General features: G+C 35.8%; 9 protein-coding genes and 1 long non-coding RNA gene across 26 annotated transcripts; 5 read left to right on the plus strand and 5 right to left on the minus strand.

Moving 5' to 3' along the window:
* The first annotated feature begins 30,305 nt into the window (after positions 1-30,305).
* Positions 30,306-31,433, plus strand: LOC114255717. Its single transcript, XM_036288441.1, has 2 exons — positions 30,306-30,764; positions 30,813-31,433. The coding sequence occupies exons 1-2, from the start codon at positions 30,306-30,308 to the stop codon at positions 31,431-31,433; spliced, it is 1,080 nt and encodes a 359-aa protein (XP_036144334.1).
* Positions 31,434-55,590: 24,157 nt separating this feature from the next.
* LOC118646199 (neurofilament medium polypeptide-like) lies at positions 55,591-63,307 on the minus strand. The gene is made up of 2 exons (XM_036288578.1): positions 63,227-63,307; positions 55,591-59,203 (listed from the first exon to the last, which is right to left on the minus strand). The coding sequence occupies exon 2, from the start codon at positions 56,505-56,507 to the stop codon at positions 55,758-55,760; it is 750 nt and encodes a 249-aa protein (XP_036144471.1). The 5' UTR covers positions 56,508-59,203; positions 63,227-63,307; the 3' UTR covers positions 55,591-55,757.
* A 3,882-nt stretch (positions 63,308-67,189) lies between these two features.
* Positions 67,190-221,640, minus strand: LOC105836032 (fasciclin-1). 7 transcript variants are annotated; one of them, XM_036288855.1, is made up of 14 exons: positions 221,482-221,640; positions 216,814-217,275; positions 216,589-216,745; positions 208,359-208,552; positions 189,485-189,624; positions 188,173-188,269; positions 179,378-179,543; positions 179,010-179,170; positions 175,156-175,398; positions 174,141-174,173; positions 164,913-165,127; positions 144,400-144,562; positions 144,012-144,117; positions 67,190-67,503 (listed from the first exon to the last, which is right to left on the minus strand). In XM_036288855.1, exons 3-14 carry the CDS (start codon positions 216,740-216,742, stop codon positions 67,310-67,312), a joined length of 1,866 nt encoding a protein of 621 aa, XP_036144748.1. In that variant the 5' UTR covers positions 216,743-216,745; positions 216,814-217,275; positions 221,482-221,640; the 3' UTR covers positions 67,190-67,309. The 7 variants fall into 7 exon arrangements, 6 of the variants coding, with proteins under 6 accessions (XP_036144748.1, XP_036144750.1, XP_036144751.1 ...); XM_036288857.1 differs by lacking the exon at positions 216,589-216,745 and adding an exon at positions 210,427-210,542 and having other exon boundaries at positions 217,173-217,275; positions 221,482-221,639; XR_004963832.1 differs by lacking the exons at positions 67,190-67,503; positions 221,482-221,640 and adding exons at positions 139,809-140,165; positions 142,992-143,155 and having other exon boundaries at positions 216,814-218,743.
* Positions 76,532-84,585, plus strand: LOC118646286. Its single transcript, XM_036288860.1, has 7 exons — positions 76,532-76,933; positions 80,453-80,711; positions 81,606-81,812; positions 81,916-82,038; positions 82,127-82,347; positions 82,418-82,577; positions 83,389-84,585. The coding sequence occupies exons 2-7, from the start codon at positions 80,516-80,518 to the stop codon at positions 83,670-83,672; spliced, it is 1,191 nt and encodes a 396-aa protein (XP_036144753.1). The 5' UTR covers positions 76,532-76,933; positions 80,453-80,515; the 3' UTR covers positions 83,673-84,585.
* Positions 121,883-122,477, plus strand: LOC118646287. The gene has a single exon (XM_036288874.1). The coding sequence runs from the start codon at positions 121,908-121,910 to the stop codon at positions 122,457-122,459; it is 552 nt and encodes a 183-aa protein (XP_036144767.1). The 5' UTR covers positions 121,883-121,907; the 3' UTR covers positions 122,460-122,477.
* LOC118646288 lies at positions 134,297-136,411 on the minus strand. The gene is made up of 2 exons (XM_036288875.1): positions 135,597-136,411; positions 134,297-135,499 (listed from the first exon to the last, which is right to left on the minus strand). The coding sequence occupies exon 1, from the start codon at positions 136,184-136,186 to the stop codon at positions 135,653-135,655; it is 534 nt and encodes a 177-aa protein (XP_036144768.1). The 5' UTR covers positions 136,187-136,411; the 3' UTR covers positions 134,297-135,499; positions 135,597-135,652.
* Positions 146,642-152,363, plus strand: LOC118646290. The gene is made up of 2 exons (XM_036288877.1): positions 146,642-146,861; positions 151,395-152,363. The coding sequence occupies exons 1-2, from the start codon at positions 146,668-146,670 to the stop codon at positions 152,125-152,127; spliced, it is 927 nt and encodes a 308-aa protein (XP_036144770.1). The 5' UTR covers positions 146,642-146,667; the 3' UTR covers positions 152,128-152,363.
* On the minus strand, positions 171,218-174,134 carry LOC118646289 (protein GVQW3-like). The gene has a single exon (XM_036288876.1). The coding sequence runs from the start codon at positions 172,838-172,840 to the stop codon at positions 172,367-172,369; it is 474 nt and encodes a 157-aa protein (XP_036144769.1). The 5' UTR covers positions 172,841-174,134; the 3' UTR covers positions 171,218-172,366.
* On the minus strand, positions 193,624-201,452 carry LOC118646291. Its single transcript, XR_004963833.1, has 2 exons — positions 200,349-201,452; positions 193,624-194,725 (listed from the first exon to the last, which is right to left on the minus strand). It is a non-coding gene; the product is annotated as an uncharacterized LOC118646291 (long non-coding RNA).
* Positions 221,641-232,812: 11,172 nt separating the features above from the next.
* Positions 232,813-242,374, plus strand: LOC105836362. Of its 11 annotated transcripts, XM_036288867.1 has the most exons (10): positions 232,884-233,069; positions 233,164-233,209; positions 237,884-237,902; positions 238,601-238,847; positions 239,341-239,508; positions 239,994-240,107; positions 240,195-240,314; positions 241,255-241,317; positions 241,391-241,441; positions 241,519-242,374. In XM_036288867.1, exons 4-10 carry the CDS (start codon positions 238,616-238,618, stop codon positions 241,560-241,562), a joined length of 792 nt encoding a protein of 263 aa, XP_036144760.1. In that variant the 5' UTR covers positions 232,884-233,069; positions 233,164-233,209; positions 237,884-237,902; positions 238,601-238,615; the 3' UTR covers positions 241,563-242,374. The 11 variants fall into 11 exon arrangements, with proteins under 11 accessions (XP_036144754.1, XP_036144765.1, XP_036144756.1 ...); XM_036288870.1 differs by lacking the exon at positions 233,164-233,209; XM_036288864.1 differs by lacking the exon at positions 237,884-237,902 and having other exon boundaries at positions 232,885-233,069.
* Positions 242,375-261,161: the final 18,787 nt, after the last annotated feature.

Raw genomic sequence — 261,161 nt, forward strand, 5'->3', positions numbered from 1 at the left:
CCTCTACAATATTGACACTCGACTTTCATTTTTTCTACATAATGTTGACTTAAATTATGATAATTTGTATTTTAAAACCCTTTGTTAGCTCGAAAATTTCTAATTTTTAAATTTGTAATATTATATGTTTGCAATAATTGTTCATCAGTTCCGAACAAATTATTATTAGATAGTCCATCCATATTATTTGTTACATTTTCTTTTTGTGTATTTTTTTAATACAAATGATTGTTGATTACCAGTTGTAGACACATTACTATTAGATTGTTCAGCTATATTATAATCTATATTTTGAAACCCTTTGTAGTTAGCTCGAAAATTTCTGATTTTTAAATTTGTAATATTATACGTTTGCAATAATTGTTCATCAGTTCCGAACAAATTATAACTAAAATCAGTGAGTTACACGCAGAATATTCGATCGAAGTATCAAAAAATAATATTTTAATTAAAATGAGTGTCTAGAAATTTTCAGCTACTCTGAAAACGCATTTTAAAGACTATATATTGTGTCTTGATATTTTGTTCAAATATTTTGTTCATAAATGAGGGAAAATAGTCTCAATTTGACACCATATTGGTATCTTGTACTAAATTTTTCAAAAAATACCAAACGGCATTTAAAAATAGACGTTTTTAGCTATAATTTGCGCACTTGCTGTTTTTTTAATATTGAAGTATCTTCTGGGCAGAGAGAGGTCTCCATTTACAGAAAACGCCTTATATACACGGTGTCTTGTATAATGTATGCAATACTTAATAGAAAGATAGACACGATTAAGGTGAACATAAAAATCTACTATAGTTTTTGGATATCTCCAATAATAGCCAAAATAATAATTTTTTAAATTGAACAAATAAGAGCGCACCGAAAGTAGCGCTAAGCCGCTCGAACCGGTAGCCAATGCTTAACACAATGAGCCGTGCTATAGCTAAAGTGGCTCAGAGGCTCGATTCTTGAATTTATTCGCAAGAGAAACGTATGCGCAAATACCCTTTCAAACAGAAAAGTTGCAAGTTTATTGGTTAAAAGCCATACAACAGCCAATAAATTTTTAACTTTTCTATAAGATCAGAATTTGCAAATACGTTTCTTTTGCGAATGAATTCAAGAATCGAGCTCCTGCACTTCTTTCGGTGCGCTCTCATTCGTACAAATTAAAAAATTCATATCTCGCTTATTATTGGAGATGTCCAAAAACTATAATAGACTTTTATGTTCACCTTTATTTTACTGTTCTTTTAGATTTTATTTTCTTTATAAAAAATAATTTTTCTCATTTTTTTGTGCATATAGGTATTTAGTACACAATATCATGTTTTTTTAGTAAAAAAACAGTTATGTAATCTTTTTATACCAATAGATTCTTTTTATTATTTTGTGCATAATATTATTAACATAAAACTACTTTCTTTATTTTTTAAAATTTTCTTTACTATCTTTTAATTTTTTTTTTATATAATAAATAATTTTTTTCATTATTTTGTGCATAAAAATATTGAGATAAAATAATCAAAAAGTAAATATTTTACAAAATATTTCATAGCTTAGTTTTCTGTATAATAAGAAACATTTTGCAACATACAAATTATAAAATATTTTCTAAAATATTCATTTTTTATCATTTTATTTTTATAATTTATATTATGCACAAAATAAAAAAAAATTAATTAATATAAGAAAACCATATAGCTGTTTTCACAAAAAATTATTTTGTGCATATAAATATTTGTTGAAATATTATGCTTTTTTGTAAAAAACAGTTATGTTGTCTTTTTACTATATTACTGTTGATAAAAATATGATGAATTTAGATAAATAAAAAAGTAAAAACTCATACTTTATACATTTATAAATTTTTCTAAATAAAAAAATTGGCTAAAAACTAAAAATTTTTCAAAAGCAATAATAAAATTTCTTTGCAAACGATTGTGAGTATATTATTAATAATATTAGATTTTATTTTGTTTATTTGTAAAAGAAAAGAAAAGAAAAATATAGCATTACTGCTTAGTATGTTGGTTGAAATATTTAATTTAAAATTTTTTTGTAAAAAAACTTGGCGCTGCTATATATACACACGCTATTATTTTTAATTATATTGCATTTTTCCTAGCATTATTTTCATAAAATTTATGCTGTACGCATGTGTATTACTTATTAGCCGTTCCATGTATATTAGTATCTGCATATTATTATTTTTATATATAAAAAGAAGGAAAGATCATGTGTATACTTCTGTTACGTCCGGCAGACTCCACGATTTCCCTTCGTCAGAGGAACAAATAATTTTACAAAAGAAATTCCGTTTCAACGGTCTCCGATAATTTTTTACGCGTTTAGGATTAGTCTGTTAGGAACGTAATGACAAACATAGATGGACGAAACGACCAAGTAAATAATTCCGACTCTTTTTGAATATTGAGTCAACAAATAATAAATTCTGAAGATAGAAATTCAAAAACAAACATGGGATCTAAGCAAAGTTTCACGTTTCCTCCCAAAAAATGAGCAATAAAGCATCTAAACATAAGCAAAAAATAAATAACCGTTTCCTTCATCTGCAAACCATACCGTAGCACGTCTAGCACGATAGAAAAAATTATTTATCTCTTAAACCCAAAGGAAGATAACCTACGCGATAGGTCGGATCCCTTCGATAAAATTGAAAGAATGTGGGAGGAAACAGAGAAACTTTCGACAGAGTACTCAACGTATGATTGGTCAAAAAGGAAAAACTATTTTTCCAATAAAAAAACGTAGAATTCACCCACACAATCCTGAAAAAGAATCCTACCAATTAGAATATTTGAACCACCTACCTCTGGATCCTCCCCTTGTAAGACTCTGTATATATAATACAAAATCTTGAAGAGAGTCAGTAGATATAATGTCGTGAGTAATAAGAGTAGTAATAATAGTCAGACAGTATAGTCAGTAATGGTCAGTTGAGAGTAGTTAGTTGTGAGAGTTACGTTTTAGAGTTAGTTAGTTAGTTAGTAATCATGTAGAATCAGTGCGCAAGTAAACTTTAGTGCCGTTCCATCCGGTCAAGAAATCCCTTTGATTCCGACAGATTTGCTCGAGAACCAACAATGAGTAAGTCCCACAATCATAATTTCTTTTGTTTTTACGTTACTCATCTGCTCCCTTCCATTTTAATTCTTTAAGTCACCCTCCTATTATTTATAAATAATTCTCTCTTAGAGTTTTTCGTCCCCCTTCTTTACCCGGTTTGCGGATGCGAGCCCTGCAGCTCGAGAGTCCGACCGGTCGCTCCGGTGCGCGGATTTAGAGACGGTCATTCGAGAGTCCGACCGGCTGTTCCGGTGCGCGGATTCAGAGGCTGTTGCTCGAGAGTCCGACCGGCTGTTCCGGTGCGCGGATTCAGAGGCTGCTGCTCGAGAGTCCGACCGGCCGTTCCGATACGCGAATTCCGCCCTTAGTGTTCGAGAGTCCAAACAACAATTCACGGTTTTAATTTTCAAGAGTCTGCACTTTCTTAACCTTCCCTCTCCGAATTACTTAAGATATAATGTAACTTACAAACAAAAAGCTGCCCATTAGTTTTACACTTCCAAAATTTATATTAATAACCTTTGTGTATTTTTTTTTTAATTTTATTAATAACCCTTTGTTAAACTTTAAACTTTTGTAAACTCAATCGAAAATCTTTTATAATCTTTTATAATAAATTTTTATAATCCTTTGCGTATTTTTAAACTTTGTAAACTCTTGCGAAATTTATTTAGAACCATTCTTGTAATTTAATCTTTATAAATTCATAGCCAACAAATTATGTTAAACCACGACTTCAGCGTTTATTTGTATTTCTTTTTATTTTCATTTTTATTATTTATTAGAATAAATACTTTTGTTAATTTTATGTAAAACTTTATCATTTATTTTAATTAATAACGACCTCGTCTATCCCGAACAAAGACTGCACCTGGTCCGATCCCGAGTTAAAGCGATTCAATTCGTTAACTCGAAACTTGGACCGACGGACGTACGACTCGAAACGGGTTATAGCGGGCCTATCGGCACGTTGACCTATATTTTTGAGTCATAAAAAGTGCGTTCGACCCGAGGCACATACCTCTCTTAAACTGTGTGCCTACGGGAATTCTAGACGTTTTGTTATGTTCCTCCCTGCCTTAGCCATTCTTCCCGAAATATCCTTCCTACCGAATAAAGAGTAAAATCCTATAAGGCTGGACGTAAAACTTCTTTATATACATAATTTTTAATTTGTTTATTATCACGTTGATTACCAAGATAAACTTTTAATGCTTGCCAAGAACGAACACGTGAAAATGCAACATAAAGTTGTCCATGATTAAAGACATCTTTGCGAAGATCTATTCCTACTCTATCAAATGTTTGACCTTGTGATTTGTTAATACACTGAAAAAAAAAAGTAATATATTCAATAAGATATGTTATTGCGGGCTGCCAATTAAAAAAATACTCAATACAATAATATATGTTATTGCAGTATCAACATTGTACTTGCATTAATAGCAAATATTATTGTATTGAGTATTTTATGTAGTTGGCAGCCCGCAATCACATATGTTATTGGCTGTATTACTTTTTTTTTCTGTGTAGTCATAGCAAAAGCTAATTTTATCGGAAACTGTCTTCTTTTAAAAGTGAAAGGATATATATTTTCACAATATAGTGTTATACGATTCAAAAAGACAATATCTCCTACTTTATCACCTGTTAGAATTTTGCATTTTAATAAGTGATCAGCAAGCTCTATAATCATTAATCTGGTGCCATTGCAAAGACCTTCATTGATACTAAGATTTCTAATTAACATAATGACACAATATGGTTTTAAACGTAATTCATAAGGAGGTAAAGATGAAGGAGATAAAGTATTTAAATATTCTGGTAATAAAACTTCATTAATATCACCATTATCTGCACTGCAGTTTTCAATACTATCTGTACTTGTATAAATTCGTTCTTCAAATGTATCTAATAATTCGACAACACGTTTATTAATTTCATCTACATCAACATTTCTCGCAGAAAGTATGGCACATTTAGCCAGTTTACTAAATTCTTTATTTCTTATTATATCACCATATGTATCTTCTACAATATCAGCATTAATTGATGCAATGCAACAATCTGGAAGTTGTATATTATCGTTATAATCATTTAACATGCCATCCCCTATATCCAATAAAAACTTTGCAAATTCAGTTTCCTGTGGAAAAACGCGCATGTTTTCTGTTAAAGAAAAACTTAAAAAATGTTTCCAAGTAAAACTAAACTTAATCGAAAGATTCACAATTTCACTTCGAGTACCATGTATTTTAATAGGTAATAGTTGTCTAAAATCACCACCTAAGATAATAATTTTTCCACCAAAAGGTAAATTATTATTCATGATATCACGCAACGTTCGATCCATAATCTCTAGAGCATATCTTAGTGCCATTGGTGCTTCATCCGAAATAAAAATATCTGTTTTTTTTTAATATTGAGCTTCCTTTGATTGGATTCTAATGCTAGATGTTGAATCAGCAAATAATGGAACTGGCAATCCAAATGTCTTATGAACTGTTTTTCCTGCTGGCAATAACGTCGCTGCAATACCCGTGAAAGCCATCATACATACATTTTTATTACAAATTTTGGCTAAATGATAGATAGTTGTATATATGAACGTTTTACCTGAACCACCAGGATCATCAATATAAAAACAGTTACTATTATAATTATTATTATTTAATCTACTTAATATAAGATCTACTATTTCTTTTTGTTTATCATTTAACTGTTCATATTGTTTGCTACCAATTTCCATAGCTTTTTCAAGCGTTACATAATCTTCTTCCTCATAATTTTCTGTCAACTGTTCCATTTGTAGAAAATCAGCAAAACTTTTACCTTCAACAAAAAACATAGCGCCGATTTGTACATAAGCTTTTTGTTGTCCTTGTAATATATCAAAATGTCGTATATAATCTTCCGACATTGCTACTTTAAAATTTTCCCAAAGCTCTTCACGATGTAACGGTTGACAATGTAATAATATTCGTACAAATAATCTTTGAAGTTGTCTTGGCATCATCCATCCAACAGTTTCATTCATCGCTCGTTTCCATTCGTCATCATCTTCAATTAAACTTAAAGCTAGACATGCCGCTGAAAATGATTGACATACTTCTCCATTTACAGTTTTTAAATCATCAAAACTTGTAGCTCCTTTTATAGTAAGTAATAATAGCCGTAAATGATATAATTCTGTTTGTGTTGGACTAACGGAATACATTCGACCTATACAATTATAATGACTTTTACGTTTGACCCAACGTGATACACTTCTTTCATTAATTTTCTCTTTCTTAAACGTATAATATTGTGGAATTTCTACATATAAATATTGTCTTGCTTCTTCATCGCGAGAATTTAAGGAAAAATAATCAATTAACATTGTAACTTGATTTAACGCAGAAGTCATTGCTTCTTCAATGGCTTCATTTTCAATTATAACATTTTGTTGATTAGGAAGATGGATTGGCAAACGCATTATAGCATGACTTTTATTTTGTAACTTTTTTTCAAGAATACGCCAACTGGCTTCTACAGGTCCAACATAACGAGTCTCTATAAAATTACGTATTTCATCATGATCAATAGTTACATTTTCTGTCATTGGCTCAACTGTTATAACAGCAACATCATGTCCCTTGTATATATATTTATATAGATATTTGACTGATTTAATACTTGAAACTATCTCAACATTTATGTGACAATTAAAAACGATTGATAAAATAGGACAATACGGAACTACATAACGATTATCAACTACATATCCACCAGGACGTTCAAAACTTCTGCCATTATCTCGTCGACGGTAATAAGGATAAGCATCTTCATCCATTTTGGTTTCTTCAAGATACGGTTTAGGATAATGTTTTGAACATTTTCTATCTATTAAACACCAATCGCCACAAGGTCCATGAATCATATGTCTCATAACTATGTCATGTAGTATACGATTTTCACGAGGATCAGGAATTTCAGCAGAAATATATTTGTCAACAATTTGTGGAGTTGTTATTTTAGAATTATATTTTAAAGTAATTAACATGTGAACATGTGGTAAACCGCGTTTTTGAAATTCAATGACATATACAAAGGCTGCTACTTTTCCAAAAAATTGTTGTTTTACAATTAAATCAATTAAATAATCTTTTTTAATATTGAAAACACGTGCACAAATATCAGGTTTATCAGAAGCTTGTTGACCAGGTAACAAATTTTCTTCAATTTTGCGCCATTTTGGATTGCAAGTCATTGTAATGAAAAGATCTGGTTTACCAAACTTACTAACAATTGCCATTGCATCTTGATAATTTTGTAACATATTACGTGGTGACCCAATAAACGTGGATGGAAGTATAATCATCTTTCCAATACGCCCATTTAAATTATTTGCCATAGTTTGTATATAATCTTTTAAACCTTGATATGTTTCAGTACATAATTCTTTTTGATGATTTTTACAATAATTTATTCTGTCTTTTTCAATTTTTACATAATTGTCCACAAGCCACTGTTAAAATAAACGACGGCCTAATAAGAAAACGTTAAATTCATCACGAATAGCCATGCGATATTTAATATACTAACCTCTTGTTATTCGTTTATTACTATTTACTTTTGTTAAATTACAATGCCATCCTTGAGTACCGTATGGATAAAATAATGGATATATCCATGGTTCAACATTTGGATCCATAGAACTAACCTTTTGCAAAGTTTTAGTACTTTTATTATGTATTGTTACATATGATTCTGGAATTTCTCCATCAGCGGTTGTTCGAAAAACAGCAGCAACTTCATTAGTTCTTTGAAAATTATATCGACGTCGATCCATACCTGGTTTTAATATAAATAATAACTGTAATTCTGGCAACAATTCTTTAGATTCTATTTCTAATTGTTGTTGTTTTTCTAATTCTTCACCCATCATTTGATAAGATTGAGCAAATACATTAGATTCTCTCATTATATGTTCAAGATTTTGAATAATTTCAAAATCTAAATTTGAATTGTCAGTAAGACGATAATTTATTGCTTCATTAGCATCTATAATAAAGAGTTGACCATAAGTTGGATTTTCATTTTGAGAAGCATATAATGCTGTATTTATTTGATAATAAATTTGTCCTTGAATTTTGAAACAATATGGACCTGGTCGTCTATTTTGAAAATTAACTAAATTAGCATTAAATGACGCAAATGAAAATGAACTATTATAATTACGAATATGTTGAAAAAAATTATTAGATTTTGCATGACTACCATCGAATAAATTATGAAGAAATTGTGGATGTTGAGGTAATGGTTCTAAATAAATCGCACCATGATTGCAACAATCGTGAAATGAATTTCCTTTATTAGATATTTTCTCAACTATAAAATGTTTTGCGTGACAATGAATACAAGACACATTCATAGGACCAATGTAATATTCAACTATTTCATTAATTGGTATTGTAACATTTAAACAAATTTGTTGCTTTCTTCGTGACTTAAAATGAAATTGATATTCTGCACGTTGTCTATTTAATGATAAATTATTTGTCGAATTTTCCGTAACTATTTCATTATTCAATTCTATTATATGATCATGATTATTATTATGTATTGTACCAGTAATACAAACACTGTGAGTTGTAATTGTTGTCTTTGTCATCTGACGACGACGACGTTGATTTTCCATATTTTTTTCAAGACGTCGTTGTTGAAAGTTTTTTTCTTCCTCCGCAGTACGATTTACTTTACGTCTTGGCATTTTACAAATTAAATATAGAGATATCTTATTTAAAATAAAAGATATAAATATATTATTCAAAAAATGTAAATATATGTCAATGAAAATTTAATACAAATTAAAAATTAATTGTTTAATTAGTTTTAATATTTGTTTATCATATTGAATGAATGAATGAATAGAGTTTATTGTTTCCCAAATGGGGTTACAAGGCGCTTTTTACACGGAGCGTTCCCGAACCGTTTACAAATACTTAACCCTCTGCCCCCAAAACCGACCTGGCCATAAGCGACCTTTACATTCTGTTACCCCCCACCCCTCTCGCCCACCCCTCACCCCCTACCCCCACCCCCCTTCTCCTCTTCCTCCACTCAATCCTTCTCTCTTCCCCTTTCCTCTCCACTTATTCTCTTCAGCTCTCTTCCGTCCTCTCCCTCCTTTTCTCCTTCTGGGACCTCTCCTCCTCCTTCTCCTCATCTGCCTCCTCTGCTCTCCTTGCATCACCTTCCTCATTTCTTCATGCTTTCTCATTCTCTCCTTCCCTCCTGCTTCTCCTGTTTCTTTCTCACCACTCTCTTCCTCTTCCACGTTTCTTTCCATTTCTCCTCTATCACCTCCTAGTAACATAAAACAAAAAACATAAGATTTCAATTAACTCCACCAGCTCTTCTCCCCCTTAATTCCCTTCCTCCTTTCCTTCCCCCTCGCCTATTTCCCACTCTTCTTTCCTTTTATTCCACACCCATTCTCTCCCGTCCACCCACATGCTTCTATTCCCCACATATACTTTCTTTCCCTTATTTCTCTCCTCTTTTGCCCTTTCTAACATCCTCCATCTGATTTTCCTCTCCTCCATCGATAAATCCTCGTCTAACCTTACATCCCAGCGACTCCTTATCTCCGCCCTCCTCTCTAACAACCAGTCTCTATCCTCCTCTCTCACCACCTCCGTTATCACCACTATCGTCCCCCTTTCCCCCACTCTTTCTGATACTACCCCTAAATCTACTTTCCTTCCCGCTTCTCTCTTCATAATCCCCTCTATTATCGCCTTTCTTTCTATCGCCCCCTCCCCCTCCACACCCCTCCACACTATGTTTCTTCTTCTCACCTCCCTTACTCTTCTCTCCCTTTCCGCCTCCCTTACTCTTTCCCACCCTTCTCTCTCCGCCCTCTCCCTCATCCTCCTCTCCATTTCCCTTTCCACCCTTTTCCATGCCTCTATCCCCTTCCCATCTCTCTCCCCATCTTCCTTCTCCTCTCTCTCTGCTCCCTTCCTCTCCTCCTTGCCAGTTCCTCCTGCCTGTCCCTCCTTCGTTCTGCTCCTCTCTTGTCCTCTTCCTTCATCCTCGTCTCTCTCCTCGCCCCCTCTCCTCTCCTTCTCCTCTCCTCTCGTCTCCTGCCACCAGCTCTCCTCGACTCCGTCCTTCCGCCCTTTCTCCTCCTCTTCCCTCCGTTCTCTTCTCCTCTTGTTCTCGCCTTCCCCCATCCTCTCCTCCCTCTTCTCTCCAACCGCCTGTTCTCTTTTCCCACTCCTTCCCTCTCTCCCGTCGTCCCGTCCGATCCTCCTCTTCTCCATCTCTCCCTCCTCGTCGTCGTCCCTCTGCGCTTCCTCTTCTCTGCTGCCTCTTCCTCTCGCTTCCCTCATACTCCTCAGCTCTTCCCTCTCACCTGCTACCTCTTCTTCCCTTCTCATGCCTTCTCCTTCCAGCGCCTCTAACCTCTCTTCCAATCCTCTCAGTCTCTCTCCGACTTCCCTCAGTCTCCTTGTCATTTCCCACTTCAAATTCCTCAATTCTCTGCCCAGCTCCTCCATTCTCTCTTCCTCCCTTGCTTCTCTCCTCTCCCCGCCTATTCTCTCCTCTGAGTCCGGCACTCTCTCTCCCTGCACACTTTCACTTTATCTTCTTTCTGCACGATCTTTCTCCTCCTGTGTCAGAATCGCTCTGTCGACATGTGCCCTCGATGGACCACGTGTACGGAAACCCGCGTTCCCAAACACGCTACCATCCCGCCCTGGCACTCTTGCCAACTTAACTCTAGCCCCACACTGCCAATCCCTTCCTTCCACCAGATTGACACTCCTCTTCTCTCTTCGCGCTCGCGCTGCCTCACTCCGAGCGCACCGCCATCTGCCCTCCTTCCTTCCTTCACTCCTCTCCTTCGAGACTCTTCTCTGCGTCGCATCTCTCCAACGCCCTCTCTCTGACCTCTTCTTCTCGTTCCTGCCTCCATCTTCCCGGCTTTCATCTCTCGCTACTCCGATGTCTGCCCCGACTTCTCCATCCTAATATCTTCTCACCTCCATCCTCCATTTACTTCCCTCCAATTGCCCGTCTATGTCCCGGTCTTCTCTTCCCAATCGTCTACTTCTTTCTCTCCTCTCTTTCACATTACACCCTCATTACACTATTCACTCCGGAGCTCCCTGTTTCACCTCCACTCTCAACCACGCCATCTTCTCTTCCTCCATTTGTTTATCATATTTATATTATAATTTTATTAAAATATAATAGTAATAAATAACAAAAAATTATCAAATATTCACTAATCAATTATATAATAAATTATTAAAGTAATTAATCATTTTTTTAATAATTAAAATTTTTATTAATTTATTTATATATTAATTATATTAATATAATCAATATAATAATAAGTAATTATTATAAATAATTTCAATTATTTATTAAATAGCAAAAAAATAATAATAATTCGTAATAATAATTATAGAATACTAATTATAGTTATTATTTTTTAATAATAATTATAACTGCTACTATTATTAATATTATTATTATTGTAATCATCATTATCATTATCATCATTATTATTATCAATATCATCATCAATATTATTATTAATATTATCATCAATATTATCATCATTATTATTATCAATATTATCATCAATATTATCATCATTACCATCATCATCATTATTATCATCATCATTACATTAGTGATATCATATTTTATTTAACTTTTAAATACAAAATTAATGTAATTAAAATTTATTTATTTTAAAAATTATAAATTTAATATGCCAATATAATATTTTAATATTAATATATTAAAATGATTAATATAATAAACATGTAATGCGTAATATATAATAACACTATATTTTAATATAATAATATAATTATTTAATAATAATTAAATATAATTACTTAATAATTATTTAAAAAATTTTAACATTAATATTTATAACACTAATGAATAAAACAAACTATAATATTATTTATATATAAAAAATAATTTTTGTTTTTTAAACGTTTTGTTGAATGTTTTCCTGAATATTTTTCTGAACGTCTTCCTTAATGTCTTCCTGAAACAAAAAAACAATAACAATAAATATTTATGTTAATAATAACAAAATAATATTAACATAATAACAATAATAATTATAACAATGTATTTTATTTTAGATAAAACTGACGTTTAGGCAGCTCCTTGACCTTAACTATAAATTAACTTTGATACGCCGTAACTCCGCGAAAAAAATCATATGGTCTTTAATTTTTTTCAATTTGCAAAGAAAACTCCATATTTTATGATAGTTATAATGATATTTGCAAAAATAATTCATTTCACTCCGTAGAGATCGTCACACTATCTAATCTTTTTTTTACAAAAAAACACGTCTTTATTTTTAAAAAGATAGCGGAAGGGGAAATGGATAATATCAAAATTGAACCAAAGTTTCTTAAAGTCGAAATTTTACCCTTTAAAATAAAAAAAGTTTTCAAATACAATTTTTTGTGGAGATAATTTTTTATATTAATTGAATGTTGCGATAATTTTTTTAACTGGTGTATATCCACATACACATTAGTCATTTATGCCTTTTAATACTCTAAATAACTATTATATTTTCCAACTCTTCTGTTAATAATTTTTTAATAAAATATACGACGAAAACCTTTTGAAGATCACTCACAAAGGTGACCTTGATAACATATGTCAAGGTGAAAGTTATCGGGACTATCTCTCCTTAATGTCAGTTTTATCTTATTTTAATATAAAAATTGCATATAAATATATAAGAAAGCCATCGATATTGATATAGATTTGCTAAAGCAACATTTCCTTATTTCTCAAAAACTAAACATTACACACTATTAATAGTAATAAAAAAATATGATCTACTTAAATAATTAAAAAAGTAAAAACCTAGTTCGTATTTTTATGACTTTTTTTTATATAAAATCTGCTAAAAACAAATTCTTCAAAAGTAAGAAAAATTAAAGAAAATATAATAAAATTAGATTGAAATATAAGCACAAAAAATACATACAAAAATCAGGATAGATAAATTTTGAGTGGCATTGTACATACGTAGATACATTTACACATACATATACATACGTACATTTATACATACACTCAGTCGAAAAAAAAGCGGTACACCTAAAATTTGTCAAAAAATCACTAAACTTCCAATGACGATAACTACGCAAGTAATAAAGATAAAAAGGTTTCTAAAAAAAAAATTAAAGCTTCAAATGTCTACTTTAAGAATTGATTTAGTACAATTTTGCATCATAATTTTTTTCAAAATGGCGTATGACCAAGCGAGAGCATGCAAAATTGAAAAATATTGGTCCGAGTTTGCGACGATCCATGGTATGAGGCAAGTATCGCAATTCAATGGGATAAAAAGCATGTGATAGTACAGAGTTTTCCCTTCAAAATGCTTTTTTACTCGTCTCGATACGATGATTTTTCGCTGAGATATACGTATTTAAAGTAAAAAACTGCCTTTTTATTCAAATCAATTTTAACTATTGCAAGAATAAAAATTCCGGGTTTCGCTAACAACTATGGTTAGTCTTTATTTTAAAACTCGAAACCGTCCTCGGAAGCGTTTGACGTACATGTGCATGTGTGTTGCGTACCTAACTTCCCACGAAATTTTACTACTCCAGACTCACATTAACACAAGCAAATCTGAGTAGTTACGCGAACGAAGCTTCCCCATTAGGGAATTTTGATATTCGATTTTACCACGTAGAAAAAGTCATTGGGCTGTATCAGTTTCAGGAATTGCGATATCTAATAAAAATGGACGACTTTCATCTGACTATTTCTTATTAAAAGGTTTTACCATCGGCATTAGCGTTACCCAATGTGCACCATGGGGAGGTTGCGCGATCGGAATTTGCACATCATGGGGCTCTGAAAAGTGCCATTTTGTGTGTGTGTGCGTGTGTGGGGAGGAGGTGTTTACCTCAAGGATAAGGACCCCGTGGCTTGTCAGTTCCACGGTATTTTGTGACTCTAAACCTTCCTTGGGTGTGTGCGCGCGTGTGTGCGCGTGTGTGTGAGCGCGAGGTTGTGATAGCGTGAGTCTATGCGTGAGAGAGAAAGAGAGAGAGAGAGAGAGAGAGAGAGAGAGAGAGAGAAAGAGAGAGAGAGGGAGGGAGGGCGAGAGATAATATTGCATTAATAGTGTGTATGACTACCTCTTGCACGAATAACTTCCTCCATGCGACAAGGCATACTCTTTATAAGAGTTTAAATTTCAGCTTGCGTAATGTTCGTCCATTCATCTGTCGCCCTATCCCCCCCTCTCTCTCTCCCTCTCCCTCTCCTTCTCACACACACACACACACACACACACACACACACACACACACACACACACACACACACACACACACACACACACACACACACACACACACACATACACACACACACAGATTCACGCTTACACACCCTCGCGCTTACATACACGCACACACACACACACGCGCGCGCACACACCCAAGGAAGGTTTGGATTCGCAAAATATCGTAGAACTGACGAGTCACGGGGTCATCCTTGAGTTAAACACCCCCCCCCCCCCCACACACACACAAAACGGCACTTTTCAAAGTCCCATGATGTGCAAATTCCGATCGTAAAACTTTTTAATAAGAAATAGTCATATGAAAGTCGTCTATTTTTATTAGATATCGCAATTCCTGAAACTGATACAGCCCAATGAACTTTTTCTACGTGGTAAAATCAAATATCAAAATTCCCTAATGGGAAAGCTTCGTTCGCATAACTACTCAGATTTGCTTGTGTTAATGTGAGTCTGGAGTAGTAAAATTTCGTGGGAAGTCAGCTATGCAACACACATGCACATGTACGTCAAACGCTCACAATCCGAGGACGGTTTCGAGTTTTAAAATAAAGACTAACCATAGTTGTTAGCGAAACCCGGAATTTTTATTCTTGCAATAGTTAAAATTGGGCATTGTTAAAAATTCAAAATTGAATATCTCAGCACCTAATACAGCTAGCAAAGTTTTCCAAGAAGCATTTTTAAGATTCGGATTGCCACTTAAAAAAATTTTATATTACAGTTATGTGTGATACGTTTTTTCAAAATGGCATATGACAAAGCGAAAACACGCAAAATTGAAAAATATTGGTCCAATTTTGCGACAATCCATGGCATGAGGCAAGTATCGCAACTTAATGGGATAAAAAGCATGCAATAGTACAGAATTTTCCCTTTAAAATGCTTTTTTACTCATCTCGATACGATGATTTTTCGCTGAGATATGCGCATTTGAATAAAAAGGCAGTTTTTTACTTTAAATGCGCATATCTCAACGAAAAATCATCGTATCGAGATGAGTAAAAAAACATTTTGAAGGGAAAATTCTGTACTATCGCATGCTTTTTATCCCATTAAGTTGTGATACTTGCCTCACGCCATAGATCGTCGCAAACTCGAACCAATATTTTTCAATTTTGCATACTCTCGCTTTGTCATACGCCATTTTGAAAAAAATTATTACGCAAAATTTTACTAAATCAATTCTTAAAGTAGACATTTAAAGCTTTAATTTCTTTTTTTAGAAACCTTTCTATCTTTATTACTCGCGTAGTTATCGTCATTGGAAGTTTAGTGTTTTTTTGACAAATTTTAGGTGCACCGCTTTTTTTTCGAGTGAGTGTATATATAGAAAAGGGAAGGTAAATTGGCGATATTAAGTTTTTCCGATTTTTTATAATTTCTGAGATATAATGTTAAATTATAAGAAACATATCTAATGCAAGTAATTTTATTAAAAAATCAAGCAATGTAGGATTAAGAAATCAAGTTGCTTTCTACAAAATAGTAGTGAAATTGCATCAACTTACCTTAATATTAACAGTCTTAATTTTACGAAAAATTCGCCGATTACTCAAATTGGAGAAAGGAGATTGATGTAAGAAGAGTGTGATGGAAAGTTATTAATGGAGAGTTATCATCTATAGATGTGCCCATATACATATATATTTATATATACATATATAGTATATTTAATCTGTGAACAATACAGTAATGTAACAATTTTGTTATTGTCATTTAAAAACAAAAAGAAATAATTAAAAATTATACAATAAATGTACTTACAACCTCGCTTTCACTTTACATTCTATTAGCGTCACTGCCACGTTCCCGAAAAGGCGTAGCTACGTAGAGTTGAATAGCAATTTGTTGATTGCAAACTGCAAAACTCTTGCTGGCATAAATTCGGAATTGCAATTATTTTTTTTAAATGCACTATTTGATAATATTTAATAAATATTAAAATTCAATGCTGTTCAATTGTTACTTTGACAGTTAATCTCATAGTACGAAGTGAGTTAAATAAAAAAACCAATCAACATCGCGGAAAAGCAAATAATTCAATATCAATATTTATTATAGACTTCACAACATTCTCAGATCGGTACTTATAAGTTCGTTCTTATTTCAAGACCGTCTTAAGTAATGTCTTAGGACTATAATACATAACAAAATTTATAATATTAGATGTAACCAGATATCTAACCGCTCATTGAGCAGCTAAATATTATAGCAATTTAATGTGATTGGTTGGATCTAAAAGTAAGAACCAATCACATTTGATTGCTACTTAGCACAGTGAGCGATTGCGCTCCTGGATATCTCTATTGCAAGGTTGTTAGAATTGCTCGGTAAAAAATTTTTCTTATAAAAGCATGTATAAATATATAGAATTATATATCAGATATGTTCATACATGTTTTTATATTATATATTTCTATATAATTTTATTTAATTCTATAGATTTATACATTCTTTTATATAAAAAATTTTTTACCGGAAGTAATTGCTCATATATAATCATATATAATTAAATATAATTATATATAATTATATATAACTATCAATAAACAATTTTTTTTTTAGATGTTTTTTTATACAAAAACATGTATAAATCTATAGAATTATATAAAATTATAACATATCAAATATACATCCATACATCCTAGGCAGCAAGGTGACGTCCACTGGACGTCAATAATTCGTCATTTAAGGTCGCGGACGTCATGTTACCAAATTAAGACGTAATAGTAACATCATTTTTTGACCTACTATTAATTAATTACGTCAGTCATTTATCCATGCTACAACGTATTTCCGACGTCATATGCTTGACTAATTAATAACGTCAGTTAATTGATATTTTATAAATATTTTATAAATATTGCGTGCTGTCTAGAGTATAATTTAGCTTTATTAAAAGAACAGAGCAAAAATTTTTATAAGTTATTCCATATGTTATTTCGCATATGTAAAAATCAGGAAAAAAACTGTAATTTATATTTATTTATAAAAATATTAGTTAACTACAAGTTTCATGTTTCTAACATCTATTGAACTGATCTATAACAAATATATATGTATTCATGAGGATCAAGTGTTTAGGGATCATCACGAAGTGCTATGTTGCGTACGGTCTTCGAAGTCAAGCAACGTCGACGGCGGTTCAGAATTGGATAGGTGACCGCGGAAGTTAGGCAATCCCAGATGTGACCATGGTATGGTGGGTAACGATGCTTGTTGAGAAACAACGTAAATTTTTTTTTTGATTATAATTATGTTATTTCAATATTTTCACAATGCAAGTACTGCATATGTAGAACATATACCCGAAATATTTTCTAAAACGTCAAAATAACGGCAACTTTTACTACCTGGGATAGTCATAAACATGACGTTAAAATGTCGTCTTTATTGTGACGTCAATGGTCTGTGACATTAAACCGTCATTTTAATGTCATTAAGACGTCAATTAGTGACGTCTGCTTCATCATAAAATGACTAAAAAATGATGTCAATTAGACGACATCTTGCTACCTGGGATGTTTTGATATTTTTATATAATATTATATAATTTGAAATAATTTGATATAATTTTATAGATTTATACAATCTTTTATATCAAAAAATTTTTACCAGGTAGCCGCTGTAACTTTATTCATACAAAAGAGAAACCGCGTAGGAGCAACATCCGTATGCGCTCAGCGTCGCGCTTATAATAAACGTAAGTTATAAACGTAAGAGTTATCGTACATAAAATGCATAGTATAGCATAAGCATAGCATAAGATTGATGGACCAATGATCATCTTATGTAAATTAATATGGCGACTTTATGCTGCTTATTGGTTTAGCGATCTTATATTATGCTGAGGTTGTGATCCACTTGACGCTACAAATGCTTCGAAGCATTTGATTGATCAATCAAAACAAAGAATTTTATGAATTGATCAATCAAAAAATGCTTCGAAACGTTTGTAGTGTCAAGTGGACCGTAGCCTTATACTATGCATTTCATGTGTGATGGGCTTAAAAAAATGAAAAATCTTTAAATTATGTCAATTAAAAAAAGAATATGTTACATTTCTTCAAAACATAAATATTGTATAACTAATTTTGAAAAATAAAAAAAGGGTAGTACGTATCTTCGTATTCCCATTCAATGTTCTTCCTATTTTAACCTAAGTAGTATCCATTTATTTTAATAGATTAAAAAATTTAATCATTAAGAATCAAAGAGGTAACAATACAGTACAAAATTAATAAATTTTTATTTAAAAAAATTTATATAAAGTAAAAAACTTGATACTACTTGACCTCCAAATATGATAAAAATAATGTTCAGAATAAATTTATTATTACTTATAACTCGTTTACATTGTTTTCTTTATTTGGTCTAGCCACGCCAAGTTTTTACATTAAACATTTTTTTATTTGAAAAGAACTTCTTTATATTGTACTGTTACTTTTTTAATTCTTTATAATTAAATTTTATATTTTATTGAAATATACATATCACTTTTGCTAATTTGTTATAATTAAAATCATCCTGTATATAACTTGCATATTACGGATTACGTCTTCGAGATAGATCGATAGAAATGCATTTGATTTCAACTTCAAATAATTAGTATTCATTTCAATCGTTGTTAAGTAAATAAAAATACGAATAAATGAAGAACAAATTAAAATTGTTTTTCAATAAAAACACACGAAGAAGGGAAAAAGAAAAAGCTTAAAAAAAAAGGCATAAAAGGCATAAAAAATACCATAAAATTAAGGAATTTTATACAAAAAGTAAACAAAAATAACTTAAAATTTATAATTTACTCTCTCATATTTTATATCATTCTCTCTCCCTCTCTCTCTCTCTCTCTCCCTCTCTCTCTCTCTCTCTCTCCCCCCCCTCTCTCTCTCTCTCTCTGTATCCATCTAAATTTCTCTCATTTAGTTTTTTGTTTAGTCCATGTCCTTTCTATCTTTTTTATTTCCTATTTGTCAGTATATTTTTAATTACAATTTTATGAAGTTGTAATTATATATATTGAGCATTATTCTAATTTACGTTGTCATATTATTTGACCTACAATAATTACATCTTAAAAATATAATTTTTTATATAAAAATATATAATAAATATATAATAAAATATATAATAAAATTCTATTTAAAAAGTTTGCAGAACAGCATATAAGAAAAGAGACCAGAGTCACTATACACAGAAATGGCAAACAATACTTATAATAATAAATACGAGAGTGAAACGGATTCTGATGATGAATTTAATAATTTAAACAAAATGAACATTTCAACATCTGAAAACGTAATTGATAAAAATCAGGCTTCTAATTCAAATGCGTACGTATAATTTATAACATTTTTTATAACATTTTCTAAAAAATTAAACTCTCTCTCCCCTTCCTTTCCTCTTTCTAACTATATATATATATATATATATATATATATATATATGTATATATATATATATGTATGTGTGTGTATGTGTGTGTGTGTGTGTCAATTGTTTAAATCAAAAATACATTTTGTTACACTAACTATGTAACTATTAAATATGTTTAATTACTTAATTATATAAAGATAATATATATATTATTTTCTAAAAATACGTATTACAGTGTATTGGATCCTTTTTATGAGTTTGAAAATTTAAATGGAATGGATGTCTTAACATCTAATGACGTTCTTGATAATATTCAATTCTTTGATTCAACTATGTAAGTGTACTTCTAAACATTTTCTTCATATATAAAAAAAAATATATAATTGTGTAATATATATACATGTGTATATATGTGTGTGTGTAATTTTATTATAATATATAATTATATAAATTTTATATATTCCATCACTAATTTTCTTGTCATTATGATATTCAATATTTTATAAAATCTTTCACATTTTGAAAAATTCCAATAGTACATCCACATTTATACAAAGTGTACACGATAATCCTACGGTATATTTTAAATTAATACAAAATAAAAACAAATACACATACATATTTTTAGGTATTTTTATTATAAAGTATACAGCTAAAAAAGTTTCTCACAAAAAAATTCCAAATTCTATATAAGCACTGTAACTCAAAAAATGTTGAGCTAGTCTTCCAAGCCAAGTATATTGCAATATTGTAATTAGTTCCCTTGATTTGATTATCTTTTTCTAGAGATATTTTTATTAAAATTATAATTTATTCCACACTGTTCATTTCATACCAAATATGAAAGTTTTGTACAACCAGTACGGCTATCATTAATATATCATAACTAATAACATGCTACAACGCACTTGAAATAAAAGTGGAATATTAACTTGATAATTTTTATATTATTAAAGTTGTTTATATAGAAATTTGATATTTTGTAAAGAATTTTTAGTTGTTTTTTACAAAAATATATAGAAATATGTATGTATATTTGCTTTTATTTTAAATTATTTCAAAATATCTGAGTTTTATTGTGTATATTCTGTATTATTATATTCAATTAATTTATTTTATATCTAAATAATCTACATTATATAATTTTATATTATAAATTTTATTTACATCTATTTACAGATTTTTTGTTTGCATTTTTAAAGTTTTATCTGAGAAATACTATTTACTTTTGTAAATGTTTACATTTTAATTCTTTTATATTTTTATTGAGAAAAAATAATTCTAAATATGTTCTAATCAAAAAGAATATAATAATGTAAAAAATTTAATGTAAAATGGAAGATCGGATCTCATTGATAAAATAAATTATAGTGTTGATATAAAAGAATAATTAAATTACGTTTTCTCTCTTTTCTCGACATAATTTTGAATAAAGCATTTCTTAACTTTTGTTCAATTATGAGACTTATCTCGAAATATATTTATAAAATGTACTTCAATGTCATGTAAAAAATATTTTCTATAACACAAACTGTAACTGCAACTGTAACTTAAATATTCTTAATTACTTTATTAATTTTATAGTGAGATAGTAGGTTATGTTGACAATATAGAAGCTCCTCGATATGTAGGAGATAAGCAGCAGTATAAAATTTTTAAATTTTTTTTAAACAATGGAAGTGGAAAACGAGTTCAAATAATCACGTGGAACGATGATATCGATCGAATTGAATATCATATAAAATTGAATTACGTAAGTGTCTCACTAATATGCACTTCATGTTCTTTTTGCTTCATATTTATATAAAAATGATATTTATATTTAATAATATGGACGCACAATTAAATGCTGCAACGTCGCTGTCCCTCGGGAACGCCAGATCCGAGGGGGCTACGCCCAATTAAACGGAAATCTCTATATATGCGGAAACGAGTAACGCTCTTCCAGTTAGATGCGATAGTCTATTAGAACGGTAGTCTCAATATTTCTCGAGAATGCTCTCGATACGGTATCAGCAGCTTGCATACGGTATCCCCCACTCGCTCGAGACTTGCTCTCGAAGCGAGAACCGTAACTCATAGACGGTATCCCCCAATTATCGGGCGAGATTGCTCTCGACACGATAGCGGTATCTTGTATACGGTATCCCCCAATCGATCGAGGTTACCCTCGATACGATAGCGGTAGCTTGCAAGAATGGTAACTTCCCAATACGCTAAATTATTGGGCGCCAGGCGCGATTTCTCGCGCCACACAATAATCAACTATAATACGGTAACCAACTAGGAAGCGTTACAAGTGCCGGTAGCTCTTTCTCTCGAGACGATAGAATGGCGTGGTTCTTTTTGAGACGGAAGGCGTGGAGATGTCGGATCGAGACAGGTCGTATAATAATTCGGTACTCACTTATTAAACAATAAAAGAATATTTTATATTTCTTTACTGATTGAGAACGGTAACAATGCTGCAAGGAGCTTACTCAATGCGTCTGCACACGCTTAATTCCTGGATTTTACTGTGATAGAGACGGAAACGAATTTTGGACACAAAAAAAAGTGGAAAGACAGAATTGATAATACGCGGCGGGAGGCCGGCGAGGCTCTCCGCTCGCACAAAGACAAAGTCAATAATGGCGGAAACAAGTCGCGGTAACAATGATTCTAATCCTATGACTGTCGGCTCCGGCGTAGTCCGAGAGGAACGTACTCGCGGTATCAACTCTTCGGGGCCGGTCGGTCCGAGCCCTTGTGCGGCCACCAAACTTTACTCTTTACTTCGAGTTACGTTACACAACAATATCACTAACTGTATCGGGTTCGGATCACCGCAATCACCAGCGGACACGGTATCCGGTATCCGGTCCCGCACGAGGGTTGACCGCCTTTTCCGAATCTTACTTAACCGATGGCTGCCGAGTGCTGGCCTTACAAGAATGAACGGAGTCCTGGTCCCTGAAGTCTTCGGTAACGATGGCGGTATCTGGGGCTCGTCCTCTACAAGTGTACGCAGTCACGGCGTGCCAAACAGTGAGGAGCCCCGGTCCCGCGCCGGCCGGCTCGAGCCGCCGCGCATGCGCGTGCTTCGATTTTCGGTCGATCCGCACGCCTCGATCCCATGCTGCGCCGCATCGCCGCTCCAACCGCCTCGTGGTCCGCGCGTGACGACTTCCGCCGATGCGGGTGCTGTTGCTCTGCCATTTTCGGTCGGCCCGGCTGGCCATGCCGTGGCCAAACCGATCTACGTGGCAGGTGGTTGACAGCTAGACGGTCGCTCCCCCGGTTTGCAGCCCGGTGGCGTGCCCTCGGCGTGATTCCTCTCACGAATCTTTCCTGTTGCTATGCGGTATCATTTTTGCCACGGTATCCTTACGGCGGTGATATCCTTGCGGCTCAGGGCGGTAACAGCCGGGCTCGACGCACGGCTCGGCGGGGAAACTCTTTGCGGCACCTCGCCTACTGTCGACTTCTCGCGATGCTTTTCCCCCGATGGCTGCTCCTCCTCCGTTCGTGGTACAACAAAATTTAGCCCTCACTCGGTGCCTTAGTCCTAAATACTCTAATTAATCTGATACGGTAACGCGGAAACTAGAAAAGAAATAAATAAACGTAAACAAAGTCGCGTCCCCCTCGTCTCGGCGAGGAGGAGCCCCCTCGGTCGGACTTACGCCCTTGTGACGAGCGCGACCTGGCGCGTCACGTCACAATGCATATGATTTATAAAAATTATTAATTTTTTTCTACTACTTGTAATTCACTAACATATTGAATTTTATTCAGTAGTTTAAAAAAACTTATTTTAACATGACATAAATAAAAATTAGAGTCACAATCACCACTAAATAACTGTTTAAAAAATCGTTAAAATAATAAGACTTTAAGATAATAAATTTCAAATTAATTAATAACTTTTAGATCTAATTTTCATACAAATTGGGTTAAAATATCAATTTTTACTTGAAAATGTAATTATATAAGTTTTTTCCTATTAGTAAAATAATATAATAGCTTTACTACAGAAATAATAAATTTGTTTAATACAGCATTATGATTTAAAGTAATACGATACTAAAACTAAAAATAAAATTATTTAAATAAAAAATAAAATTATTTAATTAAAAAATAAATATTTCAAAAATATATTTACTTTAAGGTATAAAGATATATGTACGTACGTACGTACGTACATACATACGTACATACATACATACGTACATACATACATACGTACATACATACATACGTACATACATACATACGTACATACATACATACGTACATACATACATACGTACATACATACATACATACATACATACGTACATACATACATACATACATACATACATACATACATACATACATACATACATACATGCGTATATACTTATCATACATACATACATATATTACATGTCACGTAATTATTAAATTAATAAATTATTAAAAGAAATTATTTTATAATAGATTATTCATTTGGACGGCGTACAAGCTCGTCCACCTAAATCTAATCAATTTAATAACGGTAATGTTCCTTACGAACTACAAATTCGTTCCAATACGATCGTGTCAAATTTAGGAAAATATAAATTATTAAGTCTATCTGATATAGAACCAGAACATATTCAGTTTTCCGATGTTTTAAACACGTGAACACGTGTTAGTAAGTTTTGCAAGATTATCAATTTATTACATAATAATTTATTTATGCCATAATAATGCATTTATACTATAATAAGTTTAGACTTATAAGATGTATAACATAAAGATAAATCTTTTTTTTAACATTATTAACTAATTAAATAGTATTAACAAAAAAAAATAACATGATTCAAATATCATTTTTATTATTATTTTACAATCCTTAAAAATCATTTTTTTGTTATAATAACTTTGGTGTTTTATTTAAAAAAACCGTCTCTTTTTAACTGTATGTAAATAAATTTAACAATTTTTTATGTATAATGTTATGTTTATTTACACTTTAAATATCTACTTCATAGTCTTAGAGGGTTATATCAAGACGAACTTCGCAAAAGTTTACAACAATAAATTAAACAAAATAATCGGTTGCGGATCGTTAACTGATGGCAAATTTAAATTAGAAATTCACATAATAAATTTTAATGAAAAAAATTATCGTGACCTTGATTTAAGAAAAGGTGACAAACTTAAAATAATTGGTGCAATACAAATTACAGATAATTTACATTTACTAATAATTACATTTACATTTACATTTACTAATACTAAAATTTACTTTATTTCAAAATTCAATTTTTATGATAAAAATAGTTTATGTAAGCATGATAATAAAATTAGTCATCACTTTATAATAAAATAAATATTTATTATAAAATTAGGGGGTAAAGGAGTAAGATGACAAAGTGTCACAACAATAACAATAACAATAAAATGGGTAAGATAACGAATTGTTAATTTCTCAAAGCTAATAACCAATGATGAACCGTCGTTGAACTCATTAAAGGCTTTAAAACTGCGTTACAATACAAAAGTAATATAGTGTAATATTATAAATTTTTTTATTTATAAAAAGTACATTTTTAACCTAATTTGACTTTTTTTGTCATCTTACCCACTACTGAAAGTCATCTTATATGTCGATTTTTTATAATTTCTGTGATAATGTAAAAATAATAATCTATTTTTTTTAATTCTCTAAAGTTTTTAACAACAACAACAACAATAACAATAACATTATTGTTTATTCATTTTTTCTTTTATTATTTATATAGAAGGGAATTACCAAATGCGTAACACTTAAACTGTTTTTTATTATCGATAAGATATAAATTTAAATTTGTTTTTATTTCTATACATAAAATGATATTATATTTTTATAACAACTTTACAATATATTTTTCTACAGTTGATCCACCATGTTTTATTGTACAAAACATAAAGGATCTTTCAAAGATAGATGGACATTTACCATTGGCAACAATTATAAATGTCGCTCGTACTCTAAAGAAAAGAAATCATTCAGAGAATAATTCGGTGCAACAGGTATAAACATACGAATATTATGTGTGTATAATCAATGATCATTAACATTAATAAAAATAGAGATGCAAATAACTATCTATATATCAATCAAATATCTTGAATCATTTTAATAAACAAAAAAAAGATTGGACACGAAATATCCATGATGGTCGGGAAAGAGTTAAGACGATAGATTCTCTTCTCTTTTCAATTATCTAAAGAAATAACATGAACAAATAATATAATTTCTTTTTGTAGCGTCAGAATAAGAAAAATAAACTGGAATAAAATAAGGAGGTTAACCCCAAACCTCTCCCCCTAGAATCCGCCAGTGTCAGAAAAACTTCGAATTTTGTTTAAAAACTTTGGAATTATATTCTTGTTGACTTCATAATTAATGGAACTGTCTTTCTATAATAGTTATATCATCTGTTATTGTCTGTTTTCACTTGATATATATAATATGTCGAAATATAATATAATATGTATAAGTATAATATAATCCGTGGGTTGAGTGCCTAGCGGGCGCGTCTCCGGGTGGCGGATAGGAGGACGCCCGGATGGGAAACCCCGGTCCGGGCCTAAACCCCCGCGTGCCGGAGCGGACCGTCCGGGTAGTAACGGTTATAACCTGCCCCGGCGGAAGTAAAACCCTGCCCAGGGGTGGGGAAAGCCGATACCGCGGACCAACTTGACCCAAGCTAAGTTGGAAGCTATCGTGACGAGGGCTGCGTGGCACTGGGGAGGCAGTGTCTTGAACGATGCCTCTGGGGAACCAGGCGAAACCCCAGAGTATTTAGCCTTACCCACGCATGCGAGGCTCTGCGTGGGTGGACCGTATGTTTCCCTAGCTGCTCGTGGGAACAAAATGGAGGATCAAATCATTAACAAACTTAAACTCACTGAAGACACTCCGATGGAGGCTTCGATCGAGGACTCCGGAAGGGTGGAAGAAGCGGGATCGGGAGCCGAACGGACCCCTAGGGGCACGGGAAGCACCGGGACCGCGGAGGGGAGGAGTGGTTTTGAGTGCCGAGCGGGCCCCTGGGGGCACGGGAGGCACCGAAGTTGCAACAGACAAACCGGCAAAGGAAGAGGATCTTTGCAAAAAGAAACTCTCCGGAGCCGCAAAGAGGAGGAGGGCTCGGGAGCGGAGGGGGGGGGCTCAGGCCCAGGCTCAGGCTGGGACTGGGATTGGGCCTTAGCCGGCCGTTCCGGGGACCTCTTCTTCCTCGTCCTGGGTTATCCTCCAGACGCCGGTTGGGGGGCCTCGGGGAAACTCCGGCAATAAACGCCGGAAGGACCCCGATGGGACCCCACAATCGGCGGAAGGAGCGAAGAAGAAGCAGAGGGTCCAGGGGACCCATGCTTACGTGGACGCCGCGGACCCTCTGACGAGGGTGATTGTCGAGGAGGGGTACCCTGATGCTGCAATGACGGCTGAGCGGTTGGCGCAGCTGAGGGGTGCGGTCTTCAAGGAGATCCAGGGGATCCGAGAGGGTACCCTGCCCAGATTCGACAGCACCACTCTGAGGGGGGGGGGGGGGCTGCGGTGGTGAGATGCGCAGACGCGGAGTCCTTGAAATGGTTCGAAAGCCGGATCGGGGGCATCGTGCCGTGGGAGGGCGCCAAGCTCAGGGTGACGGGACTGAAGGTGCTGCAAAAGCAGTACAGGGCTGCGGTGTGGGTCCTCCCGTGGGCGCGGCTGCGGTCCTGGGGCTGCTGGAGCGGCAGAATCCGGGGATCGTCACCTCGGGCTGGCGCGTTTATGCTGAGAATGTGGGGGCTACCTGCGAAGGTAGAAACCTCATTCTCGGCATTCCCCAGTTCAGCGTCAATAGGCTTAAGGCGCTGGACTTTAGGCCCCATCTTGGGATGGACCGGGTCACTTTTAAAGTGACCGGTCCATCTCAAGAGGGGGCGGGAAAGGGTAGGAAGGAGCCCGATCCAAAGGTCCTGTCTTCATAGTGGGCTTGACCGGGGTGGGCTTCACCCAAATCAACTTGCATCACAGCAAAGGAGCCTCGGCTGTTCTTGCCAGGCGCCAAGCTGGGGTGCACACAGCCATATCACTAATACAAGAACCTTGGCTGGTCCGAGGCTGTATTAGGGGTCTGGCGGGGTGCGGTAGGCTGTTTAGGCCACCACACGAGGACCGGCCCAGGGCCTGTGTGGCCGTTAAAGGGCTGGAGAGCCAGCTATTACCAGATTTCTGTTCCAGGGACTTGGTAGCAGTTGTGATTGAGGACGCCAGCGGGACCAGAATCAAGATGAGGATGGTAGTGGCGTCGGGCTACTTCCCACATGAGGAGGGCGATCCACTGCCATCGGACCGGGTGGTACGACTGGTGGAGTTCTGCCAGAAGGAGCGACTTCCCCTCATACTGGGGTGCGATGCGAACGCGCACCATACGGTGTGGGGAAGCACGAACACCAACAGGAGAGGAGAGAAGCTGTTGAAATTTCTGGTGTCTACAGACCTAGAGATTCTTAACAGAAACAGAGAGCCTACCTTTGTCACTGCGGTGAGGAGGGAGGTTCTAGACCTAACCATCTGTTCAAGACAGGTAGTGCAGGAGGTGACCGGCTAGAGGGTCTCTGACGAGCCCTCATTGTCGGACCACAGACAGATCACCTTCAGACTGGCCAAGGTGCAAGCGAAGGTGAGAACAGTGAGGGATCCAAGGAGGACGGACTGGGACTCATTTCGAGACCTGGCTGTCGGTCTCAGGGAGTTTCCCAAAAGACATGGGACCCCGCAAGAGATCGAGCTGTGCGTCGAACACCTGCAAAGGGTTCTCGTTGGCAGCTTTGAGAACAACTGTCCAGAAAGGACAGTGAGAAACACGAAGGAAGTTTCCTGGTGGAACCCCAAGCTGCAGGAGCTCAGGAGTGCTGCACGTCGTGCCTGGAACAGGGCCAGGAATACGGGCCGCCAGGCTGACTGGGACCTTCACCGAAGGGCTCAGAAGGCCTATAAAGACTCTGTAATAAGGGCGAAAAAGGAGAGCTGGAGGAGGTTCTGCGAGTCGGTAGAGGGGATACCTGAAGCCGCTAGGCTCAGCAGAATTTTAGCCAGAGATCAAGACGCGGCTCTGGAAGCCATTCGGCTCGACGATGGGACGATGGCGTCTGGAGAGCGATGCCTAAAACACCTGCTAGAGTCGAACTTTCCGGGCTTCCGCGGAGGCCCAGAGGGAGATGTCCACCAGGGAAATTCAAGTCTCTGTAGGGTACGAGGAGAAGACTGGTCTCTTGCGGCAAAAATCGTTGGGCCTGACAAGGTCAAATGGGCCGTAAGAGGTTTCAAGCCCTTTAAGTCGGCTGGGCCGGACCGGGTCTTCCCGGCCCTTCTTCAGGAAGGGCTGGAGCAAATCACCGGGCCGCTCACGCGGACGCTAAGGGCTTGTTTGGCACTGGGCTATACACCTAGTGCTTGGAGGCAGGCAAGAGTTGTGTTCATTCCCAAAGCGGGAAGAACGGGTTACAGCTCCGCCAAGAATTTTTGTCCAATCAGCCTGACATCATTTTCTTCTCAAGACGCTGGAAAGGCTGGTGGATGTCTACATACGCGACGTGGTTCTACTGCAGCACCCGCTGCACGCGAATCAGCACGCGTATCGCACGGGATATTCCACAGAATCGGCACTTCACTCCGCTGTATCGTTTATCGAGAAGCAATTGGAGAGGAAGGGCTTCGTAGTTGGCACCTTTCTAGATATAAAAGGAGCCTTCAACAACACACCGCACGAGGTGGTGTGTGAGGAAGTTTCTCGCAGGGGCGTGCCGGAAAGAATCGTGGATTGGATCAGAGGCATGCTCGGGCGGCAGGTAACGGCCTCATTGGGAACAGTGAAGGTCAGTGGATGGGTGAAGAGAGGCTGCCCGCAAGGAGGAGTTCTCTCTCCACTATTGTGGTGTCTGGTGGCGGACAGACTGCTCAGGACGCTGAACGAAAGGAGCTTCTTTACGTTAGGATATGCGGATGATCTGGCTATCCTGATACGAAGACCCTTTTTGGAGACGCTTCTGGAGCTCACGCAAAGAGCCTTAGAGGTGATTGAGGAGTGGTGTGGCGAGACTGGTCTGGCGGTGAATCCACTGCAGACCGGGCTCGTAATCTTCACTCGCAGGTACAAGGTAGGCCCGGTGGAGGGGCCAGTCCTTGGGGGAACGAGATTGGTTCCAACCGTATCGACTAAATATCTGGGAGTGATCCTAGATAGGAGGCTGGCATGGAAGGAACATCTCGAGAACCGCTGTAGGAGTGTGTGCTCCTACTTCTGGATATGCAGAAGGACATTCGGGCAGACCTGGGGTCTCAAACCGAAAATGGTCCACTGGATATACACGGCGATACTCAGACCTAGGCTGCTTTACGCGTCTGTCGTATGGTAGCTAAGGGTGCTGGGAAAGACCGCTAAGTTAACGTTGGAGCACGTCAGGGCTCTAGTTTTAAGAGGGGCTCTGGGGGCCATGCGGACCACGCCGGTGGCGGCGATGGGGGTGCTGCTTGGCGTCGAGCCCCTCAATCGGGTGGTAGTGGCGGCTGCGGCGACGGCGGCCTATCGCCTAAGGTGTGAATCAAGGTGGAAGGCAGGAGCCCTCCACACAAGATTTCCTAAAGGAATCCTATCGGGCACCATTTTTGCAATTGGACAGGATAGGAGGCCAGTGATTCGTACCTTCGAAAGAGGGTACAGAATAAGCTTTCCCGGGCGCTGGGAGTGGAACGGCTCTAAGGAACCGGTTCCTTGGGACGGGGAGGTCTGGTTCACAGACGGCTCCAGAACGAGTGCGGGCTCTGAAGCTGGTCTTTACTGCCAGCGCGACCGGGCAGGAATCGTCGTTCTGCTTGGCGAGCACGCTACGGTTTTCCAGGCGGAGGTGTTAGCCATCATGAGATGTGCCCAGAACCTATTAGAGTCTGATAGGGTGGGAAGGCGCATCCGGATTTGCTCGGACAGTTAGGCGGCGCTTAAGGCGCTTGAGGGTCTAAGGATTAACTCGCGACTGGTCCGGGACTGCAAGTGCGTACTGGACGAGTTGGCGGAGAAGAATGATGTTGGCCTAATATGGGTCCCTGGGCACGCAGGGATCAAGGGCAACGAAATGGCGGACCTGCTTGCTAAGGAGGCGGCCGAAACAAGGCTGTTGGGACCTGAGCCGGCTGTTGGGATCTCCTTCTGCTTAGGCAGGGGGAGGATCAGGAGCTGGCTCCGGGACCAGCATCTTGAATACTGGAAGGAAGAGACAGAGAGCAAATGCAGACAGGCTAGGGTCATGCTGGGGGAATGCCTTAGCAGGAACCTGGCCAGGAGCATAAGATCTTTGGGCAGAGGGGACGCCAGGCTCGCGACACAGCTGCTCACGGGCCATGGTGACCTCAACTACCATTTGCACAAACTGGGTCGTAGTGATACGCCCAGCTGTAGGTTATGCGGTGAAGAGGAGGAAACTAGCCTCCACATTCTTGGGAACTGCCCAGCATTGGTCGGACCAAGAACACGCCTGCTGGGCTCAGGTTTTCTGAAACCGAACCAGGTGAGGCAGCTGCCTGTGGGGGATTTGCTCCGCTTTTGGAAGCAAGCGGGGCCCCGCTAGGGCAGCTGATAACGGGGAGGCACAATGGACTCGGTCTGAGTGCCAAAGTGGGCTTCGCAGGAGGACCGCCCCCGTCACCATTATTATTATTATTATAAGTATAATAAAATATAATAAGTATAATATAATATGTCGAAATAAATTAAGCCATCAAAACTAAATAATAATTTTGTGTTTTATGTATATTGTAATAGGGAGATTACAGTACAAGATTAAAATAGGTATTCTGAAATATAAAGTAACCAAAAACTAATTTAAACAGAAAATAAATTTATTTAATTTAGAACAAAATAATTTGGTAAGTACAGATGTTTACAAAAAATTTATCGAATCTTTAAAAACTTTTTTTATGGAAAATAGTGTTATTAAAAGCGTTTAAAAAATAATTTTTTGAATTATTTTTTGTTATCTTTTGGATAATACAAATCTTTTGTTTGAAATCTTTATAAAAACAATTTCGAGACGTTATATAATCATTTCATGAATTACATAAAATGTAACCTGACTTAAGATGGCTATAAATGTGAGATTAAATTTTGTTATTGTCTTGGTTGTTTTATTATGGACTTGGTCAATAATGATTTATATACAATAAACTGACAAACTTTTAAAATGTTCTAGAAGTCATTTTAAGCAAAAAAGATTATATACAATATAGATCAATTTGGTTTAATTACACAAATAAAACGATAATAATTCGATAATAATTCGTTTGATTACATTCAATAATAATTTGTTTAATTACATTCTGTATATCTATATTTAAATAAAAATGTTCTTATTTAGATAAAGCAAATATCATTCATAATTGATTCATATATTATTACTGTAATTGCCATGTACCAGACGTAGTAAGTATAGACCGAGCATTCCGCTGTATAAGCGTTGATACATACGAAAAGAAAGAGAAAAGATACATGAAAAATCTCTTTCTCTCTCTGACATCATTGTAGTAGGGAGAGCCTGACAGGGGAAATGATGGATCGACGCGAAGAGATGAGGAGAAGTGCTTCCCACTTCTTCGGCATTAAAAAGAGAAAGAGATTCTTCATATATCTTTTCTCTTTCTTTTCGTATGCATCAACGCTTATACAGCGAAATGCTCGGTCTATACTTACTATGTCTATGCCATGTACGAACATTATCATTATATTATTTCAAGAAATTATGATTATTAATAAAAATATCATTAAAATATTATAAAATATCAATATCATTTATTATTAATAAAAATATTAAAAATATTAATTAAAAAAAATAGTCTTCTTAGATATATAACTGACACCAATATTTTGTATTTATTATATATATAATTACTATACTATATACACATAACCGTCAATATATGCATGAAATGTCAAAACACACGATCACCGCAATGACAGCCGCTCACGAAGTAAGCGCAGCAAGAGAACCAATCGGCATCACGGAAAAGCGACAACAATACTTCGAGAGATTCGAGTATCGATGCCATGCCCTTTTTTAGAAAGAATAGGAGACTAGAACATGCACGCGCTTCGCGCGCGCCAACTGTTATTTTTTTATTTGTTATTATACTCTGCATAATAAAATTACTACCGCATATAATATATACACAACTTGTTTATTTCTTGTAAACTCTTCTCAAACTTTGGAAGGGGGTTACATGGCATGATTACATATTTACATAGAATTTTTAACAACTATTTACGCTCATTTCTCGTCTCTAATACATTTTTCATTCATTTTGTACCTATATCAATCTCTGATAACATTTTACTAATGAAGAAATTTTGTTAGCATTTCTGTAAATAATTTTTATACGGTTGTAAAATTCATCGTTTTAAGATAGATTTTCCAAAGAAATAACCATCAAATTGACATCAATTGACACGCCGCATAGGTAAATAAATTATTTATACGTATTTAACGCGTGAAATAAATAATTAAAAAAATATAAAAATTAATTAGAACGTTTATTTGAGAAGATATAAAAAAATAATTTAGCTCATTAATCTTGTCTCGTCGAGATAGCCCAGTTTAAAAAAAAAATCATCTTTCTAGGATGCTTAGTTCCCGAAATATTAACGATTGAAGTAATTTGAACGCGCCAGATCAATTTTGTACGCGCTCGCCTGGCCACGCGCTAGCAGCAACGTGCGCGCGCGCGCGCGCCTTCGGCCGCCGCTCTCGAGTGATACTGCTTTTGTTAACACGTTTACAGTGGTTAATCTTCATGAATTGCTTTGAACTTTTGGGAAAGACTACTTTAACTATTTGATAAGACGCTATCAAAATTTCAGCTCTTAAGGGGATGCTAAACTGCTCGTCAAACTTGATCGAGGTCAATAATGTAGAGTCATTTGGACACATTATTAACAAAATTTTGTATGTATTTCTTTTATAGATTTAGAAATCCTTTTCCAGAATTAATTGTGGAGAATTTTTAATTCTGTAAATGCAATAAAAAGTTGTACATTGGAACAAATTGTACAATTCTGACGATAAAACAGATAGGATCCTCTTAAACACCGAAAACTTTTTTTCTAAGGTTCCTAGGCTCATTCTAAAAGCATAGTATTGTTCTTTGCTGAAATGCCAAGTGCGCTCCATGCTTATTTTATACGTACAAAGTCTAAAACTTTTATACGCAGCCAATGTTTTCACGAGTCGACTACAGAAGTCGATAACAAAACTATAATTTTCTAACTTTCTTTCGTTTTTCATATGAAATCGATTGCAGCGCACCGCGTTATTATCTGTACTTTAATTTTGGAGAAGAATTTTCAATTCCATGCAATCAATAAAAAGATTTCGGTGTCCAAAAATTAATGATAAAACAGAGCAGTTTAGTATCCCCTTAATATTCATAACTGTAGCAACAGTGATTTTTCAAAGAAAAAAAATTATCTCGGCTTCTGAGCAAGCTAGGACATCTTTTTTTAAAAATTTAAAGAAAAATCGCACCTTTTAAATGCATTTTACCCCATTTTGATAGCGTTAATATTTTAAAAATCATTTTATTGTTAATTAAACTTATTTTTTTACACGTTTATTTGAAGCACTTAATTGCATTGCACACATTTCGCAATACCGATATGTCATACTGCAACTTTTTAAGAATAGAAAAAACTTTGGTTCAGGTTTGTGCACGGTCTCAAAAATGTAGAAATTAAATTTTAGTGGAGCACGTTTTGAATAAACAATTGATATTACTCAAAAAGTTGTTAATATTTTTTAATAAAATTTGGTACACTTTTTTACTGTTATAAAAACAATATTTTCCTACAATTTTAAATGCTTCAGTTAATTTTTAAGAAAGTTATAAACAATTTAAAAAATGACCATTTTTTATGATTTTTTCTATTTTACAACCAAACTAATTGACCGATCTTAATGAACCAAATTTATTATTGTAGATCTATTTAATACCTACAACTTTTATTCGAAACTTTTTTCGATTCCGTTTTTAATTTACGATACGCAAGCAAAAAACTGCTTTTTGCTCACTTGAACCCGTAATTTTGCCCAGCTTTTTGCGAGTGGCAAACGTATCTGTCTTGATGTACGCACATTAATTGTGCTTTACGCACAGTCAAACCTGAGTTACCAATTTTTTCCCAAAACGGCCCTTTTTCAGTCTATTTCCGCTGGACTAATAATAAAAATTATAAGTATAGCATTAAAATCGGCACGGTTTCATCAATTTCGATTTAGAGAGTTTGTTTCTTTGATAATGTTGGAATAATCAAGTTTCCTCTTAACACAATCGTTCACCTTTCATGTACGAGAAATATAATCCGTCGTAGCAACTGCGAAGTCTACATCTGTACCAGCTGTAGTCGGTAGCGTTATCGATTCGTTATGCCCGGCATTACATTCCACTAATAATAAGTGTTTCCATCCCAGTGATGTTATTGACCCGCCGCCGATAAATACGATCTTTTAACGTATTATTGTTTAGTAGTAATTATTGGAACTTGTCACCAGTAGGAAATTAAGAAATAAAGATAATTTGTTTGTAGTCGACAAACTGGCAAGTTTTATTACAAAACTGCAACGTTTCGGCCCTCGTTTTGGACCCTTTTCAAGTAGAATGTAGTTGATGCTCGTATCTACACTGTCGACAAAAAAATTTTTGTAAAAGAATTGTATAAAAATGGCTGAGAACAAAGAACGCAAGTAGGAATAAGATGGGAGTTCTGAGCCGGGTACTCCGAGGGTGGAGTGGGTGTGCGGGGGAGAATTGTAGGCGCGGAGTATGACGTCACGCGAGGCGGGCTGTCGGCATAGAGCTTGTATTAATGGAGGGGCCATTGCTATATGCCGAAGTCCGCGCGGGGAGAATCAACAGAGACATGAATATATTCTCATATATTCTGTCTTTTTTCGTGTTAGACATCCCCATCACTCCGTTTTCTAGAAGGAAAGAAGCGCACATACGAGCGGTACGATAGGTACGAGCCTACCTACTTGGTGCCTACTTGGGCCTCGGGCTGTTACAATTAGTACAACAAATTTTTACATACGTAAGTAATTACTGTGCATTCATTGATTGACATGCATCTTTTAGATTCTAAATTATGTACCACTTAATGAATACACAGTGTTATCTTTGTAAGCAATTTTTTGTCGTACGAGTTCGAGAATCGGGCCTCAAATTGTATAGTTACGAACCTGTTCCAACACGAAAAAATACAGAATATATCCACCTCTCTGTCGATTCTTCCCGCGCGCGTCACGATGCACCAAGGCCCCTCCATTAATACAAACTCTATGGCTGTCGGTGATGCATGGTGACGAATTCGGGGAAGATGGGGGTGGGGTGGGGGATCCCTTTACGTTTAGACACTTATGAGGTGTTAAAAACAAGGGCGGCATGCGCTCGTCAGAAGATATCAATAGCGCATAATAATTTAAAGGATTTATATCGTGTCTTTTTTTGTTGACTTATTCCATATCACTTTCTCTCGCTTTATCCCTCGCGGTACTTGCGTTCATCGCTCTCTCTCGCTCCCACCCACGCGTTCTATTTTTTGCGATCCATCGCGCGCACTCGATATTTTTCATTTAAAAAAAAGGTATATGAAATGAAAAATGGAATATACGTTTACTAAATTTGTTTTAAGTAAACGCCTCATGTCTCGGTCTAGCGCCGGTATTAGTAAGCCGGCCTACTAGTAAGTCTACTAGAAGCCGGTATTAAGAACCTAAGACTCGAGGCATTGTCCCGAAAATTCAAAATTCCAAAATTTAGGACTTGAAATATTATTCTGAAAAGTTAAAAGGTCGAAATTTAAAAAGTGAAACAAAATTCCGAAATTTAGATTTAGAGACATGAAATAAATTTTAATTTTTTTAGTAAAATAAATTTAAAAAAAGTTTTATTTGTTCAAACTATGTGTCTGTATGTATGTGTGTGTGGGTGTGTTTGTCTCTATGTAGACACTTTTAATTATAAATTTAATTAAAATTTTATTAAAGTAAAAATATAATTAAAATTATTTACATATGTTAAATGTTTAAATATTATAATCCTTATAACTATAACTATTACTTATAACTTATTAATCACAATATATTTACGCATTTTTACATATTAATGAACTTATAAATGTTAAAAAATCTTCGATAGATAAATCATTCCAGTCTGTCCCCCTGCGTTCGTAAAGGCGTGATTTTTTTATTATTCAACTATAGCGCAAACGCGTTAATGGTTTACCGGCTTTTAATGTCGCTAAATCTCTGCGTACTTTTGCTTGTAATTCTCAAAAATATACTTTTTTATATATATCAAAAATATTATTTTTTTAATAAACATTTAATTAATTTTATAATAAAATAATAACACAAGCACACAAAAAAAAGTAGTTGGTCCGGCGGACTAGACTGGTCAATCCTTATGTATTTTGACCCGCTGAATCCGAATCTAAGGTCAGAATTGCAAAGTTAGCTCGCATTTTTTAACCTCAAAAAAAATTTTTTTTTAAATGTTGGTCCGGCGGGCCAGACTAGTCAATTTTTATGTATTTTAACCCGCTGAATCCGAATCCTAAGTCAGAATTTCTGAATTGGCTCATTTTTACCTAATCTCAAAAAAATTTTTTTTATAATGTTAGTCCGGTGGACCCGAATAGTCTAACTTTATGTATTTTGACCTGCTGAATCCAAATTCAATGTCAGAATTGCTGCATTGGCTCATTTTTTCCTAACCTCAAAAAACACCTAAAAGCAGTTTGGATCACAAATGTATAATCCGGAACGTGCAGGCTTGCGTAACCACATTACCCGGGAAAAATTTTCTAGAAAATCACAAAAGTCAAGATTACAGAGAAAGGATGAGTAGAAATGATAGAGAACTATAGAAAACTAGGTTGCCTAATGAATCTTAAGTTGTATTTCTTAGATTCTCATATCGACTACTTCCCAGAAAATTTAGGTGATTATAGTGAAAAACAAGAAAAAACCGAATTTTTACGGCAAGTGATCCTAAATGATATAGAAAAGGAACCCGATACTCAAAAGAAAATTTATCTATATCTCGAAGCAACATATCCCGCACAAAGACTGTTTCTTAATAACGTCCACAAACCACCTACAATTCAAGACATCACAAATTCATGGCCAATACTATTGCAAAAAGATATACATTTTGGCATTATCATAAATTAATGGGACATTCTATAAGTTTATTAAGAGAACAAATGTTAAAAAAGCAGGACAAATTACTTAGTTATGGATGTATTAAAAATTTCAAAAAAATTGTGAATTCAACGGAGCTATTAGAAGTCAAATTAATTAAAATTATTATGAGACATTTCAAAAAAGATTTCAACGTATTATTTAAAATATATCCTGTAAGTCACACACACGCACGCACACACACACACACACACACACACATTCATGTGTTACTTTTTTAATACATATAAATATTTTATAAACGTATTTAATTTATTATATAGGAAAGGACAGCCTTAAAAAATATTGAAGCACCTATTGTTGCGCCATGCATTGTTATCATAGGTAACATATTATTTTATAATTAGTATTTAAAATTAATTTTATTATATTTTTATATATGTATGCATTTGGTTGTGTGTTACAGATGACATAGAACACCGGATGTATTATTTATTTATGGAAGCAATACAAATTGAAAGAACATATTGCTTCTATGAAGTTTTAGAGATGTTGATGTGTGCGTATTATGTTTTTAACATGGAATATCCGACACAATGTGCATGTTCCTTAGAATTCATACAGAAGTATTTTCTAAATATTTATCCAATTTCCGGTACAAAATCACGTAAGGTCGTAACTAAATACAAAATACTTTCTTTGTTTAACAAATTAAGAGATATAGAGAAAGACGTAGACAAAGAAAATTATTAAACATTATATGTTTAATAATTTTCTTTGTCTACGTCTTTCTACATTATATGTTTAATTATTTTCTTTGTCTACGTCTACTACATATAATATTGCACACATACTGCATAATATTAAACTATGTAATACATACTATGTAATACTATGTAAAATATACTGTATACCCTTACGGAAAAAACACTCTAATTTTAAGAGTTTACACTCAAAATTGAGTGTTAATACTCGATTTTGGGAGTTTACTCCAAAATTTAGGTGTATACGCTCAAATCTTGAGTATTTACACTAAATATTTAGTGTTTATACTCAAACATTGAGTGTGTACACCCAATGATTGAGTGTTCATACCAAAGTTTGGATTTAAATACTGAATATTTGAAAGTATACTCTTAACATATGGATATGATACTCAATAAATGAGTGTATACTTCCAACATAAAGTGTGAACACTGAAACGTTGGGGATATACACTCAACATCTATTGGTTGAAGGTATACACTTAATATTGAGTGTGCACTCTCAAACATTGGATTAGAAAATGTTAAATAACAACAAAAGCAAGAAAAGCAAGTTCAACCGAAATTAAAATTAATCTGCATTGGTAGAAATGGACATAAAACGAATATCTAAAATAAACATTTAACTATAAAGTGTTTAGCAGGCTTTGAGTATTAATTTGAGTATTATTTTCAACTTGGATGTTTGCCATCTAATTAAGTGTTAATTTCAGTGTTATTCTTAAATTTAGGATTAACATTGGAATTAACACTTTATTAAATGGCAAATATTCAAGTTGAGAGTAATAACACTCTAATTAAAAGTAAATTAAAGAGCGAACACTCAAGTTGAGTGTTTACACTGAATTGAGTGTTTACCCCTTGTCCCAAATTATACTCAACTTGAGTATTTTTTTAAGTGTTATTTTCAGTGTTTTTTTCGTAAGGGTAATATTAAACTACATAAATGTATGATGTAACGATATTACATATATGCACTTTGCAATAAAATTATTTAAAATTAGCGTTAACAAAAGTCCAATTCAAATTCACATCTTTGAAAAAATGGACACAAAGCGATAAAAATATTTATAATAAAAAATTTGTAAATATAACTATACTATACATACAAAAATACTATACAAATTGTAAAGTACATAACTAAATAAAAAATGTTTACATTTACAGAACATTACACACAATCACTTATTATATCTTAGATTTATCTATGCAAACTTAATTTCAATTAAATAGTTCAAGTTTGCAGAAATACTTCTAACAAAGGAACCTCGCGAACTCGAAAATTCTGATTTTAATGAAACTTGGTATAAATGTAGAGGGGGTAAATACATGAATTTAGAAATTTTTCGTAGCTGCCCAAAAACGGTTTAAAGGGGTGAAACCACCCTTCAAAGATTGAGACATTTTTCGTTTTCTCGATATATCTCGTAAACTAAACAAAATATTAAAAATGTTTTATACAAAAGTTTTACAATAAAAGTACTTCTATCTAACTATAGTAATTAAATTAAAAAAAAATTTTTTAACAATTTTTAATTTTTGAAAAAAATTTGTTTTCAAAATTTTATTTATGTTGTTAGATAGAGATGTTGTTACCATAAAACTTTTGTATAAAACATTTTTAGATATCTCCAATATTTTTCGAGATATATCGGAAAGAGCAAATATCTGCTCTGCACTATGCATTGAAAAAAGCATGAGAGAATGCGATAGCACCGCGACGGAGAGCGTTAAGAAATATTTTAAAGAAATTTTTTAGTAAGGTTTATTTATGATATTGAATATAATATGAGATACTAAACATATAATAAAATAAAATAATATAAAATAATAATATTTTGTATAATATAATAATATGTAATAATATAATATAATAATGTCGCACGTGAATGCATGCTGATGTGAGTGAGAGAGAAAGAGTAAATAATATTAATATAATATAGTAATATAATAATATAATATAATATAAAATATTTATATCCAGACCTCTTGGTCCGGATCCATTAGCGGTGACATGCCAAAGAGTCGTCGCAGATCGACGACATCTGCCAATCCAAATCGGCCATATGATTCGTCAATTAAGGCATTATTTCGCTCTCTGTCGATCTTGCAAAAGTATCGCGTGCAAAATCTTTTTCTTATATTGATAAATCCATGTATGTGGATGTTATCGAGATATATCTATGTCTAGATACAAAATTAACATATTTTAATGTGGCATTATACATTGAATAACAATATACTTTGAATCAGAGTAATGAAAATGCAAATTAAAAAATAATGCATTACTTATTAATTTTTTAATAAGTAATTATTTCTTTACTCACTAATTATTAAAACAATAATGCGTAATGAAAAAACTCGCATTAATTATTTCAAAAGTAATGCGTATAAGCTCGAGGTAGTGGGTGACGATGAGAAAATAAACACTTTAGACAATGTTACACGAATTCGTGTATTTAGTAAAGCACAGTATTACAAGGTGTCGATGAGTACAAAAGTAATTACGGTTGAATACTCGACGGTGGAGAGATATATTTGGATGTATTAACTGAAGAAGGAAAAGTAAGAAAAGGAATGTGTGTATACGGTTCGAGTAATATGAGTATAATTGATAGAATCGCACTCGGTATCGCGAGTGCCGCGATCGATCATTGGTCCACGTCGCCAGTGTTACCAATGGTGCAGTCGAGAACCCCTGCCGGGAGGTCTCAAGTGGATACCGCGTGATGAGGGCGGCCGTGTTGAATATCCAACACCCCCTCTCAATGTGGATGTTTTTCTACGGACACATTGTCTAGCCCCAGTCCTCGGACGCAAAGTTCATGTTTTCCGCTGGTCAGTCCCTTGGTGAGGATATCGGCAGGCATTTCATTTGTGGGCTTGTATCTGAGTTGTATGGACCAATTGCGGAGCGCTTCACGAATGAAATGGAATCGCACATCAATATGCTTCGTTCTGCCATGATATACCGGATTACGGGCCAGTTCCCCTGCTCCTTGATTATCGTTAAAGATGACGACGTTGGTCAGGTCGTCGAGACCTAGTTCCTTTAAGAATCCGATGAAGTAGATAGCTTCTTTCGCTGCGTCTGTTAGCCCCATGTATTCCGCCTCGGTGGACGAAAGGGCGACCGTTCTCTGTTTGCGGGATTCCCACGAGATTGCAGCTCCGCCGAGAATAAATGCCATGCCTGTGTACGATCGCCTGTCGAGTGGGCAATTTCCCCAGTCCGCGTCGACGTACCCGTACAGACCTCTTGTGGTTGGTTTGAAGCATAGGGCTAAGGAAGAGGTGCTCTTCAAATATCTAAGCACTCGCTTAGCTTCCTTCCAAATGATTCGATCGTAACGTTGGTTGAATTGGCTTAACATGCTTACAGCATGACTAATGTCCGGCCTAGTGGCGACCGCCACGTACATTAAGCTCCCCACAAGCTCCTTAAAAGGCAATGACATGTCGTTGTCTTGGTTTATTGCAACCGGTTTGAAGCCTTGAGTCAATGGTGTAGCAGCGCCTTTACAATCTGTCATCTCGAACTTGGCCAGCAGACTCTTGATGTAACCTGCCTGGGAGAGAAGTATATTATCTCCGTTTCTGATGATCTCAATACCCAAGCAGTATTTCGCCACTCCGAGATCCTTGATGGCGAATTGTTCGCTTAATGCTTTGACGATATCGTCCTTGCGCTTGCTATCTTTGGTAACGATCAAGATGTCGTCGACGTAAACCAATAAGAATATTGTTTTATACTTGTCGACGTAAACACACGAATCGGCGTTCGTCGGGATTAGGCCAGCGCCTTTGAGTACTCGGCTGAGCTTAAAGTGCCATTGTCTGCCGGATTGACGCAGCCCGTATATCGCCTTCCGTAATAGGCAGACCTTATGTCCCTGTCGAAGGCTGGACAGCATCTTCCTTGCCTTGCTCTGCGTGTTTCTGTCGGAGACGTCTCTCGCGATTCTTGCAAGCATCTCGTCTAGAAGCTTTGGTACTTCCATGTATACCGTATTGTCCATGTCTCCGTGTAGGTATGCTGAGGTAATGTCTAGCTGGGATATCGACGCTCCTGTTTGAGCCGATATGGCGACAAGCGTCCTCAACGAACTCAGTCGCGCCACTGGCGCAAAGGTATCCTGGAAGTCGATTCCTGGCCGCTGAGAAAATCCTCTTGCCACGATCCTTGCCTTTCTCTTCTCTAGGCTTCCGTCCGCACGGAATTTGTTTCGCAAGACAATTCGGCATCCTACGACATTGCAGTCATCGGGTCGATCAACGAGCTCCCACGTGTCGTTGGTTACAAGGTTCTCGATCTCGTCGTGGATGGCGTCCTTCCATTCAGAGGCATCCTCGCCGTTGATTGCTTGTGACAGCGGGATTTCACTGGCCAAAAATGCGTACATGGATTCATGTGGCTCCGTGTCATCGTCCGAAGATAGCTCGATGGCCGTAGACGTCGGTCCTTGACCTTGTGTACGACTCCGTAGATTGTAATCTTTGGTCGGAACGATTAATTTTCGCACGGCTCCCTTTGGTCGCCCGGCCTTTCGTTTGGGCGTGTCGACGATGTCTGTCTCTCCATCGTCCTCAGTAATTGCTTCGACTGGTTCATGATCGTCTGATTGGTCGGTTGTTGTATCTGATTGGTTCGGTCCTACTTCCGTTTCTTCGAATCTCAAGATCCTGGAACGACCGCTCTTCGTTTCTGACGTTACGATGTCCTCGAATGTTTCTTTCGTATTAAATTCATTGAAGAATTTGATGTCCCGGGAGACGTAGATCCTTTTGTCCTTGGGACTCCATACCCTGTACGCCTTAGACTTATCGGAATAACCGACAAAGATACCATCCTGTCCTCGAGGGTCGAATTTTCCCTTCCCTGGGGATTTGTCCAGAATGAATACGTTGCTTCCGAATATCCGCATGTGTGCGATGTTCGGACGTCGATCCGTCCATCTTTCAAAGGGTGTCCCTGAATCTATGCTCTTTGTGGTGCACCGGTTCCGTATGTAGTTGGCGGTCGCGATGGCTTCAGCCCATAGTGATGGAGGTAGTCCCGATTGAATGATCATGCATCTTGCTGCTTCCACGAGCGTTCTGTTTTTGCGCTCCGCTGTGCCATTCTGCTCGGGCGTATGAGGCACTGTCAAACGACGGGTGATGCCATGTTCCTTGAGTAATGCGTCCATGGTGGCATTACAATATTCTTTCCCGTTATCGGACTGAATGGCCTTGATTTTTCGTCCGGTTTGCCTCTCAGCTAAGTTCATGAATTCTTTGAATTTCTCGGGGACCTCGCTCTTGCTTCGTATGAAATAGACTTCACACCAGCGGCTGTAGTCGTCAATAAAGGTGACGAAGTATCGAGCTCCGCCCTCGGATTCCTGTCGCATGGGTCCGCATACGTCTGTGTGTACGATGTCCAATACCCCGGAGGTTCTTGGGCCTCTCGTTGGAAACGGTGCTTGTGTAAGCTTTCCCGCAGCGCATATCTTGCAGTCGATCGTAGTGAGATTGGAATCGAGCTTCATGCCGATGACCGCTTGAGTATTGTACATCTTTGCGACGTCCCTTGCGTTCAGGTGTCCGAGCCGTTCGTGCCACGTTCGGATTCGCGCATGCCCGTTGTCGGTGGCCGCGTATGCATGGTGTGGACTCTCCTGTAAATAAAACAAATTATTAATACGTTTGGCGATCATAGTTGTGTTACCTCGGGTATCCCGAACAACGGCATGATTCTTGGTGAAGAGCACTTCGTGTTGGTTGTCGACAATCTTAGCCACTGATAGAAGATTGGTTCTTATATCCGGGACAAATAGGGTGTCCTTGAGCCTTATCTTCCTCTCGTCCTTGCTTACTGAAGCCGTTATCCTGACGTCTCCCATCGCTCGGACTTTTGTGACCTCGTTGTTCGCAAGCTTCAATCCGCTGGAGATATTCGCGGTGTTGACGAACAATTCTTTGTCGTTACAAAGGTGGGAGGTGCAGCCGCTATCCAAGCACCATCCCTTTGATTTTCCTGTATCATCCGTTAATAATGCCGTTTCTGTCGCGTGACTCGTCTTAGATTCGGAGTTCCGTTTGGCAAAGCAGTTTGCAGCCTTGTGTCCACTCTTCTTGCAATAGTTGCATTTTATTCGTTTTTCCCTGGAAGGGGAAGAGCGCTTGTTTTCCTTTCCCGTCTTATTCTTATGCGTTGGCACTTGTCGACTAGACTGTTTTGCGAGCAGCGCGTTGGACGTCCGTTCTGGTGATCGTCGTTTCCTGGCTTCGCTCTCTTCAATTATCTTTATCTTTAATGTCTCGGCGTCTGGCAGATCGTCACGAGACTCTATGGCACATCGGAAGGTGTCATAGCTGTCTGGAAGACTATACAATATGATGATGGCGAGCATGTCTCCATTGACTTCGACGTTCATGGATTGTAATTTGTCCACTGCGTCGAAAAGGTCGTTTAGATGATCCTTTACGTTCCCATCCTCTGGCATCTTCCGCAGCATGAGATTCTTCAGCAGGGCTGCCTTGCGCGCAGGCCCCTTGGACGCGTAGATTGATTCCAGCTTGTCCCAGACGCTTTTGGAAGTATCACAACCTTTGATTTGCTTTAATTCAGACGGATGTATAGAAAGGATGAGATCTGACCTGGCTTTGCGATCTTCGGTAGTCCACGCGTCGTATGCGGCTTGGGATGACGCTCTCGTGTTCGGGTCGGTTGACACGACTGGTCTTGGTTTTTCTCCAGAAACATAGCCCCAGGTATCGTTTTTTATCAGTAGGGCTTCCGCTTGTATCCTCCACGTGTCATAATTGTCCTTAGATAGGAGTTCTAGGCGAGTCGAGTTTATGGTGCTATATGCCATTGTCTTTGTCCGTGTGTGCGAGATTGACTGTACGGTTTTTGCGATTGTTGCGACCGACACTAAACTTCACAAGGCAGTTCGCTGTCTTAGTGACGCGATGCAGAAAAACGGATCTCTCGCTGTGCGACAAGAAGTGCGTTAGTCTGGGCCCATAACCTATAAGCTCGAGGTAGTGGGTGACGATGAGAAAATAAACACTTTAGACAATGTTACACGAATTCGTGTATTTAGTAAAGCACAGTATTACAAGGTGTCGATGAGTACAAAAGTAATTACGGTTGAATACTCGACGGTGGAGAGATATATTTGGATGTATTAACTGAAGAAGGAAAAGTAAGAAAAGGAATGTGTGTATACGGTTCGAGTAATATGAGTATAATCGATAGAGTCGCACTCGGTATCGCGAGTGCCGCGATCGATCATTGGTCCACGTCGCCAGTGTTACCAATGGTGCAGTCGAGAACCCCTGCCGGGAGGTCTCAAGTGGATACCGCGTGATGAGGGCGGCCGTGTTGAATATCCAACAATGCGTAATAAAAAAAATCGCATTACTTATTTCCAATGTTGTAATAGATCATGAAATAAATAATCTAGATCAGATCAAGATCTTTATCAAAATATTAAATCTAGATTAGATCACAGATCATTTTTCATACATTTGATCTAGATCATAGATTACATTAATTTTGATCTAGATCGAAAATCGTTTCTTTCTTTTACTTGACAATTTGGTAGGAGTAGGAATCGAAGTTTTTTAAGCTTCTTTAATGGGCTTTTAGGAATGTCCCAGAAATCTTCTCTAATGGACCAAGAAGTCTGGATATGAATATTTTATAGAATAGTAAAATAGACTTTATTGTGTCCCAAATGGGGTTACAAGACGCTTTTCTACGGGAGCGTTCCCAAACCGTTCACAATTGTATCACTTCTACTCCCGAACCGCCTGGCCATTTGCGATCCTTACATTCTAACACCCCCCACCCCCCTCGCACGCCCTCATTCCCCCTTCCCCATTCCCTCCTCCCCCTTTCTCCCTCCTTGCCCCTCCTCCTCGTTGTCCTTCTTCCTTTCGACTCTCTTCAACTCCTCTCTCATTCTTTTACTTCTCCTCTTTGATTTCCTCTTTCCTTGTTTCATCGAGGGGCCTCTTCATCTCTCCCATCTTCCTCTCCTTTCCCTTCCTTTCTATACTCCTATCGTCCATTCTCCTACCCTCTCCTCTGTCTGTCTGCCACTTGTCACAAATTAAAAAACATATTTTATTAAGCTTGTACCGCCATCCCCTCCTTATTTCCTCTTCTCTTCTTCCCTTCCCTCCTCCCTCCATCTATCCCCCTCTACATCCCAACTCCATCTCCTCTCATCCACCCACAGCCCTCGCTACTACCACCTTCCTTCCCTTTGCCCTCTCCCTTCTCGCCGCTTCCACTATCCTCCACCCCATCCTTCTCTCCTCCATCGTCAGGTCCTCGTCCACTCCCACTCCCCATGTCCCCTTCACCTCCCCTCCCCTTGCCAGAATCTCCTCTCTGTCCGCCTCTCCTACTATCTCTGTTATCAGTACCCACCTTCCCCCCTCCCCCTTCCTTTTCTCCACCCTGTCCATTGTTACCCTCCTTCCCAACACCCGCTCCATGGTGCCCTCCACAAAGAACCTCCTCTCCTCTCCATTCTCCCCCTCTACCCCTCTCCATACTATATTCTTCTCCCTTCTCCCTTTGTCCTCTTCCTCTCCTCCTGCTCTCCTTCTTTCCTTCTGCGTGGCTCTCTCTCTCTCCTCCAGTCTGCTCCTCGTCTTCTCCTCTATCTCCTTCCTTTTGTCTGTCCTTTTCTCCCATTCTTCCCTCCTCTTGACTTGCTCCGGCTCCTCTCTCTCCTCATTCCTGCTCCTCCCTTCTTCTGTCACTTTCTGCCCATTCTTCTTCCTTTGTACCTCTCTCCATTCACTTTCCCCTTTTTCCTTTACTACGTCCTTCTGCCACTTCTTCAGCGTCATCCCTCTTTCCTCTTCCTTCTCTCTCCCTCTCTCCTCTTTTTCTGTCTCTCTCTTCCACAGCCTCTCCTCCTCCGCCTCAACCTCTCTCCACCACTCCTCCATCATCTCTTCCGTCACCTCGTTCATCTCTCCCCTCCTCTCCCTGTCTTCCTCTCCTCTCACCCTCAACCCCTCTCCTCCATCTGTCTTCTTTTCCCTGTTCTTCCCCTCTTCTTTCTTCCTCTCACTTTCTATCTTCCTTTCCTTTACCTCTCTTTCCTCCTCCGTGACCTTCTTCCTTCTCTCCTCTTCTCTCCTCTCCTTGCTGCCCCGCTGCTTGTCTCCGCTCCCTCTCCTCTTGAATTCTTCACTTCCAGCCTCCTCATCTGTTGATCCCTGCTCTTCTTGTCCCTCCGTCTTCTCTTCCCTTCTGCTTTCATTCTGTTCTCTCTTCTCTTCAGCTTTCCCCTGTCTTTCCTCTTTCTCTATCCAACTTCTCCATAACCCCACCAAGTCCACTATACCTTCTCTTATTCCTCTCAATTCCTCTCTTATTTTCCTCAACTCTCCGCTTTCCATCTTCCCGTCTTCCACCTTTTTTCCTCTATCTCTATCCTCTCTGTTTTCTTTTTTCCGCTTCTCGCTTTTCATCTCCTTTTTCACCACCATCTCAAATCACGTCACCTCGTGCTTCACTTCTCCCTACTCCGTCTCGATTTTCGATTCCTCTCCATCTTTCCAATCTCGAACTCTCCACCAATCTCCATCTTGTCGACCCATCGACTTATCGATATCTCCGAATTTACCAATCCTCTCCCTCTCCCGGTCCTTTTGCCAATCCGCCTCTCTCCTCGTATCTCGATAACTCGCATCCGACACTCGCTCCTTCCTTCCGCCGCGCCATCTGTCCAGACCGCCTCTCTGCTTCCTTCCGATCCTGCGCCTCGCGTTCTTCCACCAACTCTCCATCTCTTCACTATCACCTGCTCCAATTTCTTTCACCATCTCTCCCGTTTCTCCTCCTTCCGTCTCGTGCTTCCCTTCAATGCCCCGGTTAATTCTCCTCCTCCTCTTCCTCCTCCATACCTTCTCACATCATTCTTCACCTCTTTTCCACTAATTCACCTTTGTATAACCACGAGCACTCACTCAACCAACCTTCTTCTTCCGCCATTTTTCCTCTCCTCCATATGAATATTTTATATTATATTATATTATTATATTATTATATTATATTAATATTATTTACTCTTTCTCTCTCACTCACATCAGCATGCATTCACGTGCGACATTATTACATTATATTATTACATATTATTATATTATACAAAATATTATTTTATATTATTTTATTTTATTATATGTTTAGTATCTCGTATTATATTCAATATCATAAATAAACCTTAATAAAAAATTTCTTTAAAATATTTTTTAACGCTTTCCATCGCGGTGCTATCGCATTCTCTCATGCTTTTTTCAATGCATAATGCAGAGCAGATTTTTGCCTTTTCCGATATATCTCGAAAAGTATTGAAGATATCAAAAAATGTTTTATACAAAAGTTTTATGGTAACAACATCTCTATTTAACAACATAAATAAAATTTAAAAAAAAAATTCTTTTTTTTTAATTAAAAAAAAATTGTTTAAAAAATTTTTTTTTAATTTAATTACTGTAGTTAGATAGAAGTACTTTTATTGTAAAACTTTTGTATAAAACATTTTTTAATATTTTGTTTAGTTTACGAGATATATCGAAAAAACGAAAAATGTCTCAATCTTTGAAGGGTGGTTTCACACCTTTAAACCGTTTTTGGGAAGCTACAAAAAATTTCTAAATTCATGTATTTACCCCTTCTACATTTATATCAAATTTCATTAAAATCAGAATTTTCGAGTTCGCGAGGTTCCCTTGTAAGATGTGATAATGTAATTGTGTTATTACAAAACTTGTATGTAAAATTGCAAGTATTATAGTGGGTAATATTGGGACCAACTATTAAAGTTGTATATTTACATACATTAGTAAATTTACATTTTGTAAATAAAATTATAATTTTATATAGTAAGTACCCAAGTAGCAAGGTGTCGTCTAATTGACGTCATTTTTTGGTCATTTTATGACAAAGCAGACGTCACTAATTGACGTCTTAATGACATTAAAATGACGGTTTAATGTCACAGACCGTTGACGTCACAATAAAGACGACATTTTAACGTCATTTTTATGACTATCCCAGGTAGTAAAAGTCGCCGTTATTTTGACGTTTTAGAAAATATTTCGGGTATATGTTTTATATATGCAGTACTTGCATTGTGAAAATATTGAAATAACATAATTATAATGTAAAAAAAAAATTTACGTTGTTTCTCAACAAGCATCGTTACCCACCACACCATAGCCACATTTGGGATTGCCTAACTTCCGCGGTCACCCATCCAACTCTGAACCGCCGTCGACGTTGCTTGACTTCGAAGATCGTACGCAACCTGGCACCTCGTGATGATCCATGAACACTTGATGCTCATGAATACATATTTGTTATAAATCAGTTCAATAGTCAGAAACATGAAACTTGTAGTTAACTAATATTTTTATAAATAAATATAAATTTACAGTTTTTTTTTCGGATTTTTACATATGCGAAATAACATGTGGAAAAACTTATAAAAATTTTGCTCTGTTCTTTTAATAAAGCTAAATTATACTCTAGACAGCACGCAATATTTATAAAATATTTATAAAATATCAATTAACTGACGTTATTAATTAGTTAAGAATATGACGTCGAAAATACGTTGTAGGATGGATAAATGACTGACGTAATTAATAGGTCAAAAAATGACGTTACTATTACGTCTTAATTTGGTAACATGACGTCCGCGACCTTAAATGACGAATTATTGACGTCCAGTGGACGTGACCTTGCTGCCTGGGTAGGCAGCTTGCATAAGTAAATTTACATGTTCAAAATAATTTCTAAAAATGTTTTTGTAAATTTACATATTTAAAGTAGATTTCTAATAATGTTTTTGTAATAATACACTTTGCACTTGTATTTGTACTATTTTATAAATTAAATTTACACACCATTATGTAAATTTAATATATAAAATCGTAATAATACATTTTACGTATGTATTTGTATAATTTTATATGCTACATTTACATAATGGTGCGTAAATTTAATTTATAAAATACTACAATTACAAGTGCAAAATGTATTATTACAGAAACATTATTAGAAATTTGCTTTAAATATGTAGATTTACAAAAACATTTTTAAAAATTACTTTGAACATGTAAATTTACTTATGCAAGCTGCCTACTTACTATATAAGATCATAATTTTATTTACGAGATGTAAATTTATTAATGTATGTAAATATACAACTTTAATAGTTGATCCCAATATTACCCACTATGATACTTGTAATTTTACATGAAAATTTTTTACTGGTGTGTGTGTGTGTGTGTGTGTGTGAATTAAATTATACGTTATTACACACACAAATTACATTAACACTAAAAAATGAAATAATAAATAATATCATCAATAAAAAATATATATATACATTTGTGTGTGTAATAACGTATAATTTTAATACGTAATATTTATTATATATGTATTAATAAATATTTAATATATATGTAAAGAAAATCGACGTCACCTTAAGTTTAAATCAAATTCGAATTTGCCACGCATTTTGGGCGCAAGATAAGAGAGTAAAGCCTACGGAGAAGAAGGGGAAAAGAAGAAAGTGGGATAGACACGCGTTCACAGATATTAAGTGAAACTAAGAGACGAAATCAGTTTATGTAAAGTGTAACAAAGAAAGATAGCAAGGAATAAACCTTAAATGTCGTTTCTTTGTTTACAGATAAAAACCTCGGACATAACCTTGTATATAATGTAAATAGTGAATGTGAAATTAATAAATCTATAAAAACTTTGTTTACAGAGAAACTAATCCGGTTTATTTATTTGCGCAAATTTCCTTACAAATAAAAAAGGAATACATTATATACATATAAATAAATAACCGGGTTAATAATTTTCTGAGTATTGTAAAATAAAATATATATTTTGGTCTGATTTATGTGAGTTCTGGATTATTATCCAGTGCGAGCGTGACCGGATGCGCCAGAACTAAGATGGTCGTTGTATCAATAATACGCGCTAGTAATCGCAATAAAAGGTTTATCATAAATCTACAAGACAGTTCGTTCTTCCCGTTTGTTCTATCCAGTTAATAAATAAAACGTTCAATTTTAATCACTATAATAATAATAACGTTTATTGCTATCCCTTGCGGGGTACAAGCAGACCTCCGCTCCGCTTACAATCAGTCTTTACTTCTCTTAAACTATTATCTGCCGCTCTACTCGCATTCACATTCGCATTCGCTTGAGAGAGAGAAAGAGCATTCATACCTCCATTCCCATTCACACTTGGACCTCCGCTTCCGCTGCACATCTCTACCATTCCATTTCCTTTACATTCATTCATCCACATGCGCTCTACCTCCTTTTCTTCCCTTCCCTTTCCCCCTCCCTCCTCTTCTATCTTCCTATCCTCCCTTAATCTATCTAACTTTTCCATCCACCACTCTCCCTCCCCCTCCTCCCCCAATATTTTCTCCACCATCTCCTGCCAACCTTTTTGTACCCCCCAATCTATACACTCCTCCCAAACATGCTCCCACGTCTCCTCCCCCCATCCACACAACCTACATGTCCTCCTCTCCTCCTTCTCCCAATATCTCCCCCCCCTCATTACTCCCCCTAACCTATACCTTGCCACCCTCTGCCATCTTTTCTCCTCCCAATTCCTTTTTAAATATTCCGGAATCCCCTCCCCTTTTACTCTCCAATACCACCCATTGTACTTTGATTCTCTAATTCCCTCCCATCTTTCCTTTCTTTGTTTTTCCCTCTCTCTCTTTACCAACTCCTCTCCTCTTAGCCTCCCTTTCTCCCTTAACCTCTCCACCTCCTCCACCTCCCAACCCCTCTCTTTATAAAAATTTTTTCTTTCTTCTTTCCACCCCGATTTTGCCTTGCCCTCCCTCGCCTTCTTCTTTATCTCCGTCCAACATCTCCTTGCCAGCTCTCCCCCTCCTCCCTCTTCTAACTTTTTTTCATATCCCCATGCTCTCATTCCCGCTCTTCCCTCCAATCTATCCCTTTGCAATTCTTCCCTTATCATATACCCTGGTACACTTCTCTCTACTTCTAACATCCATCTCAAGTATCTCTCCTGCAATCTTTCTACCCCTATTTTCATCTTCCATCCCCAAATCTCTACACCGTAACTCACCACTGACCACACCAACCTATCAAATAACCATAGCCTTCTACCCCAATCTCTTCCAAACCTCCTTTTCCCTATTTCCCAGATTTGTCCTGAAATAGCCGAACCCTTTTTTACTCTTTCTTCTACATGTCCATCCTGTTTTCCATTTGCCAACAACGTGTACCCCAAGTATTTAAACCTATTTACCTCCTCTAACTTCTTTCCTTTCCATCTCCAGTTTGTCTTCTTCTTTCTCCCCCCACCTCTTTTACATCTCATAATCTTTGTTTTCTCCGTGTTTACTTCCAACTTCTTCCCATCCAGATAACTCTCCAATTTACCCATCATCCCTTTCATTCTTTCTTCATCCTTCGCTATTAACACCACATCATCTGCATACGCCAGCGAAAATACTTTCTTTCCCCCCAATTCAATTCCCCCCCATCCTCCTATTTCTAATCTTTCATCTATATCCGCTAAAAGTAAGGTAAACAAGCACGGACTCAACGGGCATCCCTGTCTTAAACCCCTTTCTGTCCAAAACTTTTTCCCTCCCGTATTTCCTACCTTCACCCTGCTTCCTGTCTCTTTTAGCACCTCTCCACATCTCTTGACTAGCCCCTCTCTTACTCCTCTCTTTCTCATTGCTGTCACCAAAACCTCTCTATCTACCGAGTCAAAAGCCGCCTTCATGTCTACAAATAATAAAATTAGTTTCCCCCCCCTCTTCTCTAATTGCCTGTTTATCAAATAGTTCAAGACATACACATTATCTACTGTACCCCATCTCCTTCTAAACCCCGCTTGACTCGGCGGCAAAATACCCTTCTCTTCTAACTCTATCCTTAATCTTTCTGCCAATACTGCCGTGTACACCTTATACGCCGTTTGCATTAACGTTACTCCTCTGTACTTGTCCACTTTTACCCCTTCCCCCTTTTTCACTATAGGTACTACTATCCCTTCCTTCCACCCTTCTGGCCAACCCTCTCCTTTCCATACCCTATTACATAATTTCCACAAACTAGTCTCCAACTCCTCCCCTCCATATTTCCACACCTCGTTCGGTATCCCATCTTCTCCCGATGCCTTCCCAACCTTCAAACCTTTTACTACCCTCCTTATCTCTTCCCTACCTATTTCCTCCTCCTCATCCTCCACCCTCTCTCCTACCCATTCCATCCTTACCCTCTCTTTCACCCCTCCCAACAATTTCCTAAAGTAGCCGTCCCATTCTTCTATTTCTATTGACTCATCCACCCTCCCTCTCTTTTTCCGCTCCCTATTTACTATCTTCCATACCTGCCCCTCCGACCTCGCCCTCCCTACCTCCTTCTCCCACTCTTCTCTCTCCTTATCTTTCTTTTCCTCACATAATCTCTTATATTTCCCCTTTTCCCTCCTGAACTCCTCCCCATCCCCTCCCTTTCTTTTCCACCTCCTTAGTTCCCTTCTCACTCTCCTCTTTCCCTCTCTACACTCCTCATCCCACCATCCCTTCCTCCCCCCCAGTCCTTTTCTTTACCATGCTCTCCATAGCCTCTTCTATCTTTATTTTCATCCTTCCCCATTCTTCCTCCACCCCTATGTCCCCCGAATTTATAACCCCATACTTCTCCGCAAACCTTTTCCTCCCTTCCTCCGACCATACTACTTTCTTTCTCCCTCTATCTTGTTCTTTTCTATTCCTCCCCTTCTCCCTCTTTCCTTTTAACCACACCGACACTGGCTGATGATCCGAATCTATTTTATCCTCCACCTCCATTTTAATCAACCTTTCTCTTATTTCCTCGTCCCCGATCACGTAATCAATTACCGATCCTCCCCTCCATTCCACATGCGTCCATTCCCCTCTCTCATCCCCCTTCACATCCCCATTTATAATCGCGTAACCCATCTCTCCTATAAACCTACAGAACTTCCTCCCTTCACTATTCACCGTAGCATCTCTCGATTCTCTCTTCCCCTCACCTTCCATATATCTTCCCCCCTCACTACCCGTTCTTACATTGAAATCTCCTCCTATAATCATTCTCACTCCCTCCTCTCTCCCCTCCATCCACCCTTTCAACGACTCCATTTTAGCTTCTAGGTCTTTATTTACATAAACTCCTATCACCTTCCACCATTCATCTCCCAAACATTTTTCTTACCAACACCCCCTCTATCTCCCCCCCCCTGCCCATTTCTATCTATCTTTATCCCCTTTCTTATTCCCACTACCATCCCCCCCTTTGCCCTCCCCCTTAATTTTTCTCTACCCGCCCACTGTGCATCCCACACGTAACCCTTCGGTAACCTTTCCTTCACTTTTACCCATCCTCCCTTATCCACCCACGTCTCACTCATTACAATTACATCCCAATCCTTCAAACCTTCCCAAAAGTCTTTGTCCTTATTCCCTAACCCTGCTACGTTCCAAAATCCTACTTTATATTCCTCCCTTCCCTGCTCCTTCCCCCCTCCTTTTCTCCCCTCCCCCTCCTTTCCTTCCCCCTTTCCTCCCCTCATACTGTCTCTCCTTACTCGTTTTCCTTATCTCCCTAAACCACATTTCTCCTATCTCATCCCATATCTTCACTTTCCCATCTACCCACATCCTCATATATCCTACATTAACTCTCTTCCCTTTTTCCCTCTCTCTATCTGCTTCCCTTTCTATTTTCCATCTCGCTCTCCTCTCCTCTCTCGTTAAATCGTCATCTATCCTCTCCCTTCTACCTTTTAATCTCTTCTTTGCCTCCATCACCCTCTTCTTGCTCTCCCAGCTACCTAACTTTACTAACATCATCCCTCTCCCCTCTCTATCTACCCCCCTACTCTCCTTACCTCCCTTAGGCTTTCTTCTATACCTATTCCCCCCCATAATTCTTTTATTGTCTCCTCCACCTTTCCCTCTCCTATCTTAATTCCTTTGACTATTATATTATTTCTCCTTGATTCCCTATCCCTTTCGTCTAACCTTACTTCGACCTCTCTCATTCTTCTTGTTATCCCCCCTTCCCCCTCCTTTCCTTCCTTTCTCCCCTCTTCTTTTAAAGTTTCCCTCCTTTTATCCCCCTCCTTCTCCAATTTCTCTTCTAAGTCTTCTATTCTTTTTTCCAACGACTCTATCCTATCCCTCATTTCTCTTCTTTCCTCCTCCCACCTATTTTTTAGATCTACTATCTGTTTCTTCAACTCCTCCTTTTCTTCGTCCATTTTCTTTCCTAACTTTCCTAATTCCTCTAATATTTTACCCAAATTGCCCCCTCTACACTCATTCGTCTCCGGAGACCCCTTTCCTATCCTGCTTCTTTTAAGTATCTCCTCCTCCTCCATTAATTCCATCCCCTCCTCATCCTGCTCTCGTTCCTTCCTTTTTCCCCTTATCAACATTTCTTCTATGCTATTCATGCTCCTTGTTCTTTCCCTAGTCAGCTTTTCTAAATTTGTCGGCCTCCCCTTCTTTTTCGCTACATCTCCCTTGTTTTTCAACCCTCCCCCCTTTTCCCCCTCTTCCCCCACCTGTTCCTCTCCTCCTAATCCCTCCTCCTCTCTATTTTCGTTTTCCGCCATACCCTCCTTATTGTTCTCCTAACTTACTTACTTCTTTCTATACCGCTCTCCACGAACTCACTCGCCCGCCTCTCTAACTCTCCGCCCGTCCACTCGCGCCGCTCGTGTCTCCCTCCTACTCTCTACTCCTCTTCGCTTGCCTCTCTCTATTCCTTACTTTCTCTATGTTCTCTAACCTGCCCACTCAATTCTCTTTCCTCTCTAATTAACTAATTACTGTTTTCTCCGCTTCAACTCCTCTTCCCCTACTCCACCCAACAAACCCTCTCTCACTACCACCCCTCTCGCAATTATTCTCTGCTTCTTAACCACCTTACTCACTCACTCTTTCACACGCCACACACACACCTGTCACTCTCTACGACACCGGAAACGGAAGTCATTTTTTTTTTTTTAATCACTATATGTATATTATTCTATATATTATATATTATAATCATTGATATCATTGATCCTATTATTTATTATTTAATTTTCTAGTATTCATCTAATTTATTGTCTTATTTAAATTATAAGAAATTAATTATAATAAAAATGTAACTTAAATCATAATAAAAATTTGTAATAAATTATTAAATACACAAATAAAAATAGAAAGAGCTGACAAGTTAGCAAAAGCTAAATAATAAGAATATAAATTTTTAAGTGGCTTCCGCGCTACCCATGAGGTGCCACTAATAGCGCGTTAGGTTTTTTTACGTGGACCTTCGCCAGTAGCCCTATTATACCACATTAAATTTAACATTTGATACTGTTAACACATCTATTTATAGATGTGGGATCTAGCATACCAGATTAGTTTTTAGTTTTTGCTTTAACACACCTATTATTTATAGATGTGAAGTCTAGCGTACCAGACAGATTTTTTATTAATGCTTCAACACACCTATTATTTATAGAAGAGAAGTCTAACGTACCAGACAGATTTTTAATTAATGCTTCAACACACCTATTATTTATAGATGAGAAGTCTAGTGTACCAGTTTTTAATTACTGCTTGAACACATCTATTTTTTATAGATGTGAGGTCTAGCGTACCGGACCAATTTTTAATTACTACTTCAATGGCTTCAAATTGCTACACTCAATATTATATTTAATAAATAATAATACTGTTCAAAAATAAAAATAATAATATCCAAAAAAGAAATTAAGTATAATTTCAACAATTGATATTATTATTGCGTTGAAAACGAAGGACCAGCAATTGCATCAGCAGCATACAAAGTTAAATAGCTTTTTTCTTTTTCAGGACAAACTGCGTACAATTTGTCGGACGACATGCGATACAAATGCTGTTCAGTCACTGGCATGTTTACAGCTGTTTCGTTCCTCGTCTTTAACGTTGATCGCTGCACTGCTGTATTGGTGCAACGGGTTAGAGTAAGACAAATATGTGGTCTGTGACACACACTTTCTGTATGACGTAACAATAAAGTTTTGACGCGATTGGATTGGGCGATCGTAACAGTAACTGGCTAAATCGAGTATGTAATTGGTCAAAACTTTACTGTTACGTCTTACGGAAAGCGTGTGCCACGGGCCCATTTTTTTTCACTCTAACTTATTACACCAGTGCAGCAGTACAGCGAAAAAAACAGGCCAATTAATAACAGTATGCTGAGAAAGCTCGAGAATCGGATCGAGCTTCCTTGCATGTTGCAATTCTCATCTTGCTCGCCTCCCTTACTGTCTTGCTCGCTCGCGTAATGCAAATATATTATATATGCTTCAGACCGACATCTTTTTTACTTAAAAAATTTATAATATCTCAAAAATTTTTTTAAAAACCTGTAGAATTCTAGACACACACAGCAACATACACTTTATATAAACGAAATCCGAACGACACTTGAGATAAGGTGTCGTGCTGGATAGTTATAACAATTCTGACGATAATTTTCTATAGTTCTGATATAGTTCTGTGCTTTGATATCGTTTTTAAACAGAGTTCTGGCGTTTAAACGTGTGCATATAATTTTATATGCCCAAAATCAACACAACACTCGAATAAAGTTGTCGTGCTGGGTAGTTATGACAATTCTGACGACAATTCTCGATAATTCTTGTATAGTTTTGTGCTTTGATATTGTTTTTAAACAGAGTTCTGGCGATTAAACATTTGTAAATAATTTTTTAGATTCAAAATCAACACGACATTTGAGTAAAGAAGTCGTGCTGGGTAGTTATGACAATTCTCGGTAATTCTTGTATAATTCTGTGCTTTGATATTGTTTTTAAACAGAGTTCTGGCGATTAAATATTTGTAAATAATTTTTTATCCCTGAAATCAGCACGACACTTGAGTAAAGGTGCTAGATAGTTGTAACAATTCTGGCGACAATTCTCAATAGTTCTCAAAAATTTTTTAAAAGATAGAAAACTAGTATAAACATATATAGACATATTATATGTGTATTTATATGTTTTTATATAAAGCATTTTTTCCCGGGATATTTTAAGATATTTTATTATTTTAATATTTAAGGGGGGAACCTCATGTAAACAGTCTGTTCTTCAAGAATTTTTTTTGAAAAATGTAACGCGTAGATTGATTTAAAATTTAAAGACAATTTATGAACATTACAATGTAAAAAATATATTTTTTTCAAACTTTAATTTTTTTATAATAACAGTGCGGCTTGGAAATGGCGTCTGAAAAATGCGCCGTGCAGCGTACAGGTCACAAAAACAATCTGAAACAAAAAAACCAAAATGGGTTTTTTAGTTTATGCAAAAACGCACATGTCGTTTTTATTTTATTAAAATTTGCAAATTTGCAAAAATCGGGAAATTAAAAAAAAAATTTTTTTTAAACAATTAATAACAACGTTTTAAATTAAAAATAAAAAATCGGAGCACTACATGTTGTGGCCAACTATCTATAGAATATTTATACCAAATTTCATAAAGATCGAAAAATTACAATAGTTTTCGAGTTACGTATTCACAATTAAATCAAGTCAGTTATGTGAATGGATTTGGACCAAAAAAAGTACGAAATAATCAAATTTGGATGTCATTATGAACATGATTCAAAAGACATTCCAATACGATGTAGAACAGTTAAAACAACTTCGGAAGTATTTAAATAACCATTTTCTTCAACGGTACAAAAGATACTGGACTTTAGTTCATCGTACACGCAAAAACTTTATAAAAAAGTATGCACATTTTTTAAAAGAGGAAATCCAATTTGTTTTCACCAATATTAACAAAAATTCAACTATTAATAAACAACAAAAAACAGGAATTCGTGGACGTCCACGTGTAAAGGCTGAAGTAGCATCTATAAAAACGAAACAAAGACTTGTTCAAAAGCTTCGTTGTAAATACAATAATGAAATATTGTCCGAAGCTACCATGTCAGCAAAAGAAGCATGTGAAATACCCATAGATGTAGTTAAGAAGAATGATACTTTAGTTAATAAAACATTAGCCATGTATATGGACCTTGGGCTAACCAAATTTAAATATGAAAGTCTTCGTCATCATAATAATATTATGTTCGGTAATAAACAATATCCTCCATATCCAAAGATATCAGCTGCCAAGCGAGATTGTTATCCGAGCAATATTACAGTTACTGAAAGAAGTGCCGAAGTTGAAATACAATCTTTACTAGATCACACTGCAGACCGTATATTTTCATTACCGACAGAAAATGATCTTAAAAAATTACAAAATACTGCAGCAATATTATACGGCAAATGGGGCTTAGATGGCGCATCCGGTCAACAAAACTTTAAACAAAGATGGTCAAATGATACAACTTTAATAAATAATGACAGTGCTATACTAATGGTCTCATACGTGCCTCTAAATATAACATCCTCGAATGGAGAGGTAATATGGCGTAATACTCGACCTTTGTCTGTAAGATTATGTCGACCAATAAAATTTGAATTTGCTAAAGAAACAACAGAAAAAATTCAACAAGAATATCATTATTATTCCGATAAAATAGCACATTTACAGCAAACACATATTACTATTGAGAAGATTACATATATGGTGACTCACAAATTATATTGTACAATGCTAGATAGAAAAGCGTGCAATGCCATCACAAACCAAAAGTCTTCGACGTCATGTAATATATGCAGAGCTTTGCCAAATCAGATGAACGATTTGAGTGCGCTTCAAAATCTGAACATTCAAGAAGAATATTTTTATTTTGGTCTCTCTTCTCTCCATTGCAGAATTAGATTCATGGAGTGTATCCTCCATATTGCTTATAATTTACCGTTTCAAAAAAGTTATGCTAAAGGTGAGGATAAGAAATTAAAAGCAGAACAAAAGAAGTTTATTCAAGATAATCTTAGATCTAAACTAGGCATTCTCGTTGACGTTGTTAAACAAGGATATGGGACCACTAACGATGGCAACACAGCTAGACGATTTTTCGACAATTTTAAAATAGTTGCTGAAATTACTGGAGTTGATATTGAATTAATCAAACGATTTTCTACTTTACTACAAGTTATCACATGCGGACTAGAAATCAATTATGACCAATTTGAAATATATGCTACTGACACTGCGAAACTTTTTATTAACTTATACTCGTGGTACAAAATGCCCCCTACTGTACATAAAATATTAATTCATGGACGTAAAATAATTGAAGTGTTTGGTTTACCTATTGGTTGTTTGTCAGAAGAAGCCCAGAAAGCCAATAACAAAATTTTTTAACAAGCAAGAGCACATCACAGCAGATTATTTTCACGTAAAGCTAATAACGAAGACTGATGAACTTTATGTTGATCTTGTCTGACCCTGTAATTAGTTCATTGCGAATTGTTCAGAAGAATAAAATAAGAGAATTAAGCGATGAAGCTAAGAGTTTAGTAAATCTAAGTAATTGTGAAGAACGTGATATTGAAAGTGAAGATGAATAAAACATAATTTTAAACTATATTAAAATAATAAAAATAATATATAAAATATAAAAAATACAAAAAAACGTACAAAAATTTAAAAAAATGTAAAAAAAAATTAAAAAACCCTCTTTGTAGACTGTAACCTTGACGCGGTGAGGAGGCTTAATTATTGTTTAAATAAATTGATTCATTTGTTTAAATAAATTGATTTATTTTTGCAATTAACTAATAACAGTCTAGTGCACATCCAAAAAAATTTTTTTGCTGATATAGACAGATTTCTTGATATCCCAACCAAAATAACCATTTTGATAGCACTTTTGTTAGTCATGGTAAATTTGCTATATTGAATTTTTAATTTTTGGCAGTGAATTCAGATTCAGCGACCAAAAAACTTATAGGATACCAAATTTCATTGAATTCGATTGAAAATTGACGTAAGTACAGATTTTTGTCCCTTAACGTCGCGTTTTTTCCCACTGTGCGGTGTGTGAAATTTTGCGTTTCGAGAAAAACGCGTTTAAAGTTTGAGTCACAAAAGTCATAAAAAAATCGTAATTTACGTCAGTTTGACAAGAGCGTGTACGGCAAAACTTTTTCCTGGAACCCGTTAGAGGGAGGATTCCCCCCCGATCCGATAGCGGGGCTCCTCTCCCAAGATGCTTTGTCTAGAAAGCCTCTGTTATCGTTTGACTTTCGTCACAGAAGGACGTATTTCAACATGAGTGCCGCGTACGCATCACGTTACGAAGCTGTGTTTCTATGTTTGCATCCGAAAGAACCAAAAATCGTACGGAACGGCTGCTAAGTATATGAAAAAATCTAAGGCGTTTGTGAGTAAGTAGGTGAAACGCTATTCCGAGGTCAAAAGCGTTGATGACCTGCCGGATCGTGGCTCTGTGCAAAAAACGACGAAAAAAAAAGACAAAATGATTTTACGGGTGTTTGAGAAGAATCCTTGTTTATCATTGCGTGGCGGGCAAGCGGTTTTACATAAAAATGGTCTAAATATATCATGTGATACTATAAGAAGACGTTTACTGGCTCATAAAGTGAAATTTCGAAGTACAATAACGAAACCGTTGTTGTCCGAAAAACACGTCGAAAAAAGACTTACTTGGGCAAAAGAAAATTTGGACCGCTATTGGGACAACGTAATTTTTTCAGACGAAGCTTCGTTTTGGGCAGTCTTCTATCAGACGTGCCTGGTCTACCCACGCCAATAAACTAATCCAGTGGACCGTTAAACATCCGGAAAAGGTGCACGTCTGGGGCTGTTTCTCAAAACAGGGATTTGGCACTTTACACATCTTTACAAACAATTTGGACGCTGCCAAAATGATCAAAATATATGAGAGAGCTTTATTACTATCTGCCCAAAGGTGGTTTACAAGGAAAAATGAAAATTGGCTACTAGAAGAGGACAATGATTCAAAACATCGGAGTAGACTTTGTACTGCGTGGAAACAAGAAAATGATGTTGATGTACTGGATTGGCCTTCACAGTCACCGGATACAAATCCGATAGAAAATGTTTGGGCGCTCATGAAGTTTAAGCTCCGAGGAAAGAAGATATGGACTGTCAAGCAGTTAATTCGACATATTTGATTTATATGGAGATCTTTGTCTAAAGATTATGCTGTGAAATTAGTAAAAAGTATGCCTCGGAGATGCCAATCAATTATTGATAATGGAGGCGACTGGACAACTTATTAATAATAAAGCATTGCAGTCTATCATATATAATATGTACATATTGTTTCTATTTACGTATTATTTCAAGTTTTTGAGTTTTGCCGTACACGCTCTTGTCAAACTGATTGTATTTTAACTTACCGCATTTTTTTTTAACCTGCGATTCCAGGGTCATAGAGCAGATCTTCCTGTTCCTCTTCGTGTTCCTTATAACACAGCCAGATCAATATTTATTACAAAGGGATTGAAAGGCTGAGTTCCCGACTCGTCTACCTGAGTACTTCACCCAATTCGACCGTTTACTTTTTGACGAAAATAACATAGAAGGAAGTCTCAAATCGGTTTCTACTATTTTTTTTCATATTTTACGGAAAATTTCCTATAAATTTAAGCAATAAAAAAATTACTAAAATATTTCAATTTACATGAAGTTTTCCCCGTAAATCGTAATGTAATTAAATATAATAATTGTCTTGTAATATCAAGTTTTAAATGTGTTACCTTTTGTATTATCTTAGTGTTCATATTTAAGATTTAAGATATAGATATTAGGGTTGGGTTCGGAGAGCACGCTTTTGGCGCTGTAAACGTGCTCTATCTTTCTTCGACATTCATTGAGCAACAAGGATAGAATGATACTTTTAACGTTAATAGCGTTTCCCCGAACCCAGCCTAGGTGTACAACTTTGCTTCCGCCAATAGATGGCTGTAACGGTAAATAGTAACGGTCGAAATAAATAAATCGTAGACATCATGCAATAAGCTTAGACATTTGTAAATATAACGCCGCAAAACATTAGTCGATTTGTGTTTGCATCATAAAGTTATTCTCGATTGAAAATGTCAGCTTACGAGCCAAATTCTTGTCATTTGCGGGAGGTTTTAATTTTTTGCTTCAATATGAAGAAATCTGCGGTTGAGGCTCATCGAATGCTCTCAAATACGTATGATAAGGCCACTATTAGTGAAAGAACGTGCCGAGAGTGGTTTCAACGCTTCAAGAACGGTGATTTTGACGTCAAAGACCGGCATGGCGGTGGAAGAGAGAAGGCTTTTAAAGATAAAGATTTGGAGGCATTACTTGATAAAGACTCGCGTCAAACGCAAGAATTGGCAGGATCATTGAGAGTGACTCAACAAGCCATTTCAAAACGCCTGAAAGTCATGGGAATGATTCAGAAATAAAAAAATTGGGTACCGTACAAGTTGAAGCCGAGAGATGTTGAACGGCGTTTGTTGCTTGTAAACAGCTGCCTGCAAGGCAAAGACAGAAGGAATTTCTGGATCGTATTGTGACTGGGGACGAAAAATGGGTTCATTACGATAACCCCAAGCGCAGAAAATCATGGGGACTTCCTGGCTATGCTTCTACGTCGACGGCCAAACTAAATATTCACAGCTCCAAAGTCATGCTTTGTATTTGGTAGGACCAGCTTGGCGTAGTGTATTATGAGCTACTAAAACCGACTGAAACAATCACAGGTGATCTGTATCGAAAGCGTTACGTCCAGCCTTATAGGATTTTACTCTATTTATTTGGCAGGAAAGATACTTCAGGAAGAACAGGTAAGGCAGAGAAGGGCGTAACAAATATGTAGAATTCCCGTAGGCACACAAATTAAGAGAGGATAGGTGCCTCGGGTCGAACGCACTTTTTGTGACTTATAAATATAGATCAACGTGCTGATAGGCCCGCTATAACCCGTTTCAAGTCGTGCGTCCGTCGGTCCAAGTTTCGAGTCAACGAATTAAATCGTTTTAACTCGGGATCGGACCAGGTGCAGTCTTTGTTCGGGATAAAGGGAGGTCGTTATTAATTTAAATAAATGATAAAGTTTTACATAAAATTAATAAAAGTATTTATTCTAATAACAAATAAAAATAAAAATTTTGAAAATACAAATAAGCGCTGAAGTCGTGATTTGACAATTTTGTAATAACGGTATAATTGAATTTAAGACGCATAGTGAGTATGAATATAGTTGTACAAATATTAAATAAGTATGTGGTGGGCGAGGAAAGAAAAACAAAGTTTTTGTTTTTTAATTCTATAGTTATAACTGTAAACGCGGAGCAAAAAAATAGTCGAGGGGGTTTACTAAATGGTTTCATGAGGAAAACAGAGATGTTTGAAATCGTAAGGGGATAAAGAATAGCGCGGGAGAGAGTGGGGGTGGAACATCTTCGGGTTTTGGGGAACTAATTGAGGAATAAATAGGAGAAGCAGGAGGAGCGGGGACGTCTCGAGGATCACACGGGGGTTCCTTGAGATTGTGGGATAGCGTAAGGATAACTTGAGGATCGCACGAGGATTCCTCAAGATTGTAAAATGGTGTCTGGATATCTCGAGGATCGCACAAAGGTTCCTCAAGCTTGTAAGATGGTATCGGGAACTTGAAATTTGCACACGGAAGCCTCAGGTTCGTGTGTGTGGGAACTTGAGATTTGCACACGAGAGCCTCAGGTTCGTGTAAGTGTAAGGAAACTCGAGAATCGCTCGCGGGATCCTCAAGTTCGTGTAAGTGTGAGGGAATTATTTATAAATAATAAGAGCGTGTCTTAAAGAATTAAAACGGAAGGGAGCAGATGAGTAACGTAAAAACAAAAGAAATTATGATTGTGGGATTTACTCATTGCTGGTTCTCGAGCAAATCTGTCGGAATCAAAGGGATTTCTTGACCGGATGGAACGGCACTAAAGTTTACTCGCGCACTGATTCTACATGATTATTTTTTTTAATTATTTTTTTCGTTACCGATTACTGACTAACTCGCTACTAACTCGACTGACAACTGACTATTAACTAACTGGTTCTCTTCAAGATTTGATATTATATATACAGAGTCTTATAGAGGGAGGATCCAGATGTAAATAATTCAAATATTCTAATTGGTAGGATTCTTTTTCAGAATTGTGTGGTGGGTGAATTCTATTGTATACGTTTTCTTACTTGAGAAATAGTTTTTCTCTTTTGACCAATCATACGTTGAGTAATTTGTTGAAAGTTTCTGTTTCCTCCCACATTCCTTTAATTTTATCGAAGGGATTCGACCTATCGCGTTATCTTCCCTTTGGGTTTAAAAGATAAATAATTCTTTATCGTCCTAGACATGTGACGGTATTGTTTGCAGATGGAGGAAACGGTTATTTATTTTTTGCTAATATTTAGATACTTTTATTGCTTCTTTTTTTGTGAGGAAACGTGAAACTTTGCTTAGACCACAAGTTTGTTTTTTGTATTTCTACCTTCAAAATTTATTGTTTTTTCAAAATTTATTTATTGTTGACTCGATATTCAAAAGAAGTTTATCAACTTGGTCATTTCGTCCATCCATGTTTGTTGTCACGTTTCTAACAGACTAATCCTAGACGCATAAAAAATTATCGGAGACCGTTGAAACGGAATTTCTTTCTAAGTTATTTGTTTCTCTGACAAAGGGAAATCGTGGAGTCTACCAGACGTAACAAAAGCAATTGATGCGTTTGAGCAGAGCACTGAAAGACAAACGGCCGCAATACAACGATACACAATAAAGTGATTTTGCTGCATGACAATGCTCGACCCCAAGTCGCAAAGCCCGTCAAAACATACTTGGAAACGTTGAAATAGGAAGTCCTACTCCACCCGCCGTATTCTCCAGACATTGCTCCTTCTGACTATTACTTGTTTTGATCAATGACACACGGCCTGGCTGACCAACACTTCCGTTCTTATAAAGAAGTGAAAAATTGGATCGATTCGTGGATCAAAAGATGACCCGTTTTTTCGACGCGGGATTTGTATGCTGCCAGAAAGATGGGAAAAAGTGGTCAGCGATAGACAATACTTTGAATTGTAAATATACAAACAGTTTTTTACAATAAGTCTCAAATTTCAAAAAAAAAACGGAAGCAAAATTGTACACTATAATATTTTATTACAAATATTATTAATATTAAATATTTTCTACTTTTTTCTTATAATGTTTATTATATATAAGTATAAATTATACATATAAATTTGCACATAAATATTCATATATAATTGTTAATACATTGTATATAATGTTACATAAGTTAAATGTTTTATGAGTAATATGATATTTCCGTCCCAGAAAATTGAGATTTTTTTTGGTATTTACTTGCTGTGCCTTCCCGCGTTACGTCGTCATCGTCGTTCGAGTACAATCGCAGACGGCTCCCAAAAAGAATTCCTATGACGATGCGACGCGGCGATGATAATTTTTACAGATACCACTGGTTGATTATCAGTATCATGATTAATTGGGGTGCAAAGGTGGACAGCGACGCACCGCCTGTCATTTGGAAGCCGCTCTTCTTAGGAAACACTCCATTGATCAAATGGATAATACCATTCTTGCATTGGACATCTGGATAGACTACTCTGATAATTTTAGTCTCCCATTCCAGATAGTAACCTGAAAAAGAAAAAGATTTGATGATGATATTTGAACGAAAATCTTTCGTTAGTTGCTGCCCAAATTTTCAAAAAAACGAGCAAAATGTTACTGACACTTTCACAAGAATAAATTTTGTTTTGGTAGTGATCGTGTATTATTTTCTTTTTTATTGACGACTGATGAATCGCGTTTCTCGCTAGCGGACGTCTCCGCGAAAATTTTATAGTCACGTAACTACGAATTTTATTATCCTTATTTTACGTACCACATTTAAGCACGTTTAAAGTCTCGCAAAAGGTAGCACATGATAAATTACCTTACCAAAAAAAAAACCGGGCACCAAGTGTGTGTGTGTTTGTGTGTGTGTGCGCGCGCGCGTGCGTGCGTATGTGTGTTTTTAAAGAGAATGCTATTACATAAATCTAACGATAAGTAATATTTTATTTTATATTGCTCTTATTTTATTACATAATACAAAATAAATTTAAATGTGCGAAATCACAAGAAATTGTTTTTCAAAATAAAAGGTCAAAAATTTTGTTTTCTCTATAAAAATAATAATATTAAATAAATGCGCCAGGTATAAGAACGGATTTTTATACAAAAATTATTTATTATTATTTTTTAATATAAATACATTACTTCTAACCGATCGTAATATGTTAAATATATCAATAAGTTGCAAATTGCCTATAACGTTCAAACATCGGATCTTAGTGATAGATATAATTCTTTTCTTAAATTTTAACTTTCTTAGATTTTTATTTTAAACTGCGCGCCGACAGGATTCGTCAGACTTAAGACACAGTAACTAAACTAAATTTCAATGCTACAGAGCATCTTAAAATTCCCCCTTTTAATTGCACTTCAAATCTCTTTAGACGAAATACAAACGATTACATATAGCAATTATTTAAAAAAACGTTCACTTCCGGTCAAATATGCGCAAATTTACAATTGTGGTTACTGTTGGAAATTGGGAACTAACTAATCACCTCAAAGCATCACTTGCTGTGATTGGTTGGTTTCCAATTTCCAACAGTAACCTCAACTGCAACCGAACCCGCAACCTATAGTGTAATCACGGCTTAAAGGTCCCCGCACACACTTTTGCATAACGCATAACATAAATGCATAAGAAATTCGATGGTTGAATTTCTTATGCACTTTGCTTATAGACCAATCAATTTGCTTATGTACATACGTTATGCGTTATGTAAAAGTATGTGCGGGGGCCTTAATAAATGTATCAACAGTCATGATGTATGAATATTCAAGATGCGCTTAATTTAATTGTGCGCGATTGAACGGTGTGCGAAAGAATCGTGCGCGATTGAATGGTGCGCGAAAGAATCGTGCGCGATTGAACGGTGCGCGAAAGAACCATGCGCCATTGAACGGTGCGCGATTGAACGGTGCGCAATTGAACGATGTGCAAAAGAACTGTGCGCGATTGAACGGTGCGCGAAAGAACTGTGCGCAATTGAACAGTGTGCAAAAAAAACCATGTCCAATGTAATACCTTTATTTATTTAAATAAATTAATAATATGCGTTATGTCCAATCAAACGGTGTCCAATTGAACGGTGTGCAATTGAACGGTGCGCAATGTTTCGTGTCTAATAGCACGGTGGGCAATTGCAACGTGTCCAATTGTACTGTGCGCCATTGAGACTTTCCCAGATGCAAGTAGCAGAAAGTCTTCGCGATTTTTTCCACAGCAGGCGTAACATAGCAAAGTTGTGTAAAAATTTTTACTTTTGACGGATCGAGCTTTATCATTGTGCCGTTTCATGAAAAAAAAAAGATAATTAAAATCGCCAAAATTCATTCAAAAGTAGAGAGTTCGAGCTTTAAAATGCTTTTTGGAAAATGGAAATGGGTTTATTTTTCGCGGTGTTATACTTATTTGAAATTATGCAAATTTTTGACACAAATTTTTGTATGCGCTAATTTTGTTGACCAGTATATATATATGAGTCATTTCACGGAATCCGCATATGAAATTTGGGATCATAGTCACTGATTTCATTTAAACTGCAGAAAAATATTCGTGATTCAAGATGAATTAAAACAAACTGAATTTTTTTAGACTTTTAAACCCACAGGATTAGTGGGGGCGCTGCTGTCATTTTCTTGATATGTTGCGTTCTGACATCGCTTTGAAGTAAATTTTCACCATTTTCTTTTTTCCTGTTTTTTTTTCAAACGTGTACATATTTATGTAAAATTTCTTACTCTTTCCAATAAAAATATTTCCAATTCTCTTAAAATTAAAGAAAGCATTAAAAATAATGATTTTTGAAAAAAATTCTGTTTTTTTTTATACCGTTCCCAAAATTTATTTTAAAATGAATATTTTTATTGGAAAGAGCGAATTTTTTTTACATAATATGTAGTTTACAGCTTTTGCTCTCAATGGTTAGAACCAAAATTAAATAAATAAGCAAATTATATTTACTATTTAGAATTATATTTTCATCTTTAATAATTATTTTTAATTAAGTCGTACAGCCATCAATTTATTTTTATTTTTATAAAGTTCAAAGATGATAAAATTACTTTTGCATGAGCATATCCTATCACGTCATTCAGAGGAATTATTGCGTGATATACACTGGCGCAAAAAAAACGAGACAAAAATTTTGATCGATTGCTAGGCAATTTTTAAAGTGATGCAACTTTGCGAAAAATCATCAAAATTACATGTACTTTTTTTTTAATTAAAGGGCAAAGACTCTACTTTGAGAATCCCTAGGCGAAAGTTTGATTTGTTGAGTGCGAACCTTTTGTATCGCATGAAAACCAAACATGTTTTTTTTTTAATTGAAAAAAGTAGAAGTTTGTTATCATTTTTCACGAGTTTCTCGTTAAAATCTGGCTAATATTAATCCAGATTCTTAAAGTTCATTTTTTTCTAAGCAATTTAAAAAAAAACATCAATACGATGTTTTTTGTTAATTGCACGAGTTTGCAATTTGCACTGCATTTTAGGGCATTTTAGCGAATAAATACGGTATCTTTTTAATATCATAAATTTTGAGTATCAATATGATATTGCACATTGATTTTATTCGTGTTTAACTTAATCATACCGCTGTCATCAAAGTGACCCGATGTGCACCACGTGGTGAATGACGGTCGGATTTTGTACATCATGTGGTACTGAAATTCATCAGTAGAAATTTGTACTTACTGATCTGAATATAACGGATAACTAACGCAACAATTTCACTGAAGTCAACAGAAGATCACATTGCTCTATACTCATAAACCCACACATACATATATACATACTCATACATAAAAAATAAAAGTTCAAATTTTATTTAAAAAATCAGCCTTCTTAGGGCCACATGATGTACAAAATCCGACCGTCATTCTTTACGTGGTGCACATCGGATCACTTTGATGACGGCAATATGATTGAGTTAAACACGAATAAAATCAATATGCAATATCATATTGATACTCAAAATTCATGATATTCAAAAAATACCGTATTTATTCGCTAAAATACCCTAAAATACAGTGCAAATTTCAAACTCGTGTGCAATCAACAAAAAACATCGTATCGACATGTTTTTTTTTAATTGCTTAGAAAAAAATGAACTTTAAGAATCTGGATTAATATTAGCCAGATTTTAACAAAAAACTTGTAAAAAATGATAATAAACTTCTACTATTTTCAATTTAAAAAAACATGTTTGGTTTTCATGCGATACGAAAAATTCGCACTTAACAAATAAAATTTTCGCCTAGGGATTCTCAAAGTAGAGTCTTTGCCCTTTAATTTAAAAAAAAGTACATGTAATTTGGATGATTTTTCGCAAAGTTGCATCACTTTAAAGATTGCCTAAAAATCGGTTAAAATTTTTGTCTCTTTTTTTTGCGCCAGTGTATATATTGTCACGACTTTTTCCTCCGCACGAGGAAAAGTCGCGAACAAAAAGAAAGAGAAAAACCCGAGACGATGATGAATTACCTCCGACTGAAACGGCCCACGTGCCTAACTTCCCGCGCGCAAATCTCGGCTGCGTACAAACGACCAGATTGGGCGCTAGACGTGCTCGACGGCACGTCAATTCGCGACATTCGTCAAAAATAGCCTTACCAGGTATGTAAATATGAAACCAAAATTTTTGTATAGAAAATACACGTTTATTGTATAAAAATAATGTAAAAAAACAACTTAGGTTTGACATTACAAAAGGCGATTTTTGGCGATTGTTTGGTACATGTATCATCAAACTGTATCAGAACCAACAAGATAAGTTTACTTATATCTCATTGGTTCTGGTATAGTTTGGTACGCTTTGGTACATGTACCAAACGATTGCCAAAAATCGCCTAAAATAACGTTCACACACGCGAGCTCGCACGTAACAATACATTTTTGAGGACGTTCCTCGCGCGCGTATACTTTACGCTTTTTTGTACTTTTTTTAAAAAAGGTAATTTTGTTGGGATTTCACTCATTTTGTAGTATTAGGTATCTCATTTCTTTTTATTATAATATATATGGAGACTCTTAAAACAAATTAAAGTACGTATTAAATTAAAGATCGAGATTGAGATTGAATTGAAATTTAACAAATCAAAACAAAAGTGTATTGATTTTGTTTTTCTGATTACATTTCAATTCAATTTTAATTTTAATCTCCAATCTGATATGGGCTTCATAGAACTTCAAATTATGAATCTCAGCCAAAGTATAGTAATAAAAGAAATAATAAGTAGGTGATCTAATTCATACACAAATTTTAGTTAGCGCATCTTCTTTGTATTATTGCTTTTGCAAAAAGGATAAATTTCTTGTTTTTTTTTTAATTATAAAATAATTTGTTATGACACACATATTATAGTATTAAATTAATAATTATTTTATACAAGAATGTATTTCTATGCATATATATTTAATAAGAAAACGCTCACCCTCATTTTTGCCTATTATTTTGTTGAATGTCATAACCAGATCAATTAGAGTTTATGTAATTTTTCAATTTATGATTATTTTTTATCAACTTTTTGTAAGAAAAGAACATATAGATCTTTAGCACCTCTGGGCCAGCGGACTTTTTTAATTTGCACATCATCAATTTCAATCCAAATATTAGATGATCCTTCTCTACATATATTTGTATAATGTCCTACCTCAATATACAAACCATTATGAAATATAGCATTCATTATTTTATACAATTGTCCAGCTATTAATACTTTAATTGTAGGAATATACTAATTACACTAGTTCAAAAATATCTTTCTCACATGCTTCTATGAAAAAAATGATAAATTTTGAATTAGTACAGTTAGCATATCTAAGCATTTCTGTCCGCTTGTCTAATTCTTTTTTTATAAATAACGCGATGCGTATAAAGTTTAATACACTTATACAATGCAATATAATATTGGGTTAAAAAAAAACGACGTATCCGAATTTATGCAGTTAATATGTCTATTATTTCTGTCCGCTTGTGTATATGTATATATGCTTAATAACATTGCTTTTTTGTTGCGACAATGCGGAGTTTACGACATAATATTTACATGTTTATTTCATTGATTACCAATTATTTTTATAAATAATGCGATACGTATAAAGTCTAATACACTGTATATATACGGAACATAAACTTACTAACTATATTATTCAGAGTATATCTGTTTCTCACATGCTTCCACATTAAAAAAGATATTCTGCAATAGTATATAGTCAGTATGTCTAAATATTTTTATCCGCTTGTATGTGTGTATGTACCCAGATAGCACACGATATTCTATGGATATCCGTTATTGATCCAGAATGTGCGTAGAATATACGGGATATTATATACATATATATAGACGAACATAAAAGTATATCCATATAATGAACATATTATAGACATCCATAATATATCCATATTTATGATATAAATATACAAATGAAGAACATACACGTATATTTATATACGAATGTTGTACGTATATTAATTTATATACATCAATGGATATTCAGAAATGTACCTTTTTATGTATATCCGTTGAACATACTTACATGGATCTGGCAAATATATTTACCGGCAAACATTGTATGTATATTCTATGTACATACACACGTGTTCTTTCTTAAATATCCAGAAAGATACCTTTCACGGATATCCGTTGAACATACTTATATGGATCTGGCAAATATATTTACCGGCAAACATTGTATGTATATTCTATGTACATACACACGTGTTCTTTCTTAAATATCCAGAAAGATACCTTTCACGGATATCCGTTGAACATACTTATATGGATCTGGCAAATATATTTACCGGCAAACATTGTATGTATATTCTATGTACATACACACGTGTTCTTTCTTAAATATCCAGAAAGATACCTTTCACGGATATCCGTTGAACATACTTACATGGATCTGGCAAATATATTTACCGGCAAACATTGTATGTATATTTTATGTACATACACACGTGTTCTTTCTTAAATATCCAGAAAGATACCTTTCACGGATATCCGTTGAACATACTTACATGGATCTGGCAAATATATTTACCGGCAAACATTGTATGTATATTCTATGTACATACACACGTGTTCTTTCTTAAATATCCAGAAAGATACCTTTCACGGATATCCGTTGAACATACTTATATGGATCTGGCAAATATATTTACCGGCAAACATTGTATGTATATTCTATGTACATACACACGTGTTCTTTCTTAAATATCCAGAAAGATACCTTTCACGGATATCCGTTGAACATACTTACATGGATCTGGCAAATATATTTACCGGCAAACATTGTATGTATATTCTATGTACATACACACGTGTTCTTTCTTAAATATCCAGAAAGATACCTTTCACGGATATCCGTTGAACATACTTACATGGATCTGGCAAATATATTTACCGGCAAACATTGTATGTATATTCTATGTACATACACACGTGTTCTTTCTTAAATATCCAAAAAAATACCTTTCACGGATATCCGTTGAACATACTTACATGGATCTAGCAAGTATATTTGCCAGTGACGTGATGTGTATATTGTATGTATATACATGCGTGTACTTTTCCATATATACATGAATGTACTTTTATGAATATTCGATGAACATACTTACCTGGACCTGTCAAGTATATTTGCTCGCAGACGTTATAAGCATGTTGCTTATAACGTATATACTTTTTGAAATATCCATGAATGTATTTTACATCATGGATATTTATCATATCCATCGAGAAAAAAAATATGTCACTAAAAATACCGAAAATTACACTTTACCAATGGAAAAATTTTAACAATTATAATAATAAAAAACGCCGAAAAAAATGGTCAAAGCAGGATCTTTGCGCTCGTATATTTCCTATGTGACTTTATATCGTCCTTCACCCTTGAAAGCCTATAAATAATTTAATTTGTTGCGAAAAATATTACCTCAACCAAGATAATGTTGTAACATGTTTTATTATAATAATTTATATTTTTATTTATATTATATATTATTATACATAAAGATAAAATATTATATACATAAAGATAAAAAAAATTTTTATTCGCTTTTACGTTTTTTTTGCCAAATTTACAAATGCGAGGAAAATTCCTAAAATCAATGATATTAAAAATGACGATATTTATTTAATAATCAAGGGCCGGAATCGTTTCGTATTCTTCAAAGTATTCTACGCGCTGGCAGTAGTTACAGTATTACACAGTATTACGGTATTTATTTGACATTACATTACATTACATTACATTATAATACATTGACATTACATTATAATAATTAATATTAATTAATATTTTTCGCAACAAATTAAATTATTTATAGGCTTTCGGGGGGAAGGTTGATTCTTATAGATGCTTATAATCATTGGTATTATTAATTGATCGTCAATTTAATATTGTGATATTACATCCTCCGATTTTCCTAAGAATTATGTTGAAAAACATGGCGCGGCGTGCAGTTCGGAAAGTGGAAAGATATAGTACTTATATAAAATCACATAGAAAATATACGAGCGCGAAGATTCTGCTTTAACCGTCTTTCGGCGTTTTTTATTATTAGTTGTTTTATACACATTAGCGGTCTTGAATCTATTGGTAAAATTTTAGCTCTGACAATGTGTATTTTATGCTGGGTTTACAATGTAAACTTAAGCCTTAATTTTAAAGAAATTGATCAATCACAGTCGAATTTAAAAGCAATAACCTACTTTAATTAGTCAATTTCTTAAGAATTAAGAAGCTTAAATTTGTATTGTAGACACCGCTTTAGTCCCGGTGTACAATAGGTGTAGTAAGTCCTAAGCTGTAAGAAATTGACCAATCACAGTCGAAAGTGAGAAAAATAATCAAATATGATTGGTCAATTTCTTATAGCTTAAGGATTACTACACCTATTGTAGACCGAGACTTACTCCTGAGAGTTTTATTAATCCGGATCTACAATAGGTGTAGTAAGCCTTATGCTATAAGAAGCTGACCAATTATAATTGAATGTGAGAAGAATAAACGAATATAATTGGTTAATTCCTTAGGGCTTAAGGCTTACTACACCTATTGTAGATCTGGCCTTACTGGACCGCTATTCCGTAACCATTTACCGATAACTATCGGTGTCGTTAAGTATCGTTGCGCATATTTTTTCATATATCAAAATACGTGCGCCAAGACACTTAAAGACATCGATAGTTGTCGGTAAGTGGTTACGGAATAGCACCTTTGAAGGATTTTGCCATCGAGAAATTTCGTGAAATGATTCCGCCAATATGTGCAAACACGAAGGCTGCGTTCCGATATTCACTGCCAGTACATTGCACTGCTGCACTGATGCAATAAGTTAGAATAAGACAAATATATTTTTTCTCATTCTAACTTATTGCACTAATACAGCAGTGCAGAAATAAAAAACAAACCTAATCAAATCGATTGAATTCCAACCGTGATTGATCATTCTGCTTAGGATCGGTTGTTCCAACTTCTTGGTAAACTTACCTATGAGATAAATATATGTTTGTCTTTATTTATTCAAGAAAAGAAATGAAGATAGACACATGCTTACATGGTAAGTAAGTTTACCAAGAAGTTGGAACAACCGGTCCTTAAACGACAAATGCGATTGGTCAGTTCTAATGGAATAATCGACCGATAAGCTAATTGGAGATAGGAAAATTGGTCCATATATATGGACTTTTATGGACTTTATCGAGCGCCTGCGCCGTCCGCTTTTAGTGCATCGTCACACGGTCGCGTCGCGACACATACTAACACATACGCTTGCGTACTTGTGTTTGTCTCATCACTCTTGTCCGTCGTCGTCGCCGCATGATTCGTATCGGTTCGCACGTGTCGTCTAGAATCTGGAATTGACGAAGCATCCAGAAGCATCGAAGCATAATATTGGAAGTGGAAGTGAGCAAAGTTTCTACCGATTTGAATAAAGTAAGTATTGTAATATAATTGTGTGAAGTAAATGAATGATTTATGGATAAAGAAAGATGTTACGAAGAGGCTTGTTTCCCTCTCAAAACGAAAAAGAAACATTATTTCTTATTGTTTTGAAGCGAGAAATCCGATGTTAGTCAAAATTTGTGAGATAGGATGCTACGTTGTATGTATCGATAGCGCTGTGATGCATCCTGTTTTAATATTAAATGTATAAAATATTTTATAAAAATGTAATATTATAAATATCAGACGCAACGATCGTGCGTTTGCACGCACGTGTTTGAGACGGCTTCCCCCACTCAACGAACCTATGTAGGCGCACGAGAACTTTCTCACATTGTGAAGACCGGTGCTATATGGCCACTCGCACATACACAATTAAATTTGCATATATGTCCACTGAACTAACGTATTGAGTTAAATGAAAATTGCACAAATGTTAAAAGAGAGGTCTATTCACAAATAGGCAAAAGTTAGTATATAATCAATATTCTCAATCTCAGCTGCAAAAGATAAATTTGAGAACTTTTTATTTGTGTACGTTCCGGACTCACTTGTCCTTCTAGACTAATATGGTCCGTCATAGTGTCGATTAGTTTTTTGATAATTTTGTGCTGAAGAAGGACAAGTGAGCCCGTACACAAAGTTTTCAAATTTATCTTTTTCAGTTGAGATTGGGAATATTGATTATACACTAATTTTTACCTGCTCGTTACTTGATCTCTTTTTTAACATTTTTGTTGTTGCACATAATGAGTTTTTGAGTCATTAATTTAAATGAAAATTATGTAACATTGATTTATTTATTTGATCAAAATTGTCATTAATAAATCATTGCTCATGAATCAATATTAGTCAAAATTTAATAATTTACATATTAATAATACTGTTTTAATAAATCTAATTGATTAAAAAATTGTTAAAAATTTTGTAAATAGACAAAGAAAAAAACAAAAAATTGTTGGAAATTTTATATTTTTTTTAAACTAATATTTATCGCGCGGAATTAAAAAATATTAGATATTGATATTATAACAACAAAATTATTAACTTTTTAATAAAATAGTAGTCAAATTTTTACTTGTTAATGTCTGAATTAAAATAGAAATTGTTTAAATCTTTTTTTAAAACAAATCTTTTATAAATCTTATAAATGTTATTATTCTTCTTTTATAACAAAAATGTTTGTATTTTTTCTTTTTCAGTTGAAGATTATTTCAGTTGAAGATTTTTCAACTGATTTTAGGAAATTTTTACAAGATTATTAAACTTGTTTGTAACAAAGGGTTTTTCTTATTATAAATTAATAAATAATGGAATACACTGAAAAACGAAATCATAAAAAGCGTTTAAGAAAGGCTGGTGAACGACTGAAACGATCATTAACAATAATTAATAATGCTTCTTTTCATTTGAACGCTGATACATTGTCTACGGATAACAATAATTTAAATAACACTTCGATTGAACAAAATAGTCCTTTGTCGATTAATACTAGCAACACTTTATTATACAATTCATTATCTTTAAATAATCTTACAAATTTTGATTTTGCGGAAAAAGATGAATATGAAATGGAATCTTTAACACTTATAACAGAATCTTTAACATTTGAGAAACATACGAATATTAATTCTCAGTCGTGCACAACAAGTATTTCTTCAAGTGATAATAAAACGATCGAAGAGACTTTTAAATCTGCCTTAGCACAGTGGGCAATTAGTGAACGCATTAATTTGTCGTCTATAGGAAAATTGCTTGGAGTTCTGCGTATATTGCCTTCATTAAAGAATGTTTTGCCAAAGGATCCTAGAACATTTCTAAAAACACCTCGTGCATTACGTGTAAAAGAAATAAGCTCGGGCTTGTTCTATTATTTCGGAATTGAAAGTTCTTTGAATGCACTTGTAATTAAACATAGGATAAAATTTCATACCAATCAAGATATAGATCTGGCTGTAAATATTGATGGGCTTCCTATATCAAAAAGTACGAGCAGTACTTTATGGCCAATATTATGTTCAATAAAATCTGTGCCAGCTCTAAAAGGAAAAGTATTTTTAGTAGCTCTTTTTCATGGCCGTGAAAAACCAGACCCACAAAAGTTTTTAACCGATTTTATTAATGAATGTATTCACTTATCATGCAGTGGTATTACAATTGACTCGATTCGTTGTAATTTTAAAATTTTAATGTTAATTTGTGACACGCCAGCGAAATCGCTTGTTCTAGCTACTAAAGGTCATTCCGGATATTATTCGTACCCAAAATGCACAATAACAGGGGATATGTACAATAATGTAATGTGTTTTATTGAAACGGACTGCACTAAGAGAACCGATAGTTCATTCCAAAATAAAGAACAACCTGAGCATCATGTTGGTTCAAGCAGTTTATTAAACTTACCTAATTTTGATTTAATTAATAATGTTCCCGTAGACTATATGCATGCGCTTTTATTAGGTGCATGCAAGAGGCTTTTGTGTCATAATCGGTACGGCTGGATTTTTGGAAAACCTCCACATAAATTGTGTGCTCAAAATGTGCAAAAAATATCGCAACAATTGTCGAGATTGAAAAAATATATTCCATGTGAATTTTCTCGTAAAACAAGATCAATAGAAGAGTGTAAAAGATTTAAAGCCACAGAATTTCGATTCTTTTTATTGTACAGTGGTCCGTTAGTGTTAAAAAAAATATTACCCGCATCTGTATATCATAATTTTTTAACGCTAAGTGTAGCAAGTTTAATTCTTATAAGTCCGCGTTATGCTACTTCTGAAAAATTCATTTCTTATGCTGAAGAACTTCTAAAATGTTTTATACGAAATTCAATTAATTTATACGGTCCAGATTTCATCTCCCACAGCGTGCACTGTCTGATACATTTAAGTGATTGTGTTCGATTGTTTGGGCCGCTGGACAATTCGAGTGCGTTTGAATTTGAAAATTATCTTCAGATATTGAAACATTTGATTCGAAAACATGATCAACCATTACAACAAATAATTCGACGCATTTATGAAGAACAACATTTATTTGAGCCAGAAAGTTCAGTACAGTATAATACAGATTCAGTGCAGTTGCTAATGCCACATCATTATGGACCGTTAATTAATGGATGTACACCTCCACAATATAAAAAAATGAAAACCATAGATTATTGCATAAATATTACAACAAAAGCAGACAGGTTTGTGGAAATGAATGATGGTACTGTTATAGAAGTGCAAAATATTGCTTGTTATGAAAATTCAACAGTGTTATTGGGTTACACATTTCGGGAAATTGGAGAATTTTTTAAAAAACCATGCCCATCAACACATTTTGATATAAAGATCGTAATTAAAGAAGATTCAGAACTTAAAATTTGGAAAACGAACATGATTAATAGAAAACTAGTTGTGTTACCATATAAAAATCAATTCATATGTTTCCCATTGTTGCACAATTAATTTATATATAAGTTTGAATTATGAATAAATGTATTTGTTATTTTGTTACTCTTTTTAGCATAGTATTAATTAAATAAATAATACTCATAAAAACGAAATAGTGTAGAAAATACTAGGCATAATGCCGTGGATAGTAATAAAATTCAATAAAGAAAATAAAGTTGACGCTGTACCCACAACATGGTATAACAAACAGAATAAGCAATGTTATTGGCCGCCCAAGAAAATGAGCCATAAAATTGCCGAATTTATAAAAAATCAACGTGAACCCGATGAGTCGTGGAAATTATTTGACGCAACGCTTTTGGGCGTTTACGGTAAATATTAAAACGATTAAAATAAATTGCTAATTTTTTTCTCACCTACTGATTTAAATTATTAATATTTATCCATTTTATTCTCTGAAAGTTAATACCACGGAAAAATCTTAAGAAGCGTCTAAATTAGCTTAAAACTTTTTAAATTTTAATAAATTTTTAACTAATTATAAAGCGCTCTGTTGCTCTTTTAGATATAAGTTTGTGACATGACAGAATTTTTGAGAAATTGTTCAAAATTTCTTAGTTTATTTGTTCTTTTAATTAATTATTAATTTTGTAGTATGAGCTATATAACATTTTACTGTATTAAATTACAAATATTAGTAAATATAATTAAATAAAAAATTTTAATTGACATTTTTATTATCATATTTAATCTAAGTTGTTAAAAATATGAGTCATAAATATATGTAAAACTATTATTCAATTATTTTGTTGAGGGCATTAAATTAAACAAAAACACAATTTTTGCTTCTGTGTTTTATTACACAAAAATAAATCAATATCGTGTACAAATATACTAAGTCAATACGCATAAAATTTTAAGTAAAAAATATTCATTAAAGAAACTTTTGAATCTGAGGGATAACTTGATTTTAGTGAATTTCTTTGTATTATAAAATTATTTTTCTAGATTTATTTTATATCAGAAGTCTTCAGGACTTAAAAGGACTATTAGTTAGTCACAGACTCAAACAAAAACAATTTTTTTTAAATATTTTTAAGAGTCATAAATTTATATCTAATGTCGAAATAAAGAAAATAAAAATCTAAATAATGTGTAAATATATAGAGAAAATAAAAATTAATATTAAAATTTAAACCAGTAGAAATAAGAAAAACTTTTTAATATTTATTTATTTATCAATATTGTTTTATTTACAAATTTAGATGATTTTAAATACGCTCAATATAAAGCTGAAAAAGCGCAAACAACTGATCTTTTAACCTCTAACGACGAATCTCTAGTTTTAAGAAAGAAAAAATGCACAAAAAAATCTGAAAAGTTACGAGTCTCTCCTATATCTAGTAGCAGTGACAGTGAGATTTCTGACGATGATTCGAATGAATATCCAGTTCAAATTGATAATTTTGATGGTATAATTTTATAATTTACTTGTAATATTTATTTATATTCATATTAATAAGTATTAATAAGTCTAGTATATTAATTAAATTATTGTTTATACCATTGTTTAAGTTTCCACAAACAAGAAACGCGTGGCACAAAGAAAAAATGAACATAATACAAGTTTTATTGAAATTGATAAAACTATAGAAGGTGAGGAAAAGCAGATAAAAATACAATTGCTCGAATTACAAGGTAAACCAAAATTCTCTTATATTTTTATAATACACTATATTTATTTTGAATTGATTGCGATGCTTGAATATGATTTGTTTAATTACAGAATGTCAAAAGCAATATCTAAAAGACATAAATCTCCTGCATTTAAAAATTGATGCAATTTCGGAGTCAGTTTCTTTATTGGTAAAAAATACAAAAACAATAGTAAAATCTACCAACTTGCTACATGAACAACTGCCAATATTGAACTTACTTCCAATGGATTTGGAAGGATTAAATCAAGTAGAGGAGTGGTTACAAAATGAAGAAAATAAACAGAACTTGGTATTTAAGAAACTTGGTATTTACAAAAACTTTATGAGTATCTACAAAACTACAATTTCTTTCCTTATAGGTGGCAGAATTAAGCAAATTGGGCGGACCAACCGTGAAGGAGGTTGTGAAGCGAGTCATGTATAAATTATTTCAAAATTCCTTAGGCATGGAATACTCCTGGGAAGGCAAAAGAAAGAAAAAAGTTTTTAAGTCACTTTTGATTTCTTCAGTAATTATGGGTTAGTGTTAATATTTAATATCAGAAATTTAAAAAAAGATCTAATAAAATATATATAAGCGTAGAAGAAGAAACAATAAGCCAGTCTTTTGGCCCACCCCAGATTTCCAAAATACAATTTTTTGTATTGTATAATTATTAGGAAAAAAGAAATAACCATTACATAAGAAAAAAACTCGATCCATAAAAGAAAAATTAATTATAACTGTAGATATACCTAAGTTCTTTTCATGGCTGAATAAACTAATAAAATAGTTTTGCTTATACTGCTTTGCTATCATATTAATGTCATTTTAGACTACAACATGTATCCCTAAGGTGAATACAGCTCATAGTGAAAAATGTTTGTTTACTCCTGACATATGTGAGTGCTTATAACAAAAGATGATCACTATTAGTTGCCTATAGACTTAAGCCGCTACACCACGTCAAGGTTGTAATCATTGTAGAGGTTTTCATATATTTTTTGTATTTCGTTATTTTAATTTTTTTAATTTTATTTTTACAATCTTATTTCTGAATCTTGTGGACATGTATAGTCTAAAATGACGTTAATATGATGGCAGAGCAGTATCATGAGCGAAACTTTTATTAGTTCACTTATTAGCCATGAAAAGAACTAAAGTATATCTAGAGTTATAATTTTGGTTTCATGAATCGAGTTTTTTTCTTATTTAATAGTTATTTTTGACATTCCTAATAATAATACAATACAAAAAAATTGTATGTTGATAATCCGAGGTGGGCCAAAAAACGCGTTCATTAACCCTCCTCCTTGCGTAGGAGTATCAAAACACTTCATTTACTTTCAGATGTTGTTCGCGCAAATAAAAATACAGCGGATTGTAGCGAATACGAGATTATTGTAATAATAAAGTCATGGCTTGTTAGAAGCAAGGAACGTTTTTATAATAATACTCTAATAAGGAACGATGCATCGAAACAGGTACAAACTGAACAACAACAAAAAACACAGACTGCACCAAAGAAGGCACAGACTAAACAAAAAAACGCACCGACTGAATCGAAAGAAATTGAACAAGAGGAAACGTCTATTGAACGGACTTTATCGAATGAAGAACAAAGAAATGAGTAACTCTTTGTTTTGTATGCGTCGTCTAACTCTTTTATTTAATTTTTATTCTTAAAAAATTTTATGCTTTTTTTACGTTTGTAACGTTTACAATGTTAACAATTTTTTTTTTTTCAAAAAACTTTATATTTTAAGTTTATATTTAATACTTTATATATATTTATATATAATTTATATATAAAAGTTTATATATAATACTTTACATTTTAAGTTTATTACAAAATTTAAAATTTTACGTTTATATATTTTACTTTAAAAAAGTGTAATAAAAGTACAATATTATGTAGAAAGTATATTGTTTACAATATTCCATTGAAGCAAATTAAAATGAATTAAAACAAATAAAATTTATTTACTTTCATATTACCATTCATTTGTATTCTCGTATATTATTATATCTTAATATTTGCTTATAATTAGGGTCCGGATTTTCGTGCACGCAACCCGTGCGCAAGCGGAGAATTGCTGCGCTACACACGAGAGAGTCGACCGCGCTACGCCGGTTATCTTTTTTCAGCTGGCGTATAGCGCAGCGGTTCTCTGCTCTTGGCTCCGTGCACGAAAATTCGAACCCTACATTATAATTTAAATAATGAAAGAATTATAAGTTATACTGCGGTTCAATTCTGTACGCCTATCGACAACTATCGGTGTCGTTACGCAGGCTTTTTGCCATATAAAATATCTGCGCAATGACACCGATACTTGTCGGTAGGCGGTACAAAATCGAGACCCTGGAATGTGCTAGACGAATATAACAATTCCAAGATAATATACATTGCATATACAATGTATATACATCTATGGATATTGAATGTCCATTGGATATCCACGAGAATTGAAATTAATATCCATTGCATATTTAATGTATCTTCGAATTGACTCCAGCAGAGATCCATTTCACGTCCATAGAATATACATCTATACATTCTATGTATATTATATGGATATTTTTAATGGACGTTTTTTAATACATTAACATCCATTGAAAATATACATATGATGTACATAGGATGTATAGATGTATATTCTATGGACGTGAAATGAATCTCTGCTGGAGTCAATTCGAAGATACATTAAATATACAATGGATATTAATTTCAATTCTCGTGGATATCCAATGGACATTCAATATCCATAGATGTATATACATTGTATATGCAATATATATTTATGTGCTATCTGGGTATATAAATTTGCTTTTTTTGTTGCGACAATACGAAAATTAACATCTGTTCAAGTTTACTTTATTGCTTATAATATTAGGTTTTTAACAAACTATATTATGCAATGCGAAAGAAGTCTAATATTCTCTTACATACACAAGCGAACAGAAATGCGTAGGTATACTAACTGCATTAATTCAGATTTATCTTTCCTTTTTTACATGCTTTTACATTGAAAAAAACGACGTATCCAAATTTGTACAGTTAGTATGTCTATCATTTCTATCCGCTTGTGTATATGTATATGCATAATAACATTGCTTTTTTGTTGCGACAACGTGGAGTCCAATATTTACATGTTAGTATTATTAGTTATAAAATATATTAAAATTTTTTATATTATAGTTTGTATGATATATATATAAACAAATAAATAAAGCAGATTTAAAATTATGTATATTATCTTTCTCTTTTATATTGAAAATATCTACTTGTATGTATGCGTATCATTGTCTTTTTTGTTGCGACACGCGGAATATACGACCTAACATTCTCTCACATTTTTATTATAAATAACCCAATAAACATTTTTTTTACATCAAATAACGCGATGCAATTGAAGTTTAATATTCTGTCACATAAAAATTGCTCAGACATATTGCTTGTACTGTCTCATGTATCCAAACCTAGGTATAGTAAGACACCTTAAAACACACATGCACGCACGCACGCACATACATTTGACGTCTTTTTTTTACCTTTTTTTTAAGAAAGGTAATTCTGTGGAGATATCATATATTTTGTGGTCTTAAGCATCTTAAATCCATGAAACTATGATTAACTTGCTACAATATATTTAAATAAGGCATTAATTAATTAAAACTTTTAATTAATTAATTAATCCGAAAACATCTAATAATACTAGTGCTAATCCCAAGTTCGTATCTCCAACCGTTCTCGAGATTTGCATTTTTTTAAATTTAATTAATTAATAATTACTTAAATTTTAATTAAGTAATTAATCTGAAAACATCTGATAATACTAAGGCTTATCCCAAGTTTGTATCTCCAACCGTTTTCGAGATAAACATAATACAAAGTTTAATTAATTAATTAATTAATTAATTAATTAATTAATTTATTCGACGACATCTGATAATACTAGTACTCATCTCAAGTTTGTATCTCCAACCGTTCTCAAGATATACACGTTACAAGGTTTAATTAATTAATTCGAAGCCATTTGATAATATTGGTGTTTATTTCAAGTTCGAATCTCTAACCGTTCTCGAGATATATATGTTACAAGTTTAATTAATTAATTAATTAATTAATTTTAGATAAGCATTGACTCTCTAAAGTGTTCCGATAATACTACTGCTTATCCCAAGTTTGCATCTCCAACCGTTCTCAAGATTTGCATGTTTTAAAATTTAATTAATTAATTAATAATTAATTAAATTTTAATTAAGTAATTAATCTGAAAATATATAATAATACTAGTGCTTATCCCAAGGTCGTATCTCCAACCGTTCTCGAGATATACATGGTATAAGGTTTAATTAATTAATTATTTATTTATTTATTTAATTAATTAATAAATTTGAAGACATCTGATAATACTACCCAATCAGCAGACAAAGTTTTAAAAATATTTTTTTAATATTTTTCTTCATTAAATATTCATTTCCTAAACTTATTTCGGAAAAAAATGTTTATTCAATATTTATTTAATTTTTTTTTATTAAATATTCATTAAAAATATGAATTTCTAAAAAACATTTTTTAATGTTTTTTAAATATTTTTTAAATGTATGTTTTTTATTAATTATTAATTTGCAAAAATGATTTCAATTGTTATACCTTGCGGTGCGACAAAAGATCTTTATGGATTCGTTGCTGCCCGAGGAGTAGGAACTCGCGGAAGGCGGCTTTTGTTGGCAAGGTCGTCAAATCACTGACTTACTGATTTTAAGTGAATTTAATAAAAAGGTTTATTCTGCTTGTAATGTACAATAGCGGCGATCGGCGAAGGTGCCGCGTGTTACACAGAGTTGATTAAATACGGCGCGTGACTCGAAGATAGTGCGTCGTATCTTTGCTCGCTCGAGGTTCGCCGCGGCTAAGTCCCGATCCAAACTCTTTCGTATTTTAATCGTACGAGTCGTACGTATCGGCTTGATTATCTAATGTCTAATCCCGCAGGCCGCTGTTCGGCAGCGGTTTAAGTAGTGCTGCAAATTTGGTATAATAGTGGGGCAACAGGCCCTTCGCATGACCATATATGGTCATTCCTGCGCGCATCTGGCGCGCAGGAAATATTCGTGAGCTTAGCAACAATTGCCAAAACGCAAATATGCATTTCCGGTGGCATGATTGTTGCTAAGCTGGGCTTCGCTAAATTCCTTAAGGTGACTGGTGCGTTGACCAGTGCGATGACCGGCCGGCAGCGCACGAGGCATGTGTCACTTGACACCTCGTGATAATGAGCCTTCCTCGACGAGCTACATGATATCTTTTCTTAATTCAATTTAATATTCTATAATCTATATTCTATCATGTTATTTTATTGGTTGTGAGTGCTTCGCTCACAACACAATAAACATTTTTTAAACGTTTTTTAAATATTTTTTAAATATCTATTTGCCATTATTTATTCATTTGAAAAAATGTTTCACTAAATATTTTTTTAAACATTTTTTAAATATTTTATAAACATTTATTTTTTATTAATTATTTAATTGACAACATAATTTCAGTAAACGTTTTTTAAACGTTTATTCAATATTTTGTAAATATTTATTTTTTATTAGTTTTTCATTTGAAAATATTGTTTCAGTAAACATTGGGGTAACGTTTATATAATACTTTTTCAGTATGTATTTTTTATTAATTATTCATTTTATAAAATAATTTTTGTAAACATTTTGAAAACGTTTTTTTAATAATTTTTATTAGTTATTTATTTTATATAAGATATTCTATTAATATCTTATGATATCCTATTACATCCAAATAATATTCCATCATATTTTTTATCTGTACAATTAATAGAGCGTAAATCAAATGTAAAGAAAAAGTGAATTATAATGTAATAAAAGAGTGACAAAAGCGTAAATTAAATCTCTAAGAAACGTAGATTAAAACAGAACATAAAGAATTTAAAGTACACTTATTAAAACAATGTGGCATATTAATAATACTAATAGCATATTAATAATATAATAATAAAAGATTATAAAAAATAACATTAAAAAATTTTTTTGATTTTATACGAACAGAGCAAAAACAGACTTTTTAATAAGTTATTCCACATGCTATTTTGCGCAAATATGTAAAAATGAGTAAAAAAACTGTAAAACTTCATATTTATTTATAAAAATATAAGTTAACTATATATGTTTTATCTTTTTGACAACATCTATTGTAATGATCTATAACAAATATGTATGCATAAACAAGAAGTGTCATGGATCATCACGAGGCGTTAGGATGTGTACGGTCTTCGAAGTCAAGCAACGTCGGCGATGGTTGACACTTGGATGGGTGACCGTTTTTTCAGATATAGAGATATTAAACATGCTTTAACAGGGAACGACTCTGGATTGGCTGAAACATTGTTATATAGTCTTCTTCCTCTTACAAAATTACCGTAGAAATAATTAGAATTTTTTATTTTTTGTTCAAGTTTTTTTCAATTCTTAGAAACTCTTAAAAATACTTAAAAATATTCAAAAATTTTCAAAGCAAGTTTTAATAAAACGTTTTTTTAACGTTTAAAAAACATTTTCTTTAAATCTTTAAAAAAACGTCTTTATAACATTTAAAAAACATTAATTTTAATGTTAAAATAAATGTTTTTTTTATCAAAAAAGGCGCTTATCTCATTATTTTTAACATTTTTGAAAACGTTTTTAAAAATGTTTTTCAAAACATTTTAAAATATTTTAAAAACATTTTTTAAACATTTTATTGCTGATTGGGTAGTATTTATCCCAAGTTTGTATCTCCAACCGTTCTTGAGATATACACGTTACAAGGTTTAATTATTTATTTATTTATTTAATTAATTAATTAATTCGGAGACATCTGATAATACTAATGCTTATCTCAAATTCGTATCTCTAACCGTTCTCGAGATATACATGATACAAGGTTTAATTAATTAATTAATTAAATAAATAATTAATTAATCAATTAATTAAAAGACTTCTGATAATCCTAGTGCTTATCTTAAGATCATATCTCTAACCGTTCTTGAGATATATATGATACAAGGTTTAAACATCTTATCATACAGCCATCTGATGGCAAAAAAAGTAAAAGTACAAATTCCCACCACATAGCCGGGCGACGACGATAATAATAACGACTACGACGTTTTTAACCAAATTTATTCTTGAGCGAAAAATTTTAATTATGATATCTCCGCTCGTAAGTTACGTAGCGGAAAAATAAAAACACTTTTATTATATAAATCGGATGCAAACTATCCATTAAACCTATTAAGAAATCCATCGGTTCGGTCATTATTGAGAATCTGATAACTACGAATTTTCGCAAACGACATCTAAGTAAAAGAAGCACGGTGGTGCCTCGCGCTGCGCGTACACTTGGCGCAAGGCACTACCGTGCCTCTTGATAAAAAAATTTTATTCGAAGTCCATCACTAGCTATACATTTTTCCCATCTTTCTGACAATTTGTGGATGCCACGCCAAAAAAAATTGTTCTTCTTTTTAGGCAAACCAATCACCCAGCCATTTTCGTACATTTTCGTAAGATGTGAAGCGCTGCTCAAGAAGTGCGTGTCCCATCGATGCAAATAAGTAATAATCGGATGGAGCCAAGTCTGGTAAGTAAGCCGCATGCAAAAGTATTTCCCAACTAAACGCTTCAATCGTTTCCTCGACCGGTTTTGCTGTTTGTGATGGTGCATTATTATGAAGTAAAATCACTTTATGTTGCTTTTTTTGATATTCTGGTCGGTTTTCACGCAAAGCTTGATTCAAATTAATTATTTGTTGTCGGTGGCGTTCAGTATTAACGGTTTTGCCAGGTTTTAGCAGCTCATGATGGATCACACCTTTTTGATTCCACTAAACACAGAGCATTGTCTTCTGTCTATAGCAATTTGGCCTTGCAGTCGATGGTTTGCCTAGAATTACCTATGATCTTTTACGCTTAGGATTTTCAAAATATATCCACTTTTTATCGCCAGTCACAATTCGATGGAGAAATGACTTTTTTGTACCTGGCGAGCAGCACTTCGCAAGTGGTTTTTCGGTTTTCCTGCTGTCTTTTATTCAGTTCATATGGAACCCATTTTCCCATCTTCTAGATCTTTCCTATGGCTTTCAAACGTATAGAGACGGCTTCTCGTGTCACATTTAATTGATTCGCAAGTTGTTGCGTTTGAGCGTCATCCAACAACGCTTGCAATTTGCTGTTTTCAAACTTTTTCGGTGGTCTTCCACGTTCTTCGTTTTTCACGTCAAAATCACAACTTTTAGATTTTTTAAACCACTCAAAGCACTGTGATTTACCAAGAGCATACTCACCGTCAGCTTCGACAAACATTCGATGCAATTCTGCAGCAGTTTTCTTCAAATGATAGCAGAAAATCAATGCTGTCCGCAAATCAAAGTTTCCAGGCACAAAATTCGACATGTTTAACATTATTAAAAAGTATGCTGTTGTATGAAACTTTTATTGTTGTGAGTTGGAAATCTTTATCAAATGTCAAAACAAGAAAATGGCGCCAATGACGCGGTTTGACGGTAACTACATTGACAGCTAGCGCCATCTATGCGCAAAGTCCGGTTTTACATTTACAGACCTGGTAATTCACGCGCAAAAAGACGACTAGCTCACCTAACGGCAGAGGGACAGGATCAAGGAAAGGGGCATACGCCACATGAGAACGCGGAAGGCGAAGAAAATCAAATGCTGAATAGGCGAATAAAATAACAAAAATAACGTTTATTAAGTAAAAAAAGTAAATGAAGAAGTAACTTATAGAACACGAAAGATAACCGCGCGCGTTAAACAATACTCGCGCTCGTGGATTCCGGCTCAACGATCACGATAATCTTGTGGCGCGCGGATACGACTTTCTCGTAATACACTGTGCTTCGGGCGGGCGAGACGTGCCGACAATCCCGACACGATAGACCGCGAATACGATATCCGGCCCGCGACACACGTTTTTGTTGAAACCGATTTAGGTACGAAACGCCAACTTGCTCGCACGACGCGACGCCCGCGAACGTTATTCGCGGGGACTATTTTTTTCCACGCGGTGTTACGCCGCTCACACGGGCGAGGGTTTTGCGGCGCACACGGTCGTCACTCCCCGGGGGAATCGCCAACGGGATCCGCTTTCCTCCTCGTCCACGATACCCGACGCGATGCAGCCCCTCTCGCTTGAATCCGACAATGCACCAAAATCGCGAGGCCGCTCTGCGGTTGACGCAACACTAACACAAAACTATGTTGGACGCAAAAGAAGAATGAAGTGACTCACCGACCAATGGCTTTACAAGTTGGACGTCGCGAATAAATGGGCCATTTCACCGATAGCTTTCCTTGCTGGCTTCCACTCCGTCACCAACAACTGTCCTCAGAGCACCAGGCTCTCTCTTTTCACCCTGGGACGGGCTCGATCGCCGAAACCGATATTGCGCTCAAACTCGATAACGCCGCAAGTGCTGAGCACGTTTGTCCAGACCACAAGTACGCAAAAAGCACGGAGGATCGCGGTCGATCCATGATAAATGCTGCAAACCCCCACTAAGGGCTGCGCGTTAGTTCTCGCGCATTGCGCCCCAATCACAGCAGGGCAAGTAGTCCTGCGTCCGCAGGTTCGTGAGCGCTCTAATTCTTCCGGGGTCCCTATGGATTCTCCGCAAAAACAGAATTTTCCGCCGACAACCTCCGACGCCTCCCGGCGGTCTTCGCCGCCTTTCACGCGAAGGTCCCGCATCCCGCAAGGGCGATTCCGTGGCTTCGGCCTCCATGCCATTGCCTCCAGTGTGTCCGCCGTTCAATTATCAGCCAAGGCGCCGATTTTCCTTCTGATGGCCCTAGTTTTCCCAGTTTTCGGTGTGCTCGCTCGCGCTCCGCCCGCTCGCCTTGCCCCTCCGGCAGTCTCAAGCTCTCGGTCGTTGCTATCCGGATCGACGAAATTACCCTGGCGCGCCCCTTCTTCTGCACTCGCCGCTATCTCTCCTCTGAACTCCTTGTTGCTCGCGCGGTGAGGTGTTCGCCGTGTCACCAAAAAGAACGCAAAATATTTAGACTAACTATTGGCGTCGCGATTCTCCCGGGAGATTTCTCAATCGGCTCTCGCTTTTCCGCCCGGCGCGAATTCGCAAGCTTTGACGGGGGAGGGACGCTGCTTGTCATGACAGCAAAACTGCCACGTCATAATATATATGTATATTATAGATATACTGGTCAACAAAATTAGCGCATATAAAAATTTGTGTCAAAATTGTGCATAACTTCAAATAAGTATAACACCGTGAAAAATCATCGCATTTTCATTTTTTAAACAGCATTTTAAAGTTCGAACTTTCTACTTTTCAAATAAATTTTGGTGATTTCAATTACTTTTTTTCACAAGACGGCACAATGATAAAGCTTGACCCGTCAAGATAAAAATTTTATGTAATTTTGCTAAAATGCACTTAATGTGGAAAAAATTGCGAAGACTTTCTGTTACTTGCATCTTACACAGGAATCTTTTTCTTTTATTTTGAGTGGTCGTTCATCGCTGTGCGATTTTTTCGACCGAGTTATTGGGAGCGTCCCAGATGCGCACAGTAATAAACGGAAACAGTAGACTGAGCAAAACGTACACAGTACCAAACGGACACAGTGCGAGACAGACACATTGTAAAACGGAGTACGAAACGGACGCAGTCACAAATCTACGTGGTGCAGAGAAAACTTTGCGCACGCACATGCACGCACACACGTGCGTACGCATACACGCGCGCGCGCGTAGTGAGGTGCAAGGGGGCCTTTGTCCCCTTTTCCCGTACTCACTTCGTCCAAGTTGCTAACTCATGTACATTGTACTAGAAATCTGCAAATGCATATAAACTTCACTTTGTCTGATTGACACTGTGTCCGTTTCGCAATGTATCCGTTTCGCAATGTGTCCGTTTCGCACTGTGTCAATTTTGTACTATGCCCGTTTCACTCAGTCTGCTGTATCCGTTTATTACTGTGCACCTCTCGGATGCTCCTTTAAAAGATGCGATAGTGTCTTGCGCCTAATGTAGAAAGACACGCGAGATCTCTTTCAGACGAGTTGAGTTATTTTTTTAAACACACAATTAAATTGTTACGAGCGTCGCCCGGTATATTCCGCAACTGCGACTCAGCTGTTCCGAAGCCAATCGATACATTGATTTTACCGAGAGCGTTGTCAATTGTCACGCTCTTGGCAACGTTTGTCAACAAGAGAGTCTAATCTCGGTCTCGAGCCTTGTCGGACGCGTTAATAAAGTTGCTTGGTTTTAAAGTTCTAAAGTGTCTTTCATTTCCGCGGCGCGCACGTTACATTTTTGGGGGCTCGTCCGGGATCCGTTCGTCGAATCCTGTGAAGCGCACGCGGATTTAAGTGATAAGTGCGCGGAGTGAAAAGACGAGAAAAAGCGGGGAATTCGAAGATGTCCATCCCTCGTTCCCCTGTGGTGACCCGATCCCACGCTTCTGCCGCTGCGGAGGGAGACGGAACGGACGCACTAAACTCGGAGCGGGAGACGCCGGGGACCGTAAAAGCGCTCCTAGAGGAGATACGGTTGCTGGGCGAAAGCCTGGCTCGAAGGGAGGAGGAGCAAGCCGCGATGCTGCGACGGCACGAGGAGGAGCTGCGCATTATACAGCTGAGTCTTTCAAATAATATTCCGCAAAACGAAAACGCGGGCTGTGAGTCGTGTGTGTCCGGGGCGGGCGTGGACGCGCGGCGAGAGGACGCGTTCGGTTCGGGTGCGGACGCGCGGCGGGAGGATGCGCGAAGTGAAGCGCGAATGTCCGTCGGCGTAAAAATTAAGCCGGATACTTTTGACGGGACGGCCCCGTTACGGAAATTCTTGATCCAATTTTCGCTTATCGCGAGTGTAAATCGCTGGGGTGAGACGGAAAAAGCGGTAGTATTAGCCTCTTGTTTGCGGGGAAGGGCGCGTTCGTTGTTAGATTCGTGCGCCGTAAGCGAAGGCTTTATTTCCTTTGAGGAACTAAAATCAAAGTTGGAGCTCCGGGGAAAGCTCACTCAAAATTTTTACATGATGTTTACGAATCGGAGACAATGTCCGGGGGAGGATTACGCAACGTTAGGGGCCGATTTAGAACGTCTCTCGCGAAAAGCATACCCCGAGTGCGCACATGAAATAAAAGATAAAATCACTTGCTCTCAATTTATTGCCGCGCTAACCGATGGGTTTGTGAAACGTTCTCTTCAGGTAGAGGGAATTACATCCTTAAGGGTGGCAATTCAACGAGCAAATATGTTAAAATATTTTAATCACAATGGTTTCTCGGAGAAAGGGGGGAGAACAAATGGGAACTTCCATATAGAAACAGAGGGGAGCGGAAGTTTTCATTCGGAACAGGAGGGGGTTTCGGAGGAAAAAAGAAAGAGAATTAAGGGATTAGTAAAGAATGGGGAGGATAGGAGAAAAGAGTGTTAGCAGTGTGGGGCCATCGGACATTTTCGTGCGGAGTGTCCGAAAGTGGAGAAATCGGAAAACTAAATTCTGTCGGGCTGACACACACTGGGGCCAGTTCGGCAGGCGGAGCTCGGGTCTCTGTTTTCGCGCGTAACGTTGCTCTTGTTCTGCTTGTTTTTGTTTTATTTTCAGTAATTTTGCCGAGAGGTGCGGACGCTGCTTCTCGAGGTGAGAAGGAAGATTTTATTAAGAAGACTGCCTCGCCCACGGTTTTTTGACCACGGTTTTTCCGTGGGACATTGGGCAAATGCCGAGGCAGGGGGCAGGGAGCTTTTATAACATTGGGTCCGTGGAAGTAAATCCCCCCCTGATCCCGAAAAAAGAAGCGAGAAGCGCACAAGATCGGGTGAAAAGGAAGCTTCACGGCAGGAGAGGAGCACGGGGACGGAAAAGGGAGCCGGCGCAGAAAATTCCGCGTGGGAGTCTGGCCAGCTCTGCGAGGAAGAGTGCCCGGAGAAGTCCTTGCTGAGAGGGTCGTCTCGGTTGGACGTGGTCCGGTTGAGGACAGGAAAATCGTCCTGGAAGCCGAAGGGGCTTTCTTGAAATAACAAGAAAACTGCTCCGCGGATTGTCGGGACAACAATCTTGAAGAGGGGGAGCAGTGTTACGAGCGTCGCCCGGTAAGCTCCGCAACTGCGACTCAGCTGTTCCGAAGCCGATCGATACATTGATTTTACCGAGAGCGTTGTCAATTGTCACGCTCTTGGCAACGTTTGTCAACAAGAGAGTCTAATCTCGGTCTCGAGCCTTGTCAGACGCGTTAATAAAGTTGCTTGGTTTTAAAGTTCTAAAGTGTCTTTCATTTCCGCGGCGCGCATGTTACAAAATAAATATGTAATTATCCATTGTGACGTGACAGCTGTGGTCTGTCGTTTGTCCCAAGGGCCTCAGTGGCCCTTACGCGTTTTTACCACGCGGACACTCCCTTGGGAAGTGTGGAGCGTCGTGTATTATTTGTGTGTTGTTTCTTCTTATCTCGTTAAGATTTTTCGAGCGTTATTTCGTCATTTTGTGAGTGTGGCTGAAGTCGGCGACCGATGGGAGTTCAATTTCTGCGATCTTGACGCCTCGTCTTGCCAGAAGACATCCCAAGGAGGCGGCAGGGACGGACGAACTTTCGCCGAGGGATCTCCGGGAGACCTCCTTTTGAGCGAGCGCAGGCAGGTCGTACCGCTCTTTACTTTGCCTAAAGTTTTTTCGCCGCAGTGAACATCCCGATACTGTTGCAGAGTTATGATTGTAGAGTTACAAGAGGCGCGCGTGAAGGGTTCCTTGGCGGGACAGCTCCAGAGCAGATCCCACAAGGATCCCGGCAAGGGCTGGGAAAATTGATGGCCTATTTTCTGCCTATAGTGAGGCGAGGACAGCACCCTGCAGATAGAGGATACACCAACTTGAAAGGCACTGAGCCGCTACCGTCGATAAAGCGCGAGGATTCACGTGCGCAGGGCCTGGAAATTCGATTCCCGCGCTTAGGATCAGCAAACGTACGGCGCATGTTCCCTACGGGATAAGATAATTCTTAACGGGAAAGCACGAGCTCACCGCGTGCCGCAAGAGTCTTGGAGCATTGTACGTCCATACCGTCCTCACGACCGCTCGTGTAGCGGGAATTCAATACCGAATCGATTTACATCCGAAAGAATTAAAACGAGGAATTTCGGCATACAGTGTGTCGCACCTTGAATAATTGTTTCCGTCCCAAAGTGAATTAATTTCGAGCAATCATCGGTTCGTCGTACGATTGTCACCGCAAAGTATAGTCGCTACTCAATCGTGCGCCCGAAGCCACGATGCAACTGTAATTGCTCTCGCCTATAAATATAATCATTACTCTTTGTTGTTGAAATAATTATGTGTGACTTTGATTGTTCTTTCGCCTTTTCGATTCCACTCGCCCGCACCGAACCTCCTCTTTTACTAAGTTTCAGCGCTGGGTAGCCGGCTGTCGAAGCCGCCCCGGTCGTCTACAATTACTCGCCCTTTTCTCGGCATTATCGCTTGGAAGATCATTTTTGATTTATACGCGCAAAAGGTGTACGCTCAAATGTACCTGGCGCTGAATCTTGCACCTTAGCGAAACTTGCAAAGACACACCCCGTCACCCGGATGACGTAGAGCCGCGACCAGGAATGGAGGAAAAGTTGGTCGTCGCTCGCGAGCGCGGTTACAACATATATAATATAAACTACTGGACAAAATTAAAAAAACAAAAGTTTGAAATAGCGCCAAGTTTGTAAAAGTTAAGCAAGAAATCTGAATTTTCTATATGATGTAGCCCGAAGTGTCGACTTGACCATTACGAAGTCTCCCCGCGGTGGATTTAGTAGTTTTGGAATTACGTCCCTTAAAGCAACTCCCTGTCAAAAACAAAAATTACAAGGTTGCAGTTTGGAAGGTATAGGACAATCTGATGCGGAAAACGGCCAGGAAAAATTCGGAAATGGGCTAAGTTGGTTTTGTAAGTGTCTCTTTTAGTGCCCCTGATGCGCCCTGACACCCTTATCCCTTTTCAATCTTGATTCGCCATTTTTTGTTCTAACAATGGAGACAGCGTTTTGCATTACGTCTGTCTATCCGAGGACAACTCTCTAAAACCGCTCGGTTTTAAAACCGTTAAATATCAAAGGTCCCATCCATCTATGACCCCTACCACCCCGCAAGAGTGGATTGAATAACTACTCTTAACACCAATCAGCCTCCGCTTGTGCCTCCATGCGTCCGGAAAATTCGAAAATAGGCCAAACTGCTACAGAGATCTCTGGTATTCCTGACCACGCACAATATCTATCTATTTTAATCTCTACCTGCTACTTGCTATTTGTTTAATTGGACAAACTACAACTAATTGCTTAAATGCACGACTTGCATTCGAAACCAAAAAAATCCTTGTTCTCTCTCCAGCCATCTTGTTTTTATCTCTTTTTTGTGTTAAGTTTTCTTTCCTCTTTAGATTTTCTCTATGTGCATCTTTCTTTGCTTTCATATCTCTTCCAGCTGACTTTTTGTCTGCGTTCTTTTTGTTCCTGATTGCTTTTTTGTTTTCCCTGAAAAACACATTACTTTTCCATGTACTCTCTCACATCTCTTCCACATTTTTTTGTTTTTTATGTTGTTTGTGGGACAACAAAACGTTGTTAAAGCAAAACAAAAAAAATACAATAACAGGTCAATATATCAAGCCAAAACAAATCTTCCTAATACCAAAGAGGATCAGATAGAGTGAAAGCTGGCCGTGTCCGCGATTTGCGCCATCTAGTAGTTTAGAGACCTACTACGTGCAATTCTCTCTCTCTCTCTCTCTCTCTCTCTCTCTCTCTCTCTCTCTCTCTCTTTCTCTCTCTCTCTTACAAAGCTTTGCTCTCTCACTCTTTCAAGATAACTTCCTTTAACAATTGCGCTTTGTCGTCGGCAGCAAGTTGGCTGACAGAAAATTACATTAATTACATTGTGATAAATTAAAAAATGACTCTGCGGTACTGCGTAAAATATAGCGAAAAAAATAGTAAACTTAATAAAGATGTATACTTTCTCGACAGCCGGCAAATTCTGAACTGTAAGTATGAAATATACTTGAATAAGTTGTGATTAAACATCACTTAACGTCATTTTGTATTTTAAGTCATGAATGAAAATAGATATTTCTGTTTTAAGTTTAAAAATAAATTTTTAATAATCATTTCATCATTAGAATTGTTATTGATTTTGAACCAATAAATTATGATTCTATGATATTGTATGATATATACTAGAATTCTCTAATAAAAAACTGATTTACAGGCGAAAGAAATGACAGGAATTTGGTGTGCAAGAGAATCCTCCAAAACATCTCCGCATTTGTTCGGATCATTTTGAATCCAAATATATCAGAAAAAAGTACCCAAGGCCGCTGCTTGTTTATAGAGCGATACCCACTATTAAACCTTGCAAGTCTCCATCACTACTAGTTATTAAATACCACAAGGATAAAGTGGAGATTTATAGATCGGCCCTTGAAGGTAATTTAAATAGAAAATATTTATTTTTAAAGTCCATTAATAATCTTGAAGTTTTCTTAAATTAACAATTAGCTTATAACCCAAAAAAATACATTCCCAGACAGCACCAGATATCGTACGAATATTATACTCTCATACGTAATGTACTGTGATCATACCGAATATACGTAAAACATTCATATAACGTCTCAGTAGAATGTCATTTTGATATATCCTCAAGATAAACTTAGAATATAGCGACTGAACTTCGCAACTCCTACTGAATATACTGAGATTATATCTAATATACTCAAAACATCCGTAAAATATCCCATGATATATCTCATGTATATCTATCACATATTTCCAAAATATCCGCGTAATATCGAAAGTGAATCATGTCAACGTTATCTATGATCTGTAACGTTACGCATTTTCGTCTGCCGTGTGATGCAGACACGTGGTGAAGTGTAGGGTGTGAACGTGCGAACACGAACTCACGGACAACGTGGTTTTCTCAGGAATTACGCCCAGATAACTCTGGTATGTACATAAGATATAATATAGTAACGTAAACTATAATAATATATATATATTGTATATATACATATATTATTTAGGTTATAACCTACAATTATCTAAGCATAATTTCCCAAAGCACCCCAGCGTATTCAACAGATATTACGCTTCATTTTTTGCGATAGCTTCCTGATGTGCGAAATGATTAATTCCTCTTCTTATTTCTTCTTGCTAATTCTGTATGTTTAATTCCTTGTTCCTTATTCCTCTCATTATGCATGAGCCCATATAATGTGAACATACTGTAGACATATTGTGAATATACTGAAGATATACTTTAGACATACGTATAACATTCTTAAGATATATTCGGTATATTCTCATAAACTGTCAGCGAAATTCTATGGGATAAGGCAACGCGGACATAGTACGTTATGAGTATATACTCGCCATATCACAGACGTATCTCTAATATTATACGAATATTGCAATATACTTTCGCAATATCCTATTATCGTTCTCATAATCTACATGTGCTGTCTGGGTTGTCATCAATTTATTGACAATTTGTCATTAAGGCCTAAAATTTCCAATGCCTCAGGCAAAAATTGTCTTCTGAAAAGCTCCTGCTTACTTTTCTTCACAATAAAACTTATATATATTTTATAGAAGATTGTTTCCATCCATCAAAAAGAGTGGTTTTAGATGTACAAAGAGCAACTACAGAACAATCAGCAACAATTAATATTGAAACCAACAATAACATTAAGATTGTGCTATCAGGTAAAAAATGATGGTAAAAAATGAAAAGGGACGTTGAATTTATCAGCTGTCTTAATTCTGATAATTGCACATAGAATGTCATCCATTGATTTCTACATTAATGAGTTTTGTTTATATTTTACAAATATATTCAATTTTAAAGCACATTAACGAGTAACACGTTATTTTTTATATATTGAAAATAAAGCTGATCGTCATGTAATAAAATCATATGTTTAATATCTTATTTCCATATCTATCGTTACAAATTGATTATTTTTTCCCGATTTAGAGGAGAAAAAAGATGAAAGACACCTAGCTCAAATGAATCTGTCATTCTCGCCCAGCTCTATCCATTTTACATCCATTTCACAAGCGCCAACTGTTTCATCAATGTCAATACAGAAAAACACATCGATATCTTCGAAAGTAACTTCTCCATTAACAGAGTCTACTTCCAAACCGATGAAAACATTTTCCACTGAAAATTTTGATGAAGTCTCAAAAGTCTTTACTCCAACACAGATTTTCAGTGACACGTTAACACAGTTGCCAGAACGAGATTCAGATTTACAAACGCCAGCAATACATTTAGAATTAGCGTCAGCTAGTATAACCCTCACACCAAAAAAAAATTTCGACCACAAGCATACATCAATACATTTAAAACCACACTCACCGTTAATAAGAACCACTCTCACACCGACTAAAACATTTTCGAATCACACTAAGGGTGCAGTCATAGAGTGAGTCCTAGATGCGCATAGTAATAAACGGCCACAACAGGCTGAGTGAAACGGACACAGTAACAAACGGACACAGACCAAACGGACACAGTAACAAACGCACACAGTGCGAAACGGACACAGACCAAATGCGCACAGACCAAACAGATACAATGCGAAACGGACACAGATCAAATGCGCACAAACCAAACAGACACAGTAATAAACGGACACAGTAACAAACGGACACAGTAATAAACAGACACAATAACAAACGGACACAGTAATAAACGGACACAGTAACAAACGGACGCAGACCAAATGCGCACAGACCAAACGGACACAGTAATAAACGGACACATTAACAAACGGACACAGTAACAAACGGACTTTACATTCCGATTATTTCAAAGGATTAGCAGATGATAGCGTAACACGTGACCCAGTAGAAGCAGCATTGGCTTTGCTAGTGATGATAACGTGGATTAATAAAAAAAATGAAACAAACAATAGGATAAATTTTTTTAGGAAAAACAGGCGACACAATAAAGACGCATAACTTTGTTAAATACGAATTAGAGAAAGTAGTACTGGTCTAATAGTTAAGTCAGTTATTTGCGATCAAGGTCCTAGGAATAAAAGTTTACCAAGAGCATTGGGGATAACTATGAACATCATAAACTATTCACTATGGCGAAACAATACGAAAATACGAAAAGTCTGAAATATGTATATGACGATATTTTCAAAAATATCCAAGCATGGGAGAAAGAATTTCAATCGGTTATTAGAAGTAAGTTGCACTTAAAAAATATTTCCAAAACATTGATGATTACGTTATTAAAAAGAAACATCTGTCCATTGCAATTATGTTCTTTTTTTTTATTTGCTCGGAAGCAACAAGAAGCTTTATTAGTTTGTTTATAAGGATTCGTTGCCATTGGAAAGCACGATTTATTAGACGAATTTTGCAAAAGGATGGCACTTTAGTAATAAAAAAGACTAAAAAGAGAGAACCAAAAAAAAAACGATCAAACATTAAATAATTCAAACCAAAGCATATAAATAGAAAAATAAAAAATTTACTGCACTTGTTAGAATTTAGAATTTTTAAGAATTATAATTTGTTATAGGAAGTTTAAATTTTATATTTTTATGTTTTACTCTATTTTTATATTCTATATAATTCTACATAATACTTATATTTATATATATTTTATATAATATTAATATTTTTTATTATTACATGCAATAATACATAAAGTTTATTCATTATTTTGTAATACGTCATATTGTTAAAATAAATAACAAAATATATATAACTCAATGTTATTATTATTTAAATGATTTGATTTCTTTTATTTTATTTTATTAATAATTTTACTAAATTTCAAGATTTGAATTTTGGCACTATTGAAGAGTGGGGGGATTTAGGATGGCCTCCGAACTGGTAAATGGCTCTGAAACTCAGACACGCTATTTAACATTGTGCTCTTATGACACTCTATCTGTATGATCCTCTTTACCTAATACAATACAATTTATTCAACAAACATTATATAATTATAACCGTGACTAAAAACTAGTTGTGTTAAAAAATGTTAAACTTTGAAACGGTTCGACTATACTTAGTCTTCTTCAGTCATAATAAATTACCAATATGTATAAACTTAAATATAAATGAAATAACGCAAACAAAATATAATTAAACGGTTAAAAAATGATGACTATTGAATAACCATAAAACAACATATATCTTATCAAAATGTGACATGACAAATAAAAACGTAAACCAATAAATAATACAATTAAATAAATAATAAAATAAAAAATGATAACATTTTTCCGCAAGTCGGTTTTCATATTAAAAGGACAGAATAGATATTCAACTAGTCTTGTCGATAAATCTAAAAGATCAAAAACTATGGAAAACGTGTTATGAAGAACAAAAACTGATATGCGTATTGTAAAAAACTATAAACTTATATATGTTGATTCAGATATTGAAACACAATATTTAAACGAGCAACAATCACACAGAGTATTCGACAAAGCGTTAAAGACAAAAAGACCGTTGTCTCAGCTTTTTAGATCCTTCGTTGAGAGTCGAGCACAACAAGATCATTATTGATTGGTTCTATAAAGATACTTTGTACCCCTCGTTGGGTGTACGTTAGGGATCGCAGCCCAAGATCTCGCGAGGAAGGTTTTTAGTCACTCACACCGTTCTTATTTTTGAACACTTTATTGTAATGTCTGTTTTACAGTGCGCGATTAGATCGTGACCCCACAAGGCAGAGTGTCGCGTCTATGAGTGCATTGTCCACGACCCCGCAAAGCAGAGTGTCGTGTGTTAACTCAAATTGTCGACTTCTGATTGACTCGTCTCTTGACGGCTTCTGGTTGACCCGTCCCTCACTTTCTTTCCGGCGGTTCATATACCTGTTAATTCTGTTGTTTGATCGAGAAAAGGGGAGGATTGCGTGAGGGCGTAAATTAGTCAGTATTCCAAAATCTTGCTTAGACAGCAAGTGTTGTCTAAGAAGCATTGCGCTAATTGTCAAGTGAATTGCGCGGAACCTCGCGCAATGCGCTCGATGCTGACTGCTACAGCTGACCGACTTACGTCATCGGTGCCTTTCTTACCGGTATAAGTGTGTCACTCATAACATCCCTCCCCCCTGATAAAAAGAAAATGAAGATACTGATTTTTCGCTTTTGACCTAAGGTTGTATCGGGCCATCGTATATCGGATTGTTTATAAATTTTGTTTTTCTACGTTTATAAACTATTACAATAACAATTACAATAATTAATTATTACGGTTACTAATGTTGCCGATCCTGTTGGTTACGCAAATGTTTCTATAAAATTGATATTGTCCGCTTGAGACGTTATTTCGTCTAGACTATGGCTAAATGCTGTTAATTCGTTAACCTTTTATCACTTTTTGTAACTGAGCTACTGGCACTGGTTTTAATCTTTCCTTATCTTCTTCGCGGAGTCGCGAGAGATTGTAGCCGGGCACGTGTGCTACTCTCTTGCGTTACCTTTCCTTCCCGTGCTCGTGTAACGAATCTTGAGATCAGGGAACATCCATCATTTAATGTTATCTTTCCCGATCGGTTGAGGATATGTTTTTCTTTTTTTTAATCCGTGCAGGTTATTGTTATCTCTTGCTCCTTGCTCTTGCTCCAGTTGAAAATAGCCAGGCCCTTGGCTCTGCTAGTGTTATCCAGATAGTTTTGTTTGTTACGAGGTGTCGGATTTCGCATTTTTAGTCATTTATTTCTACATATGTCTGCACTTCGCAAGGTGCATTTTCTTGCACATGGTATATGGGTTGACCTTGATCGCACGTGTACTACACATGGTAACGTGTTCACGATAGCAAAAATTACACACCCGACACTGGGTATCGACAAAGCAAATCGCTATTACCCCGTGTTGAAGGAACAGTTAAGCACATGCGTACGGAAACGTGCGTACACGACGTGTAGATGTCACATTCCCGTACGCATGTGCTTAACTCGTGTTCCTTCAACACGAGGTAATGGCGATTTGCTTTGTCAATACCCAGTGTCGGGTGTGTAATTTTTGCTATCGTGAACACGTTGCCATGCTCGTGTACAAGCAGCAGTATCACGTCAAGAATTTCGTACTGTGGTTGAGTGATCATCGGAAATTTCAGGATCGTATATACGAAGGGGGGCTGTTGAAGTATGCGCTAGTTTTTACGTATTTCACGATGGTTTGCCAATTTCTGAGCTCTACTTTAAAGGGGAAATGTTTTTCTTTTGCCAACTGTAGGGTAGCTTCATCACATTCTTGGATTATCTAGTTGACAGACAGTAAATGCGTCATGATTGTTGCATCCCGTGTGTGTGTGAGGTATTTGATGATATTTTCCATGCCGTTTGTTAGATCCATTATTATGGCGTTGATAAGAGTTAAATACTCGTTGATTTCCTCTTGTAGTAGAGTGTCGGCTTACTTCTGGTGGGCTTGAGATGGATTTGGCTTGAGATTTTAACCAGTAGATTTTCGTTGTAGTTTAACGTTTGCTTGAGGGATTTCAAGTGCCCTATTGTACCGTTTATTATCTTTAATTGGTTTTTTATAACTTGGTTGTTTACTCTTTGGTTGTTTTGTAACATTTTCATTTGCTTTTCTATTCTTCTCGCATCTTCGGCGTCCATGGTCCCGAACAAAGGTTTGCTTATAGTGCCAAAGGTGTTTATTAGTCCTCGTTTGCTTCTAGGGTGTTCATACATGGACATTAGTCGTATCATTGTAGCCATACCTTTCGTGTTTTCTTTGCCTAATATTTTTAGTGTGCTTTGACACATCCTCTCGGTACTTTTCGTTGTCTTCTTACAATATTCTTCTGCTTGTTGAATGTATTCTTGTAGTGCGTGCCATCGATGACTGATGCTGATTACGTCAGTCTTGATTACTATTTTCCATGTGGATTCTATTAATTGTAATTTTCCGATTTTCTCGAAGTACATCCCTGGCTCGTGTGCGAAATTTTCGATTTTGCAAGGCGTAGCGTTCTTTGTGCAGCCCCATGTGAGAAGTCCCCTGCAACGATGGTGTAATTTTATGCGGGTTGTAATTTCGATATCATATTTAATTCTGTCACCGACGATGCGACTTTCTTTAGTCAGTGTCCGACAATTTTTCTTGTCGTTACGGTCTTTTGTGTCTTGGGGCGTCATGTGTTTCCGAAAACCATTGTCGGATGCGTTCGTGACGGTGAAGAGGAGAATCCGGACGTATTTTTTTCTTCCAGTCAGTGACGTCAAAAGTGATTACAAAGATGATTTTTTTGATAAATTTTTTGTGTTTGACGACGGTGTTGATGCTGCGACAGCTATGGATCTGTCGGCGGTGCTTTCCGCGGGTGCTGAATCTGATGCAGATTCTATTCACAGTGCCGAGACTGTAGTCCTGACGCAATGGCCTTCGGGTGGAAAAGCGTTTTCTTTGTCCTTGGATGTAGATTCCGTGCAATCATCCGAGGTGGGCATTTCGGCTTCCCTAGCCAATCTTATTAATGATCTTGAGTGGGATTACGATGGAATTTTTGGACTGCTTATTAGCTTGGACGGTTCTTTGCCCCAGGAAGGAGGGGAACCGGACATTGAGAAGGTCGATCAGCATTTTTTAATCTTACTCTTTTTTTTTCATATATACTTTTATAGTGTTAAGTGTAGTTTTAATTAGTGAGTAGTATTTTATTTGGGGCCTTCATTGGCGGTTTTTCTACTTCCTGGTGAGTTTTTTATTATTTATTATTATTTTTTGTTTCTTTTATTTTTATTATGATTCTATGAATGGTTTTATTCTATTTGTGTGAACGTGCGTTGAAGTCCTGCCCTTTTTTATTGTATAATTCGCGTCTGAGTGTTTCTCAATAATTATATAGGGTCCCGTCTATTGCGCGTCTAGTTTTTTGGATCTTCCGCAGCGGAGAGTCTCATCGTACAGGAGTACTTTATCTCCTATTTTGTATTTTATTTTTTTGGCAGTTTTATCAGAATATTTTTTTGCCTTTTGTTTTTCTTCTTTAATTTTCTTCCTCGCAATCTGGTTTGTTGCCCTTAATTTTTCCTGCAGTTTCTGTGCGTAATCTTCATAGTTATACGTAGGGTTCAGGAGTTTGCTCAAGGCTGTTGGCAGTTCGGCCTGCCTTCCGAAAACTAGCTCAAACGGAATGTATCCAGTCACCGTGTGAGAGGTGGTATTGTATGTATGCATTGCATACGGAATCCATTCGTCCCAGTCTGTCTGCTCTTTATTTATAAAGTGTCGCAGATATTCCGCTAGCGTCCAGAGCGATCTCTCAAGAGTGCCGTTGCTCTCAGAATGGTAAGCAGTGGTTTGGATTTTGTCTATTTTTAATAGTTTGCACGTGCTTTTAAATATTTCGCTCGTAAAATTTGTCCCTTGATCTATCAGAATACATTTGGGTGTACCGTACTCTAAGAAAATTTTCGTTACAAATTCCTTGCTTACCGTGTTTGCCTCTTGATTTGGAATCGGCATCGCCTTGCTTAATTTTGTCACGTGATCTTGAAACGTTAGTAGGTATCTATTTCCATTTGCTGTCTCTGTCAGTGGTTCCACGAGGTACAGAGCGCAATTTCCGAATGGTCGGCTGAGGGTAATCCGTAATTACTAACGGTATCTTATTTCTTCTAGATAATTTGTTCTTTTGGCAGAGTTCGCATTTTTTAATATATTTTTCTGCCGTTATTCCGGGCCAGCTGTGCTTTAAACGTATTCTTTTTAGGGTTCTTTCGACGCCTTGATGCCCTCCGGTGGGTGCATCATGGTATTCGTGTAGTATTTGCCGCTTTTCTTCTTCCGTGTAGCTTCGCACGGTATCATTATTTTCTTTTTCTTTGTCTCCCCTGCGTATTTGACTGTGTTCTTCGTCTTTTTCTAACACGAGCATTTTATCAGTCGTCTCCGTAATGTGAACTTCTGGTTTCACGTTGGGGCTTAATACATCGGCGTTTGCGTTCGCGCGTCCGGCCTTATGTACGATTTTGTAATTGTACTCTTTTAATATTAAACGCCACCGGATTAATTTTGATCCAGGGTCGTTCACACTGAATAACCACACAACGGGTTTGTGCTCAGTGATGATTTTGAACTTAGTGCCGTATATGTACGGTCTGAAATACTTTACGGCCCATACTATAGCCAGTAATTCTTTCTCTGTGGTGCTATAGTTTTGTTCTGCACGGTTTAGCACTCGACTCGCGTAGGTTTTGGGGCTGTCTTTGCTTATCGGTCCTTGCGACAGGACGGCTCCCACCGCGTAGTCGGAGGCATCCGTTGTTACGTTGAATTCTTTTGAGAAATCAGGATACTTAAATACCGGTGCGGTCATTAGTTTTTCTTTGAGTGTGTCGAAAGCAATTTGTTACTCCGTGAACCATACAAATTTTTCTGACTATCTTGTCAACTTACAAGGAAACCTCGCAAACTCGAAAATTCTGATTTTAATGAAACTTGGCATAAATGTAGAGGGGGTAAATACATGAATTTAGAAATTTTTCGTAGCTGCCCAAAAACGGTTTAAAAGGATAAAATCACCCTTTAAAGATTGAGACATTTTTCGTTTTCTTGATATATCTTGTAAACTAAACAAAATATTAAAAAATGTTTTATACAAAAATTTTACAATAAAAGTACTTCTATCTAACTACACTAATTAAATAAAAAAAAATTTTTTTTATTTTATTCATGTAGTTAGAGATATTGTTACCATAAAACTTTTGTATAAAACATTTTTTTATATCTCCAATACTTTTCGAGATATATCGAAAAAAGCAAAAATCTGCTCTACACTACGCACTGAAAAAAGCATGAGAGAATATGCAATAGCACCGCGACGGAGAGCGTTAAAAATATTTTAAAGAAATTTTTTATTAATGTTTATTTATGATATTGAATATAATATAAGATACTAAAAATATAATAAAATAAAATGATATAAAATAATAATGTTTTATATAATATAATAATATGTAATAATATAATATAATAATGTCGCACGTGAATGCATGCTGATGTTAGTGAGAGAGAAAGAGTAAATAATATTAATATAATATAGTAATATAATAATATAATGTAATATAAAATATTTATATCCAGACTTCTTGGTCCGGATCCATTAGCGGTAACATGCCAAAGAGTCGATTCCTGATAAGACTATGATTTCCATCCTTAAAATGTCTGCGGTGGTGTACTTTCAGCACGCTCTGGAAGGACTTTGGATATATTGTATAATATTCTGGAAAAATTATTTTGTCCTTCTTACGATTTATACATAGAGTTTGTCTATAATGTATAAAAAAACATTTAAATTATTACAAACACTACTAATAAACATTATAATTATCTAAATAAGGAATTTGTTACTTACGAACAATTCTTATATTTTGTAGTGTTTACAATTATGGTATTCTTAAAAAAAATGATACATGCAGAAATATTTCATGCACCAGGAGCAACGTATTACAGCAGGTTCACCATATGTGGAACAACGTGGAATTTCATGTATATCTTTTCCGGAGAAATAAAAATCGACTGGATTTTCAAACCTTGACGGCCGTTCTTCGATATAGCCACTTTTAAACCAGGCGTATTTGAAAAGATTATAGAATCGTGGAGAGGACAGCTGTATATGAGTTAACGATTGTAATTTAATGATATTATTTCTTAAATGTAAATTAATACCATAATTTAACAATGTAACTCGACACTAAATGTCCTCACAAAGTTTTTTTATATTCTAAATCCATACACGTCAAGGGGTTGAATCATTCCTGTGGTTTTTTTTTGGTATTGTTAAAATCCGTACATTTTTATCTTCACATGGCATAAATTCTTGTAGACTAGGGGGACAATGATCGCTCCAAGAATCTAATAATAATACACTGAAGCTTCTAGTTGAAGGTAAAAATACATTTTTGAACCAAGATTGAAAGTCTTGTGTAGTTAATTTTCTTGATTTTGATGCTGCGATATAAACATTTGCAGGTCTAAACAAAGTTTCTTTTACGCGTGGTCCAAAACTTCCACTGGCTTCTTTTAATACCAAATAAAGAGGTGATTGTAATTGCCCACTTGCAGAAATTGTGGGCATAATAGTGTAGCTGTGTGTAATTACTGATTGTGATTGAACTATGGTTCCGGCTGTTTTAACACCTTGGTTTATTAACGTTTTGCCTGAATATATCTCCAAATTCAAACCACTTTCATCTGCCTTATATATATTTTGTAATTAAAAAAGATCTATAAATGATTTCACAAAACTTATGAATTCTTGGCATGCAATTTGTAATTGTTTTTGATTTGTTTTTGATGAACGGTTTATAAATTTTGTTATTTTTAAATCCAGTTGATTTTTGTTTCTCCGGAAAAGATATACGTGAAATTCCACGTTGTTCCACATGTGGTAAACATGCTGTAATACGTTGCTCCTGATGCATGAAATATTTCTGCATGTATCATTTTTTTTAAGAATACCATAATTGTAAACACTACAAAATATAAAAATTGTTCGTAAGTAACAAATTCCTTATTTAGATAATTATAATGTTTATTAGTAATGTTTGTAATAATTTAAATAATTTTTTATACATTATAGACAAACTCTATGTATAAATTGTAAGACGGAAGGACAAAATAATTTTTCCAGAATATTATACAATATATCCAAAGTCCTTCCAGAGCATGCTGAAAGTACACCACCGCAGACATTTTAAGGATGGAAATCATAGTCTTATCAGGAATCGACTCTTTGGCATGTCACCGCTAATGGATCCGGACCAAGAAGTCTGGATATAAATGTTTCATATTATATTATATTATTATATTACTATATTATATTAATATTATTTACTCTTTCTCTCTCACTCACATCAGCATGCATTCACGTGCAACATTATTATATTATATTATTACATATTATTATATTATATAAAATATTATTATTTTATATTATTTTATTTTATTATACTTTTAGTATCTCATATTATATTCAATATCATAAATAAACCTTAATAAAAAATTTCTTTAAAATATTTTTTAACGCCTACAATTTGGAGGGATCAGGGGAGATTCCCTCTTCTGAGATTACGTGTCCCAGCTAATTTACTTCTTTCCAGAGGAACTCACATTTGTCCGGCTGCAGTTTTAGATTGGCTTTCCGTAAGCACTGTAATACTTCCTTTAGACGTTTATTATGGTCTTCCGGACTTGAGTCATAAATAAGTATATCGTCTAAGTATACGAGGCATTTTAGCCCTTGCATTCCCGTGAGTACTGAGTTCATCAACCTCTGAAATGTTGCGAGTGCATTTTTTAAACCGAATGGCAGTTGATTAAATTCGTAATGCCCATATGGTGTGGAAAACGCTGTCTTTTGCTTACCACGTTCAGCCATGGGTATCTGGTGATACCCCGACGCTGAGTCTAGCGTAAAATACTTGGCGTTTCCAAATTGATTCAAAATTTTTTCGACATTGGGCAATGGAAACGAGTCGCCGATCGTTTAATTTTCAGAAGTCGATGACTATTCGTAGTCGCGGTTTTCCGCTCGAGTCAGCTTTTTGAGAACTACTAATAAGGGTGCATTTCACTGACTAGTACTGACTCTGATTATGCCATCCGTGAGCATCTGTTTTATTTGGTTATTTACTTCCTCCTTGTGCTTGGTAGGGAGGCGATACGGCCGTACGTTTACCGGTGCCGTGTCAGCGCGCGTGTTGATCTCGTGTTGCACGGCGGCCGAACATGACAGGAGTTCTCTGCTCAAATGGAAGACGTCTTGATAGTCTTCGCGCAGGAGGGCTTGCCGTTCCTCTGAGTTGAAGCGTTGCGTCCATAATAATTGTCAGATTCGTTCCCTCCTAGGGAGTGAGATTTATTTTTCGGCTCGGCGACCACGGTGTAAACCTCGTGAGGATTTTTCTCGCTTAAATCCTCTACAGTAACGACAGGTGTGTTGATCCGTATTGTCTTATTAGTGGTATTGGTCACACTGATTGGACATGAAAAATTTTTTGGTTTTACCGGGCATCTGCCGATGTACTCTCCTGGAGCTGGTTCCTGAGTTTGTACAATTCCAGTTTTGTTTCGGTTAGTCACAGTCCCTACAATCATTTCACTGCGAGGTTTTAACACAGTTTGTTGATTTGAATTTCAAGGTAACATCTCTTATTGTTAATTTCTTCTGGTTATAATAACACGTCACCTGTTGTTTCCATAGGAAATCCAATCCTAGAATACCATCATATTCTAGCGGAAAGTTATCGTTTACTACGTACAATGGATGCTTTATTTTATGGTTACCTAGCACGATGGTCACCTGTATTTTCCCTATTGTGCAGATCTTGTGGCCTGTTATCCTGACGAGGATTATTCTTTTATGGCGTATTTTGGTTTCGTCTTTTAAATTTTTTACTTTTATCAACGAGAGTGTGGCTCCGGAATCGAATAACATGTCGATTTTTCCTGGTTTGGTCGCTCGTATTGGAAGCGTGACTAAGTCAAGTCCGCTGTCTTTGTGTGCGTCTCGCTTTACATAGGTAACTTGATAAACGGCGGCGGTGCTCGAGTCATCGTCCGAACTCTCGTCGCTACTTGCCGTATCGGCGTGTTTAATCATTTTGACGGTCTTACTTGTACGTTTAGCGTCTTTTTCTATTTTCTTTATGGCTTTTCAGCCTGACGATCCTCGTCTTTCTTCTGAGGTCGACCATGCAGGATCCAGCATTCTTTTCGGCTATGACCCGTCCTCTTGCAGTAACTGCATTGTTGTACTGTTGTATTTACTCGTGACCGCCCTTCCGGTCGTGGTAGTTTGAACCGGTTGGCGTATCTGCTGCTTCGGCAGTTTCTTCCATCGTGTCCGATCTTTCCGCACTTCCTACAACGAAGAGTCGGAGCACGGTTATTCCGTTGGACATTGGACACATCCTGCTGGTTGCTGCTGAGGCGCGTGCTTGTTTCTTTGACTTTTTCTTCCGCGTTAGCTCCAGCGATGGCTTCTTGAAGCGTGTTATATCGTTGAGCTCGAACCAACGGCTTTATTTCTTCGTGCAACCCTATTTGGTATTTGTAAAGGGCTTGTTCCTTGATGCTCTCGAGTATCACCCGCTGTTGCTCTATTGTATGATTTTTACCTTCCTCCATAGACCCGTACAGCTCCATAACCAAATTATCTACTCTTCGTCCAAATTCTTGAGCGGTCTCGTTTGCTTCTTGTATCGGGGAGTTAAATTCGAGCTGCAAATGGGCGGTGCTAAGCTTACCCAGATATTCATTCTCTAATTTCCTTCCTAACTGATCATAATTCTCTATAATGCAAGTGTGGAAGTCCATCATCGCTTTGCCCTTGAATTTGATGTATAGTATCGCGTCAAAGAGCGTAAATTCGTCCGACGGATGTATGTTCTTCATTGCATAGCTTGCGTTAAGAAATTCTCGTACTCAATCCCTCGAATTTCCGTTAATCTCGAGAATCATATTTCGTGCTTCTTTTACGCTTAAATAGTGTGTGTTGGTCCCGTAATGGTGCCGTACATCTCGGGACGAACGCCCATACGATAGATCTAGCGCGTGGCAAGTAGGATGTCGCGTATTCCTAGCCGTTTCTTGCGGTGGCAGCTGAACTTCGTTTCGGTTTCCAAGTTGGAAACAAAACTTGCGAATTTCAAATAGCAAATTATGGAGCATCTCTCCATAGGGTGTATCGGTTGCCTATGGATTTGTAGTGCTGCCGATGAACTTCCGCTTTGTTCACTCGAATTATTGCGGAGCTCTTGTGCTTTCTCTTCGGATTCTTCCCGGATTACGCGAGGCGACGCATGTGGTGGGGAACGTGTCGACGGTCCTGCTACGTCTGTACGCGTTAGTAAACATGTGTCCATATTGTTATTTACTAGACTAAAGTCTGGTTCCTGTATCAGGAACGTGCGTTCGGTTGTGATATTTGGAAAGTTTGCTCGACTATCCAAAAGTCGAAGCGCGTTATCGAATATTTCTGCTAACGCGTCTTGAACAACGTTAAGCCCTGTATCAGTGTTTTGCTCGGTGGACATTTACGTTCTGTTATAAATGCGTGCTGAGTTTGCGTTACGGTTTACTTTGCGATATCGCGTATGTCGCGTTGCGTTAGTATGTTTGCATTCGTATGCCTTTTGAATTACAATAGCTATCGAAGGGTACGTTCCGTTTCACGCATGATACGCATGATGCATCGTTTATCCTTGTTGTTTGTCAAACGTTAAACAAGGATGAACAATGCATTATGCGCATCATGCGTTGAAACGGAACGCAGCCCTAGTTATTTCTGTTACGGTAATCACAGTTACCGGGGTCTCTTGACGGCTTCTGATTGACCCTCACTGCCTTTCGGCGGTTTATATATCTGTTAATTCGGTTGTTTGATCGAGAGAAGGGGAGAATTGCGTGAGGGCGTAAATCGGTCGGTATTCCAAAATCTTGCTTAGACAGCAAGTGCTGTCTAAGGAGCATTGCGCTAATTGTCAAACGCGATTGTCGACTGCGCAATGCGCTCGTTGCTGACTGCTGCAACTGACCGACTTACGTCATCGGTGCTACTGACACCTTTCTCACCGGTATGAGTGTGTCATTCATAACAATACGTTTTCGACAAGATATTTGTCGTTTTTCTCGCATTATTCTCGTTGTCACAAAATAGAAATAATTTATAGTCTAATAGATAGAGCAGTTATGTTATCAAATCCATATTTTTGGCAAAAAAACTTCGAATATTGCATTAACCCCTATAACCATTTCTGCTGTGACAAATGTTGGCAACAGATTCTGTTGCCAAAAAGGCGACAAATGAGAAACATATCTTGTCATTGCAAACACTATTAGCAGATATTCAGCAAATATTTAGCAACGTCTGTTTGTCATCAAAATACATGACAAAATAATAGTGAACTGCGAGCAGATTTATTGAAAGTATTGATAACAGGTTGACGACAAACACCAAAGTGCTAACAATGTCAGCAAATTGCCTGTAGAAATGCAACAACATTTCCCACACAGCACAAGATATCGCAATATCCACCAGATATTCGAGGGATATCGCAATAACCGTAGGACATCCATGGGACTGCAATATGTCCAATTGGATATCTCGATAACCTCAGGATAAAGTGTGCTTGTGTGTCAAAGTACGCGACAGATTGATACCAGAAATGCAGCAGATCTGTCAAAATGTCAAATTGGCAATAAAAAGTGCGGCACCGTCGATAGGTGGCTTACTTTCTCGGGAGTAAAATGCAGTCAACTCGCTACATAAAGACCACTCGCAACGCGACTAAGGTAAGCAAAAATTATCTTCCTTCGCTGTGCCTGCAGAGGAGTCCGATGTGACGGAAGACCGCCACATTATACTTTTATGATACAGAACTGGTAGTGTTTTCATTTTTTTTTTTGGAGTGAGATTTAACTACAAAGAAATTTAATGAAATTAATTGCACCTAGAATAGATGATATACCTGCGATATAAAGGGAGAAAATAGATAGGTCAATTGAGGCCCCCCTATAGGAAATATTAGATGCTAAGGAGAGGGTTGGATAAATTATTTAATCTGATCCTACTCCTGAATTAATAAATCTTTCCAGGAGATTGCTTACATCGATTCTCAAATAAAATTATAACTGTGATGAAAAAAAAAATGAAAAGATTCGACAAATCTGTCGCCAATCTGTCATCATTTATGAATACAGATCTGTTGCATATTTGGCGCAAATCTGCTGTAAGTTTACGTTGCAACATCTGTTCTCAATTTGCTGCGTGAATCTGTCATTGTATTGCTAGTGACAGGTCTGCTCTGGTGTTGCACCCAATTTGATATCAGGATTTGATAACAAATTTTGCTTGCAATTTGGGCGCACTCGAGGACAGTAGGCCATGGTTTTGGCAGCCTGATTCCGCAAGAAATTTTTAGCAGTCTGCTGACAATTTGACAGCAAATGGTTAGGTGGGAATATATTATTGGACAACGGTTATCCATTCGATCTTATTTTTCATAAAATTAATAAGACTTAAGAAACATTTCAATAGTCAAATGGAACTCACAGACTGTCAAACTAATCAGGCTACGACTGAAAGTCAACGCATAAAGAAAAAATATTTTGTATCACCTTATATTAATCATTTATCTAAAACCGCCTCATCTTTTGTTGATAAAGATTTGTTTATAGTTGGCCTTCGTTGCTTCAACAAATTAAACATGTTTATTAGGGTGCAAAAGGATATAACCGACATAAATTCAATGAATAATATTGTCTACAAAATATGCTGTAAAAATTGTAGTGCGTCATATGTAGGACAGACAAAAAGACATTTAAATACCAGAATTAAAGAACATGCAAATAATTTTAAATTGGAATCGTCGAGACACTCCGTGGTAACGGAACACATGCTAAAAAATAACCACGTGTTTGATTGGGATAACGTTAAGATATTAGATTCTAAATCAAGATACCAAAAAAGTTTAATTTCAGAAATGATCCATATTAAGAAGCAAGTTAATGGCATCAATTTACAAAAGAACACGAAGTGTCTTGACAATTCTCATTATTATTTATTTGACATTTTGTCGACAATGACTAACGGAAAATAAATTTCGCTCATTCTGCCTCTGACTGCCGAACGTTACATTTCTCTTTAACGCTTTGTCAAATACTCTGTGTGATTGTTGCTTGTTTTTAATATTGTGTTTTAATATCTGAATCAACATATACATGTTTATAGTTTTTTTACAATACGCATTTTTATTTTATTTTATTTTTTTAGTGCTTGCTTATGTTTCTCTCTTTTTTCTCATGTGTTTCTGAGAAACTTCATAGCAACATTCTTTGTTGTAGCCTTTCCTATTGCTTGTACATGTTCTGTATCTTTCTTATTGTATTCTAGCTGTTTTGTTGTCAAGCAATAAAGTCCTATTATTATTATTATTATTATTATTATTATTATTATTATTATTATTATTATTATTATTGTTATTGTTATCGTTGTCGTTATCGTTGTCGTTGTCGTTGTCGTTGTCGTTATCGTTGTCGTTATCGTTGTCGTTATCGTTGTCGTTATCGTTGTCGTTTTCGTTGTCGTTTTCGTTGTCGTTTTCGTTGTCGTTTTCGTTGTCGTTTTCGTTGTCGTTTTCGTTGTCGTTTTCGTTTTCGTTTTAGTTGTCGTTTTCGTTGTCGTTTTCGTTGTCGTTTTCGTTGTCGTTTTCGTTGTCGTTTTCGTTGTCGTTTTCGTTGTCGTTTTCGTTGTCGTTTTCGTTGTCGTTTTCGTTGTCGTTTTTGTTGTCGTTTTCGTTGTTGTTTTTGTTGTCGTTTTCTCGTTGTCGTTTTCGTTGTCGTTTTCGTTGTCGTTTTCGTTTTCGTTTTCGTTGTCGTTGTCGTTGTCGTTGTTGTCGTTGTTGTTGTTGTTCTTATTATTATTATAGGTAATTATTTACAATTGGTACTTTTCCGAATTTTGATATTTTTTCATAACTTTCTTGGTAAACAGCTTTGTTGTGACTCCGACAACGATAATCAATCGGAAGAGCCCGAAAAATATGTAACCTACTAATTTTTTTAGCCATTTTTTCGAAATAATTTGGTAATTATTTACGTTAGCAATTCCTCACCGATTTTGATGATGGATTGCCCATATGGATTGCCCATATACATTGCAAGCAAAGTAAAGTCCACATAGGTTAACGACTTGGACGGGGTGGGTGCGGGAGGGACGCCGAAGGCACCCCCCCCCCGCGTGTGTGTGTGTGTGTGTGTGTGTGTGCGTGCGTGCGCGCGCGCGCGCGCGCGCGCAAAGCATTCACTGCACCACATGGGTTTGCGACTTTCCACGCTGTACGTTTCCAATGTTTTTACATTAACCAAATAGTGACTTTAAAATGTTTGGGATAGGTTAGGAAAAATTACGGGTAGGGGGTGCAGGGGGAGGGGCGGAGCCCCTCCCCCGCCCATGCGTTCTTTGCTGTACCAGACTGGGGTAGAAGTCGCTACAATCGTTTGTTTCCACATTGCTCTGCCGGGAGGACTGCTTTAAATAGAAGCGCCTATTTTTTTCGAAAAAGAGCGAGGGATAGTACGCGACGAACAAAATCATAACATTGTCTATGACCGAAGACCCCCCTTGCCCCTCCCCCCACCCGTATGTGTGTCGTCATACGAATACGTTGAACATACGAAAATTATTTCAAAAAAAATGGCCAAAAAAATTAGTAGGTTACATATTTTTCGGGCTCTCCCGATTGATTATCGTTGTCGGAGTCACAACAAAGCTGTTTACCAAGAAAGTTATAAAAAAATATCAAAATTCGGAAAAGTACCAATTGTAAATAATTACCGAAGTTTCCACGTATTATTATAGAAAATTTAATATTATTTGAAGATAGTTCGTTAAAAAATTTTGTTTCTTCTGTCTCGTCTTTATGTTTCCCTTTCATGTCTACTTATTTTTAAAACTGCACAATTTGAAGTACTTCTATATCCGTCACATTAAATTCATAGAAAATTAGATAGATATTATATTTTCCTTCATACATTATGTTTTTACAATTATAGATTACACTTGAAAAAGACCCAAAACAGAGGTCAAAACGTCGTGTTAACATATTAATTTAATAAAGTGGCCAGTCAAGTCATTCATAATAAGCAATATTGTTTGTAACTTTTGTTTTTGACAGAGAGTTGCTTCGAGGGGCATAACTTCGAAACTACTGGACCCAGTAGGCAAAAATCAAGTCAACACTACGGGTTACATCATATTAAAAATTTAGATTTTTTGTTTAATTTTTACGAACTTGGCGCTATTTCAAACTTTTGTTCCTTTAATTTTGTCCAGTAGTTTATAATTTGTATATGATAAAGAGCAAAATATAATTTATACAATTATATAAATTTCGAATCGTTAATCTTTAAATACAGTTATATGAGCGAACGGAAAAGTATAAGAGCGAGGAAATGATAACATGATAATTTTTATATAAAAACAAGCGAGAAAGTAATGAGAGCGTGCGAAATGATTACAAAAACCAGGAGAACGAACAATACAGTAATAGGAACAAGCGAGATAAGAATAACAGTATGGAAAGAAGACTCGAGGCTCGAACCAGCTCAAGCTTTTTCCCCCTCTTTGTATTGTTATCTCATTTTGCTCGTTCCTATTACTGTCTTATTCGCTCTTTCCAGGCTCTCTTGTTGTCATCTCGCTCGCTCTCCTTACTTTCTCACTCACTCTCATATAGCTGTCGCTTCGTGTCCATAACACAAAACACAACCGAAAAATTACATAGCACAAAACACAACCAAAAAATTGTGGACATTGCCTCGAGATAATGGACATTGGTTAAGTAGTTCATATCCACTTTCTCAGGGGGCGTATCTCAGCCGAGAATCACCGGGATCACCTTAAAGTAGACCGTGACACCAGTGATGCTAATTTAGCGATTTTCCCGCTAGATCTAGAGCGTTTTACAAAGCTCATCTAGCTGGTAAATTTTGAAAACTCGGATAGTGGTAATTCTGACTTTAAAAAGTATTTTTCTACCTTTTTTCTAGCGGTTTTTAAGTAAAGTTTTATAATATTTTAACGTTTAAATGTTTATCATTTATACGCCATAAAATGTCACTAATGGGGTTGAAGTCACCATCTTTAGTGCCAATTTCACCAACCACAATTAGAGTTGCGTTCCAAAAATTATTGCTCTAGCTCATGTTATGTATACCACAGATGTACGTTACGTATACTATAGAATTTAATTAGATTCAAACTTTTTCAAAATAGACGTTGTATCTTCCTTTACGGAACATAAAATTTTATTTAGAGAAAATTAATCAATTTTCTGTAATATGTTATATAATTATCGGGTAATCTAAAAATAACAATTAAATAATTCTTTGTAAATCATTGTCGTGAATATTGATATACTGATGCTAATAACATTCTTTAAAAAGTACTCTAAAATAAGTAAAAATATTGGGTGGCACTCACTTGCACACGGTTCAAACAAACCCTGTGCACTTGGACACAAAAGAAATTTTATTAAAAATGTACACCAGTTATATACACACGTAAAATTTGGTCAATGGATATTTGCACACAAAGAAATGTCCATCGTTCACTTGAACATGTAAAAGTTAACACCATTTATTTGCACACCGCTTATTTTCCCACAGTTTATTTACTCAACGTTCGTTTAGACACAAAAAGGTACCCACTAATCATTTGGACACAAAAAGATGTGCACCGCTTATTTGCGCACCGCTCACTTGCGCACCATTCACTTGCACACAGTTCACTTGCTTACCACTCATTTGCATACAGAAAGATGTGCACCGATTATTTGCACACGGAAAGATGCACACCAATCATTTGCACCCAAAAAAATGCACACCGCTTGTTTGCCCACCACATTGTATTGGAAATCTGCAAACACATGTGAACTACGAACATCTTGTTTTACGTAAAAGTCGCAAATACATAAGGTGCAAAGAATGCTTCACGCGCGCGCGTGCACGGGCACACACACACACACACACACACACATACACACATGGAGGGGATGCAAGAGAAGCCTTCGGCCTTCTCTCCCACGCTCATTCTGTCCAAGTCGCTAACCCATGTACATTGCAAACAAAGTAAAGTTTACATGTGTTTGCAGATTTGTGCATACAATGTGGTGGGCAAACAAACAGTATGCATCTTTCCGTGTGCAAATGATCAGTGCGCATCTTTCCGTGTGCAAATGATCAGTGCGCATCTTTCCGTGTGCAAATAATCGGTGCACATCTTTCCGTGTACAAATAATCGGTGGGCATCTTTCCATGTGCAAATGATCGGTATGCATCTTTCCGTGTGCAAATGATCGGTGCGCATTTCTTTGTGTGTAAATGAGTGGTGGGCAAGTGAACGGTATGCAAGCGAATGATGCGTAAGTGAGCGGTGCGCAAATAAGCGGTGCGCATTTTGTCCAAATGATTGATGGACTTCTTTTTGTGTCCAAACGAACGTTAATAGGAATAAGAGGAGAATTCTGGATAGGGAGCTTCGAGGGGAATGCGGAGCGCGGAGTAACGTTGCGTGGCGCGGCGGGGGTATGACGTCACGTGGAAAGGGGTAAGGGTCTGGATGATATCATCACCTTTTGAAATTCTGGTTTTATGGGGAAAAGCTGTTTTTGTGAAATAACAATAGAATATATTTGATATTTTTTAAAAGTTCATAAATTATGGGTAGAAGGCTGATATCTGTAACCTTTTTTCTCTCTCGTGCGCTCTCACTCACCATTCCATGCGATAGTATTCGGTATGCATCAAACATGTGTGTGTGACATATATATATGTATGTTTTATTATCTCACATATTTTATTAAGATGTTTATTCTTATTATTATTAATGTTTATAAATATAAACAATTTCTTCGCGCCGGGGAGCGTCCCAGATGCGCACAGTAATAAACGGACACAGCAGGCTGAGTGAAACGGACACAGACCAAATGCGCACAGACCAACTGCGCACAGACCAAATGCGCACGGACCAGATGCACACGGACCAAATACGCACGGACCAAATGCGCACAGACCAAACGGACACAGTAATCTACAAACTTACCACATGGGTTGCGACTTTTCGGGCACCTCTACCGACGGAGTCGGTGCGGGAGGAGGGACAAAGCAATTGTTGGTGGCGAGGATCGCGCGACTCACAGGTGAAAAGACGCGATTACAAAGACATTTCGGGCACGTCGGCGGTAATTACGCGAGTGATAACGCGGAAAGACTCGTATGGCGCGAGATAGATATCGCGTTTGAAAACCGCGTTCTGACTGGTGCGATAATTAACACGAATTACATCGAACCGCGACAGTTTCTCGAAGACGCAGGTGGTATAGTGACTAAGCAAGTGCGGAACGTTCTAGAAACATATGACAGTATAAAAGTGAATACCGCGTTTAACGGTGAATTCGTAACGGGTAAAAAGCGCGCTAGCAAAAGCATTACCACAAAAAATTGTGAACTATTCCGAACATTGGACTTAAACGAGTGGTACGAGCGGTGCATTATCGAGCCTACGTTGACGCTCGAAGAGTTCCAGGAACGCGATAGTAAATGGGCGCTTTCATGTATATTAAATTTGACTATAAATATGAATAAGTTCAATCCTTTGCATGCGGGATGTCACGTGACATTGCCGCAAGAAATAATTTTGAAAAAAGCGGTAGTGAACGTAAAATCGATGGACAATGCGTGTTTTGCGTGGTCGGTGGTCGCCGCTTTGTACCCTGCCGAAAGAAACGTTGGGCTTGAGTCGTCGTACCCTCATTATACAACAGTCCTAAAGTTCGATGACATCAAGGTTCCCGTTACATTAAAAAACTTTAAAAAATTTGAGAGACTCAACGATGTGTCAGTCAATGTTTACGGTATGAGAATTATCGCCTCCGTCGCACAGATGGAGATTTATACACTACGACTCACGGACAACAAGAGGGAGAAGCATGTTAATCTTCTATACGTGGAAGATTCGCGCGAAGACAGCGTGGGTCACTTTGTCTGGATAAAAAATCTATCCCGTCTCATCAGCTCGCAAATGAGCAAGCATAATGGGAAAAAATACATTTGTGATCGGTATGTATGTTATATAAAAAATAAATACTCTCATGTTCCTATCTCTTAAAAAAAATTAAAATTTTCTATATCTTTACAGGTGCTTGCACTTTTTTTCATCTTGTGAGAGGCTGCAATCGCACACTGTAAACTGTCAAAAAATGAATGATTGCACCATCATATTGCCGACGGAAAAGGACAAGTGGCTAACTTTCCGCAACGTAAACTACAAGGAGCGAGTACCCTTCATCGTCTACGCTGACCTGGAATCCCTACTGCGGAAGACACAACCTGATACGGAGCTGACGACGTATGCCTATCAACAACATGAGGTATTCAGCATTGGATACTACGTGCGATGCTCATATGACGATGCGTTATCCGCGTACCGGTTTCGTCGCGATAAAGATTGCGTCACGTGGTTCGCCAAACAACTCGAAGAATTGGCGCATCGGGTTAAATGTATTTTATCCGCTAATGTTCCCATGGAAACGTTATCAAAAGAGCAATTGAAGGCATACCGAAGCGCGACGCTTTGTCATATCTGCAAAAAATCATTCGCGCCGGATGATAAACGGGTACGTGATCATTGTCATCTAACCGGTCGTTACCGCGGTCCCGCGCATTCTTCTTGCAACTTATTTTATCGAAATGTATCATACATACCGGTAGTCTTCCATAATTTATCCGGATACGATTCATTTTATTATTAAGGAAATAGCGACAATATTTAAAGGAAAAATTGACTTGTTACCCATCACAAAAGAAAGTACATTTCATTCACAAAATATGTCATAAGTACGGCCGATAAATTAGACCCACAAAATCATATAAAGCTATGGTTTATAGACTTATACAAATTTTTAAATACTAGTCTCGAAAAATTGGTATCATTTCTAGATAAAGAAAAATTAAAAATTGTACGTTCAAAATTTTCACACTTGTCCGACGAGGATTTCGATTTACTGACACGAAAGGGTATATTTCCGTACGAGTACGTGGATTGTGTGGATAAGCTGCAAGACACATGTTTACCGCCGCGCGAATCATTTTTCAGTTTCCTAATCGATAACACAGTATCCGAGAGCGATTACGCGCACGCCGTTAACGTCTGGCATTGGTTCTCCATCCAAACCATGGGTGAATACAGCGATTTATATTTGAAAACAGATGTTTTATTATTAGCCGACGTTTTTGAAAATTTCCGCGATAAATGTATCAAAAGTTACGGTCTCGATCCGGCGCATTATTACACTCTCTCCGGATACACGTGGGATGCGATCTTAAAATATACTAATATCACTTTTGAATTGCTTACTGACATAGACATGCTAATGTTCATCGAGCGCGATATATGGTCTAAGTCATTGTTCCGGCAGATACGCGCAGGCTAATAACAAGTACATGCAAACGTATGATTCATTGAAATCATCGTCATACCTTATGTATTTTGATGTTAATAACTTGTACGGCTGGGCAATGTGTCAACCGTTATCGTACACCGAATTTCAATGGATCGAGGATGTTTCGAATTTCAACGCGATCCACCCACTCCGGATTCACCCACAGGATATATTTTTGAGGTTGATCTCGAGTATCTTCGAGACCTTCACGATGCGCACACCGACCTACCCTTCTGCCCGACGCGCGATAAGCCACCCGGCAAGCGTGAAAATAAACTTCTAGCAACCTTGTATGAAAAGAAACGTTACGTCATCCACTACCGAAATCTGCAGCAGTGCACGCGTCACGGTCTTCGTATCGCAGAGATACACCGCGTGTTAAAATTCGCACAATCTCTATGGCTCTGTAAATACATAGAGTTAAATACGCAATTTCGAACCTCGCAAAAAATGATTTTGAAAAAAACTTGTATAAATCAATGAATAATGCAGTAATTCAGAAAAACCATGGAGGATGTGCGTAATCATGTTGACGTTAAATTATTGACGAAATGGAAGGGTCAGTATAGTGCGGAGGCAATGATTGCAAAACCTAATTTTCACAGTCGAAGTATTTTTGCCAAAAATTTAATTGCTATCGAACTCAGAAAACTTGAGGTGAAATTCTACAAACCGATCTACATAGGCATGTGTATATTAGATATTTCTAAAACGTGTCTATATGAATTTCACTATAAATACATGCTACCGCTGTACAAAAACAAATGTAAAATTATGTATACCGACACCGACAGTCTCATATACCACGTCGAGTGTGAGGATATTTACGAGACAATGAAACGCGATATTGTTAGATTCGACACGAGCGATTATTCCGTTGACAATGCGTACGGTATGCCTCTTGAGAATAAAAAAGTGCCAGGTTTAATGAAAGACGAGAACAATGGCGCGGTAATGACCGAGTTCGTTGGACTTAGGGCAAAGATGTACGCATTGAAGGTGGATGGAAGGAACGATACTAAAAAGGCGAAAGGCGTAAAGTGTAACGTCGTAGCGCGGAATATTACATTTGATGATTACACATGCTGTTTATGAGATGAGATCGAGATGACGCGTCGCCAGTCATGCATAAGATCTATGCTACACGATGTATATACAATATCCGAAACGAAAATTGCTTTAAGTCCGTACGACGACAAACGATATCTCATACCTGATTCGGTTGAGACATTGCCGTGGGGACATTATTGGATACCTTTGTAATATTATATGTATCTTGTAGTTTACATTCAACGTATTTTATATTCTACATATATTTACTAAATTTACATTTTACGTTTTATACATTTTATAATTTACATTTTACATATTTTACATTTAGCGCTTCATATAATTTACCTTTTACATTTATTTTACATTTTATATTTTACGTTTTATGTAGTTTTGCAAATTTTTTATATTTTGTAATTTGTATTTCATAATTTGCATTTTCATACGTATTTTATATGTCTAAAACTCGTAAGAATTGTTGCGCCTTGCGGTACAACAAAATATTTTTGCCGAACCTTGCGGTGCGACAAAAGATTTTTTGGGATTCGTTGCTGCCCAAGGAGTTAGAACTCGCGGAAAGAGGCGGTTTTGTAGGCAGGGTCCTCAAATCACTCACTCACTGATTTAATTTAAACTGATATAAGATTTATTTCTAATGTTGTACACTGGTTGCGGTCGGCGAAGGTGCCGCGTCGTGTTACACAGATTAGATACGGCGCGTGACTCGGAGTTAACGCGTCGTCTCGTTGCTCGCTAGAGACTTGCTAGCGGCTAAGTCCCGAACTTTTAATACACTTGTACGGGCCGTACGTATCGGCTTGATTACTATTTACTGATCCCCGCTGGCCGCTGTTCGGCAGCGGCTTAAATAGTGTCGCGGATTTAATTATTAGTGGGGGCATCGGGCCCTCCGTATGACCATATATGGTCATTCCCGCGCGCATCCGGCGCGCGAGAAATATTTGCGAGTTTAGCAACAATTGCCAAAATGCAGGTATGCATTTCCGGTGGCATGATTGTTGCTAAGCTGGCTTCGCTACTTCGTTAAGGTGGCTGGTGCGTTGCCCAGTGCGATGACCGGCCGGCAGCGCACGAGGCATGTGTCACCTGACACCTTATGATAGCGAGCCTTCCTCGGCGAGCTATCTTATTATTTTAATATTTTATTTCCTTTATTTTATAATATGTATTTATTGGTTGTGAGTGTTTCGCTCACAACAGAATTAAGATTTTTTACATGTATTAAGGATGTATGATGGAAGGATAATAAACAAGCTTCATGTGTGTTTGTGTATGTGCCATAAAAATGTATTTTATTTTTGTATGGTTACATTGTATTTTTATATAGTTGAATTGTACTCTTATATGTTTATAATAAAAAAAACTTTTTGTATCAAATTTCATTTTTCTTGTCAATCCATGAATTGTGCGATCCAACCATGTCGAATCCCAGCCACTTTACACAGACCTTGTTTCCCTTCCTGCGCAATATTTTCTCCACGAGATATACGTCAGGGTAAGTCGCGCGATGCAACTCATGCTCGTAGAACGCTCCTGCTATAGATTTTCCTCGATAGTCCTCGAGTAGATAAGTCACGGGATTGGTATGCTGTACTTTAAGAATTTTAAACACCTCGGTTGTCCAATTTGGCGTGTAACCCTTTTCAAAGACCGTTTTGTACTTGCTCACGCGTACCGAATCGCTCACTTTAAATTTCGCCGGGCCCGCAATTTTTATAGTGCTGTACACCGTAGTCAATAGTCTTTCGGCGTTAGCGGGGGTTACGTCGACGGGTCGCATACCGATCGTTCGGTGTCTCCGAATGTTGTAATTCGACACGAGACGCGGTAACAAGTCAATCCACTTGTAATTACCGTTGAGCGTAAACATTTTCCACATGTCGTTTTTCAGCGTGCGGTTAAAGCATTCGACGACCAACGCCTTCATTACCGAGTACGTGGAATAATGATTAATGTTGTGTTTCTTCAATACTTTCTGCACATTGGCGTTGTAAAACTCCTTCCCCATATCGGTCTGTAAATTTCTCGGGCGTCTTCCGCTGTCTCGAATTATTTCAGAGATAGCGTCAGCCGTCTCGCTTCCGCCCTTTTGAGAGGTACGCCCCACGCGCGTTTGCTTAATACATCGATGACGGTGAGAATATAGTGGTAGCCTCTGTTGAAACATGAATATGGAATCATCTCGACGATATCAGCTTGCCATAGATCATCGTATCCACAAACTATGACGCGTCTTCGTGGAAAATTTCTTCTCGCTGGAGCGTGCAGTTTCTCGACGAGCTGCTGCCTCTCGGAACTAACATTGGATTTTGATGGTCTCATGTTTCGCACGCAACTATCGATCGCGTAATAACGTGCGATGAACTTATACTACGATTTATATTTTGTTTTAAACGATATTTTTTATTTTTTTCTATCATCCTTCAATAACCGTCTTTGTCTTCCGGCACCGATCGATTAGATATGCGTTTGTAACCATTTCTGACCCGATCCATGGCTGTTCGATAACTATTCGATAATTTTTCCTGAGTCGTTCGGTAGCGATCCTGTGCCATATGATAGCCATCTGACAATCGTTCCTGAGCCGTCCGTTGTTGATTCAGGAACCGTTCGAAGTTGTTTGTTAGACGTTCGTAACCGTCCTTTCGTCGTTCGTTGCTCATTGTCGCTATTTTCGACTTCAATACGATGTGAGTAACACCGATCGACTAATTCGTTTCGGTGATGTGAGAGTTAATTTATAATAAGACCAGCCTCGCAAAGTTCCTCGATGATGGATAACATCTCGTTGCCATGTGCATTGTTACCGGCTCGATGCGAGGTTTCGAGCAATCGCAGGCGATCCACCAGCTCGTTGGGATCGTCCCAGTGCACGTAATCGATCGCGTTATCATTTAGCGTCATAACGTGAGGTAATGCTTTTCCAATCTTAAATTCATCTTTTAATAATGGTGCAATCACATATTTATACTTATATCCCTTGTTGCTCAATAATCGACCGTGTGAAACGTGATTTCGTTTATGCGCGTTTGTAACCAACAATATGTTTTTATACTTTAGTTTATCGTTTTCCGTGTAGAGGGAATCATCGGGATATCTCTTAAAGATCAGCTCGTAAAGACCCGGTGTGCCAATGTATCGCATGCCGTCGACAATTATGTTATCTTCGCTGTCCACGTCAAACTTTTTACTACCAAGCATCATTCCATCCTTGCCCAGATAAATACCGTAAACGATATCTATAATTTTCTCTTTTTCACCATGACCGTTGAGGAAATCTCCGATGTACTCTTGACCTAACGGACCAAATTGCTACGACAACGCTTTTCGACCCTCAGGTGTTTGCAAACAATTTCGGACGATTGCTGCAAACGAATCGTCTACAGTTTCAAAAACATCTTCGTTCTCGAGCGACTTGGGTATCTTCGGTTGTTCAACTACCGTACGCGGCGTGGATGCTATCGCTGGCGAATCCACCGTACGCGGCGTAGGTGTCATCGCTGGTGAATCTACCGCTGGCGAATCCATTGCATCGTTTAACGCATGCTTTTGCATCGATGGTAAATCTATCGCGTCGTTAAACGTATGTCGCATCGATTTGTATGATTCACTTAACGAAGGATCTACCGAAGTGTTTTTTCGTTTTCTCTTTATCTTACTTTGTATCGCATCCTTCTGAGCAAACGATGTCTCGACGTCTACGTCATTGTCCTGCGGCTCGTCTTTTATCGCGCGCACGCCGGAATTGTCAATAATCTTTTGCAGCGGTTCGATCAATGGTTCAAAATGTCTTTTGGTCGCGATATTCTCCTTGATTCGGTTTTCAAAGCGCGATTTTTCTTTCGGATCGATTCGCTCGTTTTTTCAATCTCTCTAGCGATTTTCTCACGCTCGCGCATATCTTTGTTCTCAGCCATGTCGACGTTCGTCCAACGTATCGATAACGACTAACCGCTCCGTGGTACCACAAACTCGTTAAATCCTCTTCTGTATCGTCCGTTAGTAAAAGCACTGTCCTTGTATATTACTAGAAATCCATAATCACGCTGCCAACAATCGTGACATAATTCACTGAAATCATCGTATGACATGTTGGTGTTCACATGATCGTTGTACACATGCTTCAGATTGGTACCATCCTGCTTAAACAAAATCAGCAGGTTTGCGTTGTCACATATAAGATGTTTTGGTATTCTCGCGTACGATTGACAGAGATAAAAGCAGTCAACGTTCGAGTGTCGACCCATTGAAAAATATTCTCTTATTGTATCTTGATTGTCACATGCAACGTCGTCGAAGACAAAGATTGAGTTCGGACGCGCCTCGCTCGGTGAAATGACGTCACTGTTATTGGAGAATGTACAGTAACCGAAACGTACGCCGTGCGGACTTTCCAACAAGCTTATGAGTACGTTGGTTTTACCGCAATTCGAGGGGCCGCAAATGATAGCGCGTATAGTATTCGGCAACATCGTGCCATGTTTACACCTCTCCCCATCACCTTTCATTAGCCGTAACTTGTCATCGTAATTTGTAACGCAAATCGTCAATGGTTGTCGCACGAATCTCATGTTCTTAGAATATGATTACAGAGAATGATCGTACACCCTATTTATAAGTGTGCGAAGCCGCGCATCACTCAGTATCTAATATGTATCTCATACTATCATATCCCTCCAATATTCTCGATTTAAGCGCTGAGCAGTTACAATTAATGTCAAAGATTGTTCTGTTACGCGAGTACGGCAACTATATCGATCACGTGTGGGATAAGCGTCCGGAATATATAAAGGTAGATCTGGAGGTTCAAAGCTATCGTCGCTGCCACGAGCATTACAATCAACCGTGGCAGAGGACGCACATTGACGGCTCCGCACCGTTGATCAAGAATTGTAGCGAATGTCAGCTTTCGCGACAAACAAATCAGTAAAAAGAGGGTGTAGTTATCTGTTGAATCGCGCTGTAAACGCGCTTCCTTTCGAGTTACATATCCCAGGCTATCAGTTTTGCGGTCCGGATACGCACTTGGAAAAACGATTAGCCAGAGGCGATTGGGGTATAAATCCGTTGGACGCGACGTGCCGCGAACACGACATTGCATATTCTCAGAGCAACGATCTCACCGACAGACACGCAGCGGACAAGGTGCTCGCCGATAAAGCACTAGGACGTATAATCGCGAAAGACTCAGCTCTCGAAGAAAGAGGCACCGCTGCTGCCGTCTGGGCAGCCATGAAAGCCAAGACAAAAATTGGTATGGGTGTGAAAAAGAAGACGACGAAAAAAAAAACATATACTTTCGGCAGTGAAACGAGGCGGCGCATTACCGATTTTACCAATACTAGGCGCACTCGGATCATTGATAGGCGGAGCGGCCAGCGTGGCAAAGGCGGTGAACGACAAGAAAGCCTCGCGACGTCAGCTTGAGGAGCTGCAGCGTCACAATCACGCGATTGTGGAAGGTCGCGGAGTGTAACTCGCCCCGTACCAAGGTGGGCGATGGCTGTACTTCGCTCCGTACAAGTATGAAAAAGGTGTAAAACCGAAAAAAAAAACATCAAAGAAACGTTAAAAATACCCACGGATGCGATGACGAACGTACAATTATTGCAACTGGCTATTCGTATGCGTATTCCATATTTCAGAGGAGTGTTTATGCGTAACGCGTTACCAGCGAGCGGTGTGCGTCTAAATAAGAGCGGTATCGTAAACCTAAGCGATGTAACGAGTCCTGGTACTCATTGGGTAGCGTACGCAAAGAGGAAAAATCGCGTTGTGTATTTCGACAGTTTTGGCAATCTTAGACCGCCTAGAGAACTGGTGCGATACTTTGGGAACAATGTAACAACGAACGAGTATAATCAAACGTCTTACTAAACCTATGATCAGAGTATCTGTGGACAACTTTGCCTGCTATTTTTATACTCGATTTAAAGACTGACATTGCGCTGTTTGAACTCAGTATTCGTTCAAACATGTCGCTGACGCTTACGCTGAGCGGCAAAAGCAGCATCCTCGTGGCTAGGTACTCTCCGGCCATAGATTTGAGTGACGACTACTACGAGCTAGGTCTAGCGATCTTTGAAACATATAACACGATACCAAACGTGAATGCTTCGAACAATAAATTTTACTTTGGCAAAGACAACGTGGAGATTACGATTTCCGAGGGATCGTACGAGCTGCATGCCATAAACGAATTTTTGAAACGCGAGATTTCGCAAATACGTCCGCACAGTGACATCGCGATTAAAGGCAATAATGGTGGAGATGAAGACAGAGAATACCCGATAACGATTCGTGCGAACTATAATACGATGAGATGTGAGATGAAATGTGGCTATAAAATAAACTTTGGTAAACCCAACAACATCGGCTCGCTGTTGGGATTTACGTCGAAGCGTATATTGGAATCGCGAATATGGCACGAGTCGGACGTGTCGATCAACATAATGAACGTGAACATTATCAGCGTAGAGTGCAACGTGACCGCGGGTGCGTACAGCAACAACAAAAGCGTGCACATGATACACGAGTTTTCACCGAATGTGCCGCCTGGATATAAGATCTCGGAAATACCGTCGCAGATCATTTACCTGCCGATCATTGTGCGAAGCCTTACGGATCTGACGATACGCGTTGTCGATCAGAACGGATTATTGGTTGATTTTCGAGGAGAAGAAATCACCGTCAGATTGCACGTGCAACGACGGTTGCAACGATAACGTGAACGTGAAATGCTCGTACTGAACGCATCGGAACGGGCGAGAAGAATAAACGCAAACATCTTTACGACGAAAGCACTACTTACTAACGTTACAAAAGTCATCCGATATCCCTGCTATACCTTTGGGTAATATTCAGTCATCAGACTGTTTCAAGAAAAAGAGGCTTACCGTGTCAAACGTTGAATTTTTAAAATTTCTAGGATTTGTGGTGCGACAATGACTAGCATTTTAAACGTTGAAGACGAGCCCATCTTTGACGATCGCATCGTCAAGATCGAGACTCACACATATAATCCGTTTGCCAACACAACGTTCAAACACAGCGATGAGATAAGAATACCTATACAACAGCAAGATTTATACACGTTATCTGAAAGTTTTCTATACATTGAGGGAAAACTTACGATAAAAAAACCAGCTGAGGGATCTGATGTGACATTGGGAAATAATTGCATTGCGTTCATGTTCGATGAGATTCGATACGAGCTCGACGGTGTGGAGATTGATCGCAACAGAAACGTTGGAATAACCAGCTCCCTCAAGAACTATGTAACTATGTCATCCGACAGAAGCGTAATCGCAAGGAACGCCGGCTGGGATCCATGAAATCCTCCGAACGGATATTTTAATTTTTGTGTACCACTCAACATGCTACTAGGATTTTGCGAAGATTACAGACGCTCGTCATGAGTTGATCTTGATACGCGCGCGCAACGACAACAATTGTTTAGTTGGTGAACCAGCGAGAGAGCCTGAAATTGAATTATTCAAAGTACAGTGGCGAATGCCACACGTACTGCTGAACGAGATAAATAAACTGTCAATGTTGCGTGCTCTCGAAAGTGGACGATATCTGAGCATGGCTTTTCGTTCATGGGATCTGTACGAGTTTTCGCTGTTGCAACGCACAACCCAACATTCGTGGGCCATTAAGACTGCTACTCAACTCGAAAAGCCACGATATATCATTTTCGCTCTACAAGCCGGTCGGAAGAACGTCATGCTCGAGGACGCGAGTCGATTCGATCATTGCAAATTGACAAACGTAAAACTATATCTAAACTCGGAATGTTATCCGTATGACGATATAAATCTGGATTTTGAAAAAAATAATTGGTCGATTCTCTACGACACATACACACGTTTCTGTAAAACCTATTACGGATATGATTATCTCGAGCCAAATCAAACTGTCACAACTTTTCGGCAAAAAGGCCCGTTCGTAATCATCGATTGCTCTCGACCAAATGAATCAGTTAAAAGCGCGACCGTGGACGTGCGCTTAGAGTTTAAATGCAAAGAGAACTTCCTCGCGAGCACCACCGCGTACTGTCTTATCCTACACGATCGCGTGGTTCAGTACATCCCATTGACCAACGTTGTGCACAAAATCACCTAAGTGTACCGCCATACTTTTCTTCTGAAATCAATTTGGAGACGATATATAAATCTACAATGCATCAAAGGTCGAGCGCAGTCTTCTCGATTACCTATACAGAGACACCGTCATGTCCGTACCAATGTTCGTGGACTTGCAAGGTTTTTTCGTTAGAGAAAAGTTTATTGTTAAGGAGTTTGCCGCTCTCGGAGATGGATTTGAACTTTCTCACTACATTTTTCGAAATCTCATGCCATGGCATCGACTCAACAACGCCGACAAACGTCAGGCATCGTGGTTGCTTACGCATTATCATGGATTACAATGGAATGATGGAATAATTTCATATGACATGGCTAAGAAATTGATTACAATGACGCCAACTAAGAACGAAACATCGCCCGTCGTATATGTCAAAGGACACGACAAACAAAAATGGTTGCAGAATTTACTCCTAGATGACGCGAGAGAAGACATATACGTTGAAAATATTGAGACACACTATGAAGATATAGGATCTTTAAACGAGATGGATGTTACGCATACCTTACGTTGTACACAACATGTGACAAATTGCGCTTTACAAAATGTATTTAAAATATTTAATTGGTGGAATTGTCATAAATAAACATATACTCTTTATAAATATATCTTTTTTTTTTCTTATTATCCCCATCCTTGCAATCTGTTTACGTTATTTTTCAGGTTTTTAACGTTCTTTCACGTTCTTTTACGTTTACATTTAACGTTTATTACGTTCTTTACACTTTTTAACGTTGTTTAACGTTCTTATACGTTTGTTCACGTTCGTTCACGTTTTTTTTCACGTACGTTTCACATTAGTTTACGTTCATTTATATTTGTTTCACTTTCTTTTACGTTTTACATTTAACGTTTATTACGTTCTTTACGTTTTTTTTTCACATACGTTTAACGTTCGTTCACGTTTATGTACGTACGTGAAACAAACGTAAATAAACGTAAACGAACGTTAAACGTATGTGAAAAACGTAAAGAACGTAATAAACGTTAAATGTAAAACGTAAAAGAATGTGAAACAAATATAAATAAACGTGAAAAACGTACGTGAAAAAACGTGAACGAACGTTAAACATACGTTTCGCGTTCGTTCACATACGTTTATGTGTTACGAAACATGTTACGACATGTTCGAGATTATTTCCCAAAGGGAGGATATTAAATTTCAACATTTGTCTCTCCCTCTCTTTGAAGAATTTTTCCCTCTCTTTGAAGAATTTTTCCCTCTCTTCAAAAAGATTTCCCTCTCTACCGTAACTGGTAAGTCAGACTATTTTTCATACGATCAGTATTGTATGAACTACTCGAACGAAATGTTCTCCGCCAAAGAAAGCAGCAGTGGTACGAAACGTTGTTACGATACTATTAGCGTTTTCTACTGGGAAAACTGGTGCAGCACCAACGCTGCGGTAGATTTCGATGAAAACTCCACTAGCGCAATAATAGTGCAGGTTTATTGTGGTTCAGTGGAACACATCATTAGACAGGTTTAAAAATTAAACAATTTCATTGTTATAAAGTTTATTAAAATAATGTAATAACATATACTTTAATGTAATACCTTAAAGCACGAACATAACATCTATTTAATTTACATTGGCACCTTCCACCGTCTCGAAAGACGGTGGAACAAAATTTGCACTCGGTGCAATTTTTTTGCATCAATTTTGTCAGTAGAATATTAAACACTGAAAATATGTGAACTGATTTTTACAGTGGAACAATAAAATTGCACTCAGTGCGCACCAGTGTTGCACTAGTTTTCCCAGTAGAAAACGCTATATGTCGTGTGAGAAGAAATGTGACGCGTAAGTTTGATTTTTGTGAACTCTTATTTTTCAACATTTATATTATTACTTGTAAAATATTACTTTTATTTTTCAGCATTTATATTATTACTTGTAAAATATTATTACTTTTATTTTTCAACATTTATATTATTACTTGTAAAATATTATTACTTTTATATTATTGCTTTTTCTACAGTACTTTGTCGGAGCGTCGCGCGGTTCGCATACTAAGCAGACGATACCCGCTAACAAGTACATGGTACAAATATCTTGAGATTGGCATCAATGTTGGTCCATCTAGTTACGTGGAGATATCCATAGGAGATCATCGGGGGAACGAACTGATAATGTCTTTCGAAACGTGGAAGAGACTTTATGAACAACGATGTAGCGTTATAAATCTCCTTCGGACCAAGGACTTGTACAATTTTGTAAGCGGTGAACCACTAACGGCCAGAATTTGCGTGATCAGTAACGTTAACTTCATACGTTTGAAATCACGAATCGTATACATGATAATGACCGAGTTGACGGTACGCCGCATGTTCGAGCTTGATGATTGTATCGAATTAACGTTTGATCGACTACTTAAAATCGTCGATAATGTCGACGTACAGTTTGCGCGATTCTCCAATATCGCGTCCATCATAACGAATCCTGACCAAATACCTAACGCGATACGCACCAGTGACACTTTTGATAAACGTCGGCTCGTCGATTGCGAGTTCCTAGCTTTAGCGTTTAATATGTAAGAAAAATTATTACCCCCCTTTATATGTATAAATATCAAAAAATAAATATTTGTAAAACTTATATTGCTTATTTTTTCTTTATTTCATATATCTTTTTTTTCTTAATAAAAAAATATCGCAAGCGAGAGCGCACACAATGAGCGAGTGAGTGAGTGAGAGCGTGTAAAGATGGTGGCGTACGGGTGGGAGCGAGAGCGCATGAGAATACGTACGCGATGTGTGGGAGCGATGAGTGCGAGTGAGCGAGAGCGTGCGATGGATAAAAGCGATGAGTGAGAGCGAGAGCATGCGAGGAATGAGGGTGAGAGCGAACGAGAATATTCTTGGATGGGAAAGTGAAACTTGCATTTCATATATTTAATAATTAAATTCAAGTATATATTTTTTTTAATCCAAAAACTTCTTGATTTTCATCCATTAACGGTGACATTCCAAATAATTGATCCCATACATCTGCCAATCCATATTCTCCATATGCATTATCCTAAAGCATCGTTATTTGCTTTATTAATCTTTCGATATCGCTTCCAAAATTTTTCCTTAATATATTTATATATTCGCGTATGCGAATATCTTCCAGATAAATTTATGGCTGGGAAAAAAATTAAATTATTAATTAATCTCTTAATTTAACATTATTATATATATATACTTTAAATATATATATATATATATATCTAAAAACTTACTTGATCAAGTTGTCCCAAAGTTTTTTTTTACAACGTCTTTTTAGCAATCATAGTCTTTACTGTGTGCACACTGGGCACATATTGCATGGAATTAGCACGAACATAGGCTGTCTGCAATTCGAACAATACTTGCCATCTAGCCTACCGAACGCGTCAGTTACATGCTTGCGAAAGGCGTGCATTATTTGGAAATCTGTGTCTGCTATTCGCATTATACACTCGGCACATGCTGAATAAGTGCCTTCTATTGTATAATAAAAATATATTGCACAATGTTTTGTACGCCCGATTGTCGCATTTACTTCTGCATGTGTTAGGTGTTTCTCGAGAGTATCGTTAAATTCTTCATTGTAATCACTAGCATAATTGCTGTCCTCGGATATTACGCCTTCTTCATCCTCATCGTCCATCACATCCTCAAAGTTAACATCTATAATGTCGTCAGCATCGTCCACGATGACATCTTCCTCGTTATTTTGAACAATAGCCACAATGTCTACCACATTATTCGCATTATCCACGTCGTCCTCGATATCTACCACCATTGCATCGTTCGCGATATCAATTACTTCCGCGTTATTCAGAGCCATTTTTGAGAATTACTTCGATTCTTTGCGTCAAACACTGACTGTAGCCCTATGCGCTTTCTAAGCAGTTATATTTTGTCTATATCCCTTGACCTAAACGTGAGGATATGGTTTTTTACATGAATTTTTCGGTCAAGAGTAATACGTTAAAGCAGTTTACGTTCGAGCCAGATCTGATGAAAAAAACCGATAACAGTGTTGTACACATTTTTGTACTATGCACCTTAGGTAGACGTTTCTAAAAGTTGTAATTCAACGCTATACCTTTTGTACCTAAACGCAGCCGAAATATCGGCGCGAAGAAATTGTTTATATTTATAAACATTAATAATAATAAGAATAAACATCTTAATAAAATATGAGATAATAAAACATATATATATATATATATATATATATATATATATATATATATATATGTCACATACATGTTTGATGCATACCGGATACTATTGCAATGAATGAGGATTGAGAACGCACGAGAGAAAAAAAAAGTTACAGATATCAGCCTCCTACCCGTAATTTATGAACTTTTAAAAAAATAACAAATATATTCTATTCTTATCTCACAAGAACAGTTTTTCCATAAAACCGGAATTTCAAAAGGTGATGATATCATCCAGACCCTTACCCCTCCCCGCGTGACGTCATACCCCCGCCGCGCCACGCAACGTTACCCCGCGCCCCGCATTCCCCTCGGAGCTCCCTATCCAGAACTCTCCACTTATTCCTACTAACGTTGAGCAAATAAACTGTGGGAAAATGAGCGGTGTGCAAATAAATGGTGTGCAACTTTTACGTGTCCAAGTGAACGCACAGTGAGCCAGGCGACCTAAAATCTTGGCCAAAAACTAAATACGGAATTTGAATAAAGAAATTTTTTATCGTTTTATAGACATTTCAGAGTTTAAAAACCGATTTGTATATGTAAATTCATCGATCAATATTTTTGTGTAGTAGTATAGACTTGGAAATTCACATAAAATGAGTAATGGAAAATATAATGCATTAACCAAAGTATTTTCAAATAATTTCGTTATATATAATAGTTTATGATATTTTTACATTAATAAAGTTATAAAGTCACGAAATAAATGAAATAGAATTCAAAAATGTATAAGTGTAATATGTCTGGTATGATTTATTTAGCTATGAATATATATTTTTCATGTGTCTGCGTTGTCGATCCTCTCCACACCTAAACTTCACTCTCAAATAAGAAAAATGAGGTACAATTTCATTTGGTTCAGAATGTGTATTATGAACTTGACTTACTCATTTCGCTTATTTCTATTTGTTAAAAAAATTTTATTCAAAGCATGTCTCTGTGAATCTTGCCATGCACAGTGGGCCGGGAGACCGGAAAAAGTGGCAAAAAGTCAAGATTTTGTCGGATTTTAATGAAACTTTATATTGTTACGTGCATTGTCCGGTATACACCTCGACTCAGCTGTCTGAAAGCCGATCGATTTGTTCATTTCCTAGAAGAGCGCTGTCAGCTGTGACTATCTTGACAACGGATGTAAACGAAGAGTTGAATCTCAGTCTCGTGTCTGAACAGATATGTTTGTAATTGCCCAATAAAACCAACCATTTCGAGTTTAAAAAGTGTTTCTTTCTTTTCCGCGAGTGCGCGCGTATCATTTTGGGAGTTTGTCTAGGATCCGTTCTACGAATCATGCAAAACGCGCGCGAGTTTGTGTATTACGAAGTGCTCGAAGTGAGGAGAACAAGCAGTTGGACATCTCGGGATAAGGAAATGTCTATTCCCCGTTCTTCCGTTGTGATTCGGTCCCACGCTCCTGCTGCCGTAAAGAATGTTTGCTCGGATGCACGGAATTCGGAGGGAGAGTCAGGAATTTTGAAAGTTCTCCTGGAGGAGATGCGGGCTGTTGCGCGAGAGTCAAACGCGGAAGGAGGAGGAATGTACCGCGACGCTGCGACGTTACAAAGAGAAGCTTCGTCGGTTACAGCTAAGTCTTTCTAATAACATTCTGTAGACCGGAGACGCGGGGGGCGCGGCGCAAATGTCCGGTGCGTGTGAGGGTGCGCGAAATACATAGGCGCCCGTTAGTTTTAAAATAAAGCCGGATATTTACGACGGAACGGCTCCGTTGCGTAAGTTTCTCACGCAGTTCTCTTTGATCGCGAGCACGAACCGTTGGAATAAATCGGAGAAAGCCGTGGTTCTGGCTTCTTGTTTGCGGGGAAAAGCGCGTTTACTTTTAGGGGTGGCACTCACTTGAACACGGTCCAAATAGACACGGTGCATTTGGACATGGTGTTATTGGACACGATATCTTGCGCACGGTTCAAATGACCACAGTGCATTTGCACACTGTGCATTTGAACACAAAAACAAATTTTATTAAAAATGTACATCAATTACATACACACGTAAAATTTAACCACCGGATATTTGCACACGAATAAATGCCCACCGTTCACTTGGACACGTAAAAGTTGCACATCATTCATTTGCACAACGCTTACTTGCCCACCACTCATTTGCACACCAAGAAATGCGCACCGATCATTTGCACACGGAAAAATACGCACTGATCATTTGCACACGGAAAGATGCGCACCGATCATTTGCACACGGAAAGATACGCACTGATCATTTGCACATGAAAAGATGCAAACCGATCATTTGCACACCATTTAAATCGCAAACCCATGTGGTGCAGTGAATGCTTTACACACACACACACACACACACACACACACACACACGAGGAGGGGGTGCAAAGAGGGCCTTCGGCCCCTCTCCCGCACCAACCCCGTCCAAGTCGCTAACCCATGTACACATTGCAAACGCAGCCACAATGTATAAATATTTAATATGCGTTTGAATGAACGGTGTGCAATTGAACGATGTGCAACTGAACGGTGTGCAAATAAACGGTGTGCATCTTTCCGTGTACAAATGATCAGTGCGCATTTTTCCGTGTGCAAATGATCAGTGCGCATCTTCCCGTGTGCAAATAATCAGTGCGCATCTTCCCGTGTGCAAATGATCAGTGCGCATCTTTCCGTGTGCAAATGATCGTTACACATTTCTTGGTGGGCAAGTAAACGATGTGCAAATGAATGGTGTGCAAGTGAGCGATGTGCAAATGAATGGTGTGCAACTTTTACGTGTCCAAGTGAACGGTGGGCATTTTTTCGTGTGCAAATATCGGTGGTCAAATTTTACGTGTGCATATAACTGGTGTACATTTTTAATAAAATTTCTTTTGTGTCCAAATGCATAGTGTTCATTTAAACCGTGTGCAAGTGCACCGCTCCCACTTTTACACAGGCTTCGTTTTTTTTTGAAAAGCTCAAATCAAAGTTGGAGCTTCGTTTCGGCGAGAGTAATTTCGGTCGAAATTTTTATATGCAATTCACGATTCATATGCAATGTCCGGGGAAGAATTACACGATGTTGGACGCGGATTTGGAGCGTCTTTCGCGAAAAGCGTACCCAGAGTGTGCGGATAAAGTGCTACGATTTTCGAAGTTAAACAACGTCGACGGCGGTTCAGAATTGGATGGGTGACCGCGGAAGTTAGGCGATCCCAGATGTGACCATGGTGTGGTGGGGTAACGATGCTTGTTAAGAAACAACGTAAATTTTTTATTACATTATAATTATGTTATTTCGATATTTTCACAATGCAAGTATACTGCATATATAGAACATGTATCCGAAATATTTTCTAAAATGTCAGAATAACGGCGACTTTTACTACCTGGGATAGTCATAAAAATGACGTAAGTAAACGTCATTAACCTGACGTCATTTTTTACGAGACAAACTCACGTCGTCATTACGTCAATTTGACGTCATAAACTGACGTCGAACGGGTCAAAAACTGACCTTATATTCACGTCATTTCGACGTCAGCTGGTTGCCTGGGATACTTCTCGGCCGCGACTCAGCTGTCCAAAAGTCGATCGATTTATTGATTTCTTAGAAGAGCGCTGTCAGCTGTCACTATCTTGACAACAAAGGTAAACGGAGAGTTGAATTTCGGTCTCGTGTTTAAACGGACGTGTTTGTAATTGCCCAATAAAACCATTCGTTTCGAGTTTAAACAGTGTTTCTTTCTTTTCCGCGAGTACGCGCGTAACAATATATAGAGATTTTTCGCTACTAACAAATATAATGTCAAAATTTAAAAATTTAAAATGGCAGATCCAATATGGCGACTAAAATTTATAAAAATTGATCCATTTTAATAAAACCAGATAAATGGCGGTTTTGGAGTGTTGTGAGTGTGATGCACTCACACAAGAAATGTAGCAAGCGATAAAAGGTGTCAAATGACACCTCGCGCGCGGACGTCGTCTAGCCTATATACCGGGCATCGCACCGGGCAATGCACCCAGTTGCTTAAGAAACAACACCCAAAATCATGATTTTGGGGTGAAATCTGCACAGCCAGCAATTGCTGGCTAAGCAAGTGCATTGATCAAAGGCCAGTGACCGCGGAAGTATCCTCCTCGGTTATACGCCAAAAATTGATGTATATAAACCTCGATGTAAAGACAACGAGTGGGCTTGCTACACATTATACAGCGACAAACGTATGTTGCACGATACTTTGTCACGGGTTTATCAAGTGTAACTCAATTGTAATTAAAAAAGAGTAAATATATAGTGTTATTCTGTAAACGGCTTAATCTCTCACGGAACCTGACCCGAGGAGTAACGACAGCGATCCCAACTACCGTGTCTCTGAAATAAGGGGCACAACATATTTGAGAACGAACAAATCCGTCGTGTGTCGGGTAGACTGTGAGATATTGTTCGTCCCGATTGCTCTTGGCAAGATCATCATCTTACCGGAAGTTTGGTGCTGATCAGCGGCACATAGAAGAGCGTAGACCCGCCACACCGTGGGACCAGAGCCCTGTTTAAGTTGACAAAACCTCTTCTTCATCAAATTTGCTATTGCAAATGATTTAAATTAACTTCTAAATATATCAGAACATTTTCTGATACTTTCGACAACTTTAACAACTTATAAAAAAAGTTTTTCTTAATATATAAACGCATTAAAAAAGTTAAAGTAGGTTTGAATCATAATTTTTTCTCTTTCTGAAATGCAACCATCAATCGACAATTGTACGAAGTTGAGACAAATAACAATCGCAAACGAACGACGACCGAGACAGCATTTATTTAAACAATCTAATCAATAAAGTAACGAATATTTTGTCACCAGTAACTTGTTTCAAACAATCGTAAGTTATATTTAAATTCCCCGTAACTGGCCATAATCTTGGTAGTCAGATAATATTTCAATGTGTAAATCATTATATGTATTTATTTCAACTTTAATTGCGCGCCGACTTGGTTCATCAGATTTAAAACACAGCTCTATTTTTTCATTAAAATAATAAATTTACGAGATTGAATATTGAATGTCGATTTTCGGTTGTTTAATTTTAATAATTATTAATTTACAATTCTATAGAAAATTAAATATTTATTGCGAAAAAATATTACCTCAGCTAGGATTCGAGGTTGGAATAAATACATATACTTCACACATTGAAATATTATCTGACTGCCATGATTATGGATAGTTACGCCAAATTTATAAATAACTTACAATCTAACCAATATTTTATATTAATAATAATACTTATAAAATAAAAATAGTTGTAAAAATTTTTCATTCAAAACGGCACGCGTCAAACATAATGATCCAGAAAAGAAAAATAGTCTTATTTATGTCATTAGTTATTTTTATAGAAAAATAGGTAGTTTAAGTTGTAATAGTTTTTAATCTTTAAAATTAAAAATATTATTATTAAAGAAATACTATTCTTCTTTGATCTTTTTTTATATCTTAGCATCCAATATTTCGTGTATGATACATGGCGTTCTGTACAGAATTTTCTCTGTACACTTTTCTTAAAAAATGTATTATTACAATTTCAATCCCAAAAAATATCCCCATGTCATCTCAAATAAAGGCGGCCATAAAAATATTTCGGATTATTTAGCGAACAAAATAAAAAGCAAAATTGATATCTGTAGCGAAACTAATACTGAGTAGTTAGTATATGCTACACAGAAGAGTTTACGTTCAAGTGGAAATACACTTTTTTTTAAAAGAAGCAAATATGAGCAGATGCGCTTTTGCGTACACTTTGTGGATACTTTTACCTTTCTATTCTTAAAAGAAACAAAGAGACTTGTGAGGCTTTTTTTTGTAACTCTCGAGGAAAATTATAATTTTGTTACGTGCATCATTACAATAGAGAAGATTTTTTTTTTCTTTACATTTATTTAATATTCCAAATTATTTTTCAATATTTTTAAGATAAAAAGATTTAAAAAAAACTTGAAAAATTGCATTTTACCTATTTTTAAGGTTTGTTTTCTAGGATTATCAAACAAACGTGTTACTACTACGATTTATGAAACGTTTCGAAGTCTCTCACAATCTCGGACTTTGAGCCTGGTTTTATCGTTATTCTGACAATGATTCATAAAATGACATCTGTTTTCATATGCTTTGAACATTTCTAAATAAAATAAAAATAATCAGAAGTTCCGGCAATAACTTTTATTTATAAAGTTTTGTCCACTCAAACAGAGCTTTGGTCCCACTGTGCGCCGGAGAATCTTCGTACACGTGAAGCTGCGTTTCGATATTCGTTCCTGTGTTCGGGAGATTTAATCGCGAGCGATCACCCGCTCGACACGTGCGTGGGTAGTGACCGCCGCTCGACTGAGCGTTAAGATTCTGTACGTGTTCAACTCGCCAAATGTAATAGTTATTCTTATTCGTTTAATTGATATTACGTTTTTGATAGTCCTCTCGCCTTCCCGACTCCATCCGCAACCGCACCGAACCTCCTCCTGTACCATTTTTAGGGCTGTGTAGCTGGTTGTCGGAGCCGCCGACGCCCCGGTCGCCTAACAAGCGCCCGTCTTTTCCGCAACCTTATTGGCGTAACGGTAATTTTCTGTTTGGCATGAAAAGAGTGGTACGCTTAACGTACCTGGCGTTTAAGTTGTTTTCAGTAAGACTACGAGAATTCAGTCGCCCCGCCACCAGAGCGGCACAGGGCCGTGACCAGGGACCGAAGCGAAGTTGACCGTCGCTCAGGAGCACAGTTACAGTATACAACATGGTGGAAGAATACAAGGTGTGCTCATACTCAAGACAAATTTCGGTACGGTTCTGCGCAGATTCCAGCGGCCATTTTAAAGAAAGAGAGAAAGAGAGAAGAAGATCTTTTCTCTCTTTTTGTCTTTCATTATTTCTGTTCTTATTGCTTGTTGCCTGGCATTGCGTTTAGGCCCTATTATGAAAAAGTTAGTTTATTTTTATCCCAACTATCACCTTCAATTATTTTTAGCTCTAATAATTTGTAATTATTTAGAATAAGGCCTTTTTCCAAATTATGAGAATTGGAGTCGGCGGATTGCGTTTTCGTCGTACTTCTCAGCTACATGTAATCAGACAGTAACCGCCAGGTTTGAGAATATCAATGATAGGCGCTTCTGCGACGCAACGGTTCGAGGTTTCGGTCGCTTGCAATGACAAACGTGAGCGAGCGCATCGTAAAAGACGGTAGCAAAACAGGTAAATATGTTAGCGACAGAACACGTTTGCTTCTAGAAAATTGTGTCTATACTGTTTTAACCATATCTGCGAATTTGCGCGTCTAGATTACGTTCGCGTGTGAATACGACAGACTTCGCACCGTTCAGACAAATAAAACTTTCGTGAGACGTCCGTTACCCTGAATGACGTTAGGATATCTACGCGGTAAACGCCAATGAGTATGCGTACCGTTCTAAAACTTATCTACTCACCTTCGTTTTCTACCTTGACCTTGAAGTTTAGATTCATTTCCATCAGTTTCGTCATTCTATACGTCTGGTTGGCTATTATGAGGTGTCGCGCCAATATCTTCTTCGCCTGTAAACGAATTACATATATTTTTACAGTTAAGATACATCTTTTTGGGAAGATCTTTTTGCGTCGTGTGTATTTAAAAAAAATAATAGAAATGGAAATTTAAACTCACTTGCACGCGAACTCGAAAGTAAAACGGTACAGCCATTAAAAAAATTTAAGAATCTAACGAGACAAGAAAAAGATTAAGGAATATGCGTCTCTGACGACTCGAAAATAATCTTGAAAGTTCAAGATCAATAAAAGTTCAAGATTTTGCAATATGCATTTAAAAAGTTTACTCACGTAATAACTGTACTTGGGCATAAAGACTTTCTTAATGGTTGACAAATCATTATTTTCCGGGTTTGTCCAGGCCTCGTCGAGCGGAACAAAGTAGGTAAACCATTTTTTGGTATTGTTCAATTGGTTGTTAAATCCGCATTGCTGGCCCAGAAAGTGAGTCAAGCTGAAAAAGACAGAAAGGAATATCGGCGAATCAATTTGACAAAACGTTGACGATCTCGTGGAGACAATTTCGAAGACAGAGAATTATAAATAATGCTTAATAATGCTCATCCGCGTTGCTTAAATCGTTTTAATTAAATTTGGGGAGCGTGAGGTAAGCACCGCGCGGAAATTTTTCAGCGACAACTAGAATTATGAGAGTAGACTGTAGTAACAATGCGACGTTTATTCTACTCCTCGCTTCCCTGGGGGCTCTTACCTCCGCGCAGCCTCTTACAGGATTTAATCCGCCCTCTACTACGGAGTTGATCTCTTCCTTTTTTGTAAAGTCGCGAATCCCGCTCGTCGTCGTCGTCGTCGTCTCCTCTCTCTCTCTCTCTCTCTCTCTCTCTCTCTCTCTCTCTCTCTCTCTCTCTCTCTCTCTCTCTCTCTCTCTCTCTCGCGTCTCTACCGTGATGGACGTGTCAAAGATCGCTCCGCAAATGCAGTTAATTTAAAGTGATTAAGAAGTGAAAGAAAATTATAAAAAGGTGTCGTGGCTGTAAGAATAAGCGTAAGGACCAAACAGGACCAAAGTTTTCTAGCGAGAGTGCGTGGATCTATGCGGAAAATCAGTATATTTTCCATGCGGGTCATATATGTCGCGACAGGTAGACATTTATAGTGACGTGTATATTAATTAAAGTTACGTACGTGAGTGGGCGCCCGTATCGATAGGATCGGCATCAGCCGATACCTACTAATATGGTCGATGAATATGCGAAATATAGATGTGCCGCATGTAAGAAGGAAATAAAAAGTCAGGTCGTGACATGTAAGTCATGTGTCAAACTTTTCTTCCATCCTGGATGTGCAAGTAAACATAAGGTATATGACAGAAATCGAGAATATGTGTCTTGTCCTGGCCCATATGAGAAGTTCACAGTAGACAGTGAAAAAGATATAGATGTGAAAAAAACACCAATACAGACGGGAAGCGGAAGAGAAAGACTAAGTTCTACGGGATCGACGGGAAGTGGCGGAAGCAGAGCGATAGGAGTCAACATGGGCATGGATACGAAAATTGATTGGCTAGTAAGAACTATGAGAGAGATGAAAGATGAAATGGCATGCAAACGAGAAATAAAAATGCTGATTAAAGAAACAGTGCAAGAGGAAATAAAAGCTATTAAACAAGAAATGGAAGACCTACGAAAAATAATACGAGGAGGAATGCAGGCGTCAGCGGAAAACGTGCGCGGCAGTTACAGTGAGGCAATAAAGAAAAAGAAGGAAAACATCATAATCATCAAACCGAAGACTCAGCAAGAAAGTGAGACCACTAAAAAAATAATAAAAGAAAAAGTTGATATTAAGAATATGCCAATGGGGATAACAAAGGTACGAAAAGGAAGAGAAGGAACAGTAATTCTAGGATGTGAGACCGGAGAAGAAATAGATAAATTAAAAGATGTAGTACAGTCTAAACTAGGTGACAATTATAATGTTACAGAATCAGTACAAAAGAAGCCGAAAATAAAAATTGTTAATATTAGCGAGGAAGAAATAGAGTTGGATGACGATGAGATAATAGATACAATAAAGAAACAGAATAGTATTGGTGAATCTCGTATAAGCATAGTTAAGAAAATCCCGAAAAGAAAAAATATGGATGATAGTCAATCTAGAAGGAAAGGAAAAGAAGATAGATCTTTAATAATTGAAGTAGATGAAGTAACACATGAATTGATGTTAAAAAAAGAAAAGTTGAATATAGGCTGGAGAAAATGTCCTGTGTTCAATCACTTTAACATAAAGAGATGTTTCAAGTGCTGGGGATTCTACCACATTGCAAAAAACTGTACGAGAGATGAAACGTGTCATAAATGTACAGGAAAGCATAAAGCAAGTGAATGTAGAGAGAAGCAGAACAAATGTGTAAATTGTATGTTTAAAATAAAAACATATAATTTAAAAATAAAAGACGATCATGATGCTCTGGATCCGGAATGCCCGACATACAAGAGGGCTATCGAAGAGGAGAAGAGGAGAAGTGGATGGGAAGCCAAAAAATAGCAATTACAGAAAGAAGAGGATCAGATAATATATACAAACGCGCAAAGTTTAATGGCACATAAGGACGACATACAGCATCAGATTATGAAGAAATTAAATTCGGCAGTTATTGCATTGTCGGAGTCGAGACTGATTGCGGAAATTGAAGACAGTGAAATAAGTGTACCGGGATACAGTGTGGTTAGATGCGACGCGGAAAATAGAAATACAGGGGGAGTTGCTCTGTATGTAAGAGACGATATCAAGTAGTATTGAAAAAATTAGAAAGGATTGTGTGGTGCGTTGCAATAGAAGTAAAAGAGAAATTGTTTAAAGGAGTGTTAATGGTAATATATCATTCACCGAGTGCGTCACATGGAGAGTTTATAGGATTCTTAGAGGAGATAGTAGAAGAATTAACAATAAAAGAAGAGTGTATAATATTAGGAGACTTTAATATAGATTGTATGACAGACTCTTATTATACAAATAAACTACTAACGACTATGCAAAGTCTAGGTATGAAGCAGTATGTGGATAAACCAACGAGAGTTACCGAAAATAGTAGAACAATTATAGATCTAGTTTTTGCGAATAAAGATATAAATGTAGAAGTCAAGTACGAACCTAAGATAACGGATCATGCGTGGATAAAAGTTGTGATAAATACGAACAAGATTGTAAATAAATATAAAGAATTCAGTGGCAGGGATTATAGTAGATATAATGCGGATGAGTTTATTAAGCTAGTGGAGAGTAATTTAGAAAAAGGATATGATTTAGATATTAATGAGTTAGATATTAATGTAAAGGCAAAGAATTTAATTAATAGTATTGTAGATGCGCTAGACATCTCAGCACCTAAGAAAATTTTTAGAATACCAAAAATATGGGAAGGGAAAAAATGGTATTCAAAGGAAATAGAAGAGCTAGCGACTAGAAGAGATGAGGCTTATAGAAAAGCACTGTACGATAGCACGGAACAAAACTGGCAACAATTTAAAATAGAAAGAAATGCAGTAGTTAGTTTAATTAGAACAAAGAAAAAAGAATATTATGAAAACATGATTGATCATAATAGTAACAATCCCACAACTATGTGGAAATCATTAAAAGAAATTATTAGAGGAGGACTAATAGGCGCGAAATTTGTAGGAAACATAGATTTTGAAATATTAGACAATAATATAGAGTGTGATATAGCTGATAAATTTAACTTATATTATATACAAAGTATTAAAGACATAATAAAATCTATAGATAAAAATTATACAACGAGCACAAATAAGAGAACTATTTATTGTATTGAAAAGATGGGAGAGCTAGAAAAATTTGAATCAATTACGACAGAACAAGTAAGAAAAATCATTAGGGAATTACCAAAAAAGAAAGGTACAGAAGAAGGAATAAGTAGCGATATATTAAAAACGGTATTTTGTGTCATAGAAGAGAAATATTGTGATATAATAAATAAGTCATTGAGTGAGGGTTGTTTCTTGAAAGAGTGGAAAACATCCACAATAATTCCAATACCAAAAGTAGAGAAACCTAAGAGGGCAAGTGATTATAGGCCTATTAATATATTACCAATATATGAAAAAGTATTAGAGATAATAGTTAAAAAGCAAATTGAGGTCTACCTAGAAAGTAATAATATTATAACGGAACATCAGTCGGGCTTTAGGAAAAATTACTCGTGTGAAACAGCAATTCAAACAGTTATAGATGAATGGAAATTGATTATTAGTGAGAGACAAATAGTAGGAGTTATTTTTGTAGATCTTAAACGGGCTTTCGAGACAATTGATAGAGGAAGATTATTAGAGAAATTATACCAGTATGGTATTACAGGAACAGTTCTAGAATGGTTTAGGTCGTACTTAAAAGATAGAATGCAACAAGTTCAATTTAATGATAGATGGTCTAAGATACTGACTACGGAATACGGAGTGCCACAGGGTTCGGTATTGGGTCCATTGTTGTTTATAATATATATGAATGATATTGTTAACGTTTGCTCGGATGTGTGTAATATAAAAATGTTTGCGGACGATACGTTAATATATGTAACAGGTGAGAGTAGTGCGGAGATAGAGAGGAAATTGAATATTGCATTTAACGTAGTGGAGGAATGGATGAATATTAATAAACTGAAGATGAATGCGGGGAAAACAAAATATATGTTAGTTAGAGGTATAAGGAAAGAATTGAGAGGCAATACTATTGTGAGATGTTTGGATGGAAATGAGATTGAGCGCGTAGAAATAATAAAGTACTTGGGCATAATTATTGATGATAGACTTAGATTCAGCGGTCACTGTGATTACATGCTAAAGAAAATAGGGAAGAAAATAAGTTTTTTAAATAGAATAGGGAACTTTTTCTCGGCTTACACTAGATGTACGATATACAAGACAATTATAGCACCTCACTTTGAGTATTGCAACGCTACTAATAGATATGGGGGATACACAGTTAAGTAGGCTCCAAATAGCGCAAAATAGAGCTATGAGAGTCATATTGCAATGTGACAAACGTACCAAAGTTAAATGTATGCACCAAGCGTTGCAATTTATGACCATAAGACAAAAGCTGTATTACAATATGTGCATATTTATTTTTAAGATCTTAAATAATATGATGCCGGAGCAATTTAGTAATAGACTTAGAATAGTAGAGGGAGAACGCGAAACTAGGCAGACAGGGGATATTGTTATTGAATTCCGAAAAACAAGAAACGCGCAAAAAAGTTTATTTTATGAGGGTGTGTTAATGTACAACGCATTACCACACGAAGTTAAACATTGTAATCGTTTAGAAATGTTTAAACGAATGCTAAAAGAATTTGTTTTTAATGATGTAGCATAAAATTGTATATATATGTATTGAAAATAGCTGAGAAAGCTAATAAAAGATCAATCAATCAATCTCTCTCTCTCTCTCTCGCGTCTCTCTCTCGCGTCTCTACCGTGATGGACGTGTCAAAGATCGCTCCGCAAATGCAGTTAATTTAAAGTGATTAAGAAGTGAAAGAAAATTATAAAAAGGTGTCGTGGCTGTAAGAATACGCGTAAGGACCAAATAAGACCAAAGTTTTCTAGCGAAAGTGCGTGGATCTATGTGGAAAATCAGTTTATTTTCCATGCGGGTCATACATGTCGAGACAGGTAGACATTTATAGTGACGTGTATATTAATTAAAGTTACGTACGTGAGTGGGCGCCCGTATCGATAGGATCGGCATCAGCCGATACCTACTAATATGGTCGAGAATATGCGGAATATAGATGTGCCGCATGTAAGAAGAAAATAAAAAGTCAGGTCGTAACATGTAAGTCATGTGTCAAACTTTTTTTCCATCCAGGATGTGCAAGTAAACATAAGGTGTATGACAGACATCGAGAATGTGTCTTGTCCTGGCCAATAAGAGAAGTTCACAGTAGACAGTGAAAAAGATATAGATATGAAAAAAATACCAATACAGACGGGAAGTGGAAGAGAAAGACTAAGTTCTACAGGATCGACAGGAAGTGGCGGAAGCAGAGCGATAAGAGTCAACGTGGGCATGGATACAAAAATTGATTGGCTAGTAAGAACTATGAGAGAGATGAAAGATGAAATGGCATGCAAACGAGAAATAAAAATGCCGATTAAGGAAACAGTGCAAGAGGACATAAAAGCTATTAAACAAGAAATGGAAGACCTACGAAAAATAATACGAGGAGGAATGCAGGCGTCAGCGGAAAATGTGCGCGGCAGCTACAGTGAGGCAACGAAGAAAAAGAAGGAAAACATAATCATCAAACCGAAGACTCAGCAAGAAAGTGAAACCATAAAAAAAATAATAAAAAAAAAAGGTAAGAATATGCCAATGGGGATAACAAAGGTACGAAAAGGAAGAGAAGGAACAGTAATTCTAGGATGTGAGACCGGAGAAGAAATAGAGAAATTAAAAGATGTAGTACAGACTAAACTAGGTAACAATTATAATGTTACAGAATCACTACAAAAGAAGCCGAAAATAAAAATTGTTAATATTAGCGAGGAAGAAATAAAGTTGGATGACGATGAGCTAATAGATACAATAAAGAAACAGAATAGTATTGGTGAATCTCGTATAAGCATAGTTAAAAAAATCCCGAAAAAAATATGGATGATAGTCAATCTAGAAGGAAAGGAAAAGAAGGTAGATATTTAATAATTGAAGTAGATGAAGTAACACATGAATTGATGTTAAAAAAGAAAAGTTGAATATAGGCTGGAGAAAATGTCCTGTGTTCAGTCACTTCAGCATAAAGAGATGTTTCAAGTGCTGGGGGTTCTACCACATTGCAAAAAACTGTACGAGGGATGAAACGTGTCATAAATGTACAGAAAAGCATAAAGCAAGTGAATGTAGAGAGAAGCAGAACAAATGTGTAAGTTGTATGTTTAAAATAAAAACATATAATTTAAAAATAAAAGACGATCATGATGCTCTGGATCCGAAATGCCCGACATATAAGAGGGCTATCGAAGAGGAGAAGAAAAGAGGTGGATGGGAAGCCAAAAAATAGCAATTACAGAAAGAAAAGGATCAAATAATATATACAAACGCGCAAAGTTTAATGGCACATAAGGACGAGATACAGCATCAGATTAGAAAGAAATTAAATCCGGCAGTTATTGCATTGTCGGAGTCGAGACTGATTGCGGAAATTGAAGACAGTGAAATAAGTGTACCGGGATACAGTGTGGTTAGATGCGACGCGGAAAATAGAAATACAGGGGGGTTGCTCTGTATGTAAAAGACGATATCAAGTATGAAATAGTAGTATTGAAAAAATTAGAAAGGATTGTGTGGTGCGTTGCAATAAAAGTAAAAGAGAAATTGTTTAAAGGAGTGTTGATGGTAATATATCACTCACCGAGTGCGTCACATGGAGAGTTTATAGGATTCTTAGAGAAGATAATAGAAGAATTAACGATAAAAGAAAAATGTATAATATTAGGAGACTTTAATATAGATTGTATGACAGACTCTTATTATACAAATAAACTACTAACGACTATGCAAAGTCTAGGTATGAAGCAATATGTGGATAAACCAACGAGAGTTACCGAAAATAGTAAAACAATTATAGATCTAGTTTTTGCGAATAAAGATATAAATGTAGAAGTCAAGTACAAACCTAAGATAACGGATCATGAGTGGATAAAAGTCGTGATAAATACGAACAAGATTGTAAATAAATATAAAGAATTTAGTGGCAGGGATTATAGTAGATATAATGCGGATGAGTTTATTAAGCTAGTGGAGAGTAATTTAGAAAAAGGATATGATTTAGATATTAATGAGTTAGATATTAATGTAAGGGCAAAGAATTTAATTAATAGTATTGTACATGCGCTAGGCATCTCAGCACCTAAAAAAATTTTTAGAATATTGAAAATATGGGAAAAAAAATGGTATTCAAAGGAAATAGAAGAGCTAGCGACTAGAAGAGATGAGGCTTATAGAAAAGCACTGTACGATAGCACGAAACAAAACTGACAACAATTTAAAATAGAAAGAAATGCAGTAGTTAATTTAATTAGAACAAAGAAAAAAGAATATTATGAAAACGTGATTGATTATAATAGTAACAATCCCACAACTATGTGGAAATCATTAAAAGAAATTATTAGAGGAGAACCAATAGGCGCGAAAGTTGTAGGAAAAATAGATTTTGAAATATTAGACAATAATATAGAGTGTGATATAGCTGATACATTTAACTTATATTATATACAAAGTAGTAAAGACATAATAAAATCTATAGATAAGAATTATACAACAAGCACAAATAAGAGAACTATTTATTGTATTGAAAAGAAGGGAGAGCTAGAAAAATTTGAGTCAATTACGACAGAACAAATAAGAAAAATCATTAGGGAAATACCAAAAAAGAAAGGTACAGAAGAAGTAATAACTAGCGATATATTAAAAACGGTGTTTCGTGTCATAAAAGAGGAATATTGTGATATAATAAATAAGTCATTGAATGAGGGTTGTTTCTTGAAAGAGTGGAAAACATCCACGATAATTCCAATACCAAAAGTAAAAAAACCTAAGAGGACAAGTGATTATAAGCCTATTAATATATTACCAATATATGAAAAAGTATTAAAGTTAATAGTTAAAAAGCAAATTAAAGTCTACCTAGAAAGTAATAATATCATAACGGAACATCAGTCGGGCTTTAGGAAAAATTATTCGTGTGAAATAGCAATTCAAACAGTTATAGATGAATGGAAATTGATTATTAGTGAGAGACAAATAGTAGGAGTTATTTTTGTAGATCTTAAACGGGCTTTCGAGACAATTGATAGAGGAAGATTATTAGAGAAATTATACCAGTATGGTATTACTGGAACAGTTCTAGAATGGTTTAGGTCATACTTAAAAGATAGAATGCAACAAGTTCAATTTAATGATAGATTGTCTAAGATACTGACTACGGAATACGGAGTGCCACAGGGTTCGGTATTGAGCCCATTGTTGTTTATAATATATATGAATAATATTGTTAACGTTTGCTCGGATGTGTGTAATATAAAAATGTTTGCGGACAATACGTTAATATATGTAACAGGTGAGAGTAGTGCGGAGATAGAGAGGAAATTGAATATTGCATTTAACGTAGTGGAGGAATGGATGAATATTAATAAACTGAAAATGAATGCAGGGAAAACAAAATATATGTTAGTTAGAGGTATAAGGAAAGAATTGAGAAGCAATACTATTGTGAGATGTTTGGATGGAAATGAGATTAAGCGCGTAGAAATAATAAAGTACTTGGGCATAATTATTGATGATAGACTTAGATTCAGCGGTCACTGTGATTACATGCTAAAGCAAATAGGGAAGAAAATAAGTTTTTTAAATAGAATAGAGAACTTTATCTCGGCTTACACTAGATGTATGATATACAAGACAATTATAGCACCTCACTTTGAGTGCTGTGCAACGCTACTAATAGATATGGGAGATACACAGTTAAGTAGGCTCCAAATAGCGCAAAATAGAGCTATGAGAGTTATATTGCAATGTGACAGACGTACCAAAGTTAAATGTATGCATCAAGCGTTGCAATTTATGACCATAAGACAAAGGCTGTATTACAACACGTGCATATTTATTTTTAAGATTTTAAATAATATAATGCCGGAGCAATTTAGTAATAAACTTAGAATAGTAGAGGGAGAACGCGAAACTAGGCAGACAGGGGATATTGTTATTGAATTTCGAAAAACAAGAAACGCGCAAAAAAGTTCATTTTGTAAGGGTGTGTTAATGTATAACGCATTACCCCCCGAAGTTAAACATTGTAATCGTTTAGAAATGTTTAAACAAATGCTAAAAGAGTTTGTTTTTAATGATGTAGCATAAAATTGTATATATATGTATTGAAAATAGCTGAGAAAGCTAATAAAAGATCAATCAATCAGTCTCTATCTTTTTCTCTTTCTCTCCACGCGCTCCACAGGCTAAAATGTAATAGAAATTCTCTTTCCACTAAATTAAGAATTAAGTTAGTAACTACATTGATAATCCTGCTGATTGATTATTGTTGTCTTGTCTATCATGATTTGAGCAAGGAGTTGAACACCAAGTTGCAGAGAACTGTAAATTCATTTTATCTTTAATCTTAGATGTGATGAGCGTATTACGCCGCATAGAAGTCGATTGGGATGGCTCTCAGTAGATAATAGAAGATTGTATTTTCTTGGTTGTCAGATGTATCGTATTGTTTTCTTACAGTCTTCATCTTATCTAAGTGAGCTTTTCTCTCGGCCTGACTCCTTACTGAGGAGTTCTGATCGTCTTGTAGCTTCATCACAGACCTTTCATATACTTTTTTGTAAAACTACTATGTACATGCACTTTTTTCGTCTTTCTTCAATACGGTTTTGGCATTCTATTCCTGACAGCATAAAATCAGCACCTTCTCTTGCATCCTTCAAGAACCGTCTACTCGTATTTACTTCAGTCTGAATCTATTTAAGTATTTTTGTTCTTCTCAGGAAAACTATATAGGTGCTATATATGTCGTCTTTGTCCTGTCTGATTATCTTGTTGGGAATGTCATATTAATAATTTTTATGTAAGTTGCGTCGTGCTATATCGTTTATTCATGGTTTAAGTTGCGCTGATTATTATAAATAAATCTTAAGCTTTAATTTTAGTTTGTTATTAGTTTTAAATGATATATTGGTACGCAATTTTTGTTACTTTGCTTAATTTTCTACAGCTATTAGTTGCAATTGTTGAATTTTAAGTAGGTTGCGTTGTACTGTATCTATTACTATTGGGATAAATGGCGTAGTGCATTATTAATAGTTTTTATCTTTATTTTTGATTTAATATTAATTTAAAGTGATACACTGAAAAGCAATCTTGTTACCAGGCTTATGTTCCATTGCTGTTAGTTGTAACTGTGGAATCTTTAAATAAGTTGTGTTGTGCTTTATCAATTTACTCTTGGTTTAAAATGCGTTGAGTATTATTAAGTAGTTCTTAAGCATTATTTCTAGTTTGTTATCAGTTTAGGTGATATATTAGGATGCAATTTTTGTCAATTCGTTTATTTTTTATTGCTGGTAGTGGCAATTGTTGAATTGTTGAATTTTTAAGTAGTTGCGTCGTGTGTTATATCTATTATTTTTAGTTTAAATTGCGTTGTGTATTATTAATAGTTTTTAAGCCTTATTTGTAGTTTGATATTAGTTTTACGTGATACATCGTGTTGTAATTTTTGTTACTTGTCTTACTTTTCTACTGTATATTAGTTGCAACTGTTGAATTTTTAGTTGTCTCGAGCTATATTAATTACTCTCGGTTTAATCGCCTTGTGTTCAGTGATATGTTAGAGACAATTTTGTTACTTGGCTTAATTTTTTATTACTGCTAATTGCAACTGCTAAATTTTTGCATTCCTTACATACTGCTATGTTCTATCTTTGCTCTTTAGCTAATGCTTGGGCATAAATAAATACAATTAATCAATGAATCAATTTCTCTCTCTCTCTCTCTCTCTCTCTCTCTCTCTCTCTCTCTCTCTTTCTCTCTCCCTCTCTTTCTTTTTCTCTCCCCGCGCACGTGAGTATACATAAACGTGTTCACTTCTGCTCCGTTTCTCGGTTTTCTTTTGCTGCTTTCTGTCCCCCGGGATTTTTTTTCAGATTATTTGTCGAAGGTATTTTGTTCGACCGGGTTCTACAATTGTGAATACCTCCACTCGACCTTTAAGGTCTTTTTTAACTTGGTTTTGGACGTGGTCATCTCGGATTCTTTATGAAAGTTTCTGGAAACGTGTCGGTTAGTGTTCCGCGCCTGCGTCTGACGGTTGTATTCAAAATCTTTGATTCGTCAACATTGTCGGAGACGTTCGCGCTCCCCACTCTGTGAGTTAGCTGTTTCGTTTGGGATCCTCGACTTGTTAACATTGTTGGACACGTCTGTGCCTCCCACTCTGTAAGTCTGCTGTTTTGATCATCATCGACGCTCGGCGATATGACTCTCTCTTGCGGGGTGTGTAAGTGCTTTATTGCGGCTGTCAATGCGCTCCACTGCGATCGTGTCTCGAAGTATGTCTTCCACAAGGAAAGCTACTGAGACTCGCTCGTCAATGCGGACCCTTTCGACGCTGAGGATCTCCGATATCTCTTCTGTAAAAATAAAAGATTCTTCCAACAAGCTGCAAGCGTCCTCTTAGCGCTGCCGTCAACCGGTCTTCGGCCTCGGACGCCTCCAACGGGAAGTCTGGTTAGCTTCGGGATCTTATTACCTCGCTCTTCGGAAAAGTAACCAACATTAAAATTAAACTGGAAGATTTAACCACCTGTGAGATCACAGCTGTCTTAACTCGAGACGAATATGTAGCAATTCGCGTCCTTTCTCCATTAAAGTCAAGGCCCTCTCCGCGCGGACTGACTGCCTTTTGGCTTTGACGTCGCGCTTTGTGGACTAGCAGAGCGACCTCCATAAACGGTTGACGCCTTTGAATCTTGACCTTGCCGACCAAATGGCTCGGGTCGACTTTAAAGCGCGATTGGATGTTCTGGAACGTAACAGCTTAATACCGAACTTATTCTTTTAGCGTAAAGGAGCTTGCGACTAAGAACCTTCGCGCTGTCGCCTCCAGTATTGGTTTGGATCTGCCCGTTGCCGTTTCGCCGGGTGACATTATCTCCTGCTACCGAATCTCTGCCAAAGGTAATTGCTCCCGTCCTTTTGTGATCAGACTCTCCTTCAACGATGTTCACAATTGTTGGATCGACGGCAAACGGAGAAGTTCTCGAAGAAGCAGTAGTCTCTGAGTCTCTCGCCAGGTTCACTTTAAAGGTCAATGAAAGATTGACGAATTTCACCAGAGGTATTCTTCGTGAGGCCAGACGTGCTGTCAAGGGGGGGGGGTTGACGTCACCACGCATAAGCCCGCAATAGTTCCGTCTTCGTGAGGCTCCAGAATACGGTCACGCCCATCAAGTTGCATCATCTTGGTCATCTTGCTGAGGTTACTGCTAATGCCCCTCGACCACGGAAGCGCCCCGATTAACCACGTCTCAATTAATCATAACTTTTCTAATTAGCGGTCCAACAAAAACTCTAAGCATTCATTGCTGTAAATAATGGTGGTGAATGGCAACGTGGTCAATCGAGGTGCTCCCTCGGTCACCATCGACTCACCCTGTACCTACTCTGGCTGATGATTTGGACCAATTTGCTTTATTCTTTTGGGATGGTACGGCGTCTCTCCGCTCTTCAAGTGCGGGACAAACGAGCGACGGTCTTTCGCCGTAGTGCTGCCGAAGCGTTCCACCGGCTTTATGACTAAACAGACATTCCAAAGAAATGTCTGACGCGACCATTGCGCGGCGCACCTCGCTCTTCATGGGCCCCTTCGCCTCTGTCGTGTGAACTGCCAGTCTTTCCTCCCGCACTTCGCGGAGTTTTCTAATTTTTTTTCTAAAAAATTCTTATGACGTCATTGCTATGTCTGAAACATAGCTAAAACCGCACGTTTCTGATTCTTTTGTCGACCTGTATGACTACTGACTTGTCAGGCTTGATAAAAGGAGTAAAGGGAGGGGGGATTGGCCTTTATATGCGTCGTTGGCTCAGGATACGGATTCTCGTCGCGTCGCCTAATTATTATTGTTCTCGGCCAGAATACTTGCTTCTTTCCGTTTCCGAGGACAACTGCCGGCCTTTTCTCTTAGACATCGTTTATCGACCCTCTAAATTGAGCTTTCTCTCTCTTTTTCAAGCAGACTTTAAGCGATTTTATCCCTTCTTTATAGCTGCTGTCGTCATCAGTGATTTCAACATCGACCTAAACCAAAGCTGCTTCGACTCCAATACTTTTCTTGACTTTTGCACTAGCAATCACCTCCACATTGTCCCGTTCTCCAACATATCGCACAGCTACCTTTCTTCCCGTACCAATCACGAGAGCAATGCATTTGCACACGGTTCAAATGGACACGGTTTTTTTTAACACGATATTTTGAGCACCGTTCATTTACGCACCGTTCAGTTGCACACTGTTCATTTGCACAACGTTCAGTTGCACATCGTTCATTTGCACACCGTTCACTTGGACACAGTAAAAAATAACTATTGGTCTGTCCTTTTTCGTTGCATTACTGCACTGGTACAATAAATTAAAATGAGAAAAAAATGTTTGTCTCACTTTAACTTGTTACATCAGTGCAGCGGTGCAGCTAAAAAAAAATACCTCTTACGCCGAGGGCACCCTACCGACAGAGTGGGTGCCGGAGGGGGCCCAAGGCCCCCCCGTGCACCATCCCGTGTAGGTGTGTGTGTGTGTGTGTGAGTGTGTCCGTTTCTTTTCGTGTCTAACTAAACGGTATCCAAGTAAAGGGTGTCCAAGTGAACAGTGCGCACTTTTTCATTTCTAAGTGAACAGTTTACAAGTGAACAGAGCGTATCTTCTTTCGTGTCTAAACGAACGGTGTCCAATTGAACTCTGTCCACAATTTCGTGTCTATTTAAACCGTGTTCAAAATTTCGTGCCCATTTGTACCGTATCTACTTGCAACGTGTCCAAATAAATGGTGTCTAAGTGAAGGAAGAGCGTCCCAGATGCGCACAGTAATAAACGGACACAACAAGCTAAGTGATACGGACACAATGTGAAACGGACACAGTGCAAAACAGACACATTGCAAAACGGACACAATAACGAATGAACACAGTACGAAACGGATATAGTAACAAGCGGACTTACCACATGAGTTTGCGTCTTTTCAGAGCACCCCCTACTAACGGGGGCGGGTGCGGAAAGCGGAGCCAAAGATTTTCCTTTGCACCCCCCCCGCATGTGTATGTGCGCGCGCACGCGCGCGCGCGCGCGCGTGTGTGTGTGTGTGTGTGTGTGTGTGTGTGTGTGTGTGCGCGCGCGCAATAGGATTCTCTGCACCACACGGGTTTGCGACTGTGTCCGTTTTGCATTATGTCCATTTCGCACTGTGTTGGTTTCGCATTGTATCTGTTTTGTACTGTGTCCGTTTCACTCAAGCTGCTGCGTCCGTTTATTACTGTGCGCATATGGGACACCTTATTGGATATTGTTACTTTTCATTATGTCCAAGTGAACGGTGTCCAAGTGAACCGTATCCAATAAACAGTGTTCAAGTGAACCGCTCCTGATTTATTGTCCGGGTACCTTGTCGATACTCAAAATTACCACGTTTCTCTGCGCTCTTTTACAGCTAAACGGCCTCCTGTTCCTTGGCTCAATTTATCCATCCGGTCGCTTATGCGCAAGAAAGATGCCTTGCGAAAGATTCTTTTTTAACATCCGCCATCCGCTGATCGCCATGACTTTGTCTTCTTATGACACGAAATCAGCCTTCTCATCACCATTGCCAAGAATAATTATCTCTCACTACGCCTCAGCACCCGCTCCTCCCCCTCTTGCCGCTGGGCAGAAACCTACTGTTATCCAAATGATCTCAATGACCATTTCTTCGTCAATATTGCCCACGCGTCAATATTGGCCACGCGTCATTATTGCCCACTTCAATATTATTCAAGTTTTTTTGTTTAGCGTGAAAAGTCGCAAACCCATGTGGTGCAGAAAATTACTTTCGCGCGCGCGCACGCACGCACGCACGCACACACACACACGGGGGAGTGCAAGGGGGGCCTTCGGCCCCCTTCCGCACCCACCCTAACCAAGTCGCAATCCCATACACAGTAATGACGTGGCCATTAGTGACGCGTGGGCAATAATGACGCGTGACCAATAATGACGCGTGGGCAATATTGACGCGTAGTCAATAGTGACGTTGCCAATATTGACGCGTGGGCAAAATTGACGTGGTCAATATTGACGCGTGGCCAATATTGACGTGGGCAATATCACACGTGGCTAACATTGACGTAGTCAATATTGACGCGTGGCCAATAATGACGAGTGGCCAATATTAACGTTGGCAATATTGACGCGTGGCCATTATTGACGTGGGCAATATTGACGCGTGGCCAATATTGACGTGGCCAACCCACTCCGTGGTCAATCGGGATCGTGGTCAATATTGACGTGGCCAATCGGGACCGTGGCCAATATTGACGTGGGCAAACGGGACGCCCCCGTTTTCCATCACTATAATTCTCTGGGATGGCTGACTGCCGATGATAGAAAAGCCTACCTTACCGGGTGCTTACTCTTCACTTTTCTACAATTGGGCTGTCCTTCCTATCTAGCGTGCAACTTTCGTTCCTGCGTCGTTCCCCGTACCACCTTCCGTGCTTCCCCTTACGACTTTGCACTCCCCCTTTGTAGAACTTCCACCTATCTGCAATCATTTTGCTGCTATGTCGCCTTCCTCTGAAATTCTCTTCCGGTCGCAATCAAAACGTCGTTATCATCTTTTCGTGGGGAGCTTTTCTGTTATCTGCAGGGGGATGGTATGTCAACCCGGTTTTAGACTGCTTTCACATTATAATTCGCGCATTTTCTGTTCTAGTGTAATTCCACGCTCCTGAAATTTTTCTGTTTACTGTTCACGGGTCACATTTGACATTAACAAATCGATAGATATGATCCGTGATGTACTCCTGGGATCGTTTGTCTACGAAAAAGACAAGGATTCTCCTAATTTTTCGGATTCTAGGGTGACGACCGGAGTTGAAAGTGCGACGAAATCAAAAATCGAAAGTGCGACGAACCCGGTATGTTTCAGCTGAGTAATCTCGCCGAGTAAGTTTATTTGCCTTTCTGCGCGCGGCGCTTTAAGTGCTGACCATTAAATTGAACAAAAGAAGCAATATCGGCGCGGGGGAGGCCAGCTACGAATGTAATAGGCACAACGTGGTTTCCTTGCAGAACTATGCTATTCCAGGCGTAAGACACCTCCACGGTTATAGTTTTTTACATCGACGGCACCAGTGGGGTCCACGGTAATTGGAATGAAGATTTCTTGCGTTAATTTAATTAAACAAGAGCGAGGAAGACAGAGAAGGGCGCGACGATCGGGGAGGAGAAATAGGCTAGTAGTGCAGACGAAAGGTTCGTGTCGGGTTCACGTGCGGTTAAGATTCTCAAATCTACCACAATCAAGAGTGAAAACTCCCCAGTGAGAAATAGTAAATCGAGTCAATATCGAATTAACGTCGAATCGATCAAATTTCATCGATTACAATTTTCTAAGTTATTGAACATCGAAATTTTTAATATTTCAACATTATTTTGATTTTGTGATAAATGTGCAAGCATATTTATTCGTAACAGTAACAATACAATGTAATCTTTTTTTCAATATTTTCAAAATTTTTTACACGTTTTTGCTCAATACCGAATTAATGTCCATTCGACATTGATTCGACATATGGGAAATAATCTAATCGAAAAGCACCTACAAACAAATTTTGTTTTTTTTATGTAGATCTAAATATCTCAACATAAAATGATAATAAAGTTGACAAAGAATTGATGCTAATTCGATGCCAATTTTACATCATCATTTGCTTTTTTTTACACTCTTAAAAATTTTTTTGACAAAATGTCTTTTCTGGACACATAGTTTTGGATTTTTTTATAAAAGTGAAATAATAAAGTTATATAATGTTTTTAAACGCTGTTTTGATGGGTGGAATAATGGATTTTAAAATGAGCGCAGCAGATAGCGGATCAGTGAGCGCTTAGTGATTTTCTAATGTGATTGGTTCTTGTCTTTAGTTCTTCGTTGGATTTAGAAGACGAAACCAATCATAGTGAAGAATCACTGAGCGTTCACTGATTCACTCCGTCTACTGAACAGGCCCAATGTTACATATCCCAGATAGCACAGGACGTCCTCAGGATCATCCTGAATATGTCCCGGGATGTCCTGGGATCTTGTCAGGATATAATAATTGTATTATTGTAAATTTTTTATGTATAAATTTGACTTTTAAAGTAAGTTTAGAATGTTAAATTTTGTAATAATATTAATATAAATTGAAATTTTACTCATGTCTTGAGGACATCCTTGGGATGTCCTCAGGATATATGTATTCTAGCTGAAAACATTATTCTTAAAATATTGTATAAAGAGTTTCATTAGCTACAAAATGTCTGAAAATAAACTAAATATAATGACTGTATAAATACCAGACATTTTAGATAGCCCAGAATGTTCTAAGAATATGATATTCTGAAAGTCCTCAGGACATCCCAAGACAGTCCTTAGGACGTCCTAAGAGAGTCCTCAGGATATCCTACGAAAGTCCTCAGGACATCCTAAAATAGTATTCAGGGACATCCTGGACGTATAGTAATTTTTGAAAAAGACGGGTAAATTAATATAGCAAGTGAGAAATCTTTGAATATCGTACGTATTTCTAGAATGTATTGCAAAATCAAATGTGTAAAAATGTTGACTTCAAAGTCAGATTGAATGTCTACATTTATTGAAACAATATGGCATATTAGCAATACTAAAAAATTATAAAAGATGACATTAAATAATTTTTTTATTTTATTTTATACAAACAGCGCAAAACAGTTTTTTTAATAAGTTATTCCACATGCTATTTCGCGCGCATATGTAAAAATGATTTTAAAAAACTGTAAAACTTTATATTTATTTATAAAAATATAAGTTAACTATTTATGTTTCATCCTTCTGACAACATCTATTGTAATGACCTATTACAAATATGTATGCATAAACATCAAGTACTCATGGATCATGACAAAGCGTTAGGAAGCGTATGGTCTTCGAAGTCAAGCATCGTCGGCGATGGTTGATACTTGGATGGGTGACCGTTTTCTCGGGTACAGAGATTAAACATGCTTTAACACGTACAACTGTCGCTGAAACATGTATAGTCTCTTCTTCCTCTTACAAAATTATTGTAAAGATAATTTAAACTTTTAATTTCTTTGTTAAAGTTTTTTATCAATTCTCAAAAACTGTTAAAAATACTTAAAAATATTTAAAAAATTTTCTAAATTAATCGGAATTTTTTATTTTTTAAATTTTTCTGAGAAACGTTTCAATTCTTATAAAAAATCAATACATTTATCAAAAATCCTAAAAAAAAAATCTAAAAAATCTGATAAAAAGTGGTCATTGTTTGCTATTCCTGAGGATGTCCTGAGGAAATCCTATGGTATCCTCAGAACATCCGATGGACTGTCCTCAGGATGTCCAATGGACTGTCCTCAGGATGTCCTGAGGACTAAAAAGTGGCGCTCGTTTGCTATTCCTCAGGATGTCCTGAGGACGTCCCGGGATAAAATCAGGACGTCCTCAGGATATCCACGCAGTCCGTCCTGGACGTCCTGAGGACGTCCTAAAGACGTCCGTGTGCTATCTGGGATATTTATGAGAGTGTAGATGTTAGCTATAAAAAGAAACATTTTTATATAAAAAACATTTAAAAACAAATTAAAAATTAAAAAATATATTTAATTTATCTAACACATCTGACAGTGCTTTTATTTTTTATTTTTTATTTTTTTTTGTGAACAAATCTTTTTTTTTTTTATTAAAAAATTTTTCCAATTAGAATGACCTTCACTGTCACATTTACACATATGGCTAAATATCATGAGTATAGATATTGATTGTTTATGTATTTTTAAATTTTTATAAATAAAAATTGTATTACCATTTTATTTATAATGTACTTACGGATAACTTTGTGCCATCGTAAGTATAAATTATTTTAAGTTATGCAAAATTGTAACATACAAGAAACGAAGATTGTATATCTTATAAATTATATTTGTTTGTAATGTGTATGTTTATTACAAACAGTTTTTTGTTTGTATATGCGACGGTACAAAATTATTTGTAAGAATTTAAAGTGTAAATGGGATGAATGTTATGTAAAAACAATATTGAAACTACATATATGCTAAATTGACATTATTTCAAAACTGAAATGATGTCGAAATTAAGACATTAAAATAGCGATCGGTCTATATTGATGGAGTGAGTCCCAGATGCCCACAGTGTAAAACGGGAATACCACCAATCAAATTCTATAAATTTATCTTAACTTAACTAAAGCAGTAATCTGATTGGTGGTGTCCGTTTTACATTATGCGCATCTGGAACGCTCCCTATTGATGACGTAGTACAATGAAAATATCAAAATTTTGAAGAAATGGTGATCGACCCAAATTGATGCGATTTCGATGTCAAAAACACCTCGGACTGGGGGGGTCAAAAAATTCTTGAATCAATACGGATTTCGATGTAAATTCGATAATATTTTGTGATCGATTCAAGGTCGAACTGACATATCTTTTCTCGCTAGGTCGTGTTTTTTGCGTGACCGCGCTCGCTCACATGGCGGATCTAAGGCGCGAAACAGCCGCCGTCCCCGCAATTGCCATGAGACATCGATATTTTTCTCGCGCGGGAGATGAATCGTCGTCCGGTCACAGCGTTTCATCACGCAAATGAAGAATCGGAATCCTGTGCACTTTATTCCTGCGGAAGAAGGGAATACGAAATGGAGTAAAAATTCCGAGCGCACTTCGGCGCAATGATTTACATAATTCCTACTCACATTACTCCAGTTACCTTCGTAAAATTAAGTATTTAAATTAAAATATACAACAGAAAGATAAACTTATGAAATTAATTACGGAATTACAAGTCAACTCCATCGAGATACCGTATAACGTATATATTTTACGCGTCTTCGCCTCTTTCCGCATTTGCTTTTCGTGTTTTTTAAAATGCAACCCGGGCGCGACCAGAAAACCGATAATCCGAGTTGCTTTGCATAAAGATAAATAAAGATAAAGAAAAAGATAAGAGACTCACTTGAGCCCCTGATAAGTCCCGAGTTTGTCAAGGACATCAGTAGAGGGTACTCCAAGAACTCTGTCGATTACATGAACAATCCCATTAGTAATGGCGATGTTGGGGATAATAATAGTAGCGTTTCCACCGCTGCCCTCTACGGTGACGGTTGAAATCTCCGTTGATCTCCACACCACGTCGAAGTAAAGCATTTTATTGTAGGCGGCGGTCGGCACCTGCAAGAATCCGAGCCGGACTCCGTGAAGGAAATGTTCGCGACCCTTCCAGAATTACATTAAACATCGAAACTGCGCCAAAGAGCAAAAGAAAGAGAGACGTAACTCTTCGTGTACAAAAAACATGTACACAGACAAGACACTACACAGAAAAAGAGGACATTCTTTCTTGAGAACATTCTTATTTTCCAAATATGCTAAACATTAGAATAAAATTATACAAGCATTAAATAGACATAATCGGCTTATACATGATTTGCTTATTACATGATCTGCTTATTACATGATCTGTTTATTACATGAAGAATAAATAGTTTTATCAAGAAAAATATATTTTTATTATTCAATAATAATTTTCAAAAAAAAAGGAATTGAAAAAAATATCGAATAAAAAATGACTTTCTTTAAATTAGAAATTTTAATATTATTTTTAAAAATAAAATTACATATTGTGCTCGTTAGACTAATATAATATTGGAAAAATATACTTTTTGTTAAAATTTAAAATTCTGAAATTCTTTAAAAATTATTGTACAAGCAAAAAAATTTTTTAATATAAAACAATAATTGATAAACATAATATTAATTTTATACTGTTTAAGTATTGCAATTTAATTACTGTTTTAATATTTGATATTAATATTTGGAACTATTTTTTCTGTGTAGTCGTAATACAACAGACGTCAATTCTTCGAAAGCACGTAATATTCACCGTTTAGATCATGCTGTTTTTAATGTATAATTTGTTAACTGAATCAAAGAGATTTAAATTCACGTAATTTCACCAAGTTTTATAATTTAAAGAGAATATTTCACTCGAAAGATAAACCAAGCGTACAGAGATTCAAATGTAGAAATCTGTTCAAAGTAATTAAGGTGATTTCGCTTTCTTCGGAGAATTGGCACATAAGTCGATCTCGTGCACAAATAGAAACTATCACACAGCACAGACATAGATTCGCAATCGAAGAGGCAACAGGAATTAAAAGTTATGTGCGTTCCCGTTTCCTCGCACACATAGAGGTGACACAAAGAAGCAAAGCTTGAAATGCCAGGCAGTTAGAAATGAAAGAAATTCCATATGAAGTTACGTGCAATCACATGGATACAACAGTGACACTGAGAAAAGCGATAGGAAAGAGCAAAGGTCGGCGTGTTATGTCTTTTTACGGTTTACAATTTTTGCGTTATTTTTGTTGTTTTCTTTGTTCGATAACGTGACGGCTTCTCGTAATCGTCGCAAGATAAAGACCGATCCGGGGAAAAAATCATTAAAGAGTGTTTAATTTTGGTCTTCTAATGTAGACGCTCCCCTTAATTATGATAAACAACGGGTAAATCGTTTTTAATTAGAAACAATGTCGGCGTGTACCCGAGCGACGTGACATTTTCGTATGGCCGCTGCCGTGTGAGCGATTTACCTGTTGTTTATCACGATTAAGGGGGACGTCTACATTAGAAGACCAAAATTAAGCACTTCTTTATGATTTTTTTAAAATGAAACTAAGCAATGGATGTTTTTGCGATTTTTATCACTTATTGTGCATGTCTTTAGATACTCAAAACAATTTTTATTACAAAATTTTATTCATTTAATTATGAGTTGTAAGCAAAAATGCACAACTGCCTTGACAAATTCCATTTACACGGCATGCATAATAACATCCAGTAGAATCGGCTGAAAAAAAAGTTTTTTGTAAAATTTATAAGTATAGTTTCTAAGTGAATCTAAGAAAGTCAGAAATTTTATAAAAAATTTATAATATGTTGCTTTGAAAAAAAAAATCGTTTTTGACTCTTTGTTTAAATAACTTTTTTTTACATGACTTTTAATTTATATTTTAGATTTACACATGAGATAATTTAATAACCTTTAATTAAAAAAAAAGAAGTGGATCTGTTAATTAGTTTTTTTTAATCATGTACGCTGTTTCGAAAAAAGTGTCCTCATACAATTCATTCTTCTCCAACAACCGTTGTTTGTCGTAAAATCTGCTACAACAATTTTGGCTAGTCTTGCGATTTTCATTTAATCTTTCCGCAATATCTCTGTATACTAATCCAATAACTATTTCCATGCATGACATAATTCTAAGAACCGACAAATAGCCTTCATTGAAAATTCCAGTAGCTATGTAGGCAGCAATTTCAATGATTTTGCGGTCGCAATAGAGGTGTCTTGGGGCATGTCGCCAAATCGTCGAATTAAAACTTTTATTGGCATTTTGTGTATACCCACCTAAACACCTCTCAAGTAATTCTTTCCTTGACAGATCTTCTAGCATGTACCTTTTTAAAGACCGTTAGGTATTCTTACCTGCCGTCCCGCAGCGGTCGGGACATGCGCAATGCACGTGCTTATTTCGGCCTGATACAATTTGAATCTATATTTGGGACTTTAGGAGCATATTCTACGGATGAAATACTATCGATTTAAGCAAAAAAATCGATTTTTTTTAGCCTCTAATGTAGATGCCCCCTTTAATATATACATATACACCGTTGCGCAGTAGATGAGACTTGGCAGAGTCAATATTGGTATATGTATACTGCGTCTGTGTAGTGCATTTGGCAACGTAAATAACACCAATATTACCGATCGATGCGACCCGTAACTACCAGAAATTAGCAACACCTACGACCATTGCGTTTGCACGCGCGATTTTATAATAATCCCAACGCAAATCAATTAATAACGTCTCAACTCTGCCGACACATCACGTTGCCGCAACGGTATTAAATCGATGCGTGACAGGCTATTTCTTATTTTTCCGCGGATTTTCGATGATTAGATTTAGCATCTAATTAGAAAACGTAACTATTGCGTCATTTTTCAGTTAGTCTGTGACGGCAATGGTTTTATGCAAACAAACGATCGCCGAGCTGACATTTAGGTACCACCCGCTGTATCCTCCATCGCCGCTCGATCCACGCATATCCGAATGTTTATTTATATTGATCGAACGTTAACTTATCAACAAGTGAATAAAATAATTAAAGCCAACATCCTGTATTGACGTTGCTGGGCATCGATCATGTAACTTCACGTGAAACTTTCCACTTTTCACTTTCCGCTCAGTCTCATTTCACGTGAACTTTTTCAGGAACCTGTGCGATTATGTAGCTAAAAACTAAATACATGAAAAGTGAAAATTGAAATAATATGTTGTTAATCTATATAGATATAAAAAATATTGATATTATAGAAATTTGCCATAAATTTTCAATATTTAAAAGCATTACATTCATTATTCTGTCATATAAAGCGATTTTTGGCGATCGTTTGGTACATGTACCAAATGGAGCCATTATTAGATCGAGTATATAATTTTATAAGAGTAATAAATTTTTAAATAAATTACGAAAGTAATTATGTAGTATATCAACACACACACACACACATATTTTTATTAATATAATATACATATTATATTATTAAAAGTGTGTGTGTGTGTGTGTGCGTGCGTGCGTGCGTGCGTGCGTGCGTGCGTGCGTGCGTGCGTGCGTGTGTGTGCGTGCGTGTGTGTGCGTGCGTGCGCGCCCGCGCGCGCGCGCGTGCACTCACTGCATCACATGGGTCTGCGACTTTCCGTGTGTGCATTTAGTCCGCATTAGTGCGCATGTGCAATGTGCGCATTTTGTCTGTGTCCGTTTGTTACTGTGTCCGTTTATTACTGTGCCCATTTATTACTGTGTCCGTTTGTTACTGTGTCCGTTTTGCACTGTGTCCGTTTGTTACTGTATCCGTTTCGCACTGTGTCCATTTGTTACTGTGTCCGTTTTACTTGGTCTGCTGTATCCGTTTATTACTGTGCGCATCTGGGACTTACTCGTGGAGAAAGGCGAAAGGAAATGTTGGTTGTTTGGTTACACGGGGCACTTTCGCTCGTAATGCCCGTCGCTTCGGGAGAAAAATTGAATTTTGCTGAGCTACGCGGGGCCGATTCGGCGGAGAAAACTCTGGTTCCGGGGCTCGGTGACGCATTAAAGGAAGAAGGTTTGTTTTTCGAAAGTTGAAACGCATCAGCTTGTAGGCGTTACTGTTTATGAGGATGTTCAAATTTGTGTTTGTTTGAGGATGTTTGTTTGTTTTGAATTTCAAAGGTTTTTCGGAAGGCGAAATTACTACAAAAAGCGAACGGCAATAGAGTTATTCAGGGAGAGAAAGAGAGAGTGAATTTGTAATAAAGAAGACTGCCTCACCCACGGTTTTTGAGTCGTGATTTTGCCGTGGGTCGAAAGACAAATGCCGAGGCAGAAACTAGAAGAGTTCTTTAAGAATAACGGGTCCACGGTTTACTCCCCTCTTATCCGAAGAAATAAAAAGAAGGCACCGCCGAGGAGTTTCTCTTTGCGGGATCAACTTTTTGAAGTCTTGGAAAACTAGCTATTCTCCGGAGAAAGAACGGGAAGGAAATTTTTTCTGAGGCTGGATGTTGGAACCTGTAACTGCAGGCTCGGTAATTCAGAACGCAGTTCGTGGTAGAGCAGGATGGGTGGCACTCATTTGGACACGGTTCAAATGGACACGGTGCTTTTTGACACGATCTCTTGCGCACGGTTCAAATGACCACAGTGCATTTGCACACGGTGCATTTGCACATTGTGCATTTGAACACAAAAAAAATTTTATTAAAAATGTACACCAGTTATATGCACACGTAAAATTTGACCACCGGATATTTGCACTTTGACGGATATCCGCCATTTTCCGTGCGCAAATGATCGGTGCGCATCTTTCCGTGTTCAAATAATAGGTGCGCATCTTTCCGTGTGCAAATGATTGGTGCGCATTTCTTGGTGTGCAAATGAGTGGTAGGCATGTGAACGGTGCGCAAGTGAGCGGTGTGCAAATGATCAATGCGCATCTTTCCGTGTGCAAATAATCAGTGCGCATCTTTTCGTGTGCAAATGATCAGTGTGCATTTCTCCGTGTACAAATGATCAGTGCGCATCTTTTCGTGTGCAAATGATCGGTGCGCATCTTTCTGTGTGCAAATAATCGGTGCGCATCTTTTCGTGTGCAAATGATCGGTGCGCATTTCTTGAAGTGCAAATGAGTTGTGCGCAAGTGAATGGTGTGCAAGTGAGCGGTGTGCAAGTGAATGCAACTTTTACATGTCTAAGTGAACGGTATTTTTTGGTGTGCAAATATCGGTGGTCAAATTTTACGTGTGCATATAACTGGTGTACATTTTTAATAAAATTTCTTTTGTGTCCAAATGCACAGTGTGCAAATGCACCCTGGTCATTTGAACCGTGGGCAAGATATCGTGTCCAAAAGCACCGTGTCCAAATGCACCGTGTCCATTTGAACCGTGTGCAAGTGCACCGCTCCCAAGCAGGATCGTGGTTTCTGGAGCATCGCGGCTGGAGAAGGTCCTTCTTGAAGATACAGAAGGAGCTAGATTTTGGGACCTGGAATGGCAGGCTCGGAAACTCGAATAGCAGTTCAAGAATGATCAGGGTCGTGGTTCCTGGAGCATTGCGTCTTCAATGTTTAGCTGTCGGGACGACAACTTGCGAAGAAGGGGCGGGGCGCTCTTCTCCAAAAATTAGTATATCAATTGGCTAAGACAGCTGACCGATCTAACGGGAGAAACAGTATATATGGAAAGCCGAAGATATCCAATCGGTTATAAAAATGGCCGCTCTGACACTGATGCCCCCTTAACGGCAATTACCAAATATTCCTCGTAAAACGCTTTGTCTATAAAAAGTCCATGGTCCAATCGTCTCAAAAACATAAATGGTGTCTGGGATGAAAGGGGCTTGCGGCTATTTCGTTGTCAGCAAAGTCATCCTCGGCTTTGCAGAAATAAGGGAAGGCAATTGCGAGGGATGGGAATGTGCGGAAGGGCACCATGGTAAACTGCCAAGAGCTTTTTGTTATTCTGACAAGAAATTTCTGCCATGCTGACTGACTGATAATAAACCTTGAAATGTGTGAATATAAACTGGTCAATTTTGAACAAAATTTAAAAGCGGCCTCGGCGCGTTGTTGTAACGTCAGGCGTCTTTTTTCTTCCGCGGAAAACTTTTTTATCTTTCAATCCATTTTATCCGGGGAAACCCGAGCTTTTTTATTGCGTCCGGTCAGGTAAGTTCGGTTTTGTTCTCACCGACAGAAGCAGACTCCTCGCAAAAATACGTAATTATCGTTGCCATCCTATTCTCGGCGAAACGGCATAAATCCATTAGCGGACTGTCGAGCCTCGCCGCAATTTCATTCGAGTCGTGCGTTTTCTGATACCAGAATGATGTGGAATAAGTCAGTCTCTCGTCGGGAGAAGTGATAATCGCGCGACGAGTTTGTCCTGGCAACTCGCTTCCTTGCAATGTGTCAGAAATTGCGGGATAAAAATGTTGCTTGCTGTCGTTGCAGCAACGCATCAAATCGCGCTCGCTAAATTTCAACAACGATTTCTTGGACCATCTCGTATACCGTATATCGCGGCAAAAATAAAAATCTCTTTGGCGTTTGATTACTAGAACTATTGGCAGGACAATATTTATTGACGCTATCGATTGCCAAATGTCTTGGCGCGACGTGTTATGGCTTCTGCACACTGAACCTTTGACTATAAAAGTCTGGACTGCCAATTGCCTATCCCAGCAAAGATTTTTGTGTGATGGAGATGAAACGTGCCCCTAATGTTAAAGTGGCAGAAAAGGGAAACATTAAGCAAGATTTCGATGGTAAAAGATGAGAAAAGAGACGGAATAAGTAATTCGTTCTTGTTATGATATGTCGTATAGATTTTTATTTTTGTTATTCAAAATAAAAATAATTTCATATTTTAACGACAACAGTTTATTGCTTTATTAAAGGTTGCAAATCAACTAATTATGAACAAAAAGTAAAGAAAGATAGCAAGATTCGCTTATGATAATTTATTTTTAAATTTTAACGAGCATATTAAAAATTTAAATACGAGGGTCGTTCAATAAGTCTTCAGAAAAAGATAGAAAAACAAATTTTAGTTAAATTTTTTTTCATTTTTCAACATAATCTCCTTTTAGCTTTATACACTGTTTGAAGCGTTTTTCCAACTTTTCTAAGCCATTTAAAAAGTAAGATTTCGGAAGGTTCTCAAAATAAGCATTTGTTTGGGCGATGACCTCTTCGACGTGAACCGTTGTCCGTCGAGCCATTTTTTAAGTTTGGAAATAAAAAAATGTCACTAGGGGCCAAATCCGGTGAATATGGTAGATGTTGTAATAATTCGAACTTTAATTTCATGATTTTGGCCATCGAAACTGCACAGGTGTGCACCCGTCCACTGAGAGCAAACGCGGCACCCATCTTGCCGAAATTTTTTTCACACCCAATTTTTCGTGCAAAATTGAAAACACTGTATCTTGCGATATGCCAGTGGCCTCAACTATTTCGCGCACTTTGATTCGTCGATTACTCAAAACCATATCGTGGATTTTGTCAATTATTGCAGGAGTAGTCACTTCCACTGGTCGTCCCGAACGACGTTCACCTTTTGTGGATGTACGGCCACGTTTAAACTCATTTACCCAATTGTAAACAGTTGCAAACACAGGAGCAGATGTGCCATGAACTTCACCCAACTCAGCTTTGATCTCTTTCGGTGTTAAACTTTTTAAATATAAGTGTTTAATCACCGCTCGAAACTCACTTCTTTCCATTTTTCTAAATAAACACAAGTTTCTTGCTTTAATCGACAATAAAAATAAAACCATGTGATGGAAATAACTGAGACTTAGACAGCTGTCTAGTGAATCATGATGCTTACTAAAAACAAACCATTTTCGATGCTGCGAGCTGTTGTAAGCCGATTACAACCGTATCTATCGCAATTGCGAAACGCATCTTTCGAGAACAGCACCTCTTTCGAAAGACGCACAAGAATCCGCCGCGCTCACGGAAGTCCCAAGTAACTTCCGTGAGATTACAACAGCGCGCTCGGAAGCAGTTCGTATCGCCCTAGAAATAGGCCCTACGCTGCAAAATCAAACCGCGAGGCTACCGTGTTCCGATGTCAAAACGCTTAGCCTCACGGAAGCTACCACCGCCTGGTCACTGGCCCCCAAAATTGCGCCAGAAACTATCATATATAAGCGCGACCACGCCGTGACCGAGCGGAGAGTAACTTACTAAAGTCCGAGCCGCGTTGCGTACTATACACCTTTATCGCGAGTGATACCTGTCACCATCAGCTGATTGTAAGCGCAAGAGAAAGAAATAAAGACAACGAACAAGCAAGTACGAAGCGTCTTCTTTTCTCTCAGACACCGAGCCGAACCTTCACCCTTTGGGTTCTAACCCTTCAGGCAGGACGAATCCCAACTACTAACGGGAAAGAATTCCCGGAACGAGCAAACGCTCACAACAGAGCGTTATCTCTTGGATTTTCTAAGGACTTATTAAACGACCCTCGTATATTAGAAAATTATAAATGTATTTTAATGAAGTTAATCATGAAATGTTATTTTGACGTAAAACTGTTTTATAAAGGTAAAGTAATTATCGTTAACAAGGAAAAAATTTAATAAGACGTGATTTAAAAAAAACTGTTTATTTCAGCGAGCAATAATATTATAAATTAGTTTTTTATATTACAACTACGTTTGCTTTTTTTAATTGTATGTTTCCTTTATTTTATATATCTTATATGTTGTAGTTTATTTAATAAAATATATTGTTTTTTGTATTAATTTTGTTTTATTTTAATTAATTACTTGGGGCACAATGGACTCGGTCTGAGTGCCAATGTGGGCTTTGTAGGAGGACCACCCTCAACACTATTATTATTAATTACTTTTTAAATTAATTTTATAATGGGAATATATTAGCAGGATTATCGTATTCACAATGCTCGCATTCATTTCACACGCTCGTAATGCGTTCAACATCGGGAAATGCATGAAAGTGAATAGTGCGAATGGATGCAGATAGAGAGTTTGCAAACAGTTCATGCAAAAAAAGAAAAACAAAATAGGAAAAGCAAACAGTAATAAAATTGTATGAATTTGTACTTACCCCGTCATACCATTTCCTGCTTAAAGTTTTGTCCTTAAAAAAAAAAGGAAAAGAATGGATTAAATAAAATGATAATGTGCCTCCACGTGTATAATTATATCGATAATGTGTTGAGCTCTTCTGATAAGAATATACGGAGAAAAATCTTTCTAAGTAAAGCAATAAATATTATACAGAGTCATTCAGAATAACATTAGGTCCGTAAAATGACGTATTCCTGACGCAATTTTACAACAATTTTTCCTTTACCAAAATTTTATTTGAAGCGTAGTTTTTGAGTTATAAGCCAAAATAGTTAACAAATTACGCGTTGAGTACAGAAGGCAGGCAGGGGCGGCGCGTCACGAGCGTAACGCGGGCGCGGCTGACTATCCGCGTCAGCTGACGGGTGATTACCATCGTAAGTCGCTAACTATTTTATCTTATAACATAAAATTATGCTTTAAATAAAAATCATTATATTGATACTCAAAATTCATAATATTCCGTAAAATACCGTATTTATTCGCTAAAATACCTTAAAATGCAATGCAAATTTCAAACTCGTGTGCAATCAATAAAAAACATCGTATCGACATTTTTTTTAATTGCTTAAAAAAGAACGAACTTTAAGAATTTGGATTAATATTCGCAAGATTTTAACGAGAAACTTGTGAAAAATGATAACAAATTTTTACTTTTTTCAATTAAAAAAAACATGTTTGGTTTTCGATACAATACAAAAAATACGATTCGCACTTAACAAATCATACTTTCGCCTAGAAATTCTCAAAGTAAAGTTTTCGCCTTTTAATTAAAAAAAAAAGTACGTGTAATTTAAATTATTTTTGGCAAAGTTGCATTACTTTAAATATTGCCTAAAAATTCGGTCAAAATTTTTGTCTCGTTTTTTTGCGCCAGTGTATATATTCAATCTCATGAATATGACTGGATATAAGCAAAGTTAATTATTTTAATCTTATGTTAATCTTGTCATAATTTTTAATAATTTACGTAGAGAAAAAAAAAGACTTACCAGCCTGATGGCTTTGTCTTCGATTTCCTCAAGGGTCAGCCGCTTCTTGACGTAGTGAAGTTTAAGGATTTCTCTCAACCAGTTCTTGTCCTGCAGCATCTTTTTCACATCTGTCTTATCCAGCGCGTCATTGCTGGGCACAAACAGAGTAACATCATTCAGGTGACTGATGGAACTCATAATCTCGCCCCCATAATTGTGAATTATCTCGTAAAATTTGCCCACCGGTCCATTTTTGTTTTCCTGCATAAAGAGAAGAGATTTCTGTCGATCGTTTACGTATTGCTTGTCTCGTGCCTCGATTCTACGAGAAGTGGTGTCAAGAAAAAAATATAAGAAAAAACAACAAGAAAGGTAAGAGAAAAAAAAACAAACGTAAAGGCAACCTTTGTTATAAGAATATCTGATGGCGTCCAGTTTCGGGCCAAAGTCATTAATTATTGTACGTGTTAATCAAAGAGAAAAAACCCAGAAAACATAGGATATTCTATGTATATACATGGAGTGTCTGTAACGTGAAAAAAATATCATGTATTTTTCATGTATATACATAGAATATATGGGAATGTATATATATTTATGAATATTCGTAGAATATCGTATAGATATATATGATATGTATATTCATTCAAAATGATAGTTGCAATGTACATAGGATATACGTCTTGTGCATTCCATGTATGTACACCAAATGCGCATACATGCGACATACATGGATGTATACATATTTATGAATATTCGTAGAATATTGCATGGATATATGTGCTATGTATATTCATTCGGGATGATAGTTGGAATGTACATAGAATATATACATGTATGTCTTATACATTCCATCTATGTTCATCAAATGCATGTAGATATGCGCGAAAATGCTGCTATTACTATAATGTTTTTTTATTATATAAAGAATAAGGCGTTTGTTGAATCCATTCCAATATAAAAAATATAATTATTTCATATCTGGTAAAACTAGCTATGTATGTAGGTTTACTGTCCCTACATATGGCTTTCCGGCTATAATTATAATTTAACCAGTTCACTGGCAATGACCCATATGGGCCAAAAAATCCGTACCACAACCGGTAATACCCATATATGAGCCTCATAAATAGCTCTGCCAATTTTCAACGGATTTAAACTTGACACACCCATGCTTTTTAGGTTAATGAATATGAATCCGGATTCAAATTAATTTGAGAAATTCATAATTGCGGATCCAATATAGCAAATAAAATGATTAAAATAGACCGAATTTGCTTGAAACTTACTATTTATAGGTTTTTGTGGTCGCTGATTACGAATCTAATGTCAAAAATACAAATTTCAAAACAAATCTCGTATGTCAGACATAAGTTGCTGCCGAGTAGTAATTTTCAAGCAAATCTGGGCAATTTTGAAAATTACGTTTGCTGTATAAATACGCTATATTACATCTGACATTTCGAATTTTGTATTTTTTTACATCAAATTCGTCATTTGCGACCTCAAAAACTCATAAATAGCAAATTTCAAACAAATTTGGTCCATTTTGCTAATTTTGCCCGCCATATTAAATTTGTCATTTTGAAATTTGTACTTTTGACATCAAATTTGTAATCAGTAGAGCTCGGATTAAAATTCTGAAATCGCGTCGACCGTTAGCTAGCTCTCCCCACTTCGACGCGTTCGAGTCGGAGAAGAGCGGGCGGGAGTACGTGATGGTGGAGAGCGATGGCGCGGCGCGCGGTGGGACAGGCAGCGTTTCTATGATTAATTACCGAAAAATGCAATAAACAACAATATTTTATTTTATGTTTTGTTGTTAGATACATATCGATGCTAGATACAGCTCGAGTACAAGCCATTGCACAGAATTTTCGAGAATAAAAGAGATATAATAGAAAAAGGGAATGAATTTTTACGCTATTTACAGAAGCTCAAACTTGTCATACGTATTGAATTTTCCCCGGCTAATGTGGTTACGCAAACCTTCCGGATTATACATTTGTAATCCAAACTGATTTTACAAGGTGTTTTTTAAGGTTAAAAAAAAAGAGCCAATTCAGCAATTCTGACCTTGAATTTGGATTTAGCGGGTCAAAATACATAAAGGTAGACTAGTCTAATCCGCCGGACCAACATTTAAAAAAAATTTTTTTTTGAGGTTAGAAAATGCGAGTTAGCTTTGCAATTCTGACCTTGGATTCGGATTCAGCAGATCAAAATACATAAAGATTGACTAGTCTGGTCCACCGGATCAACATTTAAAAAAATTTTTTTTTGAGGTTAGAAAATGCGAGCTAACTTTGCAATTCTGACCTTAGATTCGGATTCAGCGGATCGAAATACATAAGGATTGATTAGTCTAGTCCGCCGGACCAACCACTTTTTTTGTGTGCCTGTGTCATTAAATAATCAAATAATTTTTATCTTTGATTATCGATTAATCAAGTAATCAAATAATTTTCGTCTTTGATTACTGATTAATCAAGTAATCATTAATTAAAGCTAAAAATATTACTGAAAATATCAATGATGCCGATCTCTGCTCTTAATATCTAATAATTGAGCGATATTATCGATTAACACGCTAATTAAAGTGCAGAATTCTATTTTATGCGAAAGAACTCTATAGATAAATTGAAAGAATCAATATAACGTTTGTGACCAAAAAATTAGTGATTTCTACGTTAATAAATTCGACCGCCAGAGCGTAATTTCAGAGATCTCCCAGTGAACACATTTTATAGCGGCAATATAACATGGAAGTTACATGTAATTTAACATTGTTATTCTTGTGATATGTAGGTGCTATATGACATGGAAATAACCTGTTACGTAATATTTGTTATACGCAAGTAATCTAGCTGTTATACATCGTTTTGGCGTTACAGTTATTCAACAAAAATTGTATAATTGTAACATAACACGTTCGTATCAATGTTATTACGAAACGATGCGTCGTAGTTGACTCAGAAATCAGACATCATAACATCCTGAATGACAGATCTATTTAATAATAAAAAAAATTATTATAAAAATAATGTTTTCCAAAATAACGGTTTGTCTACAATTACTGCGCACAAAAAATGCACAAAATCGAAATTCATCATGTGCTGAACAAAAACAGAATAATAAATGTATACTATTTAATTTTTCTTAGAATTATGATTTATATAGTTAACCATCTAATTAATCATTTGAACGCTTCAAAGATTAGTGCTAAATAGATCGCAATTTCCATCAAATTATTAAGGTTATGGAAAAAGATAAATTTAACAATGAAATTAATAAGTAAATAAATTAATGCTATTTATTTTTAATATGTTTTGCAAAATTTAATTGCTTTTATAAAAAATAATATAGTCGCGTCAGTTCACATACAGGTATATGTAGACAATAACAAGTATCCATATCGATGAGTCAAATTGGCGTAGCAGGTAGAATACAAGGTTTGTAATCCTAAGGTCCCGGGTTCAAACCTAGCAGCGGCAAGTAAGAATAAAATAAAAAATAATATAATTTAAATTTAATTAATTAATAAAAATTTATTCTAAATGTAGTATGTGCTGTTGATAAAAATAATTTCAAAAAAAAATGAAATTTTTATTTTATTTTATTTTTCTTTGTAACTGTTGTGTAACGGTTAGATAACATGTAATTATAACATGTTATATTGCTGAGTCAGAAATTGTAACTTACATGTAAGTTACGTGTAATTTCAGAGTAACGTAACCTGTTATATTCAGTTACATTGCTGTTACACTACTGCTATATTACTGTGTTCACTGGGCTGTACAGCTGACCGTAGCGGCCGAATGTATCAACCTTGAATTTTGTATGATTCTCGTGAGCTCGGATCGGGCACTGACCTCCAGGAAATCCTTCAAGGTGCTGCCGACGACCGTGAGCGGCCGTTCTATCAGATGAACTACGCCGTTGCGTACGGGAATATTTGCCTTGACTATCTCCGCCAGCACCATTCCTGATTGATGAGACGCAACGCCCACCAATGTGTCCGACCGCACGTAGACTGAAAATTGAACTATGAATTAGTCATTGAAACACAATACGCGCGAGTGAGGGTTCTATCGTTGGCGGTGTCTTTAATAATATTGGCATATTTAATACGTTTTTGATTGGATCATGTTATTGCTCTCTGAATCGAATCGAGAGCTTTAAAAAATTTGAATATCCCGGACATCGATCGAGATGGGGTGCGCAAGTTGATGATCATCACCTTTATTTTGTGACTTGAAAAAACTGACGACGACTGGCAGTTTGTTGTAGAACTCGAGGGTCTGATACTGCACTTTCTCCGGCGTCGGTGCGGTGAAGAGGATCTTATTTGGTAATATATGATCTTCAATTACTAGTTGATCGATTTTATACGATCTCTGCTCCGGCTGTAACACACATAGAAAAGTGGAGGTTATATAAAAAGTTTTTGATCTCAATAGGAAGAATATTATTTCATAACTAGAATCGGAAAACGTCGCTTTCATTACTTCAACGTCGCATTTTTGCCGCTCGCCAAATAGAATTTTAGTATTAAAAATGTAATCTTTGCAATTTATAAAATAATAAATTGTTATTTTCTGAGAAATAGAGAAGTTTATTTTTATTTTGCGAACTGCCTCCCAACTTTCTCTCACGTCGTACATCTTTGTTGTCCGGTACATCGCGTTTTTTCATCTTGGTGCTCATCGGTACACAAAAGCGCGCAGTCGGGTGCTGCCGCGCGTTGTAACAGCAACTCAATTTCTGCGCGGGAAGATTAGTACGATACCTTTAGACTTTAACTACGAAAAAATTCGCAACAGGGTAAATTCAACAGGAATCTCTTTTTCAATAGATCCGAAATAAAAAAATACCTCTTTAAATAGTGAGCTTCTTTTTTTATCTAACAAAGTAAATACAAAATTGAAGTTTTTGGCAAATAACTTTAATTAAAAATTTTTTTTATTAATGCCGCCAATCGAAAGTACAAAAAATTTCATAAAAAAATGTTCATAAAGTTTTTTTAAAACTCATATAATAATTTAAAAAACTAGAATTTTTTGAAAGTCTTGTCATTTCGTTAGTGACGTAGAGTAGCGGCAAGTGCAAAGCGCCCGCGTAAGCCCGCTCGCTTGGCAACCTAAATATAACTGTGTTGGAGCAAACATATAATTCAAACTAAGTCCTGTACGGGCTATAATCAGGCAAACCTAAATATGAGTGTCTTGGGGGAAAAAGTCGTAAATTTAAGCCAGCCCCAATACAGGCAAGCCCAAGTTCAAATATCATAAATAGGAATAGGTTTCAGTCCGAAAAGTCTTATTTCGGATGCCTAAGTAACGCCCACATGGGGCCAATATTAAATAGGGCATGCCCAGATAAATTTCGACACGGGACATAAAGAATGAATCTATTTGTAACTGGCCTTATCACGTGAGGCGGAAAATATATATCACAATATTAAATTTCGGACGTGACCGTTTCAAACATAGACAAATCGAACTTCGTGCAATATATTCCGTGGCCATTCCGAACGTGGCCATTCCAAACGTGGCCATTCCGAACGTGGCCATTTTGGACGTGGCCGTTTCGTACCTGACGGTTTCGAACGTAGGCAAATTGAACTCCGTGCAATATTTTCCGTGGTCATTCCGAACGTGGCCATTTCGAACGTGGTCAAATCTTCGCGTGGCCATTTCGAACATGGCAAATTATATCCACTCAAACTTTTGGTATTACTAAATTTTCCGCTCTCCGCGCGGCTTCAAATTTCTGGCAAAAGTATGTGCAGTTAATTTTCTATTTGTATGATTGCTCATTAGAAAAAGTAATTGTATACAAATGTCGTAACTACGGTGCTTTTAGTTTTTCAAAGAAAACAGGTTTTCAGAACACAAAATTGTCTATTTGTGTGTCTAAACAGTGTTAAAATTTTTACACAATAATCCAGCTGAGCATTTGCTGCCAACTTGTTAGCAGACTGCTAAAAATTTCTTGCAGAATTAGTCTGCCAAAACCATGGACTACTGTGTCCTTGATTGCGCTAATTGTCATATTTTTGCAAGCAAAAATTGTCATCAAATCTTGATATCAAACTGTGTGCAACACCAAAGCAGATCTGTCACTAGCAGTACAATGACAAATTTACGCAGCAAATTGAAAACAAATGTTGCAATGTAAACTCACAGCAGAATTGCGCAAAATATGCAGCAGTTCTGTATTTATAAATAACGACAAATTGGCGACAAATTTGTCGAATTTTTTCGTTTTCACAGTTATGATTTTATTTGAGAATCGATGTAAGCAATCTCCTGGAAAAATTTATTAATTCACGAGTAGGAACAGTTTAAATAATTTATCCTACCCCGTCCTTAGCATTTAATATTTCCTACAAAGGGGCCACAATTAACCTATTTCCTCCCTTTATATCGCAGGTATATCATCTATTCTAGATGCAATTAATTTCACTAAATTTTTTAGAGTTAAATGTCACTTCAAAAGAACAAAAATTCTACCAGTTCTGTATCATAAAAGTATTATGTGGCGGTCCTCCGCCACATCAGACACCTCCGCAGGCACAGCAAAGGAAGATAACTTTTGCTTACCTTAGTTGCGCTGCGAGTGGTCTTTATGTACGTGTTGGTTGCATTTTACTCCCGTAAGAGTAGGCCGTCTATTGGCGGTGCCATGCTTTTTATTGCCAATTTGACATTTCGACAGATCTGCTGCGTTTCTGACATCAATCTGTCGAGTACTTTAACGCACAAATGCTATTGCTTTTCTACAAGTAATTTGCTGTCGTCAATTTGTCATCAATACTTTCAATAAATCTGCTCGCAGTTCACTATTATTTTGTTATGTATTCTGATGACAGATGTTGCTAAATATTTGCTGAATATCTGCTAACAATGTTTGTAATGACAAAATATGTTTCTCATTTGCTACCTTTTTGGCAACAGAATCTGTTGCCAACATTTGTCACAGTAGAAATGGTTATCAGGGAAGACAAAACACACATAAGATATGATTAGAAAAAAAAAGGTAAATTTTATACTGTCTGGACGTATCGAGAAAAAGTATATGTTACGTGTAGGATGCGACGTGATAAAGAAGGTACAATTGTTTTAACCCAAAATTTATTTTTACGAGAACGAGAATAACAATAGTTACAAGAGACGAGAAAAAAAGACTGACTTCAGTTTGGGAACTTTACTCTTATAAGCGGGATGGTTATCTCAAGAATTTGGGGAGAAAAAATTCAATGTTTATAAAAGACCATAAATGAAACTATTTGTTAAAGATATTCTGAAGCAAATAGAACGATACAGACTAGTATTAAAATATTGTTTTGGACAGTTGGTTCTTTATCTGAAAGTCTTGGACTTTTGATAACCGAAAATTCCTGTAATTTCAAATATGCACGTAACATGTAATGTGACAAACATTTTTCAAGATTATATTCTGCCATCGGCAAAACTTAAGGCAGTTTGCTATATCTTCAAAAAATATTTTACAAAACAATAATTGTTACCTGTGTAACGGAACTCCGTTACCATGGTTCCCAACGATCTCAACCGGCCCGGCCGACCAACCGCCGGACCGATACAAAGGCAACGGCCTGATATAGGCAACCACTCTTCCGTTCGAGCCACGAACAACTCGAACGACCGACTATGCTTCCCGCATCGACATCTCACCAGGATGCCGAGTGCGCAGGGATCCAAAATTCATCGGAAATCCCCGACCCTCCACAGGGACCGGTATAAAAGCCGTCTCGGTGGAGGATCTGATCACTTCTTGATCCGACTGGCAAAACGCTACCCGATCCGCCGACTGCTAGAAAAGTCTTCCTAAGCAAGCGAATACGAGAGTCGAGAGTTCTCCGCTTTCACCGAGCGTTCTCGGCTTTGCTTCAAAACCTTGCATTCCCGGTCTGAGCCCGCAAGCCGAGGTGGAGCGCTCTCCATCTCAGCCGAGAATTCTCGGCCGCCAGGCTCTTTTCCTCTCCCTCACGGTCCGGACACTGGGGTGGCGCATTCACCGTCTCATCCGAGTATTCTCGGAATACTCGGATGAGACGGTGAATGCGCCACCCCAGTGTCCGGACCGTCTCCTAGGAGAAGAATTCTCCAAATCGCCTGTACAAATCCGGGAAACAATCCGCGACACCTCGTGCCGCGCAAGCCTCACGTCAGTGAAATTGAGAGCCTACGAGCTCGGCGGAAAATAAACCCGCCGCGCCGCGCACCCGTCTCACCGTCAAACGCACGCGAACGTCGCATGACATTACCGCCGACAACCGCGCGCTCGCAAGCATCACCAAACACCTCACGCGACCGAAACAGCTGATCTCCAGACGACACGCGCCGCTCATATAAATAGCATGTAAATACTTTGTAAATATTAATTGATTAAAATATAGAAAATAGTTAGAAAACACACACAACCGCTCTGATGTCTCAGAACCCTTCCCACCAAAATTCCAACGAGACTAGTCCGGAGAAAACGGTTCGTTACACCTGTACCAATATTTTGCATCAATGTTTATGTACGTACAACTCAGCAGTACGGAGGACGAGAATATGTCTTGGTGGACACTGTGCGTTGAATGTTTCTTCGACGTTAAAATAGATTTGCATGCGACGTCTAAATGCCACGCATACGTATATGTATGAAATAATTTATATCCGCGTGTAAAACATCATTTCGTGTGTAACGCCTAACACAGCTCATTCCACGTGTAAATTCTGCGGTGTTTAAAATTGTGCTATCGCGCAATAATCATTTTTTTCAAAGTTTTGGAAACATTTCCTCCGGAAAATGCTCTTCTTCCATCTAGAATATTAGCGTATTAATATTTGTAACGGACTGTATTTCCTACGCGGACTAACTCGCCGGGATCAGGTGTAGGAAGGTCCCTGAGACAATAGACACGGCTTTTTTCGGAATAAAAGAATATTTATTTAAATGAGATCTTGGATATGTACAAGTTATATACAGTTGTGTAAGTGTGTTGGTGTGTGTGTCGTAAGTCGTTCGGCGGAATGATTATTTATAGATGTGGTGTGTGTGTGTGTGTGTGTGTGTGTGTGTGTGTGTGTGTGTGTGTGTGTGTGTGTGTGTGTGTTTATGTGTGTCGCGGGCCGAAACAGCTGATCACTGTCGAACGCGAGCCGACTCGGAGGTGGCCGCGGTGTACGGTGACGAGCCGGCGGGCAATGCCCTGGCGCGTGAAGCGCTGTTTCGTGGCGCGGTGAGACGCGCGGTGTAGCGGGCGGTAATCGCCGGAGCCTCGAGCTCGGAGGCGCGCGGTACGCGGCGTGAAGCGCGGAGTGTTGTGCCGTGCGGTGATCTTTTGATTCGAGTCTGGTGATCTAGAATAACGCCGGTCGATTTCGAGATCTCTCGAGGGAGACGGAGCACTCTCCACCCCCGTTGTATTTGAGCCGGGTGAGCGGGCGACTTAGGATAATCCGTAGTCGAGAACTCTCGGCGAAAGCGGAGTACGTACCCTAATTACTGATCGCAGGAAGCTTCTCAGGAGCGTACTCTGGTCGGGATCGGAATCCAGCGTACGGTCGGAGCGAGAAGTCTCGCAGCCTCCACCGGAGCGGCTTTTTATACCCGCTCGGGTGGAGGATCGGGGATCCTCGTGGATCTTCGGGTTTCCCCGCACTCGCTCCCCTCTTGTGGAGGTTGGGAGCGTGCGGGGAAATACGCGGAGCGGAGACGATGTCTTGTCTCGACGCTTTTTATTTCGGACGATTAGGACGGGCCGGTGCCGGTTTGTGCGGTCCGGCGGGTGTTCGGCCGGACCGCGCGCGGTCGGTGATGCCGACGGACGGGAGGTTCGTTACATATTATTATATTAATTAAATTCCTACATTTGTTCAGTCTTCTAAAGTTAAATCTTCTTCTTTATATTTCTTAATTTCTATACTGAAAAAAAAGGATTTGGTATACTTGTGATTGTAACAATTAAATGTTTAAATTAATAGGCGCTATTTTTATAATTATTTTATACTAAATATACAGGGTGTCCCAAAACATACTGGTCAACACACGTAAAAAGGTAGAAGGGATCGAGATTAACATAAAAATCTAATATTGCCTTAAGGTAGGTCTACCGAAAATTGAGATATTAACGTACGGAATCGCCAAATAATTTAATTTCTATCTTAATTGTGAACACTAAATTAATGAAAGCTTATCATATATTAACGATAAATTTTTTCTTCCGTGTTATAGCTCTAGCGGATCAAGTTTTTCTATTGACGCGTTCTCATTTGTATAATTTGAAAAATTAATACCTCAATTATTGATGGACCTAACCCAAGACCTAACTCCAGACCTAACCAAAAACAATATTGGACTTTTATGTCGTCTCAATCTCTTCTATCTTTTTACAAGCGTTGACCAGTATATTTTGGGACACTGTATACTACTAAAAAAAAGAGGGAACACTTTTTGTATACCGAAAATTTAGGCTATTTTCAAACTGCTGCAACTCAGCAAAAAATTATCGTAGAACAAAATCCAAACAGCGTTTTAAAGTTTGAAACTTCTTCTTTCAAACGCTTTTTTGCAATTTTAGTTATCTTTTTTTTCGCCAACGTGGCACAATAATAAAGCATGACCGTTAAAATAAAATTTTTTTATGTAAATTTGCCGCGCTGCATCTCGCGTGAAAAAAATCATAGAGTATTTTTGTTACTTCCATCTTAGAACGGGATCTCTTCCCTTTATTTTGAATGGTTGTTCATTGCTGTACGATTTCTGTTGACCGAGTTATTAAGATTAAAAAAAATGGTCATTTTGATTTTTATCGCTTGTTACTCGTGAATAAATCAACGTACAGCGCTCAGCAAAAAAGCTGAAAAAACTGAAAGTTTGCACTTTTGAATGCAGTTATTAATTTTTTCACAGATTTATTTTTTCTAACAAGAAATCGCATTCAAAAATTACATAAAAAATTGCATATTTTACGGTTTTCATTTAGTTCAAGGTACTGTTGTGAAGAAAGATTCAATCACATCGCTAAAGCAAAATTTTATAGTACGATTACTCCAGTAATAAACACTAACGTTAATGAAATAAAACATTTTTATTCCACGTGTTTATCATTTTTGGAATTATTGAAATTGCTAAAATTATTGCAAAATTTATATACAAAATAATATACACTCACTCGAAAAAAAAGCGGTACATCTAAAATTTATCAAAAAATTACTGAATTTCCAATGACAATAACTACGCGAGTAATAAAGATAGAAAGGTTTCTAAAAAAAAATTGAAGCTTCAAATGTCTACTTTAAAAATCCATTTATTAAAATTTTGCGTGATAATTTTTTTCAAAATGGCATATGACAAAGCGAGAGCATGCGAAATTGAAAAATATTGGTCCGAGTTTACGACGATCCATGGCGTGAGGCAAGTATCGCAACTTAACTGGATAAAAAGCATGCGATAGAACAGTCTCCCCTTCAAAATGCTTTTTTACTCGTCTCGATACGATGATTTCTTGCTGAGATATGCGCATTTGAATAAAAAGACAGTTTTTTAGTTTAAATGCGCGTATCTCAGCGAAAAATCATCATATCGAGACGAGTGAAAAAGCATTTTAAAGGGGAGACTGTTCTATCGCATACTTTTTATCCAATTAAATTACGATACTTGCCTCACGCCATGGATCGTCGCAAACTTGAACCAATATTTCTCAATTTCGCATGCTCTCGCTTTATCATACGCCATTTTGAAAAAAATTATCACGCAAAATTTTAATGAATTGATTTTTAAAGTAGACATTTAAAGTGTTAATTTCTTTTTTTAGAAACCTTTCTATCTTTATTACTCGCGTAGTTATCGTCATTGGAAGTTCAGTAATTTTTTGATAAATTTTAGATGTACCGCTTTTTTTTTAATGAGTGTACATATAAAAATTTACAACTTTTATAGTGGGTCTCAAAATTACCCACTATCATAGTTGTAATTATAAAAAAGATTTTTACAGTGTAAAGTGAGATTTACGAACAAAAAGTATGTGAATCTATTTCGGATAGACAGACCTGCGTTGCATGGATTAAGCATAAATGTTTACGCACTTGTAAATTATTTGAAGTCTATGCATTATCTAAAAGAAAAGAAAAAGTGAGGGACAAACATCACGCAACCAAATGCAAAAAGAAAATATGCTGCGTAAGTTCAATTCTTTGGCAGCAGCCATTAGGGGATGCTAAACTGCTCGTCAAACTTGATCGAGGTCAATAATGTAGAGCCATTTGTGCAAGTCATTAACAAGATTTTGTATGTATTTCTTTTATAGATTTAGAAATCCTTTTCCAGAATTAAAATTTATGTATTAATATCAGCTTATAAATTGAATTTCATACCAAGAATTAAAAAAAAATTTTTCAAATTGCTCTTTCAAGACACGAAATGTTTACCAATGTGTATCTTTTTTATTAAGACGCCTACGTTCAATCTGAAAGCATAGTATTGTTCTTTAATGTTCACTCGTGTGCGAATCTGATTTGATTTATACGTACAAAGAGCATAACTTTTATATCAAGCACATTTTGTTACGAGTCCACGCCAGACGCCGACAATTTAAAAAATTTTTATTTTTTGTATAAAATCGATACATCCGCACACTGTTATCGTCTATATTTTAATTGTGGAGAAGGATTTTTAATTTTGTAAATGCAATAAAAAGTTGAACATTGGAACAAATTGTACAATTCTGTCGGTAAAACAGACAACTTTAGGATCCCCTTAAATAATAAAATCAATCTCCAAATCAATCCTTCGATTCCACTATTAAAACCTCAGCACAATAACAGTATTGACGTCTCAAGATCGTACTTAAGATAGATCTTGAATAAGATCGGTCTATGAATTTCGTTCTTAACTTTGGACAAGATGCAACAAATGTAATTGTCCTCGAATTCTATAAGAAAAAAATCGGTCACAGCAAAAGATATTACAACCCCATCACCTTCAAATAAACAATTCGCAAAGATCGCTAAAGTTACTTACCTTGAAACCCTCATCAACGGGGATGAAAAAGGTATAACGACCCTCCGTCGTGAAGATATATTTCTTCTGTTCGATGAGGACCCTCTGTCGGAAAGTACTAGAAAGAAAAAAAGCGTTAATTATGAAAGCGTGGTGTACGAGATGCGCTGACGTTAATAAATAAGACAAACGAGAAAACTTTATGCATTTATTTACGTTATTTAAATATTACTTAAGTTTTTGTATTTATATTTAAATTAGGGAGAGAAGGGAAGGCTGCGCATTAATTGATGAGCCAGCGTTATAATACTTTAGAATGGTACGCAGAATCACTCAAAAGAAGATAGTTAATATAAGATATCTTTGTAAAAGATATGTAAGGAAATGTAAGAAAGGATGCGTAAACTTCGTCACGACTGCAAGATTATTGAACAAATTATGTTTTATTGATATATTGTCCACAAAATGGCCTTCGGGAGAAAATGTCTATGATTTTCTTACGGAAATGTTGTCACTAAATTCTAAATATTTAGAATTTAATCAGTGGCAACGTATCTTTTGCAAAGTCGAGTACACCCAAAGTCTAATAATAATAAACTTCGTGATTTACCGAAACTTTGGTCAAATATAATTTAATCAAATTTAAGATTAATATTTTATTAATTTACTATTTACTATTATTTAATATTTTATTATTTGATTAAAATTAAAATTAGTAATTATTGCACTAAAAAAGAAATTTTTCTCATATTTAAATAAATTATTATAAAGTAATAAAATAGATTTTTTATAAACTTGCAAAATAATAAGATAAATATATGTGTTTAATAATAAACTGTTTTTTAGTGTATCAAACGGTTGGTTATTATTGATTATATTATTGATTATTATTGTGCTTGGTAATATACATATATTGAATATTGTGTAACGTACGCAAAACAAAATTATTACTATTATCAGATCTGATTATAAGTGGCTCGTGATAGTGAAAAATTCTTAAAGATTTTCGAATTAAAAGATTTTAAAAAATAGCAGTAACTATAATAAAATATTTATGGAAATTATCAACTTTTGAGAGACTTAACAAATAGCAATAACCGTTTAAAGATCTAAAAATAGGTGCAAGGGTATCTCTAATCTCTTAAAAGTCACGCTCGGAGGGCGCGAAATACGTGCAGGGATTATCGCTTCGAGATTCGAGGGCGTGAAAAGTCCTTTTCCCTTTTTTTTCCAGGTGCAATAAATGTTTTTGTTACTCCTTTATGTCTGCCGCCAGACACTCACCAAAAACAATCGGCATGTAAATAGCGAGTTTCTCGAACCCGGTGCTTACCGTACGCGATAGTCACTCAAATTGAGATTCTCGATCTGGTTTAAAACGTCAAAAGCGTTTGGATTATAAGTGGACTTTTCTTTCAAATAATTTGAATTGTATTGTACTGGCTCCAGCACCTCGTTTATGATGTGCAGGATCTGAAATCACATAAAAGTGTCGATTGTTATTTGAGAACCCAGTGAACACATTTTATAGCGGCAATATAACATGGAAGTTACATGTAATTTAACATTGTTATTTTTGTGATATGTAGGTGCTATATGACATGGAAATAACCTGTTACGTAATATTTGTTATATGTAAGTGATATAGCTGTTATACATCGTTTTGGCGTTAGTTATTCAACAAAAATTGTATAATCGTAACATAACACGTTCGTATTAATGTTATTACGGAACAATGCGTCGTAGTTGACTCAGAAATCAGACAACATTATTATAACATCCTGAATGACAGATCTATTTAATTAAAAAAAAAATTATTATAAAGATAATGTTTTCAAAAATAACGGTTTGTCTACAATTACTGCGCACAAAAAATGCACAAAATCTAAATTCATCATGTGCTGAACGAAAACAGAATAATAAATGTATACTATTCAATTTTTCTTAGAATTATGATTTATATAGTTAACCATCTAATTAATCATTTGAACGCTTCAAAGATTAGTGCTAAATAGATTGCAATTTCCATCAAATTATTAAGGTTACGGAAAAAGATAAATTTAACAATAAAATTAATAAGTAAATAAATTAATGCTATTTATTTTTAATATGTTTTGCAAAATTTAATTGCTTTTATAAAAAATAATATAGTTGCGTCAGTTTATAACATATAATAGTTATAACAGTTCATTTTTGTTTGCATTTAATGCTAATTTGATTAATTTTTAAGAAAGACGACCTGCTCCTTCTTGTTTTAAAATACAAGAGTAAATTTATAATCAAATTAATACAGCATTATATGCTGCACAAAATAAAAATCCAACTTACAACCAACTTTTTATTGTGGATTCAAATAAAGCAGTTGATCATCGTTTTAATCAAAATTTACATTTAAATTTTGAAATTGTACAAGGTCTAGAATATATAACGCGAGTATGTAATGTATTTGCACAATCTTATCAAATGATGGGCAATTGTTGCTAAATTTGATAAACCAGATCTTTTTATAACAATGACTTGTAATCCAAAGTGGCGGGAAATAGAAGAAAATCTTTTATCCGGTCAACAAGCTTTTGACAGACCTGATATTTGTACTCGTTTTTAATATTAAAAAGGATTTTCTTGTAGATTTGATTACAAAACAAAATTTTTTTGGTGAAGTAGCAGCATACGTATATGTTATTGAATTCCAAAAACGAGGTTTACCACATGTTTACATGTTAATTACTTTAAAACACAATTCCAAAATTACAACTCCTAATGTTGTTGATAGATATATTTCTACCGAAATTCCTAATCCATGCGAAAATCAAATTTTACATGATATAGTTATGAAACATGATTTATGGACCTTGTGGTGATTGGTGTTCGATAGACAGAAAATGTTCAAAACATTATCCAAAAGTTTTTCTTGAAGAAACAAAAATGGATGAAGATGCTTATCCATATCATCGTCGACGAAATACTGGTAAGACTTTTGAACGACGACGTGGAAGATAGTTGATAATCGTTACTTCATTTACAATTATTGTTACTTATTATTAAAGGAGCTACGAGTTTTATTAAATTAAAAACTGTAAATGGAGAAACTTATCAAACATTTTTAGAAACATGTTTAGCTTTAGGCTTGATTGAAGATGATGATGAATGGATACGAGCTATGAATAAAGCTGCAGGATGGATGATGCTACGACAACTTTATAAATTATTTGTACGTACTTTATTACATTGTCAACTATTACATCCTAAAGCTTTGGAATAATTTTAAAGTAGCAATGTGTCAGAAGATTATGTTCGACGTTTCGGAATATTACAAAGACAAAGAAAAGCTTATGAGCAAATTGGCATTATACTTGCTGCAGAAGAAAAAAGTTTTATAGATTTTCCACAAATAAAACAAATAATTGTAAATAACGAAAATGAGGATTATGTAACATTGAAACAAGCTATGGAAATTGGTATTACACAATATAATTAATTAAATAAACAGCAAAAAGAAATAGTTAATTTAATATTAAACAGATTAGATAATAACAATCATAATAACAATTGTTTTTATGTTGATGGTTCAGGTGGCTCAGGTAAAACATTTATATACACAACTTGTTTTGTAGATTCGGTGGTGTCGTACACTAAACATACACACACCGGTGGTTTCGCATATAAATCCTTTAAGTGTAGGTCTATGTTAATAAGTCAAATGCAAATGTTTATAATATGTGCGATATAGTTTATTATATATTAAGGAACACAAATTGTCTGATAATACGCTGCGAGGATAATATTAACGACGCTTGAGGACCGTTGCCCTAGACCGCGGTTCTATCGACGGACTTGTACGCGTATGTAGTTCGGCATATAATTATTCGTATTCGCGTAAAATCGAGAACTCGGTCTCTGGTTTAATATTGAGGACTCGGCCTCTGGCATCTGTCCGTGTTAACGTATTCACTGCGACTGACTGAGTGACTGACTAGATCTTCCTTGGCGACAGCAATCCCTTCAAGTTGAAGAAGGGCGCCTTAAGAACCAATAGACGATTTCGTGTCTCGTAATGGTCTTAGCGGAGAACGAGAGAAGTGTTTTTGTACACGTTTCATCATGATCCCTCGTGTTCCGCCAGGAAGACCTTCGACGCCAACGGTGTGACAAGCAAATTTACGATTTGCATTGTCCTATGACGCCTGTCAAATTATTTGGTTTTATTTATTGATCGTTGGACGGATCGGGGGGCACTATCCGGATCCGTTGCGTGACATACGCTTAGGGTCCTTAGACCTGCGTCACGTCTTAATGGTATCGGTATGCGTGCCCGACTTCGCTTTCGAATACAACTATTTATTACATAGCCAAAATTTAAAATGAACAAGTATGTACGATGGCTTTTACAGGCATCGTAGCAACGTTACTTTCCGCTGGAAAGACAATTCATAAAACTTTTGGATTACCAGTTCCATTATTTGTTGATTCATCATCTACTATTAAAATTCAATCCAAGGAAGCTCGATAATTAAAACAAATAGATATCTTTAATTGGGACGAAACATCAATGGCACTACGATATGCTCTAGATCTTATGGATCGAACATTACGAGATATTATAAATAATGATTTGCCATTTGGTGGAAAAATTGTTATATTAGACGGTGATTTCAGACAACTTCTTCCAATTAAAGCACGAGGTAGCCAAAGTGAAATTATAAATTTTTTTATTAAATTTATTTTTTGCTGGTAATTTAAAAAAAATTTTTTTTTAACACGAAACATGCGAGTTCTTCCAGAAAAAATTAAGTTTGCAAAATATTTATTAGATATGGGTAATGGAAAATTAAATGATTCTAATGATAACATACAAATTCCAAAATATTGCATAGCATCATTTGCTGCAGATATTGTCACAAATATATATGGCGAATTAATACAAAAAAAGAATTTTAATAAAGTAGCTAAATGTGCGATACTTTCAAGTAGGAATATTGACGTAGATGAAATAAATAAACAAGTTGTCGAATTATTAAATATAGCAAAACTATTGAAAGAAAAAATTGACTACTACATCCAATTTAAATAATAAAATATGGCATATTTTATTATTTAAATTGGATGTAGTAGTCAATTTTTTGTTACGGCAACCAATTTTTTCTTTCAATAGTAAATATTTTCAATTTTGAATTTAAAAGTTAATAAACAATACTTTGATGAATATAAGTATAATCGTAAAGTTTCGACTTAAAAATATTGATTATATTATTAACTAAGGTATTGTGTAAAATGTAAATAGTTGGTTGTACACTACTCAAAAAAAAATAAAGAACACTTTTTATATATCAAAAATTGAGGATATCTTCAAACTGCTGCAATTCAACAAAAAAATCGTAGAAACAAAATCCAAAAAGCGTTTTAAAGTTTGAAATCTCTTCTTTCAAACGCTTTTTGACGATTTTAGTTATCTTTTTTTTTTACCAACGTGGCACAATAATAAAGCTTGACCCGTTAAAATAAAAATTTTTTATGCGAATTTGCTGCGCTGCATCTTGCGTAAAAAAAATCATAGAGTATTTTTGTTACTTGCATCTTAGAGCGGAAACTTTTCCCTTTAATTTGAGTAGTTGTTTATTGCTGTACAATTTTTTTTTAACCGAGTAATTGAGATTTTAATAAAAAATGGTCATTTTGACTTTCATCGCTTGTTACTCGTGAACAAATCAACGTACAGCGCTCAGCAAAAAAACGCTGGAAAGCTGAAAGTTTGCACTTTTGAATGCTGTTATCAATTTTTTCACAGATTTACTTTTTCTAACAACAAATCGCGTTCAAATATTACATAAAAAATCGCATATTTTACGGTTTTTATTTAGTTCAAGGTACTGTTGTAAAGAAAGATTCAATCACATCGCTAAAGCAAAGTTTTATAGTACTGTTACGTCCTGGGGGAGGGGGGAAGTGACCGGGGCCGAGCGTAAGTGGTTCCCCAGGAGCGTAACTGTTTGTGAGTTTGTGGGTAAAAAGAAAAAAATTGGATCCGGTTATAGAATATATATATATTTTCTTTTATTATTTTTATTACTGTTCTCCCGCTTGTTTTCCTCGTTTAAGAGGTGGTGCTCCTTCGAGGGGCTTGAGAAGCCTCTGATAAACTTCTATGGATCGAGGGGTCGCCTTGCCGGATAAGGCAAATTTCGGGAGCGACCCGACGAAGGCCTCGTTGCTAGTTATGCGGGGGCCTTGCCGCAGGGGTGGACGGGCTTGGCGGTCCACCTTTGCGGGACGTGTGGGAGCTCGTATAGAGGCGGTGTCGGTCCCCGGGGATAGCCGGGGCGGCGGGCGCCTGAAGGGAGCGGGGTTTGGTGGTGGTGCGATATGGCAGGGCGGTGCCTAGTCGGGTGCAGGGGGTAGGCTGTGGAGGTGGCAGCTCAAACGGCCCCGGTGATCCGTGGCGTCTCGGGGAGGCGTCGGGGGGCGGAGGTCGATCGAAGATGCGTGGATCGAACGTTCCAGCCTCGATGAGACGCCATTTTAACCGCTTGATCTGCCGCTTCCTTCCCCCTCGGCGAGACCGTGGCATGATATCGCACTGTTAGGTTGTAAACCGTATTTATTAAAAGAACCCATGATTATATAAAAGACACGTGTCAGGCAGGTAATTTTTAATAAGCGAGTGTGGTAAGAGTCATGTAATTTGTGTAATGTTCCTCTCTTTCTCTCTGTTAATATTTATTTCCCTTTCTTTTAGTTTTTAAGAAATGTTTTAATCGGGGTAATTTTGCTGGGTTAGATGAGAAATCGAGTCAATCTGCCAAGTTTGTAATTGTATGAGACCGTGGGGGTAAAGCGCCCAAATAGGCGAGCCCATTGCCCATGGAATAAGGAGGGGAGGGCGGGGGATAAGCGCCCTAGCGGGCAGTCCGTACCATCCCACGGAATATATGTGAGAGATCGACTCGGATTCTATTCTTACTTGTTTTGTTCCGTTTCACACGGACGCGGACCGAGAGTACGTGAACAGAGAGAGAGAGAGAGATCAATGATAGTTATTGTTATTACTCGCCTAGTTACTGCCTGCCACGTGAACGACGCGGTTCTTAGTACGACGCGGTGCTTTTAGGAAATGAGTTTAGGCAAAAAATAAAAAAAGGAGAGTACCTCTTTTCTTTTGTGGGTACTTTTCGGATGCTAGTGAGAGGAAGAGCGTGCAATTTGCGACAAGGTGTAGAGAGCGTGAGGGGGGAGCGCCCAGGGAGGACGCAACAAATCCCACGCTAAGGAAAGATGGGGCGTTTGTGACGGAGAGCGCCCTATGGGCTGCCCTGTGGTGCACAGTTAGGTGGAGGAACGACGTAGGGGGTGAAAAGCGCCTTAATTAATAGGCGCCCGTTGTCCCCTGGACACCTCCTAACTTAAGCGCCCCGGTAGGCGCCCCTGGCTTGAAGTTCAGGGAGGAAGCAGGCGCCTGAGTCGTAGCGCCCTGCTTCCAGGATGAGGATTCAGGGAAGTCGCTGTTTTGCTTCAGAATGTTTTTGGGAGCACCGAGGATGGTTTGCCCCGTATTTTTGCCCCACTTAATTTAATAATTCTCGCGCACAATAAGGTAATACAAGTAAGAAATTTTCTTTTTAGTCACTAAGTATAATTTTTATTATAATTTTTGTTAAATAATTATATTGAACACAAAAAAACTTTGTTTTAAATAAAGTAGAGTGAGCTTACACTTGATAATTTATAAGAATGAATTTTACGGCGTTTGTAGATAAAGGAGATGTTACTTACGCACTGTTTGGTTCTCGTTAAATTCTATCAAGAATTTAATGGTCACAATGTCGTATACTTGGTAGGAGTCTTAATTGTAAGAACACGAAGGCTAATAATTATTCCACGGATAGCACTTCTTTCCTGCAGAGTAACGTTTATGCCTACTGGCAGCGCGACTCGTTATATGAGCGAAAATGCTGCTTCCTGAGGATCTCGCGCTCCTTATATACCCCAAAACTAGGGGGTCCTAGGGGTACGCGGGTGTAGGGAAGCTCAAATCCATGGAAAATTCCGCGACAAATAGCTATTATTTTTGAAATTTTATGGTTTCTAATTTTTATTCGGATCATTATAAACTTCGGTCAAGAGGTAGCCAGGGTGGTTAGCGTTTGAATGCTTCCTTCGCCTTCCTCCTATCACCTCTGTGAGCGGAGTAATTAAACCGCATACCTTCGTAATTACTTTACTCATGCTATCTCATTCATACTTCCCGATTGGAATAATGCTCGAGCTATTGCTATCCCACTTGGTACACGCGCTCCGTGGCTGGACCAACTCTTCGGCAGCGCGAGGGTGTCACGCGTGAACCGCATGGTTGAAAAATATTTACATTACTCCAGGTTGTTAATAATGTGAAAGAGTTATAGCATGACTGCGACGGATTGCAGTATTATTAATTAACAAGGGAGTTGAGGGGTAGCGGATGCACCTTGTCGTTAATAGCAAATAGAAAGGTGACGAAAGAATATTACTTTTTTAACGAAATTTTTAACTATACGCGGCATGATTCGATGGATTTGAGCTTTGACACTGGGAGTAATAATCACGTACGCAATAATAATAAAATTTAATAAAAGAGTATAAGCGTAGGGTGTACGCGCTAATACCCAGCGCGTCTGATTTCGTGGGGAGGGAAGCGCTCGATGAGACGGGTGCTCCGGCGGAGCACGCGAGAGCGCGGTGCGCGACGTGAGATGAAATAGGTGAAAATTTTCATCGAACGTAACAGTACGACTAGCTATGCCCTGCCACGCGTTGCTGTGGCTCTCTATTCTTATGCTACGTTTTTTTCAAATTTTCTTTGCTTTTGTTGTTTAACTTTCAAGAGTCTTGCTTTACTGTTGCTTTTTTTATTTTATTTTTGAATAAGCATTATCTATCTTTAATAAATCTAATATTCATTTATTCACGTACTTCTAACTTTTTTTTTTCTAAAAGCTGCCATGGATTTAGAAATCCATTCAAAAAAGTGTTTTAAATAAGTTCCCTTTTTTAAATAAAATAACAGCCATCTTTATTTTTCTTATTACTTTAATTTAAACACAATAAAAACATTCTTCGCCTCTCCCGTCTCTTCCGGTCTCTCCCCGTCTCTCCCGGTCTCTCCCCGTCTCTCCTGGTCTCTCGCCGTCTCTTCCCGTCTCTACTCGTCTTTCCCGGCCAAAAAATAGCAATTACAGAAAGAAGAGGATCAGATAATATATACAAACGCGCAAAGTTTAATAGCACATAAGGACGAGATACAACATCAGATTAGAAAGAAATTAAATCCGGCAGTTATTGCATTGTCGGAGTCGAGACTGATTGCGGAAATTGAAGACAGTGAAATAAGTGTACCGGGATACAGTGTGGTTAGATGCGACGCGGAAAATAGAAATACAGGGGGGGTTGCTCTGTATGTAAGAGACGATATCAAGTATGAAATAGTAGTATTGAAAAAATTAGAAAGGATTGTGTGGTGCGTTGCAATAGAAGTAAAAGAGAAATTGTTTAAAGGAGTGTTAATGGTAATATATCATTCACCGAGTGCGTCACATGGAGAGTTTATAGGATTCTTAGAGGAGATAGTAGAAGAAATAACGATAAAAGAAGAGTGTATAATATTAGGAGACTTTAATATAGATTGTATGACAGACTCTTATTATACAAATAAACTACTAACGACTATGCAAAGTCTAGGTATGAAGCAGTATGTGGATAAACCAACGCGAGTTACCGAAAATAGTAAAACAATTATAGATCTAGTTTTTGCGAATAAAGATATAAATGTAGAAGTCAAGTACGAACCTAAGATAACGAATCATGCGTGGATAAAAGTTGTGATAAATACGAACAAGATTGTAAATAAATATAAAGAATTCAGTGGCAGGGATTATAGTAGATATAATGCGGATGAGTTTATTAAGCTAGTGGAGAGTAATTTAGAAAAAAAATATGATTTAGACATTAATGAGTTAGATATTAATGTAAAGGCAGAGAATTTAATTAATAGTATTGTAGATGCGCTAGACATCTCAGCATCTAAGAAAATTTTTAGAATACCGAAAATATGGAAAGGAAAAAAATGGTATTCAAAGAAAATAGAAGAGCTAGCGACTAGAAGAGATAAAACTTATAGAAAAGCACTGTACGATAGCACAGAACAAAACTGGCAACAATTTAAAATAGAAAGAAATGCAGTAGTGAGTTTAATTAGAACAAAGAAAAAAGAATATTATAAAAACATGATTGATCATAATAGTAACAATCCCACAACTATGTGGAAATCATTAAAAGAAATTATTAGAGGAGGACCAATAGGCGCGAAAGTTGTAGGAAAAATAGATGTTGAAATATTAGACAATAATATAGAGTGTGATATAGCTGATAAATTTAACTTATATTATATACAAAGTATTAAAGACATAATAAAATCTATAGATAAGAATTATACAACGAGCACAAATAAGAGAACTATTTATTGTATTAAAAAGATGGGAGAGCTAGAAAAATTTGAATCAATTACGACAGAACAAGTAAGAAAAATCATTAGGGAATTACCAAAAAAGAAAGGTACAGAAGAAAGAATAACTAGCGATATATTAAAAACGGTATTTTGTGTCATAGAAGAGGAATATTGTGATATAATAAATAAGTCATTGAGTGAGGGTTGTTTCTTGAAAGAGTGGAAAACATCCACGATAATTCCAATACCAAAAGTAGAGAAACCTAAGAGGGTAAGTGATTATAGGCCTATTAATATATTACCAATATATGAAAAAGTATTAGAGATAATAGTTAAAAAGCAAATTGAGGCCTACCTAGAAAGTAATAACATTATAACGAAACATCAGTCGGGCTTTAGGAAAAATTATTCGTGTGAAACAGCAATTCAAACAGTTATAGATGAATGGAAATTGATTATTAGTGAGAGACAAATAGTAGGAGTTATTTTTGTAGATCTTAAACGGGCTTTCGAGACAATTGATAGAGGAAGATTATTAGAGAAATTATACCAGTATGGTATTACAGGAACAGTTCTAGAATGGTTTAGGTCGTACTTAAAAGATAGAATGCAACAAGTTCAATTTAATGATAGATGGTCTAAGATACTGACTACGGAATACGGAGTGCCACAGGGTTCGGTATTGGGCCCATTGTTGTTTATAATATATATGAATGATATTGTTAACGTTTGCTCGGATGTGTGTAATATAAAAATGTTTGCGGACGATACGTTAATATATGTAACAGGTGAGAGTAGTGCGGAGATAAAGAGGAAATTGAATATTGCATTTAACGCAGTGGAGGAATGGATGAAGATTAATAAATTGAAGATGAATGCGGGGAAAACAAAATATATGTTAGTTAGAGGTATAAGAAAAGAATTGAGAGACAATACTATTGTGAGATGTTTGGATCGAAATGAGATTGAGCGCGTAGAAATAATAAAGTACTTGGGCATAATTATTGATGATAGACTTAGATTCAGCGGTCACTGTGATTACATGCTAAAGAAAACAGAGAAAAAAATAAGTTTTTTAAATAGAATAGGGAACTTTATCTCGGCGTACACTAGATGTACAATATACAAGACAATTATAGCACCTCACTTTGAGTATTGTGCAACGCTATTAATAGATATGGGAGATACACAGTTAAGTAGGCTCCAAATAGCGCAAAATAGAGCTATGAGAGTCATATTGCAATGTGACAAACGTACCAAAGTTAAATGTATGCACCAAGCGTTGCAATTTATGACCATAAGACAAAGGCTGTATTACAATATGTGCATATTTATTTTTAAAATCTTAAATAATATGATGCTGGAGCAATTTAGTAATAGACTTAGAATAGTAGAGGGAGAACGCAAAACTAGGCAGACAGGGGATATTGTTATTGAATTTCGAAAAACAAGAAACGCGCAAAAAAGTTTATTTTATGAGGGTGTGTTAATGTACAACGCATTACCACACGAAGTTAAACATTGTAATCGTTTAGAAATGTTTAAACGAATGCTAAAAGAGTTTGTTTTTAATGATGTAGCATAAAATTGTATATATATGTTGTCAGAGGCTGTTTCGATAGCGCGTGAGCGTCGTGGAAGGGAGGCAGGGTTGTGCAAGAAATTACGCAGTGTATTACACACACAAAAAAAAACCAACGTATAAATTATCTTGATAACGTACACTTCAAATTTACACAAAACAACAGAAGAAATGACGTTGCGTAAGTGTGCAACGACGTCGTTGCGCACTGTCGCGACCGAGAGCAAGTGCTCGTCCGAAAAGTAATTTTGATTGTAAGTTCACGTGAACTAATAATCGAAGATTGCAACGTGCCTGTAAGTCGATCGGAGACAGACTGGCTGCTTACAGCCCGCGCTCACGCGTCTTCGCGTCGCCCGGACGTGCTGGGTTTACCTCCGTACATCTCTTAAACACGCATTCGCGATCACCCGTCTCTCGCGTGGCCACGAATATGATCCAGCCGCATATCACTCTCTGAGCGTCCCAAAGAAACGAGAAACATTCCAGGCGATTCCGAACATATGTATTGAAAATAGCTGAGAAAGCTAATAAAAGATCAATCAATCAATCTCTCTCTCTCTCTCTCTCTCTCTCTCTCTCTCTCTCTCTCTCTCACTCTCATATTTAATTAAAACACACACACTCACACACTCTCTTTAAATATCATTTAAAAAATATTGTTTAAAATTAACAAAATTGAATTATGACCATCATTTTTGAAACACACGTATTTCCAAAACTAAACCACATAAAAACACTTCCGATTACGAATACAACGTTGTTTCAAAATTTCCAAAAAATATAATTTTAAAAATATTGTTTTAAATTTAAAAAATTTAATTATGACCATCATTTTTTAAACACACGGTATTTCATAAATCAGACACCATAAAAACACTCCCGGTTATGAATACAACATTGTGTCAAAATTACAAAAAAATATTTTAAAAATATTGTTTAAAATTAACAAAATAATCTTATGGCCATCATTTTTGTAACACACGGTATTTCCAAAATCAGATCCCATAAAAACACTGCCGCTTACGAATACAACGTTGTGTCAAAATTACAAAAAAATATCATTTAAAAAATGTTGTTTAAAATTAAATTATGACCCTCATTTTTTAAACAACCGGTATAACCAAAAACTGACCCCATAAGAAAACTCGCGTATACGAATACAACGTTATGTCAAAATTTCAAAAAAATATCATTAAAAAAATATTGTTTAAAATTAAATTATGTCCAGCATTTTTGAAACACACGTATTTCCATAAACAGACCCCATAAGAACATGACCGGTAACGAAAGCAACGTTGTGTCAAAATTTCAAAGCAATCGGTGAATAACTTACGGAGATCTTAGATGAGTAACATACATTTTACATTTTTATTTATATAGATTACTGCTCAGTAATAAACACTAACGTTCATGAAATAAAACATTTGTATTCCACGTGTTTATCATTCTTGAAATTGTTCAAATTGCTTAAAACGTTTTTTTTAACAATTTTTCTACACCCTTTTGACCAAGTTACAAAGTCAACTTTACATTTCTTTTTAAATGACGCTTACCGCCGGCATTAGCGTTATCCAATGTGCACCACGTGGAAGATGCCGGTCGGATTGTGCACATCGCATGCGCGCGCGTGTGCGTGTGTGCATGTGTATGTGTTTCACAGCAAAGGTAAGAACCTCGCGGTTCGTCACGCGCGCGCTCGCGGCTGTCTCTTGCGACTTTTTAAATGTTGTTTTATGTTGTTTCAAATACGTTCAAATGTCTACGCGGCATTTTAAAAATTTCGTATACAAGCTCAATACTCCACGAAAATCATCTGTGTGTTTGTTAAAACATTTGTTTTAAAGCTTCTATACATAAACATTACATGTAAACATTATGAGTACGCACTTACCCACATACATATCGTATTATTCATAAGTAATGTACGTACAAAGAGACTTTGAAATAAATGTTCAGTACACAGACGACTCTCGTAGTGTATTGAGCTCGTATACAAAATTTTCAAAATGACGAGTAGACATTTGCCTGTAACAGAAGTTGCACAAATAATCGCACTTCTTGAAGGTTGTGTCATGTAGCGCATCATGTTGGTGTGTCTATCTTTGTAGTGAGTAGAGTTTGGTCACGATATCAAGAGACAGGACGTTTTACAAGACCGAAGACATTGGTCGTTGTCGAATAATTACGATCCGACAAGATCAAGACACCGTTCGCTACGCTTTGCAAAGACGGAAAATTACTGCAAGAAATATTCGCAATAAATTTCATTTACATAACGTATCTGAACAAACGATTCGTAATTGTTTAAGGGGGGATCCTGCTTTAGGAGACCTAAAAAAGCGTTTTTTTGAGAATTTTTTTAAGATGGAAAAAAATAACCAAGTATAGCGAACTTTTTGGGATATTTTCATATACATTTGAACATTATAACAAAATTTTTTCAACAAGAAATAATCAAATGCAGTCGATTTAGGTGCACATTTGTAGAGCACCTCACAATTGAAGTCTCCTATTGGTGGAAAAGGTGCAGGTCGTAATTTTTGTCTGAAACAAAAAAATTAATTAAAATTTTAATTTTTATACATTTTTCTTTTAAGTAAACTAAGAAAAACCCGAAATAATTGTGAAATTTAAAATTACTCTAAGTTTGAGAAAAAAACATGCTTTTTGGGAAAAAAAAATCACTTTAACTTGCTATAAAAGTTGTTAAAAAATTTTTTTTCACAAATTTTTAATTTAAATAGAAAAGGATACAAAACTGAAGCTGACAAACTTTGGTTTGTTTTGATTGATCGTCTGCTTTTCTTGCAATCACGCCCACCAGTTTATAATAATTGTAAAAATGAAAACTCGAGAAAACGCGCTTCAAAGTTTTTGATCAGAAAAAATATTAATTTTCGATTACTTACAGTAATAATACGCTAATCAGCTATTCCTGCTCCATAAAGTAAACCTTCAGCTTCCTCAAAAAACTCGTTTTGGTGAATTTGCTCAAGTCTACGGGCCGTGCGAGCTTCCTTGCTGGAAAAAGACTGACGCCTGTTTTCCCTCTCGATCCATTGCGTATCGACGTTATCCCCAAACATCTTGCATGCTGGCCGACTTTCAAGTCGAGCAACTGCATTGTACTCAGAACTGCAGAATATCCTTCGTTGAACATTTCTGCAGCCATGTACGCAGCTATTTCAACGACTTTTTGGCCAGAATTTAGATGTTTCGGGCTCATGCGCCAGACAGCCGAGTTGAAAGATTCGTTTGAATTTTGCGTGTACCCGCCTAAGCATTGCGTTAAAAGTTCGTTATTTAAAAGCTCTTTATAGATTGGGCGAATGTGTTCCTCGACGTTTTCATCAATTAATCTGGCAGGATGCTTGAAAGATGCAAGTTGATTCGTGGCTTCAGCTTTGTGCCATTCACACCAGCTGTCGGCGCCTATCGAACAATTCTCATGGCGAGGAGATTTATCACTTGAACAATAATGATCCACCGTTGCCATTATAGCTTTTTTCTATCTTTAGGATAACTTGTCATGATATTCTTGTGATGAGCACTCGCCAAGAGTCAGAGCAAAACTAACCGTTGACGCTAGAAGCAGTTCAGTAGAAGCACATACACAGAGAGGTATTATATACCTTTATAATCCGTACTATTGCTCGACACGGCACTACTACGTACTTAAAATATTGTTCCGGACAACCGTTGAATCTTTTGAAGGTATAAAATTCGGAGTAGTAAATCGAGGGGAGGGGTGCGCGCGCTTCAGTCTGCCCGAACGCTCGCATACCTACTCGACGCCCCACCGCTTTCAGTACTGTATCTTCAAAAATAATGCAAATTAGCCTCTATAACTTTGGGTACATATTCTTAGATATATTAGGTATAGATTTAAGCAATAAAAAAATCGATTTTTTGATCCTTCTAAAGCAGGATCCCCCTTAAGAGAGCCCGAAAATCGTCTGTGTACTGAACATTTATTTCAAAGTGTCTTTGTACGTAAACATTACTTGTAAACATTACGGTATGTATGTGAATAAGTGCGTGCTCGTAATGTTTACATGTAATGATTATGTATAGAAGCTTTAAAACAAATGTTTTAACAAATACACAGACGATTCTCGTGGAGTATTGAGCTTAATACAAAAGTTTCAAAATGCCGCGTAGACATTTGAACGCATTTGAAACAACATAAAACAACATTTAAGAAGTCGCAAGGAACAGCCGCAAGCGCGCGCATGACGAACCGCGAAGTTCTTATCTTTGCTGTGAAACACATATACACACACGCACACGCGCGCGCGTGCGATGTGCACAATCCGACCGGCATCTTCCACGTGGTGAACATTGGATAACGCTAATGCCGGCAGTAAACGTCATTTAAAAAGAAATGTAAGGTTGACTTTGTAACTTGGTCAAAAGGGTGTAGAAAAATTGTTGAAAAAACGTTTTAAGCAATTTCAGCAATTTCAAGAAAAATAAACACGTGGAATACAAATGTTTTATTTCATGAACGTTAGTGCTTATTACCGGGGAGTAATCGTACTCTAAAGCTTTGCTTTAGCAATGTGATTGGATCTTTCTTCACAACAATACCTTGAACTAAATGAAAACCGTAAAATATGCGATTTTTTACGTAATATTTGAACGCAATTTGTTGTCAGAAAAAGTAAATCTGTGAAAAAATTGATAACAGCATTCAAAAGTGCAACTTTCAGCTTTCCAGCGTTTTTTGCTAAACGCTGTACGTTGATTTGTTCACGAGTAACAAGCGATGAAAGTCAAAATGACCATTTTTTAGTAAAATCTCAATAACTCGGTCAAAAAAAATCGTACAGCAATGAACAACCACTCAAATTAAAGGAAAAAGTATCCGCTCTAAGACGCAAGTAACAAAAATACTCTGATTTTTTTTACGCGAGATGCAGCGCAGCAAATTCGCATAAAAAATTTTCGTTTTAACGAGTCAAGCTTCATTATTGTGCCACGTTGGTAAAAAAAAAAATAACTAAAATCGCCAAAAAGCGTTTGAAAGACAAAGTTTCAAGCTTTAAAACGCTTTTTGAATTTTGTTTCTACGATAATTTTTCGCTGAGTAGCAGCAATTTGAAAATAGCCTAAATTTTCGGTATACAAAAAGTGTTCCCTATTTTTTTTTGTAATATATTACCATTTTTTCATTTATCTATTAAAAAATAGGGGAGGAAAAATAAAGTGTGTTACGGAAGGACGTTCGAATTGTGAACGTGTAGGAAATGCCTTGTTGTGAGTGCATCACACTCACATACGGCATGTTGCAAACGATAGAAGGTGTCGCATGATACCTCGCGCGCGGACATCGCCCGGCCTACATACCGGGCGTCGCACCGGGAAATGGAGTGAATCCCAGATGCGCACAGTAATAAACGGACACAGCAAGCTGAGTGAAACGGACACAGTAACAAACGGACACAGACCAAACGGACACAGTAATAAACGGACACAGTAACAAACGGACACAGTAACAAACGGACACAGTAACAAACGGACACAGTAACAAACGGACACAGTAATAAACGGACACAGTAATAAACGGACACAGTAACAAACGGACACAGTAACAAATGAACACAGTAATAAACGGACACAGTAATAAACGGACACAGACCAAATGCGCACACTGCACATGCGCACAGACCAAATGCATACACGGAAAGTCGCAAACCCATGTGATGCAGTGAATGCTTTGCACGCACACACACACACACACACACACACACACACACACACACACACACACACACGGGGGGTACAAGGGGGGCCTTCGGCCCCCCTCCCGCACCTACCCCGTCCAAGTCGCTAACCTATGTGGACTTTACTCTGCTTGCAATGTACATGGATTGCATTTGGTCCGTGCGCACGTGCAGTGTGCGCATGTGCAGTGTGCGCATTTGGTCTGTGTCCGTTTGTTACTGTGTCCGTTTATTACTGTGTCCGTTTGTTACTGTGTCCGTTTGTTACTGTGTCCGTTTGTTACTGTGTCCGTTTGTTACTGTGTCCGTTTATTACTGTGTCCGTTTGTTACTGTGTCCGTTTCACTCAGCCTGCTGTGTCCGTTTATTACTGTGCGCATCTGGGACGCTCCCGGGAAATGCACCCGGTTGCCTAAGACTTAACACCCAAAATCATCTGATTTTGGGGTGGAATCCGCGTAGCCAGCACTCGCTGGCTAAGCACGTACACTGTCCAAAGGCCAGTGACCGCGGAAGTACCTTCCCCGGTCATACGCCCAAAAACGGTGTATATAAACACCGAGGTACAGACAACGAGCGGGCTTTGCTACACAGTATGCAGCGACGAACGTATGTCGCTCACTCTCCTATATTTGTTACGGATATCAACGAATTACGTGTAACTCAGTGTAATCAAGACATTAAATATATATATATATATACCCATTGTTATACAACAAACGGCTACAATCTCTCAAGAAACCTGACCCGAGGAGTAATGGCAGCGATCCCAAAATACCTGTGACCCTTTATCCGTATAAGGGCCACAACAGCCTATATGAACATATTGTAAAAGCATGGAGGAGGAATGATAAACATAAATTTTCTTTGAATGGCGTTTGATATGTAAGCTATCCAGTGTCTCTTGACACAAGTCACATGGGCTCGTGGCCGTCAAGCCACATTGTAATCAACAACCTCGTGGGTTGAAAAACTCGGTTGTGAAGGTCGATAGCGTGCACGGGGACCTCGTATGGAGGACCCGGAGCCGTTCAGGCTACCGAGACGCTGGTGACGCAGTATGAAAATGTAGAAAGGTCAAGAAAATGCAAGAATGTTGACCGAGCGTCTTCCTCCACGCTTACTCATTGTTTGCATTGTGCGTGTGTGGGTCAAGAGAAGGGAGAACGACGTAGGCAAGCGGACGTGTCCTTGCGTGAGGCGTTTTTGTTTTTCGGGAGAACTTTTGAGATCGTCGTAAGTAAAGGGTGCGTATAGTTCCCAAGTACTGTTACGTTATATTCAGTCACATTGCATTATACTACGTCAGAATAGTGTTAAAGTGTTATTGGTAATCCAATTCATTATTGAAATCACTTCTCCTTGCCCATCACAGTGTGCAATTTATAGACCGACATTTTCATGTGCTGGTAACGAACAGATAATAGCCAGAGCACTGAAACTTGCGGGTTAAGTGGATGAGAAAATTTTTTTTTATGAGAAATGGATTTTGGATGAGAATATATTACCAAGAAACAAGAAAGAGATTAATCTGCAGTCGAGCTCGTCAAAAGGATTAGTTGCAGCTTTGGCTAATTCCGTGCGATTTTTATCAGATGATGGTACTTTAACTATAGATTAAAAAATTTATCTGACAACCTAAAGTGAGATCCGTCTTCCCTACAAAATCAAAAACTCAAATCAGGCCAAAAGATACGTTGAGAAGAGGGATACGGGATTGACGACAAATTTACGGATATATTTGAAAAAGATTCCGATTTCATAGAGTCCCCCCGCGAAACCTTCAATGAATCCACTTGGTTGCATTTGCGCAAACACACCGCACAATATATTTTCTTGGCTCGACGTTTAATTGAAAGACGAGACAAGGGTTTGCCCGTAATTCTCTCCAATAGCTTAAAATTTGACACGCTGATTATTATAAATCGGACCGTTAACACATCGGGTTTAATTTGCAAGGAGCTGTAAGAGCGATGGACGTTTCATCGGTAACCGAGTTGATAACTTTCGTGAGAAAGTGCAAATGACAGGAGGCGCCATTCGACATTATCGAGGCCCGCAATCTCCATCAGCCTAATAGTCTCGCGGCTCAAGGTGAGCGTCTAAAGCTCATTAAAAGCTCATTAAAAAGCCGCCACCGACAAGCCAGGACGGTTAAAGTGGCTGTTGAAAAAACGGTCAAAAAGTGAAAGGTCAAACGCGAGAGAAATAAAAACGATTGAGATTAACTCGCAATTTACCGATTCCGTCGTGAAACAAGTCTACTTGTACATACTTTTTGTGTAACGGGGGCAGTTATTGCTTTGTAACCTGTACACAGTGAACATAATTTTTTACATAACATAAGTTATGTATATATATTTAAGATTTACTAACGTTTTACAAGTAAAATATGAGTAATGTAACAAAATCAAAATAATACCTGAATCACGGTTTTGCCCTTGACTTTTAACGTTGATTTAACGTTGCTCTGGTTGGAGAGGATCATTGCGTTGTTGATGTATACGTAAGAGCCGTTATGTTTTGCTGGTCTCCAAGTAATCCACAAGGGTTTGTTGTCGTCTTCGGTGAGTATCAAAGTCTCCTCCCCCTCCTTGAGCATCCTAGACTCTTTTGCTGAAAAACATTATTTTGTTAGTATTAAGAGCATTAGAGTATTGTAGTTCCATAGAGATACTTTGGATATTTGAAATGGTGTTTCGAATCTCTTTCTTTTTATGTCGTTGTGCAGATGAATATATTTCAAAAAATCTCCTTGAGTTTGCCCACATAAAAATGAAACCCCCAATAGACGTCCATTAGACGTCTGCCATGGAAGTTTGAACTTCCAGTGGACGTCCATTAGACGTACAATATAAAGCCATTAGAAATCCACAGTTCCGCATTGCGTACGTCTATTAGACCTCCATTAAACGTCGTCAAAGAAGTCTATTAGACGTTGTATGGATTATTGATAGAGGCTTCACGAAACCTCGGTGGATGACTGGCGGATGTTTTGTGGATCATTAGTAGAGGCTTCATGCAGCTTCGATAGATGATTGACGAAATAAAAATTTAAAATAAAAATTTCATTTTTTTTAAATTATTTTTATCAACAATACATACTAAATTTAGGAAAAATTTTTATTAATTAATTAAATTTAAATTATATTATTTTATTTTATTTTATTCTTACTTGCCGCTGGTGGGTTTTGAACCCGGGACCTTAGGATTACGAACCTCGTACTCTATCTGCTACGCCAATTTGACTCACCGATATGGGTATTTGTTATTATTTACATATACCTATATGTTATAAACTGACGCAATTATATTATTTTTTATAAAAGCAATTAAATTTTGCGAAACATTAGAAATAAATAGCATTAATTTATTTACTTATTAGTTTCATATTGTTAAATTTATCTTTTTCCATAACCTTAATAGTTTGATGAAAATTGCGATCTATTTTTAGCATTAATACTTTGAAGCGTTCAAATGGTTAATTAGATGGTTTTTATTATTCTGTTTTTGTTCAGTACACGATGAATTTAGATTTTGTGCATTTTTTTGCACAGTAATTGTAGGCAAACCGTTATTTTTGAAAACATTATCTTTATGATAATTTTTAAATAATATCAAATAGATTTCTCATTCAAGATATTATAATGTTATCTAATTTATGAGTCAACTACAACGCGCATGAACGGCTCAAAAATCGGACAGCATTGTGATATCTTTTATGAGACATCAAGCTGATATCATTTAGCTGATGTCATAAGGATAACATTTTCAAGAAACTTAAATGAGACTCTTCAATCAGATATCTCAAAGACCTCTTACCCAGCTAACCATTCGCTGCCAAATTGTCAGCAGACTGCTAAAAATTTCATGCAAAATCAGGCTGCCAAAACCATGGCCTACTGTGTCCTCGAGTGCGCCCCAATTGCAAGCAAAAATTGTTATCAAATCATGATATCAAATTGGGTGCAACACCAGAGCAGACCTGTCACTAACAATACAATGACAAATTCACGCAGCAAATTGAGAACAGATGTTGCAACGTAAACTCACAGCAGATTTGCGCCAAATATGCAACAGATCTGTATTCATAAATGATGACAGATTGGCGACAGATTTATCGAATCTTTTCATTTCTTCTTTCATCACAGTTATAATTTTATTTAAGAATCGATGTAAGCAATCTCCTGGGAAGATTTATTAATTCAGGAGTAGGAACAGATTAAATAATTTACTCAACCCTCTCCTTAGCATCTAATATTTCCTATAGAGGGGCCTCAATTAACCTATCTATTTTCTCTCTTTATATTGCAAGTATATCATCTATTCTAGGTGCAATTAATTTCATTAAATTAATTTCTTTGTAGTTAAATCTCACTCCAAAAAAATAAAAATACTACCAGTTCTGTATCATAAAAGTATAATGTGGCGGTCCTCCGCCACATCGGACTCCTCCGCAGGCGCAGCGAAAAAAGATAATTTTTGCTTACCTTAGTCGCGCTGGCTTGTGCTAGACAAAGCATGCGCTTGTGGTAAGAAGCACGAGGATATGATCGCTTTGCATGCTCAAGTCATTATATTTCGTCGGTATGACAGGTTTCATAACCTGAATATTCATCAACTTAAACGATTAATATTTCATTTCCCAAAGCAGAGCGACGCTTTTTTCTGCCAGATTCGTTCGTTTGAAGCAAAACTGCGTCGAATAAGCATAATTACATGGATATTTGAGCGCGAGCCTCTAAACTGAATAATTACCCGTTGTAATATCTGTATATCAAAATTTTGATACGCAACGGCAATGATGCATGCTTACAGGGTATCGATCATGTAATTTTTCCCCTAGAGCGGAAACGTGAAAAATGAAAAGTTTCAAGTTACCCAGGTAGCAAGGTGTCGTCTAATTGACGGCATTTTTTGATCATTTTATGACAAACCAGACGTCATAATGTCGAGATAAAATAACGTCTAAATGTCGTAAAACTGACGTACATTTGTCTCATCTTAACGACGTCATATATTGACGTCAAAAATACGTCACTATTTTCATAGAGTGAGTCCCAGATGCGCACAGTAATAAACGGACACAGCAAGCTGAGTGAAACGGACACAGTAACAAACGGACACAGACCAAACGGACACAGTAATCAACGGACACAGTAACAAACGGACACAGTAACAAACGGACACAGTAACAAACGGACACAGTAGCAAACGGACACAGTAACAAACGGACACAGTAACAAACGGACACAGTAATAAACGGACACAGTAATAAACGGACACAGTAACAAACGGACACAGACCAAATGCGCACACTGCACATGCGCACAGACCAAATGCATACACGGAAAGTCGCAAACCCATGTGATGCAGTGAATGCTTTGCACGCACACACACACACACACACACACACGGGGGGGGTGCAAAGGGGGCCTTCGGCCCCCCTCCCGCATCCACCCCGTCCAAGTCGCTAACCTATGTGGACTTTACTCTGCTTGCAATGTACATGGATTGCATTTGATCCGTGCGCACGTGCAGTGTGCGCATTTGGTCTGTGTCCGTTTATTACTGTGTCCGTTTATTACTGTGTCCGTTTGTTACTGTGTCCGTTTGTTACTGTGTCCGTTTGTTACTGTGTCCGTTTGTTACTGTGTCCGTTTGTTACTGTGTCCGTTTGTTACTGTGTCCGTTTGTTACTGTGTCCGTTTGGTCTGTGTCCGTTTGTTACTGTGTCCGTTTCACTCAGCCTGCTGTGTCCGTTTATTACTGTGCGCATCTGGGACGCTCCCTTTTCATATTATTGACGTCATTTTCAAGAAACTAGTATCGTACATTTGACGGTATTTTATTGTTATTTTTATGACAAAACATAGGTTTTTAGATTACATTTAATAAAGACGACATTTTAACGTTATTTTTATAACTATCCCAGGTAGTAAAAGCCGTTATTTTGACGTTTTAGAAAATATTTCGGATACATGTCCTAGATATATGCAGTACTTGCATTATAAAACTATCGAAATAACATAATTATAATGTAAAAAAAAAATTTACGTTGTTTCTCAACAAGCATCGTGACCCACCACATCATAATCACATTTGGAATTGCCTAACTTCCGCGGTCACCCATCCAACTCTGAACCGCCGTCGACGTTGCTTGACTTCGAAGATCGTACGCTACCTAGCATTTTGTGATGATCCATGAACACTTGATGCTCATGAATACATATTTGTTATAGATCAGTTCAATAGATGCGAAAAACATGAAATTTGTAATTAACTATTATTTTTATAAATAAATATAAATTTACAGTTTTTTTCTTGATTTTTACATATGCGAAATAACATGTAGAATAACTTATAAAAATATGTTTTTGCTCTGTTCTTTTGATAAAGCTAAATTATACCTCAGACAGAACGCAATATTTATAAAATATTTATAATATTTATTTAAATATTTTATAAATTATTATCCGAATATTTTATAAATATTTTTGTGGTCTCAGATTTGACAAATCATAAAGATTTATCATAAATATTATAAAAATATTTATGAAATATTTATAAATATTTACAAAATATTACTTATACAAATCTTTATTTTTTATTTACCATAAATATTATATAAAATATTTAGTCTATATTTTAATAATATGTTAAATAAAGATTTTTTTCTTCGTATATATAAAATATGTGTAAAATATTTATATATTTTGAAAAAATAAATATTAATAAATATTTATCATAAATATTATGTACTGTCTGGGATGATTCTAAAATATTGATAGTATTAATTATATAAAATATTATATTAATTTTATAATGTTGTTTATTAACCAATCTTTAAATAATGATTAATAGTTATAGGTAGCAAGGTGTCGTCCACTAGACCTCAATAATTCGTTATATGAGGTCAAATCGTCAATTATTACAAAGAATTATAGTTAACATCAGTAATTAGTCACTAATAAAACCTTATTAATACGTCGTAAAATGATCAATTAACTGACGTTATTAATTAGTCAAGAATATGACGTCGGAAATACGTTGTAGAATGGATAAATGACTGACAATCACAGTACTGGCCCAGTACTGTGATTGTCGTTCCCATAGACTTACTAGAATAAACTGCTTATGAAGTGAAAAAACGGTAGTAGGGGTATCCGTCACTGAGAAAAGGATAACCCTGCTCAAGAAAAAAGATAGAACTTGATAGAAAATATTTCTATGATGTTGAATCCGAGATTTGGTTGCGGTTTTTCCTATTACCGATTACATATTTCAGATAGATTGTCAATCATTCTGGGTAATAACAATCCGATATATAGTTTATGACAGTGAATCCCGATTATCAGATTAATTTGTGTATCAGGTTCAATATAGCTATTGCTTGAAGATTGTATCAGTTTCAATTTGAAAATTGTCATATAACTTAAAACCTATTTCTATCATGTTGAATCTGAGGTTTGAATGTGGTTTGTCCCATTTTCTGATTGTCGCATAGACTTTATCATGATCTAGCAAGAAAACATGTTTTATCCAAAGAACATTATCGGATATCACGTTGAATGGAATTTTACTTATATGAGAAATCTCAATCACGTTTTGTTGCTTATCGCATAGACTCTGTCACGTTCTATCCGTAAAGCATGTAAAGACTAGTTAAAAAATATGTAGAGATTAAGATATTAAAAATTGCTTCCTTATAAACGAAGTTATGTACTAAACACATACACACGCGCGCGCGCCTTTTTTACACACATTCAGATCCACGCACAAAAAAAAACAAAGAGAGCTAGTAAATTATTCGGTTTAGCAGCGCTAAGTTTTTGTAGTAAAATATTTATTTGTAATATTTGTACAAATAAGTATTAAAAAAATACATGTTCTATGTTCGTATGAACATCCATTTTCATAGTTTGTGCATTTTCTTCATATCATTACGTTTGTACAGAAAATATATTTTTTGTTCTTTTGGGGAAAAAGATAATTTCATTAAAATTTCATACATTTGTAATTATTAAAATTATTTTGTACAAGAACAGATTTTTGAGGGCGTTTCTTGCGCGCGTATACTTGTCACTTTTTTATACATTTTTTTTAAAGGTAATTTTGTTGTGACTTCACTCATTTTGTAGTGACAGGTATCTCATTTCTTTTTATAATATATACGAAGATTCATAAGACAATTTTGAAGTACATATCATATCAAATTAAAGATTGAGACTGAGAAGAATTAAAATGACAAATCAAATTATATCGGTTTTGGTTTTTTTTCTGATTATATTTTAATTTATTTTCGAAATATGCCTTTATTACATCATGAATTACATTGTAAAAGAAATACAACTGTGACTAATTTGAAGATTAGTATTATTTGAACTTAAAGTAGAAGAGCAGAAAAAGAAAAATAAGTGAACGGGTAAGGAAAGAGAGAGAAAAGGGGGAGAAAAAGAAGAAAATAATATTGTGTAATAATAATAATGCCTATGCATATACGTATGTACATATATGCATATGAACATGTACATACATATATATGCATGTGTATTTTATATCTCTCTCCCTCTTTCTTTTTCTTTGTGTAAGTAATTCTTTCTCCTAAATATTATATAATATAATTAACATCAAAGCTTGGAATTAACAGTATGGCTGACAGAATATGTTTTAAGAACATAATAGAATAAAGTAAACAGTTTATTCTTTTGCAATGTATTGAAATAGGTAAAAAGCATGAAATCTTGTCTGAAACAATTACAACAAAATATACACTATAATGCCACTCAGTTGGCCTGCCGATGACATAGTCATAGGTTGCAATATGGGTAATATGTTTATATGGATGCCCAAGGATCATCTGTATGTCTTAGTCTACACACAGAAAAATAATTATGACTTCCAAGTAAATATTACTTGTTCTAAAAGTAATTGGTTTCTTTTTACATTTGCAAATCTATGGTAAACTTGTTACAAGTATCACATTTACTTAAGACATATTTTAAATTTTAGTCAGTATAATACTTCAAACCAGAATATTCACTCCAAACAAATATTACTATCTAGAGTCCCATGTAATTCTTCAATTAAGTTTTATAATATTCTTGAAACAAGAATAAATTCTTATTTTACAAAAAAATGCTAAAATTTTTTAATACGTATGACAAGTATACCTGAAAATTAATATTAAGAAAATATTCTTGATTGAAAGAAACTGTTACTTGAACGAAATAAAATAAAATAAGTAATTACTTTTCTTGGTTGTAAAATGTTTTTCTGTATGTATTTAGTAACTGTCATGCAGTCTATTCAAGTCTGATATATGTACAAGGCATATAAATTTACCGATAAGGCTCTTACTTAAATTGAAAAACTAAAAAGTATTTAAATAATTTGTTGTTCTCAAACAATTTATTATAATTAATACAATTCTCTTCATACATTTACAAACATCACATTCAAAGAATTTTTTATTTGTAGTTAAATCGTAATTGTATTTTTATAATTATGTTTATTATTCTTTTACAGTTATTGATAATAAACCTATTTTGCCTGTGTTTCACCTAATGCTCTTGGAACATATAATCATGTACCTTGTAATGAGAAACAAAAGGATAACTTTTACAGAAATTGTGAATGTGATCTATGGCCTTTAAATAACCTGCAAAGTTGGCAAGCTTGAAATTTGCATAAAAGCCACGTTTTTATTTCCCATTACAAGCCGGCATACAATTATATGTTCCAAGAGGATTAATTAAAACATGTGCAAAATAGATTTAGTATCAATAACTGTAAAAGAACAATAAATATAATTACAAATGTACAATTGCATTTTAACTATAAATTTAACTGTAAAATATGAATAAATATAATTAAATATAATGCTATATTAATGTAAAAAGAATGAAAGTAAAATATAACATGTTCCATATTTGAGAAATCAACTCGTAAAAGAACAATAAATATAATTATAAATGTACAATTACAATTTAACTACAAATTTAAGTGTAAAATAGCAATAAATAATTAAATATAATACTATATTAAAATAATGCAAAAAGAATGAAAAGTGAAATATAACGTGTCGTTCAATATTTGAGAAGTCGACTGGTAGTCATTTTGTAGTCTTTTGTCTCATGTATGCCTCAATTTACAATAAAATAAGTTAGAGAATCAAAAATATAACTAAACATTTTGAATGTAATGTTTGTAAATGTATGAAGAGAATTGTATAAATTAGAAGAAATTATTTTGGAAACAACAAAGTATTGAAATACTTACTTTTTAGTTTTTGATTTTACTAAGAGTCTTATCAGTATATTTCTATACCTTATCCATATCTGACTCGCATAGAATCCATAGCAGTTATTCAATAGACTAATAAGGAATACAGATAATCCTTGGGGTTCATATAAACATATCTCCGATATTACAGCCTGTGACCACGTCATCGGCTGTATCAACAGATCAGCTAGGTGACTTTATAATCTGTAACTTTGTAATTTTGTTGATTCAGACAAGATTTCCCACTTTTTACCTATTTCAATAATGTAAAAAAGAAATGGTCGTACTATATTTGCATTTAAGAGCCACACACTTGCAATACAGTATTTTTTTTAATAAAATTATAACACTTGTAACTATTCTCTTACCTGGCCTGCCATAAAATAGTGACATACTTGAAAAACTAGAAAGTACACTTTCAGGTAATCCTTTTGACATAAATTGTACTGCCAATTCTCTATGATGGTTCGCTGAATTTAAAAAGGGATGAATTTTGGTAAATTTATCAACAGCAGCATACATAGGCTTAAAAGAAAAAGAGTTTTGATGTAACAGCCAACAATTTTTCGTAGGAAAATTACGTTATTTGATACCTTTAGAGTCCATATATGTATATTCTGTCGAGCACTTTGTAAATTCCAAGCATTTCTCTCCTCACCATTCACTCTTTTCTTGGTAATGGTAATGATTCAGTTTAGGCACTGGTATTCAAATATCGATGTAGTTGTGCTTATTCGACGCGATTTTGCTTCAAACGAACGAATCTAACAAAAAAAGCGTCGCTCTGCTCCGGGAAGCGAGATATTAATCGCTAAAGTTTTTTTTTTTTTGGAGGTTTATTGTGTCTGATCTGATGCAGATATATGACATATCTCTTATCTTTGCAGGGTTATTACCCCGCCTCCCTCTTTTCTTATATTATTCTTCCTATTTTCTTAATAAATTCATATACTATCTAGAGTGTGCTCAGTTCCTCTCTTTTCAACCAATTCCAGACGCTGTCCGGGCTGCTGGCTCCTCCTTTATTCAGTTGTTCGGTTAGGTTCATTTCTATTCTTGCTTCGTCACAGGGTTGCCAGGTTTTAGATACATCAATGCGCCAGTCCTGGCAACCGAATGCGCCACATTGCGCCAGTCCTGGCAACATTTTTGCACCAAAACGTTTGAAAACATTTTAAAAGCATATTACAGGACAGATTTTTAACAATACTCATTTCATGGAACTAAAAAGATTTTAATCGTAAATATTCTATTATTTTGTGTACTTCTATTATGTTATCTAAAAAAACTGAATAAAGTTAATTAGTTAGGTAGTAGTATTACAGTTAAATCGATATTTTTTAATTGACAAGAATGCGAATGTGCGAAGAAAAGAAAACGAGATTTTATTTCTCTATAAAAGTATATTTTAATCATGCATCTTATTCTGTAGCATATTCTATAATTTATTTTGAACTACAAAAGTTTGTAGTTTTGTCAACATTATTATCTTCATTCACAGCCTCTACGATATACATATCTTCTTTATATTGCTCATCTTCAAACGCATTTGTGTTTTTACATAAATACATATGTTTATTATTAAAGTTTTCCAACATTTGCTGTGTGCAAACAAAATTTCTACAACAAAATTGGTTTGCATAACAATGTGACTTAATCATGAGTAGTGCATTTAACATTTCAGTTGCCATTCTGTTTCTCATTTTGTCCTTTGATGCATTCATAACACTAAAGACCCTTTCGACCGCTGCATTTGACATTGGCAAAGTTAGAATTTTCAAAACATATTGTGCTATTGTATTAAAAGCTAAAAAATTTCCAGCATTCTTATGTTGTGCTACAATAGGCCAAAAACTAAAACTACTTTCAAATATATTATTTCCGTATAAAAAATTCCAGTTAACATTAATTAATGAATTGTATTCAACTTCAGCTGTACTCAAATCATTTGCATTAATAAATATATCAATAAAGGGAAGATCACAAAATTTTGGTCTGGTAGTGTTAGAAAGGCAGATTTTTGGGTTTAAAAGTTGCATACCTGTAAATAAATCGTGTTACGAAAAAGCTTGTGCGGTGGCTCTAATTACTGAAAAAGAACTTAGAAAAACTTAAATATAAAAGAACTCTGTATTACAAAATCGTTGCGTCGTCTGGTGGCAGTCGGACCAATTAAAAGTGGCCCCCTGATGATGGCCAGTCCTGTGATGCGATTTCAAGCCCGGGCACGCTCACGCACACATCGCACTCCCCCTATCCGTGAGGCACGCGCGCTCGGCTGCGATCGGCGTGAGCCGTCGCGCACTCGGCTACGTTCGCGGCTGAGTTTGTCCCTTTCTCCTCTGCCTCTTCCCCCATCTAACGTTTTCTGACTTCGAGCTCCGAGGCGATCGCCGGCGTCTAATGCTTTTTCAGAATATGTTTATCGCGCGGGCGCCGCCGGCTCTCGCGATTATTTTATGATCGGCGCATAATTGTAAAAATAAATATGTACAATTTAATCAATATTTCTTTGTTATTCCATGTAAATTGAATTTACAAATAAAATGTTAAATATATCTTATGGTTAATTAAATTAATTATTTAATTATTTAATTAAGTAAAACGTGCAAAGATTTAAAAAACTTTTTTCTTCGGTAATTTTACAAACTTCGATAACTTCTCGGGAAAAAATGTTTCATATAAAAACATATATGAATATATGTACTTATATAAAAGATGTCTATATATCCCGATCAAAAATTTTTCATGTAAAAATATATAAAAATCTGTAGAATTATGTATCAAAAATGTCCATGCAAAATTTTATATTGTATATTTTTATATAATTTTACATAATTTTACATAATTTTATATACTTTTATATAATTCTGATATAATTCTATAAATTTATACATACTTTTACATGAAACATTTTTTATTGAGAAAGAATTATTCATATGTAATTATATATAGTTATGTATAATGATATGTAATCATCTATAATTGTAAATTAGCAATTTTTTTCCCGGCAAAAATTTTTTTATACAAAAGTATGTATAAATCTATAAAATTATATCAAAATTATATAAAATTACATAAAAATATGTAAAATTAAATAAAAATATACAATGTAAAATTTTGCATGGACATTTTTGATACATAATTCTACAGATTTTTACATACTTTTACATGAAAAATTTTTGATCGGGATGTTTATATCAGTTTCCTTTCTTTTGTAAAATTTCTGTTTGATATAAAAAGATAATAGTCATACTGAAAAGATAGAAACTAATTAAAATAATAATTTTTGCATTGCTTCTTTTAAAAAAGCTAAGTATGAAAAATTGTTTATATATAATCATATATATTTCGGAATATATGGACAATTTTTTATACTTAGCTTTCTTAAAAGAAGCAATGCGAAAATTATTTTTTAATTAGTTTCTATCTTTTCAGTATAACTATTATTTTTTTATATCAAACAGAAATTTTAGAAAAGAAAGGAAGCTAATATAAATATATATGGACATATTTTATATATATTTATATGTTTTTATATGAAACATTTTTTCTCGGGTTCACAAAATTAATATTAGGTAAGTTAATATATTTTTTAAACTGAATTAAGTTAAAGTATTTTTTCTTTCATAATTTTTTCTTTTACATAAATAAATTTTTAAAACTTGGGAAAAAATTAACAAGTTTATATATTTCAAAAATATTTAGTTAAAATTAAAAATTAAAATTTATAATTAATAAAGTTAAAAGTCATTAGCTTTTTAACTTTATTATTAATTTTTACTATTTAGTAAAATATTTATAAAATATAACTATTTAACAATTTTCTACATTTTTATAAGAAAAAGGACATTGACAAAAAACTAAAGGAACATGATTTAAAACGTATTTTATTATTATTAAGCGTCGCACAAAAAAGCAAACTAGAAATTATAAAAATTATAATTATTAATGCATGCGCGATTGTCAAGTTTTTTATTTATCATGTTCGAATTGTTCGAGCAAAAGTCTTTTCTTTATTTATTACTTACTTTACCTTAGTGATGCCAGAAATGGGTCTCTGTCACATTTAGTTATGTGTTTATATAAAAAATGTCTATAGAAACACAACACAGCTTTTTTGTACACATTCATTTCATACATATTTTGTCTTATTTTAAAAAATTTAAGAGCTACTACTTTAGAAATAAAATTGATATTTATAAGCCTCGATTCTATCCACGTCTCTGGCAAAGAGTGGATTTCCTATTGCTTATTGTTTGTTATGTCCTATTGCTTATTGTTACTTATTTTTTACGGTGTTAATTGATTCTTTTTTTCGCTTATTTTGTATTGTCTGTTGAATATATTTTATGATCTAATCTAATTATAATTGTTTTGATAATCTAGTTTAAACAAACTATGACTTTCTAATTTAATATAAATATAAATAACGTTTAGCAAAATTAAGTTTAAATTTAACTTGAATTGATTTAACACTTAACTTTCAACTAAGTCAGTTTTTCGTTTATTTCACAACTTTTAATTTAAGAAAATTAATTTTATATGCTATTAGCTTTAACTTGATTTAGTTAAAAAATATATTAACTTATCCAATATTAATTTTGTGAAGTTATCAAAGTTTGTAAAATTACCGAAGAAAAAAGTTTTTTAAATCTTCGCACGTTACTTAATTAAATAATTAAATAATTAATTTAATTAACCATAAGATATATTTAACATTTTATTTGTAAATTTAATTTACATGGAATAACAAAAAAATATTGATTAAATTGTACATATTTATTTTTACAATTATGCGCCGATCATAAAATAATCGCGAGAGCCGGCGGCGCCCGCGCGATAAACATATTCTGAAAAAGCATTAGACGCCGGCGATCGCCTCGGAGCTCGAAGTCAGAAAACGTTAGATGGGGGAAGAGGCAGAGGAGAAAGGGACAAACTCAGCCGCGAACGTAGCCGAGTGCGCGACGGCTCACGCCGATCGCAGCCGAGCGCGCGTGCCTCACGGATAGGGGGAGTGCGATGTGTGCGTGAGCGTGCCCGGGCTTGAAATCGCATCACAGGGCCAGTCTCTGATTACAGAGTCTCTATACGCGACGTCGTCGCGCTGACATCTGCTGGAGCCCTTAGGAGCCATAATTACGCCAAATTTTATTTTTATGGAGCCACAATTGCGCCAAGCGCCAAATTTTAAATTTTGTGCGCCATTTTGACCTATCAAGGAGCCACATTGGCGCAATTGCGCCAGACCTGGCAACCCTGCTTCGTCATAAGTGTGACAGTTGAATATGAGATGGTCCACGTCCTCTCTCTCGTTACCGCACTGACATCTGGTGTCATCAATGTAGCCTTTTCGCGCCAAGCTTGAATTTAGATTATAGTGGTTCGATCTTAACCTATTGTATCCCAGACAGCACCAGATATCGTACGAATATTATACTTTCATACGTAATGTACTGTGATCATACCGAATATACGTAAAACATTCATATAACGTCTCAGTAGAATGTCATTTTGGTATATCCTCAAGATAAACTTAGAATATAGCGACTGAACTTCGCAACTCTTACTGAATGTACTGAGATTATATCTAATATACTCAAAACATCCGTAGAATATCATGTGATATATCTCATGTATATCTCCCAGACAGCACCAGATATCGTACGAATATTATACTCTCATACGTAATGTACTGTGATCATACCGAATATACGTAAAACATTCATATAACGTCTCAATAGAATGTCATTTTGATATATCCTCAAGATAAACTTAGAATATAGCGACTGAACGATCGCAACTCCTACTGAATATACTGAGATTATATCTAATATACTCAAAACATCCGTAAAATATCCTATGATATATCTCATGTATATCTATCACATATTTCCAAAATATCCGCGTAATATCGAAAGTGAATCATGTCAACGCTATCTATGATCTGTAACGTTACGCATTTTCGTCTGCCGTGTGATGCAGACACGTGGTGAAGTGTAGGGTGTGAACGTGCGAACACGAACTCACGGACAACGTGGTTTTCTCAGGAATTACGCCCAGATAACTCTGGTATGTACATAAGATATAATATAGTAACGTAAACTATAATAATATATATATATATTGTATATATACATATATTATTTAGGTTATAACCTACAATTATCTGAGCATAATTTCCCAAAGCACCCCAGCGTATTCAACAGATATTACGCTTCATTTTTTGCGATAGCTTCCTGATCTGCGAAATGATTAATTCCTCTTCTTATTTCTTCTTGCTAATTCTGTATGTTTAATTCCTTGTTCCTTATTCCTCTCATTATGCATGAGCCCATATAATGTGAACATACTGTAGACATATTGTGAATATACTGAAGATATACTTTAGACATACGTATAACATTCTTAAGATATATTCGGTATATTCTCATAAACTGCCAGCGAAATTCTATGGGATAAGGCAACGCGGACATAGTACGTTATGAGTATATACTCGCCATATCACAGACGTATCTCTAATATTATACGAATATTGCAATATACTTTCGCAATATCCTATTATCGTTCTCATAATCTACATGTGCTGTCTGGGCTATCACATATTTCCAAAATATCCGCCTAATATCGAAAGTGAATCATGTCAACGCTGTCTGTGATCTGTAACGTTACGCATTTTCGTCTGCCGTGTGACGCAAATACGTGGTAAAGTGTAGGGTATGAACGTGCGAACACGAACTCACGAACGTGGTTTTCTCAGGAATTACGCCCAGATAATTCTGGTATGCACATAAGATATAATATAGTAACGTAAACTATAATAATATATACATATATATATCATTTAGGTTATAACCTACAATTATCTGAGCATAATTTCCCAAGCGTATTCAACAGATATTACACTTCATTTCTCGCGATAGCTTCCTGATGTGCGAAATGATTAATTCCTCTTCTTCTTTCTTCTTGCTAATTATAATTCTGTATGTTTAATTCCTTGTTCCTTATTCCTCATTATGCATGAGCCCATATAATGCGAACATACTGTAGACATATTGTGAATATACTGAAGATATACTTTAGACATACGTATAACATTCTTGAGATATATTCGGTATATTTTCACAAACTGCCAGCGAAATTCTATGGGATAAGGCAACGCGGACATAGTACATTATGAGTATATACTCGGCATATCACAGACGTATCTCTAATATTATACGAATATTGCAATATACTTTCGCAATATCCTACTATCGTTCTCATAATCTATATGTGCTGTCTGGGATAGTACTACTGCCCTTCTTGGGATGTCTGTTCCTTTGAACCATGGGCTCCTTTCATTGCTTCTGTAGAAGTTTTCAAAGTAGAACTTTCCCTTGAAACTCGCCTGTGCCTCTAGATAAATCGCTAAAGATGACTAATATTCAGGTTATGAAACCTGTCATATCGACGCAATGTAATGACTCGAGCACGCGCAGCGATCATATTCTCACGCTTTTAAGGTGGAAGCATGGTGGAAGAATACCCAGACAGCACATGTAGATTATGAGAACGATAATAGGATATTGCGAAAGTATATTGCAATATTCGTATAATATTAGAGATACGTCTGTGATATGGCGAGTATATACTCATAACGTACTATGTCCGCGTTGCCTTATCCCATAGAATTTCGCTGGCAGTTTATGAGAATATACCGAATATATCTTAAGAATGTTATACGTATGTCTAAAGTATATCTTCAGTATATTCACAATTATATGTCTACAGTATGTTCACATTATATGGGCTCATGCATAGTGAGAGGAATAAGGAACAAGGAATTAAACATACAGAATTAGCGAGAAGAAATAAGAAGAGGAATTAATCATTTCGCACATCAGGAAGCTATCGCGAGAAATGAAGCGTAATATCTGTTGAATACGCTGGAGTGCTTTGGGAAATTATGCTCAGATAATTGTAGGTTATAACCTAAATAATATATGTATATATATATATATATATATATATATATATATATTTATAATAGTTTACGTTACTATATTATATCTTATGTGCATACCAGAATTATCTGGGCGTAATTCCTGAGAAAACCACGTTGTCCGTGAGTTCGTGTTCGCACGTTCACATCCTACACTTCACCACGTGTCTGCATCACACGGCAGACGAAAATGCGTAACGTTACAGATCATAGATATAGCGTTGACATGATTCACTTTCGATATTACGCGGATATTTTGGAAATATGTGATAGATATACATGAGATATATCATAGGATATTTTACGGATGTTTTGAGTATATTAGATATAATCTCAGTATATTCAGTAGGAGTTGCGAAGTTCAGTCGCTATATTCTAAGTTTATCTTGAGGATATATCAAAATGACATTCTACTGAGACGTTATATGAATGTTTTACGTATATTCGGTATGATCACAGTACATTACGTATGAGAGTATAATATTCGTACGATATCTGGTGCTGTCTGGGTACATTCTTCCACCATGGGTGAAAGCACATAAAATTACAGGAGCCATAAAGCAGAATGCAGAAGCCATAGCGCATGCGCTATAGTATTACATTTTGCCATGGACAGATAAAGGGTGTTTACGATAATGGCTATCCGAGTAATTTTCTCTAGGACCGAAATATATGATAAGCACAACCATCTACTATCATCATGATTCGTGACAACTCAATGCTGTCCGGTATAGCCAAATCATCACGAGCAAGTTGCGAGGTTGCGAGTTGCGAGTTCCGTGAGTTTGTAGCAGGTAACCTAAAAAGTACGACATAAATAATTTGATTATTTCAATTAAAAATAATCTGTTTTTAATGTATGATAAGATTATTAACTGTAAAATAGTAATTATATGTAACACAATCATGTATTTTTAAAGTATTGTCTAAAGTAATATCAGAGATTATTTTATTTACAAATATTTATTTTGTCTATCAAGTTTCTATCATAACGGTATTATTTCAAAACCTAATATAATATTTTAATTAAACATTGATTCTCAATAAATGTTATTATTTATTATTAACTAACATATATATTAGAAAAGTCATCTTTTATTAAACCATTTGGCTATACCAGACAGCATTGAGTTGTCACGAATCATGATGATAGTAGATGGTTGTGCTTATCACATATTTCGGTCCTAGAGAAAATTACTCGGATAGCCATTATCGTAAACACCCAAAGTAGAGCACTAGAGATGTAGGTATTCTCATTCGCCATTTTGGGTCCACTTGGCTGACAGCATGAAGGAACTTTATGACTGACAGATAATAGAGAAAATTCGGCGGGTATTCCCGGACACAATATTGGTAAAAAAATTAATATTATACTTGGTGTTGCGTGTATTGTAGTACATTTACATGTTTTTTGTACACTGAAAATATTATTTTAGGTTATATTAACCAAATATTTAATTGGAATTATTTCGCTCAACATTTGGTAGCTATTATCAAATTCTTTTTTTAGTGTAGTATTGGAATCGTCAGAGTTGTCGGCAAGTAAATTGCAATTTCAAGATGCCTTGCTGCGTTGCAGTAAATTGTAGCAACAGGTCCGAAAAAGGTTGGAAATTATTCAAGTTCCCGGTAAGTGATCGGCGAGTAAAGTGGGTGCAAAATATACGACGCGGAAATAATTGGACACCAACTGAGGCTTCGCGTTTGTGTGAAGTACGTTTTTATCTTTTACTGTCTGTCAATGTGAAACCGCAAAATATGTAACTCTGAACATTTTTTCTAGAAACATTTTGAAAATTCACAATTTGAAAGACATCGATCCAATGGTCTGAGAAAGTTGAAACCAAATGCCATCCCAACATTATTTGACGTACCAAATCCGCCACCCATGATCGATCCATCTCCGCGGAAATCACTGTATAAAGTAATTTTATCAGACAAATTGAAAGTAGTATGAAGTAAAAGACAGTAATATACAAAGATTTTCTCTCTCCAGAATCCTGAAAAAAATGCTGCTTTCGCCAATTCGGAAGCAGCGAGGCTTGCCAGACCTGAACAGGAGGTAAATTTTGAGAATTAATCTGCATTAATATTACGAAGAATTTGGTTCATGTTTCGGAAAAAATCATTTGTATTAAAATATTTTAGAAATTGACAAATGCCGAATATAAAAATATGCCGAGAAAAGAGCCTAAGCTTAATCATGTACCAGAACTCATAGATATACCAAAAATTTCAGAGAACGAGGTAATTCAAGAAACCTATTTTACAGAAACACATTTTTTAGACTCTTATTTTATGGAAAACTCATTTGATTAATTTTATTTATTGACAGGTAGACGAGCTATCACAACTGAGGCGTGAAAATGAAAAATTGCTAAAGCAATTGCAAACAGAGCGAGTGGACTTACACGAGTTGGTGGTAGAGAATCAGAAATTACGGGACCAAATAAACGCCATCGAGAAAACAAGGCAATCCTTCTTAAATGACGATCAAATTAAATTTTTGGAGCAAGGTCGAATATTGCACTGGCCCAACGACAGTATTGTAAAAGGTCTGAAATTTAGATTTGCCTTCTCAGTTCACGGTTATGAATATCTCCGAGGCACCGGATATCCATTGCCTTCGTACAGTACTATTATGCGACGAATACAAGACTTTAAAATAGATTTTGGGATTTTTGAGGACGTTTTTCAACTGCTCCGATTTAAAGTAGAAGCCATGGACCCAACAGACAAATTTTGCGTTTTATCGTATGATGAAATGCAAATTAGTAAACAAGAAGATTACGATAAAAATCTTGGTAAATTTGTTGGTCGTGCAACTTTAGGTAACAATCTCGATAATCTTGGTGAAAAAGTGTATGTTGTTGTTATTCGAGGAATCAAAAACCGGTGGAAACAAATAATTGCATGTCATGTAACTTGTAAAGAAGCGATCGACCCACAACTTTTACAAGATTTTATACTGAACTGCATTAGATCCCTAGAATCATGCGGTCTTTATGTTCTAGCACTTTCGTCAGATTTAGACAGTAGAAACAGGAGTTTATGGTCATCTTTGAAAATCCATGCTTCGAGACATGGAATTCGTTGCAATTCTTTCTCTGTTAATGATCACGAAATATTTGCTATGCCAGACCCTTGTCATTTACTGAAAAATTTGAAAGCTGCTATGTACAGGCAAATACTTTATTTACCCCAAACGTATGTCGAACTAGAAACACTTCCAACAAATGTAGTTAATGGGGCTTACGTTAAAACCTTGTGGAAGTATGAAATAATGAATGGACTAGAAAAGCGCTTGCTACATCATCTTCGGCAAGAAGATATTGAGCCTACTAATTTTGACAAAATGAATGTAGGCGCGACCGTTCGCTTCTTTTCCTCAAAAACTTCTAGCGCATTGAAAACTGCAGTTGAAAATGACATATTGCCTCGCGAAGCTCTGACGACTGCTTACTTTATTCTTGTAATTTATGAATGGTTTTCTATCATGGCCTCCAAAGTAAAAAAGACATCAATCACTTCACGAAATTGCGATAAGAAATATATTTTCTTGCACACAATTATTGATATATTTCAAAATACTGTATTCGGAGACGGTTGGAAACCACTTAACTATGGATTTGTTATTGCAACTTTAACATTTTGCGACATCGCGGAGTTTTTAATGAAAAATGGATATGATTTCATCTTAGGACATCGCTTTACTCAAGATGTAACTGAGAATATTTTTTCACAAGTGCGACATAAACAAGGGTCTATGCCTACTGCACTTCAGGCTCTGCGAGCTATCAGACTCAGTATCGCAATTCGTATCCGAAATAAAACGTGCTAGTTATGTGAGTGACTCCGATGAATTTTTGTTAGACTTTTGTCAAGAGAAAAGAAATGTCAAGAGAAAAATGTTATCAGCTTACAATAATAAATCTCTTGAAACTTTAGTTGTAAATGCTACATCTTCACTTGTCGATGAATTCCAAGTGCAAACTTTTTCTCTTAATGATTGCAGTCACATTATGACCAGTTATGATACTAATAATATGTTCTATATAGCTGGTAGTACAACAAACGCTGTTGTTAAGCATATTTGTTCCAAATGTATTGAATTTTTGTCCTCGAAAAATTTGTCTGACATGGACTTCATCAACAAAGCAAAATGTTACAACGGAGCAAATCGAGGTGGTTTGAAAGAACCTTGTTTAGAAACACTTTCTTTAATCTTTAACTGCGAATACTTTTTTACAGCGTACAAGAAATATATTTTAAGGAATGGAAATTCTAGTTTGATCAAATGTTTGATGGATAATATTAATATTGCCTTTCCGGATTGTTGCAATGTCAAAGAAAAAATTGTGAAGCATTTTTTCACCGTTCGTTCTTTCTGTGTTAAAAATTTTTCAGAAAACTGTAGAAAACATAAAATTGTCTTTGGGACTGCGTCTGCCAAGAGAAAAAAGAACTAAGTTATTTCATGCTACATTCGATCAAAAAATTTAATCAAAGTATAATTTTTCCAAAGAAAATTGTGATACTACTTGTAAGATTTTAAAATTACTTTATACAGATCAGTTTTTTTAAATAAAAATACAAAACATTGAAAATAGTTTTTCATTCGTTTATTCTCTACATAATATTATCAAATTGTCTTTCAGGTAAACTGCACATCAGGTTACAAACTTTGTTTCGATTTTACAGTTTTTAATTCGTAATTTCATATCTATTAAAATGTAGAAATTATTTCATATTTACAATTTAAAATTAATGTTATTTGTACAAATTTAAATTCACACAATTCGTTTCAAAAAATTTAGCTTCAATTCACTCGAATTAATAAAATAATAAATCATAATTGAAGTCGCAAACTTTGAATATTGTTTACATACGTTTTCTCGACATTTAAAAGTGAAATAATCAATACTTTACTAAGGAGCAAACTCAGAGTTTATACTCATGTCGCCATGTATCGTGACATCTATCCACCTAGCTGGAACCAAAATGGCGGATAGGAATACTTAGAGATACTATAACAGAGATTCGCCAATGTGCCGTCTTGGGGTAAAACCGGATATCGGATATGACGTTTTCGATGGCGGTTTACTCTGTTTTCTTTTGACAGGTGACAGGTGACAGGTTAGATCGGCTAGGCTTTCTCTGTCAGTTATATCTATCTTTCTCTCTCATACTTCCGGTTATACCCCAAGCGACGGGAGCCAATCAGAAATCGTTAACGCATTGGCGAATCCACTGATCTCATTAAAGTGGATATGGCATAGGACGAAATAAGTGTGACCAATTGAAGCCCAGCTAGCCAGGCCTGTTAAAATCACATATCGTGAAAGCTTTACAGCAAGGATTGTTTCAATTTTGACAACAATTTTATGACAAGTAATTGTCTGTTGCTTTGTTTTCTAAAAGTTTCGAGCAAATTTACGGCAAAAGTTTTCATCACACGATGCTGCAAATAACAGAGAAAGACTTGTACATAAATATTACGTATAGAAATTACAAGATTTGTTTCGACACGATAAAATGCAAAATTTAAGCAAATAACAGAGCAAACCTTGCTACACGACATGACAATAAATTTATGGCAGAAACAGGAAATCTTGTTAAGCACAGAATAACGGCAAATTGATAGCAAGAACAAAATAAAACTTGCCGAGCATACTTTCGCAACAAAATTGCGACAAGGTGTGTCCGTAAACAGCTTAGTTTTTGTTGGCAAGGCTTGTCGCAAATAGTATGACGCACATTTTATGCAAATAACAGGGTTGCATTATCGGGTTTTAAACTTTATTTCTGACTTTACTATCTATCTCGAGATGGCGCATTTCTCGTGAAAAAGATTTACCTACTGGATTAATAAAAGGGGCTCATCGATAACAGAGAACCAAGTACGATTGCACCATTCACATTTGATGTTGGACTAATCAGTCTAATATTTTATTTTTGTCGATCTAAATTTCGACAATATTTGTTCTGTTCTTGCCACAAATTTGCTATTATATTGTGCATAGCAAGGTTTGCCTTGTTTTTGCCACAAATTTGCTATCATGCTATGTACAGCAAGGTTTGCTCTATTCTTGCCACAAATTTGTTATCATATTGTGTACAGCAAGGTTTGCCTTGTTCTTGCTGCAAATTTGTTGTTATGCTTTACTAGCAAATTTTACCCTGTTATTTGCATAAAATATGTGTCATACTATTTACAACAAGCCTTGCCAGCAAAAGCTAAGCTTAATGCGGACACACCTTGTTGTAATTTTGTTGCAAAGGTTTGCTCGAGTTTGCGGCAAACTTCGCGCAAAGTTTGCGTCATTTTGCTAGCTGGGAGGTTGTAGTCTCTGTACACAATATGGCGGTGTATACGAATACGAACACAGTTTACTGTGACGATGATACGAAATTTCACGTGTAATTAATTATCTATAGACGTAGATGTGTAGCAGTTTTATCCAAAATATTACTTTTTTTATAATAAAAATAGTAAAATAGTAAAATAGTGAGATTCCAAAATTAAAAAATGTGTTTATTGTGGAAAAGAAAGTGAAAATAAACAACAAACGTTTCATAGGTGAGTAAGGTTAAGTCTGAAAAGTTTAATAATAATATGTTTAATATATAATGTATCTGGATTCAAATATGTACCTCATAAGTACTATAAGTATTTGTTGAATACACATTTTTATTATGTTGCTTTAAATTACAAATTTAAGTTTTAAGTGATACGTTTGTTTTGAATTCATATATTTTATGTTATAAAATATATTTATAATGTAACATTATTGTCATTATGTTTAAATAGCACGGCATGTGACTTGCAAAGTTTAATGAAGCACGCAAAATAACATTTTTCTATTACTACTTTTCTATTACTATTTTCTAAAAAACGCGATAAAAAAATTATCTTATTTTCTATTTGCTTCTATGCTGTGCATGTATATAGTGCATGCATATACATTTTATTATGTACATTATAATATTTATACTTAAATATTAAATAAATCTATGCTAATCGATGTCTAATAGTTACTTTTTTTACAAGCTGCAAGTATGGATTACTACAACACAATTAAGGACACGAGGACAAAATAAGCTATAACAATACCCTTTAAACTTATTTATAAGTTTAGTAGTAGTAAAATTATTTATTAGTAAAATTATTTAACAAGATGGTCATAAATAAAAATTTACGATTTTTAGACACCTGCAAAATTTTATTTTTTAATCTTTTATTTATCCTCTTATTTAATAAAATATTTATATATTTTGACTCAATTTATACATAAAAATGTTATATATTACCAAATATTTTTTTAAATATTACAAAATATTTGTTATAAAGTCACTTACAAATGTCACTTACAATTATAAAAAAATACATAATATTAAATGTTATATGTATGATATAAAACAATATTATAAAAATTCAAATAAACACATTCCAGATTAATATTTTAGAACATTTCAAATTACTATACATATACATTTTAATATATTTTGTAAATTAATTAATTTTTTAATTCATTTTTACTGGTTACATTATAATCATATTTTATATTTTTACAATATATCTTATTTAACACATATATTTTGTGTTAGTCATTCAAATTTTCCGCCAAAAGCGTGTACGCTGACTACAACTTTAATGGCTTCCGGTATTCTATTGGTCACACTTTTTTACCTCAGATTATTAGGATATGCCATATCCACTTTAATGAGATCAGTGGGCGAATCTCTGTTATAGTATCTCTAGGAATACTCACATATCTAGTGCCTTACCCAAAGTAATACCATAGCGCATGCGCTATGGCTTCTGCATTCTGCCCACGAAGTAAGACTAAGGAGATGTATCTTCTATAGTGTAGAGCGAAAAAGTTGGTTACGAAAAATGTTCCGTATGTGGCCAGGTTTGCCAAATGGAAAAACCTGGACTATTTCGTCGCCATCTTGAACATGGTATTACGTTGGCTGCGTTCAGCAGAAAAAGCAGCTTTGCAACTGTTGTAAAATTCTTCAACACGGTTGGTTCTTGCTCTTAGTTTCTGTTAGATCTAAACGTATATACCAGTTGTTTTGAAGAATTTTACAACAGTTGTAAAGCTGCTTTTTCTGCTGAACGCAGCCGTTTAGTTGAGTTAGTAATAAGTAAGTGTGTGTATGTAATGTTTCATACACACACTTACTCATTACTACCTCAACTAAATGTAATACTTATGTACAGAAGACGTCAATAATGCCTTCCTACACGAAATAAGCCACATTCGGGATCAGGCAACAACTAGGCGCATCTCATCTAGCTATTCGTGCATTATGGTCGGTATTCATAGGGTGCGTTCGGGGAGACGCTATTAGCGCTATCAGCATCAGTTTATCCTTGTTCTACTTTTAATGAGTAATGAAGATGGACTGATGCTGGTAGCGCTAATAGCGTCTCCCCGAACGCACCCATAAGGTACGTTCCGTTTCACGCATGATACGCATGATGCATCGTTTATCCTTGTTGTTTGTCAAACGTTAAACAAGGATGAACAATGCATTATGCGCATCATGCGTTGAAACGGAACGCAGCCGAGTGAGGCAGCTGATGCGCGCATGAATGTGTTTCATGCGTTGAAACGGAACGCACACGATGCAGTAAGAGCATGAGAAAAATGAAACAACTCAATGCGCTCATGTGATGCGCTGTCGTTCATGCGGTCCATGCGTGAAACAGAACGCACTCCTAGAGGCTCTTCAAGATTTCCGCGTCGATTACAGGCAGCGTAATATCAGACATGTCAAGATCTTTGTAAGAGTGTAAAGAGATACGGCTCGCCCCTCGCTCTGAACGTCCGTGTTAATAAATTATTAAGTGTGAGTGACATCCCAGTGAACACATTTTATAGTGGCAATATAACATGGAAGTTACATGTAATTAATTTAACATTGTTATTCTTGTGATATGTAGGTGCTATATGACATGGAAATAACCTGTTACGTAATATTTGTTATACGTAAGTGATCTAGCTGTTATACATTGTTTTGGCGTTACAGTTATTCAACAAAAATTGTATAATCGTAACATAACACGTTCGTATCAATGTTATTACGGAACGATGCGTCGTAGTTGACTCAGAAATCAGACATTATAACATCCTGAATGACAGATCTATTTAATAATAAAAAAAATTATTATAAAGATGTTTTCAAAAATAACGGTTTGTCTACAATTACTGCGCACAAAAAATGCACAAAATCTAAATTCATCATGTGCTGAACAAAAACAGAATAATAAATGTATACTATTCAATTTTTTTTAGAATTATGATCTATATAGTTAACCATCTAATTAATCATTTGAACGCTTCAAAGATTAGTGCTAAATAGATCGCAATTTCCATCAAATTATTAAGGTTATGGAAAAAGATAAATTTAACAATGAAATTAATAAGTAAATAAATTAATGCTATTTATTTCTAATGTTTCGCAAAATTTAATTGCTTTTATAAGAAATAATATAATTGCGTCAGTTTATAACATATAGGTATATGTAAATAATAACAAATACCCATATCGGTGAGTCAAATTGGCGTAGCAGGTAGAGTACAAGGTTCGTAATCCTAAGGTCCCGGGTTTAAACCTAGCAGCGGCAAGTAAGAATAAAATAAAAAATAACATAATTTAAATTTAATTAATTAATAAAAATTTATTCTAAATGTAGTATGTGCTGTTGATAAAAATAATTTCAAAAAAATGAAATTTTTATTTTATTTTATTTTTCTTTGTAACTGTTGTGTAACGGTTAGATAACATGTAATTATAACATGTTATATTGCTGAGTCGGAAATTGTAACTTACATGTAAGTTACGTGTAATTTCAGAGTAACGTAACCTGTTATATTCGGTTACATTGCTGTTACACTGCTGCTATATTACTGTGTTCACTGGGTTGCTTCCTCTTTTCTTCCTATCACCACTTACGTCCCCCCCGTGAACCTACCGCATTCCTCACCACTCACTTCGCGTCTCATTCGGGACGGATTCCGGCGTTCTCCGTGCGATTGCGTATCATCTTACGCACGCGCAAACAACAACCATATTAGCATTTTAAAACATTATTTAAGATAGTTTTAAAATAAGAACGGACTATGAATATTGGCCTATGTATCTATTTTACATTGCAAATTGCATATCTCTTTTAAAAATTCATCTCGTATCTCTTTTAATGATTTTCAGTAATTCTAACCTTAGAATGGCTTACCGATGTAATATTGTTGCTCAACATGAATTTGAAAAGAAGTTATTTTTGTGATTTTTTTTAATTTTATTGTGTTTAAATTAATTTTTTACACGTTTAATGATAATTTTAATATTATTTTGGATTATACCATCGTCTTTACCATAAAAAGACGAAGAAATTCATATATAATAATGATTTTAATTCATCTGTTCAATGCAGCACGTTTGGGAACAAATAGGGTATATTTTTAACCCAGTAAAAAAAAACATTAATAGTCGAAAAATATAGGTATACCATTCCAGGGCTAATGATAGTTCTCGACAGTTCTTAAATAGTTCTATGTTTTACAATTATTTTTATTAAGAGTTCCGATCGTTAATTTTTTAACATTTTTTAATAATTACATCCAGTATGATATTGCAATTAGTGAAAATGTGTTGTTCTGATAATTTCCAGCAGTTTTAATGACACATTTTCACTAAATGTCGTGCTAAACATAATTCATTAAAACTGTTTAAAAATAAATTAACGGTCGAAACTCTTTATAAAAATACATGTAAAGCATAAAACTTTTAGAACTGTCGAGAACTATTAGAACTACTAAAAAATCATTTTCACTAATTGTAAGTGTTGTACTGGGCCCAGATATTAAAAAAATGTTTAAAAATTATTGATGCTGGAATATCAATCTGAAATTTTATATACGTATGAATCTCGAGTAGAACTGTCGGGAACTTTATTAAAAATTGATAATATTCAACGGCTTTTGGTTCTTTAGAAGAGAGGGTATCGTACTAGATTTGCAAAATTAACTTGACAATTTTTTAATTTTTATTTTTTTATATAAAAAATGCGAAACTTTTTAATTTTTTAATTAACAGGAACTGTAGAATTTAAAAATGCTATTAGAACTCTTAGTATTTGAAATTCATATTTTGAAATTTATAGAATGTCATGCCAGCTTCACAGACACTCGGCAAGCTATGTATTAAAATATGGTTTATCTTTTTTTGTATGTATAATGCTGTCTATTGAGAATATCTTTTTTAAAATAACTTTTTAATAATTTTATTTTATTGTTAAATACTTCTGGAATTCTTTAATACTTAAATTTAAAAATTGTGGATTTAAACAAGTCATACAACATTTTAAAAATATTTTTTCATGTAAAATTTGTATAGCCTTCTTGAATAACCACAACCTCTCTGCATCATGCCTAAGGACGTACGGTATTTATCAAAAAGATGAAAAAACCAATTAATTAATTGTGAATTGCATTGTTATAAAGATTCTTTGATACAATCAATTGTTTGGAACGTAGCACTTTTTCCGGTAGATGAAGCGCGAATGACTTTTGATAATATATCTTGTAGAAGTGTTACATTGCTGAAAGATCAAAACAGATTATTAATGGAATTACAGTAGAAAGCACAAATGGACACAATATTGATTTACGTTCTTCATTTCATGAAGAACATGATATTGAATTATGTTCTTCATTTAATGAAGAATGTGATATTGAATCACGGTCTTCATTTGATGAAGATGGCACTCTGACATTGACAGATATTAGCGATTGTATAAATGAAACAAATTTACAAACAGATTTACAAAGATTAATAATTGAAGATAACATTTCACATAATACAGCTAACAATTTACTTTCGATTTAAAAAAACACGGTCATATTGAATTATCTAATGATATCAGAGTCTTACTTGAAACCCCACGAAATGCGTCCGTTAATTTTAGAGGTGCAGACTGTGGTCGCTACGTACACTTTGGCCTTTCTTCTAGTCTGGAGCGATTCATAAAAATATATTTCAAATTTTTGCAGACTAAAGAAATAAAATTAAATTTAAATATAGATGGATTACCACTTTGTAAGAGTTCCGGTAGTCGATTTTGGCCGATTTTGGCATCAATAGAGGAAATTGATGTTTACACAATGTCTTTTATTATTGGAGTATATCATGGTATCTGCAAGCCTACTGATGCTAATGAATTTCTAACTGATTTTGTTAATGAATTTATTGTACTTTCTCAACGTGGTATAACCGTTTACAATAAAACGTTTAGAGTTGTTATTAATGTAATTGTATGTGGCGCTTTGGTTAGATTATTCATTACTTATACGAAAAGTCATTGTGAATATTTTTCTTGTTCTAAATGTATACAAGAAGGTGACTTTGTAAAAAATAGAGTAACTTTTCTCGAAATTGATTGTACTTTACGTACAAACGATACATTTAGAAATCGAATTCAAATTGAACATCATTTAGGTAATTCTATATTAGAAAAATTATCAATTAATATAATTTCACAAATTCCATTGGATTACATGCATTTAATTTGCTTAGATGTTATAAAAAGATTGCTGCAATTTTGTGTTAAAAGAAATAAAAATATTAGATTGACAGCAGAAGATATAAATTCTATTTCGTTTCGTCTAAAAGCAATTAGGTCCTGTATTTCAACAGAATTTTCAAGAAAACCGAGAAGTTTACATGAACTTGAAAGCTGAAAAGCTACAGAGTTCTGACAATTCTTGCTATATATTGGAATTGTTACAATGAAATCAATAATGCGATCAATATACTATGATCATTTTGTTTCTCTTACTGTTGCTATAAGAATTTTAAGCGACCCACAGTTATGTATATCGTTTAATGCTTATGCTAATTCGTTATTGGTATGGTTTGTTTCAAATTATAGAAAGATTTATGGTGACGAATATTTGTCACACAACGTTCATAATCTTATTCATTTGGTCAACGATGTAAAAACCTTTGGTTATTTAGACAATTTTGCTGTTTTAAATTCAAAAACCATATGCAAAAGATTAAAAAGAAACTACATCAAACCGGAAAACCATTAAAAGATTTATGAAATCGTATGTTTGAAGAATTGCAAATACCAATTTAACCGCATGATCGCACGATGCAATATCCAATTCCGGTTTTTAAAAACCGGTCGAATAATGAAAATATTTCTTACCTGCAGTTTAAATGTTTTAAGATTGCAATTAATAAAAGTGACAATTGTGCCTTATTTATTGACAACTCTGGTTTTTATTTTAGATATTTTTGAACAGAACAACGTGTTATGTTCCCGTGCACAACGTTTTTTAAATCCAGATTCTCTTTTCACTACACCGTGCGATTCGAAAAGGCTTAACATATTAGTATTATCAAACGTTATTACATTTAAGATTATAACAATTCCAGTTACACGAATACAGAAAAAATGTTTAAAACTGAAATATCTTGATGAAGTTGATTCCTATGTAATAGTACCGCTTCAACTCATCAATAATTAGATGTAGTAAAAGTTTCTTAAAATACATTAAGATGTTAACTTTTAGATAATTTTTTACAACTTGAATATGAACTTTCGTTCTTTATATTGTATAAATACCGTGCAATTTTTTATATCTTGGGTTTGCAAGGACAAAAGGATAATAAAAGGTTAGTCTTTCACAATCATGCTTACATAAAATAAATCTTCTATTTACAAAAATAAGACGAGTATTTTATAAATATATATTTGAATTTATAACATTTTAACTATTTTTCGAAGATAATTATTATATAAAATTGCAGTGAAAACAGCCTTGTCAAAATTATGTCAATATGACGTCAAAATCGTTTATCATTATTTTCTTTGTTCTACCTAAGGGTCGATTGTGTACTTTCAAACTTAGTGAAAATTACAAAAGTGAGCGAATTAACTAAAATATCATCATGGTATAGGACGTTATGCAGTCATATTTCCGTCATTTTACTATCATTTTGATCACACATTTTGACATCATACTTCTTATCAATTTGATGTCACTTTGACATCATTTTGACTAGGTTGTTTTCACATTTAAATATGAAGAATATGTTTTAAGCAACTTTTATGTAAACTATTTCTGAAATTATTACATAAGAGTTAAAGAAAGTTGTTAATAAAATTTTTGTTTTAGATAAGAAATTGTATTTCTATGTAAAAGAGTTTGCAAATAGCACACATGTCCGAAACTAGGACATTAAACATCTTAAAACGTCTCGTTCCGGTTTCGGACATGTGTGCGGATGTATGTGCTTCCTGGTATTTTGTAAGAACTTAATTTTTTGTAAATGTAATTCTATTAATGTAAATATTGTTCTCTTTTTTATAGATCGCGAAAGGAACAATGAGTTGTGACACAAGACGAACACAAAAAATGTATGCGGTTGTAAAATTTGTCACGGACTCTACATATTCAGAAATACCAATAACATGGCTCATAGAAAATGATAATGCCGATAATCTGTTGTGCTGGTGGCCGCCTAAATCAGCAAACTGTCCACAGCTGATTGCAAACTATGCAAGTCCAGAGTTTAATACATGGGAGTGCTATCAAGTAAACATCATAAAATATTGCAGTAAGTAATATAATTAAAATCTAAGCTATCAATTGAGTCTACTCAAAACTTGATTGATTCAGCCATTATTAAGATACAATAATCTCGAGTATTCGCAACACTTGCCAGCTCGCGTATACACACGAAGCGGTCTCGCGCTATATTCGGTGTCTAGTTTATATACGTCTTACATTCTGTTTATGTAATTTTTTATGTAACATACACTTAAAGAACTAACAATTGCATTGTTGCAAAATGTCAATATATAGATTTGCATGAGCATATTATTGCATGATCATATAAGTGTAAAAGTCCAGTAACTGAATAGAAAAAATGAAAAATTGTATCAAAGTATGCTTTAAGATTTACTTTTTAAATAAATGTTATTAAATTGTAATTATTATATTGCCAACGTAATCACTTGTAGATTATATAATTTGAAGTTTAGAAAAACCTTAATATTGTCTTAATAGTTCATTCCAGAAATTTAAGAACTAACTTTCTTACTGCGTAGTGTCTCTTGAATCAGCACGAAAACATGCGACAGATTCAAATTATGAGACGACCGATGATGAACGATTAGGACGAGGAAAAAGACCTCATGTTCCGTATAATCGCTTCAACAGCGACGACGACGATGGAGAAGAGTGCCAAGATAGCCAACGTCAAAAATGTAAAAAAAGTATGTATGTATGTATCAAGAATACTTCTTTTTTAGTATATTATTTTCTAACTCGTCCTGCACGCCGATTTGTCGGTCTTGAAACACATGTGTTTCAAGTCCAATAAATAATCGGTGCGTAGGACCAGTTGGAAAACAGTATACAAAAATTCACACAGATATATAAGTACCCAGCAAACACAAAGTTACATGTAACGTGCCTGTTAGTTATAATTTCCCACTCAACAATGTAATTGTAATATAACACGTGTGTTATATTACAATTACATTGTTGAGTGAGAAATTATAACTAACAGGCACGTTACATGTAACTTTGTGTTTGCTGGGTAGGCTACCTAAATCTACCCCGGACCGCATTGGCGATTTCACTTTACTTTGCACAAATATTAAGTTATCGTAAATAAAAGGAATATCTAAATTGTTACTAATAATCTTTTTAATTTTATTTATAATGCTTTGAAAATAAAATGTATAAATTTTTGCAGAAAAACAAGTCGATAGCACTGTTGTTTCAAAGTTACCATTGTGTCCTGAGAACTTTGGATTATGTAATAAAGAAACGAACAATGGACATAATGAAGTTGCAATATCACTGCAAGGTATCTTATCAATGTAACAAATTTTGTGTGTGTAATTATTAAGTTGTATATGTGATATATAATTAGTGCAACATTAATTTTTTGCAGAAAAACGATTTGGAACAAGCACTGTGACTTCTAGATCACTATCATGCTCTGATAACTTAGGATCAAGTAATATGAAACGAGGAAATAATGGATACAATGAAGCTGCAACGTCACAGCAAGGTATCTTATCAATATAACATTTTGTGTGTAATTATTAAGTTGTATATGTGATATATAATTAGTGTAACATTAATTTTTTGCAGAAAAACGATTTGGAACAAGCACTGTGACCTCTAGATCACTATCATGCTCTGATAACTTAGGATCAAGTAATATGAAACGAGGAAATAATGGATACAATGAAGCTGCAACGTCACAGCAAGGTATCTTATCAATATAACACATTTTGTGTTTGTAATTATTAAGTTGTATATGTGATATATAATTAGTGTAACATTAATTTTTTTGCAGAAAAACGATTTTGAACAAGCACTGTGACCTCTAGATCACTATCATACTCTGATAACTCAGGATTAAGTAATATGAAACGAGGAAATGATGGATACAATGAAGCTGCAACGTCACAGCAAGGTATCTTATTAATATAATGTAAATAATATACCCAATCTTTAGGAAGTTGATTTTGTGTGTGCGTATATTTGTGCATAAACTTAAACGTTTTATTACCATTATTCATAAGCAATATATAAAGTAAATTTTTAGATTTCTTATTTTTGATATTTTTTAACTAATTTTGTTTATAACGTGCTACATTATAATTTATTTAAAATTTATATTTTAAAATGCTACTTTGAAACATAATTTTAATAGCAGCAAAGTCAAATTTAAAACAAATACAATTGTACTTCAAAATTTTTAAGAGTTAAACTTTTTCAGAATTAGAATATTAACTTTTAATATTAACTAGAATTAACTTTTTATTTTTAAAATAAAGAGAATTCTATTAGATTGTTTATGAAGCTTTAGAATTTAAAAAATGCTCATTTTTTGAAAAATAAATATCCATTTATATTGATATAAAAATACCCATAATCACATTTAAACAGTTGTGTTAGGAAATTAATATATTATAACAATAAAAATATTTAAACATTTTTAGAAAAAGAGGATCAATTCTTGGGATCTGATGAGAGATGGGAAGATATAGACATAATACTAAACGGTACCTATATTAAAAGCAAGTTATTGTTAATGTACAATAGCTGCATATTAATAAATATATTACAATATTTCAGATTCCAATCCCTTGCTTCCTGTACAGAACGTAGAAAATTTCAATATACAAGGTAAATAATTTTGGCATTTATTTTTGATGTAACAATTTTATTACATGTATATGTAAGATGTGTTGACTGTGTTACAGGTAACTGTTACGAATGCAAGCAGCATCGAAATGTACTTAGGTAAAATTGCTATTAACATTTTGCAAAATGTTAGAAATATTTTCTATATGGTTCAGTTTCTTCAAACATGTATTTTCGATAATATTGTGATTGGCATTCTGCAAAATGTTCAAAATGTTTCTTATAGTTCTTTTTCTTTACAAGATATTTTTATAGCGATTTTGATTTGCTGAACATTGCGATTGACATTTTGCAGAATGCTTAATTAATGTTGTTCAATTTTTATAGTATATTATACTCGTATTTTAATAGATTACTAGAATCTCAAAACATTGTGACTGATATTTTGCAAAATGTTTAAATGTTTCCCATGACTTTGTTTCTCTAAAAATGTACTTAGGTAAAATTGCGATTAACATTTTGTAAAATGTTAGAAATATTTTCTATATGGTTCAGTTTCTTTAAACATGTATTTTTGATAATACTGTGATTGGCATTCTGCAAAATGTTCAAAATGTTTCTTATAGTTCTTATTCTTTACAAGATATTTTTATAGCGATTTTGATTTGCTGAACATTGCGATTGACATTTTGCAGAATGCTTAATTAATGTTGTTCAATTTTTATAGTATATATTATACTCATATTTTAATAGATTACTAGAATCTGATAAAACATTGTGACTGACATTTTGCAAAATGTTTAAATGTTTTCCATGACCTCGTTTCTCTAAAAATGTACTTACTGCGATTAACATTTTGCAAAATGTTAAAAATGTTTTCCATGTAGTTCAAGTTTTACAAACATATATTTTCGTTATATATATTGTGACTGAGATTCTCCAAAGTGTTTAAAATATATCAGTTAATTCTAATATATATATATATAAAATATATTTATATTATTAAATAATAAAATATATTTTTTATGTTTTGAACATACATTTTCTATTTATTTGTATATAAATATTATTTATATTTCCTTTCACACTTTATTTATAATGTATACCTACAATTCTCAGGAATATCAAGTTCTTATTAATTAATTTTAAATAAAAATAAACAAAATGTTGCTTCCAGTACAATTTCGCTTACTTTTATTTAAAATTAATTTAGGAATTTGATATTCCTGGGAATTGTATGTACTCATTTAAAATTTATAAATATAATTATATTATATAACCACAATATAATTAATTTAAAAACAGTTTTATAACAATCTATATTGCAACCACGTAACATTTCTATGATTTATATAACTGCTGTATAGTATTTATGTTTCCATGTTACAGTTATATTGCGTTTTAATTACGTGTTATATTTATATTATATAACTACAATAGCCAATGAGTCGGAAATTACAACTAACGTGGATATTACATGTAATTAACATGCTATATTGCCTGTTATAATCCGTTTTATTGCGTCAACATTGATGTTATACAACTGTTTGCTGGGTCATATTAGGAAATTAATATTGTAACAATAAAAATAATATTTCATTTAAACATTTTTCGAAAAAGAGGATCAACTCTTTGGATCTGATGAGAAATGGGAAGATGTAGACGTAATACTAAACGGTACCTATATTAAAAGCAAGTTATTATAAATGTACAATTAGTTGAATATTAATAAATTTATTACAATATTCCAGATTCCAATTTCTTGCTTCCTACAGAGCAGAACGTAGAAAATTTCAATATACAACGTAAATAATTTTGGCATTTATTTTTGATGTAGCAATTTTATTACATGTATATGTTTGTAAGATTGTTGACTGTGTTATAGGCAATTGTTACGAATGCAAGCAAGTGTTACGAATGCAAGCAGCATCGAATATAATTTTGAAGGACAGTATCGTGTATCGTAATAAGGTATTGTCGAAAAATATTTTGTATCGTGCAGATAAAGTCGAGTTAACTATTATTGTATTATTGTGCATTGTAACAGTTGGACTAGTATCGAGAACTTTGGCATTGAGTATCGTAAAGTATTTTCAAGTCGTATCGAATTATCGTACGTCGCGGTAAATTCCGAATGATTATCACGTTGCATCTCGAAGATTCTCGAGGAGACTTGTGTATCGGTTTGTAGTGACATAAGTCATCGGATGTACGAAATAAAAACTGTTGTAATCTACATAGAAATTGGCATCCAGTGGACGTCTAATGGACCGTTCGACTTTTGTTAAAAAAATTTTTTTTTATCTTTTATAGTTTCGAAGATATTTACATGGAAAGGAAAAAACCGATTTTTTCGTAGGGGTTTTACCCCCTCAAAGTGAAAGTTAGCAGAAATAAAAAATAGTTCCCTATTAGGAACGAACTGCTCTACTTGCATATAATTTTTTAGAATTTTCTGTATTTTCGGGTTCGATAACTTCCCTTGTAAATTAAATTAAAAGTTATTATTAATATATTAACTTTATTATTAACTTTCAACTTTTTAACTATTTACTATCCAACGCTGATTAAAACTATATTGTACAAATATCAGCTTTCGCTACTTCAGGATTAATACATTGTACGGGATCGTGATGGCCGCTCTGCCATAGAGCCTCTAGACTCCTAAAGCAAATGCTAGCACATGGTGCCAGTTAGCGGTACATTTTACTGTCAACTTACAGTCGCCACTAATGCCACTTACCACTCTTGCCAGTTGCCGTATTTAGTCAGTGTCGTTCAATTATTATCAGCTACTCAAGTAGTGGTTTCGCGCGTTTGCGCCGCATGTTTCCGAGATAATTCTCTTTTTTCTTATCTTCGTGGTATATAGAGAGTGCGCTTAAGACGGGTGTATCTTGATGGCGTTTACGCCGGTCGCAGAATACAGAGTGTTTCTCTGTCCAAGATAAGCGATACAACCTGTTGCGTGCCACCGTGGCCAGGCCTGCCAGATTTCCAGATTTGGTACCAGCATATACTAGAAAAAGTTGAGAGCTGACACAGTCATGTTTTAAGTGCCCTTCAGCGCCCTCATGACATCAACGACGTGGACATGTACTACGTAACCAATTCACATTAGGATCAAGGAGTAACACATATGTGTAGAATGTTGGTTCCATTCCGTAAAGAGTAAAAAAATTAATTAATTTATTAATTAAAACAGATATAACATAATTTAATCTTCTATTTTCGCACAAATCGTAAATCTTTTTAAATTAACAGTTAATTTTTTTAGGAAGATGTACACATTGGCCAAGAGTGGATTTCTATCATTTACTTTCTTTCTTTTCTTTATTTCTTTATTTAATAAATGTTTGGAAATTGTGCATTTAATCGTTTACAAATCGTTATCATTGACATTCTGCAACGTGTTGTTAAATAATCGTCAATATATATATTATTTTATTTTAATACTGTATATATTCCTAATTCTAATAGAGAGCACAACAAGAATATAACTATTAGACTGAATACAATTTTACAACATTTTATTTACAAAATAATAACAATCAGTAAGAGTTAATTCAAAAAATTGTCACTTTTCTATTTGCATTAAATCACAGAATTATTTATGAATAATTTGTTTTAGATTATATATTAATGTAATTGTGATATTAATATACGCGCGCGCACACACACACGCACGCACACACACACGCACGCACGCACACACACACACACACACACACACACATACATTTAATGTATAAAAAAAAAATAAAAAATTTATTTGATTTCTATTTTAAAAATATGCCGGTCTTATAACGTAATTATGTTAACGAGCGAGACAATAATACAATCGAACAAAGTGATAATAAAAGCGTGCAAGGATCAATCCGATCATGGATCTTCGAGATTATGTTGCATGATAACTTTGTGTTATCGCAAAGACATTTCGTGCACAATAGCACGGAACGGGACCAACATTATACAGATACGCGTTACTCCTTGGCCCTAACGTGAACATTGGTTACGTAGTACATGTCCACGTCGTTAATATCATGAGGGCGCTAAAGGACATCTAAAACCTGGCTGTGTCAACTCTCAACCTCTTGTGGTATAAGTTACCCCCTCCACAGCCAAAACGTGGTACCAGATCTGGAAATCTGGCAGGCCTGGTGCCACCTGTTGCATGCAACCTGTTGTTACCGCCGGCTTAACCTTAAAGTGCAAAGTTAACGCGGAAATGTCAACGAGTAAAGAATCACTGTTTATCACAAGTGTTTCTTCACTCAATGAGAAATTTCGAATAATGATTCATAGACTGTCGCACTTTCACACATCTTAAAAATTTCTCAATGAGTGTCATAGTGAGTTATTAGTCCTTTGTAATGTTACTTTTGTGTTTTTGATTAATGTCACTAATAAATCTTTTGTTTCTGCCTTTTTGTAAATATTGGCATATAAATTGTTTATTTTTTTTTAAGTTTACATATTGCAACTTAATAAAGTTGTGGCGACTATTTTGTCACCACCGCGTGTGTAACGGAAAATTCGAGAACTTTCTCTGACGCAGACAATCTTACTGCCTGCAGAGGGAAACAAGAAAAATCTAGAAGCGTCAGGACTTAAGGTGCTTTTTCATGGGCGTCAGTTGATGCCAATATTCTGACCTATACTGACCAATTCTGACGCGCAAATGTTTTCACGCATCAGTTTTGTAACTCGTGTTGTCTGTCGCGCGCGACGATTGGACGCTGGTTTGACGCTATAGAAGTTAGAAAATTCGAACTTCTTCAGCGTTGACGCAGAACTAACATGACGTCACAAATCGTCTTGACGCGCGTCAACTGACGCCCATGAAATGGCACCTTTAGGTATATATTGAGAAGAAAATTCGAAAAACATGACATTGTTACCGCGTCCTCCGTACCCGACACATCATTGCGTTTACCGAGTACCTGAGCCGCTACGCAACTGTTCATATTGTTACTCAGTCTCCGGCACATAACACACCCGTGCGTTACGACGCTCACTCCTGCGTATTAAGCACCATAATAAACTTCGTGTTAATTTTTTATCTTTTGAGTTATTCTATCGGCACCGTACCTTCCTTTATTCCTAGCACATACGAACATTAATCCGCGACCGTGTGACCAAAAAGCTAACGATAATTGATGATGAAATTAATACTCCCTTTCGGAAAAAAACTATAGCTAGAAAATATTATAGTTGTGTAGTTATTAATATAACTACACAACTATAATATTTTCTAGCTATAGTTTTTTATAGGGAAGTTATAGGGAAAAAATATTTTATATAAAAACATAAATATACAGGGTGTCCTAACGCATATGGGTCAATGTTCGTAAAAAGGTAAAAGGGATCGAGATAAACATAAAAGTCTAATATTGTCTTGGGTTAGGTCTTGGGTTAAGTCTCGGGTTAAGTCCACCAATAATCAAGGTATTAATTTTTCAAATTATGCAAATGAGAGCGCGCCGAGGGAAGAGCTCGATCCGCTTGAGCCATAACACGGAAAAAATCTATTATGTTGAATGTTTGATAAGCTTTTATTATTTATTGTTCACAATTACGATAGAAATGAATTAGATTATTTGAGAATTCCATACGTTAATATCTCGATTATTTGCAGACCTAACCTAACCTAAGACAATATTGGACTTTTATGTTTATCTCGATCCCTTTTATCTTTTTACGAAAATTGACTCATGTGCATTGGGACACCTTGTATATAAAATATGTTTATATTAACCTCCTTTTTTTTGTAAAATTTCTGTTTAATATAAAAAATATATTGTAGTTATACTAAAAAGATAGAAACTAATTAAAGAAATAATTTTTGCATTGCTTCTTTTAAAAAAGTTAAGTATGAAAAAGTGTTTATATATAATTATATATTCCGGAATATATATAATTAATTATATATTGTTACGCGCGCTGCCCGGTATACTTTCCGTCCGCGAGTCAGCTGTAAAATCGGCGATATTGATCGGCGGCGGCGGTCAGATGCAGCGATGCCAGTTCAGATGCTTTCGCCAACAAATCTGCCCGCACGCAGCGCCCGTGGAGGGGCCCCCCACTCCTCGGACAGCGTCGAGCGGCGGGAGCATCTGCCGTCTCTTTTGCTTCTCGCTCCGTTTCTTTCTCACTCGAACCGTCTTTTTTTATCTCGAGCTGTTCTCGACTCTCCTTTTCTCTCACAGCTATAGCCGTATGATTTCGGATCTTAGGATTGTCTTGGCGATATGACGCGCCACGTAATAATAAATGAAATATTTTCCGACAAGCTTTTTATAAATTTGTACAATTATTATATACACGATGATTTTTTACAAGTACGAAGTAAATATAAAAATTAAAATTTGTAAATGTATGGATTCACTCTTGACCAACATGTACGTTTCTTAATTAAAGAATATGTCATATTAAATATGTCGTATTAAATAAATTATCATTAACATTTTAAATAATATGTAAATGTTATTAAACATGATAAAATTACAGTTTATTTTTTATCACATTAAATTTATTTCACGTTACGTACATGTTCTTGCTCAACGGAAACCGCGAGAAGGTATTGATTTCTTCCGTCAGGAGGGAAATGTAAAAAATTCTTATTAATGTTAAAAAAATAATAATTATACAAAATTATACAAATAAAATTTAATACTTTAAAATTAAACTTTTTTTGTAATATTAAAAAGATATAATTTTAATTTTCAATTAACATTAATTTTTTACATTTCATGTTAATTTCGTGCGTGCGTACAGACATTTAAACATTTTTTACATGCTTATTTTATGTAAGCGTGATGCCCTTGCAGACAAAATTTCTTACACGCTTATCCTTTGTAAGCGTGATGTCCTTATGGACATTGTAATAATGTTATACTTTAATTAATTTAACCTATCCATAAAGAATCAACAATATCATTAACATCGAGAGCATGTAATCTCAAAGTACCCGAGTCCTTTTTAACTGATTGAGCGTATAAATTTTTTGTTGACATAAGAGAGAAGTGTTTTTCATCAACTCTCATATTTATACATGTTTCTTTTCTAGCTTTCAATGCTGATCTAACAACGCAACTAACATTAACAGTAGCCGATGAAAGTCTGTTGCGATTATTTGTTTTTAAATTACTTAAGAGAGAAAACATTCTCTCCGAATCGGCATTTGAATTAAAAAGTGATCGTATAGCATTTAAAAGATTTTTTCAGTTTGAATATTTAGTAATATTATTTGAGTCCTGGCATAACAAAATTTTTTTCCACATTTCATCGAATGATTCTCGCGAAAGTTTTTGTTTTTCGGCGAATGTAAAATCTAATGGCAGTGCAATCCATTCTTTCTTTAAAGCATTTTCATCAAAATCGCCAATAGTTTTCGCTACAAAAGAAACATCATTAAATGAATTTTCTTTATCAGTATTGAATAAACTTGAAAAAGGTCTAAAAATCGTTAATTTTGATAAAAATACATTATCTACAGGTAGTCTTTTACGAATTTCTGTTGCAGCAGTTATATAAAATGACAAACAGTTTTCTCGAACAGTGATAACTACGTTTTCATGCCCTTGCATCATTAATTCGTTAAGGTAATCGTCACACTCTGGTCCTAAAGTAATTTCATTAAGTTCTTTCTGATTCTCTTTTAAAGAGAATGCTATATTAATATTGAACGGTTTTAAGTATTCATTTTTTACAAAATTTTGGCAAATTTTAAAAAGAAAATTACGCGTTTTTGGTTGCAATAAATAAATTAATGTTTCGACTTCTTGAAAATAAGCATTAAATGCGTTAAAATTATTTAAAATATTAAAAAAAAAAGAAAGTATGCCTTTGTATCTACTCTGTCCATTATAAGCAAAAGCTCTTCTGCTGGCTTACTTTTTTCACTAACAACTTGTTCATTAAGAAATAGTTGTATTGTATTTCAATGTTGCAGAAGTCTGTCTACACATTAAAAGTGAGAAAGCCAGCGTGTATCACATAGTTTTTTTAATTTTAGATTTTTTTGGTCGAAACTAATACAAAAATCTCGAAAAATAGCCATACGTTTTGGACTGATGTTAACAAATTTATCAATCTTTTTAAGAAAATCAGTGCAAAAATCGGGTATTGTTTGACATGCTGCGTGCGCTGCTAATGCGGCGGAATGGCAAGGGCATGAAAATGTTAATACATTTGGACACACCTCTTCTAATTTTTTTTTAAATGATTTATATTTTTCTGTCATGACAGATGCATTGTCACATGACAAGGAAATAATGTTTGCAAATGGTATTAATAATCTTTGCATTTCAAATTTAAATGCATCAAATAACTTTTCTGCGCTGGAATCTTTGGCATCTATATCAATTAATTTTACTAACTGTATGTGAAGATCTAATGTTTCTGCGTCTACATATCGGACGAGAAAAGTCATCCATTTCTCATACGTTATCTCATCCATAAATATAGAAAATTTAGTGTTTTGAATATTCTCAACAACACGTTTCTGCTCAACTGGATACAAAACATTTTTAATCATATTTGTACATTTTGTACGACCCATAGTCATATTTTTCAATACTTTAGAATCATCTGCTAAATGTTGAAAAAAAATTAAAATAACTTGTGCAACTTAATGAGAAATATTTTTCATTGCTATTAATGCGGCATATCTTATCTCCGCTTCTTTTTTACGCTCATAAAATGGCGCAAGCAATTCTTCAACTTCCATATTTAATTCTTCATTTGATTTGTTTAATTCAATATTTTTATACAAACTTAAGTGTCCTTCGGATTCTGCATGACGTTCTATTTGTGATAAACCACATCCAATACCTATAGTTTTACCACAAATTAAACAAAAAAATAAACTAGAATCTTGTGGCACCTTGCGCAATCAACATTTATATTTCTCAATCTCTAACCATTTTGATAGAAATACTTTTGATGAATTTCATCACCATTTTTGCATATTGAATTTTTTCTTTCATTTTTTGGTGCCTTCTTGACATTACATGTCTCGAAACATGTGTTGAAGTAATAGAAATATTTTTTTGGCATATAGTGCAATAATAAAAATTATCACCCGATGCTCTACGTAACCATGATTTATATCGATCATCTGTAAGCCAAGCTTCTAAAAAGCTTCGCTTACATCTTTTCGGTAATTTGTCCGACATTTTCGTATCTTTTGCAAAGAAATAGATGACGTGTATCACAAAAAGATCAGGGTCTCGTTCGTTACACCAATATTTAAAAAATCTCTCTTTCTGTATGTACCCGAGTAGAAAATTGTTAGGGAAATCCTTATGTAGCATAAGGCCCCGATAAGGATTTAATAAGGATGCCATAAAAAGGGCTACCTTAATATTACCACATCAGGGCCTTATAAGGTATTATTAAGGATGCCTTAAACTTACTGAGTAAGATTTTGTTATGGAAAACTAACAAGGGCCTTACAAGGTGTTATTAAGGATGCCTTAGATTTACTAAGTAAGATTTTGTTACGGAAAGCAAAAAAGGGCCTTGCAAGGTATTATTAAGGATGCCTTAGATTTATTAAGTAAGATTTTGTTACGAAAAGATAATAAGAGCCTTACAAGGTACTATTAAGGATGCTTTAGATTTACTAAGTAAGATTTTGTTATGAAAAACTAACAAGGGCCTTACAAGGTGTTATTAAGGATGCCTTAGCTTTACTAAGTAAGATTTTGTTACGAAAAGCTAATAAGGGCCTTACAAGATACTATTAAGGATGCCTTAGATTTACTAAGTAAGATTTTGTTACGGAAAGCAAAAAAGGGCCTTGCAAGGTATTATTAAGGATGCCTTAGATTTACTAAGTAAGATTTTGTTACAAAAAACTAATAAGGGCCTTACAAGGTACTATTAAGGATGTCTTAGATTTACTAAATAAGATTTGGTTACAAAAAGCTAATAAAGACAAGTTGCAATATCGAAAAAATGTTAATGCAGTTCTTGGCAATAATTTTTGTAACAATTAGTTGCAAAAAAAATTTTTTTACAATTTGTTATAAACAAATTAACAAATAATTATCCTAGCCTGAAATAAACCACGACGGAAACATGTATAATATGTCCATGTTTATAACAAATAATATAATGTTTATAATATATATATTCCTTTATAACAAATTATTAAAAAAATTTTTTGCAATTGATTTTTGTTGCAAAAATTTGTTTTTTTTTTAATCAAAACGGTCGTTTTTTAAGTTATTCCACATGCTATTTCTTGTATGTAAAAATTAATAAAAAAATTTGTTAATTAATACTTATTTATAAAAACATAATTTAACTAAACATGTTTCATCTTTTTAACATCTATTGAATTGATCTACAACACGTATGTATAACATATAAATATCCACAAACATCAATGGTTCATGGATCAACTCGAGATGTCAGTTCCTGTACGATCTTAAAAGTCAAGCAGCGTTCAAGGTGGTTCGCAGATGAATGGGTGACCGTTTTTTCAATTGCAGAAAATGCTGTAATAATGACCGAATCAGGCCGAATTAGTTTCTTTTTTTTTGTAAAATTTTTGTTTGGTATAAAAAAATAAGTTATACTGAAAAGACAAAAACTATTTTAAAAAATCATTTTTGCATTGCTTTTTTTTACAAAAAATTATATATAAAAGATGGAAAAGATTATCCATATATAATTATATATATTGTATGAATGGGAAATATACACGATTATATGTATATCAGCAATTTTTTTTATTTCTTCAAACTTAACTTTTTGTAAAAGAAATAATGCACAAATTTTTTAAAATTAGTTTCTGTCTTTTTGGTATAACTATTATTTATTTTATATCAAACAGAAATTTTGCAAAAAAAAAGAAATTACTATAAATTTAAATGAATATCTTATATATATTTATATTTTTCTATAAAAAAAATTTTGCCCGGAATGACATATTCTTTAAATAAGAAACGTACATGTTGGTCAAGAGTGGATCCATACATTTACAAATTTTAATTTTTATATTTACTTCGTACTTGTAAAAAATCATCGTGTATATAATAATTGTACAAATTTATAAAAAGCTTGTCGGAAAATATTTCATTTATTATTACGTGGCGCGTCGTATCGCCAAGACAATTCTAAGTTCCGAAATCATACGGCTATAGTTGTGAGAGGAAAGGAGAGTCGAGAACAGCTCGAGATAAAAAAAGACGGTTCGAGTGAGAAAGAAACGAAGCGAGGAGCAAAAGAGACGGCAGATGCTCCCGCCGCTCGACGCTGTCCGAAGAGTGGGGGACCCCTCCACGGGCGCTGCGTGCAGGCAGATTTGCTGGCGAAAGCATCTGACTTGCTGAAATGTCTGGAACCGGGGCAACAGGATAAATTCTAATAAACAGTTGGGAATGGTTGGGAAGTGACCGCGAGCCTGTTAAGGGGATGCTGGAATTGTCTGTTTTACCAACAAAAAATAGTAATTTTTGTTTAACAATATCTTTTTATTTCTTTTATAGATTTGGAAATCCTTCTCCAGAATAAAAGAATACGCATTGCTATCAGTCTGTGGAGTGGAATTTCCTCCAAAAACGAGAAAAAATTGTTAATTTGCTGTCACGTCATAACAATGTTTGCTTAATATAAAAGATCTACAGTTTGTACCTACGAAATTCGTATTCACAGACTAATAGACGACGAGAACAAATAGTGTCGAGTTTCAAAAATTAAATTTTAGTGCCTAATTGAGACAAAATTGTGAAACGAAAATTTAGGTTATATACGCGTAAAAAGTTGATAAGTAAAGCAATAAACAAAAATATTTTTTGTCATCGATATAAAGTCCAATTCACAGATGGATATTAATATGTGTACTTTAATTCTGGAAAAGAATTTCCAAATTTATAAAAGAGATATATACAAAATCTCATTAATGATGTGCATGAATGACTCTACATTATCGACCTCGATCAAGTTTGAGAGGCAGTCCAGCATCGCCTTAAGACGTGTATCGGAAACGCTTGTAATAAAGTTGCTTTGAACGAAAGAGTGTCTCTTCGTTCTCGTGGCCGCGCGCACTATAATATGGACAAGTTTTTATACCAGGGAAAAAATAATCTATATCTGTTTATGTAGAAAAAGAAAAATTATATATAGTTATCAGAGTAATGAAAATGCAAATTAAAAAATAATGCATTACTTATTAATTTTTTAATAAGTAATTATTTCTTTACTTATTAATTGTTAAAACAGTAATCCGAAATGGAAAAAATCGCATTAATTATTTCAAAAGTAATGCGTAATGAAAAAAATTGCATTAGTTATTTTAAAAGTAATGCGTAATAAAAAAAATTGCATTATTTATTTCAAAAGTAATGCGTAATGAAAAAAATTGCATTAATTATTTCAAAAGTAATGCGTAATAAAAAAAATCACATTACTTATTTCAAAAGTAATACGTGATAAAAAAAATCGCATTACTTACTTCAAAAGTAATGCGTAATGAAAAAAATTGCATTACTTATTTCAAAAGTAATGCGTAATAAAAAAAATCACATTATTTATTTCAAAAATAATGCGTAATGAAAAAAATCGCATTAATTATTTTAAAAGTAATGCGTAATGAAAAAAATTGCATTAATCATTTTAATAATAATGCGTAATAAAAAAATTACATTACTTATTTTAAAAGTAATGCGTAATGAAAAAAATCGCATTACTTATTTCAAAAGTAATGCGTAATGAAAAAAATTGCATTACTTATTTCAAAAGTAATGCATAATGAAAAAAATTGCATTAATTATTTCCAAAGTAATGCGTAATGAAAAAAATCGCATTAATTATTTCCAAAGTAATGCGTAATGAAAAAAATCGCATTAATTATTTCAAAAGTAATGCGTAATGAAAAAAATTGCATTAATTATTTCAAATGTAATGCGTAATTGAGAATCGTATTGGTTATTGAAAAAATATTCTTTAATGAAACCAAAATGCATTACAAAAAGTAATGCATTATTTAGAACCTTGCTTAAATTATTATTGTAACATTATTGTCTGCCCATGTTTAATATTATAATTGATTCATCATTGATATAATTGTCACGTCCGGCGGGATCAGGATCGCGAGTTTTTATTATTGTTAGAAATTTTGTAAGTCGCTCTACTCTGCCGAGCGGAAACAAAGAGAGAGAGAGAGAGAGAGAGAGAGAGAGAGAGAGAAAGAGAGAGAGAGAGAGAAAGAGAGAGAGAGAGAGAGAGAGAGAGAGACAGAGAGAGAGAAAGAGAGAGAACCGAGGCGCACGATGCTCCCGCGTGCCGCGAGTGAACGCTGAAAGCGCTCCCTTAACGAGTGACGGGGGCCGCTACGCTCCCTAAGAAACTGCAGCTCTGAGCCGTGGTTCACCACTCTCACCGTCTGAAGGAATGTCACAAGAGAAAGGGCGAAGCACCACCGACTGTTCCACACGCACAATTCTGCGACGCGGAGGAAAAGAGAAAGAAAAGAAAAAAAGTCTTAATTCCGATAACAATGCTTTTACTAAACTTTAGAAAAAAAAAGGAAAAGAAAAAGAGAACTCGCATCTTCACACTTATGTTCACTCGAGTCGATGAATAACGCATACACGCATGCTGATGTCGCACTGGTAGGTTTCGCACGCACGGCGCTTGCTGGGATCGCTCGTTGCGATCTATAGTAAAGAAGAAAAAAAAAGGCTAATTAGTAGAGCGAGGGAGAAGTTGCTACCTCCAATCTCTCTTGTGAATCTGAACGATATTGCGAAAGTAATCTGAATTGAAAATATTCGAAAAGGTTTTAAGTTCAACTTGCGAAAGATATTCAAGATTCAAATCATGAAAATATCCTAAGTCCGAAAATTAAATCGCAAAAATATTCTAAGTTCGAATGACTGATTTGTGAAAATATTCTAAGTTTGAAGATTAAATCGCGAAAATATTCTAAGTTCGAATGTTACAGAGCGACTCTTACAGCCTTTCGGCGTGAAAAAGAAGAGGCAAAATCTCTATTTTCGCCCGAAAATCGCGGCTTATATATTTGCGACCGAGGGCGTTCGGAGGTGAAGAGCGCGGAAAGGAGAGCAATAAATCATCTGATGCCTGTCATTTAATTTAGCGATTAGTTAATTGTGTTCGATTTTGTGGTCATCAGATAAATTCTTACTCCCCTATTCATATTTTCAAGTCACGGGGCGTGCAACTATCGCCCGCTTCTTGCAATCGCTCGCATTCTTTACTTGAGTTTTTATAGACGGAGTTGAGGATAAGAGTTTTCTGTACCACGGAGGTACAGCGTGCTCCTCCTCGTGTTTGGAACTCGTTTTCTTAGTTAATCGATTAATTAAAGGCGTCTGGCCCTTGCTGCCTTATTCCAAATGGTCCCGCGCGAGTGTTAATGCTCCGGCGCCAGCGGGAGCGTAAGTTTGATTTCGTCTGAAGAGTAATTAATGAGTTGGATTAATTACTCGATTTGCGCGATTGCCATTGATAATTCGGGATTGAGGCGCCTCAGGAGGAAATCGGCTAAGGGGAGGATTACTCCCCTTTTTGCGTTTTCGCGATATCTAATGCGGTTCGTTAAAAATTACCGTTTTTAATTAACGCATAGCGCGGGCCGCATGCTCGCAACACGTGATCGCGCGGGCCCGGCACCGAGAGCGCGTGAATCCGCCGGCGTTCGCGTTACCATGGTGACGCGTCATCGCAAGGCGCGATTCTTACCAAATTCGTGACGGCCAAGAAAAATCGGCCGGACGTAACATAATATTAAGAAGAGATCGAAACGTCTGAAGATTGTTCCAATAAAGAATATCTAAGTTGTTAGTCATTTTTTTGTTAGTTCGTTGCGCGCTACCGCGGTAGGCTCTATAGCCATTTTAATTCTCTTCAATTTGATTTACTAAATTTTTTTCTTTTTATATACTTTTATATACTTAAGAACCGACACTTCTAGATTTTCATTTCGCTTCCCTGTGCAGGCAATAAGATCGCCTGACTCAGAAAAATTTTTCAATTTTTCTGTTATCACGCGGTAGTCGCTACAATATTAAAAGTTATTAACTTTTTAACCTTATTATTAATTTTCAACTTTTTAAATAGTTAATACCCAACCGTGGTAACAACTTACCTTGCATATGGAGTTAGTTGTTACATGTGTAGTCATCTCATATTTTGTATTAATGCGTTTGAATCAGTAATACTATTTTAATAAAAAAAAATGTTTTCTTTATAGTTTAAGGATGTAGCTATTAAAAAGTATTTTTGCGGTTTGCATTCCAGTTTAGTTTTGTATAAAAAGAAAATTATGAAAGAAATGTAACAACTAGCTCCGGTCTTCCCTATATCAAATGCGACTTTCAATCCAAGCACGGCTTTATAGCTCGCCGACGACGGATGCATTACAGATGCATGCGCGGTTGCGGCCGTTCGATATCAAAAGATGAAATACTGAAACTTGATTTGGCAAAGCTAGTGCACTCCGGCGAACGAAAGCTGAACAAGAAATGGAAATAATGCGGATGTGTTATGATGCATCGATAGCGGGAATGGTCTCCGCTAAACCGTGAAAATTGAGTTTCAACGACCGTGTCAAAAATTTTCTTTGCGTTGCTCCGACACAGCTTATCTCAGGAAATGCCGCATGATGCAATAGAGAATGCAAATAGAATTTTCGATTTAATTGTTTGTTGATTTTGCAGATTTGTAGTTTCGATTTGAGTATTGCATTACGATTACTTTGTTCTATTGCACATTATTAAATTTTATGAAATATTATTTCATACTCGTTATTAATAGATATATTTCCAGTTTTTTATGTAATTGTAAACAAAAAATTTTATTGTACAAATTATTATGCATGATAGTAGTCGCGGATCATAAAAAAAAATTTATATTATATTGTACTATAAGTAGTGTAAATGCTATAATAATGTGATGAAAAACATAGTAAAAATTTTTATAATTCCTTTATTGATTCGCGATTAATATTTACATAGTTATTTTTAGAAAAAATAAGTATAATTTTAGTATTTTCTCTGTGTAAGTTTTATAATTTAGCTACAGCTATTATCCCAATAAAACAGTACGCGATATCCACATTAATGCTACGTGAATCGGCATCGTAAAATCCATGTGAATATTTGAGTGGACATCCGCTCAAAAACGGTACTAGAATCTATGTCGATGTGATCATAGATTCGACGTAGAAACCATGTAAAAATTTTACGAACTTTTAAAACATCCTTGTAATATACACGTATTCTCTAAATTTCTTGAAGTAAAACATCACTCCAAAAGAATGGAATTTTACTCTAAGCAATAGTGAAATACGACCATTCGAAATACATCTCACTTCTTATAAGAATGAATTTTTTGCTTAATAAGTGATCTCTTCATTTGACTGGAGTAAAAGTAACTTTTGTAGCAAATTGTTCACCCAATTAAAATGAGTAAATCATAAAAGTATTATGTGGCGATCTTCCATATCGGGCTGGAAGCTAATTATTGCTGATCTTAATCGTGCTGCGGGTGATCTTTATATAGCACGCCGGTTGCACCTTACTCCCGAGAGAGTTACGCCGTTTGTCGACGGCGCCGTCCACTAACTGGCGCACGAGAGCGCGGCGTTTCTCGAAAAATCCATGTAAATTTCCTATAAATATTTTTTAATAAATATATCCACAGAAAATTTAATAGGTATTTCGAAGATAAAAGAATTCAATGCAATGATGAAAAAAGAACATTGCATTTACGTAGAAAAACCTGCATCCACGTAATGCATGTAATCACGTGGATTCCACGTGGATGTCACGTAATTGTTTTTTAGGGTAATTCTTAACGGGTATTCTAAATTATTAAATCTTTTATTACATAAAAAACATTGTTATTGATTCTAATATATTTTAAAAGGCACTGATCATATTCTACACAAATAATTGTACACGATCAGTATATTCTACACAAATGTAGATAGATATTTATTATACTGCGTCCCCTCGGGGTTTGCAGTCTCTTCACATTATACATATTTTCTATACATAGGATATCTCTTTAGTCCTACACGCCCTGGTCATTCTGCAACCTCACAACTAACACCTTTCTCCCCGTTTGACCCTCTATCACCCTCTTTTTATACCCCGCCCTACTATACATATAAAATCACATTTGCACAGCGCGCGCGCGCGCATCCGTATATCCATATCTCCCTCTTATCAAACTCTTCGCGACTTGACCATGTACGACCTTACAAATCCCTCCCTCCCTTTCACGCATATTTACCCCTCACTCTTTCCCTTTTTTCATAATCATCCTTACACAGTCTTCTCTCTTCTCCTAGTTACCACCTTCAACTCCTTTCCAAATAATGCATCTTTTCCTCTTCTTCCTTCTTGCCTCAATCACTTCCTCGAACAACTTTCTCTGTCTCTCCTCCCGTTTCAACTTCTCGCTATCCGTCCTCTTCTCTTCCAGCCGCCTCTCCTCCATCTTCTCACCCATCCTCCTGTACCGGAACTGCGCACCCTCTTTCTCTTTCTCCCCTCTTCAGCCCCTCTCGCTTTCAATTTTTTCTTCCAGTCCGTCCTCGTATCCACTGCGTTCCCATCTTTCTTCTCTCTTGTTCTTTTTGTTTCCCATTCTCTTTCTTTCCTACTGTTTTCCTTCTCCTGTCCTCTCACTTATTCTCCTCCTCTCTCTCTCTCTCTCTCTCTCTCTCTCTCTCTCTCTCTCTCTCTCTCTCTCTCTCTCTCTCTCTCTCTCTCTCTCTCTCTCTCTCTCTCTCTCTCTCTCTCTCTCTCTCTCTCTCTCTTTCTCTGTATCCTCCGATTTTTTCAACGCTTTATGCCCTTTCCTCTTCCTTGTCATTTTCTTCTTTACCTTTGCCTTTTTGATACTCCTCCTTACCTCCACCTTGCTCTCTCCATCAGCTACCGTCATCCTTCTCTCTCTCTCCGTCCATCTCTCCTCTTCCTTTTCTCTTTCTCTCTCTAGCTTTTTCGCGTTCATTTTCAGCTTTCTCTTCATCTCTCTCTCTCTCTCTTCTACCATCCTCTTCTTCCGCTCTCACTTAAATCCTTGTGGTCAATTTTCCTCCTTCTCTCCCTTTACCGTTTCCTCCACACCTTCTCCACACTCTTCAACCCTCTCTTCCCCTTTTTCAACTCCACGCAGGTCTCTTTCCTTTCGACCATTCTCCTCCTTTTTAACCTCTCTGCTATGCTCTAATCTCTCACTCGATACCATGACTCGTCTCACATCTCGCACTCTCTTCCAACCGCTCTCCTTCATTCACCGTGATATATCGATGCGTCAATCTTCCAATCGCTCTCTAACGCCTGTTCCTGCCGTCATCTGCACAGTCCTTCCACACATGCTCCGACCAATCTCTCGCACCCATGCGTTTACCTCGCTCTTACATCGATCTCTGCATCGATCTCTCGTCACAACTTCTCCTAGCTCCATCTCTCACCATCCGCCACTCACCATCCTCTGCCACTCTCAGGGTGCGGTCCCATGAAGCGGATTATGCGGAAGCGGAACGAGCGGATCACCAATCACAGGGCCATTTCGACGGAATCTTTGAAAGAGTTCTATCAGAATGATCTCGCGATTGGTGATCCGCTCGATCCGCTTCCGCATAATCCGCTTCATGGGACCGAACCCTCACTTTTTGCCAGCATCTTTTCCGAGCACCTTCTCCCCTCTTCCTCTCCAGCAAACGCTTACTTATCTCGCCATTCCTCTCAACTTAGAATCTTTTTTCACCTTTTTTTGTAGCTCGTTCTTCCTCCTTTTCCTTCCCTCCAATGACCCAAACCCCTCTCACTGTCCAACTCCTTTCCAACCACCTCTTCTTTTACACCACTCTCCTCAACTCTCATTAACTCCAAAAAACTCCAGAACTACAATCCTATCCGACTATTCACTCCGCCATCTTAACCCCCTTTTTCTATTTTACATAAATATATTGTACATAAAAAAATTGTACGTGGAAAAACTGTGGACAAAAATTACCCTTGAATTAAAAATTGCACTCGAATGTATTGTACGTAAAAAAACTGTCCACAGTTTTTCTCCGTACAATACATTCATGTGTAATTTTTAATTCAACAGTATTTCTTGTGCACAGTTTTACCACGTACAATTTTTTTGTGTACAATATATTTGTGTAGAATATTTTGATCGTGTACAATTATTTTGTCTTGAATATGATCGGTGCTTTTTAGAATGTATAATATATAAATATAAATAATATTTTTGTATTTAAAATAATTTAAATATATAATTTTGAAAAAGTAAAAAACAGCTGAACAAAAGGCTGATCTTAGAGAAAAATTAGACTAACTAGAATCACTAGTAAGTCTAGAATATCAGTAAAGGATTAAATTTTCTTCTAAGTTGCTAACAAATAATTCATGTCTGTATATTTTATATTATCAAATGTGACATAATAAATGCAAAGTTTCTACTCACTTATGTGATACAAAGCCAAGTTCTCCAAGCTCCCATTATACTTCTCAAACGCTTGATTAATAGGTGCAAATACAGTTAAGGGCCTGTGTGTAAGCATAAAATTTGCCATCTTGTTAGTTTTCAGAAGTTCGTAAAACTGCAACACAGAAAAGCAAAATATGGCTTTACAGCCTGTTTGATCTGGTCGTCTCTTTGCTAATTGATCACTAATTATCAGATATATTGACAATAATCACAGATATCTCAAAAATAAGGTAAAATTGTATTTTATTACATTTCACGATACTTCTACATT

The sequence above is a fragment of the Monomorium pharaonis genome, chromosome 6, assembly GCF_013373865.1.
Source record: "Monomorium pharaonis isolate MP-MQ-018 chromosome 6, ASM1337386v2, whole genome shotgun sequence".
Taxonomy (NCBI): Eukaryota; Metazoa; Arthropoda; class Insecta; order Hymenoptera; family Formicidae; genus Monomorium; species Monomorium pharaonis.

What these genes read in the sequence shown, in the direction of transcription:
- LOC114255717 (XM_036288441.1), top strand. Translation starts at nt 30,306, where the DNA reads ATGCGGACCACGCCGGTGGCGGCGATGGGGGTGCTGCTTGGCGTCGAG. An exon ending in ACCTATTAGAGTCTGATAGG is followed by an intron (nt 30,765 to 30,812) that starts GTGGGAAGGCGC and finishes GCGGCGCTTAAG; the next exon opens with GCGCTTGAGGGTCTAAGGAT.
- LOC118646199 (XM_036288578.1), bottom strand. Translation starts at nt 56,507, where the DNA reads ATGGCGGAAAACGAAAATAGAGAGGAGGAGGGATTAGGAGGAGAGGAA.
- LOC118646286 (XM_036288860.1), top strand. Translation starts at nt 80,516, where the DNA reads ATGCCGTGGATAGTAATAAAATTCAATAAAGAAAATAAAGTTGACGCT. An exon ending in AACGCTTTTGGGCGTTTACG is followed by an intron (nt 80,712 to 81,605) that starts GTAAATATTAAA and finishes TTACAAATTTAG; the next exon opens with ATGATTTTAAATACGCTCAA. An exon ending in ACAATTGCTCGAATTACAAG is followed by an intron (nt 82,039 to 82,126) that starts GTAAACCAAAAT and finishes GTTTAATTACAG; the next exon opens with AATGTCAAAAGCAATATCTA.
- LOC118646287 (XM_036288874.1), top strand. Translation starts at nt 121,908, where the DNA reads ATGAATGATTGCACCATCATATTGCCGACGGAAAAGGACAAGTGGCTA.
- LOC118646288 (XM_036288875.1), bottom strand. Translation starts at nt 136,186, where the DNA reads ATGGCTCTGAATAACGCGGAAGTAATTGATATCGCGAACGATGCAATG.
- LOC118646290 (XM_036288877.1), top strand. Translation starts at nt 146,668, where the DNA reads ATGGCACATAAGGACGACATACAGCATCAGATTATGAAGAAATTAAAT. An exon ending in TATGTAAGAGACGATATCAA is followed by an intron (nt 146,862 to 151,394) that starts GTAGTATTGAAA and finishes AGACGATATCAA; the next exon opens with GTATGAAATAGTAGTATTGA.
- LOC118646289 (XM_036288876.1), bottom strand. Translation starts at nt 172,840, where the DNA reads ATGGTTTTATTTTTATTGTCGATTAAAGCAAGAAACTTGTGTTTATTT.
- LOC105836032 (XM_036288855.1), bottom strand. Translation starts at nt 216,742, where the DNA reads ATGTATGCTGCTGTTGATAAATTTACCAAAATTCATCCCTTTTTAAAT. An exon ending in GCAGGAAATGGTATGACGGG is followed by an intron (nt 165,128 to 174,140) that starts GTAAGTACAAAT and finishes GGATTCTTGCAG; the next exon opens with GTGCCGACCGCCGCCTACAA. An exon ending in GGGACTTATCAGGGGCTCAA is followed by an intron (nt 144,563 to 164,912) that starts GTGAGTCTCTTA and finishes TGTCTTTTTCAG; the next exon opens with CTTGACTCACTTTCTGGGCC.
- LOC105836362 (XM_036288861.1), top strand. Translation starts at nt 232,894, where the DNA reads ATGCGCTGTCGTTCATGCGGTCCATGCGTGAAACAGAACGCACTCCTA. An exon ending in AGCTGCAACGTCACAGCAAG is followed by an intron (nt 240,315 to 241,254) that starts GTATCTTATCAA and finishes AAACATTTTTAG; the next exon opens with AAAAAGAGGATCAATTCTTG. An exon ending in AGAAAATTTCAATATACAAG is followed by an intron (nt 241,442 to 241,518) that starts GTAAATAATTTT and finishes ACTGTGTTACAG; the next exon opens with GTAACTGTTACGAATGCAAG.